The following is a 212,141-nucleotide window of genomic DNA, read 5'->3' as shown; positions in this document are numbered from 1 at the left end:
TTCCTTCCTCCGAGCCTGGCCCCGGCTAGGAGCGGACACGCACGAGGCTCTCCACATCCCAAGTGTTGGCCTCCGCAAGGCCTGGGCGGGCAGGAAGAGGGACGGGGGACAGGGAAGGGAGCTGAGTACATTTTGGAACAAGATTTAGTCTTTCAACAAACACTGTTATTTCCTTTGTCCCAGGGACTGAGGATTCAGGGGGGGAGAAATCCCAACCTGGGCCCTTCCTCCGAGATTCCTGACCAAAGGGCACGCACGGGGCACGGCGGTGCCAGGCCTTGAACTCCAGGCGGGGAGAGCGGCACAGACACGCCCGGAGCCACACAGGCCTGGTGTGCGTCCTCGCCCACTGCTGACCAGCTGGGGAGGCGCTTTGGTCATTTAACTCGCCCGAGCCTCGGTTTTCTCATCTGTGAAGTGGGGACGAGGAGGGCGTTCACCTCATAACGTTGCTGTAAAGATGAAACAAGAAGCCTGGCCAGCTGAAACTGGATTGGCTCAGTGGACAGAGCGTCGGCCTGCGGACTGAGAGGTCCCGGGTTCGATTCTTGGTGGCGGGCACATCCTCGGTAGGGGTTGTGCAGGAGGGAGCTGGTCAATGTTTCTCTCTCACGGATGTTTCTAGCTCTCTATCTTTTTCCCTTCCTCTCTATAAAAAAATCAACAAAATATACTTTTTTTTTTTTTTTAAAGAAGCCTGGCCAAGGGGATGTGTTCAATGATTTATTAGTTATCGTTATGATTCTGTTTATTGGAGAGAGCTCTGAAGGATGGGTAGGACCTGCAGATGGGGGAGACTGGCCCCGTCCAGGGATGGCCGGGAACTGTGGGTGGGGTTGGCATTCCCAGGAGGGATACACTGGTCACCTCTGTGGTGAGCAGCAGGCGCCTGATGGGGTGGCCGTCCTCCTACGCCAACAGGAAACTGCCAGGCCCTCGTGGAGCCCACCTCTCCGCCCAGGCCCCCGGCCTGACCTTGGCCAGAGTGGCCTGAGGTCAGCCAGGACAGCACAGGAGCCGAGGGGACCAGCGGAGGGCCGGCCGCTCTGTGCTCTCACACCCCTAGTCCCTGTCTGGTGGGGTGGGGTTAGGGTTGAGTCAGGCTGAGATAACCAGGCCCTTCTGCATTCCTGCGGCAGGGACTGTTGGGCTGGGACCCGTTCCCTTCTCCTTTCCTCCAGCCCTTCCCTGCCCTCTGCCCCAGCCGCTGCAGGATTCCCAGGGTCCCCTGTGCCCTCTGCTGGGTCCCTCTCTCTGTCACTGCTCTGCCCCCTGCTGTCTGTGGCAGCCCTCCCCTGCCTAGCACATGGTCTGCACCCACCTAGGTTACCAGAAAAGCTTCAATTTCAGATAAACAATTCCCCCCCAAAAATTATGGTTTTATTGATTTTAGAGAGAGGGAGGGAGAGGGAGAGGAAGAGGGAAGCATTGATGTGAGAAACATCGATTGCTGGCCTCCCGGACCCACCCCGATGGGGAATCTAACCTTGACCTTTCGGTGCACAGGATGACCCTCAACCAACTGACCCACAGGGGCTGGGGCTAAACAGCACATTTTTTCTTAGTGTAAGTACTAGTATATCCCCAAATTGCATGGCGCATATTTACACCAAAACATTACTTGTTTATCTGAGGTTGAAATTTCACTGGGTGACCTGCACGTGTATTTGCTGGGATCGGTGACCCTGCCCCTGTCCCACCTGCCACAGGGAAGCAGATGAGCGGGGCGGAGGAATGCGGGGCCAGGCCTGCACCACTTCCTCCTCCTGGCCATCTCCCTCTCCCGCCAGCCGACCACACCTTCCAGGAACTGATAGCAGACTGGGCACTGGGTTTTCCCCTTCTGTAATGGGCGATTCCAGTGTGTGTGTGTGTGTGGCGGGCCGCCGGGCACACCTCAGAGCAGGTGTTGGAGTCGGCCCTCCCTTTGCTTATAGATTTCTACCATTTCCCAACATCTTGGGAGAGGCCGTTGCCAAGGAGATCTTATTCTTGCTCCCTGGGTCTCTGCCTGCCAATTTTGTTTTTAGTTTTTCTAGATTTTTCTTTATTGAGGGGTATTACATATGTGTCCTTATCCCCCATTTCTCCCCCACACACACTCATGCTCTCACCTCCCTGGTTCTGCCTGCCTCCCAGGACCACTGTCCCTCAGCCCAGCTCCCCCCATCATCCCAGCCCAGACTTGCAGGAAGTGCCCCCTCTTCTGGGGACCCTGCTGCTGCCCCATCCCCCCCTCCTCCTCCCCCCCCCCCCCCCCCCCGCCCCGGAGTGAGGAGGCTCACAAGCCCAGGAAAGACTGGCGAGGTGCAGGGGCCCTCGGGGTGGAGTCCTGTCCACCGGCCTGGAGTGGGGGCGGAGCAGGATCCAGACACCACTGGGCCACTGCGTGCTGTCCGAGCCAGATCCCTCCTCCGTGTCCTCTCACCTGGCGTCCAGCTACCCTTGCTCGTCATGATTTACAGACCGACTCTCAGGCCGGGCCTTCCTGTGAGGTGCTGTCACTCCGGACCTCATTTAATTTGACAGCAGCCTGGAGAGCAGCCTCTTCTGACAGCAGGGGTTTCCTGCAGGGTTTTCCTGGTGGACACTGCGGGGCAGAGCTCAGAGCCCCCTCTAAGAAAGGCTTGTCCTGTTCTGGCCAGTGTGGCTCAGCGGTGGAGCGTCGACCCACGAACCAAGAGGTCACTGGTCTGATTCCAGGCCAGGGCACACGCCTGCGTTACAGGCTCGATTCCCCGTAGGGGGCGTACAGGAAGCAGCCGATCACTGTGATCAGCGTTCCTATCTCTATCCCTCTCCCTTCTTCTCTCTAAAAATCAATGAAAACATAGAAAAAGCAAAGAAAGGCTTGTCCTGGCGTCAGAGCGTGGACGCCTTCAGCTGTCGGCCTCTCCGGGGAGGGTTAGCCTCTTCACTCAAGGTCACACTCCTTTCTGCGGAGGCCCAGCCACGACTGACCCACCGGGACTCCAAAGGCCGTTCCAGCTCCTGAGCTCTCTGGAGGGCCAGTGGAGGTTAGCCCTGGACCCAGCAAGCACATAGTAGGTCCTCAATCAGTACCGGGCTGGAAGAACCGAAACAGGCATTGTGGGTCCTGACTCTCCACACATAACAGGACCTTAAGAGCAGCTGATCTTTACTCAGGGGAAACTATTTGACATGCTTCCTCTCTCAATCCTTAGGAGGCGGGCGTCTCTGTTTTCTCCACAGTCAATGAGGAAAAGGAATCAGGGGGACCAAGGCCAGCAGGTAGTAGTAGGATTTGGACTCAGTTTGACACTCAAGCCCACCCTCTGATCATCAGCATCCTCTGCCATTTTCCGGAAGGAAACGGAGGCTTAGAAAGATAAAGGCATTCTCCTTGCCAGCCAGGGAGTGGCCCACCGGCCCCGCAGGGCAGTCCTCGCTGCTCCTCCTGGTCTGAGTGCTGTAGGGGGTCCTCATCACAGGGAGCTCCGCTGCAGGAGTCACCGAGCCACCCACAGGCCGTGGGGTCATGCGCTGTTCCCTAGTCCTGTCCTCACCCGCCTTGAGGCTCTTCTCACGAGGTCTACACCAAGCTCTAATCAGGGGTCTTCAAACTACGGCCCGCGGGCCACATGCGGCCCGCAGAGGAGTCTGATCCTGCCCGCCAGGTTTTTTGGGCAGTGAGCGCAGCCGAGGTGTTACAGTAGGAATTAGTAGTTCATATAGTCTGGCCCTCCAGCTCTCTGAGGGACCGTGATCTGGCCCCCACTTTATTTTTTTTTTATTTTTTATTTTATTTTTTTAATATTTTATTGATTTTTCATAGAGAGGAAGAGAGAGGGATAGAGTTAGAAACATCGATGAGAGAGAATCATCGACCAGCTGCCTCCTGCACACTCCCCACTGGGGATGTGCCCGCAACCAAGGTACATGCCCTTGACCGGAATCGAACCCGGGACCTTTCAGTCCGCAGGTCGACGCTCTATCCACTGAGCCAAACCGGTGCCGGCTGGCCCCCACTTTAAAAAGTTTGAGGACCCCTGCTTGGTTCAGTTGATAGAGCGTTGGCCCTTGGACTAAAGGGTCCCGGGTTCGATTCCACAGGCTCAATCCTGCGGGCTCAGTCCTACTGGGAGTCATTTAGGAGGCAACTGATGGATGTGGCTCACATCAATGTGTCTCTCTGTCCCCCTCCCTCCCACTCTCTCTTTAAAAAAAAAAAATCAATACCAAGCCCAGTTTAAAATTAATTCCTTTGTGAAGCCTTCCCCGTCTCTGCTCCCCGCCAAGGCCCCTGAGGTTCACATCAGAGCATGGCAGTGCCAGGCCAGGACTGGCTGCACAGAGGGGAGGCGGCAGCACATGTCTGCAAGATGAATGAATAAAAGGAAAAATGATAGCAAAGCACGGAATTAGCGGGCACCGTGCCAGGGCTGGAACTAAATATTTACTTTGTCCATTGGGCAATCCTGATGGACAAGCCTGGTTTTCCGAGTTCTATTTACGCCGACTTTCCTTCAGTCACCGACACAATCAACCTGGTTTTGTTAGTTTGAACAGCTGTTTCCACATGTGGGCCCGGGTGTGCAAGGTGCTTGATCCCCGGCTTCCGCTGTTCCCCAGCATCCTGGGGGCTGGTGACGACCTCCATGAGGTTATAGGTCAAACTGGGGTCTCGCTCTAGTGTGAGCTGTGGGTTCACGTCCAGCCCGGGGTTGAGCCATAGCAGGAGCCCCGGGAGCATGTAGGACAGACTTGCCTGGGTCTCCCACGGAGGAGCCTCCTGGAAGACACCGGTCTTCAGGGAAAGGGGTCCGGGTGACACGCTGGGTCCAAAGGAAGCTTCAGAGTCCGAGGGAAGAGGGACTTGGAGGTCAGTGTGGCATCTATCAGTCAGCATCGGGGTCCCAGTGGGCTCAGAGGGAGAAGGAAGTGGCATATGACGATGGAAAGAGCAATTTCACCAAAACACTCTTTGGGGACACTCCACTAGTGGGGTATGAGGGCCAGTGAGCAGTTCCGACCCTGGAGCCAGGCTGTGAGGGGATGCCTGGGGCAGTGGTGATGTTGCATGGGGGGAGGGGTACCCGGAAAATTGGGTGGTCTCACCCAGCAGACACCAGCTGGAAGCGGAAAGGACTCACTTAAAACACATTTGAGGTACTCTCCGGAGGTGCCATCATTGTAGAGGAAGAGGGAGACTTCTCGGGGGTAAGAGTAAGATCCAATGCCCTGGCCGGTGTGGCTCGGTGGGTTGGAGTGATATCCCGTGCCCTGAAGGGTCACCGGTTTGATCCCCAGTCAACGCCCATATTCAGGTTGCAGGTTTGACCCCCTCCCTGGTCAGGGTGCATATAGGAGGCGACCAATCAATGTGTTGTTGTGTGTTGTTGTTTTTTTTTTTTACTCTCTCTCAAATCAATAAAAAAATTTTTGAAAATATATTTTAAATTCTCATCTCTCCTTTTAAAAAAAGAAGATTTTTACAGAGAGGGAGGGAGAGGGAGAGAAACCTCGATCAGCTGCCTCCTGCACACCCCCTACTGGAGATGAGCCCACAACCAAGGTACATGCCCTTGACCGGAATCGAACCTGGGACCTCTCAGTCCGCAGGCCGACGCTCAATCCACTGACCCAAACCGGTCAGGGCAATAAAAACATTTTTTTAAAAACGATCCAGTGGAACCTGCGTCATCACAATGAGTGACCTTTCCCTGAGCCCGAGGCCGAGCAGCACAGCTGGCAGGAAGCTGCTCCGTGGGGCCGTGTGGAACTTGGTGACAATTCACGCTCAGGGCCTGGGGTGAGGCCGGCCTGTGCTCTGAGATGAGGGGAGGGCTTCCTCGACGAACTGTCGGTGCGAACAGGATGACAGATGGAGCGTCCCACCCGTCCTCGCCAGGTGCGGTGGCAGGTTGCCACCCCAGAAGTGTACGTATTACCTGGGCACCGGAGCAGGCCCTGATTTCAGCACTTCTTTTCAGACCAGTTAGGGAGTTTAGATTTTCCTCCATATTTATGGTTATCTCCCCAGAATCCAAATTAGGTATGCTTTCTCTCTCTCTCTCTCTCTCTCTCTCTCCCCACTCCATTTCTCTTTTCCTCTCTCTCTCTTTTTCATACATATATCAGTTTTGGGTTGAGACCGTGCATTTCCACTATCATCAAAAAGGAGAGATGAGCACAGCTGGCATGGCTCAGTGGTTGAGCATGGACCCAAGAACCAGGAGGTCACAGTCTGACTCCCTGTCAGGGCACATGCGGGTTGCATGCAGGGGGCAGCCAACCAATGATACTCTCTCATCATGAATGTTTCTATCTCTCTCTCCCTCTCTGAAAGCTATATATATATATATATATATATATATATATATATATATATATATATATATATATAAAATTTATTTTTTAAAGGAGAGATGAGGAAACCAAAGTTGGGCTCCTAGAGGTTGGGGAAGACAAGGGCTGCCCCTTGGGCCTCAGCACAGCCAGGAACGAATGGAAGGCTGTGAGGAGTCTGCCTGCTGCGTGAGGGGCCTGTCGCGATGGCCGGATGGACATGTGGTATTTGGTTTAGAGCCCGGGCTTATGGGCGAAAACACCTGGCTATAAACAGTCAGACTCAATTGTTATCCCCCCCTTCCCAGGAAAGGCCAGGAAGGAAAAGGCCTCGGCTTAGGCATTGTCCTCCGCGGGTTGAACAACGCAGGTAGCCCAGGCTGGCAGGGGGCCAGGGGGGAGCAAGGGAACCTCAGGGCTGCGGTGACTGGTGGCGGCCTTCCCAAGAACAGCTCATTAAATCCTTGTCTTTTCCGTCCTGCCTCTGAAACTACCACATCCCTGCTAAAGCCCAATAAGATTACTAAAAAAAACTGAAAGAGAAAGAAAAGGTACTATGAGACACATCAAAGTCCAGTTTGGAGCTGGAGGCCTTGACCTGACCAGCCCTCTCGCGTCCTCCCTGGGCCCACCTCCCCTCTTACACTCCTTTCCCACCTCGGTCCAGCTCCTATGGTCCCGGGGCCACCAGAGCGAAGAGAACAAACCTAGGATGCCCCTCTCCCTGGAGTCACTGCTTGGCGATTCCCAAGTTTTTCATCTTCCAGGGACACCCACTTCCTCTCCTCAGCAACAATACTTTGCATTTGCGTAAGTGTTATCAGTTGTAAAAGGGATTCAGCAGTTGTAAAAGGGATTCAGCAGTTGTAAAAGGGATTCAGCGTTATCAGTTGTAAAGGGTTTCACGTTCACTTCCTTATGCAGTGCATATAACACTATAAGGGAGTCAGGGTCATCAGGGCTCTCTTCAAAAACAGGTCTCTGAGGCTCACAGCGACAGGCCGACTTGACAGGAGTTGCTAAGTTGTGGATTCAGGGGAAAGTGGGGTGGGTGGTCTAGAAGCAGCCAGATTAACCTCGGTTTGAATCCAACTTGTATCCGGTCTGAAACTTTGGGCAAGAGACTTAATCTTACTGAATCTGTGTCCTCATCCATAAAGAGATGATAATGCACTCTCAATAGAGCTGAGGTGAGCAGTACACAATCAATGAAACATGCATAGCAAGACCCGGCCAGCGTGGCTCAGCGGTTGAGCATCAACCTGTGAACCAGGAGGTCATGGTTGGATTCCCAGTCAGGGCACATGCCTGGGTTGAGGGCTCGATCCCCAGTGAGGGGTGTGCAGGAGACAGCCAATCAATGATTCTCTCTCATCATTGATGTTTCTCTCTCTTTTTAAAAATTTATTATTTATATTTATTTTTCAAAAGGACAAGGACAGGGGGGGTTACATGGGCCACCCCAGCAGGGTTACCCACAGCCCCCCTCCCCGGTGCCCTGGCTGGGACAATCATTTGCAGTTCCCATCGGCCCACTGAGGGGATCTCCCGTGGGGCCTGATGCTGGGAGCGGACCTCTGGCACCTCCCCTCTCGCCCGCCACTTCCCCTAATCCCACTCCCTAGAGCGCTCTGCTGGTCTCGGTCTCTAGTGGGCGCTCATCTGCCAGGTGGCTCTGACCACCCACCCAGGGCCAGGGAGTGCCCAGCCCCATGAGCCTCCAGGCAGGAGCCCTGAGCCGATCAGTCCCATTCCCACCCACCCACCAGCCTTGTCCCGAGGGAAAGGAAGAGCAGAGCAGAGGGTCCCGCTGGGCATGTCAGGCTACACACCATTCTCAGTGCCCACTGCTCTGAGCGCTGAGCGTAGAAAGAGCCCTTTCCTCTGCGCCCTGGCCTCACAGGCGCAGCACGACAGCCGCGTCTGTGGTGCTGGCAGGTCCAGCACCCGCAGGGCAGTGATGTTTCTCTTTTACCCTCTCTGAAATTAATAAAAATATATATTTTAAAAAATGCATAGCATTGGTCTGGCAAATAGAAGTCCATCCAGTGTCCAAGTGCCTTCTCCAACTTTTCTTTCATTTCCAAGCACAGAACTAACCTTTATTTCACATAGCAGGTACTGTGGGTGAAAAGGGGGTGCTGTGATAGATCTGACTGAACGTAACCTCACAGGGTGGTTATTCATAAATTCCTAACTGGGCTGGTCATGGTGAAGAGTCACACCCCAGGCTTAAAACTTGTTTAGTGAAAGGTTTATCTTTGCCTGCAGCAAGCACTGTCCATTGTTGTTGTGTGTTTTTTGGTGCATCTAGGTAACACACTTAAAAAGTGTTTTTATTGATTTTAGAGAGAAGAGAGAAACATCAATATGAGAAATACTGGTCAGTTGCCTTCCGTACACACACTGACCAGGGGTCAAAACCACAACCTGGGTATGTGCCCTCCTGCCTGGGAAATCATACTGGCAACGTTTCAGTGCATGGGACAATGCTCAACTGAGCCACATGGCCAGGGGTAGGTAGCACACTTTTGAAATAGTTCTTTCTCAGACTTTCGGAAGTGTAACCACACTCAAGAGAGCACATAATCCTTATCCTGTAATCCAGTGATCTTTTCAACTGGTGTGTCGCAAAGAATTTTTAAAACATGCAACACCTGCTGAAACCGGTTTGGCTCAGTGGATAGAGCGTCAGTCTGTGGACTGAAGGGTCCCGGGTTCGATTCCGGTCAAGGGCATGTACCTTGGTTGCAGGCATATCCCCGGTAGGGGGTGTGCAGAAGGCAGCTGGTTGATGTTTCTCTCTCATCAACATTTCTAGCTCTCTATCCCTCTTCCTTCCTCTTTGTGGAAAATCAATAAAATATATTTAAAAAATAAAAGTAAAACATGCAACACCTGATGATTTAGTCAGGGGCACTGACCTCATTTCCCTTCGATTATCAAATAAAAAAAAATGACAACAGCCAACACAATAGCCGACTGGTGTGAATGAATAAAAATTATACCTATTTTGCCCTAGCCAGTTTGGCTCAGTGGACAGAATATCAGCCTGTGGACTGAAGGGTCCCAGGTTCGATTCCAGTCAAGGGCACATGCCCAGGTTGTGGGCTTGATACCCAGTGGGGGGCATGCAGGAGGCAGCTGATTAATGATTCTCACTCATCATTGATGTTTCTCTCTCTCTCCCCTTTCTTCTCTGAAATCAATAAAAACTTTTAAAAATGAAATCTATTTTTTTGGTCAGATAGCAAAAAACCCCCAAACAAGCCAAAAAACACATTTTTTGACATGCCACAGAATTTTAGTAACCAGTTTATGTGTGCCATGAGATGAAAGAGGTTGAAAGTTGCTGCTGTGATCCAATCCCCACGTAGCTTTCTCCCCCTTTCATGTAATCTTCCTTCCACCACCTCCTTCACTCCAGATGCATAAATGAAATTGCAATCTGTCATTGCCTGAAGTGTTTTTCTCAGTCTGCTGAGATCTTCCAGGCACATCCTCTGTTTGGTTCAAATAAGCTCATGAAAGTTTTTACAGGTTTGAACACTTCTTACAGGGGACAGTGCTCAACCAGCTGTTTGACGTTGGAGTGATAAACTCCCTTATCCATTTCCCTCACCTCCCGAAGTAGGAGGATGTTTAGTCCGGCTCCAAGGCCCAGGGAGTGGCAGTGGTAACTTTCTCCAGCTGGCACAATGGAAGGCCAGGGCGCTGGGCTGGCTCCCTGCAGAGGCCCAGGTATGAGGGAGGGAGGGAGGGAGGCTGACTGACCTTCAGCATAGTTGGCTGGCTTTCCCTCCCCACCTAGATGCACCGAGAGCAGCACAATGGGTTCAGAAAGGTTGCCTCTGCTATCACGGTGACCGAATGCAATTGCTGCTGTTGCTGGAACAACTGTCTGAGAGCTCGTTGGCACAGGAGCAGCACTGCATGACCAACTTTCTGAATGCTTAGAAGTCTAAGGGACGGTAGTGGCCATTTGACCCAGAGGCCTCCCAGGTTGGTCAAGCAGCACCCCACCCCCAACTCTTACTTCAAGGAGCAACTCCAACCTCGTCTGCTTTAGGAATGGTTCTTCAGATAAAACGGACATGGAAGAAAGGATCCAGTCCCAATACTGTTTCAAAATAAAAGCTGACCTAATGCAACCCCTTCATTATTCACAGAGGGATCTCAGGTGCACAGGAGACAACTGGCCTGCTCAAGGTCCTACAATTCTCAAGGCGTAGACCCAGCACGACAGACTCTATGTTTCTAGTCCACTGACTGCCCCGAAATTGGGGCTACAGCAGCCTCTGGCAACCATGGGCATCTCCTGATCCTTTCTGGGAGACCCCTGCTCATCCCCAGCTTGGAAGTCCCTTTCTCCCCACCGGATCCATAATCCCAGCGAGTCCCAGCGAGCACTACGACTTAGCTGTGAAGAGGCACTCTCCCTCCCCCCACGCCTTCCCCGTGGCTCCCAAGCCCACTCTCCCTTCTGGGCCTCCTCTCCTCTCTTCTCCAGGCCACTTCACCAGGCGCCTCTCTCCGGCATGCTTTCTCCCTTCCCAAGGCCCTTCTAGTTTTCCCCCCACCTCTGGCCTGATTCCTTTTTCCTTTTCCCTCCACTTACTTGATCACCTTGGAGCACTTTAAGCCTGGTATCCATCTGTGTTCCTCTGGGGTTCGTGGTAAGGCCCAGAGTTCATGTCCAACCAAGAGAAATTTCACCAAAAGAGGATTGTGTATATGAAAAAGAGAAAGTTAAATTACAGCAAACAAAAACTTATTTATAATAAAATGGTCTTAGGTAGGTTAGGGTGTACTTCAGTAAGCCATATGAGAATGTTTCACGACCACATCAAAGCACTTGGGTATGTGAAGCACTTATAACTGGTCTGACCTTCAAGAGCCTTCGCCACCAGGTTTCTGCCCGCTTGCTGTCTTCTACTGTGCTCCTCCAAGCTGTACCTCAACGCAGCTCCAACAGGCCTCCACAGCCTCTGCAAGGTGTGACCTCTGCCTTCTTGTCTAGAGCCCAAGCATGTCGAACCTTGTAGCCACATACCTCGCTTAAATCTATGAGTCTAGACTGCTAGATGGTTCTGCTTGCGTCTGACAAAATCCTGACCTCACTGCATGGTGTCGCTCACTTCCCTCCCCGTTTGGTTGTCCCTTAAGTATTGTATCAACAGCCGACTGTCTAAGGTCCTCAGTCAGCACTTCATCAGAGACCATTATATCTAGGGAGTTTGCTTAACTACTGTTAACCCTTCCTTACATATATGCATATGCTTCTCATCTTTCCCTAATTACACTGGAAGTAGTGATTCATTTTCTGGGGCAGTGGTTTCTATAAATGCAAACTGGCTACCAAAGATCTCCCCTGAGGAACTCATTAAAATGCATATTCTTGGAAAGATGAGCTCATAAGTCTGGGTGAGGACAGGCACAGGTATAATGTAACGATGGGTGGGACCCTGGAACCAGCACATTTAACAAGCACAGTTTATGATACAGATGAATTGCCAGGTTGGAAACTGCTGCTCCCAGAGAATCTAGCACAAAGCTCTATACCTATAATGTGCTCACACGGTAGCGGAAGGCTTCGGGGCTGATAATGAACTTTATTTTTACTGTATTGTTTTATTAAACCTGTGCTGTTTCCCTAAGTGAGGTGTCAGGCTCTGTGGCTATTCACAGATATTACCTTTTCCTTATAACCTTTAGGAACAAAGTGGTATTCTCATTGGCACGAGAAGTCTGAGTCTAAGGAACTTGTTTTAGGTTACAGCAGAGCTAGAATCCGACTTCTACTTACCAGATGGCATAAACTGGTGGCTTATAATATCTGGTTTGCAGGTAAGTTTTATTTGGACAGTACAATGTTTAACCTTAAAAAAAAAACCAATTGCCATCATTTCTAAATTGGATATTTTGTATTAATAGCTGGATTTCTGGCCTTTCTTAAGGGGAGAGAGAAAAAAATTGGTAACACTGGGATCCACATTCCTATGGCAACAATTAAGTGGAGCCTTTAGATGGAGGTGGGCCAGAACTCACCAGAGTCCCTCTAGCCCCATCCTCATCCACGGTTGGGCCTGCTTCTCTTACTCTGTCCCAGCCTGGTCCCTACAGGCCTGAGATTGAGGCTCTTTCTTGTTTACTCTCCTGCTTCTCATTGTTCAAGAAGTTTGGTAAACCTACAGACAGCCCTTCTACTTGCTCTGTCTTATATGGGTCTCTGTTCACAGAGGCGTGTGCATTTTTTACTGTAATTTCAATACTAAGGAACCTGCTGGCACATCATTAAGGAAAACTGGGATCTTTGGTCCCTTAAACTACACATTCTGCCTCTGGCCTAGTAAAATTCTAAATTTCATCTTTAAAACAATTGGGGAAAATATGGCAATTAATCTACTTACTCCAATTCAATGGGGTCTGCTATTAAGGAATCCATAGTGAGCAATGCCACCAAGGGGTGGGGATCCCATGAGGAAGTGCCACCCTCAGCCAGGAAGGCTGGGAGATGGAAGCTCCCTCTCACGTTACAAGGCCATTCAGAAACAAGAAATAAATGCTTACCCACCTCTACAAGCTGGTCCTTTTCAAGGCTGCATTTAAAAAGCCAGGGACACAGATGACACTTAGAAGTTGTGCTTTCTGATGACCTTTTTGGATTCCTTTTCTATTTGTTTCTTTCTTTAAACAAGCTACCATTACTGCTGATTCAACATGTTTCATTCTATAAATTTTTAATGTGTATTCCCATTTTTGGAGAATGTGAGCAGTTATGAAATTCTTTTAGCATCAGTATAGTAAGCTGCAAAAAAAAAAATCTCTGCAAAACAGAATTAATCTCACGAGGCTAGGACTTCACGTTCATTGACAATTTACCAAGAAACTGTGCCAGGCATTTATATACTTCATTTACTTAATATAAGCCTGAGAGGTAGGCAATCTAATTTTAAAGGTAAACAAACAAGGGGTGAGGCTGAAGGACACACAGCTCCAAATCTTCCACCCTTCTCAATGCTGCCAAATGCCTCTTTGGAGACCTTCCAGAGACAACCAGGGACATTCCTGGTTTCTCAGCAATACCCGGAAATCCAGATCATTTTAAGGCATTATACAAATGAGAGGTCTTACTCTTCTTTACCTTCTCTCCCAACCTGCAGGAAGCTAGTGGAAGACCTCCTCCATCAATTTTCAGTTCACCACCTGTTGTCCATCCTTCTCCCCAACACCCTTCCATATCTTAAAAATAATTTCATAACAGGGATGTGAGCCAAATTTAAATCAGTGTAGATACCTTGCTCTACCTGCAACAGTTTCCATTTTTTCAGAGATGGAGTATCTACTCTCTAAGCCAGGCAAGTATTATTCAAGTAGGGGAGTTAAAACAGGGTCAAAGAGAGAAAAGCTGAAGAATTGGACTTTTTTGGTGTTTACTTGTATAGAGGAAAAATAGCACATAGATGCAGCCACAGTATTTAATTTGTTTGGATAATAGTTACAGATAAACAGATACACTCCATATACAATTACCAATACTTTTTTATACAGTTCATATTTCAGTACATCAACACTATTTTATTTACACTCTATGTACATTAACATATTTCTAAAGTCAGTGCATTGTCAACAAGTTTTATACAGTAATTTACAAGATGAATGTAGTTAATAGTTCATTTAATAAAGTTTCCACTAGTCATGAATTAAAAAAATTAATTACAACCAATATAACAAACATAGATCAAACAACATTAGTAGATTGTGCTACCTGTTTAAATAAAGTATCTGTAAGGAAATTATTTAAAATCTTCCATTTTTTTCATGGGACTTGTCCAGGTAGGAATGGACAGATTTTATATACTGAAAATCATGAAACTATAAAGTATGCATTTTGTCTGACTTCATCTCATTATTCCATTTAGGCCACTCACTTGCAATTATAGTCTTCTGAATAGGGTTTCAACTTAGGAAGGCATTTAAGACAACCTTTCCAACTGCTCTGAGAATAACTGGATAATAAATAGCCTCAGATATCAGAACACAAATGCTGAATTACTTTGGTACCTACTATCTATGAGGAAGAAAAGGAAATGGAACCTGACAATTAATGAGAACCAACTTCCAGGGTCCAGATGAATACAAAAAGACTGAAAAAAAAAAAAGTGAAATATTTACTTTGAATATATATTTTATAACAACACATGAAAAAAGATGCTGCCTGAAATAAATAACATTTACATTTTTGTTCCAGTCTTGAATTATCAGAGAAAAAATAAAGTGAGCAAAGAAACAAAACTTTTGATGACTGCTACTGGGAAATTTAAAAAAAAAAGAAAAAAAAAAAAAGAAAGACAAACACCCAAAACAAAAAAACTGGACATGCAAACAAAATAGAAATTTACTTTTAAAACCACCAATTTCATTAAAAATCAATGTTTGGGATGTATTTTGTTTTTAAACTGAATATGATGGGGGGGAAATACCCCATTCAAGTTAATATATAGCCCTTATAGCCATCAAATATAAACAAGTCTTGAAAAGTTCATTTGTATGTACTCTCTCCTTTTTTAAAGTGCAAAACAAAGAAACAAAGAAAAATAATCACTAATTGTGAAATACCATGTAGCTTTGATGCCATTTTCTTCTCAGAAGCTTTTTGTGCAACACGTGCAAGTGAAGATGGTGCAAACGTTGGCAACTGCCCCACCACACTCAGCAGCAGGGGTGGAACACATTTTCGAGGACACGTAAAGTATCCTCCAAAGTAAGATGCCTCTAACTGAGAGGGCCATTTCGGCGGGATTCCCAGGATGCTTTTTTTTTTTCTTCATAGAGTCTTCCAACCAAGGCCCTGGGTAGAAGGCACACAGCCCTTAAGAGATTCTTCGACTGAGCACACAATTGTGAATAACTCAAACTTGTGACTCCAGTTATATGGCTCTGCCACCATGACTGGTTGTGTTTCAAACACAAACACAACAAAAATAAAAAGAAAAGACATAAAAAAGACTGGGAAAATGCTTTAAAAAGTAAGTGAAAAAACCTGTGTCCATCCCGTAAGAATCCTTTGCACACCTTCATGATCTTGCTTTCTCCATCTTGTTAATATAATGGAATAAAACTTCAGGAAAAAGGAGGTAGCATATCATGTCGTCCCAAGACAACACTATAATTTTTTGTTTTACTTTGACTCCAAGGAAATTCTTAGTATTTTGTTATAATTATTGGTAAACTCTATACTCACTACCTATTTGTTCACATCTGGACAAGCACAATTTAGTTCTTATTTGGTCCCAGGTGGCTGGTGCCAAACCCTTTTGTTTACAGGCTAATGGTGGACTCTGCCTGAAAGTTCTCTACCAGAGAACTTTGTGAGATACTTCCAAACAAAACTATCACTACTGTTATGCTAACTGCTATTTTAATTAGGATTGTTATTTTGTGCTTCAGGGTCACAGGATAAAAATAACTACTTTAGTTAGCTTGCCTTTCAGGGACACTTTTGCCAAATGTTAGCTACGAGGAGTCATCTCCCTTACCACCAGACTGTCTAGCAGCCAGAGTGGTAGCTTACTGTAAAACACAGTACTTTTTGTAATCAGACTCAAAGTCTTCGTCCATGCTGCTTGTGTCTGCCATCTTTTTGCCATCAATCTTTGGCAGAAATTGTGCATAGTCTATCCCCTGCTGCTCATAGAAAAGAATGTAGGCAGAGTCGGTGTCAATTTCATCCGGGTGAAGTTCCTAAAGGGATAAGAAAAGTCTTTAATAATAAAAAAGTCACTACTCTGCTGGCTCTTAATTCTTGCCAGGAAAGAGAAGACCAAGCCTCTTCAATTACTAAACATGTTTGCTTCCAATTGGCTTAACATTTTGGCTATCTCATACCTGTCCCCAAAATAAGCTCCATTATTTTCAGTGTTTGTTTTAGATAAAATATTCTGACTACAGACATGTTAAAAAGAATAGCCAAAAACCTCCCCATCAAATTCTGATAAAAAAACAAGAGCTTTTAATCATTAACTAATACTTTCCCCTCCTTATTACTTGTGTTTTTTTAAAAAATGTGTTTTTATTGATCTTTAGAGAGAGGAAGGGAGAGGAATAGAGAAATAGAAACATCGATTGGCTGCCTCCTGTACGCCCCCTACTGGGTATTGAGCCCACAAAGGGGCATATGCCCTGACTGGGAATCAAACTGTGACCTCCTGGTTGACGCTCAGCTACTGGGTCATAGCGGCTGGGCAACTACTCATGTTTTCATTCTCTTCTCTGCATATCACTTTTGTTCCTTTAACACTAAAGGCATCTAGCCTTGGCCTTTATCAGTAGTTAGAGTGTCAGCCTACACACTGAAGGGTCACAGACCGGTCAAGGACAGGTACCTGAGTTGCAGGTTCGAACCCACAGCCCTGGTTGGGGTATGTGTGGGAGGCAATCAATCCACATGTCTCTCTCACTTCTTTCTTTCTCTCTTCACCCTATCCCTGAACTCTCTCTCCTTCCCTTTACTCTCTCTAAAAAAAATATCAATGGGGCCGAAACCGGTTTGACTCAGCGGTAGAGCGTCGGTCTGCGGACTGAAAGGTCCCGGGTTCGATTCCGGTTAAGGGCATGTACGTTGGCTGTGGGCACATCCCTGGGTAGGGGATGTGCAGGAGGTGGCTGGTCAATGTTTCTCTCTCATCGATGTTTCTGGCTCTCTATCTCCCTCCCTTCCTCTCTGTAAAAAAATCAATAAAATATATTTTAAAAAAAATCAATGGGAAAAACATCCTCAGATAAGGATTAACAAACAAACAAACAAAAAACAAAACAAAAAATACTAAAGGCATCTATATACTGTTTCTAACAGAAATATCTATTCCATTTAGGAGAAAGTCCATTATTTAAACAAATATCCCTCAGAATTGCTGACATTTTTGCTTTCCTTTATTCAAAGATTGGGAATATCTACCTTACAGCTGCTGTCATTGTAACAGTACCACTTGCTGTTTGGGTTTTTGGCATAAGTGACGTAATGGCCCCCGCCCAGAATTCCTGAATGGCACTGGAAGAGAAGAAAGTGGAGGTATGTTAGTAGTTAACAGAACTGTTCAGGGAACACTACTAAGATCCGATTAGGAAAACACTAATCACTTAGGTCCGTGGTCAGCAAACTGCGGCTCGTGAGCCACATGCAGCTCTTTGGCCTCTTGAGTGTGGCTCTTCCACAAAAAACACGGCCTGGGCAAGTCTATTTTGAAGAAGTGGAGTTAGAAGAAGTTTAAGTTTAAAAAATTTGGCTCTCAAAAGAAATTTCCATCATTACTATTGATATTTGGTTCTGTTGACTAATGAGTCTGCCAACCATTGACTTAGGTGACCAAGAAGGAAAGTTTTGGAATCATCTAACCTTTCTCCAAAATTTCAAAATTCAAAAGTCCCAAATCTAAATATTTTGTAGTTGCAATTATTCTTTAGAAAGCAAAAATTTCTTGGGAGCACACAATTGTGAATAACTCAAACCTGTGACTCCAGTTATAATAATTACATGACTATACCCATATTACTCTATGAGCATCTTGGATTTTATCTGGAAGGCCAAAATACCTATTGCTAACTTTTTCTATCACCAACCTCAATGTTTAGGAAATAAGCAAGCATTGAAAAAAAATGAATGAATGATGAATGAACAAATCACTGAAAAATGCAGATCATTCTGAAAACCATACAATATACCACTTACCGAAATTGCATATAGGTTATAAATAGGATTAACACGAATATCTTCTCTTTGGTCATCAGTGCTGTCTTCTTCACTGTGGTTTTCAAGCTGACCATTGCTGTAGCCATTGCCACAGATATTGCCATATGCCTCATGTTCATAAAGAAATCCATTGGCCAAAGCTACTTCGTGGTCCTGAGGGGTAACCAGCTCAGGCTGGCTGCCCCCCAGCATGTGCCCTTGGCTCAAGGCATCAGCCAGCTCAGAAACAGTCCCATTCTCTTTGCTGGCATCCAAGTTCTCCTTACTACTCGTCAGTTTATTTTTGCTGCCAAGCTGGGGTAGCCGAAGCCTGCCTTTGCTCCTCCCTAAAGTCCGTGGGCTACTGTTAGGGCTGCTGTTTTTGCTGGATGGACAGCTGGCTCCACCTTTTCTTGATGAAGAAGGTGAACCTGTCAAAGGGAAAAGGGAAGATTCATAAAACTCAAATGCCACAAATTAAGCTAGCCACCAAATGGTAACTTTGAAGCCACCTTCACAAGTGTACACATAAAAGTAGACTGGGAGTCCTCACTGGCTACTTTTTAGTTCCTATTATGTAGCCAATAAGGAACTAAAAATATCAAGCCCTGAAAATGCAGCAATGTCCTGAAAATGTAAATTACCATGTAGGAACTTAGAAAATAGTAAAAAGGTGATTTAGGTCAGATTCAGTTTAAAACAATATTATTAGACTAAGGCCTCAAGGAGTTTTACAAATGTATTTTCTTCTCTGTCTTGTATGTAAAATTAGATTAAAAATACAATCACTAATTATTTAACACTTAGTATTACTAAGCATAGTATTGGAAACTCTCTATTATCTTTACCTCTCACAACAAACCTGTAAGATAGTAGGTCTTAAACATTTTTGGTCACAGCCCCACCCACTTCCTTATATACCCTTAAAAGTTGTTGATGGCTGAAAACGGTTTGGCTCAATGGATAGAGCATTGGCCTGCGGACTGAAGAGTTCCAGGTTCGATTTTGGTCAAGGGCATGTACCTTGGTTGTGGGCACAGCCCCAGTAGGGGCTGTGTAGGAGGCAGCTGATCAATGTTTCTCTCTCATCAATGTTTCTAACTCTCTATCTCTCTCCCTTCCTCTTTGTAAAAAAATCAGTAAAATATACTTTAAAAAAAAGTTGTTGATGACCTCTAGAACTTTTGTTTTATGGGTTGTACCTATCAATATTTACCATAGTAGGAATTAAAATGGAAGGATCTAAAATAAATATACAAGCATATACTTCACCAATATTATCACAACATGCTGGCTCTGACTTCACTGTACACTTGTGAGAGAATGGCAGCGAGAAGGTATATAATGTCTTACTATTTTTATGAAAATAGTTCTGATCCTCCAGGCCCTCAGGGACACTATATGGGTTCCTGGACCACACTTTGAGAACCTCTGCTGTAAGGGAACAATAATGATAACTACCATTCGTGCTTTACTCCTGTTATGAAACTCTCACACTCTGTGAACTTAGTATTATCTCAATTTCCTACATAAAAAAATAGATGCAGGGAGGCTGTATCTCTTGCTAAAAGTCACATAGTTCAAATCTAGATAGGTCTGATTCTAGATAAGTTTGTTCCATCTCATTAAGCTGTTGCTCTGGAGTGGAAGGGAGAGGAAAACATGCCATCTACAGGGGTCCCGGGAGAGCTCCCCTCAGGGTAGTATCTGGGCTTCAGGAGGTCCCGAGGCTTCTTCACCTTTAGGGCTACCGCTGATGTTTGCGCTGAGCGAGGATGGGCTCTTGCTCAGGAGCACATCCTCTTCCCCAGCGGAGTTCTGGGCATCCATTTTCTTCACCTCTCCTGCCGGAACCCTGGTCTCACAGAAGTTATCCCCCTGGGGTGTGACTGGTTTCCGCTGGCAGAGAGCCGGGTCTCTTGGTACCAAAAAAGCACTAGGGTCAAAACTTTCACGAGGAAATTTAACAATTTTCTGTGACTTTATCCATCGGCCATTTACAAATTGAAATCGTTTAAGATGAATAATCTGGAGAAGAAAAGGCAGAAAACACTAGGATTAGAGGGTTCCAAAGATACAAAACAGATCTTGAACATGTGAATCTTCAAGAATATATAACATACCATTTTTTTGGGGGGAAAAACAGATTTAATTATGTAACACAGTTATCAGTAGGGCCACTGCCCTTTAGCTATATGGTTACCATGGTAATCTCCCTAATTTCATATACTCTGTATATCCGAAACTCTCTTTTCCAATTTCTTCAACATCCTTGGAGCCTATATTTGCATGTATCCCTCTGCTTTCTAGTTTGTGATCCACACTGATCTCTACATCTCTCTAATATCATAGAAGAAAAATGGAGTTTTTAAATTAGATGAGATTCACCCAATCTCCGACTGCACATTTCTCCTTTCCTACCATATCCTTTGATGACTACCAGGAAATTCTAAAGAGCATAAGAATCTCCCTACTTTTCTGGCTTGTCTTCTTTTCAAGAGCAATGAATTCCTCCAGATTCATACAGTGTTTAAGTTCTGTAATACAGGCACAGATATTTGGTGGCTACCTCTACACTAGATGCTTAACAATTTACTGTTAATATAAAGATAATCCCTTCTTATCCACACTGGTGTGTGGATATCATAGAAACCCAACAAGCTCTCAACAAAACATTTTTTCATCATTGTTTTTTATTTATTTACTTTTAGTCCTCACCTGAGGATATGTTTTTATTGATTTTTAGAGAGACAGAAAGGGGGAGCGGTAGGGGGAGGAAAGGAAGAAGGAAGAAAGGGGAGAAAGAGAGGGGGGAGAAAGAGGGAGAGGGAGGAGAGTGAGAGGGAGAGGGAGAGGCAGAGGGAGAGGGAGAAATTGATTGGTTGCTTTCCGAATGTACCCTGACTGGTAATTGAACGCAAAACCTTATGTTGTATGGGATAACACTTAACCAACTTGGCCACCCAACCGGGGCCCTCATTATTATTTTTTAAAATATATTTTAAATTTATTTCAGAGAGGGAGGGAGGGGGAGTGAGAGAGAGAGAGAGAGAGAGAAACATCAATGATGAGAATCATCAATCGGCTTCCTCCTGCATGCCCCACATTGGGGATTGAGTCCGCAACCCATGTATACTAGTATGTCCCGACTGGGAATTGAACCATGACCTCCTGGTTCACAGGTTGATGCTCAACCACTGAGCCATGCTGGTTGGACTCATTATTTTTTAAAGACCTCAAAAAACAGTTCTTATAAATAAATGCCTTTACTCCAATCTAATACATGTCCAAGATAAGTTTTATGTGATGGTTATAAGAATATATATAATTGTCAAAACTCATCAAACTAGGTATTTTAAATCTATGCATTTAATTCTGTGTTAATTATAACTCAAGTAAAAAAAAACAAAAAAAAAAAACAAAAAAAACAAAAAAAAACAACAAAAAAACAAAACACTATCCCCTTCCTACCTGCATGTCCCTAAGCCTGCTCTGGCCTTCTTTCCTTCCCTCAGTTCTTTTCCCTATAGCTAGCTAGGCAAAATTATTAATTACTTGTACATTCTTCCCCAGTTGTTCTAGATTAATATAAACTTAATCTACACTCACAGTTTTACAGAGTAGTAGGAAGAAAACATGAATAAAAAAATTCATATAAGATCTGGTTAAAATACACCACTGCCGTACAGTTACACTTATGATATCTCCACTCTTAAGGAAAAGGCTTTCTTAAATGATTTAAAAAAATTGTCACTTCAAACTCATCTGAAAAACAACAGGAGAGTTTCCTAATCCATGAAGGGAGAAGTCAGAAGTAAATAAAATTCAAAAGAATACAAAAGCCCCATTGCACATGTGTGCTGTGGCCATGAGACCCAGCTGTTCTTCTACAATCCACTAACGATGAGCCTAAAGCTCTCTTTCTCCCTAGAGTCAGAAGTGCTTTCACTTCCTTTTACAGTTCAAATTCACCGGGTTGTACCACTGTTGACCCTTCTTACACATTGTGTGGAATGGCAGTTACTGGTTTACATGACTTTTCTCCCCTTTTTAGTAGTCTGCTCTTTAGGAACAAGAACTAGCAAATACCTGTAGAACAATTAATTTCTGTGTGCAACACAAAAATTTTGCAGAGCAAAAGTGTCTTAAGCATTGCTGAGGGGAGGGTTTTATTCTCAAAAATAACAAAAACTATTTGTTCACGACTTCTTTCCTTTTTGCCAGACTCTTGCTCTCTCTGAGGTAGGACTGTAACGTACCAGGACTGGGGGAAGCCTCCAGAGATCCAGCTTCTTGGTTGCTAAGCAGTGGGTCTTACACTTGGAGCAGTAGTACATCTCATTTTCCCCCAGCTCCTCCTCACTGGTGAAAGCACGGAGACAGTTGTCCAGATTGATGGGCTCAGCTTGTGCTCGCCGACTCTGTTCTACACTCTCATGCTCATCAGCAACCTGTAAGTGGACGAAATAGGAAGAATAGGGGGAGAAGGTGAGTGGGGAAGGGAGCAAGTTTAAAATGGTCACCTGGCTAGGCATAATCCTCTAGGTCAGTGGTCAGCAAACTCATTAGTCAACAGGGTGGCAAACCTTGGTTCTCCAGCCGCATGTGGCTCGCAAGCCACAGTTTGCCGACCACTGCTCTAGGTGATTGACCCTCATTTTATTCTACATGAAGAAAAAGATGGTCAGCAGGGCAGTGCAGTTGGAGGGACCAGGACTGCAAGGGAGGGCAGTTGGGGGGGGACCAGGCCTGCAAGGGAGGGCAGTTAGGGGTGATCAGGACTACAGGGGAAGGCAGTTAAGGGCAATCAGGCTGGCAGTGGAGTGGTTAGGGGGTGATCAGGCTGTCAGGCAGAAGTGGTCAGGGGCAATCAGGAAGGCAGCCAGGTGAGCCATTCGGAATCAGCAGTCCTGGATTGTGAAAGGGATGTCCGACTGTCCAAGCAGGGGAGTTTCAGACATCCCTTGAGGGGTCCCAGATTGGAGAGGGTACAGGCTGGGCAGAGGGACACACACCCAATGCATGAATTTTGTGCATCGGGCCTCTAGTAATTAATAAACAGGCAGTGAGATACTTACTGATTGGTATGTCATGCCCAGAGAATATAACTTCTTAATTACACCTAGAATCTTGTTACAAGATTTACTTATTGTATTTTTTAACTTTAAAGGCCAGTGTGGCTCAGTTGGTTGGAGCATCATTCCATACACCAAAAGGTGGTGGGCTTAATTCCCACTCAGGGCACATAACCAGCTTGTGGCTTTGATCCCCAGTTGTGGTGCATTCAGGAGGCAATCAATTGATGTGTCGTGTCCCCCCCCCCTCCCCCGCCTCTCTCTCTCCTGTCCACAATCTAAACCAATAAAGAATTTTTTTTTTGTCTTTTAATAAAGCCCAATACAATTATCTCTAGAAGTGGGAAAACGGAAACATCCATGTAATCCAAGACAATATATTAAGTGCCATAGAGAATGCCAATGAATGTTTTTCTGGCTGTACTTAAATTGCATATAACAGAAATGGCATAATATAGTTAAACCGGGACAAATTTTAAATATAAAAACAATCATCTTGCCATGGCACTGGGTACTCACCCTTTCCTGTGATGTTTGATAGCGGAGGTGAAGGGCTGTGGGGTCCCAATCTACAGCAATACAGGCATTTCCAATGAAAGCTTTGTCTTCCCCACAATCTATTTTACAGCCTCTGCAAAATCTAAAGGCAGAAAAAAGATATACTGAGGAAGGAATAATTATGAAGGAATAATTTTTTTTTAATCAGAAATATTTTTCCTTTCTACAGTTCTTGGGTTTACAGTTTGTCCTGGGCTTCTTACTTCAGACTAATACATGCATGAATATCCTAGCTAATAAAGAGGGAATATGCTAATTGACCATCACGTCCTCAAAGATGGCAGTGCCTAGAGCCACAAGATGGCGCTTGTCTCTAGAATCCCCCAGTCTCCTCAGCCTCCCAGCTGCCCAGGGCTGGCCTGAGGCACGGGCAAGCCTCAGATGTCGGCTGCCCAGCCACCCAGGGCCACCTAAGGCTCAGGTAACCAGGGCTGGCTGAGGATTGCGCTGCTGGCAGTGGCAGCAGCAGAGGTGTGATAGGGGTGTCACCTCCCACCCCTGAGGGCTCCCAGACTGAGAGGGGGGCTGAGGGACCCCCTTCCAGTGCATGAATTTTCATGCACCAGGCCTCTAGTATGTTAATAATTATTAGTATTTCAGGGAATCATGCTTATTACTTTTTAAGTCTTTGGCTTTTCAAAGTACTTGATAACCATTTATTAATTCATATAACTATATGAACTTTGTAGCAAAGAAGTACTATGGGAATTGGATATTTGAGATAATGTTGGTCATAAACTATGAATTTGATGAGATGAGAGAGTTCAAAATACCAGATGTCACAAGAGTATAACGTATACAGACTTCACAAGGAAGAGATGATGAACAATTCCCAAGTTTGTTTCAACTTTTCAGTCTAAAACTGAGAAATCTTATTAAAAAGTTATAATATCTGGAGCTACTAAACTTTTTCTTTTGCAGAAGATTACTTTACCTATACCATGGGCACCAAGCACAGGAGTTCCCATCTTTTTGCACAACTCGTAGAGTGAATGGATATTGATAGCCCATACTGTCATCACTGAAACAGAACATACACCAAAGATTGTAAGAAACATTTCTGATTTGAGCAATCAACTCTTTTTCATCTTCCCATGAAATAATCCTCGGAAGGGGCATCCGTTGTCGTAGCATGCTCACATTTACAGCTCCATGCTGCTTATCCTAACCCATTAGCTGGGCCCTGTACCACCCCCACACAGGGCTCCCAAGCTGTATCCCTGCTTTCAGAATTATAGACATACTAGACTGTCAGAGTCTCTGAGAGAGTCCATGTGGGAGGATAAGCTAATCAAACACCAATTATCCGTCAGCCCTAATCCTATCAGAAGACTTAATTCAGAGTAGGCTAAAATAATTAGATCTTTCCATGGCAAGAACATTGACACATCACAGAAGGCTGAAAGATCATGTTTTTTGTTTGTTGTTTTTAGAAAAAGTGAAAGGGAGAGTGGAGGGGAGGGAGAGAGAAAAAACCATGTGAGAAAGACACATTGATTGGTTGCCTCCCACATTTGCCCTGCCCAGAGCCAGGGATCAAACCGCAACCCAAGTAAGTGTCCTTGACCAGAAATCAAGCACTCCACCTTTCAACCAGAGGACCAATGCTCTAACCATTGAGCAAATTGGTCAGGGCTCATAATGGTTTTTAGAGACATTGACTATATATTTAGAAGTTTTCTTTAATCAGAACCCCTGATCTGGCACATGCTAGGTAACTCTTTTCCTTTGTCTTAACTACTTAAAGCTATAAACTATAAAACATTAATTTTAGAGTAACATCTTTTAACTATAAGATAGCCTTCTGAGGTCTCAACTTAAAAAAAAAAAAAGTATGTATTGCTAAGAAGCAATGCAAAGAATATACTTTATGGCTCAGTTGGCAACTGGTAGTGGCTACTGATGGTAATGAAGCCATGATAAGGACGCACTAACTGTAACCTTGTCTTATCTAATCATCAAACGACCCCAAACCATAACAAAGTACCTGCTAGCTAATAGAACTTCTTTTACTTTCTTTACTCAGTTCACAAAGAGGCAAAACTCTCATTTGCACAATTATAGCAAGAAAATGATCTACAATTCAACTGAGATATAAATAAGGGACTACAATTCCAATGATTGTTAGAAGAAATACATTTAGTAATCCAATAGAATAGTGGTAGGAGGAATGGAAAGAAAACAGAAGGTGTTTATTCTTTATTCTTATGAAATATAATAATTTATTATGAAATTATTCCATATTAAAATGACATCGTAGGGAAACAATCCAACTGTTACGGCATGAGACTTTTTCAGAATTCACGTATAGATATATATATATTTTTTGAATTATAATTTTATTTATTTATTTATTTATTTATTATTATTTTTTTTTTGCCCCCCTCCCTCCTTCCCGTACATACCCTCCCTCCCCAGAGTTCCATGTCCATTGGTTGAACCTATATGGATGTACACAAGTTCTTCGGTTGATCTACTATCTCCCCCAGATCTTCCTCCCCTCCCCTCTGTAATTCGACAGTCTGCCTGTTGTTTTACTGTCTCTATATCTGTCTCTTGGTTCATCAATTTATAATGTTCTTTATCATCCACAAATGAGTGAGGTCATGTGGTGTTTCTCTTTCATTGATTGGCTTATTTCACTCAGCATGATGTTCACGTATAGATATGTACACTATTGCTCCCACTATGAATTTCAGAGGGTTGAGATGATACAAATTCCCTGGTGAATTCATACTTCAATTTTGCAGTAAAAGTCATAAATATTACCTGAAGCATTTAAAGCAGCAGGAGGGATTAGTGAATAAAAGGATTATTAGACACTAGAATGTCTAGGTGAAGAAAGGAATCTGTATAGACTCTCCTACTCACAAGATCAAACCAAATGGATGAATTATATGCCCCCTGAATAGTTCTTCAAAGAGTATTTAAACCTACATAAAATGGGTCCTATAAGTCACACAGAATTCATATACATTCTCCTGGAGTTTGGAAACCACAGGTCTAAGCTGATCCCCTGAACTCACCAATCCTGAGCATGGTTACTAGCTTCCTGAGGTGGGAGTGGGCTGGCTAATCGAGATACTTGAATCCAAACTGAATCATATAGGTCTTTCTTCCGGGTATGCACAGTGCATGGAACAATCAGTGGCATTCCAAAGAGGCTGGGGCGATTCTTCTGAGATGACAGGAAATATAATTCTGTCCTCATCTATAAGCATAAACAAGAGAAGAGAGAACTGAGAAGAGAGGCCTCTCATTCCTCCCTTTTGTTCTTCTACAACTACCAATAACATGCATCACTATCAATTTCAAATTAGTCACTACTACTCTTTATTAACATGAAAAAAAAACTTACAGTGGAATCACTGGAAGGTGGAGGTGCTACCAATTTCAGTGTGGCTATCTATCAAACTTGGATTTTCAGCATTTAATATTTTCAAACTAGTTTTCTCTGATAAACATTTCATATACACACACTGAATCATATGTAAAAACTAGTAATTGTTTTGTAGCTCAAGGCTTTTAAGCAATTAAAACCCTTTCTCTAGAAAGTATGGCACTAAACCAATACTCCCTCAAAATACAATTTTCAGAAAATAAGCTGCTGACAACTGGAGACCTTTAGAGACTTATGAAATCAGTCATTTAATTTTGTAACTATTTATCCACTTTCCTAAAAGCAGCTGAATGGCTATGGTATTTTTTAATTTTTAAAATATGTGACAAATTAAAAGTAAGGTAAAATTTAAAAATACTTGCTTTGAGTATGTTAAGTTGAAATTCTTTAATAAAGATACTGCACAGAATTAGCTTGAAAATGGTTGCTTAATAAAACAAAAACTTAGTATAATAGATTGTTGGGAGTTCAGGATTATTCAAAAAAGCTCCTAAGCACTGAGACATTTAATACTTTTGGTTAGCCTTTATGTAGTAGTTAGAGAAGCCAAGTCAATAATTTATAAACTTACTAAGGGTTAGCTAGTTTCCAATTGAAAATATTTTTATTTCTGATTCTCAAGCATTTTATTTTACAATTATTCAATTAAGCTTAGCTAAATACATGATTTTAAGGCCCTATTTCATGTGTTGGTATTATTATTATTGTTACTAGAGGCCCAGTGCAGGAAATTCGTGAAAGGGGAGGTGGGGATGGAGAATGTTCCTCAGCCTGGCCTGCACCCTCTCCAATCTGAAACCCTTTGGGGTTCAGAGTTCTTAATATAATCTCATAATACTTAGTTAAAAAAAAAAAAAAAAAAAAAAAAAAGCCCTAGCCAGTTGGCTCAGTGGATAGAGCATCAGCCTGTGGACTAAAAGATTCCAGGTTCAATTCTGGTTAAGGGCACATGCCTGGGTTGAGGGCTAGGTCTCTGGTAGGGGACATGCAGGAGGCAGCCGATCAATCACTCTCATCACTGATGTTTCTATCTCTCCCCCTCCTTCTCTCTTCCTCTCTAAAAGTAATAAAAAAAATATATTAAAAAAGAAAAAGATGTGGGGAAATGCATGAATCACCCAATTATTTTAGCTAATGGGACCTGTAGAAACTTTTCAAATCACAAATGTATCCTGTAATTCTGTAGGCTATTCACTCATACAATTCTGTCTAAAATATGGTCCATAGAACTATGTATCATCTACATAGTCAGAAACTCACTTTAGTCAAGAATTACTAATTCAAAGAATTAGCAAAAATCAAACATCTATGTGACCACGAGTCAGGTCAACAAATAGAATATAACCAACACTCCAAAAGCCGCCCTCTTGCTTCCTTTCCATCACAAATTCTTCCTTCCTTCTAAAGGAAGTTGGAAGGGGTAAGAAAGAATTATCCCCTAAAGCCTTTGAAGGGAGCACAGCCCTGTCGAGACCTTGATGATGGACTCTGGCTTCCAGAACTGTGAAAGAATAAATTTGTTGTTTTAAGCCACCAAGTTTGTGGTAATTTGTCACAGCAGTCCTAGGAAACAACTTAGCTTGCCCAAGAACATTTTTGGTGCCCTTCCACCCCTGAGCAAACAAATAAACAGAACTTTCTCCAAAGACATCCATACTTATGTGGTAGAGAAGATGTACTTACCTACATGAACTTACCTATAAGAGGCACACACTTTTAAAAGAAAATAGTATGTACTACTACTATTCTGTTGCCGCTTAAAAATGAATGAGAAATGGCATTTCATACACAGGCTATGATCCCTTACAATAGCATACATAACACATTGAAAGTGTACAAAAAGAAAATTTTGCAAAAATAGAAAAATGGATGTCTCACAAATGACACTGGCAAGACCAGCAGTCACTTGCCTAACATCAAACTAACCATTTTTCGGTGGACTGCAATGATGTAACCTGTAAAGGGATTGTCAGGAAAAGATGGCATATGACCATTCACCATTCCATTTGTTAAGATCTTCTCAGTTCCACATGGCACAATAGTGTTTGGCATTCCATTGGGGATGAATATTGGTCGGGGCAGGTCCCCATTGGTGGTTAAGGTTAACATTCCATTTGTGGATGGGGAAGAGGAGATATCTACAAATTCAAAGATAAATACAGCACCATAAACTTATGGTACTTCCTATTTTCTCTCTCTCAAATATTGTGAGGATCGAAACTACTGATAGTAGTCTCTTTTAACCAAGGACAAGAAGAAATTATAGTTCACATAACAATTCTAGATTGATCAGAAGATTTTAATTTCCGATTTTACTTCTATAACTCACTCTTAAGACTAAATGGCAAAGAAAGATTAACTTTTGGGAAGTGTAAGTCGAATTTTTGCAGAAATCTTTAGTAGCACCATGTTGTGGCACCCAAACAGTTCTACCACTTGTTTTCTTTTTCCTCTCCTCTAAAAATTAATTTCTCCTTTCCTCTAAAAATGTTCTGTCAAGTGTGACAGTCTCTAGCCAGAAACTAGAATCTTTTCCTTTTAATTACTTTATTTTTTTAAATTTATTTTTTAGAGCAATTTTAGATTCACAGCAAAATAAAGAAGGTGCAGAAATCTCCTACATATCCCTTGCCCCTACACAAGCATAGTTCCCCCCCAACAACTCTTCTTCCAGAGTGGTACATCTGTTATAAAAGATATTGCTTTTTAAATTAAAATGAAGTACATTTCCTCAGTCCCATAAGTCACATTTCAAGGGCTCAACAGTCCATGTGACTAATGTATACTGCATTGAATTGTCAAGATTACAGAAAATTTCCATCACTGCAGAGAGTTCTATTGGCCAGTGAAGATCTCAATTAAAAAGCATTATTAGCCAAAACTGGTTTGGCTCAGTGGTAGAGCGTCGGTCTGCGGACTAAAGGGTCCAAGGTTCGGATTCCGGTCAAGGGCATGTACATTGGTTGCGGGCACATCCCCGGTAGGGTGTGTGCAAGAGGAAGCTGGTCGATGTTTCTCTCTCATCAACGTTTCTATCTCTCTATCTCTTTCCCTTCCTCTCTGTAAAAAATCAATAAAATATGTTAAATAAAAAAAGCATTATTAAATCATTTACCAATCAGTCTTATCTATTTAGTGCCAATCAGAGAAGTACTTCATAATTGCGAAATGGACCTAATTATCAACAGTATAAAAAAGAATAAACTGTATCAATGGCCAAAAGATTCATTAGATGACCATATTAAATCACATGCAAATATTTGATAAGCAAACTCCTTTTTAGTCATATTGATTATCATGTTTTCTGATAGTATACTCTTCTCACACCAGCTATTGCCATGTTAGTATTAGGTAAAAGAGCAAAAAGAGATCTAAATTCCAGTGGTAAATTAACTCATAACTAATCTACTTAACTTAGTTACTTAGGTTCTCTGAATTCTAGGTTCCTCATCTAAAAATGAAGAATTTGAGCCAAATCACCACAAAAGTTTCCTTCAGCCTCCAATATTCCTTTGCTCTAGTATCCTCAGCCCAAACAAATATAAGAAGGATGATAACCCTTAGCCCAGAATTTAAAGCTGAAATCAGGGAAAGCAGCTCTAGTTCTATCATACCTGTCAGTATTGGACTAGAAGCTGAAACTGGAGATCCAGGGATGGGAATTTCAAATGCACACAGAGATCCACTCACTGAGAGTCGTACTTTTTGGTTGTCCTGAGGGAAATTCTATAGAAAAAGAGACAAGGTGAGAGATGTTTCAGATAAGATGGAAAATGAATTCTGTGATATATTTGAAGCGAATGTCTTAAATGTTTTTATCACTAAATAAACAAGATGAATGAACAATATTTCTCAAATCACTAAAAGATGAAAGCTTGATAAGTTAACTGCACTGACAAAACCATTATCTATCCCTTTCCACATAAAGGAAATATGTTGTGTATAACTGGTTTTTAAGTTTTGTCCTTCAATTCAGGCATCTAAACCCAAGACTCTCAGAGAGATCTCACTTTTGCATTACATATGAACAAAATGTCAAGAAGGTGGGGGAACTTGTTCAGAAACCCCAAAGATAAATATAAATAATACCAATGGTACGAGCTCAATTTAGGATTGGCAATATATTTATTAAATTGCTTGTTTCTCCAGCTGGAATTCAGGAGGAAGTGATTTGTGTCCATTTATTTTTACTCTTTAAAGTCTTAGTGTGTTGAAGGCCAACTATACATATCCCATATAATAAAAGCATAATATGCTAAGAGTCTAGTTGACTGGTTGGCCATTCAACTAATCAAATCATAATATGCTAATGATATACTAAGGCTGCTCAACTGCTTGCTATAACATGCATTCACCACCACAGGATAGACACTCTGACTGGTAGGTTAACTTGCTGCTGAGGTCTGGCTGAGGGAGATGGACCGGACACACCCTGGAGCCCTCCCACCCTCCCTCCCCAGCTGGCCAACTTTCTGCATCGCTCCCAGTCTCTCCCCAGTCTGATGGTGCACAGGTGGGGTCTCTTGGCCTGGTGTGAGCCCTCTTGCAATCTGTGACCCCTTGGGGAATGTCAGAGAGCTGGTTTCAGCCTGATCCTCCAAGCCAGGCTGAGGGACCCCACTGGCGAACAAATTCATGCACTGGGCCTCTAGTTCATAAATAAATACTAAAAACACATATTCATAAATACATAAAATACTTTAACCTAGAATAATTCTGATGACAATGGTAATACAGAAGAGCTGTCAAGCACAGCAGCAGCAGTCACTGGAGGACATCTACTGTAGTAACACAGCTAGGTCACTCTATGTAGGCAGTCTTGGTTTACATAATTCCCTTCTTTTAAAAATACCAACATGGCCCTAACTGGTTTGGCTCAGTGGATAGAGCATCGGCCTGAGGACTAAAGGGTCCCAGGTTTGATTCCAGTCAAGGGAATGTACCTTGGTTGCAGGCACATACCCAGTAGGGAGTGTACAGGAAGCAGCTGATCAATGTTGCTCTCTCATCGATGTTTCTAACTCTCTATCTATCTTCCTTCCTCACTGTAAAAAATCAATAAACTATATATATTTAAAAATATCACCATGATGATTTTTTTTTTTTTTTTTTTTTTTTTTTTGGCGGTACGAGAGGCCTGGGCCTTTATTGGTCACAACGGGGAGTGGAAGAGGAGGGGACAGGACGGCTCCGGATCCCGTGGCGGCTTCCGACCCCGCAACCGGCCCCGGAAAAAAAATATCACCATGATTATTAATCCTTTATTCTGGCAGATAATTCTTTTAAATTTCTGGGATGGAAAAAAAAATTTTTTTCTGGGGGGGAGATTTTTATGTTTATTTAAGCCAAACTAACAAAATATGTTGGGGAGCAAGATCTCAAATGTTCTAGAGAATGGTATGGAAGACTTGACAATTTTTTTTGTTCAGTTGTTGCATTTTAATATCTTGCTCAGTCACTTAACATCATAATTAATGGAGAAAACTGTTTTTTGAAGGACAGAATCAAGGGTTTCCTACAAAGAATAGGAAATATTACCTTTATGTTGGAACCATGTACTTCTGCAAGAAGGATTTGTTCCGATTTAAGTCCACAGAGATCACTCAGCTGTTTTTTTAAACCTGTGTACTTTTCATCCATATTCAGTCTTAGTCCATAACGTACAGGGGTAGTACCATCCAACTTAATAACTAGTAATGAGAAAAGATCTATTATCAATAAAATGTGTGTGTGTGTCTATGACTTGAAAATGAAAACATTTCAATATAGAATTTTTATTTTATATGCAAACACTACAATAGATGATACGTAGGGATTATATTAAAATCGTTTTATTTTTTAAAATGCTCATCTGATATGGAAAAGTGAGTGGCTTTGCAAGACTTTAAAGAGAGTTTCTGGCATATCTAAAACTAACAGAGGAGTCAACAGGTACAAAAATGGACCCATGTTCCAAGTCTTACAAACCTTAAGTCATGTCTGAAATTAGATTGCTATATTATAACAGGCTATCATTTTTATGAGAATGCATTATAAACAAATTACCATACTTACAAATTCAGGCTGCTTGAATAAGGTAAAAGACAATGGAGTTAAATATTTTTTCAGAACTTTATAACCTACCTGTTATTTCTAAGTGCATATAACTGTCCATTGGTAGCGGCAAAGACAAAAAATTGAATGGGTCAAATCGGACACTTATATGACCACATGTCTTGCATTTGACTTGGGACCTTAACTGCCCATGAAACAAATCTACAACAATTGATCTATTCCTTCTCAGATGGTTTTCCCAGGCCTATCAAGAAAAAAGATTAGAGAAATTTTTTTTTTGAAAATTCAGAAGAATAGTATTTCTACACAAATTCAAAGAAACTAGTTAAATGAGATTTAAATGTTAAGAATATAATCCTTCACAGTCATTAAAAATATAAAAACCTTCTGCCTACAAACATAATTCAGATAGAAAATTAAAAAATGTGATTCTCTCTGTTAAACCTATAAAATATTAAATTCAGATGGAAAATCCTATTATTTTCTTTGTTCTTATCATGGTAATGATGATGATTATTAGAGTTCTTTGTCCATTAAAAAGGAAATAAAATGTGCCTATTGGTCACTGTACACATTACTTTAGCAATTATGGAGATTCTTAAAGTTACTGAATAAACATCCTCTCCCAAAAGTGTATAATGTAAAAAGGCAACATTTTTCTATTTTCATTTAAGGCTGCTTTGTTTTGGCATTACTGCACAAAAACAAAGAAGAGAAATAAAAATTCCTTTACTTTCCTTTTACTGATCACAGAATTTAAGTTGTACAACATACATTTGTGGCCAGAACATTTAACCTATTGCTTACATTAGAAACTCAAAACTGACAAACCTCTGCAGCCACTTCCCAGTCTGGCCGGCCATTGCTGTCCTTCAGTTCTACATATGGTTTCTCATGGACTCGGTTGAGATCTTCATGAAGACCATCCAAGAGAAAAGCCAGAAGTTCTTGGGAGTCTTGTTGCTGGAACCCATTAAACCTGGGAGCATATTTTGCTATGGTCCACTATAAGAAAGAGTTGGAAGTATACAAATTATTTGCTACCCCATAATATTTGGAATGAACATGCCTCATAATTCAACCAGAGGCATTATAAGAAGGTAAATATAGTATGGTATTTAGTCTGTCTCTATTTCAGCAAATATATTTTGGATAATCATGAAAGCTTTCTAATCTTAATCTCAAATGACCAAAAGAAAAAAAAAATGTATTTTGGCCAACACTATATCCCAATTCAGCATCATAAAAGCAAACAGTTCTTTAGATACTCAGATGTTATTTAAAACAGGTAAGGCAAAAATATTAAAATAGCATTCGTTCACATTAAAAGTTCCTATTATAATGTTTTCTTTTACAGTTAATTTTTCTGGTTTTGTTGCATCTTAACTGTTATTATTAGAGGCAGAACAGACTCACGTTTAACTGTGAGAACTTACAAACTAATTTGCTACCTTGGGCAAGATATTTAGCTGCTCTGAGCCTTAATTTCTTAGCCATAAAATGGGGACAATAATATTGCTATTGTATTATAGGGCCATATAGAAAATTAGCCGAGACCAGTTTGGCTCAATGGATAGAGCGTCAGCTTGGGGACTGAAGGGACCGGGTTCGATTCCGGTCAAGGGCATGTACCTTGGTTGCGGGCATATCCCCAGTAGGGGGTGTGCAAGAGGCAGCTGATCAATGACTCTCTCTCATATCAATTTCTAGCTTTCTATCTCTCTCCCTTCCTCTCTGTACAAAATCAATAAAATATATTTTAAAAAAAAGAAAGAAAATTAAATGAGTTACTATACATAAAATAATGAGAACAGTGCCTGTAAGTGGTAGTCAAATTTTTAGCTATTATATTATTAATTTTTAACCTAAAAACATTTTGCCTTGTTTTAAAATAGAGGTAAAAACAATCCTAGCCTTTGCTGGTTTGGCTCAATGAATAGAGCATTGGCCTGTGAACTGAAAGATTCCAGTCAAGGGCACATGCCCAGGGTTGTGGGCTCGATCCCCAGTGGGGGACTTGCAGGAAGCAGCTGATCCATGATTCTCTCTCATCATGGATGTTTCCATCTCTTTCTCCCTCTCTAAAATCAATAAAAAAATATATTTAAAAAAACCCCACCACAATCCTAACTTTACTAAAAGTTACTAAAAGCGACATTAATATAAAAATCTACCCATTAATATTCTTTCTTTCTGCTACTTTAAAAAATTCTACAGCTAGAACTTATTATCACAATAATATTAAAGATGTATTGAGTATCATTAATTAGACTTGGGTCTATTTTACAGTTAGAATATTTCTAATAGTGATAAATTAACAAAGAAAGGTTTACTATGTGTGTATATATATTTGACGAATTGGTAAAAGAAACAACATATCAAATTTAGATTGTGCCTTTGATCTCTCCCTACCTACTCACTACATCTATAGTTGTATTTTATTTTTTTCTAAAGCTGTATTTTGCATATATTTAAACAAGTAAAAGTATATGACATTCAGTATATACCATGTGAAGCATCCAAAAACATGAATTACACTAAACAAAAAAAGCTAAACATACAAAATATATAAAGAAAAATAATTACATAAACAATTATTTAGGAGTTAAAAATATGTATATTATTTTAACTGCTTACCCGAAGCTTTAATGGGGCGACATTCTTCTGAGTTCCACTCCAAAGTTCCTGTACTAAATCCCCATAGCATTTAGCCATATGCCCCTTCATACCAATGGGATTTGTCCTAGAAGTTTTGAAAGGAAAATTTGTTGCCAAAGATTCTAATCAATAACAATCATATGGGAATAAAAATACCTAGTTATCTGTTTTTTCACATCAAAACATCTTTTTAAAATAAGAGACTTATCTCCTGGCCCTTAATTAATACTAAATAGAGAAAATAAGGTAAGACTTTTCTTTACCATGATAAAGAAAGAGGAAATTCAAGTGATACTGAGTTCATATCATAGTTGTAAACAGTTAAAAGGCCAATAACTCAAGAAAGATTACCTGTTCAGTTCATAAAGATGTCTCCCTGAGATAAAATACTGCGTCAGTGGCTGTGTGTTACTAACACACTGGATGCTTGAATTCATGAAGCATGTGTTTCCTAGGTTACTCAGACCTGTGGCTCCCTTTTCTGTGGGAACTGGAGGAACAAACAATATGAGAACTGAAGTCCAACTGTAGTAAAATGTCATAGACCAAACAGTAACTTATATTCAATACAAATTTTTGTAACTTTTTAAATCAGCTAAATGAAGCTAACATTTCTCTATTTAGTCTTGCAATGCTGAAGTAGAGGAGTGTCACTAGCAATCCTGATAATCCAATGCTCATTTGTAATCTAGAAGCAGCAGTGATTCTCCATAATTGTTATTGGTGTTTTTTCTTTTAAATTCAACCAATTCTCTCCTAGTATTCTCTCTCTCTCTCTTTTTTATATTTAATTTATCCTTTTGTTAAAAGTATTACAGATGGCCCCTCCCCACTTCTTTGGCCTTCTCCACCCCCTAGTATTATATCTTTAAAATATATATAAATTAGCCCAGCCCAGTGATTGAGCATCAACTTATGAACCAGGAGGTCCTGGGTTGTGGACTTGATCCCCGTGAGGGGCGTGCAAGAGATAGCCAATTGATGATTCTCTCTCACCACTGATGTTTCTATCTCTATCTCTCTCTCCCTCTCCCTTCCTCTCTGAAATCAATAAAAATATTTACATATATATGTAAACACACACACACACACACACACACACACACACACATTAGATCTTTCTTAGGTTATCTGTGAAAATGAACTGTGGACCTATGAGGGCTGTATCCTTTGCTTTGCATTTTTTTATTGAAGTGTTTTGCTCCCCCCACTTAGGTCATAAAAAGGCTTATTGGTTGAGTTGCTACAAATCCTACCATTACTGGCCAAACAGTGCATGTCTTGAATTGAAAAAAAATTTTGGATTGGAAAAATACTGTTATTAAAAATACTGGCCCTTAAGACAACCTTAATAAGATGGAAAGGCAGAAGGAAAAGTTAGAGAGTTCCATAAAAGGTGGAAAATTTTAAAAGTCTATCTATCTATCTATCTATCTATCTATCTACCTACCTACCTACCTATCAAAGCCTAAGTGACCAAATGATTGAACCACTGGTCGCTATGAGGCGCACTGACCACCAGGGGACAGATGCTCAATGCACAGGATTGGGCTCCCTCCTGTCTGGATTGTGCCAGCAGGGATCTGGCTCCCTACTGTCTGGATCGGGCCTGAGGGGATCAGGCTGAAACCCTCTATCTGATCCCACTATCACTATCCTCTGAGGAGTCCCGGATTGTGAGAGTACAGGCCAGGCCAGATTCGTGCACGGGGCCTAGTTTAAATATAAGGAAACTTATTCATCTTAGAGTAGTTTCAAAAATTATATCTTTGCAAGTGGTAGTAATACATTTACATTTTTCTCCCTGCCTTATCCCTCCAGAATTTGGAAACTCTTAGTGACCACTTGCACCATGATTAAGAAGGCCCTCGCCTTCTTTACCAGGTTCATCCTGACTGTGACTTTCCCTACATCATTCCCACACAATATCGATGACCTAGACATTAATATGGACCAAGACTCAACCATTGATGTGTATTTGGATAGCACCTTGGATTTTAATTTCTTTACTGATATGAAATACCAACTTTAAAAAAACAAAACAAAACAAACAAACAAACAAACAAAAAAAAAATATATATATATATATATATATATATATTGATTTCACAGAGGAAGGAAGAGGGAGAGAAATATCAATGATGAGAGAGAATCATTGATTGGCTGCCTCCTGTAGCATGTGCCCTTGACCAGAATCAAACCTGGAACCCTTCAGTCCTCAGGTTGATGCTCTATCCATTGAGCCAAACCAAAGAGGGCACAACACCAGCTTTTAAAAGAAGTCACTGAGGCCATGGCAAGTGTCACTGGTGATTATTCAGAAGAGCCCATGACTGGAACACCAGATGAGTTCAGCTCCTCCATGGAAAGGAATGAGTTCATCTCAGTGCTTGTTTTAAAGGAAACAAATGTTCTGCTAGCAGTGTCCACCACTATGCTACTTACTACTTTCAAAACTAGTGAAGCATAGTATATATTTCTCAGCGTAAGAGAAAAAGCAAGGCATTGATCCTAGGCTGAGTGGAGAAAAGTTGACATAATTTGGGGGAGGGACATATACTATTTAGAATGAGCTCAATAAATGTTCATTTATATTGAAAAATATACAGATATAAATTACAATATATAATTGGAAGGTTAGAAAGAAATTTGGTATATTGGGAAAAAGAAAAATAAGAACTAGAAAGTCAAAAATTGTTAACACTTCAATCGTTGAGAGAGGGGGTAAAATCTATTTGATAAGATACTCTATTTGAAAATAATATACTGGAGACTTACCCTTGTGTCTGTCTATTTTACTACTGTTTGCTATAAAGGACATTTCCTCAGGCCAACTCATATCTTTGTTTCGAACTAGAAAGACAGATAGAAATGTGTTAATTTCTTATCCATTGAAATCACACCTCAACTACTTCTATTTAAAAAAATGTTATTTTTAAATCAAAAACTATAAAAAAAGTTATTTTTAGTATTTGATTCTGAAACCATTCTGATTCTTTATATGGGGAACTTTACAGTCAGTTGGTTAGAATTAATTAGTAAGCTATTCCCTCAATTACCTACCTGAAGTAAAATTATACTCAACCATTTAGAGAAGTATTTAAAGCTCTTAAAATTAATACATTAGAACTATTACAGTTCTTTCTTAAATAGTGACAACTATGAGAATGGCTTATTCATTTTAATACAAATGATGTGTTAGTTTTCAATGATGTGTATAAATCTATGTATGAATATACAAGGAAGCTCTGTTGGTAAGAGACCAGTGTTGATAACTAATGAAAGTCTATGCCACTAACTATGCAAGAAAATTAGTCTCCTTATTTACCCTCAAAGAAGCATGTTGAAAATTTAAGATACTTTGTAAACTTATAACTAAATACCCATTTCCACCTTTTGCCAGACAATTAATGTAGGCATATTTTTCTTTTAAAGTAATCTAAATAGTATGTAGGATTATATAAGGGTTGAATGGGTATTCTTTACTATAAAGCAGGTCACCAACCTTTCAGACCTCATGGACCATCAGTGGTCCGCGGATCACCAGTTGGTGAACGCTGCTATAAAGAATATAATGATCAAACAGAAAGAATTAAAAAAAAAAAAAAAAAAAAAAGAATGACCAAATAAAAGTTAGAAAAATTATAAAATGGTTTATTAGTGAGTAACTAAATCTTTAAATTTTCCCCCTAAAAAAATCTAATACATGGATATAATGCTTCCTTCTTGTACCTTCAATTACCAGGTGCTGTTCATCTTGAATTTTCAAATATTCTAATCTATGATCTTCATCATCCAGAAGAGTAAGGTAATTCTGTGTATGGAACAGAAAATGTTTCTGTTAATTTAAAAAACTTATAACAAATGCTATATAATAAAAGGCTAATAAGCAAATCAATCAGCTGCTATAATGCACACTGACCACCAGGGGGCAGATGCTCACCACAGGAGCTGCTCCTGGTGGTCAGTGTGCTCAGCCAGAAGCCAGGCTCATGCTCCCACCTCTGTGACAGTGCTAACAAATATCTACATGTATGCATACAGTCAGACATCTCTAGAGGGTGAAGGCTGGGCTGAGGGATCCATTTTTATTATGGAAATAAAAATGAATAACAATTAAAAATGCTCAATAAATGTTCAGTTTGGCTCAGAGGATAGATGGTCGGCCTGTAGACTAAAAGGTCCCGGGTTTTCAATTCTGGTCAAGGGCATGTACCTTGTTTGTGGGCACATCCCCAGTGGGGGGTGTGGAGGAGGCAGCTGATCGATGTTTCTCTCTCATTGATGTTTCTAACTATCCCTCTCTGTAAAAAATCAATATATTTAAAAAAAATAAAAATAAATAAAAATGCCCTTGTAGTCACATAACTTACATGACAGATATTAGGCATTCTATAGTTGTTCAGAAATGCTTATAATATAGCTGGTATAATGAGGGAAAACCAATGTATACTTCATAAAATGTACTTTTTATCTTTAGAACATGATTATATAGAATTTTGGGGGGACCAGAAGACTCATCACAGAACAAACCTAGTGTGAAATTCAGTAAACGTGCCTGTAACAAAGATGGAAATTGATCACTTATTGGGAACTAAAAATGTAAAACCAAATGTCATATAGGAGAATTATACATTTTTGTTTATGCTTACCCTGTCCAAAATGTTTGCACAATTAATTCATTTAATTCTTACAACTTCCCTAAGGGGATACTATTATTTCCCCCATTTACTCATGAGAAAACAGAGATAGATTTAAGTGACTTTCCCTTGGTTATATAAACTACCAAGTTATATAACAAGCTTAATCCCTGGCAGTTTGGCTCTTAAACTATTATACTACACTGCCTCTCAATGGTGACCAAAGTAGGATGTAAAAAAGAAGAAACTATGGAATAGAGAATTGGTTAAAACTACTTGTAATTCAATTTCATATAATAATCTGAAAACACAATGCATATTAAGCAATTAACAGCACTGCCTCTGAGAATGAAAGAGAGGGACCAGAGAATGATAAGGAAGAATATTAGCTATATTATTTTGTATTGTTTGCATTTTTTGAACATGAAAATGTTACTTCAAAACAAATAAAAAATAAACTTATAATTTGGAGAAAATAAACTCTATGTAGTTGAAAAAATATATATTTTCTGTTATTTTATAACAATAATCCTTATAAGATGGTACTGTCCATGATAATCAAGTGGTATGGATTTCAGGTAACAAATATCTACATGTAAGCTTATAGTAATTTAAAAGATGAAGTTTTCGCCCTAGCCGGTTTGCTTAGTAGTCAGCAAACTCGTTAGTCAACAGAGCCAAATATCAATAGTACAAAGATTGAAATTTCTTTTGAGAGCCAAATTTTTTAAATTTAAACTTCTAACGCCACTTCAAAATAGACTCGCCCAGGCAGTGGTATTTTGTGGAAGAGCCACATTCTGCCTACCACGGGCCTAAGTGAATAGAACATCAGCCTGTGGACTGAAGAGTCCAGGTTTGATTCTGGTCAAGGGCATGTGCCCAGGTTACAGGCTTAATCACCAGTAGGGGGCATGAGAGGTCAATGATTCTCTCTCATCATTGATGATTCTCTCTCTCCCTCTTCCTTCTTCTCTAAAATCAATAAAAATATATTTAAAAAATAAAAATATAAAATAAAAGATGAAGTTTTCACTGAGATCCTTGGAATAGTTTTCAGCATAATTACTCTAGACAAGATCCTATGCTCACGAAATATGGATTTAACACCTGATGGCTGCATGGAGATGCCTTCCTGGCTCTGAGCGCCTCTTACCTCACTGTTGTAGAGCCACAAGCGCATGTCTTCCTCTTTGATGCGCAGCCTCTGAGACAGATACTCATGAATTTCCTTGATGGTCTGCATTCTACTAAAACAGCCTGTATAGGCTAAGACCCGCTTTAATGGTGCATTTGGAGAAGGAACGTTTCCTATAGTCATAGTAATCACAATAAGGAAAAGATAGATGTTAAAAAGTAAAAAAAATAAAAGCACCCCTTTAGCAATGGAGACCACAGTATTTTAGAAAATAATGATGAAAAATGAGAATTAGAGGTTAATAATTTTATAAATTGAGAAGCTTTAAGATGAAGACAGGAGACCCAAGTATCTTAGAGTCCAAAGCCTTAACTTTGAAAGAAGACAACAAAAATCACAAAGACCCAAATAATTGGCAGTTCTCAGATCCCAGAAGAGTGGCAAATATAAACAAACAATAGTCCCTCAGCTGGGTCACACTCAATAGTAAAAGAAAAATTCAGCATACAAGTGGAGAAGGTAAATTGGGACTGGATTTGAATTTCACAGATACATAATTGGCTTCACGTGATTCACTTTCTTCAAACATACTCTTTGAATTATTAACTCCATCACTCTCTGTCATTAAGTGCCCCAAATACCTGGCACACTGGTACAATTACATGATTTTACTTGAAATTCTAAGTAGGCATAGATTCTATGTGACCAAATGCAGCTTCAAGAAGCTTCCTAGGACCAAAAAAAATGCCCTATTAAAAGGTCTAAGGGGGTAAAAATCATATGATCTGCCTGCCAAATAAGATGGCAGTAGACATGACCTTGAATTTCTGAAAGACATGGAAACAGAAAGAGAGGCGTTAAGGGGGAAGAGTGAGGAGTGAAGGAAGAATATGTCAAAGTCTTACCATATACTTCAAAGAAGGGAGATAAATGATAAGAAATTATTGGTTAAACTATTTAGACAAAAACTGAGACAAAACTAGCTTAAAATGGTCATCTCTTATCTATGGGAGGTTATACAATAGTTTATTGAGAAACCCAAAACTAAAATAAACTTAACATATGGATATAACCTATCTAGGATACAATTATACATTCCAAGTAGTTTTCTACACATTCAATGGTGACTTAGTTTTATTCTTATTAAATGCACTTTGAGTCTTCACCTACTAAGTAAAGCAGAAAAGTGTATAGGCATCATCTGCATTTTATAGAGCTCCAAAAAGAATCCACTCACCTAAAACAGGCTGAAAAAATCATCTAAGAAACAACGACTTCTGTAGCATTGTCTGTCAAAAAGGCTATGTTTAAGTCATTATAACTGTGGCAAGCTTTGTTTACTTGTCACTACTAAAGGAATAAAAGAGCCTAGTAAACAGCTATAATAAACAGAGTAATGAGAAACCAGAACAAAACCCAACCATGATCAATTTTAAACCCATAGCAAAGCTAATCTTTTACTATAAGCAAGCAAAGGACAATCACTAAAAGAAAACAAAAGAGCAAATTTCTCTAATTATACATCAGAGGATTAGTTATAAGATTACAGCAAGAAAGCATATTTTTCATAAACATCAAAATGATTATTGATTGATTTCACAACTAATTAGTAAGGAATAAAATTTCAAATTAAGAACGAATTTGGAGCATAATAACTACCTAGTTCTAGGATTTAGAAGAATTTGCAAATGTAGTGTCCAAGTCAATTTCTATTGTCCTAAGCAATATAAGAAATTTATTTGATTTCTAGACAGTTCTTATAGCATAGCTCATTAAGTAGGCAGCCACTTATACAAAATGTTGTGCTTTTGAATAGCATCAACAAATCTAGTGGAATTTACAGAGCAGCAAAAATCTAGGATCAGCACAAGAGTTGCAAAGAATATTTACTAAAGCCCAATAACACATTTTGTCTCATGTTATCTTTTAAGGAGAACTGAAAAAGGTTATGTGCTATGGATGCCATGAAAGCAAGGCAAATACTTTTATTCATAGAAAATTAAATCAAGAAAGTTTCCTAGAGATTCTATTTCACTGTTCCTTGATTTTGATGTTTTCCCCAAAGACAAAGTTTGATTAGGCAGAGGCCACTGCTATGCTATATTTCTTACCAAAAAAATATGTGTAAGGCAGGTCAAATATTTGAATATAACCTTTAAGGAGGGCATTAAATTAATCCTACTTGATTTCAAAGGAGAGATGGTACATTAGGGTTGGTTTGAGTTCATAGGTAGTTCTTACATACTAAGTTATGCTAATTTTAATAACATTGTGGAATTGTTAACACAAAGTCTAAGACTCTACGTTAACACAAAGTTTAGACGAATTCATTATTTCTGCTGAAGAACAATTTTGAATATTTGCAAAGCAAAAACATAGAGCGAGTCCTGCCTATCAATAAAACTTAACTTTGCCTGTCCAGTGTGGTCCAGTGGTTGAGCATTGACGCATGAACCAGGAGGTCACGGTTTGATTCCAGGTTAGGGCACATGCCTGGGCTGTGGGCTTATTCCCCAGCAGGGGACATACAGGAGGCAAATGATCAATGATCTTGATGTTTCTATCCCTCTCTCCCTCTTCTTTCCTCTCTCTGAAATCAATAAATCATATTTTAAAGAAATAAAATAAAAATAAAATAACTTTATAGAGAAATCAAAGGGGAGCTATTTACATATAACACATTAAAATTGGAACTTGTTTGTCATTTTGATAGGCTTCATTTGTTTTCAAAAATATATCCTTTGCTATCTGTGCCTCATACGATACAGGTTCCTAAGACTGAGCATGAAAAATGTATCATGTTTTAGATAGTGTAAAAAAAACAAACAAAAAACCCCCACAAAAACTAACCCAAGATACACCAGAAATATTAAAAACAAACATGATACTGCCAAAGAAACCACTTCTAAAAATTTGAGTGGAGTTGAAAAGAGAAGTCATTGACCGGTTGACTCTAAATTAGGTCAAACAAGTAATTTATAATGGCTTGTTCTCAAAGAAGGTATGTAAAATATACTTCTATTTATTATGGTTGTATATTTTACAAACCAGGAGAGGAAACGAGCCTTCCCAGTTTTGCTGCTAAGATTTTCCCCTCTAACCCATCTAGTCTTGCGCATGACCATAGATCTAAGCCTCACAAAGGATTTACTGGTACAGTGGCACCAGACTTTGAGCAACTTGGTTTTATTTTTTTTTTAAAGAAAATGCATGATATTCTTGCTGCATTCTTAAGTTACCTCTTGGTAAATGCTGAGGAAACATTCTCAGGCTCATCATACCCATATTCACCCAGATGTTAGACTGCTGTGTTCGAGTGGCAGGCTGCTGTCTCAGGAATAGAAGATATCGAGGAAATAATTCCAGCTCTGGGATTTCTGTCTTGCTGTTCTTGATCACCTGTTGTTTTAAAATATATAAAGTGATTACTGTAAAAGAAGAAACAAAACGTGCAATTTTTTTAACTTCTGAGATTTAGTTTTGTTTTGTTTTTTTTTTTTTATAAATATATATTTTATTGATTTTTTACAGAGAGGAAGAGAGTTAGAAACATTGATGTGAGAGAATCATCGACCAGCTGCCTCTTGCACACCCCTCTTGGGGATGTGCCCGCAACTAAGGTACATGCCCTTGACCATAATCGAACCTGGGACCTTTCAGTCTGCAGGCCGACACTCTATCCACTAAGCCAAACCAGTTTCGGCTGATATTTAGTTTTAAAATCTAAAATCTTCAATAGGTTTGCTATTTATTTTTCAGTTAGATTACAGAAATTCATAGAATTAAATTACATGGATTTAAAAACACCCAAGTTTCTGCTCCAAAATCTATCTTCTAATATTAGAATTCCTATGGGTATTTCCCCCTTTCATTTAAAGTCAGTAATATCAAAATTAAATGATTTAAATATTGTTCGGCTGGTGTCACTTATTGGCTGAGCATTGACCTATCAACCAAGTCGAAGTTCGGTAGCAAACTCAATCCTTAGAGTAGGATTGAGGCAGTTGAGCACTCATTTCTTTCATCATTGATGTTTCTATCTCTCCTTCTCCCTTCCTCTCTGAAATCAATAAAAATATATGTATTTTTTAAAACTTAAATATTATCTACAATTTACTGTCCTCACATCATAACTCTTTTCACTTTTACATAGCTTATATATATAAATTAGGACTGTAATCTTAGTCCTAATTTATATATATAAGCTATATAAGGTCTTTTAAAGGGCAAATTCTTAGGACTGAGATTACAGGTCAAAAAGTATGGAAGTATCCATGCCATTGATTATATAGGTCATATTGCCACTCAAAATGTAGTAATTTACAATATTCCAAGAAACGTATGAATGTACTACTCCCATAATATCTTATTATCAACATCATTTAAAAATACCCTATTGGTTGAATACATATAAAGAGTACTATACATTTACTTAAAATTTTCCTGTATTAGTAGTAAGGATAAAAAAGGTTTATATAACTATTTGCTATCTATGTTCTGTGTAACTGGAAGTGATTACATATCTTATCTATGCAAAACCTTTCTGATATAAGAATGTAAGGAGTCCTGCTGAGGGTAGCGAGTAAAGGTAATGAGTCTTGCTATTTACTTGTATAAGCACAACAAATGATGCTGGATAGTTAAATCACTAAAATTTGGTATTCTCAGAGTCCTTTAATTACTTCAGAGGATTTTACTTATGCTCTAAATCAGCAGTTGCCAACTGGTGGTCCACAGAACACTGGCGGTCTGTGAGGTCTAAAAGGTTGGTGACCGTTGGTTTAAGGAAACCTTTGGAGCAGTGGTGGCCAATTAGTGGTCTGCAGACCACTGGTGGTTCTTGAGGTCTGAAAGGTTGGCAACTGCTGCTCTAAATGACTCATCATAGTAATGGCAACAATCAGAATTCATTTACTAGCTTTGAATCCCTATTATCCTTCAAAAAGACTAACCACAAAAATCCATCAACAGCTAGAAAATAAACCTGATCCGTCACTGAGTGCTTTTGTAGCTAATGGGAAAAGCAGTTTCAGAAGTAAATTATGCTCCGCTTCCCCTACTAAACTTATTAGCATTGGCTCTCAGACTTCTGCTTCAGTCTATGTCATACATTATCCTAATGTCTGCATTTATGTGGATGACTTACTTAATAGCCTAGCTAATTATGTCCTGACTTTATTTAGTCCAGTGATTATTCCCTCCACTCCTAAAAGCCACCCACTTCCATAGGCACATCATTGTATAGTTAATACAGCATTCAATAAATGTATGAAAAAATAAATGAATGAATGAATGAATGAGAAACCCAAAAGTTGTTCAACTGATTTTAACAGGTATTGAGTACTTTACTACCATAAGTAAAAACTAAATTGTGGATAGTGAGGTTTATAAAAGTGAAAGAAGACCCCATCTATGATTGCTCCTTATACAGGCACTATTGGCTATACTTACAGGTCTAGGAAGAGCCAGGTTTGCTCCATACCAATGATAAAGTGCTTTCCATACAGGTTCTGGGACCATTTCATAATCTCTTCCATGGATCAGCTGCGGGGTTCGTTTTAATCGACCACCTTCCAGTGTTAATGATGTAGCCTAAGAAGAAGAAATTGTAAATGTTGATTTTTTTTTTTTTTTTTTTACTATATATATATAATTGATTTTTCACAGAGAGGAAGAGAGAGGGATAGAGAGTTAGAAACATCGATGAGAGAGAATCATTGATCAGCTGCCTCTTGCACACCCCCTACTGGGGATGTGCCGAATAGGACCCGGGACCTTTCAGTCCTAGGCCGACACTCTATCCACTGAGCCAAACCGGTTTCAGCTAAATGTTGATTTTTAATATTACAGTCTCTTGAGTTTTAACAAAATTTAGGCACAGAAGAATAATAAATACACATGTCACTACTCAGTTTCATGTTCTAAATAAGACTTTTATTTTTAACCTTCAAAACAAACTAAGAAAGGGAACTCAAAAAGCAAATCACTTGAAAAAAATCATCAGAGCATTAGGAAATAATAAGACTTGTTTTCACAGATTTCTCTCAGACAATATAAAATATTAAATCGGGGGAAAATTCCATAGACACGTGAAACTACATTTTATAGTAACTGCTCTAAGTAAGAACGACAATATTTCCAAGGATCACTACACTGCCTTTGTGCAAATACTAAATCATAAAATATTCTCATGAAAATATACTATGCAAAAAGATTTTCATCCATAACAAGTTCATTAAATGAGCACTAAGGAGGGTTAAGCCCGACTGACCAGCATGGCTCAGTGGAACATCGACCTATGAAACAGGAGATCACAGCTGGATTCCCAGGTTGCAGGCTCAATCCTTATCGGGGGAAGTGTTTTGTTATGTGCTAGAACCTCTAGAATAAAATGTATAAGCAAGCTGAAAGAGAATGATTTTAAGTAGATGCCAAATTACTTACCTTTACTGGTTCTTGAGTTACTAATGGCTGGTTATCAATAGCCCCTGGTTTCTGAGGATTGAAATGCAACAAAATATTCCCATTGGATCCTAGGAAACACTGGTTGTTACTGTCCAAAATGTTATGTTGTCGAGCAAAGCACATATCTGCTCCTGGTGTAGCTGAATACAAAAAGCCTGTAAAGGAAATAGAGAATGGAATCTCTTTATGTTTAGTTATTACACATAAATAGGCTTGACGATATGAATTCAATGTCCATGTTTTAGGTTAATGCTTTTATTCTCTTGGCATGTCAGTACATTCCCATATCAGTAGAGATAAATGTGCTGAAACTAGGAAATACGGATAGATGTATTTCTTTCTGGACAATATCTAACATAATACTAGGTGAAATAAAAACTTTAAAAATTGTTACCACATGAACATTTGGGCAGCCTCCTAGAATATATGATAATTTCAAGAATTGTATGTCCTCTAATAGGAAAGGAAGAAGTATAGCAAAGTAACTGGGCTTTCCCACAGTCTCCCATAATTCTTCTCTTCTACCTAGAAACACATCCCAAATGTTTTTGAAAGATGATAGTAATAAGTCTAAACCAGGCCTAGTCAGTTTGGCTCAGTGGAGAGAATGTTGGCTTGAGCACTGAAGGGTCATAGGTTTGATTCAGTCAAAGTCACATACCTTAGTTGCAGGTTCAATCCCAGAGCCCCCATCAAAATGTGTTCAGGAAGCAACTAGTCAATGTTTCTCTCTCCCTGTGTCTCTCCCCCTTGCTTCCACTCTCTCTAAAAATCAACAGAAAAATATCCTCGGATGAGGATTAAAAAAAAAAAAAAAAAAAAAAAAAAAAGACGTCTAAACCAAAGGGAAGGAGCTAAAATAACAATTTCAACAGAAGAATGCTGGGGGTAAGAAACTATCCCCTAATAAATCTATTTCAAAGGAAGGCATTAACATTACAATAGAAATATACACACAAAATGATTAATGACAACTTAGAGTTGTGAACTTCAATGATATTTTAAGAAATTTCAACTCTTAACTACATATTAATCTGAGGTAAACAGTCTAGCCATTAGTCACTTTAAACCTTCTAAGTGTGGCACTGCTTAACTTCAGCATCTATCAAAAGGAGAGTTAAACCCAATAGATCAGCGTGACTCAGTGGTTGAGCAATGACCTATGAAACAGGAGGCCACAGTTGAATTCCCAGTCAGGGCACATGCCCAGGTTGCAGACTTGATCCCCACTGTGGGGAGTGCATGAGGCAGCCAATCAATGATTCTCTCTCATCATTGATGTTTCTCTCTCTCTTTCTATCTCCCTTCCTCTCAGAAATCAATAAAAATATATATTTTTTCTTTTTAATAAGAACATATATATATTTAAAAGGTTTAAGAAATAATTTGGTATGAAAACCAATCAGAGAGAGCTAGAACTGCTAAGTGATCTTTGTAATGTCAGATGGGGAAAGAGAAGCAGTAAATTCTAGTTTCCTTGAGAAAATGCTAGCTCTGTCCAATTTGGCTACTCCCTTCATGGAAAAAGGAAAAAAAATATCTCAAAGATGAAATAACAACAGAATAAGACTGAAAATCCTCCTTTTATGTCAGCAGAATAATAGGGATCAACTCAATTCAGTTGAGCCATAAAAACACCAAAGCATCTTCCTTCATCATCTCCAATTTAGAGTAGAACCACTGAGTTTTAGGTATCAAGGGCCGAAGGAATTATGGAAAGCATTATGAATTCTCAACATTTAAAATAATCCTTCAAGTTCTAGCCTAACATGTCTGTAGAATTTGATATGAAAATGTATTTAATCCAGTAAAAGTATGCTTATAGTTACAGAATCCTAAAGAAAGAAATTTAGATTTTTGTTTACCAAATTTAAACTTATTGACAAAATAATTTAGTAGCAATATGTAATCATTAAAAATGATTAATCAGTAAAAATATTTTCAAGAATCTGATAAATAACCATTTCATTCAAAACTTATTTCTGTGAATGGAAGCCTGATGCCCAATATTCTACTAAGCATTCTCTGACAAAGTATACTCTTTTAAGAACTGACCCTGACTAAACCCTATGGGAAACAAGTCAGACTTACCACTGCCAGCAGTTTCTGATGCTTCAGATGCAGTTGAAATATTGTCTGAAAATTTCTCTTCTGTGGTATTCATATAACTGAGGCTGCCTCCTCCAATTCTATCTTCACTCTGCTCTATAGAATGTGCAGCTGTTCCAAACGAGTATTTTCCTCCATTCAGAACAGATGATGGCTCAATCACAACAGGGCTAGCATCCTAAAAATCATGAAGCCAGACATTAGGAAGTAATTTTTTTAAAAAAATATGTATTCATCTATTTTAGAGGGAGAGAAAGGGAGAAAGAGAAACATCGATGTGAAAGGGAAACATCAATCAGCTGCCTCCTGCATGCCCCAACTGGGTAGCAAGCCTGCAACCTGGCCATGTGCCCTGCCCAGGAATCAAACTGGCACCTTTGGGTGCATGAGACATGCAACCAAGTCACACTAGCCAGAGCATACCATATGTTTTTTAACAAGGCACAGTGAATGATGCTTTCTGTAGACTTGGAGAATAGTGCTTTTCTTCACTGGTTTTCCAATGTACCAAACTATAGTGGTCTGCTTCTCAGTCTCTGGCTTTTTTTTTTTCTTTCTTTTTCTATTCTAAGAATCTACTGCTCTCAGTATCTGGCACTGCCTAAAACTGACACCATTACCCACCATTTTATTCTTTCCCCTTCTCTGCCCTATTATTCTTATCATTGCTTCCATTCTTCTTGGCTTCCAGTGCAATTGTCAACATTTTCAGATAATTAATGTTATCACCACTTTCCTTCTATATGTTGAACAGCCAATAATGGTCATATATTGTAGTTATTGGCTACTTAACTATGTTATTTCCAGTTGCTCTAGGAAGTTCTCCCCACCCCCCCAAACATCAAAGGATCTTTTTGTTTTTACTTACTTATTGGTCTGTAACTATCAGAAATAGTTGTATGAATGGTTTATGATAGATCAAACTTCAAGATAAACTTTCTTCTCTGTCAGTGTTGATGCTACTTCTTTATATGCTTTACACATGTACAGGGTAGGACAAAGTAGGTCTATAGTGTGAGTACACAAAGCACAGTTTATTATTTATTAATTACTGTATTATTTTCCACATGAACTGTAAACCTACTTTTGCCCCACTCTGTATACTACAAGTATGATTTTTTTTTAAGTTAATCCTCATTGAGGATTTTTTTTGAGAAAGTGGAGGGAGGGAGGGAAGGAGGAAAGGAAAGAAGGAGGGAGAGAGGGAGGGAGAGAGAGAGAGAGAGAGAGAGAGAGAGAGAGAGAGAGAGAGAGAGAGATCAAGATCAGCTGCCTTTCACACTGCCCCAACAGGGATCAAACCTACAACCTACGTATGTGCCTTGACCAGGAACATACATGGAACTATGTCCCAACCAACTAAGCCAGAGCTATACTTCTGTTTTATAAGAGATGTGCTGCTAAGAGCAAGACCTTTATCATATTCCTACAAGAGCAAAAAGTAATACCTAAAGCATAAAGCTAGGTTCTTCTTTGAGTCTGTAGCCAGTAAGACATTAATAACCATTTATTCTAAGGTCAAAGTATGAACATAAAGACAAAAATAATTTCAAAATAGATTGAGACATGTTACTCAATATTCTCATTTTCTATCTACAATCACTATCCTTATCTATCTATAAGATCTTTGAAGTCATATGCCTACTTTCACTCCTTCAGTGATACTTAAAGTCTATCTTTTCCAATTAAGATATTTTATGTGTGAAAAACTACTAACCTCTGCAAAAGGAAAAAAGAACCAGGTGGAATAAAGAAAATAATGTAAACAATCTACCAGTATTTTCTGATAAACAATGACAGAAAAGAACATATACAAAAAATATGAATAAAATTATTAACTTTTTGCTTAGTAATCATTTGGCAACTGACAATGAGTCAACAAAACATATAAAATGACTCTCCAAAATGGGGAATTTGCTTACTAGAATTACTGTTTTCAGTTTTTTATTTTGAAAAAAATCCCTTGTATGTTTTAAATAAGAGTAGAATATTCACTAATACTTTTTTCTTTAACTCTTTATTTGGAACAATGTCAGGTGGTTACCTCTAGTCTCAGCCTCAGGTTCCTCACAGGTAAGATAGATACAATACCACCTTCCTCACAGATATTGTGAGGACTAAATAAGATATGTAAGATGTATATACATGCACCTGCATGCCCAATATTACCTTCCTCATAGAGTTGTTGCAGGGAGCTAATCTATAAGCACAGAGCATGGTACATAGCAAGTATTTTATAGGAAATAATTTCTATACCCTTCAAATCTTTAAGTTGAGCATTTTATTATTAGCCAGTAGTCATCCAAAGTCTGTAGAATAAAAAGTCCTATGAAAAAAGGTAGATAAACAGAATCTTACTCACATATTTGACATAGTCCTTCCACTGCTGCCACCACTGCATGGAGATGATATACCAATTGTGTCCTGGTTGCAGACCATACCTGCTCTCCCGTTCTAACCATCCTCTGTACATACAAAAGAAACTTCGTACATCAAATGGGATGTGAAACAGATGACCACACACCCACAAATTATCATTAGCAATTTTTACAAAGGAAAAACATGAAACAAATAGATATACTTGGGAAATTGCTATAATTTCTATTAGTGAAATTCTGATAAGCCAACTTCAGGGAGTCAGTACCACTATCAAGCATCACTCATACTGACGATGTTTTTATTTTTAAATTTTTTATTTTTATTGATTTCAGAGAGGAAGGGAGAGGGAAAGAGAGATAGAAACATCAATGATGAGAGAGGATCATTGATCGGCTGCCTCATTCATGCCTCCTACTGCAGATCGAGCCTGTAACCCAGGAATGTACGTGTCCACCGAATCGAACCTGGGACCCTTCAGTCCGCAAGCCAACACTCTATACATTGAGCCAAACAGGCTAGGGCCTGATGATATTTTAAAAACAGCTTTATTGAGGAATATTTTACATATAAAAAAATTTACCTGAATTAAGTTCACAACTCAACTATTTTGATAAATTTGCAGACAAGTGCAACCATCACCACAGTCAAATTTTAGAATATTTCAATTACCCCAAAAAGATATTTTGTGCCTATTTTAATCAATTATTGTTACCACCTTTAGATCCCGAAAACCACTAGTCTTTTTGCTATCTCTTATAAACCTCCCTTGTGTGAACATTTTATATAAATGGAATTACATAACACAAGGTCTTTTACATCTGGCCACTTTTAGCATAAATGTTATTGAGGTGCATCTGTATTATATCAGGTATCCTTAGTTTGTGCTTTTTTATTACTGAATAGTATTCTAAAAGTACATATATACCACATTTTGTTTCACCATCTAACATCTAATCATTTGAAACTGGTGAAATGTTTTTGCAAAGTACCATCAGACATTCCCATTAGCAATGTATGAGGGTTCTATTCTAGTTTCTCTAGATTCTCACCAACGTGTCTGCCTTTCCTATCATAAATGTTCTAGTGGATGTGAAATGGTGTACTAAATGTTACTGAATTGTATGCTTTAAAATGGCTCATTTTATGTTATGTCAATTTCTCCACAGCATTTTCATACATCCCAACGAAGCAGTTATACATTAAGAAGCTTTCCCCTATTATTCTCTTCCCCCATCCCTTGCCAATCATCCGTTTTCTGTACCTATGCATTTACATATTCTAGATATTTAATACAAATGGAATCATACATTATGTGACCTACTGTGAACAGCTTCTTTCATTTGTGAAGTCCATTCATGTTGTACCATGTATCACTACATCTTTTTGTTTTATGCTGAATAATATTCCATGGTCTATATAAACCACATTTAATTTATCCATTCATCCATTGATAGCTATTTTAGCTGTTTCCACCTTTTTAGCTATTCTGATAGTGCTGTTATGAGCATCTAAATACATCCTGTTTTCAAATGTTTTAAATATATACTTAAAATTGGAATTGCTGGGTTATGTGGTAATATCATGTTGAAGAATGACCAACTTGTTTTCCACAACAGCTACATCATATTACATTTCCACCAGCAATGTATGAGGGTTCCAATTTCTGCACATCCTCATAAAATCTTTTTTTCCTTTTTAAAAAAATATGTTTTTATTGATTTCAGAGAGATGAAAGGAGATAGAAACATCTATGATGAGAACAATTAATTGGTCATCTCCTGCTCCCCAACCCTCTATTGGGGATGAAGCTCACAATCTAGGCATAAGCCCTGACTGGGAATCGAACTCTGATCTCCTGGTCAATGCTCAACCACTGAGCAACACAGGCCAGGTGGCACTGCCTGTTTAAATTTTGACTATGTAATCCTGTTCCCAAGTATTCCAAACAACTCTACTTCAGTAAACTCTTTTATCAAGTACTCCAAAGCAAAACAACAACAAAACTACTGAAAAATTTGTGTACGCACTGCTTTTAAGAAAAAATGTGGGTTACAAGCTATATGTTGAATTTATTCTAAAAGCAAAGTTTAGTTGAAATCCAGTCCTGTTTCTGAAACTTTCTGGAATGTATATAAATGTAAACCATATACATTAACATTATAAATGGTAACCCTAAAGCAGGGGTGGAGAATGTCTGGCCTGGGGCCATAAAAGGCCAGAGAAATCATTTCTTCTGGTCCTGGCAAGGCATCAGGGGTGTGTTAATTAAATGACCAAATACAGCAGATTAATATTTAAGATGATAATTTTATATAGCCCAAGAATCCTATATAATAAAAGCCTTATATGCAAATTGACCAAACAGCAGAAAGACTGGTGGAATGGGCCAGAAGCTCCATGCATGAACTCCCCCAGCCCACAGACCCCAGGCAAGCCAAGGCAAGTGTCAGCAGGGGCCCCCTGATTGCCCCGCCGGTCACCCCACAGATCGACCCTGATCGCTGGCCAGGCTTAGGAACCCTACCTATACACGAATTTCATGCACTGGGCCTCTATTGATGTTATAAATTTCCAAAGGCCCTTGGCAGAAAAAAGATTCCCCACCCCTGCTCTAAAGTAATGAAAAATATTTAGGGTATTAAAAATTGAGTATTAAATTATAAATATAAAAAATTTTATATTTATAAAAATGTGCAAGTGTAAATTCTTACACTTGCACATTTTTATAAATATAAAAATGTGCAAGTGTAAGAATTCAGGTATTTTACCTCAAGTAATTTTGCCTAAGTAAATCCTTAACCAAAAATGAACATACTTTATTACTATATTTTCCCATATACATACATTAAAGAAATAATTAACATTATTTCTTTAATGTATGTATGTATTTCTATAATGTATGTAATTAGTTAATCATTTAAATTATAAGAAGCTTTTATTAATATATAAAAGTATAATTTATATGATATACACTGAAAATGGAAGCAGATAAAGCAATATTTCAGAATATTCTCATTTTTTGTAAAAAAATTTATAAACATATGTGGTTATTTGGATATAAAAAGTGTTAACATGCAAACATCAACAAAAAGGAAAGGAAACCTATTGAATGGAAAGAAATATTCTGAACTACATAACTGATAAAGGGCTAATATTCAAAATATACAAGGAACTCATGTAATTCAATAGCAAAACAAACAAAAAAACAACACAAATTTTAAAAAAATGGGCAAAGAATATTTTTACAAAATAGATATACAAATAGTGAACAGGAATATACAAAGGTGCTCAACATCACTAATCATCAGGGAAATACAAATCCAAATTACAATATCACCTCACATCTGTTAGGCTAACTACTACCAAAAAGACAAGGTATAACAAATTCTGGTTAGGATGTATAGAAAAAGAAATCCTATACACTGCTGATGGGAATGAAAACTGGGATAATCACTATGAAAAACATTATTGAGGTTTCTCAAGAAATTAAAAATAGAACTATCATATGATCCAGCAGTCTTACTTCTGCATATATATCCAAAAAACCCCAAAATCATTATCTTGAAATAGTAGCCCACAACTACCCTCCCCTGCCACCCATCTTGTGGCAGCCATCTTTGACCACATGGGGGCATCATTTTGTGAAAGGACGTGAGGGTCAATTTGCATATTACCTCTTTATTATATAGGACTAGAGGCCCAGTGCACGAAATTCGTGCATGGTGAGGGGTTGTCCCTCAGCCCAGCCTGCACCCTCTCCATTCTGGGACCCCTCGAGGGCAGTCGGACATCCCTCTCCAGGACTGCTGGCTCCCAACTGCTCACCTGCCTGCCTTCCTGATTGCCCAAAACCACTTTTGCCTGCCAGCCTGATCACCCCCTAACCCAGGGGTCTTCAAACTACGGCCCGCGGGCCACATGCGGCCCGCAGAGGAGTCTGATCTGGCCCGCCAGGTTTTTTGGGCAGTGAGCGCAGCCGAGGTGTTACAGTAGGAATTAGTAGTTCATATAGTCCGGCCCTCCAGCTCTCTGAGGGACCATGATCTGGCCCCCACTTTAAAAAGTTTGAGGACCCCTGCCCTAACCATTCTGCTGCCAGCCTGATTGATGCCTAACCGCTCCCCTGCCAGTCTGTTTGCCCCCAACTTCTCTCCTCTGCCGGCCTGGTCATCCCTAACTGCCCTCCCCTGCAGGGTTGATCACCTCCAACTGCCCTCCCTGTTGGCCTGGTCCCCCTCAACTGCCCTCCCTTACAGGCTTGGTCCCTCCCAACAGCCCTCCCCTGCTGGCCCTCTTGTGTTGCCATCTTGTGTCCACAAAGGGGCAGGATCTTTGACCACTTGGGGGCAGCCATATTGTGTGTTGGAGTGATGGTCAATCTGCATATTACTCTTTTATTAGATAGGATAACCAAGGTATGGAAACAACCTAAGTGTCCAACAACAAAGTAATGGATAAATAAAACCTTCCTTCTTCCCTCCCTCCTTCCTTCATTCCCTCCTTCCTTGTCTCCCCCACCCCCACTCTCTCATATAGGAATATTATTCAGCCTTAAACAAGAAGGAAATCCTGTCATTTACAAGAACATGGATGAAGCTGGAAGGTGTTAGTTAAGTGAAATAAGCTAGACAGAAAAGGATAAATATTGAACAGTATTATCCTATGTGTGGAATCTTTAAAAAAAAAAAAAAGTCAAATTAGAAACAGAGTAGAGAAATGGTTGCTGGGTCTGGGGAAGTAGAAAGAGGTTGCTAAGAGGTTGCTAAAAGGGTACAAACTTTCATTATAAGATGAATAAGGTCTATGGATCAAAAGTATAACACAGTGACTATAGTAGATAACACCTGAATAACTGAAATTTGCTAAGAGAGTATAACTTAAATGCCCCCCCCCCAAAAAAAAGGGTAAAGATGGTAATGAAAGTGTTAATTAACTCAATGGGGAGAATCCTTTTATAAGGTGTGCATTTATGAAATCATCACATTGTACATTTTGAATATCTTATAATTTTAGTTGTTAATTAAACCTCACTAAATAAAAATGCCAACAGCAATTATCTAAATACAGAGATGATAGGCATTTTTGCTTCTTTTTGTTTAGGTCTATTTTGTAATCTTTTTACAATAAATGTGAACTATTTTGTAGTAAGAAAAAATTGCTACTTGTTATATATTTTTAAAAATATTTTTAACCCTAGCCAGTTTGGCTTAGTGGATAGAGCATCAGCCTGTGCACTGAAGGGTCCCAGGTTTGACTCTGGCCAAGGGCACAAGCCTGGGCGGCAGGCTTGATCCCCAGTAGGGGGCGTGTAGGAGGCAGCCAATCAATGATTCTCTCTCATCATTAATGTTTCTACCTCTCTTTCCTTCTCCTTTCCGCTTTGAAATCAATTTAAAAAACAACATTTCTTTATTGAGTTCAGAAAGGAAGAAAGAGGGAGAGAGAGATAGAAACATCAACGATGAAAGAGAATTATTGATTGGCTGCCTCCTGCACACCCCGCACTAAGGAACCAGCCTACAACCAGGAATTGAACTATGACCTCCTGATTTATAGGTTGATACTCAACTACTGAGCCATGCTGGCCAGGCACTACCTGTTGTTATCTTATAAAATGTCTTATTTCAAAAAATTAAACTTAGAACTAGTGCAATTTTAATGTGAAACAGAATTTGATTTCAAATTAATCCAATACCTTGGTTAGAAAATTACTTAAAAATATCCCGATACATAATTGTTTTGGAGAAACAGGATGTTTCTATAATTATTACATTAAAGTGGGACATAATATTACTTAGTAATAATATATTTCAGGTGTTAGCAATTTCAACTATATAATGAAAAATACATAGACTGAAACTATAAATTTACCTTATAATTTGTCCTTCCTCTTCTGGAGTAGCTGGTCTTAATCCCAGAACTATGTGACATACCTAAAGGAAAAGTGGTAAATTAAACTTCATTGACTGGTGTTAATGACTAGATTGTATTTTTCACAGTCTCTGCAGAGCTTTCAATTAATGAACTATTAATGAGTCACTTGAGCAAATTTGAACTTTAAATTTCAGCTAATCGTTTTTTTTAAATTGATTTTTAGAGAAAAGAAGGGAAATGGAAAGAGAGAAACATCAATATGAGAGTGAAACACTGATTGGCTGCCTCCTACTCAACCCCATATAGGAGATCAAGCCCACAACCCAAGCATTTGCCCTGAGACCGGGAATTGAAATGGCAACCTTTCTGTGCACGCAATGATGCCTAACCAACTAAGCAACACTGGCCAGGGAACCATAAAGTATATAAATTAGGGCAAGAGAGCTACTTTAGGAAAATAGTTAAAATCTAGCAAGTTCTATGACTTTTTACTCCTGGTTGCTTTTCTTCTCTCTTTGTCCCTCAATCTTTCTTGGACTTTATAAAGAATAAAAATATAAATAAATAAAATTAAGAGATGAAACTAAAATAATTTTCTAACTAAAGAGACTGTATACTTTGAAAAAATTATAGTTGCCTACGAATGACCCATCTCTGTTCACACTATCTCACTTGTTTGGAAGGGCCTTTAATAAAGATTAACAGTGAAGAAAAAGCAAATTATGATAGCTTTTATGGTTCTCTGTAAGTCTACATGCTTCTCTCTCATGAGTTATAAGATAAATAAACAATATCACCTATATTCTGCTTTCCTATCTCCCACCATCATGATTTTGAGAAGGTTCAACAGGCACTTATGTTCTATCTTACCATATTTCAGGCATGGATAGGATAATGTAGTTCTATTTAATTAGTATCATATGTGGTTTTGCAGTCCAGTTGCATTAACTACTAAATAATGGAAAATATATAGAATTACTGCTACTACTAACCTCTGAACCTGTCATTTACATTAAACGTACCTGGAAAAGGAGATTCAAAAATTCATTGGCAAGTACATTTTTCACACTCCAGATCTGATAGTCCTCTAGAGTAAGATGGCCCATCTGAAAGAGAAACAATATTAAAAAGATCTCATGCTAAGAATGTCATTTTTATAGCAATTGAATAAAATCTGGTTTATTAAACTTATATTGGTCATTTATCTGAAAACAAATCAATAATTTAAAGTAGATTCTAGCCTGACCCTGTGGCTCAATGGCTGAGCATTGACCCATGAACCAGAAGGTTATGGATCAATTCCCAGTCAGGGCACATGCCTGGCTTGCAGGTTTGATCCCCCATAGGGGACATGTAGGAGGCAGCTAATCAATGATTCTCTCTCATCATTGATGTTTCTATGACTCTTTCCTTCCTCCTTCCTCTATCTGAGCTAAATTTAAAAAAATATTTAAAATAAAGTATATTCTATGTGTTCATATGACAAGTAGTCCAGCTAGCTAGAATAAGTTTAAAAGTAACAAGAATCAGTTGAAACAGTCAATGGTAATGAGGACACATCAACAATTTTGTTTCAACAAAGATCTAGAAAATAATAGAATCTTCTGTTTCAAGGGTTACCTATGGAAAACTACAAAAAGCTCTGGTAGGGAAAATTGAGTAATTTTTTTATTTTTTATGCAAAACCTAAGATTCCACTGTAGCACAGAGACCAATATATTAACAGGTCATGAAAAAGTGGTGTAGGACATGCAGGATGTGATGTATAAACTGGAGGATTGGGTAATTTCCTTTATAAAACGACAGTACATTGTGGCTAAGGAACACACTTAAATTAATACTATGAAACTGAACTGAAATGTGGCACAAAAATAACAATTTCAAGGCATGCCTTCAAGCATCTCCCTTAGGACTTGCAATCTCTAGGCTTCAATGTGGGGAGGATTACAATTCTTGGGAAGAATAAAAAGTTCACACTTTTGAAATTTCAGAGAATTTTAAGGTCAAAACATAGTGGTTTCATTTCTCTTCGCCTTCAAAGAGAAATCTAATGCTTTATTCAAATCCACATTAAGCTACTAGTTCAAATCCCAACCCAACCTTGTAAACTCCAGCATTGATGTTCTTCATTGACTAAAACTGACTGGGTCAATTAAATCCTTATCAAAAAGTCTGAGTATAGCCGAAACCGGTTTGGCTCAGTGGTAGAGCGTCGGTCTGCGGACTGAAAGGTCTCAGGTTGATTCCGGTCAAGGGCATGTACATTGGTTGCGGGCACATCCCCAGTAGGGGTGTGCAAGAGGCAGCTGGTCGATGTTTCTTTCTCATGGACGTTTCTAGCTCTCTATCTCTCTCTTCCTTCCTCTCAGTAAAAAAATCAATAAGAAATATATTAAAAAAAAAAAAAAAAAAGCCTGAGTATAAATAGCCCAGTCCTTTCATTCTAACAACATTCTAAGACCTTCTTAGAAACATCTAGCTTTATTATCAGACTTCTTAAAGATTTAATATCTACTTTACATTTCTCCAAAATGCAGTTTAACATTACATTTTTATAAGTTGGGTAAAGCAACATTTTTGTATTGCCAAAGAGCACTAAAAATTACATATACCACCAAAACCGGTTTGGCTCAGTGGATAGAGCGTCGGCCTGCGGACTGAGAGGTCCCAGGTTCAATTCTGGTCAGGGGCATGTACATTGGTTGCAGGCACATCCCCAGTAGGGGGTGTGCAAGTGGCAGCTGGTTGATGTTTCTCTCTCATCGATGTTTCTAGCTCTCTATCCCTCTCCCTTCCTCTGTGTAAAAAATCAATAAAAAATATATTAAAAAATTATTTAAAAAAATTACATATACCATGTGGAAGACGACATATACTTTTTTTTGTCTGGCAAAAATATAACCAATGGGGGGGGGGGGAGGTAAAGGCAGGGGGTGGGAAACGGGCAGAAGGGAGCTATGGGGGGGAAAGGAAGAAATAATGGTAATAATCTGAGCAATAAAGATTTATTAAATTAAAAAAATAAATAAAATGCTAACCATTTCATTATCATGGTTACATGGAGTTGAAACAGCTAAATTATCTTTTTAATGTTCATAGTATAGCCAGAAGTAGCAAATCCATCTTATATAAAAGTAGACAGCAATGAGCACCAGTTAATAAGACTGATTATTCCTTCTGGAATTGTGATTGAAGAAAGAAAAAACACTGATGTTACTTTTTTAAAATAAGTTTCTATAACAATCTGCTACTTGTTACGTCAGTGTTTGAGTGGAAAGGCTTAAATTAACTCAAATATGCCTCACAATATGTTGCTTAATTTCAATTTCACAGGGACACACACACACACACATCACAACAAATCAAAATATAGGAGTAAACCTATTATAACTGTTAGTAATAAATATCAAGTTAAAAAATTAAAGGATTTATTCTTTATAAAGTACATGTTTATTCTAGGTAGTAATCAAGAACTTGAGAGGGCCTTACCAGTGCTATTTAAAAAAAATTAAAAAAACTCTTTTAGGAATACATGAACCAACCATATTAATATTTAAAAATCATTATTCTGAGGAGTAACCAAGATGGTGGCATAGGGTAGACACCTAAATGCAGCCTACCACAACAATTTTGAATTTAGAAATGGAAAACAGGAAAAACAGCCCCCTGAAATGCTGGACGGCTGGCTGAGAAGAGGCTCTACCATCTGGGAAGGAGAGAGAAGGCATGCTGAACCTCAGGAACTGTAAAGGTGTGGTGAACTGTGCGCGAGAAAAGGCGGCCACCCAACTTTGCTGCTGGCTTGCTTGCTGAGCTCAGAGAGGGCGGGCCAGTTTCACTACTGACTTACTCCTTGAGCGTGGAGAGGGCAGACAGCTAATGCACGGCTAGCTCTCTTGTTCTGGAGAAAAACAGAACCACCCTATTGCTCTGATAGATGGCCCCAGACAGGGAGAGGCCAGACTATCAGGCAATGGGCAGAGATCTCTTGGAGGTGTGTGAAGCCAGCGGCCCCATTACTACTTGACTCAGAAACCAGACCCTCGTAGGGAGGGGCTGAATAAAGCTTGTCTGCACGACCCTGAGACTCCGCCCCATCCAAGCAGAGCACAGAAGCCCTTCCAGTGGTTAGCTTTCTCGTTCGCCGCGAATAGGACTCTCCGAGGGAGGGACAGACAGGAATCTAAAGCTTGTCTGTGCCTAAACCAAAGACGTGCGCCCGCCTACAACCAATCTTGTGGGATTCACCAAAGCTTGACTGTGCCACCCCGAGACTCCGCCCCATCCAAGCAGAATACAGAAACCCTCCTAGCTGAGACACTTCTGATCCTCATAGCCAATTGGCTTGGAGATCAATGCTTCCCAGTGATACCAACAACAAGCAAGGCTTAACAACAAGACTGCACACACAGCCCACAGAGGGCTATACCAAGACTGTCCACCTCAGGTAACTGAGAGGCTGACCCACTGAACCATATGGGACACCTTAGCACACAAAGCCACCCTACTAACTCAGGGAAGCTGTGAAAATGCCAAGACAAGGAAACAGATCACAAACAAAAGAAATGGAGGAAAAGAAGCAACTGGATATAGAGTTCAAAACCACGCTAATAAGGTTTTTCAAGAATTTCCTAGAAAAGGCAGATAAAATAAACAAGACCTATGAGGATATGATAAGGGATCAACAAGAAATAAAGAATACATTGCCTGAAATAAAAAATATTATACAGAGTCCTAAAAACAGAATGGAAGATCGCAAGAATCAAGCCAAAGATATGGAACACAAAGAGCCAGAAGACACTCCTCCACAGAAGCAAGAAGACAAGAGAATCCAGAAAGTTGAAGATAATGTAAGAAACCTCTGGGACAATTTCAAACGAACCAACATCAGAATTATGGGGGTCCCAGAAGAAGAGAGAGAGCAAGATACTGAAAACATATTGAAAGAAATAGTGACAGAAAACTTCCCCCACCTGGGGAAAGAAATAGACTTACAAGTCCAGGAAGTGCACAGAACTCCAAACAAAAGGAACCCAAAGACGACCACACCAAGACACATCATAATTAAAATGCCAAGAGCAAAAGACAAAGAGAGAATATTAAAAGCAGCAAGAGCAAAGCAGGTAGTTACCAATAAAGGAGCACCCATACGATTGTCAGCTGATTTCTCAACAGAAACCATGCAGGCCAGACGAGAATGGCAAGAAATATTCAAGGTGATGAATAGCAAGAACCTACAGCCAAAAATACTCTACCCAGCAAAGCTATCACTCAGAATTGAAGGCCAGATAAAGAGCTTCACAAATAAAAAAAAAAAAGCTAAAGGAGTTCATCACCACCAAACCAGAATTATATGAATTGCTGAAAGGGGTTCTTTAGGAAGAGGAAGAAGATATAGATAAAAATTATGATCAACAAATATGTAACTATCAACAAGTGAAACTAAAAGCCAAGGGAATTAAAAAACCTGATGAACAATATTAACTGGTGAATATAATAGAATCAGAGGTATGGAAGGGGAGTGAACTGAGGATTCTTGGGGAAAAGGGGAGAGAGGGATGCGGGAAGAGCCCGAACAAAAACTGTACACCTATGAATGAGGACAATTGGGGGTGGGGAAAGGGCAGAGGGTGGGGTGAGAACCTGGTGGAGGGGAGCAATGGAGGGGGAAGAAATGAGGAACCTTTGTAATAATATGAACAATAAAGATTGATTAAAAAAAAAAAAATCTTATCTAGCCGAAACCGGTTTGGCTCAGTGGGTAGAGCATCAGCCCCCACTGAGCCAAACCGGTTCAGCGGGCTCAATCCCCAGTAGGGGGCGTGTGGGAGGCAGCCGATCAATGATTCTCTCATCACTGATGTTTCTTATCTCCCTTCCTCTCTGAAATCAATAAAAATATATTTGAAAAATAAAAAATAAATAAAAAAGATTTTTTTTTAAAAATGTATACACACACTGGGAATAATTATAAAGTCAATGTTAAAATAAAAATTTTTTTTAAATCATTATTCTAATGCCTATCATAATTTGTTAGTTTTGCCCCTGTTTCTGACTTCATATAAATGGGATTATACAGGATATTCTTTTTGTGGGGCTTCTTTTGCTCAATATAAGGTTAGCCTTACCATAATTCATTAAAATGAAAGAAATAAAAATTATGAACTTTTTTTTTTTTTTTTACAGAGAGGAAGGGAGAGAGCTGGAGAGCTAGAAATGTCGATGAGAGAGAAACATCTACCTGGGATGTGCCTGCAACCAATGTACATGCCCTTGACCAGAATCGAACCTGGGATCTTTCAGTCCGCAGACTGATGCTCTACCACTGAGCCAAACCGGTTTCGGCAAAAATTATGAACTATTTTGACAAGTGCTGGTCTACTTAATTTTTATAAAATGCTTAAGTAATAAATGTTTTTATGCATAAAATACATGGAATGGACAGTCAACCTGGAGTTACAGTTTCCACAGATCCAAATAAGCAGTTGGTAGGGATGATACAGAATAGATTAAAATATTATATGCTATATATCCCTATTTTTGGTATATGATATTTTTAGAAAAAAGTAAGTTAGTCCTGGCTAAACTCACCTTTGTGGTGTCATGTGCACTCAATATGCCTTCTACAATATCAGATAGATCCATATGTAATTCCTTTAAAAAAAGATATTCAAAGGAGTAATTAGAAAACAGTTGATACCATTTTTATTATCCAGTGGCCAAAATCTACACTAATAAAGAGAAAGATGCAAATTCACTGTACCTTTATGATGATCACCAGCCAATCAGGATTATGCAAATTAACCCAACAAAGATGGTGGGTTAATTTACATATGCAGGCGCCCCGTGGCCAGGGGTGGTGCAGAACACTTGCGTCATTGTCATGGTGACGGCGCAGGCATTCCACACCGCCCAGCAGCTCTGGGCCTCTGGGCAGCATGGGAAGTTAGAAAAGTGGCTCTGGGCCAGAGCAAAGGCAGAAAGGTGGCTCCAGGCCAGAGGGAAAACAGTGCCAGCTGCCATGGGAAGGAAGGCCCATTCTTGCAGGAATCTTCGTGCATCAGGCCGCTAGTATACTATATTTTGACTATTTTTTATTATCATAAATAGAATTTTACATTTGCTCTAAAAAATTATTATAATTATCATGTAGTTTCATTCTTACTTCATACAGTTTATTAAATTTTCTAAGACAAATTCTGTACCCAATTTTTCATGTTCAGCAATGAATATTTTGAGTAGCATAACTCAGCAACCAACAGTAATAATAAATCCTTTTCATTCTCTGACTTTTAAAAAAATTCTCCACTCCATTTTCTGGAAGTTACATACAATAAGATGTTTAAAATCAGAACTTACTGGGATATCATCAGTGCGGTTGTCCTTCCAGACCTCTAAAAGTGCAACCACCATGTCTCGCAGTTCAACCCTTGAGAGAACTCCATCACGGTCAACATCAAACACCTTGAAGCAAACTAAAAAAAAAGAAACTCTTATGAAGGGTAATTAGTTTATGTTTACAAGTAAAATACATTTCACTAGAAGGTGCCCTAGTAAAATTACAGAGTTTCTCAAGCAAGTATATTCTGGATTAAGTTCTCATCTGGAGCAGACATAGAAATATGTAATTGAAGTCCCCTGAACATGTAGGATTAACTGCACACTTCATTAATCTGTCTCTCTCAAATTTGAAAACAAAAAAGGGGGCCAATAAATATTACCATACCTCACAGGTTTTAAGGAGATAATTTAAGCCCTTAATTTCTTATATTTAAAACTGATCACTGGCCGAAACCAGTTTGGCTCATTGGTAGAGCGTCAGCCTGCGGACTGAAGGGTTCCAGGTTCCATTCAGGTCAAGGGCATATACCTTGGTTGTGGGCACATCCCCAGTGGGAGGTGTGCAGAAGGCAGCTGATCAATGTTTCTCTCTCATTGATATTTCTGGCTTTCTAGCCCTCTCCCTTCCTCTGTAAAAAATCAATAAAATGTATTAAAACAAAAACAAAAACAAAAAACAAAAGCTGATCACTGAAGAGTTGATTCTGCTAATGATGAAAATATTCAATCTATATTAAGAATCATTGGCAACAAGCTGGTATTAAGACAGTTTACTTCCATTTTGCCTATCCAATAAAACTAATACACACTTAAGGTTTTGTCAAAGAACAATTTCAACTTTTTAAAAAAATATTTTTTTTTTGCCTAGAGAGCTAGAAACATTGATGAGAGAGAAACATCGATCAGCTGCCTCCTGCAAACTTCCCACTGGGGATGTGCCCACAACCAAGGTACATGCCCTTGATCGGAATCAAACCTGGGACCTTTCAGTCCGCAGACCGACGCTCTATCTACTGAGCCAAACCAGTTAGGGCCAATTTCAACTCTTCAATTAAGTTTATATATGTACTAGAGGTCCGATGCACGAAAATTCATGCAAGAGGGCTTTCCTTCCCCTGGCTGCCAGCACTGGCTTCCTTCCAGCACCTAGGACCCAGATTTCCCTCCTCCGGCCACCAGCAGACACCTTGGACTCGGGCTGGCTTCCCTCTGGCCCTGGCTTCATTAGGAAGGATATCCGGAATACATCCAGTCTAATTAGCATATTACCCTTTTATTATAATAGATAAGGATTAGAAATATAAGCAATTTGCTAATTAACTCCAAATTAATCACAATTTTGTTAACTTTCATTGGTCCATTAGCAAAGAACTTTAAAAGTTTTTTTAAAATATATTTTTATTGATTTCAGAGAGGAAATGAGAGGGAGAGATAGAAACATCAATGATGAGAATCATTGATCGGCTGCCTCCTGAATGCCTCCTACTGGGGATTGAGCCCACAACTCAGGCATGTACCCTGGACCAGAAATGAACTCCGGACCCTTCTGTCCACAGGCCAACACTCTATCCACTGAGCCAAACCAGCTAGGATTTAAAAAAGTTTCTAAGTTCATACATAATTAAGATCAAGTGAGAAACAAAAAATTTACCCTCACTTTTTAACATTAGCACTTTATTTTTTTGTTAACCTTCACCTGAGGATATTTTTCCACCGATTTTTAGAGAGTGGAAGGGATGGGAAGAGACAGAGAGAGAGAAACATCAATGTGAAAGAGACACATTGGTTGGTTGCCTGCTGCACGCTGCTCAATCAGGGCTGGGGAATAGAGCCTGAAACCAAGGTACATACCCTTGACTGCATTCAAACCCATGACCCGTTAGTCCACAGGCAGATGCTCTACCAACTGAGCAAAATTGATCAGGGCAGTAGTTGGCAAACCACAGCTCTTGAGCCACATGCAGCACTTTGGCCCCTTGAGTGTGGCTCTTCCACAAAATACCGCGGCCTGGGTGAGTCTATTTTGAAGAAGTGGCGTTAGAAGTAGTTTAAGTTTAAAAAATTTGGCTCTCTCCCCATCGGGGATGTGCCCGCAACCAAGGTGCATGTCCTTGACCAGGATGAAATCTGTCGGTCCACAGGCTGACGCTCTATCCACTGAGCCAAACCGGTTAGGGCAAGAAATGTATTTTAAATAATAAAATGAATACAAAAAAAAAAAAAAAAAAAATTTGGCTCTCAAAAGAAATTTCAACCATTGTACTGTTGATATTTGGCTCTGTTGACTAATGAGTTTGCCGATCACTGAACTAGGGCAATATTAGCACTTTAATGGGAACAAATAATTATATATAATAAAGAGCTAATATGCTAATTAGACTGAACAACCTGACGATCTTCCAGACAACCTTCCGGACAAAGCTGGGGCTGTGAGGGGCTGCAAGGGCAAGCCGAAGCAGCCAGGGCTCTGAGGGCCAAGCCCCTTGCACAAATTTCATACATGGGGCCTCTAGTCTGTATACTTGCAGATCAAACTATTGGTATATCAGCATGAAAAAAAAACAAAACCCAAAACAGAAACCTAAGTTTTTAAGATTAAGTAATAATCTATTTCATACACCCCCAAAATTATTATGCTGTTTAAGTGCATTATAAATATTATTGAAGGTCAAAATAGTCAAACAGCACACTTAAAACAGACAACATTTATAAGCTGTATTTTAGAAAGACACAGAGATAATAACCTTAGTAAATATATCAGTATTAGGTACCAATTAAATATAAATTGCAGCATTTTGTGAAATATGGTTAAGATTTAATAATGTAATATGCTTATAAATTATACTGTAACATTTTAGCTAGATTTAAATGACCAATTTAGTATTTAATAAAACTGTGTTTTGATCATAAATTTCACTTTGCTATTAAAATATTTATACAAGTCAAAGAAAATGAGTTGTACTTCCAATTATGCAAGGCACTGAATTCTCTATATAGGCTACCAGAAAATATTTCCTAGGGGGGGAAAAAAAGAAAATATTTTTTAAACATTTAACGTTTTCAAATATATTATGGCTGAAATAGTTTCTTTATCATGAACTGTAAATCATCAGGAAAATCAACCCCATCTATATATATAAAATGCTAAGTCACCATCTGACCATCTGGCAGGTACCTATGACACGCACTGACCACCAAGGGGCAGACGCTCAACACAGGAGCTGCCGAGTTGCAGTGACTTGGCAGCAGCGGTTCTCGGGTGACACACCCCGGAACTAGAGAGGGAGCCCAATTCCTCATGGGGCTGCGCGTTTCCATGATTCCACCTTTCCACCTTCCACTGTGGGTTATGTTGTTCCTGGGGCATTATAGGCCCTCAATCTGGTTTATTGCAAATTTGCATTTGCGTTCCGCACCCTATACAACAGCAACTTTGCAGAGTGCCCTCTTGCACTATGGGACCCCTCGGGGGATGTCAGAGAGTCAGTTTCAACCCGATCCCCACAGGCCAGGCCTAGAGACCCCAACTGACAGAGGGATCCCACTCACTCCACAGATGCCCATGGTGCCACCCAGTCCTGCCCCATCAGTCACCACCTGGGATTGCCTGCATTAGTCCCTGCACCAGAGCCAGTGCTGCAAGCTGGAAGATCCCAACATGAGTTTTCTTCCTTTTCCCCTTCCTCTCCCTCTGCCCGCCCCCCCCCCCCCCCCCCCCCGCTCCCCTTTCACTACTCTGCAGACACCCTTTGAGCCATGGTGCTGCCCCAGGAATTCTAATTAATTTCCTTTTAATGTGCCCAAATCCCTACAGCAGGGCCACTAGTTATTAATAACAAAGATATCAAACTACTCCACAATGCAAAAGAATAGATCATTAAATCCTTAGAATGACTTAAATAAAATCTCAACATGAGATTCCTATATGCTAATTTGGTAAAGTGGTGAAAATTCAAGCCTTAATCCACAGTTGATTTTACATGGATGAATACTAATTTTTTTACTATATACTTGCAAATTTTGTGACAATGTTTAACTTACATTTTTGTCTTTCAGCCAGGGGTCCCCTGCAACAGGCTGACAACCCACAGGATATCTCCTTAAAATCTATGTGATTGTCACGATTTTCATCAAAAGCATTAAACAAACCTGTAAAATAGGAAAAGACACCATAAATCACAGTGAACAAACTTCAATCTGGTTTATTGCAAACTTGCATTTGCGTTCCACACCCTATACAACAGCAACTTTGCAGAGTGCCCTCTTGCACTTTTTTATAACACTAGAGGCCCTGTGCATGAAATTTGTGCACAGGGGTGTGTGTCCCTCAGCGCAGTCTGCACCCTCACCAATCTGGGAACCCTCAAGGGCAGTCAGACATCCCTTTCACAATTTAGGACTGCTGGCTCCCAACTGCTTGCCTGTCTGCCTTCCTGATTGCCCCTAACCGCTTCTGCCTGCCAGCCTGCTCACCCCCTAACCACACCCCTGCTAGCCTAATTCATGCCTAATTGCCCTCCCCTGCAGTCTTGGATCCCCCCAACTGCTCTCCCCTGCAGACCTGGTCCGTCCCCACCCCAACTGCTCTCCCCTGTAGGCCTGGTTCCCCCCCAACTGCGCCCTTCTCTGCGGGCCCAGTTGCCCCCAACTGCCCTTCTTTCCAGGCCTGGTCCCTCCCAACTGCCCTCCCCTGCTTGCCTGATCGCACACAACTGCTCATCCTTGCAGGCCTCGTCCCTCCCAACTGCCCTCCTCTGCTGGCCACCTTGTGGCGATCATCTTTGACCACATGGGGGCAGTAATCTTGTGTGGAGTGATGCTCAATTTGCATATTATTTTTATAAGATAGGATAGAGGCCTGGTGCACAAGTGGGGGCCAGCTGGTTTGCCCTAAAGGGTGTCCCAGAGCAAGGTGGGGGTTCCCTTGGGGCATGGAGCAGTCTTGGCGAGGGGCCTGGCTTGGCGGGAGGCAGGGCCACCTCCTCACGCAAGGGCCTCCAGTATGCACATAAATTATTTGGTTAAACTCTTCCTGCCCTCTGAGATTCTTCAGTTTGTTCCATGTTTCTATGCCTCTGGTTCTATTTTACTCATCAGTTTATCTTGTTCATTTATTTTTATTTTTAACATGCTGTTTTTAATAAGCTGTTATAAAGCTCTTCCATGACATGAAGAAAAATAACACATTATATTAAGAGAAAGAATATAGTGCAGTCTTGTTTGTACTATGTAATCTTTTATGAGTACTTAAATTTCAGAAAAAAAGGGGATTTATAATTCAATCCTGTGGTTTTTAAATATTTTATAAAAGATAAAAATAAAATTATTTTGATTTAAAATGAAATGACTTAGCCTAACCAGCTTGGCTCAGTGGATAGAGAGTTGGCCTGTGGACTGAAAGGTCCCAGATTCAATTCTGGTCAAGGACATGTACCTTGGTTATGGGCACATCCCCAGTGCAGGAGGCAGCTGATCGATGTTTCCCTCTCATCGATATTTCTAACTATCCCTCTCCCTTCCTCTCTGTAAGAAAATCAATAGAATATATTGTTTTAAAATATAAAATGATTTATCAAATTTTCCAACTTAAAAAGGTAAAAACAGAATTACTGAGAGTTAGCCAAGATGGCTGCTCGGGTAGGCAACTAGCCGCAGCCGCACACAACAATTTTAATAAAATACAACTAAAATATAAAATGGACATTACCCAGAACTACAGGAAAGTCGACTGACTGGAAATCCTACAACAAGAAGCAAGGAGAAAACCAGAAGGAAGCACGGAGGAGCTGTAAAAGCCCAAGGTACGGAGACACGCGGCGCGCGCGGAGAGGACAGAGCCGGAGAGGAGGGAGGCCGAGTGCCTGGCGGGCGTTCCCTAGCGGGAAGGAGAGAAAACTCCGACTGTGCTGGGCCTCTGACTGCTCTGAACCCCAGTTCTGGGCCAGACCCCGGGGGCTCAGGCTCAGCCATAGGGAGCTGGGCTGTAAGTCGGAACCCCGGGGTAGCGGAGAAAGGAGGTCCCGGAGGCGCGCACACTGCCCCCAGAGAAGGGACGGTCGGCTGTGCCGCGGGATTGCCCTGACGGGAAGGAGACTGGGGCTCCAGACTGCTGTGAACGCCACCTCCAACTCCACTTCCAACTGAACTGAACCCCAATACCGGGCTCATTGGGGGAGAGCATAGACTGTTTGGCAGCAGGCGAAAATCGAGGGCACCTTTCTCTCAGAGGCGCCGGCAGCGAGCACTGAAGGACCCGCATAGGGCGGGGCTGACGGAAGCCAAAGCTGCAGGCTCCACCCTGAAACCCCGTCCCATCTGTAACTGCGAAATGCGACAACAAAATAGATCACAAACGAAAGCAATGGAGGACAAAAAGCGTCTGGATATAGAGTTCAAATCTACGCTTATAAGGTTTTTCAAGAATTTCCTAGAAAAGATGGATAAGGCCTATGAGGATATGAAAAGAGATCAACTAGAATTAATAAGGAGTCAACAAGAAATGATAAGGGATCAACAAGAAATAAAGAATACATTGTCTGAAATAAAAAATATTCTACAGAGTCCTAAAAACAGAAGGGAAGATCGCAAGAATCAAGTCAAAGATTTGGAACATAAAGAGCCAGAAGACACCCCTCCACAGAAGCTAGAAGGCAAGAGAATCCAGAAAATTGAAGATAATGTAAGAAACCTCTGGGACAACTTCAAGCGAACCAACATCAGAATTATGGGGGTTCCAGAAGATGAGAGAGGGCAAGATATCGAAAACATACTGAAAGAAATAGTGTCAGAAAACTTCCCCCACCTGGTGAAAGAATTTGACTTACAAGTCCAGGAAGCGCACAGAACTCCAAACATAAGGAATCCAAAGAGGACCACACCGAGACACATCATTATTAAAATTCCAAGAGCAAAAGATAAAGAGAGAATATTAAAAGAAGCAAGAGCAAAGAAGGTAGTAACTTATAAAGGAGCACCTATACGATTGTCAGCTGACTTCTCAACAGAAACCATGCAGGCCAGAAGGGAATGGCAAGAAATATTCAAGGTGATGAATAGCAAGAACCTACAGCCAAAAATAAGCTACCCAGCAAAGCTATCACTCAGAATCGAAGGCCAGATAAAGAGCTTCACTAATAAAAAAAAGCTAAAGGAGTTCATCACCACCAAACCAGAATTATATGAATTGCTGAAGGGGGTTCTTTCAGAAGAGAAAGTAAACAAAGATAAAAATTATGAACAACAAATACGTAATTATCAACAAGTGAATCTAAAAACCAAGGAAATTAAAAAAATCTGATGAACAATATTAACTGTTGAATATAATAGAATCAGAGGTATGGAAGGGGAGTGAACTGACGATTCTTGGGGAAAAGGGGAGAGGGGGGCGTGGGAAGAGACTGAACATAAACTGTGCACCTATGGATGAGGACAATGGGGAGAGGGGAAAGGGCAGAGGGTGGGGTGGGAACCTGGTGGAGGAGAGCAATGGTGGTGGTGGGGGGGAGGAACATTTGTAATAATATGAAAAATAAAAACTTATTAAAAAAAAAAAAAAAAAAAAAAAAAAAAGGTAAAAACAGTTGTACTCTTGAACTGGGTGAAAGCCCAGGACCTTATCAGTTTTGGCTCTCCTAACAAGTACTTCTGAAGTACCCTAGAAATCTGAAGAATACAGATTCTATATCCAAGAATTAATTCCATACCCTCAGTTTAAAGAGTAGAAAACTAAACAAAACTCAGAAGGGGGTTCCCGAAAGTAAGAAGTTTAAAAAGGTCAGAAGAAGCAGAACCCAAATATTCAAGATTCCAAATATGATTTTGTGTGATATCACCTACAATTACTCTTTGTATCCCTAATGTTTTTAAAAAGTCATAGCATGCCTGGCTGGTGTGGTTCAGTTGTTGAGTATCGACCCATGCACTAAGAGGTTGCCAATTTTATTCCTGGTCAGATTATGGGTTCAATCCCTTGGGGGGGGGGGGGGGGGCCATGCAAGAGGCAGCCAATCGATATATGTTTCTCTCTCCTTCTCCCTTCCAATAAAAACATATATTTTTAGAAAGTCATAGCAATGGAAAGTTTAGAGCCGTCCAGTAGTTTCTTAATTTTAAAAAATATATATTTTATTGATTTTTTACAGAGAGGAAGAGAGAGGGATAGAGTTAGAAACATTGATGAGAGAGAAACATCGATCAGCTGCCTCTTGCACAAACCTACTGGGGATGTGCCCGCAACCAAGGTACATGCCCTTGACCGGAATTGAATCTGGTACCCCTCAGTCCACAGGCTGATGCTGTATTGGCTGTTTCTTAATTTCTTTTGGTAATTGGGGTGGGGGAGGATATAGCAATGGAAACTGCTTATGTAAAGGGGAAAATAGAGGCACTCGAATAAAGGAAGAAGTGGTGCTAATAAAAAACCTTGGTCCTGGTTGGTGTGATTCAGTAGTTACAGAATCAGCTCTGCCACTGAAGGATCATGGGGTCGATTCAGATCAAGGGCACATACCTGGGTTCGCTCCCAGGCCCCATTTGAAGCATCTGCAGGACGCAACCAGTTGATGTATCTCTCTTGCATCTATGTTTTTATCTCTCTCTCCTCGCCTTCCCTCCCTCCTTTTCATTCTCTGAAAAGCAATGAAAAAAGTATCCTCATCTGAGGATTAACAAAAACATACAAACAAAACAAAGCAAAAACCTGGAGCTCTGCCCATTCAGTGGCCGTCACCCTAATCCCTGGTACCAGCTACTAAGGTACCTCATTGCAGTACAGCTTCATAGCCACTGACTGGTCAAACTTATTTATGAAGATATTCAGGTGAAGAAAGCCAATTTATGCAAGGTCACATAGGTAGAACAGGATGCTCAAAACTACAATCTTAATTCCCATTTTAGTTTTTTTCTACTAAACTCTGCTATTTGCAAGAAACTTTTAGAGTTATCTCCTTTTAGAGTTCAGATGTAGTGGTTAATAATGAGAAGGGCTCAAATCTGTTTACCAAAAAACATTTGTAGAAAAGAAAATGATTCCTACCTTCACTTAGAGATGGACGAATAGGTGGTGAAACCAACGGGCCAAATGTCTCTAAATCAAATCGTCCGGTCCGAGACTGCGCCTTCAGCGACCAATAACGTTTCTCCAGATCAATGATGTCTGATTCCTCCACTAGAAGTCATAGCAAACAAGATTATAAAACCTCTCAGCCTTCTCTTCTGGGCAGTTTATCTTAATAATATAACTTTCAAGGATATATTTTAATTTCCCAATTTAATTGCTAAAAAAAAAATCTATCTAAAACAAAATTCTGAAACACAAATACATTATATCTAAAATAGCATAAAAAGTAAATTCAAATAAACATAAAACAGGTTTTAAAATAAAAAATTACTTTTGCAATTGCCCATTTAGTAGATTGATTAAATCCCATATATAGAATAACTGAAACTTTTCTTTTTGGGTTCCCATACCTTTTTTATCTGTACTTATTTTTTATCAGTTTCAATCTCTACCTGGGGTTCAAATCTCTATCCACATACATATTCTCTCTACTATAAACATTCTAAGAGCAGAATCCATGTTTGATTCATCCTGTCAATTTGGTTACTATTTACAAAGTCAATATTTATTAAATGAAAAATATTAAGTAAATGAAAAAGAGTACAATAAAAGATATTATAAGTAAACTCAATAATGATAGCAGAGTTAGAGGATTTATGATGTGACAAGTTATAGGAGCATCATGAAAACATGAACATTTTTATTTCCTCACTCATCAGAAGGTATGCTTTTTTAAAACTATAGATTTTTTAAAAAATCTAACCATGGTTATAGTTTATAATTCAAGGTACTAAAGTATTTCTGATTAATTGATGTTTACATAATATACTAAATTAGAACACAGAAAAATCACACCAATTGCACCCCAATTTTTTACCTTAATCTCCTTAAAAAACACAATTTCTTTACTGAAGTAGAAATGTTGGAAGACAAGTAAAACATACTTAGAGGGGAAAATGATCAGATTGGTCCCGGTTACTATTAAAACCATGCTTTAGAGCTCCCTTTTAGACTCACATTAACTATTCATTTTGGGTTACAGACTGCAGTTCATTAATTTAATATCTGCCTAAAACAAACTATGGTAAATGATATGTACTATATTATTATTACTCAAACACTTTGAATAAATTGACAGCTGAACACTTCTGAGAAGAGGGAAGGCAGCTAACCTTATTTTCACTTAAAGAGGTAATAATTGCAGTAGTTGCTCTATTTGCAATTCATAAAACTACACCTAAAACATCTATTCTAATAAAAGCAGAGGTGGTCCTTGTGCTCTTGCGTGTAGGCCTCATGCTGCCACAATATGGCCGGCAGTGAAGTGCAGTTATGGGCAATCGGTCCAGCATGGGAGGGCAGTTGGGGGCAAGAAGGCCTGCAGGGAAGGGAAGTTGGGGGGGGTACCAGGCCTGCAGGGGAGAGCAGTTAGGTGCTACCAGGCTGGCAGGGGAGGGCAGTTGGGGGCGATTAGGCTAGCAGGGGAGCAGTTAGGCATCAATCAGGCCAGCAGAGGAGCAGTTAGAGGGTGATCAGGCTGGCAGGCAGAAGAGGTTAGGGGCAATCAGGCAGGCGAGTGGCTAGGAGCCTGAAGTCCCAGATTGTGAGAGGGATGTCTGACTGCTGATTTAGGCCCGATCCCACAGGGATTCCACAGGGATTGGGCCTAAACTAGTAGTCAGACACCCCCTAAAGGGTCCTAGATTGAAGAGGGTGCAGGCTGGGCTGAGGGACACAGCCCCATGCATAAATTTCGTGCACTGGGCCTCTAGTATATATAAACTATATAGGAATCAATTTATTACCCATCTATAGGTATATTTTCTGGTTCACAACCGTAGCATATAATATTCCTAACATTCTAAACAGTTCTTGGCCTGTACACTGGGCCATCCTACTCAAGTCCCACCTTGTCAGAGGCTCCAGCTGCAGAAAAAAACTCTTTTTTAATGTCAGAATTTTATTCTATTTTTTAAAAAGCCAGGCAAAATGTCCAAGTGTTTTCAAACAGTCACACAGATACTCAACATTTTTGAGGAAATAACCTTCTCAAAATCAATGACTTTCTAAGAGGTACTTAAAATGGCTGTAAGCCTTACATAATTTACAACAAAATAAGAGGATAAACAAGGAGGGACATGCAGATGTTCTAGTGGCTTATGGTCTAAGAATCACTAAAGTACTTTCTTCATATTCAAAGTTTTTAACACTACAAACTAAAATGTGACAAGGGAATATAATAATATACATATTTTTAGTTGAAATAATAAATGCTAAAATAGAGACAATGTAAATTTGAATTAGATATGAAAAAGAAAAATCAAAATTAGTTATATGGTCCTAAAATTAGCCCAAAATACTATATTAATTACCTAAGAATCCAGTTTCTATTACTACAAGGAATCACTGAGGTAGCAGGCTTATTGACTCTTATGATACATTTTACGAAAACTTCAAAAACTCTTTCTTAGTATATAGCTAAATTCTATGAAAAAATATCATAAACATTAAGGAAAATTAACTCTCAGTTATTAAAATATAGTTCTAAAAAATCATAGTTATTCTATTATTTATTTCACTGTAGGTAAAGGACAATCATTCAATGATCTTGCCTGGATCAAATGAAATTAATTATTGAAGAGAAATAAAAAATAATCATTTGTGCCAGGACTGATTTGGCTCAGTGGATAGAGCGTTGGCCTGTGGACTGAAAGGTCCCGGGTTCGATTCCGGTCAAGGGCATGTACCTTGGTTGCAGGCATATCCCCAGTAGGGGGTGTGCAAGAGGCAGCTGGTCGATGTTTCTATCTCATCTATCCCTCTCTATCCCTCTCAATTCCTCTCTGTGAAAAATCAATAAAATATATATTTAAAAAAAAAAAATCATTTGTGAGTATCCCAAGGGAAAAAGAAACTGGAAAAATGAATCTGCAAGATTCTCTGCAATCTGAAGACAATGGCTCAACAACCACCACAACTGCCACATAACCAAATCTTTTTATCTGCAATTACAAGCTATTCATAAAAGATTAAAGAATAAAATGACTGTATGTCAATCAACTGTCTTTAGGTCCTAAAACAGTAATAAGCATGCACTTTGGGATTTAAACATCCCAATTTTGACAACTATTGGTCATTTGGTCTTCAGAAAATTTAACTTCTCATAGTCTTGGTTGCCTCATTTTCAGAATGGAGAAGAAATGAAAGATGAAATGAGATAATGTACACAGAGTATAGTGCCTCCTCTAGAAAGTACCCAATCTGCATGTGATAAATTGGAACCTTCCACAGAGCAAAGTATGGGGGGGGGGGGGTAAAAAGGGAGAAAAAGTACAGGAACTATAATAAAAAATCATTTAATATTCTGCAAATATGTAATAAGAGCATATTATTATGTGCCTGACAAAAACTATAGATATGATTGCGAACGAAACAACTATGTTTAGATTCTAATAAAAATAAAAATAGGTCATTTTAATCTAATGTGGAAAGTACAATGAGGGAAGAGACACAGGGTTTTCAGGGAGCACATGAGCAACTAGACCCTGGAGGTCTTGCAGAGGCAAAAAAGTATTTACAAAAAGTCTGTAGACAAGACATGTAATAAATAATAGGACAGAAAAACAAACAAAACTGTGTGTTCTCTTATAATTCAAACACAAGAATAACTTATACAAGGACCTATACCATGGACCCAACATAAAAGACAAAAAACAAAAAAGAACTTTACTTTTCAGGGAGTGACAAAAAAAGATGACAGGCATTTCAACCTAGAACTAGACAGAATATAGGCATTTCAAAGGTTAGCATCTAAAGGATGAGCCTTCAAACTCAAGAAGAGAGCTGCCACTTTGTATTTGGCTAGGACTATGCATGTTCAATAATAGGGGATGGAAACACTGGTCTAAGTATGTAAAATGAATTACATTTTGAATTTATAGTCTGTGTCTACAAACTCCAACAATATGCGGAGCTAAATAACTGCCAAAACATATAGGGAAAGGGTATGCCAAGAAAAAGCCAAATACTAGGGTTTGGACTATTCTCTCATATATGAAAAAAAGAAAATGAATTAACACCTGTTCCAACCTATTTCAAACATTTCGTTATATTGAACACATTTATGCCTATCTGTATGTTCTCTGATCCTGAACATCATCATCAAGATGTTCGGCATTGCCTGGCAGGTGTGGCTTAATGGTAGAGCATTGACCTATGAAACAGAAGGTCACAGTTTGATACCTCGTCAGGGCATATGGCAGGGTTACAAGCTTGATCCCCAGTAATGGGTGGGCAGGAGGCAGCCAATCAATGATTCTCTCTAATCTTTAATATTTCTCTCTCTCTCCCTCTACCTTCCGCTCTGAAATCAATAAAAAAAAAATTTTTTTTAAATAAGTTCAGCACTATTGCAAACATTGTCTATGTCTCTCTCCACTATAAATGGCTTTAAAAATTGACTTGTCATTAAAAACAGTCTATACTTGACCAAAAAAATTTATTAGAAAAGTAATCATAGGTATTTAAATAGCAAATTATGATAGACAAATATAACCATCTTGATAAACATTTGGTAAAGATCTATTCAAGCATAAAAACTTGAACTTTGGGCAAAAATTCTAATTCAATTTCTTAAATTTAAATAAAAGGTAAGATTACAGCCGAGACCGGTTTGGCTCAATGGATAGAGCGTCGGCTTGGGGACTGAAGGGTCCCAGGTTCAATTCCGGTCAAGGGCATGTACCTTGGTTGCGGGCATATCCCCAGTGGGGGGTGTGCAAGAGGCAGCTGATCGATGAGTCTCTCTCATCGATGTTTCTAGCTCTCTAGCTCTCTCCCTTCTTCTCTGTACAAAATCAATAAAAATATATTTTAAAAAATTTTTTTAAAAAAAGGTAAGATTACAATAGTTTGAAACTTGCAGTTCTGAAAATGTACTTGCCATGACAAAATCTAAAATCTTGTGTAAGTCAAATCAGTTAATTATTCTAACTCTATATTGAATATAAATAGCTCCTCAATTTCATTTGTGATTTACAAAAGAGAATAAAATTTGATGAAACATGGCAGTATGTTCAATTTACTGTGATTTCAAATTTCACTTTATAATTATATGTGCAAAATAATTAAAGGCACCTGCATTCTAACAAACATTACTTACAAGTGAAATATTGTAATCCATTTATATTTCCTGGATAACTTGGCTCATTATACAAATTTAAATAGTCACTGATGCAGTAAAATAAATATTTTCTGTCTACTTATAAATTAGTTAATAACAGTCTCTATTTTTATCACAGGTTTCCACTTTCCTGACACATTATTTGAAAAGTATAAAGTAGCAAATATGCTTTGAGTCGAAGAGCCTACAAAGATGCCAGTAGTGAACTGCTTAGACAAAAACTGAGAGTTTATAAGTGATAAATTAGTCATCAGAATGTAAACCTGCCCATGTCAGAATTTCTATAAGATGTTTAGCAATAATTCTGATTTTGTGATAATGTTCTCATAGAAAGGCACACTAAGAAAGTAGCCATTTGCTGAAGCCAGTAGCAAATTGAGTTTCTGCTGAACTAGTTTATTCTATTTCATTTTTATAAATTATAAAAGAAAACAAACTAGCAAGAAAAACTTTCCACAGATGTAGAATTCATTTTTGCACTGGTCTACAGCCTTTTGTTAGAAATTGTCTGCTCCCAAAACAATTAGTCTCTAGAAACAGTGGGTGAAACTCACTGACATTCACAAGCCAAATATGTTTTCAATAATCCAAGAGGACACATATTCATTGTAAAGCACTTATTCTATACTAGAGGCTCAGTGCACGAAATTCGTGCACAGAGGTGTGTGTGTCCCTCAGCTCAGCCTGCACCCTCTCCAATCTGGGACCCCTCAAGGAATGTCTGACTGCTGGATGTCCCACCAGGATCGGGCCTAACTGCTTCTATTATACCTGCCAGCCTGATCACATATAGGCTGGCTGGAGTGGTTAGGGGTGATCAGGCTGGCAGGTAAAAGCAGTTAGGGGCAATCAGGAAGGCAGGCAGGCGAGGAGTTAGAAGCCAGCAGTCCTGGATTGTGAGAAGGATGTCCGACTAACTGTTTAGGTCCAATCCTGGTGGGACATCCAGCAGTCAAGCATTTCATTTTATTACACTCTAAAAGAAAAAACTGACAATATGAATTTCTTCTTTATAGGCAATTGCATTAAAAAGTGATCAGAAAACAATAAAATGTCATTACTTACAATGTGTGACTCCAGCCAGAGTTTGGTAAAAAGTGGGAGTATCACTATCATCAGTGAGGGTCACATATACACCTCCAGACAGTAGCCAACGAGAGAAAGTAAAAGCATCTTTGTTTACAAGAAGCCAATTTCTAAACTTTTCATAGTTTACCTTTTCACCCTATGATTAGGAAAGAAAAAACATAGTTTAGTCAAAATTTAAAGTATCTTACTTGGAACATGCACAACTTGAAATCTGCAATTAGTTGACATTAATCTACAAAGGAAGAATTATCTAAATAAATTATTTTGTAATCTTGGAAATCAAGGTGTTTTCAAAAACAATTGTACTTCAGAACTTCCATTTACTCGAAATCTATATGCAAATTGCAACTTATTTCATCAATTCATTAAAGCAGTGCATTACTACTAATAAGTCATATTTTATTTGCTAAGGTATATCCTAAAATCAGTAAACTGCATTTCTTTTAATATTTAATAAACCCAATTTTTACTTAATTTACCCCTCTTCTTTAGCACCTCGATCTAAAGTAGCATATTTTAATTAAACACATATGAAATTTAAGTGCTCTTTTAAGTTTTGTTGGCAAATTAAAAACAACTTTCCCAGAGTCCTCAACCAGAAGGCATCAATGAAAACATGTATTCACAAGTCAATTAGAATATAAAAAAGAAACAAGTAGATTTCTATTTCTTTGCTTTCTTTCCTTGCTAAGACTTCTTTGCCTTGTTAAATCTCTGGAAAAAAATAGTTTGCAGGCTGGGAAAAAACATCACATAGCTATGCAAATCAATCTCTATGGAAGACAAGACTTAGGTTGAGAGAGGACCAGATGTTGCTATGAGAAAAAGGGAGACTCAACTCACTCAGGGAAATATAATCAGGAATGAAACACAGGAAATATTAAGGGATACAAATAACTTATAACCTAAAAGAACTATGATGGAGCCATAGCCAGTTTGGCTCAGTGGATAGGGCCGTGGCCCAAAAACTGAAGGATCTTGGGTTTGATTATGGACAAGGGCATATACCTCGGTTGCCTGGCCCTGGTTGGGATGGGTGCAGGCGACAACCAATAGTTGTGTCTCTCTCACATAGATGTTTTTCTATCTCTCCCCCTCCCTTCTGCTCTCTCAAAAAAAATCAATGGGAAAATATCCTCAAGTTAGGATTAACAAAAAAATTAAATAAGTAAAAACCAAACAAATAAAAAATATGAATTTTTACTTTAAAATATATATACAGTAAGAAAAAAACAATACAACTCCTATGTAGACTTCCTTTATAACATTATTTATCAAGGCTAATAAAGCCAAGACAGAAAAAGCAGAGACCCATTCCATGATTCCATGTCTCTGAAATCTAGGTGTTAGGTCTGTATTTTTTAGCTATAGTACTTTTTACAGTTTGGGGGTTGTTTTTAGGAGTGCAAAAACACACAAAACATTTTGGAAGATTTAAAAATAAGACTATTCTAAGAAAACTGATACCAAAACATGGTAATTTGAAAAGCTAGGGTCTTGGATACAATCATCAGATACATTATTCAGAAATTACAACAGGTAAATACATCAAATAGCTGAATCAGATAAAATTAGCCCATTTATAATGTTGAGTTTTTATCACCCTAAGTATCTAATGATTTATATAGCCTTACATATGAATGTTTCAATACCTTGACCTTTCATTTCTTTGATCTTCCCTCTTCCAAAGCGCTTGTCCTTCATAAAACACTATCTCAGATATTTCCTACCAGTCTTTTAATTTTCTGAAAATAACCATTGCTCTTCCCAAAAATGCAATTTTAAGCTTCTCCCTATCACAATTTCCTCTTATAAGCACATGCCTTCTAGTAACCCAACTCCAGTGATTCCGCCCCCCCCCCCCCCCTCCACAGGACCTACAACAATGAGCTATCCTTCAAATCTAATGATCAGTTCTCAGTGATCAGAGGTCAACTCATCTGACCTTTCAGTTTATTTGACCTAGTTGAACACTCCTTCCTCTTAAAACATTTTTATCACTTGGCTTCCAAGATATTATTCACTCTTGGGTCTCCTCACAGGCTCCTGTGTTGAATTCCTCTTCATCTTGCCAATTTCTAAACATTGGAATATAGGATTCAGTCTTCCGATTTGTTTTCTATCTATAAGCCAATAAATCCTTTTCCTTGGACTCCAACCTATTATGTCAAAAGGAAAGCTGACAACTCCACTTGAATGTCTAATATGATTCTCAAATTTAATTATGCCCCAAACCTCCCTCTCTAGTAGTCTTAGCCATCTCAGTTAATGACAATTAATTTACTAAATTAGGCATACACCTTAGTCATTCTCTTCTCTTTCTGTCACAGCCCATAATCAATTAAAAAAGATCTTGTCAACTCCGCCTTCAAAATAAATATAGAATCTAAATCTAAAAACTTATCACCTCACTGCCACATATGATCTAAATGACCATTACCTCTTACTTGGGTCATTCAGATACCTCAATTGGACTCTGTCCAGCCTACCCTAAACATAAAAGCTAAAATGATCATATTTAAAAAAATAAAAACATGCCAAAACCAGTTTGGCTCAGTGAATAGAGTGTCAGCCTGTGGACTGAAAGGTCCCAGGTTCGATTCCGGTCAAGGGCATGTACCTTGGTTGCAAGCATATCTCCAGAAGGAGGTGTGCAGGAGGCAGCTGATCGATGTACCTCTCTCATCGATGTTTCTAACTATCTCTCTCCCTTCCTCTCTGTAAAAAATCAATAAAATATATTAAAACACACACACACACACACACACACACACACACACACACACCTCATGTAATCATCTGCTCAAAATTCTCTATGGTTTCCATCTCACTAAGGGTGAAGTAAAAAAACTCACACTGTCCTACAGGGTCACATATAGTACCCCTAACTCCATTCCACCCCTCCTCCAACCTCTGTAAATTCATTTCCTACAAGATAGCCTGCTCACTACATTCCAGCTAAATTGGCCTCTTTGTAGCTCCTTATTCATGTCAAGCACACTCCGAATTCAGGGCCTTAGCTATATTCTCTTAGTGGAAAGTGCTTCCCCCCTCCCCCCCCCCCCCCCCCCCCCCCCGCCGCACACACACACAATATCTGGTTTTATCTCTCACTTCCTTTAAATTTTTTGTTCAAATGTCACTTTATCTAGCAAGTCTTTCCTACTATTCATACAAAATACTGATATTCAGCTACCTCCTCCCTATCACCACCTCTCTCCCTAATTCTTTTTTTCCTTACCGGAGAATATTTTTCCATTGATTTTTTTTTTTTTTTTTTTTTTTTTGAAAGAGAGGAAGAGAGGAGGAAGAAAGGGGAAAGGAGAAAGAGGAAAGCAAGAAGAGAAAAAGGGAGGGAGGAAAAGGCATAAAGAAGGGGAGGAGGAGACACAGAGAGAAGCATCTACGTTGGAGAGACATTCATTGGCTGCCAGAGATAGAACCTGCAGCTGAAATAATCTGCCCTTGCCCTTGACCTGAAATCAAATACCTTGACTCTTTGGTCTGAGGGCTGATGCTCTAACCATCAAGCTAAACTGGCCAGGACTATTTTATATTTTCCTATAGTACTAATTATCATCTAATATATATACACACTTGCTTTTGTGCTTAAATTTGAGAGAACTAGGTGATAACCACACTTAATTCCCATATATAAAATGGGAACGTCTTTGTAAACCTTATTAAAATAAAAAATATACACATTTTTCTCCCAAATGAGCACAGTATTAATACAATTGACATCTCTGAAAAAAGAAATCCAACTAATCAAGCCTGAAGATTAGATTGCATTTTTTTTTTCTGACCAGCAAATGTTTGTTATTGGGGGGGAGGACACATAGCTAGCCAGTTTGTCTTGAAATATTAAAAGACTATCACAGCAACTTCCAGTCAATATGTCAGAACCAAAAATGCAAGAGGCTAATCCTTTGCACCAAATATTATACATAGAAATACTGAGTAAAATGTTACACCATAACCACTAACAAAAACTGCACAGCCAGGGAGCGGCCAGGCCTGGAGCAGCCGGGTCTGGTGCGGCCAGGCCAGGAGCAGTGGCTGCCAGGCTGGGAGCAGCCAGGCCCAGAGCAGCGGCTGACAGGCTGGGAGCGGCCAGGCCCGGAGCGGCCGGGACCGGAGCAACCGGGCCTAGAGCAGCCGGGTCGGGTGCGGCCAGGCCTGTAGCAGCAACAGCCAAGTCCAGAGCAACTAGGTCGGGAGCGGCAGTGACCAGACCCGGAGCAGCTGGTTGTGGAATGAACCAGAGCAACAGAGGCCAGGCCCGGAGCAGCCAGGCCCGAAACAGCTCGCTCCTCGCCTGTACCTGCCCACGGCTGCCTCTCAGACATGGCTGGAATCTTTTGCGGGAACTTGAGGGTCTGCTGAATCAAGTGATGAAGGCTTAGATCTGGATGTGTTGAGTTAGTATAGCGCTGGGGTGTTGATCTGTGAGTGCCTTGGGTGGGGCCTGGATGAGGCTGGTTGACCTATTTGAAAATGTCTTTTGTGTGAAGTGTATCATTGGGCATGTGGAGGTATTATTGATATGAGAAAATACTAAGTAACAGATTTACTATCTGAAAAGGGATTTACTATCGGGGAAAGGGAGGGAGGAAGAGACTGAACATAAACTGTGCACCTATGAATGAGGACAATGGGGGATGGGGAGGAGGCAGAGGGTGGGGTGGGAACCTGGTGGAGGGGGGAAGAAATGAGGAACCTTTGTAATAATATGAACAATAAAGATTGATTTAAAAAATAAATAAATAAATAAAAATAAAAACTGCACAGCCAAGCTCAAAAGCAAGAAAGGGAAATCTCCAAGTGCTATCAACAAAGAGGAAGCTCAAAGCCAGAGTGGTGAAAAGCTTAAGAGAGAGAGGCCAAAGAGATATCAGAAGTGTGTATGTGTGTGTGTGTGTGTGTGTATGTGTGTGTGTGTGTATGTGTATATGTATATGTATATGTATATGTATATGTATATGTATATGTATATGTATATCTGCCTGCAGTATTGACAATCAATGTCTATATAGTTAGGAAGGTGACTAAACTGCATAAAAACTGCCTGAATAAAACCAAGAGCAGTGAAGGACTGTCATCTCTGTGAAATGAAAGTAAGTCAAAGAGCCAATCATAAGAAATCATACAGCAGTGAGTGCTATAGGAAAGATTCAGAAACTTGTAAAAGGGTGTGTATTTTTTTACTCCACCATCTCTAGGAACTTTTCCCATATTAGTAGACCCCTTAAAAAAAGGTAATATTCTCTGAAAGATACACATTTTGTAATGTTTAGTTTTATCTATACAAGGAAAATAGAAAAATTATGAAAAGAGAAAAAAAATGACAAATTTTGCAAACCCAACTATTGCACAATGCAAATCAAATAAGTAATAACATAAATAGTAAATAGGCCCTGATTGGTCATAACAATACAGAATGGATCGAGGCAAATGAATGATATACCTATATGTCCATGATGAAAAGCAATGGCACTATAATGTGAGCAAGCTCAGGTTCCTGCAGGATCACAGTGCAAGAATGTGTGTGTTGGTGTGAGAATATGGGAGTGTATTTCATTATACCATAGTATAGACAGCTGCCTTTACAGTAAAACTAGGTTTCAGATTCACATATGTAGCAGAAATAAGTACCATGGATCTTTAAGCACAAAACATAGTTGAAACATCAACTGTTAAATTAAAAGAATGTTAAGAATATGCTGCACATAAATATTTATTCATCATAGCTAAACTCATTATACAACAATTAATAATCATAGTCAATAGGTAGGGATAAAATGTAAAACTTTAAATATACCTCTGAGAAACATTTCCTAAGTGTATCTGGGACTTTACCATCCACACCATGGAGCATTCTTTCCATTTCTTCCCGTGTAACATAGCTTCCAGATTCACTTGCAAAAAGACTAAAGATGTCTAAGAGAAAGGAAAAATAAATTAATCTTATCACAGATCAAATATACCCTGGTGGAAGTAGGGAGGAAAGAGAAAGATAACAATTACTTAGTGATTATTAGTGCCAAGTACTTTATGAACACATAAATTTATTTATTCATCAAAACAACCCAGCAATTCAAATTAAAACAGAAATGTGAGCCCTAACCAGTCCGGCTCAGTGGATAGAGCATCAGTCATGGTATAATTCCGGTCAAGGGCATGGACCTCCATTGCAGGCTGCACCCCCAGCTCTGGTCAGGGAACTTATGGGAGTAACCCATCGATGTGTTTCTCTCACATCAATGTTTCTCTGTCTCTGTATCTCTCCCCTCCCATTAGCAGTCTCTAATAATCAATGGGAAAATATTTTCAGGTGAGGATTAATAAAAAACAAAACAAAACAAAAAAACCCAACTACCCAGCAATGTGATATACTTTTAAACATACCAAATTTGCAAAAATGTTTAGGTGTGAAAATAAAGAGTTAGCAATAATGTGGGAAAAACTGAAGCTCTTATACACTGTTAATGAGAGTATAAATTACTGCAACCACTGATGCTATAAACATTTGTGTACTTTTTTTTAATGAATATAGTTGCCCCTTGAACCACAGTTTTATTTTATTTTATTTTATTTTTAAAAATATACTTTATTGATTTTTTTTACCAAGAGGAAGAGAGAGGGATAGAAAGCCAGACACATCAATGAGAGAGAAAATCTAGATTTTGAGAACACTGGCCAGGGCTATGTTTCTTAATTTTAGCCATTCTAGTGGGTGTGACTTGTTGTATCATTGTAATTTTGATTACATTTCCCTAAATACTAATTATGTTGAGCCTTTTTCATTTTTTAAAAATATATTTTTATCCATTTCAGAAAGGAAGGGAGAGAGAGAGATAGAAACATCAATGATGAGAATCACTGATCAGCTGCCTCCTGCGTGCCCTGCACTGGGGATGGAGCCCACAGCCAGGGCATGTGCCATGACTGGGAATGGAACCGTGACCTCCTGGTTCATAGGTCGATGCTCAACCACTGACCCATGCTGGCCGGGCTGCTAAGCATTTTTTCAAGTGGTTCTTGGACACTTGTTATCTTCTTCAGAGAAATATCAATTTAAATCCTTTGTTTATCATCAGAAATTTGAGGTAAGGCCCTAACTGGCTAGCTCACTTGGCTACAATGTAAGCCTGATATGCCAAGTTTGTAGGTTTGCTCCCCAGTCAGGGCACATACAAGAAACAACCAGTGAATACATAAGTGAAACAACAAAGCAATTTCTATCTCTCTCAAATCAATTTTTAAAAATGAGCTAAAATAATTCTGTGCCCATCTATATTATCATTTTGAGATAATAAAAGTACTTACATTTTGCTTTCTCTTCATCTTTGCCTCTTGTAAGAAGAACAAGTCCAACTATTAAATTATTGAAGTGTAGTCCCTTTGATGTTCCACCAAAAGAACAGTAAATCACCTAGGAGAAAATGATAAAGCCAATCTTAAGATGTTGAGGAATCTGAGGCTGGTAACACCTTAAACAAATATTGTCTCCATCTCCAAACAAGGCCCTGGTAAACTTTAGTGAAATGATAAGTTTCTCCCCCTTCTTCTTTAGCACCTTGTTATTGCACTGAGCCAAGAATATACTATATCTAATCTCAAATACATATACCATTGGCTCATACCCTAAGTATTTATTCTGTTTCTTTGCAGTCCTTAGAAAAGTCCAGAAAGATAAGGTCTTTCAACAGCCCCAATAATGTGATAAGGATTCTGAGGGATTACAGAACTTCCTTAAACTTCTATAAAATGTATACACATCATTTTGATTTGAAAGACTGACGTTCTCTAACTGTGTAACTACGAAGAAACTTCATTTCTTTAACATCCATATTTCAATCACAAAGTTAAATGTTTTATACAAACAAAGCTGGGTTGGAGAACCACCCAGCTTTAGCTTTTCCAGATATTCAGCATGCAAAGGCTGGCTTGTAGCACTGGAGAACCTTGACCGAATCTTCTTTGTTGAATCCACCTTACTGCCTCCCAGTGATAACCTAATCTTCCCAATCCTCAGAATTTTAGTGTGTATATTCTGTGCTTTCAATCTTGGTTCGGTTAGAAATGCCACTACCCTTTTTTTTTTTTGAGCCTAACTACCCCTGACTCTTTCCTCTTCATATATCTCTGAGACTGCCACACCACCTATCTCTATCTAGGGTTCCATATCCCCAGCCAGCCACAATACTATGGCCAAGGTACAGACTGTTACTTACAAATACTAGTAGCACCTCGTCCTAAGCATTTTAAGTCATTGACTAGAGTTATGATATAGAAGGCACATGTATTAATTTTGTAAATAATAAAGTTGGAGGGATGGCTAATAAAATAGGTAATAATATAGAATCAAACTCATCTCAGGATGGACACTTGGCTAAAGGTAAAAAGATGAAATGTAATGTATTTAGAGTTTCTTAAAAATTTAGTTTATATATAGTAAATATAGAACAGAATTGGGCTTGGAAATTTTAGGCAACAAAGCTATAATCTTTTTGCATAAGTTAATAGAATTTCATGCTGCATGGTAATGACTCAAGAATAAAGTATTCTCCTACTGTTCACTAATCTAATTCAATCTAGAGAACAGCATGGTATTAACCAGTATGCATATTACGGACGGTAACTATGGTTAGGAAGCAGCAGGAGGAAAGAACTTATTTAAATGCCTACGAGGGAAGGTTCCAGTTTCCCAATTCAAATAGCTGAATTCCATCTATGGGAGGTAGCAGATTTCCAATGGGGATTCCAGTAGAGACAACAAAAATTTGGGATCATGATACTGTGCCAAAATCCTTTGTGGCTTCTAGTTCCACCCCCATTTTGAAAGCCAGAAAATGAGGATTAATAAAAATAGTGTGGTGAGATTTACATGACATACATGGTGTGGTGAGATTTACATGACATAAATTACATAAAATGTTTATCATAGCTCCAAATACCTGGCAAATTAACTCCATAAATGTTAGTTATTATCATCATCAGTCGGAAGCAACATAGAACAGTAGCTAGTATGGATTTGGATACATGGACTTGCTCATTAGCTTTAATACTTGAATAAGTAACCTAACTTCCTTAAGCCTCAGTATCTTTTCCTCAATGATAAAATGATAGTAACATCAGTACTTACAGATGACAAATGTCATATAACTTAAGTTGTCAGATAAAAATTTGTGAACTCATTAGGAAAATAAATTTACCTAAGTGTTCTAAGTTAACTTCCCAGTTAACAGATAAACTAGCTACATGTGGTTGTTCAAAGTACTAAATTATATACTTGGCAAAGCAGCTAATAAAGTAACTAGCATATAATATTAATAAACAATAATCAAAGTCTATCACAGTGACATAGTATCGCTAAGGGAAAGGTTTGGTTTCAAATAACCGAATTGCACCTCTTGAAACATCTGCAAACTATGTTATTATACACTAGTGGCCTGGTGCATAGATTCATGCACATTGAAAGGAAATTAATTAGAAGAAATATTTTAATATTTCTCTATAATAGAAGTGTCAACCAAATTCACAATCAACAATGACAGATCCGAAATACATGCGTGCGATTGGTGCCAGTGAGAGCTTTATATGTATCATGCATGCACGAGTCAATGTTTATTTTTAAATTGCCAGTGCATGTCATATGTACCGGCTGGCCAGCCAGTTGGATGGTCAGAGGATTGGTCACTTAGCCTTTTATATATAGAGATAACTATGTTATTGCCAGTTTGGGGTTCAGCTGAAATTATTGAGAGGAGGATAAAAATAACAACCTTGACCATTATAGCCTGATGCTCTCAAATGACCTAATGAGGAACAGACTAATGATAATTAAACAGTTCAGGCAGTATCTCTTTGGAATTCAAGAATAATAAATAAATATTCTATTATCTTTCAAATAAATAGGCTCATGTGGTCTTAATGTGGTTCCTAAAGATTAAAAAAATAATCCTGACCTAGCCAGTATGGCTCGGTAGATACAGTGTCGGCCTGAGGACTGAAGGGTCCCAGGTTCGATTCTGGTCAAAGGCAATGTCTGGGTTGCAGGCTCGATCCCCATTGGGGGGGGAGGGGGTGGCATGCAGGAGGCAGCCAATCAATGATTCTCTCTCATCAGTGATGCTTCTATCTATCTCTCCCTCTTTCTTCCTCTGAAATCAATAAAAATATATTTTGCCGAAACTGGTTTGGCTCATTGGATAGAGCATCGGCCTGTGGACTGAAAGGTCCCAGGTTCGATTTCAGTCAGGGGCATGTACCTTGGTTGTGGACACATCCCCAGTGAGGGGTGTGCAGGAGGCAGCTGATCGATGTTTCTCTCTCATTGATGTTTCTAACTTCTATCCCTCTCTCTTCCTCTCTGTAAAAAATCAACTATATATATATATATATATATATATATATATATATATATATATTATTTTATTTTTTTTTAAATAATACTGATCTTAATGGGGGAGGAGGGAGAGGCAATGTAAATCAGTAACAGGGATATATTTCAGTTCAAAAAACTTTTTTTTTTTTTTAAATATATTTTATTGATATTTTACAGAGAGGAGGAGAGAGGGAATAGAGCGTTAGAAACATCGATGAGAATCATCGATTAGCTGCCTCTTGCACACCCCCTACCGGGGATGTGCCTGCAACCAAGGTGCATGCCCTTGACCGGAATCGAACCCGGGACCTTTCAGTCCGCAGGCCAAAGCTCTATCCACTGAGCCAAACCGGTCTCAGCCAAAAAACTTTTGATATATAGCTTTCAAAATATCAGTTCAATAAAGCTACTGATCCTTTTTCAGGATTAGTCTGGACAAACAAAAGGATCCTCACCGAAACTGATTTGGCTCAGTGGATAGAGCGTTGGCCTGAGGACTGAAAGGTCCCAGGTTCGATTCAGGTCAAGGGTATGTACCTTGGTTTCGGGCATATCCCCAGTAGGGGGTCTGCAAGAGGCAGCTGATGGATGTTTCTAACTCTATCCCTCTCTCTTCTTCTCTGTAAAAACTCAATAAAATATATATTTTTTAAAAAAAGGGGGGATCCTCAAACACACCTGGATGAGGGAATCTAATGCTCAGGAACAAAAGGGTAACATAAGAAGTATCCCAAACCAAACCAAATCAGAACCAGAAATCAAAGATAATGCTAGAAGAACACTGATGAGTGAACAACAGCAAATCATAATGCACATAAGTTCCACACTGTGATTTCTATCAACAGAAGACCTATAACACCAGAAAACTCCAGAAGTTATCCAACTATCACGCTTGGGCAACTTTACCAACTGTTGGTTTCTTGACTGTAGTGGTGGCTTCACAAACCCACACAGTTATAGAATTATACAGAATTTCATACACATACTAGGTAAAGCAGAATAAGATCAGTAAATAGTATCAGGGTCAATATCCTGGTTTTGGTTTTATGCATTTGCAAAATGTTAACTTCAGGGGAAATGGGCAAAGTATAAAAAGAATCTCTCTATATTCTTTCTTAATAACTGCATCTGAATCTGTATCTCTTTTGTTGTTGTTGTTGTTAATCCTCAAAAGAGTTTATTTTTCTATTGATTTTTTAAAAGAGAGTGGAAGAGAAGGGGAGAGACAGAGAGAGAAACATCAATGTGAGAGACACATCAATTGCCACCCCCACGCACTCAAATCAGGGCCAGGGATCACGCCTGCAACCAAGGTACAGGTCCTTGACTGTAAGCCAATCAGGGATCCTTCAGTCCTCAGGCTGATGTTCTATCCACTGAGCAAAACAGTTGGGCTAAATCTGTAGCTTGATAAAAATTTCAATTAAAAATATTTAGAGCCGAAACCGGTTTGGCTCAGTGGATAGAGCGTCAGCCTGGGGACTGAAGGGTCCCAGGTTCGATTCCAGTCAAGGGCATGTACTTTGGTTGCGGGCACATCCCCAATAGGGGATGTGCAAGAGGCAGCTGATCAATGTTTCTCTCTCATCAGTGTTTCTAACTCCCTCTCTTCCTTCATCTCTGTCTAAAATCAAAAAAATATATTAAAAAAAAATTTAGAAAGAAAGAATCTTCATAGTATTGGAATAAATGTATTACAGAAAAAATTTTTAGGAAAAAATTTTTACATTAAGTGTATTCTAAATAATACTTTCTCCCTAATAATAGCTTTAATAGCTAGTTTTTCTCCTAAAGGCACAATAACCAAGGAAAAAAGTTCTACAAAAATCCACAATTAGAACTTGAACTTATCCGATAACAAGAAATATCACTTTTCCAATTAAAAAAAGAAACTATTCATAAAGCCAAATAACAAAAATTATATCTCACATCCTATCTAATAGAGGGAATATGCTAATTGACCACCACTCCATCACAAAGATGGCTGCACTCACAGCTGAGGCCAAGTTCCTTTAAGGAGCTTTAATGGGCAATCAGCAGGGACCTGAGGCTACACCCTCCTCCACCCCTGTGGGGCTTGACAGGGGACCTCAGGTCATGCCTCCTGCCTTGGCACCAGGCTAGGGGATCTCAGGCTGTGTCCCCCACATGGTGGGGCTTGACGGGGGATCCCAAGGAACATCCCCACCCCATCTGGGGACCTCAGGCCACACACCCCATCCTAGCGCCAGGCCAGGGGACCTGAGTCTACACCCCCTGCCCAGCGGGGCTTGACAAAGGCGGGACTGGCTGGGTCTGGATCTAGCCCAATGGGGGTGGGAGGCGCAGGTCTGGGTCTCACATGATTTTGAGGCAGATGTGTGTGGGTGGGGACTTGACTCCGGTCCCCCTTTTAATGTGCACGGGCCACTAGTAATAAATATTGTGCATCTATGTGCAAGGAATCAAATGGGGGTAAGGATAACACAGTGAAGAAGAGAAGTAAACAATGAATTAGTATTTCTTGACACCAACATTGTGTAAAACTTTAATCAAAAATAGATGTATACATTTTCCCTTACATGTGTTTAATTACATCTTCCTCATCTCATTAATAAGCATTTTGGTTTTAAAACTTATTTTCTTAGGTTTTCAGATGGAGGAAAATTTGATATAGTGGTATATCATTCCTATTTCTTAAATGTAAAAGTTGTAGTAAGCAAGCATTTCTGAGAACTTCCATGACAGTCAAAAATTGTCTCACCTAGGCAAGCTACAGTAAAATACCATTATTAGTTTGACCTTATCTTTCAAACTAAGAGCCCAGCATGCTCTAAGCAAGCTCTTCCTAAATTCATGCCAGTTGGTGCCTTTATCTACAGCCACTGGTAGCTTATATTGACCTAAACACTATACTACTCAACTATTAAGTAAATACTATATAACTCTATAAGAAATGGGAAAATCAAAACCTAACTCAACTATTTATTATCAGTGTGTAACAAATATTGTGTCAACAGCTGAATTTTATTTTATTAAATCACAAGGTCAACTAGAATACTCATCGTAAAACAAAAGAGGTTATAAATATCTTCAATATCATCACTAGAACAATATCATCCACAAAGTCAGTGGCTAGTAAAGTTCAGAAATACAAAAGAAGCAGAATTGCACCTCTGCAGTATTTCCATTTAGCCTCTAAGAACATAGTCATATTGACATCCAAAACTTAACTACTCAGTAAGAAAAATAAAGGGGAATTTTAAGTTTGTTAAGACCAAGAGGCCCTTCAAAAACTCAGGCTGGTGGTAACTATCTCAAAGAAATACCTAGAACACAGAGATTACCTCAGCAACTTTTGGAGGCACTCCATCACCAAGCACTTCCTTGATAAAGCAGTGTTGGCCCATGTAATATGAGAGTCCACAGGTCCTCTTGAAGGCATCCTTCAGTCGCTTCAGCTCTACATCTGTAACTGCAATTCAGAAATAGAAGATGGATAAGAAACCAGAAAAGAAATCTCTCAAAAAATCCTTTTTTTTTTTTTTTTTTTTTTTTGCTGAAACCGGTTTGACTCAGTGGATTGAGCGTTGGCCTGCGGACTAAAAAAGGTCCCAGATTCGATCAAGTGCATATGACTTGGTTGTGGGCACGTCCCCAGTGGGGGGTGTGAAGGAAGCAGCTGATCGATGTTTCTCTCATTGATGTTTCAGCTTTCTATCCCTCTCTCTTCCTCTCTGTAAAAACTCAATAAAAAAAAATATTTTTTTAATCTTTTTTTTTAAGTCCTGTTCCTAATAAAATTTGGTAACCATTACTTCTCTCTCCAGATAAGCCAAACAAACCCAAGTGTAGATCAACGTAGACATAATTCTAATATTTACAAATCTAATCTAGAAAATAAATATGGAAATTCTTGACCCACTATCTTCAAACAACAGATTATATATACAAATTTCAAGCAGGGGCAAGGAAGAGGCAACAAGTATTTCAAATTAGCAGGTAAATTAAATGGTATTAGGTTCTGGCATTAATATGTTTTCAGCAGTAATGTATTCTTTCCTTTGAGATATAAATTATATTGTTTGTAGTCCTTAAGCATGCACCTAAGTGGAGGATAATCCTAAATTTAGATTAAATTTTTTTTTTTAAATATATTTTATTGATTTTTTTACAGAGAGGAAGGGAGAGAGATAGAGAGCCAGAAACGTCAATGAGAGAGAAACATCGACCAGCTGCCTCCTGCACACCCCCCACCGGGGATGTGCCCGCAACCAATGTACATGCCCCTGACCGGAATCGAACCTGGGACCTTTCATTCCGCAGACCGACGCTCTACCACTGAGCCAAACCGGCTTCGGCTAGATTAAATTTTTGTCATCATTTACAGATAATGTAATCTATTAATAGATGATTCTAACAACCTAAATACTTTAGATATTCACTATTAAAAAATGATTACTGAGCTATTATTTCCTTTTAGGCATTGATGACTTTTTTCATTGAATAGAACAATCAACCTCTGTCTACAAAGACAGAAAAATAAACACTCTTTAATGCTATGCAGTCAGTACAATGATCACAAAGGAGACACAGAAATGATATTTTTAGTCCATGCTAGAAGAAAAGAAAGACTTCTGGCCAGAAAAGATGATTAGATAAAATGTTAAAGACTAATCCAAGCAAAAGGGACAAGGTCATACCAAGCAGAGATAGCAGTTTGTTTCTACACATATAGAACTTAGAGACTTGTATAGTACTATAACAAAAGAAATAAGGCAGGGAATAGTAAATAATAAGTATAGAGAGGCATTCATTGACCAAGTAATAGAGAATTCTGTTCTGTCATGACAGTAAGGGATACAGTCAAATATAATTCATATAGAAACTCCAGGCAAAAGGAAAACAGGACATAATAAAATTCAGATAGTTCACTCTACCAGTAATGGAAAGAACTGAAAATACATGGCAGTAAAAAAGTAGACTGCTACTTCAAGAAGAAAAGGAGGCCGAAGCCGGTTTGGCTCAGTGGATGGGCCGTTGGCCTGTGGACTGAGGGGTCCCGGGTTCGATTCCGGTCAAGGGCAGGTACATTGGGTTGGTTGCAGGCACATCCCCAAGTGGGGGGCGTGCAGAAGGCGGCTGATCGATGTTTCTGAGTATCTCTCTCCCTTCCTCTGTAAAAATGTCAATTGATATTTTGTGTGGCAGCCCAAGCTAAAACCAAGTTTTGTATTGAGAAATGGCTGCTGCTATAACCAATACCTAAAAATGTGGATGTGGTTTAGAACTGTGTAATGGGTATAGATTGAAGGAGTTTTGAGGTGCATGCCAGAAAAGACTTATATTGCTGTAAAGAGCCCCTTGGTAGAAATATGGACATCAAAGGCCATTCTGAGGAGTTCTCAGACAGAAATGAGAAATATGGTACTGAAAACTGGAGATCTTTGTTAAAAAGTGGCCAAGTGGGCTGAACCTTTGTGTGATGAAATTGAATATTTAAGGATATTTCTAAGCAAAGTGTCAAAGAATTGTTTTCTCCTTACTGACAGGAAAGAGACACAGAACTTGAAGATTTGGAAAATGCTCAGCCTATTTATACTACAAAAAGACAAAGTTTATTCTGAAGAGAACACTAAAGGTGTGGCGGAAAAACTATTTGATAAGGAGATCAGAATGGATGTGAGCCATCAATTTAATCAATCACCTCACAGAAGCCAGGAATAAAGATTGTATTATACCAGCAGAAACACTTCCAGCTGTTACTACAAGAAACAGGAAAAAAAAAGGGGGGGTGGTGGCTGTCAAGACTTCTGGAATTCTACAGATGGGACCTAGTTACCTAGCACAAACAAGAGATATCCTTCAAGAAAAGGGAAGCTTGACTGCAAAGCTGATTCAGAGATGGCAGGGCTGCCACTCCTATCACAGGCCCAGAAGGCAGGACTGGTTTCAAAAGGTGGGGTCTCCTTGGTTTGAGGATGGAGAACCAAAATGCCACCACCTCGTGCCTTAAGAGCAAGGTGATGGCCCAGTGCCTGGGGGCATAACTGCCCCACAGAGCCATGGGAGTACACTGCCTCCCCAGTGGGCCTGGGGGCAGTGCATTGAACCAAAGAGGGTTATTTTTGAGACATCTAATGGAATTTGATATGTTAAGTTCTGATTTGGGGGCTGTTGGGATAGAATGTATTTCTGATGCATTGTGGATATTCATTTTGGAGGGCCAGGGTTAAAATGTTACAGATTGAACGTACACATCTCTCAAAATTCATATGTTGACACCCTAACCCCCAGCGAGACTGTACTTAGAGTCGGGCAGTAGTTATGGTTAAATGAGGTCATAAGGGTGAAGTCATGATTGGATAAGATTATAAGAAACACTAGAGCTTAAAAGCTTACTCTCTTGCTCTGCCTTTAGGCACGCAGGTACAGACAAAAAGGGGCCACATACTAAACCTGAAAAGCTCACAGGAGGCCTGTGAGACAGTCTTACAAATGCAGAATCCTAAAATAACCATAAAGGATGGTCTGAAATAAAAATGTGGGTTTTTTGTTTTTGTTTTTTAACTAAAAGCAGTTTATGAGGGGTAGTCATGTCCTAGGCCAGTGTCTTCCCTGACAAGGGCCAATCTTTATCTTAACTGAGCCTGTTTATTATTGTCTTTTTATATCCATAACATATAATGGAACCTTGGTTCTCCAACGTAATACATTCCGGAAAGGCTGTTGGAGAAGTGATTTGTTTGAAAACTGAATCATTCCTCCCTTCCCGCCCCCATTAGAAATCATGTAAATTGAATTAATCTGTTCCAGACACCCCCCCCAATGATTTCTTATATACATGTTTAATGTACCGTTTAATCTAGAAACAAACACTTCTTTTTTTAAAATTTATCAAACCACTCCCTACTAACCTTAAATGATTTTTTCATATTATGAAATGCTACCACACGGGCTAACTGCTATCACTGCTGCTTTATGCTTGTCCAATCAACAGCAGTTTTTCTACCTATTCAATTGCCTATGATGTCTTGTGAGCACTCTTAGCAACATTAGCACTCTGAATGGCCTCTTTATGTTTTAAAATTGTGCTAATTGTCGCCAACAAACACATTCTCTCCTTTGTTTTTTGTCAGGTTTTGGTTAACAACGGAAACATTTTCTCTGAGAACTACTTGGTCCAGAACTGAATTGTTCGAGAAGGGAGAGTTGGAAGTTGGACTGCATGTAACATCAGGATAACTTCCTTGTTTCTAGACCCCCTCAGAGACAACCAATGCACAGGGTGGGGGGAGGGGGGGGGAGAGACACGACGACGACCATAAATCCTCATTGTTATTGTTACCATGTTAATTGTTAATTGTTGACTGTTAACTATCCTGAACTCACTTTACTTTTTATCCAATGCCAGAGATCCCCCCTTTACTTTCTCTCACCTCCCTAAACTATCACCAATGGATTTCATATTACACACATCTTCTCTTTGATCCTAATGTATAAAACAAGATGCAAAACTGCCATTCTCTGAGGCATTATTTCAATCCATTGAGATTCTGCTTCCTGGCATTGGTTGACAGTTTGGCAAAAAATAAACTCACAAAAATTCTTCACAGGTTTGAATGTTCCTTAGTTAACACAAAGGAAAAGGCACTTGAAGGCACAGAGAAAAGGTAGCCATCTGCAAGCCAGGAAGAGAACTATAATTAAATCCTGCCAGAACCTTGATGAACTTTGCAGCTCCTAGAACTGTGAAAAAATCCATCTGTTTTTTAAGCCACCCAATTTTTGGTATTTTGTTTAGTATCCTAAGCAAACTAATACAATTTCTATAGTACAGACAATAAACAGGCAACCCCTCCTTTACAATAGATAAGGAAGCTTATTTAAATTGCTTTTGCAGGCGAAACCGGTTCGGCTCAGTGGTAGAGCATCAGTCTGTGGACTGAAAGGTCCCGGGTTCGATTCCGATCAAGGGCATGTACATTGGTTGCGGACACATCCCCGGTGGGGGATGTGCAAAAGGCAGCTGGTTGATGTTTCTCTCTCATCGACGTTTCTAGCTCTCTATCTCTCTCCCTTCCTCTCTGTAAAAAAATCAATAAAAAGTATACTTTTAAAAAAAAATTGCTTTTGCAGGATCCTACGTAGAGATTAGAGCTCACGGTCCTTGCAAGGAAAATAAAAGTATCTTTGGGAAATACATTCCAAAAACCATGGATAATACGGAACTCACATATACTTTTTTCCCTTACACACATGATAAAACTCAAATTATACATTTGGCACAGTGAGTTAACAATAATAAAAATACAACAATTATTAAAATATATTGTAATAAAAGCTATATGAATGGATCCCCCCCCAAAAAAAAAATATTTTATTGTGACTTGCACATACGACACGGATAATCTGGACAAAAGTAAACCTTTTTATAGCCCTGGGACATGACTATCTACCATCATTTGCCCAGCTAGGAATTTATGATCAGATCACCCTGTAAGGTTACTTTCAGTCAGAATGATTGCAAAGCCCCCTTTTCATCCACTCTCTCATAGAGCTATGGCAGTATCATACATTCAGATTTTGCTGAAAGATAGTTGCTGTTTAAACAGTTTGGTTCCAAAGGCATGAATGAAAATTTAACATTTGAATCAGATGAAAACCACTGAGGTAAACACTGGAAAACATGCTTTTCACTGCCAATGTAGAGCAAGAATTTCCAAACACAGAAGAAAAGCACCAAATGTAGCGAAGACATCACAAACAGTATTAATTTATAAATGTGCTTGGTGCAGCTGATCTAAAGTGAACTTACCTACCAAAATTCTCTGGCAGGCCATCTATAGCAAAAGCTACCTACCGCAAAGCCGCTTCGGGTAGATAATAAAGGACTTCCCAGATGGAACATCTCAAACAAGAGACAGCCTACAGACACCGTTTTTTTTTTTGGTTTTTTTTTGCCATTAACGACTTGGATGAGAACACTACCCCACTAGAGTTTCAGAATGTATATATCTAGTGCTAACAGGTGTAGTAAGAGTTTTTTCTCTAAGAAGGTATGAAGCAAAGTGGAAGGGTTAAACTCTCACACATACTTGTAATCTTTCAAGTGGCACAAAATTGGAAATTTTGAAATTGGCTTAATATCTGTTCTATAAACTAGAATCTCTTATTTTCCTTTAAAGCATATATTAGAAAGACAGCCAATTAGAAGATGGAAAAAAGACTTAAGTGAGGATTTCATAAGAGAGAAAACATTAGAAAGTGTGTTCAATTTCACTAGTAATCAAGGAAATGCAAGTTAAAACCAATATCATAACTATTAAAGTGCTTAAAATTAAAAAGGCTTCGAACACCAAATGTTGACAAGGATATAGAGAAACTGAAACTCTGATTCATTGCAAGAGGAAATGTAAATTGGTAAATCTGCTGTGGGAAAGGTTTAGCAGTTTTTTTGTTTGTTTTTTTTAAATATATTTTATTGATTTTTTTATAGAGAGGAAAGGAGAGGGACAGTTAGAAACATCGATCAGCTGCCTCCTGCACACTCCCTACTGGGTATGTGCCCGTAACCAAGGTACATGCCCTTGTCTGAAATCGAGCCTAGGACCCTTGAGTCCACAGGCCGAAGCTCTATCCACTGAGCCAAACCAGTTAAGGTGATTTAGCAGTTTCTTATTAAGTTAAACAAGTACATATTCTATAACCTAGCAATTTTCTTTTTTTTTCTTTTAAATATATTTTATTGATTTTTTTTTAAAGAGAGGAAGAGAGAGGGATAGAGAGCCAGAAACATCGATGAGAAAGAAACATCTACCAGCTGCCTCCTGCACACCCCCCTCCTGGGGATGTGCCCGCAACCAAGGTACATGCCCTTGACCGGAATCGAACCTGGAAACTTTCAGTCCGCAAGCCGACGCTCTATCCACTGAGCCAAACCGGTTTCGGCGTAATTTCACTCAAAGTATTTATCTAAGAAAAGTAAAAAGATATAATCCCGCCTGGCCAATGTGGTTTAGTGGTTAATGTCAACCTATGAACCAGGAGATCATGGTTCGATTCCTGGTCAGGGCACATGCCAGAATTTAGGGCTCAATCCCTAGTGTGGGATGTGCAGGAGGCAGCCAATCAATGATTCTCTCTCATCATTGATGCTTCTATCTCCCTTTCCCTTCCTTTCTGAAATCAATAAAAATATATTTAAATATAATATATATATATATAAAATGATCCCAAAACCAAGACGTTTTCAAAATGTTCACAGTAACCTCATCCATATATATAAAACCCTAATATTCAAATAGACCATGGCAGAACAATAGAACAACCAGTCGCTATGATGTGCGCTGACTACCAGGGGGCACGCACACGGAACATGGTGGGCACTGGCAGCAGAGCACAGAACATGGTGGGCGTCAGCAGCAGTGGGAAGGTGGAGCTGGTGAGCAGGGATGCCAGACCAAGGTGGGGTGCCAGTTGCTGTAATCAGGGGCTGTAATCCGGAGCGAGCCTCTGGTGGTTACTGAAAATTCTTTGCTCCCATGGGCTGTGGTCCCACCCAGCACTTGCACCTACTGCCAGCACTGGCCCCACTTGCACCTGCTGCTGGCACCAGACCCGCCGCTCAGTGTGAGCACCGGGCCAATCGCTTGGTGTCATCAGCAGGTGCAAGCAGCAACTGCTGGCCCCAAATTCCCCTCAGGGCTTCTCCACCTCCCCCTGCATCTGAAGGGCAATAGGAGCAGCAACCACCACTTGCACCTGCTAATGGCGCCGGCCCCCATCACTCTGTGCCATCAGCAGGTGCTCGCAGGGCCAGTCCCATCAGCGCATTGGAGCAGCGGCAGCAGCAGCAGGGCTGCTAGCAGACAGAGACTAGAGGCCACGGTGGGAGAGGCCAGACAGGGGTGTAATCCATAGTTCCTTTCAAGGTGTACAAATTCGTGCACTGGGCCCCTAACTGATAATAACCAAAAACTGGAAATGACCCAAATGTCCATGCACAAGTGAATAAAAAGACTAAGATACATTAATATTATGAAAAATTATTCACCAATAAAGAGGAAAAAGGTACTGATACATATAACAACATGGATGAAACTTGAATACTATACTGAGCAAAAAAAGGCTGATTTAAAAGAGTAGATTCTACTACATGAAAACTAATAAACCTATGCCAGATATATAGGAACAGTCCAAGTACAAATATCTGACTTTCTGACAACTCAACAGCTCCTTACAAATAGACAAAAATTCCCTAGAGATACCCTTATCCCTCTAAGTGTATCATAGTAGTTGATAAACACTCTAAAGCTGCATCTGAAAAGGACAGACTGGCCTAGCAGAGATGGGTGTTCCATATCTATTAACATTAACATTTACATACATCTTTAAATAACTTTTTCAATTTTATTGTCATATAGTAGTCCCAGTTTTGTTCCTACTACTTTTTTTTATTGCAAATGTACAGTATTTCAGCTAAAAGGTTGAGTTAAATTTCTGTAAGCCAGATCCCTAAGAATCTAATAATCATTTATAACATTGTTTCTATAGAGAAATAAATGGATAGAGTACTTTAAACTAGGCTTATTCTAAGGTTTAAAAAAACATGTTCCAATGGCTCATTTAATCCAATGTGTTTCTCTAACCTTATTAAATCACTCAATAACACAAATCTAACCTTTGATAGTGAACAAATCTACCAAAATGACATTTTCACAAATCCCTTTAAGCATTCACAATGTTTTGTTCTGGCTCTAAACTAAAACATAGAAATATTGCTTTTGAAGGTAATGTTAAAAATAAGCATTCCTCCAAAGTTTCTAAAATATCTATGAGGAAAAAAAGGTTAAAATATAAACAGAACATAAAAGTAGAAGTAATACAGAAGACTTCCCATGACATAAACAAAGAAAGATCTACAAATATGATACAGATAGGAAAATTGCAAAAAACAGACTAATGATGATTACATTATAGTTGGCATGAGTAGATTGCAAAGTTAAGTACTAAATACATTAATAGACGAGATCACTCTGGACAAAATCTGGATATCTATAGAGGGTACTATAAAAAAGACAATTTGACTACTTGAAATATATAAAGATGTATAGGCAACAATCAGAAAAAGTTATAGGACAGAACCTCACAACTTAGAAACAGTACTAGACCTAGTAATCTCTTCTACTATGTCCATCCAAAGTTGTTCTTGGCTTTACCACAACACACATGGTTAGTGCAGGCTGAGGATAGATTGTGACTCCCTATCTTCACTTCACAGACTGCGAGTGTCTGTAATCAAAATGGACCTCCCTAACTTTGCAGAGCATCAGGTTGGACCATCTGCCACTACTTCTGTTCCTCAGCATCCCTGAGCTTTGCTGCACTGCATAAAAATTAAAATAGTCTAAGGGAAAATTCTGCTTCTTCCTTTCTATTAGTTTATTTTTTAATAAAAAGCATAAAATGTGAAGAAAAAAATAATATGAATAAAATCTGTGTGCTAGACAACAAAGCTATTTTGTTAATGAATAAACCATTAACAAACAACTTATAAACTTAGAACACAAATGGAGAAAATGGAAGTTGTACAAGTTTTCTTCTACTAAGAATAACGGCTCATTCTGAAACATGCCAACTATAGTTAACAAATTCAAATAACTTCTAGAAAGCATGTGTCCCTGAAAACTGCCCATAAGAAAAGAACATCAATCAAGCCGAAACAGGTTTGGCTCAGTGGACAGAGCTTCGGCCTGTGGACTCAAGGGTCCTAGGCTCGATTTCAGACAAGAGCATGTACCTTGGTTGCTGGCACATCCCCAGTGGGGGGTGTGCAGGAGGCAGCTGATCGATGATTCTCTCTCATCGATGTTTCTAACTCTCTATCCCTCTCTCTTCCTCTCTGTAAAAAAAATCAATTTTTTTTTTTTTTAAAGAAAAGAACATCAATCAAAAAAGACTCCCCTTAGTTTATGGCCAATCTGTTGTATACTTAAATACCACAGAAGAGTCTTAAAAATGTCATGAAAAGAATGCCTTTAAGTATTTATTAGCTTTTTAAAAAATTCTCCATAACAAAATGACTAGTCAACATATATTAACAAGTTTTCTAAGTTCACCCTTTTCAGCAAACACACAAATTAGTCATTCTCTTGGTTCATAAACTTCTGAGCTATCAGCAACATGCCACTCATCAGTTCAACAACATTAAATTATATGCTTCCAAGTACTCTCTTGGGGGTGAGGGGGATCAAAGACATCTAGTAGCCTAAATCCCTTCCCAAATCTAACCAAAATATAATGACAGGTTATCATCACTGCCTTTAACCTTAAACAAAAATAAGATTAAATGTTGTAGCTCAGTGTTTCCCAACCTTCTCTCATGATGAGAATCACCTGGTGGAGTTGTTAAAACACAGATTCCTGAATCCCAACTAAGAAGTGCTAAACTAGAATTTTTGGGAACATATAGGTAAAATTGTATACTTAACTAGTGCTCTAAGACAGATTTTATATACAGAGCACTAAGTTAGGTATGCAATTTTACCTATATGTTCTCAAAAATTCTAGTTTAGCACTTCTTAGTTGGGATTCAGGAATCTGTGTTTTAACAACTCCACCAGGTGATTCTCATCATGAGAGAAGGTTGGGAAACACTGTTAGCTAACCTAGCATTTTACTTTATTTTTTATTTTTAATATATTTTGTATTGATTTTTTTTCAGAGAGGAAGAGAGAGGGATAGAGAGTTAGAAACATCAAAGAGATGTGCCCACAACCAAGGTACATGCCCTTGACCAGAATCGAACCCGGGACCCGTAAGTCCACAGGCTGATGCTCTATCCACTGAGCCAAACCAGTTTCGGCAGCATTTTACTGTTTAAAAAGCAATTTCACAGATACTATCTCACTAGATTCTTAAAATAATCTTATGAAATAAAAATAACATACATTTCAGTATTTTTTCTTCCCTGTTTGGAAGAGGAAGGAGAGAGGAAAAGACAGACAGGAGAGGGAAAGGATTGAGGGAGATGGAGAGAGAGGAAGGTTGGGAAGCCAGTGTGGGGAGGCTTGGCGAAAACTGCCTCATCCACAAGTACTTCAAGGTTCCCTAAAGAAACAAGTGAGGTTCTCTTTCGTCACCATTGCCCAAAACCTGCTATGCCAATCACGAGTATTTTAGGTATTGTTTTTTATAGCTCTCTGATCTCAAATTTTCTAATACCAATGATATATATTCTTCTCATACTAAACTCTCGATCACAACTTTCAGACAGGTACCTAACTGTAAAACCATTGGCATAAATGGCAATAGTTTACCCACAAGCATAAGGGCGAAAGTCATTACTGTTTAACTAAACATTCAGATAAACGTACAGCAGCATTACCAGCATATGGCTTGAAGAAAAAAGTTATTTCAACAAGATAATTTTGTTTAAATTTTTTTTTAAAGTGTATTATTTTCCAGTTTACCTTATCAATCAAGCTCTAATTCAATTAATCTACTTTCCTTATGAATTTGTCTTTAAAAATGACTGCATTTTAAGCTGAATTTAACTTCCAAGACAATTAATCTGTAACTAAAGAATTACTTTCCTGTAATCATTCACTCGATATTTCCCTAAGGAATTCTTGTCCTAGTTATACACAAAAATTTTATTACTTTTTCATTATTCTACACTGACTTCATGGTAATGGTTCCAAAGTCATTAGGAAACAAAGTAATTACTAAAAGGATTCATTCAGAGAAGGTATTTTTACAAATATAATTTTATATGTCATTTTATTAAAATACAAAAAAAAAAAATACCACAGAATATATGCAAAAAACTAGAACAAAACTATCAAAAAGAGTTTGGCCTTGAATCCAAACTTATACAAAAGATAGGCTTCAAAATGACATGAAAAATTAACTTATGTGTTTAATAGTAATGGTACTAGTACTCTGACATTTCAAACTGAAATGAATATTTCCTCCACAAACTCACTCAAGAAACACACTGCTATTATTATAGTGTATAAAAAAATCTCAAGCCACTTTTTTGCTTAGTGGTTGAGCATTGACCCAGGAACCAGGTCACAGTTTGATTCCCAGTCCATGGCACTCACCTGTTTGCAGGTTCCAACCCCACCGGGTGGAGGCATAAGTGGGAGACAACCAATCAATGTATCTCTCTCACATCAATGTTCTCCTTCCAATCTTCCACTATCTCTAAAAATTAATGGGGAAAAAATATCCTTGGGTGAGGATTAACAAACAAAAAACAAAAAACTGTTAAAACCACGAATTGAATTTGGCCATCAAAAAAGTACATAAAATAAGTCTAAGAGTGCCCTGACTAGTTTGGCTCAGCCCTTGGACCTAAAGGTCATGGGTCAATTCCCGATCAAGGGCTCAGTCAAGGGCACGTACTTGAGTTGCAGGTGCAAGAGGCAACTAGTGTCTCTTTCACATTAATGTTTTTTTCCTCTCTCTTTTTCTCTCCCCCCCTTCTCCCTCTCTTCCACTCTCTCTAAAGACCAATGTAAAAAAAAAAAATGAGTAAGTTCATTTTCCTTATTGTACATAATAAACACTTCATCGCTGTCAGCAATTTTTGATAATCATACATGGTTTTATAAACCTCAAGATGGCAACATTCTAAAGTTTTATCATATGAAAGCAAAAGTGTACAAACACTTCCTAACAACCAAAGCAGAACAAAATAATTTAAAATAAGGAAGTCTTGATTTCATATAGTACAAATGCAAGTTTTTCTGAGAAATACACAAGTTTCTGATGTAAGACTACATGGGAAAATAATTAAACAGAATGTATGAGGCAAAATACAAGTTATTACACATATTAAATTTTTTAAATATTTTTTTTAAAAATGTGAATATAAATGATTCCCTGGCTATTAGATAGCTGCTTTAAAAATAAAACACACACATACACAAATGAAAAAACAAACTAACAAAAATCTTACAATTTAGATAATAACTTTACCACACTCTAAAATAAATCTCAGGTGAATAACAAAAAGTTAAATACTAAAAATACGTCATCATAAATTAAAACCGATGTATTTTTTTAAAATATATTTTATTTATTTTTTACAGAGAGGAAGAGAGAGGGATAGAGAGTTAGAAACATCGATGAGAGTCATTGATCAGCTGCCTCTTGCATACCCGTTACTGGGGATGTGCCTGCAACCAAGGTACATGCCCTTGACCGGAATCGAACCTGGGTCCTTTCAGTGCACAGACCGACGCTCTATCCACTGAGCCAAACCGGTTTCGGCAAAACCGATGTATTTTTAAGACATGTTAAGCCCTAGCCGGTTTGGTGCAGTGGATAGAGCAGACTTGCAGACTGAAGGGACCTAGGTTCAATTCCAGTCAAGGGTACAAACCCAAGTTGCGGACTCAACCCCTAGTAGGGGGTGTGGAGGAGGCAGCCAATCTATGATTCTCTCTCATCATTGATGTTTCTATCTCTCTTTCCCTCTCCCTTCCTCTCTGAAATCAATAAAAATATATTTTTAAAAAAGACATGTTAATAGTAAAAATGAACTTCAGAAGTGATACAAAACACACAACAGGTGACAGATTTAACTATATACAAATTTTATGCCTTTGCATATTAAAAACGATTGCATGAAATAGAAATAAAATGGTAAGCCAATTGGAGAAAATATTTGTAGCAAATCTGTCAAATGGTTAATATTCAAGGCATGTATTGTAAGGAGTTCTACAAATTGATTTTTTTTTAAAGGAACAATTTTAATGGGCCCTCGCTGGTTTGGCTCAGTGGACAGAGTGTGGGCCTGCAGACTGAAGGGTCCTGGGTTCGAATCCAGTTGGAGGCACATGCCTAAGTTGCAGACTAGATCCCTAGTGGGGGACACACAGAAGGCAGCCGATCAGTGATTCTCTCTCATCACTGATATTTCTCTCTCCCTCTAACTTCCTCTCTGAAATGAATAAAAATTTATTTTAGCCATAACAGGATTGGCTCAGTGGATAGAGCATCGGCCTGCGGACTGAAGGGTCCCAGGCTCGATTCCAGTCAAGGGCATGTACCTTGGTTGTGGACACATCCCCAATAGGGAGTGTGCAGGAGGCAGCTGATCGATGTTTCTCTCTCATTGATGTTTCTAACTCTCTATCCCTCTCCCTCTCTGCAAAAAAATCAATAAAATATATCTTTAAAAATATATATGTAAAATATGCCGGGACCGGTTTGGCTCAATGGATAAAGCGTCAGCTTGGGGACTGAAGGGTCCCGGGTTCGATTCCGGTCAAGGGCATGTACCTTGGTTGCAGACATATCCCCAGTAGGGGGTGTGCAAGAGGCAGCTGATCGATGACTCTCTCTCATCGATGTTTCTAACTCTGTATCCCTCTTCCTTCCTCTCTGTACAAAATCAATAAAATATATTTAAAAAAAAAAAAAAAATATATATATATATATATATATATATATATGTAAAATATATATTTTTAAAAAAGAAAAAAGAAAAAATTTTAAGAACTAATATTATTTAAGAACAAAACTCCAAAAGATAAATAATGAAGAAATATAACTACCAAAAATGGAGGGAAATATTCTACCTTAAAAACTAATTCAAAAGCCAAAACCCCCAGAGAATCCAAGATGGCTGCTCGGGTAGGCAACTAGCCGCAGCCGCACACAACAATTTTAATAAAATACAACTAAAATATAAAATGGACATTACCCAGAACTACAGGAAAGTCGACTGACTGGAAATCCTACAACAAGAAGCAAGGAGAAAACCAGAAGGAAGCACGGAGGAGCTGTAAAAGCCCAAGGTACGGAGACACGCGGCGCGCGAGAAGAGGACGGAGCCGGAGAGGAGGGAGGCCGAGTGCCTGGCGGGCGTTCCCTAGCGGAAAGGAGATAAAACTCCGACTGTGCTGGGCCCCTGACTGCTCTGAACCCCCGTTCTGGGCCAGACCCCGGGGACTCAGGCTCAGCCATAGGGAGCTGGGCTGTAAGTCGGAACCCCGGGGTAGCGGAGAAAGGAGGTCCCGGAGGCGCGCACACTGCCCCCAGAGAAGGGACGGTCGGCTGTGCCGCGGGATTGCCCTGACGGGAAGGAGACTGGGGCTCCAGACTGCTGTGAACGCCACCTCCAACTCCACTTCCAACTGAACTGAACCCCAATACCGGGCTCATTGGGGGAGAGCATAGACTGTTTGGCAGCAGGCGAAAATCGAGGGCACCTTTCTCTCAGAGGCGCCGGCAGCGAGCACTGAAGGACCCGCATAGGGCGGGGCTGACGGAAGCCAAAGCTGCAGGCTCCACCCTGAAACCCCGTCCCATCTGTAACTGCGAAATGCGACAACAAAATAGATCACAAACGAAAGCAATGGAGGACAAAAAGCGTCTGGATATAGAGTTCAAATCTACGCTTATAAGGTTTTTCAAGAATTTCCTAGAAAAGATGGATAAGGCCTATGAGGATATGAAAAGAGACCATCAAGAAATGATAAGGGAACAACAAGAAATAAAGAATACATTGTCTGAAATAAAAAATATTCTACAGAGTCCTAAAAACAGAAGGGAAGATCGCAAGAATCAAGTCAAAGATTTGGAACATAAAGAGCCAGAAGACACTCCTCCACAGAAGCTAGAAGGCAAGAGAATCCAGAAAATTGAAGATAATGTAAGAAACCTCTGGGACAACTTCAAGCGAACCAACATCAGAATTATGGGGGTTCCAGAAGATGAGAGAGAGCAAGATATCGAAAACATACTGAAAGAAATAGTGACAGAAAACTTCCCCCACCTGGTGAAAGAATTTGACTTACAAGTCCAGGAAGTGCACAGAACTCCAAACAAAAGGAATCCAAAGAGGACCACACCGAGACACATCATTATTAAAATTCCAAGAGCAAAAGATAAAGAGAGAATATTAAAAGAAGCAAGAGCAAAGAAGGTAGTAACTTATAAAGGAGCACCTATACGATTGTCAGCTGACTTCTCAACAGAAACCATGCAGGCCAGAAGGGAATGGCAAGAAATATACAAGGTGATGAATAGCAAGAACCTACAGCCAAAAATAAGCTACCCAGCAAAGCTATCACTCAGAATCGAAGGCCAGATAAAGAGCTTCACTAATAAAAAAAAGCTAAAGGAGTTCATCACCACCAAACCAGAATTATATGAATTGCTGAAGGGGGTTCTTTCAGAAAAGAAAGTAAACAAAGATAAAAATTATGAACAACAAATACGTAATTATCAACAAGTGAATCTAAAAACCAAGGAAATTAAAAAAATCTGATGAACAATATTAACTGTTGAATATAATAGAATCAGAGGTATGGAAGGGGAGTGAACTGACGATTCTTGGGGAAAAGGGGAGAGGGGGGCGTGGAAAGAGACTGAACATAAACTGTGCACCTATGGATGAGGACAATGGGGGTTGGGGAAAGGGCAGAGGGTGGGGTGGGAAGGGGGCGGAAAAGGAACACTTGTAATAATATGAACAATAAAAATTTATTTAAAAAAAAAAAAAAAAAAAAAAAAATTCCAAGAGCAAAAGATAAAGAGAGAATATTAAAAGAAGCAAGAGCAAAGAAGGTAGTAACTTATAAAGGAGCACCTATACGATTGTCAGCTGACTTCTCAACAGAAACCATGCAGGCCAGAAGGGAATGGCAAGAAATATACAAGGTGATGAATAGCAAGAACCTACAGCCAAAAATAAGCTACCCAGCAAAGCTATCACTCAGAATCGAAGGCCAGATAAAGAGCTTCACTAATAAAAAAAAGCTAAAGGAGTTCATCACCACCAAACCAGAATTATATGAATTGCTGAAGGGGGTTCTTTCAGAAAAGAAAGTAAACAAAGATAAAAATTATGAACAACAAATACGTAATTATCAACAAGTGAATCTAAAAACCAAGGAAATTAAAAAAATCTGATGAACAATATTAACTGTTGAATATAATAGAATCAGAGGTATGGAAGGGGAGTGAACTGACGATTCTTGGGGAAAAGGGGAGAGGGGGGCGTGGGAAGAGACTGAACATAAACTGTGCACCTATGGATGAGGACAATGGGGAGAGGGGAAAGGGCAGAGGGTGGGGTGGGAACCTGGTGGAGGAGAGCAATGGTGGGGGGGGGGGGGAAGGAACATTTGTAATAATATGAAAAATAAAAACTTATTTAAAAAAAATAAATAAATAAAATAAAAAAAAAAAAAATAAAATAAAAATAAAATAAAAATAAAATAAAAAGCCAAAACCGGTTTGGCTCAGTAGTAGAGCGTCGGTCTGTGGATTGAAAGGTCCCAGGTTCGATTCCGGTCAAGGGCATGTACCTTGGTTGCAGGCACATCCCCGGTAGGGGGTGTGCAAGAGGCAGCTGGTCGATGTTTCTCTCTCATCGACGTTTCTAGCTCTCTATCTCTCTCTCTTCCTCTCTGTAAAAAAATCAATAAAATATATTAAAAATAAAAAAATAATAAAATAAAATAAAATAGCAAGCTTTTAAAAAAAACGATTCAAAAAATACAAACTAAAAGAAGCTACCATTTTAGACTATTTAATTAACAAAGAATTATTTTGTACATTTTAATACCAATTTTTAATAAATGTTTAATAAAATCAACATTTATATATTACTTTCAGAAAATTATGAGTCAAATGGACCTAGAAGGTATTATGATCAGTTGAAAGCAGTCAGTCAGAGAAAAACAAATAACACGATTTCACTTATATGTGGACTGTAAAGCAACGGTTGCCAACCTTTCAGACCTCACAGGCCACCAGTGGTCCGCTGGTTGGCGACCACTTCTCCAAAGGTTTCCTTTAACCAGTAGTGCCAACCTTTCGGACCTCATGGACCACCAGAGGTCCACGGACCACCAGTTGGCGAACGTACTCTAAAGAACAAATAAATGAACAAAATTGAAACAGACTCACAGATACAGAGAACAGACTGATGGTTGCCAGAGGGAAGGAAGATTGGGGGACTAAGTGAAAAAGGTGAAAGGATTAAGAAGTACAAATTGGTAGTTACAAAATAGTCATGGGGATGTAAAGTATAGCTCAGGAAATATAGTCAGTAATACGTATTGCAATAACTATGTATGGTGCCAGGTGGATACTAAAAATATCAGGGGGACCATTTTATAAAGTATATCATTGTCTAACCACTATGCTGTACACCTGAAACCAACCCTGTATAATAAAAACCTAATATTCAAATTGTCCCCTTGACCGGGAGTTCGACCAGGGGACAGGGCTGGCGGACCTGAGGGCCACTCTCACCCCCTCCCCGCCCAGCCCGGCCCCACCCTGGCCAGGGGTGGCAGCAGACAACTGGGGAAAGGGAGGCCCAAGCCGGCAGCCACTAGGGACCCTACCCATGAATCCTGTGCACTAGGTCTCTAGTAGAAAATAATATTGAATGTAAATTGTCTTAAGGGACATACAAATGGCCAACAATCCACAAGATACACCAAGAAACTACTTCCCACCAATCTGAATGTCTAAAATTAAAATTAAAAAAAAAACAATACCAAGCATTGGTGAGGAGGTAAAGCAGCAGAAACTGATAGAAATGAAAGTTATATAACCTTACCCAACTTTGGAAAACTATTTGGTGGTTTCTAATAAAGTTAAACATATACCTACCCTATGACCAAACCATTGCACTATACTCCTAGGAATATAAGCTATATGAAACAATATCTCCAGAAAGACTTGTAGAAACTCAAATGTCCAAAAGAAGAATAGATAAATAATTGTGTTATAGTCATAAAGTAGAATTCTACTCAGCAACATCATGGATGAATATCACATCATATTGAACCAAAAAAGCCAGCCACAAAAGGAAACATACTTCATGAGTCCATTTATAATAAGTGTTAGAACAAACAAAACAAATAATATTTAATGGTAACAGAAATCAGGTCAAATGCCTCTGGTGGGTGGAGATGATTATCTGGAAAGAGGAATGAAGGCTCCTTCCAGGGTGATAGAAATATTCTGTATCTTGCCGGGACCGGTTTGGCTCAGTGGATAGTGTCGGCCTGCGGACTGAAAGGTCCCGGGTTCGATTCCGGTCAAGGGCATGTACTTGGTTGCGGGCACATCCCCGGTGGGGGGTGTGCAAGAGGTGGCTGGTCAATGTTTCTCTCTCATCAACGTTTCTAACTCTCCGTCCCTCTCAATTCCTCTCTGTGTAAAATCAATAAAATATATTAAAAAAAAAAAAAAGAAAGAAATATTCTGTATCTTGAACTGAATGATAAGTGTAAAGCATTTGTCAAAAGTCACTAAACTAATACTTAAGATCTATAGCTTCAAATGTTATGTACCTAGACACAGGTATGTATTTTTTCTCTCATTGAGGTATACCCTTAAGATTTGTGTATTTTAGCTGAAACCGGTTTGGCTCAGTGGTAGAGCATCGGTCTGTGGACTGAAAGGTCCCAAGTTCGATTCCGGTCAAGGGCATGTACATTGGTTGTGGGCACATCCCCGGTGGGGGGGGGGCAGGAGGCAGCTGGTCGATGTTTCTCTCTCATCGACGTTTCTAGCTCTCTATCTCTCTCCCTTCCTCTCTGTAAAAAATCAATAAAATATTTTTTAAAAAAAAATAAAAATAAATAAAAATAAAAGAGAGTAAACAATCCAGTTTGAAGCCGGTCCAAAGGCTACATGAAAATATTAGAAGAAACTAACATCTGAGCATATTGAGAGACTTGGGCAAGTTATAGCATAACAATGAGTCAGTGCTAAATACTTAAAATACTCAAAAAACACAAATAATTCCATAATTATTAGCTCTAAGTTAAACAAAAATTGTGCAGAAAATAACTATAGCTTACTACATAACTTCAGTTATGAATCACATGTACCCGGTGATAAGGTAAACACTGAATGCTTACTTAAGCATAATTAGCATATAACCACAACTATGGTGGTAAAATGAAGTAATAGGGCAAGGGGAAAGGGAAGTGGCTAAAGGGGAAGGATGGAGAAAAAGGCTAAAATCTCATGCTCAGAAGTGAGATGTCAACAGATATGCCTAAAACTGAAAAAGCTATACAAGTACCAAAATCAACAAAAATAATATAAAGTGGTTTCTTTTTGGGAAATATAAAATGCCAAGGAAGATTAGAAAACTGCTTCTGATCTACCTGTAGTGTTTTTACTTGCTAGCATAAGGAAATACATAAACATCTCTTATTCCAGGTATAGAATTCAGGATAATAAAATAAACAGCTTAGCTTATCTCAGGCAGAATCCTCAAAATGACAAAAATACATAAGATGAGAACCAAGATGGCGGCGGCATAGGTAAGCAACTAATCTGCCGCCTCGCACAATTTCTTTTTTTTTTTTTTTTAATATATTTTATTGATTTTTTACAGAGAGGAAAGGAGAGGGATAGAGAGCTAGAAACATCCATGAGAGAGAAACATCGACCAGCTGCCAATGTACATGCCCTTGACCGGAATCGAACCTGGGATCTTTCAGTCCGCAGACCGATGCTCTATCCACTGAGCCATATAGGTTTCGGCTCGAACAACAATTTCAAACTACAACTAAAAGACAAAACGTCTATCACCCAAAACCACGGGAAAGCTGGCTGAAAGAGAAAGGAGCACAAGCGCTGAAAAGCTAAAAAGCCTAGGCACGGAGGCACGCGAATCGGGCTGGTGGCGGGCGACTGGGCGCATGGTTTTTTTTCAACCAGAAGGGAAACAAGCTCCCGATCACTTTGAAATCCAGTTTCTGGAGTCATGCTGGGGACTCAGACACCTACGGGGAGAAACTGGTCTGTCGATCATCGGGTCCGAAAGTGAGGGTGACTTTTTTGCAGAGGTGCGTGCACCAATAATTGTTTACTGCATTGGAGTGCGGGGACTTGGAAACGCTGAAAGGCAGAGAGAGCTGACGGCAGCCATGGCATTTTGCCATGCCCCAGCCTAGTGATGTCCTGAGACCCCACCCTGCCCTGAGGCCTCACCCCACACATTCTACAAACCTGCCCAGGCTCCACACAGCTGCTTTTGCATAAGCAGCGAAAATGCAGAGAAAAGGAAGGAGATCTCAAACAAAAGAGATGGAGGAGAACAAAAGACTGGATATAGAGTTCAAAACCACAGTTATAAGGTTTTTCAAGAATTTCCTAGAAAAGGCCAATAAATGTAATGAGACCCTCCAGGATATGAAAAAGAAATTAAATCAACTAGAAATTAAACATACACTGACTGAAATAAAAAATATTATACAGAGACCCAACAGTAGACTAGAGGAACGCAAGAATCAAGTCAAAGTTTTGGAAAACAAAGAGGCAAAGGACACTCTTCCAGAGAAACAAGAAGAGAAGAGAATCCAGAAAGTTGAAGATAGTGTAAGGAGCCTCTGGGACAACAACTTCAAGTGTACCAACATCAGAATTATGGGGGTGCTAGAAGAAAAGAGAGTGCAAGACACTGAAAACCTATTTGAAGAAATAATGACCGAAAACTTCCCCCGCCTGGTGAAAGAAATAGACTTACAAGTACAGGAAGCGCACATAACCCCAACAAAAGGAACCCAAAGAGGACCAAACCAAGACACATCATAATTAAAATGCCAAGAGCAAAAGACAAAGAAAGAATCTTGAAAGCAGCAAGAGAAAAACAGTTACCTACAAAGGAGCACCCATACGATTATCAGCTGATTTCTCAACAGAAACTATGAAGGCCAGACGGGAGTGGCAAGAAATATTCAAAGTGATAAATAGCAAGACCTACAACCAAGATTACTCTACCCAGTGAAGTTATTCACAATTGAAGGGCAGATAAAAAGCTTCACAGATCAGAAAAAGCTAAAGAAGTACATCACCGCCAAACCAGTACTGTATGAAATGCTAAAAGATGTTCTTTAAAAAGAGGAAAAAGAACAAAAAAGTAAAGATAAAAATTATGAACAAAAATTATGAACAAAAAACTATCAACAAGAGAATCTAAAAGTCAAGTGAATTAAAAATCTGATGAATAGAATAAACTGGTGAATATAATAGAATCAGGGGCATAGAATGGGAGGGGATTGATAATTCTCAGGGAGAAAGAGGTGTCTGTGTGGGGGGTATGGGAAGAGACTGGACAAAAATCATATACCTATGGATGAGGAGAGCGGGAGGGAAGGGGGGGAGAGGGGTTAAGGGCAAAAGGTGGAGTGGGGACCAGGTGGAAGGGAGCTATAGGGAGAGGGGGAGAAGGAGAAACAATTGTAATAATTTGAACAATAAAGATTTATTATTTAAAAAAATAAAATAAAAAATAAATAAATACATAAAATGAGCAAAAGCCTTTTAAATTCCAGTGCAACCTGCAATTGTCTCTCTTCTGATAAAATTATTCTAACATACATGGAATTGCCATGCAGTGTAGTTCTCTTAGACCTATAATTGTAATCTTGAGTCATAAACTCGCAAATTGGAAGTTTGATATGTGAGCTGCATATTATTTAAACATTGAGAAGACATGGAAATTAAAAGGAGTATCTTAAAACTAAGATATAACTATTGATTTTTTAAAAGCAACACATCACAATCATAAAAAGACAGTAATGACTACAACCATCTGGTTCTCTTGATCATCAAGCATATGCTGAATACCTATCTATGCTTTAAACAGTACAAAGTGGTTTTGAAATAAGCAATTTTTTCATGTTCCTTAACAATCAGCTGCAAAGAGGTAGTCTCAAGTTAGCATATCTGACAAAGAATAACTTCTGATCTATAAAACTCCACACATTGAAAAGTTTTACTTATGAATGCTTACATAAACTAAAACTAAACCAAATTTATTTATTTATTTATTTATTTATTTATTTATTTTAATACATTTTATTGATTTTGTACAGAGAGGAAGGGAGAGAGATAGAGAGCTAGAAACATCGATGAGAGAGAGTCATCGATCAGCTGCCTCTTGCACACCCCCTACTGGGGATATGCCCGCAACCAAGGTACATGCCCTTGACCGGAATTGAACCCGGGACCCTTCAGTCCCCAAGCCGACACTCTATCCATTGAGCCAAACCGGTTTCGGCTAAAACTAAACCAAATTTATTAATGGAACAACTCTTACAAACCTATCACACCTTCCCTCCACACCTGCTAACTGATTCCAAAACCAACTTTAAAGCAGAGCCCATCACATAATGACATGCTTAATACAATTAACAATTGTTTTAAAGTAAAAAATGCATTTAAACAGATACAAAAATATGGCATGCATACATGAGCACACACACATATCCTAAACCAAGTTTCCTCTAAAAGTTCAATCTAGTTTTTAGAAAAGATTGCTTCGATATGCAATTCACTCATTCAACAAATATATATTGGATAGCTAATATATGGCAAGTACTGTGCTAGGGATATAGCTCATGTCCCTATCCATATGGAGTTTTATAGTTTAGTGGTACAAAATCATGAAAACTGCAATGTCTTCCTCCTACCCCAGTCTCTTAACTGATCACTGCAATGAACCTGCCCTGAGGCTTAAATTAAGACTCACATGACCAGCGATCAAGTATGCAGATTAAAAAGTAACTGGTAAAAACAGAGAGCCTCTTGGAAACAAGAGTAGACAGAGGAATAGAGATGTAAGAATTTTGTTGTTATTGTTATAGCTGCTAATCCTCACCTGAGGATATTTTTTCCATTGATTTTTAGAGAAAGTGGGAGGGGGAAGAAAGGAAGAGAGGGAGGGAGGGAGGGAGGGAGGGAGGGAGGGAGGGAGAGAGAGAGAGAGAGAGAGAGAGAGACAGACAGACAGACAGACAGACATTGATGTAAAGGAGACTGATTGCCTCCCGAACGCTCCACAACCACGATCAAAACTACAACCTAGGTACTGATCAGGAATCAAACCAGAGACTCTTCAAGGCTTGGGTCAATGCTCTAACCACTGAAAAACACTGGCCAGGGCTAAATCCTCACCTTTTATAAAAAGCCAATAAATACTCCTTAAATGGGAAGAAAAGTAGTATATTATTTTCGATAAATGTAAAGATCAAATTAATAAATTTTAAATTTAAAGTGCTAAAAGTATTGGTCAATTAGTAGAGGAAAATTGGTGAAGGAGAGAGGATAACAATAGTACTATTATTTTCATAACAAGTCCCATTTAACCATTTGATTATAAATTATATATCACTGTAATAAAAATTACAACTAAAAGACTGAGAAGAGAGGGTAAAGCATTAGCCATGGAGTATAAAAAAAATAGATTCTTAGATTAAAAAAAAAAAAGATATTTTACAAATTTAGTTTAAAATCACCTATGTTATTTAGAACCAATGAGACAGTGCTCTGAATGTGTGAATTTTATTCTTAGCTTCCAAATGGATACATTGGATACATGAAATGCATACATTGCTTATTATACTTAATCCATGTCGAAAGTCCATTTTTCCAAAGTAATTCTGCATACTTTAAACATATGTTTCCAACTCTAACCTCACATATGGCAGTAGGATGAAACTTGTCATCATGGATGAAAAGTACATGAAGATGCTATATAAAATTAAATCTATGCACAAGATTATTAAATATTACATATTATCAAAAGGCATTCTCAAGTGTTCATAAGCACAATACTTACTGTCATACTAGTCTCTCATGATTACTCAGGAATTTTATTATCGGGTATCAACTTTAAATTGAACTAAACAAACAAAATTGCATATTTCAGGCTCTTACACTTTTAACTATTACCTATTCAAAAACTTTAAAAGAGCTGAAACCGGTTTGGCTCAGTGGATGGAGCGTCGGTCTGCAGAGTGTGGGGTCCCGGGTTCGATTCTGGTCAAGGGCATGTACCTTGGTTGCGGGTACATCCCCGGTGAGGGGTATGCAGAAGGCAGCTGGTCAATGTTTCTCTCTCATCGATGTTTCTATCTCTTTATCCCTCTTCCTTCCTCTCTGTAAAATATCAATAAAATACATATTTAAAAAGAAAAACTTTGAAAATTTTGAGATGGATACATTGTTTATTATACTTAATCCATGTCGAAAGTCCATTTTTACCTCCAACCTTACAAACATGAATATTCTCCAAATGTTCTCTACATCATTTATACATTCACCCAGCCACCCAGTATTTACTGAGCACTCTAAATACATCAGGCTCAGCACTTATCCTGGCAATGGGGATTCAGCATCATGCCTGACAACAAACATCATAATTACATATTATGAGAAAGGCTATAAAAAAAAACTATACAGAATAGTGCAATAGTGACAGAAGACATCATATAGGATGATAAAAGAAGGCCTCTCTGAGGCCATCAGCGCTGGGACTTCAGGTATAAAGAATGAGCCAGACATGTGAATATTTGTACATAGCACCTCCTTGCTTGGGGGGAAAAAGGGCTAGAAAAAATATGACACGATCTGATTTGGAATTTAAGGTTGCACTGGCTACTGTGTGAAAATAGGAAATCACTGCTTGGTATCTTAGCAGGAGATGATGGCAGCTGGGACTATAGTAGCAGCAGCAAAGATGAGTAGAAGTTAACAGTTTGAAATGGATACCAAACAGGACTGGGTGACACATTCAAAGTGGAGATAAAAGGATAGGTCAGCTGATAAAAGAAAAGTGAGGCTGTCTCTATATTTTTGGCTTTAGCAACTGAAACAGTGGTGCCATTTACTATCATGGGACAGAGCAGGGGAGACCCACCTTGATAAAAGGGTCCTTTCAGACTGGAATCTCTATAGACTCTCTCACATTATTAGGAAAAGGAAAGAAACTATAGCAAACCTTACAAGGGGTAAATAAGATGCTGGGACACTCTAACTTCTTTATAGAAATGAAAGAGAAGCTGGAAAACCCTCTCCTGTAAAAACCTCACTTTAACATAGTTATGCTTTTTAAAATATATATTTTTATTGATTTCAGAAAGAGACAGAAACGTAAATGATGAGAATCATTAATCAGCTGCCTCCTGCATGCCCCCAACTGGGGATTGAGCTCACAACCCAGGCATGTTCCCTGATGGGGGAATTAAACCAGTGACCTCTTGGTTCATAGGTCAATGCTCAATCACTCAGCTATGCTGGCTGGGCATGCTTTTTTTAAGTTTCTATTTCTTGATTTTTTAGAGAGAGGAAAAGAGAAACAGCGATTTGTTAGTCCACTTATTTATGCATTCATTGATTGATTCTTGTGTGTGCCCTGAAGGAGGATCGAATCCACAAACTTGGTGCATGGGTACAATGCTCTAACATATACCCTTTACCTCCCTACACACAATATGCCACAATTGCCTAATCCTCACAGCTTCCAACTACATGGTAACATTCAGTCTAGTCCAGTGGTCGGTACACTCATTCGTCAACAGAGCGGCAAACCACGGCTCTCAAGCCGCATGTGGCTCACGAATCATGGTTTGCCAACCACTGCTCTAACCAACTGAGCTAGCTACCCAGCCAGGGTTTCTTTTGCTTTGAAGCAGTCTACTACCAAGTACTCCAAGAACCATATTACAGAAACCATATTTCATAACATCAATTTTTCTGAACCTTGTTAAAAAGGTAGTTATAAACTTGGGGAGTTCCCTAAAAGGAGAGCTTTATATTAATTAATAATAAATCCCTAATAAAGAAGGATGTAAAGGGAAGGCCTTCATCTTTTGATAGATCTTCTAATAGATGTCTCTGACTATAACAGTAAATAACAAAAAGCTAGTCTTATCAGCTTTTTATGTCAGTAATTAACTATCAACCTCTGACCTCCAAGAGTATCGGGTCTAGTAATAATTAATGTCGTTTTTAAACATTCGTTTAAAATCTTGCTTGGCGTTGACTTGTATTGACATAACCTTCAAACACGTGGTATCTACAGAACGTGTGAAGTGCAATTAACAAGTTTTGCTTGAAAAAGTTTGTGTTTGGTTTGGTTTTTGTTGCAAAACTAGGGCTAAGAAGATGGCGGATGAAGAGCATATTCGGCACTGCATGCTTTACGAGTTCCAATTAGGAAGAAAAGCAAGTGAGGCTGCAAAAAACATCTGTAGTGCTCTTGGTCAAGATGCAGTTAGCGCCAGAAAATGCCAGCGTTGGTTTGAGAAATTTCGCGAGGGAAATTTTTCGTTAGATGACAAGAGTGGTCGAGGCCGTGTGTCCAATTTTGATCAAGAAGCTCTTCAAGCTCTTTTGGTGCAAAATCCTCAAATTACCCAACAAGAGCTTGCGACAACTTTAAATTGTTCACAAAAAACAATTTCCAATCAATTGCGTGCACTTGGCAAAGTCCAAAAGTTTGGAAAATGGGTTCCTCATGAGTTGACCGACAACAACCGTAATCAAAGAGTCACAATTTGCAGTTCGCTCCTCTCTCGTCAAAACTGTTTGCCGTTTTTAGAGCAAATTGTTATCGGAGATGAAGAATGGGTGCTGTATGTTAATTTGAAAAGGCGGCCTCAATGGTTGGACAAAAATGAGGCTCCGCAGCCCACGCCAAAACCTGACTTGCATGCGAAAAAAGTGATGTTGTGTGTTTGGTGGAATTTTAAAGGAATTCTTCATTATGAACTTTTACCATCTAACCAAACCATTACAAGTGCAGTGTATAGTGCCCAATTGGAAAGGTTAGCCCAAGCTTTAAGAGAAAAAGAACCCGCGCTGATTAATCAGAAGGGCGTAATTCTTCACCACGATAACGCACGACCGCATACTGCAAGAATCACTGCTGAAAAACTGCGCCAGTTGGAATGGGAAGTTCTCCCTCAACCTGCATAATCTCCTGATATTGCCCCTTCCGATTACCATTTGTTTCGTTCTTTGCAAAACTTTCTTCTTGGAAAAAAATTTAATAATGAAGAATGCCTCAAAAATACATTGACTGAATTTTTTGCATCAAAATCACAAGAATTTTACAACAGAGGGATGAAAATGCTTCCTGAGCGTTGGGCACAAGTAGTAGAAAACAACGGCAACTATATTGTTGATTAAATTTTGTTGTATTGTTTAAATAAATTCGATTTAAAAAAGTATTAGAAAACGACATTAATTATTACTAGACCTAATATTTTATTATTAGATAAAGAACTTACTGATATGCAAAATGAGGCAGATAGTCTCAATTTAAACACAAATACCATGAAGCCTGAAAGGCAAAAGCAAAAACATTAACAGGCCCTGAAGAGAGAAGCCATTCTTCCAGGATACAGTCTGAAAGCACCGTCAGTTCCATCTTAGTCTTCTCAGTACTACTATCTAATCACCAACTCTTTATCTTCTATACAGTAGGTCCTCAGGTTACCACGGAGATCCATTCCTATGGCGCAAGATAATCTGATTTTCGCTGTAAGTCTGAACCCACCTACATAAGCACCTCGTCACTCACATGGAGCACATACACAGCAGTAATGAAGTGAAACAGTAAAAAAATGTTAAAAGAAGGATAACAATTTCTGACCTTTACTTGTGGCAAATAAATAATAAAAAACAAAAAGCACATATGTACATACATCGAAATAACGTAACTTTTTTTTTTTTATAAAGGGGAGATAGCGACGTAACCACGAAACGACATTATGTCTAGTTCAACATAACCCAAGGACTGCCTGTACAGTATATATAAAAGCCAGGGACTGAATGGTGGACCGATCAGTCGCTATGACACACTAACCACCAGGGGGCAGATGCTCAGTGCAGGAGCTGCCCCCTGGTGGTCAGTGCGCTCCCACAGTGGGAACAGCCACTCAGAAGGTGGGTGCACAGCCACTTGGCTAACTGGGATGAGTGGCACTCCCACAAAGGGCTGATCCCCACAGGCCATGCCCACCAGTGCACAAATCCATGCACAGGGCCCCTAGTGCATAAATAAAAACCTGCCACCCCTGCAGCTGTTGAACTTTAAAGTTTCTAATCTAAACTCTCAGCATTAATCTCTAGTGCTCCAAAACCAGATTTTCTATAGTCACAGCAAATTTTTCCTGTGACCTATCATATAATCAAGTGCCAAAAAACTTCCCTTTCTCCTGAGAAAACTCTTAGCTACTGGTTGGTCACCACATCCCAACTCTTTCTGTATGGTAATTCTAAATGCTCTGTGAAGTCTTACTAACCAAGCACAAGGACAAACAAGAAACAAGAAAAACACAAAATAAAAGCTGTCCAATTTAGTAAACCAGAGGCCATTCTTCATCAAAGTGACAACACCTTATTCTGCTCACCCCCCTACATTCATGGTTCATTTATCACCGACACTCGTTTTGTAGTATCAAACTGGAGAACCACACCTTTGTAACTATTTAAACCTTTGTAACTATTTATGAAGAACAACACCTTTGTAACTATTTAAACTTCTGTAAACTATTATGAAGAATAACACCTTTGTAACTATTTAAGTGACTACATATAAGCAGACTAATTCAAAACTGACCTATTTCTCTCCTTTATATATAACAATAGCTGGGTAGGTATACTTGCAAATGCTTAATCAAAACTTAAAATTCCATAACACATGGACACAAATAATAGTGTGGTGAAGGCCTGGGAGGGGAGGATACAGGGTGGTGAGGCCAATGGAGAAAAAACAAACAAAGGGGACATCTGTAATACTTCCAACAATAAAGATAGAGTTTAAAAAGCCCACTTACAATTCCATACTAATGCTAGAAAGTTCACTGGTAAATTTAATAAATTCAGATGAAGGCAAATAAGTGCTTAATAAGAAAGAATAGAACACCCAGAAGGGACCAACTGTGAATTCAACTTTCATTCATACAATGATGTATTACGCTAAACCAGCTAACATCACATCATAAATGTATAATACTAGTGAAATTTTAATATTAATACTATGAAATTTGGGGAATAAAATATTGGTTGGGGAGTCAATGTTTTAGACTATATTAGGGTTGATGGATAAGCAAATGAAAAGTAGCATAATCTTCAACTATTAAATGCTTAATTATTCCACTAGCAAACACAACCTTTAAGTCACTAAGAAAGTAGATTATTTAACACAGTTATTGAGCACATACACTGTTAGGACACTTCCAGGCCACCAAATACACCCACACACACTTGGCATTCCACTATCATTTTCTTCCACTTTACCATCGCACTTAATATACTAAATGTTAATCATTTATAAATTATATATACATATATTCTAATATTTTTAATATTATGTAATTACCAAACACATACAAAATGGAAATTTAAATAGAAGTTCTAAAATTTGGTTCCCACCTCTTCCCATGGATCGTCTTGCATACACTTTAAGGTGTGTGTGTATATATATATATATATATATATATATATATATATATATCAGTGAAAGAGGGTCTTGGTAATCTTTGTTCCTTCAGTGCCTAAGTCATAGGCAGGGCTCAGTAAAAATTTGAAGAATTAATAAGCAAAGGTACACTCAAAAACATAATTTTTTGACATGTTATATAGTTCATTCACCCAGCTACTTAATCCAGTCAAAGTGCCAAATTCTACTTAATGAAATGGGATAGAATACATTTTATTCACTGTATTTTATTTCCACAATTTAAAAACTAAAAATAATTTTAATTCAGCAAATCTTGGGGGGAAAATAAACCCTTATAATTCTGTTTCCAGAATGATGAAAAAAGAGAGGAATGGGAAAAAGAATTAGAGAAGATTTTAAAGTTTCTTGGAGTTCTGAAATGCTCTGAAACTGTAATTTATCTTTCAACTTTTTTCATACTATATTCCAAGCATTTCAAATATTTAGGAATACACAAACCACACACTTACATGCAAACTTAAAAGTGAAAAAATAAAGAACATAGCTGCTAAAATTCTCAGGACCCACTAACTGCAATATACTTTACAAAATACATGCGATCTAAAACAAGTCAAGTCTTCAAGGGAAGGCTTGTGTTTTATCCAAGATATTCAAGAAAAACAGATACAAGTCAAAAATAAAAGCCACCACTAATACATCTCCCTTTAAAAAAAAAGTTAAGGTATACTTTCAGGAACTATTAGTATTTATATAACTGACATACAGTCTAGCCAAATTAGTAGACAAAACCAATCTTCCTAAATTCAAGAGCTTCTGAAATGTAAACAAATAAGAAGTCACTAGACTGCCCTTTCACTCTGGTCCAACAAGTGTTATCTTCCATTAGCATAACACTCCATTTCCAGGGCCCCTTTCTCCAAGATAAACTGCCTCCAAGTCCAGTTTGCATGAGGCAAAATATACTTAACTCTTATTTTAATACTACCTAATTACAGTTAGCATTATTTTAGTGCTCAATAATTTTAAGTAAAGCCAAGGGGATAGGTATTTCAGTAATTTATCAAGCTTGCTTTTTACTTATACAATGATTCATTTAACACGTTGTGTTTGTTCAATCCACCTTTCTCATCTCCCTCCAGTCATCTTACACAATATAAATAAGCAGGTGAGATAATGGATGGAGGTTTTATTACCAATTTAGATTACTCAAGTACCCCCAAAAGTTCTCAAACATTTATAGCTCTATCAAAAGCTTTATAAATTCTTTTATAACCTTACTAAAAAAAATCTATATTAAAGTCTGACATTAACTAGAGTAAACTATCATGTTCAAAAGAATTACCTACTTAAAAAATAGCTCTTGCCGAGACTGGTTTGGCTCAATGGATAGAGCGTCGGCTTGGGGACTGAAGGGTCCCGGGTTCGATTCCGGTCAAGGGCATGTACCTTGGTTGCGGGCATATCCCCGGTGGGGGATGTGCAGGAGGCAGCTGGTCGATGATAACTCTCTCTCTCATCGATGTTTCTAGCTCTCTATCTCTCTCCCTTCCTCTCTGTACAAAATCAATAAAATATATATATTTTTTAAAATAGCTCTTATTTACATTTAGAAATGTTACTTTATCAACTTGCTTCTTTTGCTTTAATTTTCGCCTACAGCAAAACTGATCAAATATAAATCTATTCAAATAGTTATATAAGATTTGAACAAGTATTTTACTACTTCTTCAAATATATGTTTTAAAATTCAACAGGGCCGAAACCGGTTTGGCTCAGTGGTAGAATGTCGGTCTGCGGACTGAGGGGTCCCGGGTTCGATTCTGGTCAGGGGCATGTATCTTGGTTGCGGGCACATCCCCAGTGGGGGGTGTGCAGGGGGCGGCTGATCGACGTTTCTCTCTCATCAACATTTCTGGCTATCTCTCTCCCTTCCTCTCTGTAAAAAATCAATAAAATATTAAAAAATAATAATAATAAAATAAAATTCAACAGGTATACACTTCATAACAAATCTAACAAAGACCTTCAGTCAAATCAGTTTAAAATGCACCAACTATTAATTTAGTTTATATACAAAGGTACAACCTTAGTTTGATATGAGATTAATCGGGCTAGAGATGGACAAAAGTTTAATTTTAGAATTCCTAAATGCCAACTACATCACCTTCCAACTTAAGAAACTAAACACTTCTGAACCCTGAACCTGTAAATCAGTTTGACTGATGTCCTCTTTCACGCCATCTAAGCCATTGCCTAATTGAGGCCAGACCTGTCAGGCTCAACAGCATCCCGGAAATGACTAGCCTACTAGAGCTGGAACCACATCAAGAATTTGGAATATTTCTCATATTGAGGCGAGGAAAAAAAGTTCAAGCGAGATTGTCCATGCAACAATCATTATACTGTTCTGCAGGAAAAGACATAAAAAGCATAGTTTCTGTAATTCTGGTCAGTCCACAATACCTCTAACCTGTAATTGTTTCCAGGTGATGATCCACTGAACTTACCCCTTGTCTTCCTACACATTATTAACAAGAGTTCACTACTAAATTCTCGTCTTGAATGCCTTTAAATCAAATTTCTCTTAGGTATTAAAAAAAATAATAAAACTGTCACCTGGGGCATGGCTTGGTTATTTGAGTTGGAAACCAGTTAAAAATAATGTTTTAGCATCTAACCTGCTTAATGTTTGTCACCTCTTACCAAGAAAATCCATTAAGTGTCACAAATAAATAGAAGCAAGCGCGCGCGCGCGCGCACACACACACACACACACACACACACACACTCAAACCCGTCACGAAAAAAATCGAGTCACCTTCCAGCCATAAACTGAGCCATAGACACTTCCAGTTAGCGTGCGCCTTAGCCATGACCATGGCCGGACCGCGGCATCGGAGTGAGTGGTAGGGGGTTGGGGCTGCTAACAACACCCTGTGTGTGCATCCTCAGGGCCAGGAATCAGCAGGCCGGAGCTGGCAGCGAGGCCGGTCTCTACAGGGAGCTACAACACAACATCAGAACGCTGGGCTTCCGAATGCCATTTTATGGGGAGAGAGGGGGCGAGCACGGCGGATCAAGTGCATTAAGAGGCTCTGGCCAACATCGGAGGAGATGATATGAAACCCAAGACTTAGGTCTTGTGGCTACACCAGCTGTCCAGGCTCATCTCACCTCCAACACACACACACACACACACACACACACACAACTTAATTTCAGGTCGTTCTCAGCAAAGTCAGCGGCTCAAAGGGTGTGGATGGTGACAGCCCCCAAGAGACCGGCCGGCCAGGGCCCTCCGAAAAGGCGGAGAGAATCCACCAATGGAGGAAGGGGCTTCTTCCCGGCCAAGAGGGAAGAGGGCTCTAGGCAGCCGCCTCCTCTCCTCCCTGCCAGGCAAGGCTGTTTGTTAGGTACGAGGTGAGGGTGTTGTTGGACATTTTTATGAAGGAGGGATGTGAGAAAATGGCAGGAAGGGGACGAGGGGGGTTGAAAGGACTGGTGCCACCCAAGAAAAGGGGGGAGTGGAGGACTTCCCTGGACCCCTCCAGGGTAACAACCACACCACAGAGACCAGGGGCTCTACTCCCCTGCAAGCGCCAGACACCTCTCCCTCCGGGGAAGCTTCGCCCCCTTCCCTACAGACAGCCCCAATCCCCCGACACCGCTCCCACCGCGACCCTCCTCCCCCGTAACGTTCCCCGCCGCGGGCCTCCTCGCCCTCCCGCCGCGGGCGACCCACACCCTCAGCCTCCCCTCCCGGCGCGGCCACCCACCCTCGGGGCAGCCCGTCGCCGGCCTTCGCTTCCCGGCAGCTCGCCCAGACCCCTCCCCCCTCACCTCTCCTCAGCGCCTCCTCGTAGCTGAGGAATCCGATCCGTGACTCCTTGGCGCCCATGCTCCCTTCATCCCCTCGGCCGGGGGTCGGAGCCTGGTCTCGCCCCCACCCCCCGACTCCCGCCTTCTCCTCGGCGTCCCGGGGTGACGGTGTCGGCGTCCCCCGGACCCCCTCCTCTCCCCTGACACTAACAAGTGCGGCTTCTACCCCGGCAGCTCCTCCCGGCCGCCGCCGCCGCCGCCACCGCCTCCATGCCGGATCACGTGACCCGCTCCCACCCCGCCCCTTCCCCTCCCTCCTACTCCGCCCTTCTCTCCTCCTCCCCTCCCTTCCCTTCCCTCCTCACGCCCACTTCCCTCCCCGCCAGCCCCCTCCCGCCGGCCCCGCCAAGGCCGGGGTTAGTTCCGGGTAATGGCCGCCAAGGACCGCACACAACTCCTCCCCGCCCCACGCTAACCGCTCGCAGGGGCGTGGGGGCGGGGCCGAGCCTCGCGCGTCACGCGTCATTCCCACCTCCCGGCCAATCGGAAGGCGGGAGGCGGGACCTCCGCGGGCTCGGGGGTGGTGACTTCCGGGGCGCTCGGCGGCCGTCCCTCCCGCCCGCACGTCCCGGCGCGCTGGCCAGGCGGGGCCTGGGCGGGGGGCGGTTGGCCTGGCCTGGCCCCGCACCCATGTTGGGGAAGACGTGGAATCTTTTGGAAACCGGGGTCCGCGGGGGGCGATTCCTGAGAGGAAGGCGCGAGCTCTAGGCGAGGAGCTCCTCCCGTCAGAACAGTCTTGACTGCAAGGGAGTTGTGAAAGCGAGGAGACACACACTTCCTGTGGCGAAAGAAGCCCTGCGCCCCGCGGGGACAGCCCTGAGGAAAGTGGACCTTGTGACCGAGTTTACCGGACCTTCCTTTTCCGCGTCTCCCCAGCCGCACCTCCGGGCCGGCCGGCGCCCCCGCCCCCTGAGCCCGCCCGCTGACGGCTCCGCTTGCTTCTCTCCCAGGGTTGCTCTCCACCAGACATGAGGCTTACCACACATAATAGAGTTCCTGGTTTAAAAGTATTTATTTTTTTAAAAAAATATTTATTTTTTACAGACAGGAAGGAAGAGAGATAGTTACAAATATCAATGAGAGAGAAACATCGATCAACTGCCTCCTGCACACCTCCCACTGGGGATGTGCCCGCAACCAAGGTACATGCCCTTGACCGGAATCGAACCTGGGACCTTTCAGGCTGATGCTCTATCCACTGAGCCAAACCGGCCAGGGCTAAAATATAAAGGGTGGGGCAGAGTAGGTTTGCAGTTGTATTGGAAACAGAGTTTATTCTTATATTATTTTCTATACAAGTCGTTATAAACCTACTTTTGTCCCACCTGTACCTAACCATTACTATTTTTACCATTTTTAAATACCTCATGAGTGGACTCATAGTGTATGTCTACTTTTGTGGCTATAGTCTACTTCTTCCGTGGATAGCTTATTTCACTTTAAAATAATGTCCTAGGGAAAAATAAATAAATAAATAAAATAATGTCCTCGAGGTTCCTCCATGTTTGTACGATATGTCAGAATTTCCCAGATTTGCCATATGATCCAGAAATTACACTTAATTATATACCCAAAAGAATTGAAAGCAGGGAGACATATTTATACACCCATGTTCGTAGGCCAAAAGTTAGAAGAAGCAACCCAAGTGTCCACAGACAGAAATAAAATGTGGCCTATGCATGCAATGGGATACCATTCCGTCCCAGGCTTTTGAATTCTTAATTCAGTTTGTCTGTCTTCATTCTGAAAGTCACAATATAAGCTTCTGGATAAGGAAATAACTTTGAAAAATAACTATTTGGATTAGATTAGACTCAAGGTGGCAGCTAGGTCATTTGAAGCCAGCAAAACGTTTTTCGTTCCTAAAGCCAACGGGTTATACTATGACCTGGTAGAGAAAGAAGGTAAAACTCTGTTTCTCTACCTACCTTTCCTGGTAGACCAGACCAGCAGGGTTAGTCACAGGCTGCCCTTTCCAGTTCACTGTGAGGCAGTTCATTTTCAGGCCTCGGGTTCATTTCATTAGTAAAAGGCCATGAATAAGGGGGTTGGGAATGTACTTCAAAGCCTTTCATTTCCAGGTCATTCGTTTGGTGTAGACAGAAGTCTCCAGACAAAACAACTCAATCATCTTCAGCCTGCGGTTAGATTATAGTAATTAATGGGCAGTGGCCCTGGCTGGTTCGGCTCAGTGGATAGTGTCAGCCTGTGGGACTGAAAGGTCCCGGGTTTGCTTCCAGTCAGGGCACATGCCTAGGTTGCGGGCTCAATCCCCAGGAGGGGGCATGCAGGAGGCAGCTGATCAATGATTCTCATCATTGGTGTTTGTATCTCTCTTCCTTCCCTCTGAAATCAATTTTAAAATGTTTTTAAAAATTAATGGGAAGTGGGAGAAAAGACCCTGGAGAGTTCCAGTGCCACATCCCCAGGCATACTGACTGTCCTAAAATAATCAGGATCTAAAGGTGGCCTTGCTGCCGGGACCGGTTTGGCTCAATGGATAAGAGTGTCGGCTTGGGGACTGAAGGGTCCTGGGTTCGATTCCGGTCAAGGGCATGTACCTTGGTTGTGGGCATATCCCCAGTAGGGGGTGTGCAAGAGGCAGCTGATCGTTGACTCTCTCTCATCGATGTTTCTAACTCTCTATCTCTCTCCCTTCCTCTCTGTATAAAAATCAATAAAAATATATTTAAAAAAAATAAAGGTGGCCTTGCTGTACAAAGGACTGCTCTTCCCACTTGATTTACAGAGGAATTGGAAGCAAGTTGTTTTATCTCTTTGTGGTTCTTGCCCCACATGTAGTTCTTGCCCCACATGAAAACTAGAGTTGAAGTTAACCTATCTCATGAAATAGTAAATGATTACAAAATACTCAGGAGAGAAGAGATGAGAAATTTTATAGTGAGAATTCAAAGCAGTATTAACCCACAGAAACGTAAAAATTTTCCTCCTTGGTTTCAGGCTTGGTTTCCCCTAGAACCATAAACTGTTTCACCCCATCACACAGTTTACCATGGATTAAACACTTTTCAAAATTGTGGGGTGAGATAGAAAACTATTTCTCCTTTGCCTGAGTTAAAGTAAGCCTATTACTGAAGGCAGTGAAGCAGATAGTTATATCTGATGGAAACTTTAAATGGTAAGCTGGGATTAAAATCTGTCTTGGTTTATATTATACAGTATCAGGCAAGTCAAATGTTAAACATCCCTCTGTAACTTAAAATTGAAACAGTACTTAAATTTGATGATGTAGAAAATCTTTAATTTGTCGTGCTGAAAGGACTTCTAGTAATCCTTTAGTTTGTTTGGTTTTATTATATTTCACTTAACCCACTTAAAAGTTGGCCAGCCACCTGAATTTAAGCATTAGGTTGTACTTGCAGAATCATTGCTTTAACTATAATTACATGCCTGTGAAAAGAGTTGCCTGTACAAAGATTTAAAGCATGAGAGATTGGTATGTGATTTCTACTTCCAGTTGGGCAATTTGAATGACAGTTCCTCACTTTGTACTCCAAGAGAAATGGCAAAGGAATAAGACAGAGTTCTTTTACTACTTGTCAAAAAAGCTTAGACCATAGACAAAGAGTTCAATACACCAAAAAAGGGGTGGAACATCACCTAATTTATGTAAAACTTTTTAATATATATATTTTTATGGATTTCAGAGAGGAAGGGAGAAGGGGAGAGAGAAACATCAATGATGAGAGAAAATCATTGATCGGATGCCTCCTAGCCACCCTGTATTGGGGATTAAGCCTGCAACCTGCAATGTGGGCATGTGCCCTGACTGGGAATCAAACTGGGACCTCCCACAAAGTGAGGCCAACGGTGTATGAAGTGTGAGTACATGGTAAGAGAATTTATTTCCCAGCATTACGAACTTGTTACCTTATAGAGACAAATATGAAATATGATCACTTATATTTTTATTTACTCTAGAGCACTTAAGCTATTTTTAATGAAAATAATAGTTATTTTAAACATTTTCCATCAGTACAAAAAATATATAAAATAAAAGATGATGCTTTCTGCTTTACCTACTCTCATCCCCTAGAGATATATATCCTTTCAGTTTTCTGTGACTACACTCAACATATTTTCCATGCATATAAAATGTGCATCTATATTTCCTTTCTTTCTACACACATTTTTATAGTGTACTTACTGAAATGCAGTTTCTTTTTCCATTCAGTATATCTCAGATTGCATTTTATGTCTACATATAGATCTACCTTATTCTTTTTAACTGATACATAGTATGCCAATTTTTTGTATTTAATGTATCATGATGAACATTAGATTGTTTCAAGTGTTTTAATATTATAATGTTGCAATAAACATGCTAATACACATATCCTTTTTTACACATGTAAGTGTATCTGTAGATGGAATTTCCAGAAATAAATTGCAGAGTATGTATCTTTTAAGTTTTATTAGATATTGTCAATTTGCCAGCCTAAAAAGTTGGATCAATTTACATTGTAATAAAAGGCCAGTTTCCCTTCACCCTTGCTAACAATATCAATTTAAGCTGATTTTTGTCATTACCCTTTACATATTACAAATCCTACCAATGAAGAATTGAATCCCTAATTTTATAGACATAAAATTCATTTTAAACCTGGACAAAATATTTGAAAAAAATTATTAAAAAATGACAAAATATTTGAAAAAATTACTAAAAATTACTAAAATTTTCTAATCTGCAATTAAAGATGTTTCTCTTATTTATCACTTTTAAAAAATATATTATTTTATTTATTTCAGAGAGAAAGGGAGGAGAGAGATAGAAATGTTGGTTGTCTCCTGCACGTCCCCCACTGGGGATCGAGCCCACAACCCAAGCACCTGCCTTTGACCAGAATTGAACCTGGGACCCCCCCAATCCTCAGGCTGACACTCCATCCACCGAGCCAAACCAGCCAGGGCTTGTTTATCACTCTTGAAAATATGCCTAAAATTGGCAAAATTCTGACAGGGCCCATCTCCTAAAAGCTTCCAACTTACTAGATAGATACCTAAGTTAAAACTAATGATTGGAAAGAAGTAAAACATTCAGAGTAAGAGCCTGTAACTTACACCTGTCTTAGAAGTTCTCTTTTTCCTCTTCCACAATCCAAGCTTGGCAAACAAAATTTATACTACCCACTGAATCTCTGAGTAAATATTTTCTCTTTATAATATTCCTCTCCCATCCCAACTGCAATGAAGTTGTATTTCTGTCGCTTTCAAAATAATAGTTTACAAAAGTTAGGGAATAGATCTTATAGGCTGTATGGCTTCTTTTTCTTGTTAGCAGCTTTTTTTTTCTTTTTTTTTTTTTTTTAGGCTACCTCTTATTTTATTTGGAATGTTGCTAGATTCTTTACAAAACACTACCCTTAATCTTTTTTTTTAAAATATATTTTATTGATTTTGTACAGAGAGGAAGGGAGAGAGATAGTTAGAAACATCGATGAGAGAGAGTCATCGATCAGCTGCCTCTTGCACACCCCCTACTGGGGATATGCCCGAAACCAAGGTACATGCCCTTGACCGGAATTGAACCTGGGACCCTTCAGTCCCCAAGCCAATGCTCTATCCATTGAGCCAAACCGGTCTCGGCAATCTTTTTTTTTTTTTTTTTAATTTGTTAGCAGCTTCTTTTTAGTCTTCCTTTAATCTTCTTATTCCTTCTAATGTGGCAATTGTATTGTATTCTTAGACCAATTTTTTCTAGAAAAAATAGAAACTGCTGAAACCGGTTTGGCTCAGTGGATGGAGCATCGATCTGCGGACTGAAAGGTCCCAGGTTCGATTCCGGTCAAGGGCATGTACGTTGGTTGCGAGCACATCCCCAGTGGGGGGTGCGCAGGAGGCTGCTGATCGATGACTCTCTCTCATTTACGACGTTTTTGACTCTCTATCTCTCTTCCTTCCTCTCTGTAAAATATCAATAAAATATATTTAAATAAAAAAAAAAGATGTTTCATCTTCAAAAGTCATAGTAATTAAAAAAAAGAAAAGAAAAGAAAAGAAAAGAAAAAATAGAAACTACAAGTTTGAGAATAAGTACATTATTGAATTCTAACCCGAAAGTAAAGTAATATAAAAGCCAGCTCTGCACAGAGAGGCTATGGCTTACTTGTTTTTAGGTTCTAAATAGCTTTATCATCTGAAGTTCACCTATCATTCTAATATGCTTTCTTAGACAGTTGAGAAATGCTAACTTTAGCTGTATATCTTTGACTTTGGTTTTTTTCAATCTAGTAGATAAGAGATTCATACTCAATCAGGCTTTTTCCAGTTCTTAAATTCTAGTATTAGCTCTTAAATTGTACATTCTCTTGCCAGCTCAAATCTATTTGTGTGTTTAGTTCACTCTGAGTTTGTCTATTAATACAATTTTCTATTCTGTTTCCCACCTTTTACTGAACTACCAGTCTGCTGTTTGAATAATTGTTCTCCCTTTCTTAACTGTGGACTTCCTTTTTTTCCTTCTTCTTCTTCTTTTTTTTAAAATATATTTTATTGACTTTTTACAGAGAGGAAGAGAGAGGGATATAGAGTTAGAAATATTGACGAGAGAATCATCGATCAGCTGCCTCCTGCACACCCCCTACTGGGGATGTGCTCGCAACCAAGGTACAATACATGCCCTTGACCGGAATCGAACCCGGGACCTTTCAGTCCCCAGGCCGACGCTCTATCCACTGAGCCAAACCGGTTTCGGCTGTGGACTTCCTTTTGATCAATAAGTATTACTTTAATGGGGAAGGATATGTATGTGTGGGGACAAGAGTTATACAGGAAATCTCTGTACCTTCTGCTCAGTTTTGCTATGAACCTAAAATTTCTCTAAAAAATAAAGTTTGATCATCCAAAAATCCTGATACAGAGATGTGTCTGCCTACATATAAGTATTTAATGGTGATATAATTAAAAATGATCAGGGTATATAGTGGGAATGAAGATGGGGTAAGGGGAAAAGATCAACCAAAGGACTGGTATGCATGCATATAAGCCTAATCAATGGACACAGACAACAGGGGGTGGGGGCATGAGTGGGAGGTGGAGGGGGGCAATAAGGACACATAAGTAATACCTTAATCAATAAAGAAAAAAACATTATTTAAAAAATCATTAGTCCTAGAAAGGAGGTAAGAGGTGAAGCTAGAATGTGATTGTGATTTTAGGTTTAGGTAAAACTTTATTCTTGGTGGTGCTGATCCAATACATCTTTTGAAATCCCAATATTTTCTTTCAAAGAGATTTGAAAGCTATAAAATAGCATTTGGCAGTTATGTCAATTACTGATCCTCTGCGGGTGGGGGTGGGGTGAAAGCAAATCTGGGTTTCTTTGAAAGAGGAAGGAAATTCATTAAAAAAAAAAAAAAAAAAAAAAAAAAGGAAGTTGAGAAATCCCTATGACCATTTAAAATCTTCTCACGGCCCCAGCATTTGGTATAAATGCAGCAAATAGTTCACTTTAACATTTGTTAAGCATTATCTAGATGTAAGGGACTGTACTAGGGAATACAACAGTGAGATATTTTTTTTTTTTAAGTCCCTGAAAACTACCAAAATAAATATAGCATGTCATGGGAACATGGGTAGCGAGAGATATTAGGCCAAACTGAAGGAGTCAGGAAAGGAGGGAAGCGTTGGAGGATGGGAACTTTGAAAGATGAGTAAGAAATCAGCCATTCATTCACTCCTTCAACAAATTCAATGTGCCTGCTATCTATCCCAGGCACTGAAGATACAGAATTGAACAAAGGAATATTCCTGTTCTTATGAAATTTACATTTTAGTGGGAAAAGAAAGAGTAAACTAAATAAAATAGTGGTAAGTCAGTAACAACTTCTAATGATAAAAGGAGACAGGAAGTGCTGAGATGAAGGTTGCAATTTAAAATATGATGATCAACCCAGCCAGTGTTGCTCAGTGGTTGATCATCTACCTTTGAACCAGGAGATCAAAGTTTAATTCCTGGTCAGAGCACATGACCAGTTTCGATTCCAAGTTGTGGGCTCAATCCCCTGTAAGGGGCATACAAGAGGCAGCTGATCAATGATACTCATCATTGATGTTTCTCTCTCTCCCTCTCCCTTCCCTTCTAAAATCAATAAAAAAAATGTTTAAAATAATATGATTAGAAATCAGCAAAAAGGTGATATTTAAGACAAAATCTGAAGATGATAGAGCAAACCTTGTGGCTACCCAAGGGAAACTTACCCTAGGCACTGAAGCAACAAGGTCAAGTCCCTTGTGTACAAGGTCTTTCCAATAAACTCTATCTACTTGATCTTGTACTGAGTTCAATGCTCATTTCTGTGACATGGAGACTCAAGAACCTGGCAGTCAAGGTCCAGTAACAGTGTGACTGCAACAATGAAGGAAGTGGATAGAGGCAAATGGTATGCTGTTAGAGGTAGGTTTTGTGGGTTTTTATTCATTTATTTTAGCCATCTGGTGTAAATGAATCAAAATTATACCTTTTATTTTTGTCAGATTGGCACACAGACACACATACACACATACATACATACATATCAGTGTGCCACAGAATTTTAATAATTAGTTTACATGTGCCATGAGATGAAAAAGGTTGAAAATCACTGTCCTAGAGCATCATCCACTCCCAAAGTGATTGGGGCTTCCAGCGTGAAAAGTTCAGAGATCAGGAACTATCAAGAAGACTGAGAAGGTAAAGCCAGTAAGTAAGGCAGGAAAGCAAAGAAGGGGAGAGGGCATTCCAAGAAAAAAAGTGAATAAAGGCACAGGGATATAAAGTGAAACTCAAGAGAGAAGAAGTAAAAATAAAAATAAAAAAAGAGACAAGAAGCTTTGCCTCATCAGAAATGCCTTTTGAACCAACAAAATAAAGCTAGCTACTAAAACAACTGGAAAATAAAATAAAAATCCATTAATTAACAAGATAATGGTTCTCATTTTCTCATTTTTAACAGTTGATAAAAATTAAAAAACATTTGACAAAGGCTTTCAGGTAGATTTTAAGAACTTAGCAGGTTTTACCAGATTTTTATTTTGCTGTGATCTCTGAGCTATCAGTGAGCAATACTTGACAGAAGGTTCTGAGGACAGTGTGTACCCTTAAAATTTGATCTAAAGGAATAAATTAGGCCAAAGTAAGATGATTAATGATTGAAAGCAGATCTCTCCCTATGCATGAAATGAAGCCTGAATGTCACACAGAAGAGATTTTGAAGACCCATACTTTTGTGTAAATTAGTAATAATGACATCCAAAATATTTCATGCAACAATCTAAGGGACTAGCCAATAGATAGAAAGGTTGTTACCAGAAAATCCATAAGGAAAGAGTTTAAATTCTCCCAACTCAGACAAATTCTTAATCTGTAGCTTAGACTATGTACTAGACTCATAAGCAACCTTTACAAAAAAAAAAAAAAAAAAAAAAAAAAAAAAAAAAAAAGGAGGGAGTGCTAAATTAACCCAAATCTTTTATCTTCTGCAGCTATGGAACAAAAACAAAGGTGAACAGAGTTAAATTTTAATGAACAGTTCACTGAGTACATCCAATCTTGCCTTCCACAAACACTAATATATGGGTTTTCTCCATCCTCAACATTCCATCTCTCGTTGGTCTGAAACTGTATTATTCTCGTGAAGTGCTACAACAGGGATTAGAATTACATTCTAGAACATGTATTTTTGTTTACACAAGTCAGTGTACCTGTGCTATTATATGTGATTCTGGTTATTATTACTGCACGAGAAATGACCCCAATAAACTAGTAGGGTAAAGCAATTATAACATGTATTTTGCACATGTATCTGCCATTGGGGCAAAGTCCAGTGAGGGTAACTAACCTCTATTCCAGTTTATTGTGAGCTGCAACAGCTCAAAAGCTAGGAATCCTCTCAGGCTTGCTCTCTCAAGTCTGGCAATTGATGCTGGTGGTTCGCTGAGACCTCAGCTGGAACAACTGCACATGTAATGCACTTCCTTTTTCCTCACAATGTGTCGCCAGGTTTCAAAGGTGAGGAGAGAGAGAAAGAGCTAGAGCTGGAGCTACACTGAGTGGCCAGATTATCATGATCTCTGAACGCTTAATAATCTGGCCACTCAGTGTGTGTGTGTGTGTGTGTGTGTGTGTGTGTGTGTGTGGTGTGTGTGTGTGTGTGTGTGTGTGGTGTGTGTTTGTGTGTGTGTGTGTGTGTGTGTGTGTGTGTATGGCTTGGTGCATTAATTCGTGCATAGATGAGGTCCGACCAGCCTGGCCTGGGGGAGGGGACATGGGCGGTTGGCCAGCCTGCCCGGCTGGTTGAACTTCTGGTGGAGGGGACAATTTGCATATTAGCCTTTTATTATATAGGATATACACTGAGTGGCCAGATTATTATGTGTTCAGAGATCATAATAATCTGGCCACTCAGTGTAGAGGTAGAGAGTTCAGCCAAGATGTATCGCTTTTTATGACCCAGCCTTAGATGTAACACAATGTCAGTTCTGGTGCACCCTAGTCATTGAAGCAGTCACAAAGTTCTTCCCAGGTACCAGGGGAGGGGAAATGATCTCTAGAAATATTGTTGTGTAGCAGTCTGCCCTCTGAGATATTGCAGGCTCCGTTCCAGATCACCACAGTAAAATGAGGACCACAATAAAGCAAGCTGTAATCTTTTTTTTAAAATATATTTTATTGATTTTTTTTTACAGAGAGGAAGGGAGAGAAATAGAGAGGCTAGAAACGTCGATGACAGAGAAACATCGACCAGCTGCCTCTTGCTCACCCCCTACTGGGGATGTGCCCGCAACCAACGTACATGCCCTTGACTGGAATCGAACCCGGGACCTTTCAGTCCGCAGACCGACGCTCTACCACTGAGCCAAACCGGCTTCGGCACAAGCTGTAATCTTTTTGCTAGTAGAGGACTTTGTATTCAATTGTAAAAAATGCAATATCTGTGAAGCTCAATAAAACAAAACAATAAAATGAGGTATGCTTGTACATTCACCCCTTTTTCCAAAATCCCCGTTATGACATCAGGTTCAAACTTTGAATCTAGGATCTCATCATCTATTATAGATCAGGTCTAGGTGTGACTGGGGTTTCTTGGATGTGTTTTCTTCAATACAGTCTCTCTTGAGCACCTGTTCTTAATAAATACACATTGGAGTTATTTCGGAGCAAGTGACCTAGATGTATAAAACTTACTTTTAAATGGTTCAAGAAAAGCCCTAGCCAGTTTGGCTCAGTGGACAGAGCATTGGCCCACAGACTGAAGGGTCTCAGGTTTGATTCTGGTCAAGGGCATGTACTTCGGTTGTAGGCTCCATCCCTGGCCCAGGAGGCAACCAGTGATGTTTCTCTCTGTGTGTCTCTCCTCTTCCCTTCTACTCTCTCTAAAAATCAATGGGAAAACATCCTTGGGTAAGATTAATAACAAATAAATAAATGGTTCAGGAGAAAACAAAGTATTTTTCCATATACACACTCTTCTGGAAACTCTTTGCCCCCTTCTTGAGCTTGAGCAGGACTCTGTGATTACTTCAATGAACAGAATGTAGCAGAAATGGCACTGTTATATCTGAGGCCAGGGAGGGAGGGGGGAGAGAGAGAGAGAGAGAGAGAGAGAGAGAGAGAGAGAGAGAGAGAGCAGAGAATGCAAATAATAAAGCAAATTGAGCAAAACGTTAACAATAGGTGAATCTGAGTGAAGTGTCTGCAAATATTCTTTGTACTCTTCTTATTTTTGAGACTTTTTGTAAGCTTGAAATTATTTCCAAATAAAAAGTTTTTTAAAATGTGCTGCATACAGAAGAAGTCCTGAGCATCATTAGTATTTTGATATTTCAATTCCAGGGGCAAGTCCCAACTTGGCCTTTCTCTTAACTTTTGGTGGTTAATGCAAACCCTTTAGTTCTTCTTTGCCCGGATGTCTACAAGAACACACCATCACCTCCCACACTTCAGCCCACACTTCTCACATCCCATCTCCCTAAAGAGCACGTTGGGAAAGTTCCCTCTTTGAGAGGGGAGGTTTGGCCGTGCTGAGCCTGAGCTTTTCGCTGGTCTTATATTACTTCCCATACATACTAGAGGCATCTGTAAGTGTGGCTTGGCTTGTAGAGAAATTGTAGGAAAAGGATGCACACCTGCCTCCTCCTAACAAAAGAGACTGGCATTAGCTCCCTTGAAGCACCATCATTGTGCTTCCAGAACACAAACTCTAAAAATAGTGCTGCCAACAAACAACCTTCTCATGTTTCCAGTTTGAAAAGGACACTCACATAGAAGACAGGTCCTTTTAGCCACAGTGTCACAGTCCCCAAACAAAGAATAATCACCAGAAAAGTCCCAGTTTAGGAACGGTTAGTACCTCTAAAAGGTGCATGCTAGCCATTTAATAAATTTATTCTTGGCCATTATGTAAACAGTTTTACTCATTCAAAGCTGATTATCCTGAAACCCTTGTCACCTAAAAAGTAAGTCTTAGCCATACCAAAGATATATAAAGTTCATTTATGAGTTAGTTAATCAAGGAAAATCCTCTTTAATAATTTAATAATTGCTAACACTTATTGAGCTCTTATTTGTGTCAGACACTGGTTTAAGACCTTTTACGATATTATTAAGTTATTTAATCTTTACAACAGCCCTCTGTTAATAATAGCTCCATTTTACAGATGAAGAAAATTGAGGTCCAACAAATTTAATTAATTTGCCCAAAGTCATATAACTATAATTAGTTACTAATGGACCAGGATTTGAACCCAGCCAATCTAGATACAAAATCTTTTCATAACCTATACTAACACTATGGATTAGAAAATAAAGTATGAGCCGAAGCCGATTTGGCTCAGTGGTAGAGCGTCGGTCTGCGGACTGAAAGGTCCCGGGTTCGATTCCGGTCAAGGTCATGTACATTGGTTGCGGGCACATCCCCGTTGGGGGGTGTGCAAAAGGCAGCTGGTCGATGTTTCTCTCTCATTGACGTTTCTAGCTCTCTATCTCTCTCCCTTCCTCTCTGTAAAAAATCAATAAAATATATTTAAAAAAAAAGAAAAAGAAAATAAAGTATGAACTGAAGTTTGTTGTTACTTTGTGAGTTATTTTTTCTTTGTGAGAACATTGGTGAGCTTTGCCCACCCACACATATGGCAAACATTCATTTCTTTGATAAATTAGCCTTGTTTCTCAAGATGAGTGTGATTAGACAACTTCTTTGCCATTAGACTTTCCGACCAAGGAATTAGTAAATTCTTAGTATAGAACAAATCAGTCTGGCCATTCTTTTGGATCTTAGAAAAACACACACAATTATGTTCACTCAGCAATTCACTTATTCAATAACCATTTGTCAAATAATTGTTTTGTGTAAGAAATTGGAGTGTAAGATGTCACCTGGACAGCCTTGTGAGCTGCCCACAAAAGCTTCCAAGGTCGACACTAATCTTAATGCAGTCACCTCAGTAGAGGAACTTTTAAGTTTCCAAGCTCCATTTCTCAAATCAGTTATTTCAAACACGGGCTTATGCTAATCAAGTGACCATGAAATGGAGGAACTTTGTTTCTGACCATTATGGAGTAAAAGGCACCGGATTTACCCTCCTGCCATAAACAACTAGGAACCTAGACAAAACATACAGAGCCACTGTTTTTCAGACATTGGCAACAGGCAGTGCAGAACTGATATCACGGAGAGAAGAAAAACAAACAAGGTGAGTTCTACACTGGCCCTGGCTTTCCGCCTAGAGGCACATTCTGCATCATAAATTCAGAACACGGGAGAACACAGCAATCTCACTGAGCTAATGAGACAGAGATTGGAGTTCATGCACTCTGAGGCAGCTGGAAGTTGCTACACAGCCTAGCCAAGTGAAGTAAGTATATAAAAAGAAGCTCCGAAAATCTGCATAGAATAGTATTTTAATATCTAGGAGTATTTTAATAGTATTTTTTAAAATTAATTTTAAATATTTAATGAAGTAGTGTTTTTAAGTATGGGTATCACATTTATTTACCCTTTCCTATTGATGACAGGGTTAGAATTCTGAACACAGTGTTTCAAGAACTATCACGTAGAGATAAAGAGAACCATTACAATAGTCAATGTAAGGAGATGGAGGAGAGCAACAAAAGAGGGAAAACAAGCAATCTCTACCAGAAGATTCAAGGGGGGAAAAAGGGATATTTAGACCTAAACAAAGAATGCCAAATGATCGACAAGGTAGCACATTATCTGATCTGGAGAAAATAAAGGGAAGGTGGAAACAGTACACCAAAAATTTACACAGAAAAGACAAAAGGATGGCAGATATCTTTGAAGAAGATTCCTCTGAGGAAGGACCCGCAATTCTAGAAAGCTAAGTGAAAACTGCCTTACAAGTATTGGGAAGAAATAAATTACCAGGAGTAGATGTGATAGCACTAGAATTATTTCAAGCCACAGAGACTGAATCTGACAAAATCCTAACAAGAATACATCAACAAATATGGAAAACAAAACAATGGCCTACAGACTAGCTTTGTTCAATATACAATCCAATCTTCCAGAAAGGAGACGCCAAGGAGTGGAGCAACTATTTGCTCTAATTTCCATGCAAGTGAAGTGGTGCTCAAGGTGATGCAACAAAAGCTTCTCCCTCGTATGGAGCAAGAAATGCCGGAAGTTCAAGTTGGATTCAGAAAAGAGGCCCTTGAGATCAAATTGCAAACACGCTCAGCGCAGGAAGTCTGAGATAGACAAATATCATATGACTGCACTGATACGTGGAATCTAAAGAACAAAAATAAACAAGTGAACAGAATTGAAACAGACTCACAGACACACAGAGCGGACTGGTGCGTGCTAGAGGGTAGGGGTTGGTGGAACTGGGTGTAAAGGGCAAAGGGATTAAGAAGTACAAATTGGTAGTTACAGAACCGTCACAGGGCTGTAAAGTACACAGCATAGAAAATGTAGTCAATAGCTCTAACCAGTTTGGCTCAGTGGATAGAGTGTCCACCTGCAGACTGAAGGGTCCCAGGTTCGATTTTGGTCAAGGGCATGTACCTTGGTTGCAGGCACATCCCCAGTGGGGAGTGTGCAAGAGGCAGCTGAATTGATGTTTCTCTCTCATCGATGTTTCTAACTCTCTATCTCTCTCCTTTCCTCTCTGTAAAAAATCAATAAAATATATTTTTTAAAAGAAAAGAAAATATTGTCAATAATATTGTAGTAACTATGTCTAGCGCCAGGTGGGTACTGGAAATATTGGGGGAAACACTTTGTAAGGTATATGATTGTCTAATTACTATGTTGTACACCTGAAATCAATACAAAATAATATTGAAAGTAAACTGTAATTGAAAAATAAAAATGTAAAAAATTTGCAAACATTGGTTGGATACCAGAATGCTCCAAAGAATTGCAGAATAAGTTTAGTCTATGTTTTATTAACTACAGTAAAGCTTTTGTGTGGATCATGATAAGCTATAGGTTGCTCTGAAAGAAATGGGCGTGCCTCAGCACTGGATTGTCCTGATGTGTCACCTGCACTATGAACAGGAAGCCACTGTTAAGACAGAACATGGAACCAAAACCGGTTTGGCTCAGTGATAGAACGTTGGCCTGTGGACTGAAAGGTCCCAGGTTCGATTCTGGTCAAGGGCATGTACCTTGGTTGCAGGCACATCCCCAGTAGGGGGTGTGCAAGAGGCAGCTGATAGATGATTCTCTCTCATCGATGTTTCCAACTCTCTATCCCTCTCTCTTCCTCTCTGTAAAAAAAAAAAAAAAAAAAAAAAAAAAAAAAATCAATAAGACAGAACATGGAAAGACAGAATGGTTTCCTATAGAAAAAGGTGTCAGGCAGGTGCATTTTATCTCCCTATTTAATCTGTAAAGAATATAAATGAAAAAACTGGGTTACATTCAAAGAAGGAATACAAATTGTTGCAAGAAATATCAATGACTTGAGATATGCAAATGACACAATCTTACTGCCAGAAAGTAGCCATCGTTTGATATTACTCTGATGAAAATGATAGAAGAAAGTGCCAAACCAGGACTGCATTTGAACATCAACAAGATAAAAGTCATGACTACAGAAGAAATACACAACTTCAGCAAAGACAAAGGAAACCGTTGGAATTGTTAAAGATTTTGTTTACCTTGGTTCAGTCATTCATTCAAATGGAGACTGCAGCCAAGAAATCGAGAGAAGGCTAAGATTCGGAAGGGTAGCAACGGAAGAATTAGGAAAGATCACCAAGAGCAAAGATATGTCCCTGAAGACCAAGGTTAAGATCGTCCACACATTGTATTCCCAGTTACTCTGTATGGATGTGAAAGTTGGACAGTGAAGATAGGAAAGAAAGGATTCGTTTGAAATATGGCTCTGAGGAAGAGCTCTACAGATACCATGGACAGCCCGAAAGGTGAATAAGCGGATCCTAGAGCAAATCCAGCCTGAAACATGGCTGGAGGCAAAAACGACAGAACTGAAGCTGTCCTACTTTGGGCACCTCATGAGGCCGCAGGGCTCTCTGGAAGAGACAGCAAAGCTGGGAAAACAGAAGGGGGAGGAAAAGAGGAGGACCATTGTGAGCTGGATTGACCCGTCAAAGGCACCATAGGCAGGAACTGATTGGGGCTTTTGAGGACAGAACGCTGGGAACACCACTGTCATCCACAGGGTCGCCAGGAGCCAGACCCTACTCAATGGCATGCAACACACACATGGATGGCACTTCAGTGGTTTCCAAATTGTTACCATTGTAACAGCCCTCCTACGTCTCTTCTCCTTGGGACTGATTTGTGGAAATGGACCAAAGGGAAGGCACATTTAACATTTTGCATCGCTGCATAAATTGTTGGCTAATTATCACTTCCAATGCAGTGCACAGGGGAGCCCCCTTTCCCTCACCCTTGTCCATATAATGATCCTTCTTAAGAGCTGCAAAATAATTCAGAATTCATGCTCAGAGAACAGACCTTCCAGTTTGGAGGCAAAAGCCACCTGGTCCTGTAGGTCAAGAGCCACCAAGACCCTCTCATGTGTGGGTACCCGGCCAGAAGGAGAAGGGAAGGCTTGGGAGAGCCCTGACTTCTGCTCCAGTGGCCGGTGGCGATCCCACTCGGTGCCCACGAACTTAGGGGAGAAAAGGGGCCACACTGGGCGGGGAGAATGGGAGCGTAGACCCAGTGGACACGATGGCAGGGGCCAGGAGACGAAGATGCGGGTTCAGGTGCGGGTCCAGATGCGGGTCCAGCGAGAAAACGAAGGCTGCAACGGTCTCAGTAACCCGCCGAGTGCCCTGATGGAGGACGCGCGGGGGCGCCGTTGCATCGTCCTCGAGGGAGGCCCCGCGGACCTGCGGACCAGGCGGCCACGGAAACGCTCACCCCGACCCGAGCGCGAGGGCGGCGAGGGCGGCGAGGGCGGCGGTGGGGAGACGGAGCGGCGGAGCCAGGGGGACAGCGCCGCGCCACCTAGTGGCTGCGGACGTAAGGCAAGTCACGTCTGGGCCCCTCTTCTGTGAAGGGGCTCCCTCCGGGCACCTCCTCCCAGGGAGGGCTGCTGGGAAGCGTAATGGAGATGGTGTATGGTGGCTAGCCCTTTTGTACACACCCCCAAAAACACCACCACGACCCCCGCCAACACCCAACGCTTATTCACCCCCCGGAGGCTCCCCCGTAGAAGAGAAGCTCTAGCTCCATAGAGAGCTACTGTATTCCATTCCCACGGGGCACCTTCTAGTCCTGTGTTCCGAACCCGGAAAGGAATGTTACAAACCCTGGTCCTCACTCTCAGGGAGCCCACGGGGTGCCTGAGGGGGGCATGAATGGGGCACAGGCAGGAAAATGACTTCGACATCAGCAGCATCCGGCCGTCTCTTAGGAAAAGGGGTGCCGGCCTCCCCCGTCCAGCCTGCGCGCACTCAGCAGCTCGCTCTCGCTTCCCTCGTCCAGTTCCCTGTTGGAGGAGAAGGCTGGGGGCCACCCCAGGAATGTGGGGTGGGCGGGGGAAGGGCACTGGGCTCTGTGTTGGCAGTTGCCATGGTTTTGCCCGGGGTTCTGGAGTCAGCCCGCCCACCCCCTGAGACACTGAGGTCACAGGAGCAGGAGTAGGTCAGAGCTTGGGGGGCCCCCCCCGGGAGGAGTGCCACTCCGGAGCCCACTGCAGATGGAGTCCTCAGATGGGCAAGGGGATGAGGAGGACAAACCTCAAGAGAAGGTGCGGTGGGGCTGGGGATGGGAGGATGGGAGGGAGGAAAGGAGGAAAGGAGGGCCCTGGAGGGGCTGCTTTTGGAAAACAGGCTACGCAATTCAAGAGGAGAAGAGGGAAAACTGGTGAGGTACGTGAATTAGCAAGAAACCAAAAGAACAAGAGAAGGTTAATTCGATCAAATGGTTTATCAAAGACATATACTACTGGCAAGGTGATGGAAAGATTCCTGATAAGGTGGTTGTTGGTTATGAAGACACAAGGGATCTTGTGGTGTGTGTGTGTGTGTGTGTGTGTGTGTGTGTGTGGTTGTGTGGGGTATATGTTTATAACGTTGGTCAGCCAGAGTCCCCTGTCTCAGGGGCCTGGAGGAACCCTGGTCCTGAACCTTCTCCATCTACTAACCTCCATCCCCTGACCTCTCCCTTCAGAATGGTCTGGGCCTGAGTCTTCCTTGTTCTCCTGAACACAGGCAGGAATTAATGCTCGCTTTTCTGAGAGGCTTTTATAAGGTCAGGAGCAAATTCCACCATGCCAACCTAATTCTGTGCTCTGCCTTCAAGTCACTTTATCTTCATTAATTAGATTTTTTTTTTTTTTTTTGCGCCCCACTTTTGCTGTCAGAAAATTCCTTCTCACATTCACCATCATCACTCATTTTTTCTGAGTGCCCATTAGCATGGCATAATTTTAAGAGTTAGGGACAGAAAGAGGTGGGCCTGAGACAGGTATTCAACAAATGTTCACTGAAGGAATGAGTGCACGAATCCCTGCTCATTCCTCCAAGGAGTGACTAACTCCCTGGTGCCTCAGTGCTCTTATCTGCAACCAGGGAGGGATGACGAGATCTGCGCTCACAGAACTTGGGAGCGAATGAGTTAATGTTTACCTAGAGCTTTGAAAAGTTAGCTACTGTACTATGCTATAATTATTATTTTAAAAAATGAGTTGGGCCGAAACCGGTTTAGCTCAGCAGTAGAGCATCGGTCTGCGAACTGAAAGGTCCCAGGTTCGATTCCAGTCAAGGACATGTACCTTGGTTAAGGGCACATCCCCGGTAGGGGGTGTGCAAGAGGCAGCTGGTCGATGTTTCTCTCTCATCGATGTTTCTAGCTCTCTATCTCTCTCCCTTCCTCTCTGTAAGAAAATCAATAAAATATATTTTTTTAAAAATGAGTTGGGCATTCTAGGTTTTCTTTTCTTTAAAATTTTATTTTAGGTTAACTCTTATTTTTTTATTCACTTTTATTTATTCATTTAAAAATATTTTTTATTGATTTCAGAGGGGAAAAGAGAGGGAGAGAGAGATAGAAACATCAATGATGAGAGAGAATCATTGATCGGCTGCTTCTTGCACTTGCCACCCCCTAACGGGGACCAACCCTGTAACCTGGTCACGTGCCCTGGATAGGAATCATCCCCGGGACTCTTCAGTTCATTGGCCAACACTCTATCCACTGAGCCAAATCTGCCAGGGCTCTTTTTCTTTTAAGTATATTTTTATTGATTTCAGAGAGGAAGAGAAAGAGAGAGAGAGGAACATCAAAAATGGGAGAGAATTATTGATTGTCTGTCTCCCACACACCCCACACTGGGGATCAAGCCCACAACTGCACATGTGCCCTGACCAGGAATTGAACCGTGACCTCCTGGTTCATAGGTTGATGCTCAACCATTGAGCCACACCGGCTGGGCCATTCTAGGTTTTCTAAGCAGGGGTTCTCAGAGATGAGTGTCTTTGCCCAGGATTCACTTGTCTCAGGGCTAGGTCAAGGAAAAAGTCGTAGGGGAAATGGAGAAAGGCTCTGGCCAGCATTTGATTCAGTGATTGTCCAGCACTGCCCCTCAGGAGCAAAAGCCCCCAGCTGACCGCTGCCCCCTGTTTCCCCCCCAGGTGATGGATGTGCCCTGCTCGGAGAAGAGCTCCAGCACCATGCCCGCTGGAGACTCGCTTGTGTGCCATGCCAAGGGCCTGGACCAGTGTACCTTCAGAATTGTGAGTAGGGGCCGTCCCCGGACCCTGCTCCCTGCTCCCTGCACATCAGGAAACCTGGGCCAGAAACTGGCAGGCCTCAGACCCATAGCTCATTGCCTTATTTGTCACACTCTTGGGAAAGAAGTAGGTAGGACATTGACTGGAGCCTCCTCGCTTAACATTGTAAAGCCTTCCTGGGCCCTGAGGGCTGCAGCTGGACCAGCCTGCTGGTTGCTCGGGGTGGCCCGTCTGCCTCTTCTTTTCTCATATGGCCCCTCACCTCCCTCGTTGCCTCCTCAGTGTAAAGAATGTCTAAGGCCATTAAAGAAGTGCCTGCGAAAGTTGTACCTGCCCCAGGACCTTCCCCAGAAGAAGAAGCTAAAGTACATGAAGCAGAGCCTGGTGGTCCTGGGCGACCACATCAACACCTTCCTGAAGCACTACTGCCGCGCCTGGGAGATGAAGCACTGGAAGAAGTAGGCAGCCTCCTGGCCCCTCCCCGACACCCACTCCTGGGTCTCCCCATCTAGACTCCAAGCCACACCTCAGTCAAGAGCCCCCAGTCCCTTCTCTTTTTTTTTTTTTAATATATTTTATTGATTTTATACAGAGAGGAAGGGAGAGAGACAGAGAGTCAGAAACATGGATGAGAGAGTCATCGATCAGCTGCCTCTTGCACACCCCCTACCGGGGATATGCCCGCAACCAAGGTACATGCCCTTGACCGGAATCGAGCCCGGGACCTTTCAGTCCCCAAGCCGACGCTCTATCCATTGAGCCAAACCGGTCCCGGCCAGTCCCTCCTCTTGATGTGAGAGCGTCAGGATCCCGGAGTGAGCATGGGGACGATGGGGTGGACAGAACAGGGTTCTCTAGTCACTCAGAGCGGCATTGATTCACCACCGCTGGACACACAGAGGACAAAAAACCCTCCTGAGCCTGAGGACAGTGACCTCTGATGGAACAGGTTCTGTGTGGTGTGGGTGCTCATCACCAGCGCGGGCATCCAAGATCTGAAAAACCTTCATATTCCCTCAGCCAAAAACCGAGAAGACAGCCCATGGCCCATTTCCCCAGGGTAGGACCTGAGCGGACAGGGGCTGTGCTCCGCCTCCCTCAGCCTCAGGTTTCTCCCTGTAGGATGCTCTGGAGATTCGTCTCCCTCTTCTCGGAGCTGGAGGCAAAGCAGCTTCTCAGGCTCTACAAGTACACCAAGAACAACCAGAACACCAAGTTCCTGGTGAGAGGCTCGGGAGGCTCCTCCTGGGCGGGCTGGGTGGTGTGCGCGTAGGGTTCAAAGAGCAGAGTTCAAACCGCTGGCACAGGGGGAAGCCCTGCTCTAACCAACCATGCCCGACTCTCCACCCAGCCCCGCCCCGCCCCGCCCCTCCCCACCGCATACTCTAGCTGTGCAGCTTTAACCAAACCTCTTCCTCTGAACACCACTGGGTGGATCGGTCCAGTGATTCCTCCTCTGAACACCAGGAGCTGCCATTTCAGCGATTCCCGGGTTTCACCAACCAGGAAAATTCCAAAAGATATTTTTCAGGCTCTCAATTTTAATTTTGCAAAGGACTTTAAAAATATATATATATATATATATTTTATTGATTTTTTTTACAGAGAGGAAGGGAGAGAGATAGAGAGCTAGAAACATCGATGAGAGAGAAACATGGATCAGCTGCCTCCTGCACACCCACCTGCTGGGGATGTGCCCACAACCAAAGTACATGCCCTTGACCAGAATCAAACCTGGGACCCTTCAGTCTGCAGGCTGACGCTCTATCCACTGAGCCAAACCAGCTAGGGCTGCAACGAACTTAAAAAAAAAAAAAACTGCTTCACCACAAACACATAAAACCCTGTAACTCAACAAAAAGAAATGGAGGACCTACCTCAAAGCAGAGAACCACCCAGGAACAGACCGTCCGCAGCCTGGCCCCCATGTCTCCATGAACCTCTCTCTGCCGCATCCGTGAGTCTCCATCCTTCTGGCGAGGCAGAGGTTTGGTGCAGCCAGACCGCAGCCGTTTAACCCCACCAGGGCGCGGCCGGCACTGTGGAACTCGGGCCCCTCACTTCTCCACACTCTTCTGAACGCTCTGTCCCCGTTGCAGGCAGCCTTCAGCCCTCTGGACGCTCCGGAGAGCTGCTTGCTGGCTGACCAGGAGGACAACCTGCCCAAGCTCTGCAGCGCCTGGGGGCTGCACGGCAACATCAGCGGCATGAAGGAGAGGCTGTCCAAGATGCAGGCCCCCAGCGGCGAGGCCTCCCTGATGGCAGAGCCACACGCCGGGGCCCACGGGAGGAGAGGTGATGCCCGCTAGACGTGTGGAGAGTGCCTGGAGGAGGGCCCTCGCCACTTCCCTCCTTCCCATTGCCTCTCAAACCTGCATTTCTTCTTCTGTCCACGTTCCTTCCCCTCCTCCCCTTTGTTTTCTCTCTGTTTCCTCCCCCTCCTGGCAGGTGTGCTCACTATAGAAAGTAGGAGATGCACGGAGAAGAGGGAAAATCACTAGCACCCAGAGGCCATGACTGTTGTTGTTTTGGTGTGTCTCCCTCAGGGTTCTGTGTGATTTCCCCCTCTCGTGACACATACAGTTTTATTTTTTTTAATTTTTTATTTTTTTAAAAATATATTTTATTGATTTTTCACAGAGAGGAAGGGAGAGGGATAGAGAGCTAGAAATATCGATGAGAGAGAAACATCGACCAGCTGCCTCCTGCACACTCCCCACCGGGGATGTGTCCGCAACCAAGGTACATGCCCTTGACCGGAATCGAACCCAGGACCCTTCAGTCCACAGACTGACGCTCTATCCACTGAGCCAAACCGGTTTCGGCGACACATACAGTTTTAAATCCTGCGTTTTTCAGTTAACTTTTAGGTGAAGGCACTTTCCCATCTGACCAGGAGCAGAGCAGAGGTTGTTTCTAGTGGCCATGAGGGGGGACTCCCAGGAAGTGTACTTGCAGCAGGACACCCGTCGTAGGTATTGGGTGGGGTATGGGCTCAGGGAGGGCGCTCATCCCCAGAAGGGCAGCGAATGGCCTTCCCAGCAGCTCTGGCCTCGGCCCTGACCGCACTGCCTGACTCTGAGGAGAGACTCCTCAATGGGAAGAACCCCAGGCCTGGTGGGGACCTAGGAAGACCTCTTCTGTGCAGTGAGGTGCAAAGCAGTGTTGGAGCCACCCGCTCCTCACTCTTCTGGAACTGGCTCCTGGGGCCAGGGAACTGTTCTTATGTAGCTCCTGGGGGAGAAAGTGGAGGCAAATAGGGTTCCCTAAGACCTCAGAGCATGGTCCTAAGTTGGACCCAGGTGTTTCCTCTGAAGGCCGGCTAGCTGGGGCTAGTGCAGATCAGCAACCATGGACCGAGTGGGAGAGCAGGTCAGGTGCAGTGGGCACGGGTTAGGCAGCTACCGAGACCCAGAATCCTGCCTGGGGTCTGGGTGGGCCCCTAGCCCCAGTGCCTAGTTAAAATTGGGGAAGTGAAACCTATAATGGAATGAAGATCAGTCGGTCATGAAGGTGATCTAGGCCAAGGAATCCATGAATCAGAGGAAATTATGTATCTCATACTTTCACTTAGGCCTTACAGCATCCTGAGGATATTATTATCCTTCTCTTACCAAGGATCAATCTGAGTCCTTCAGGCAAAGGTAGAACAGGCTGTCTGAGGAGGTAAATTTGGGACAGGCTCTAAAGAAAGGGATAAGGAGAGGAAGTGAGGAAGAGAGGAGAGGAAGGGGGGCAAAGGTGTGTGCAGAGGTGAGGGGCAATGGGCAGACAGTCTGGGATTAGCAGAGCAGGATGGAGATGAGCAAGATATGGGTAACAGGGGAAGCCCTTGTATGGTAGGTTAAGAAGTTTGGCTTTCAGGCCTGGAGCAGCCGGGTCTAGTGCGGCCAGGCCAAAAGCAGCAGTTGCCAGGCTGGGAGCGGCCAGGCCCGGAGCAGCCGGGTCTGGTGTGGCCAGGCCCGGAGCAGCGGCTGCCAGGCTGGGAGCGGCCAGGCCCAGAGCAGCAGCTGCCAGGCTGGGAGCGGCCAGGTCCGGAGCAGCGGCTGCCAGGCTGGGAGCGGCCAGGACCGGAGCAGAGGCTGCCAGGCTGGGAGCGGCCAGGCTGGGAGTGGCTGGGCCCGGAGCAGCCGGGCCCAGAGCAGCCGGGTCGGGTGCGGCCAGGCCCAAAGCAGCAGCAGCCAGGTCCAGAGCAACTAGGTCGGGAGCAGCGGTGACCAGACCCGGAGCAGCTGGTTTTGGAATGAACCAGAGCAACAGAGGCCAGACCCGGAGCAGCCAGGCCCGGAACAGCTCGCTCCTCGCCTGCCCCTGCCCCACGGCTGCCTCTCAGACATGGCTGGAAACTTTTGTGGGAACTTGAGGGTCTGCTGAACCAAGTGATGAAGGCTTAGATCTGGATGTGTTGAGTTAGTATAGGGCTGGGGTGTTGATCTGTGAGTGCCTTGGGTGGGGCCTGGATGAGGCTGGTTGACCTATTTGGAAATGTCTTTTGTGTGAAATGTATCATTGGGCATGTGGTGGTATTATTGATATGAGAAAATGCTAAGTAACTGATTTACTATCTGAAAAGGGATTTACTATCGGGGAAAGGGAGGGAGGAAGAGACTGAACATAAACTGCACCTATGGATGAGGACAATGGGGGATGGGGAGGGGGCGGAGGGTGGGGTGGGAACCTGGTGGAGGGGGGAAGAAATGAGGAACCTTTGTAACAATATGAACAATAAAGATTGATTTAAAAAAGAAAAAAGAAAAAAAAGCAAGAAGTTTGGCTTTCATGCAATTCTTAGAATAATGTTTTATTGCTACAAACATAAGCATATCATAGAAAGTTATGTAATACAGCCGAAACCAGTTTGGCTCAGTGGTAGAGCGTCGGTCTGAGGACTGAAAGGTCCCGGGTTCGATTCCGGTCAAGGGCATGTACATTGGTTGCGGGCACATCCCCGGTGGGGGGTGTGCAAGAGGCGGCTGGTCGATGTTTCTCTCTCATTGACGTTTCTGGCTCTCTATCTCTCTCCCTTCCTCTCTGTAAAAAAATAAATAAATAAAATAAAATTAAAAAAATTTTTTTAAAATAAATAAAAGTTAGATAATACAGATAAGCAAAAATAAGAAAATATAAACAGCACATTGTCATCACCACAGCTAGCACCTTCCAAATGGTTTTTATGTATATAAAACATCCATTTTAACCAAAATGAGATCACTATGTACATACGTGTGTTTTTTGAGGGGGGGGGGGTTCTTTTTAAAATTTTTCTTTGAGAGAGAAACATCAATTTGTTGTTCCACTTATGCATTAATTGGTGGATTTTTATTTTTTATTGATCTCAGAGAGGAAGTGAGAGATAGAAACATCAGTGATGAGAGAAAATCACTGATTGGCTGCCTCTTGCATGCCCCCCACTGGGGATCAAGCCTGCACCCCGGGCATGTGACAGGGAATCAAACCGTGACCTCCTGTTTCATAGGTCCACGCTCAACCACCCAGCCACGCCATCCAGGCCATTGGTTGATTCTTGCATGTGGCCTGACTGAGGCCCCAAACCTTGGGGTATTGGGACAACACTCTAACCACCTGACTTCCTGGCCAAGACTACAATGTATATACCTTGGATTTGAACGTGTGTTCTTCAGTTGTCAACCTTCCATGTCAATATTTTCGTTTCATCCATTTGTTGGCTTAAATACTCCATATTTAAAATTTCCCAAGTCTTTTGCACTGGCTTCCCAAACTTCATGCATCCCTCCTGGCTGTGTGTCTTAAGTCTCTTTTACCCTACCAGACCTCTTTCTTACTCCCTGACCTGTTGGAAGAGCTCAGGCTATTATTCATCAAAATGTTCCACTTTTTCTTGTTTCTTTCTTTTGGCATCTTTCAAGCTTGCTCTTCTATCTATAAACAGGACTTTGGATCAAAAGTCTGGATGAGTTCATGTTTTTTTTTAAAAAAAAAAAATGGAGGAAGCTAGGAGACATTAGAGATAAGGTTATGTGCTTCCTGTATGTGTTACATAAGAAAACACATACTATACTATCTGATGGACACCCCCCCCCCCCCCGCCCCATGATGGCCTGGATGTTATCCGTGCAATTAAAGGTAACGTGCATGGTGTTTCTGTGGCACCATGTTTATGTCAGTTCTTACTTAAAACAATGGCAATGGTGTTTGCAAACAGTCCAGCACTAAAGCACTGGGAACTGGAGCATGAAACTGGAGCATGGAGAAAGGAGTGGGGAGGAATCAGTCTGTAGCCAGATGTCAAGAAATATGGGTCTTGCCCTGGTGAAGGTGACTCAGCTGATGAAGCATGGCCCCATGCACTGATAGGCTGCTGGTTCGATTCCTGGTCAGGGCACATGCCTGGGTTTTGGGCTCGATCCCCAGCGGAGAGGCGTGCAGGAGGCAGCTGATTTTTGGTTCTCTCTCACGAGGCAGTGGGCAGGCCATTTCCTTACTCTGTGGCTAGGGGAGAATCCCGCGTCTGTAAACTACTCCACAGATTTCCGTGAGAGAGAAAAAGGACATAGGTTGGAAGTAAGATTTTGTTTTCCTTTCTTTAGATCTCTACCACTGCTCCCCAAATGTTACAGACTGAAGTTCTTGTATGTGTGATGTCATCAGAGCTGTGTCTGACCTTCCCTTTTTCAGGTTCTTTAAGGAAACTTCATCAAACACCAAAACTCAAGAGAAAGAGGATTAAGGAAGCCCCAGGAACCCCAGAGACCGACCCATAAGAAGACCTGGCTGGGGCAGAGGGACAGCTCGCCCAGGGTCCCAGAGCACGTTTGTCCTCATACCTCTGCACCTGGGGAGATGGGGACCCCGAGGGGTAAGAATAAACTTTTCTTTATCAAAAGGACGCTTGCGTCTGAATTGTGCATAAACGTGATGGGAACTAAGCATCCTTAATACAGGTCTAGCCGAAACCGGTTTGGCTCAGTGGTAGAGCGTCGGTCTGCGGACTGAAAGGTCCCGGGTTCGATTCTGGTCAGGGGCATGCACATTGGTTGCCGGCACATCCCAGCTGGTCGATGTTTCTCTCTCATAGACGTTTCTAGCTCTCTGTCTCTCTCCCTTCCCCTCTGTAAAAATCAATAAAATATATTTTAAAAAATACAGGTCTATTTTACTTAGCTAATAAGCACCATTCATTATTTATTTATTTATTTAAAAACATTTGCCAGCCACCTTTTGAGTGGCAGGTATCCCACACATACAACGGATAATAAGAAGAGGTCACTTATGTCAAGGACCATCACAGTCTAGTGGGGAGACACGTGGGAATAGACATTACATAGACACGTGGGGTGAATACAGGGGCCTGGGGAAGGCCTCAGGAGTAACAGAGAAGCTGATATGCACTTGCCAGATGCGAGTCTGGGGAGAGGAGTGGGCCTGGGGTCAGAGAGTGAGAAGTCCTGCAGCCTGCCGGAATTGCCTGGATTTAACCACGTGGGGAAGTTTGGGGGGTCGGGGAGGGCCGTGGTAAGGGGGATGTCAAGCAGCCGAATTGGGCTGCTGTGACCTGGGGATTGGGTAGATGCTCTGGAGATAGTGAGCAAAACGCATGGACGTGAGAGAGGGCAGAGGCAGACCAAAGAAGAAACAACAATGGGCTTTGCCAGGAGGGTGATTCAAACCTGTGGTCAAAAATCGGCAGCCTGTGTGCTGCACTCAGGCCACTGATGTGCTTCTTGTATTTGCCACTTACGGTGTCTGCTGTCTACTTGTCTATAAAACTTTTTAAAAAGGATTACTTACCAATCTGAACTCAGTACATTTCCCATGAAAAACAACAGACTTCTGGCTTTTAACAACTGGCCACACTTGAACTTGCCGTGGGTGATCCCTGACACTGAGATAGGGGCGAAGCAGGCTGGAGGTGTGTGTCCCCGATAACTGGGGTCTCCTATTTTCTCTGCTCAGAGAGATTTCCCTTAGGAAGTCCCAGGAAGGCATCCCCTGGGTGAGGCAGTACTGCCACCTAGAGGAATTATGGGTCTCTACTTACTCTCTCAACCAGGAGGGGTGTGCAGAGAGATGGAGACTAGGAGGAAGTGGGGGAGCTGTCCGCTTTGGGGACAATCAGGAAGCCTGAAGGCAAAAATGGGAACAGGCGAGGCAAGGCTTTGACACCCTTAATCTTAAATTCCGGGGGATCTCAGAATTCCAAAGGGAAGATCACTGCACATTGCTCAGCTCAAAATCCTCCAACAGCACAGGATACTTACTAGTAGCACACTTACTTGTATGATGCTAGAATGGTAGATACATGCTACTGTACATTTGTCCAAACACACACAATGTGCAAACAAGAGTGAACCCTAACGTAAACTATGGACACTGAGTGATTGTGATGGGTCAGTGTGGGCTCATCAAGTGGAACACATGCACCACTCTGGTGGGGAAGGCTGTGTGTGTGCGGGGATGGCAGTGTACAGGAAATTTCTGTACTTTCTACGCAGTTTTGCTGTGAACCTAAATAAAGTATTGCTCTTTACCTCGTGCAGATTAAAAGCCAAAGTGTGTGCTATAAGGCCATTTACAGACTATTCCTACTATTCGTCCTGTTACTCCTCTGCCCTCATCCTTGCATTCTCATACTTGTCAAGCACGCTCCTGCCTCAGGGCCTTGTCACTGGTTGTTTCCCCTGCCTGGAATGTCCTTTCTCAAGATAACCACTTGCTAACTAACTCCTTATTGCTCTCAAATCTTTGTTCAGTGCAGCCTACCGTCCTTCTGTTTTAAATTCCAACATGCCCCCCCCCCCCCACACACACTCTCTCTTTCTCAATATCCGTTTTTGTTTTTCTAAAGTACTTATACCCCTCAGATATTAGATAATTTAGTTTATTATTTATTTGCTTATTTTAATATATTTTATTTATTTCAGAGGGAAAGGAGAGGGCAAGAGATACAGAAACATCAATGATGAGAATCATTGATTGGCTGCCTCCTGCACGCCCCCTACTGGGGATCGAGTCGGCAACCTTGGCATGTGCCCTTGACCGGAATCGAACCTGGGACCCTTCAGTCCACTGAGGCAAACTGGCTAGGACTGATTTTATTTCTTGTTTATTGATGGTCTTCTCCCACTAAAATATAAGTTTCAGAGGGCAGAGCTTTTTGTATGTTTTATTTCATTGCTATATCCCAAGCAATTACGATAGTACCCAGCATGTACTAAGTACTTAAACATTTGTAGAATGAATGAATGAAAAAATGAATAAATGAGTGAATGGACAAACCCAAATAGAACATTTAATCCAACCAACTCCTGGTTCAGATGGGGAAAAAGAAGCCCAAGAAAAAAGGTGACTTCTCCGAAGTTGTATAGGATGTCAACACCAGAAGTGGCGCTAGAACTCGGAGCTGAGGACCCTCACATCAGCACACTTCCCATACACTAATGACACAAATATGTGGCCAAAGCATTTTCCACAAAAGATAAGCAACCCACAAAGCTCAATCTATTGCTTCTCCTGGTATCGTTTGTTCTTTCATTTTGCAAAACTGAAACTCTTTATCCATTAAGCAACCACTCCCTCCTCCCCTCTCCTGGCTCTGACAACCACCGTTCTACTTTGTTTTAGGAGTTTGACTACCTTAGATACCTCACATAGTGGAATCACACAGTATTTACTCTTCTTCCCCGTCCCTTTGTGACTGGTGTGTTTCACTTAACAGAATGCCATCAAGGTTCATCCGTGTTGTAGAACGTGTCAGGTTCCCTTTCTTTTAAGGCTGTTTCACTCTAGCCGAAACCGGTTTGGCTCAGTGGATAGAGCATTGGTCTGTGTACTGAAAGGTCCCAGGTTCGATCCCAGTCAAGGGCATGTACAGTGGTTGCAGGCACACCCCTGGTAGGGTGTGTGCAGGAGGCAGCTGGTCGATGTTTCTCTCACATTGACGTTTCTAGCTCTCTATCCCTCTCCCTTTCTGTGGAAAATCAATAACAAAAAAAAGTTTCACTCTATGTAGTATATACCACATTTAAAAACATTCATTTATCTGTTGATGGACACTTGGGTTGCTTCCATATTTTGGCTATTGTGAATACAATGAATATGGGTGTATGTGTATCTGTTTGAATCGCTTTTAATTCTTTTAAATATATTACCTAGATGAAAAATTGCTGGGTCACATGGTAATTCTACTTTTAATTTTTTGAGGAACCACCCATTTCCCAAAGCAGATGCATCATTTTATATTCCCACCCATCATGCACTGTAATAGCCATCCTATTGAGTAATTTACCTTTTTTTTCAAATATATATATTTCTTTATTGATTTCAGAGAGGGAGGAAACATTAATGATGAGAATCATTGATCAGCTGCCTCTTGCACACCCCCTACTAGGGATCGAGCCCGCAATCCAGGCATGTGCCCTTGGCCGGAATCGAACCTGGGACCTTCAGTCCATAGGCTGATGCTCTATCCACTGAGCCAAGCTGGCCAGGGCTGCCTTGAATTTTTAAACTGTAGAAATGTGCATAAAATAAGTGGATATAATTTGCTAACACTTAAGAATAGGATCTGTTGCCGAAACTGATGTGGCTCAGCTGATAAGAACGTCGGTCTGCGGACTGAAGGGTCCCGGGTTCAATTCCAGTCAAGGGCATGTACATTGGTTGCGGGCACATCCCTGGTGGGGGGTGTGCAGGAGGCAGCTGGTCGATGTTTCTCTCTCATCGATGTTTCTAGCTCTCTCTCTCCCTTCCTCTCTGTAAAAAATCAATAAAATATATTAAAAAAACAAAAAACAAGGTGAACTTCCTACTGCCAGGGTTAAAAAAAAAAAAAAAAAGAATAGGATTTGTTACAGCGTAAACTCTATGTTAAGTAAATGCACAAATTGCCAAAGTTTATAAGCTGGAAACAGTCTTAATTCTGTAAGTTCTATGATTAGATGGTAATGGCTTTAACAAAGCTTTAAGTAAAATACTACATAAGTACCAAGAAGAAGAAACTTAAGCCTAAGGGAAGCCTCTCTTGTCATTGAGCTGCACAGGTAAGACTTTACATAGGTATTTTCATGGGCACCATTTCCAAATACTATTACCTGTGCCTCCTCTGCCATACATCTTTCTTTTCTTGAACAAGAGCACTTACGTTCTGGTTCCAACCGTTTCTCTCGCACTGTTCTCTAATGAAAACAGTCTGCAATGTTTAAATCCCAAGTCCTAATCAAAAGTGTTCAGACTAAATTGGAAACACACTATGAATGCAGGAACACTATATTTATTAGGTCAATAATTCATTTTTAGCAATACAAGTACAGAATATATCACAATGCTGGTTACAAACATACTTAGTATGGTTTAATGGTTACAAATAATGGTGGGTACTACAAGTTTGTGATAAGAATGATATGAAAGGTCATTATGACACAATGAAGAATTGTCAAAAAAAATCTATCAATGACCTTAGATATTTCTATAGAAATTATTGTGGCACTATTAGTGGGGATTCTCATGTAAAGAATTGTTAGTGATTTGCTTTTAATCATTTCATTAAGAGCTTTTTATTTTTAATGCGTTAAACTAAAATCCCCTGTTGCTTAATAAAATATAAAAATAGTACTGACCTGGTAATATTTAATAAAATGTAGCATTCATTCACATCATAAAAGTAGAACTAAACTGAAAAGTTTTAGTTACCATGGCAACATATCTTCCCATAAAAGGAATATACAGAAATGAGTCATGTTACACAAATGGTACCTGCAACAGTTATTTAGTGATCCAACATTTAACTTGTGCACCACAAACCAAGTTTTCTAGATATCTATATATAGCATATATTTTTAATCTTAAATTTTACTTTTGAAAAAATGTACACTTCAACAAACTCACTAAGGCCACTCATGCTATCGATACCTAGGATTGCAATTAAAGAAGGGTATTATTTAATCCTAAAATACACTCCTTCAGATCACCAACAAGGTACAACCAGTTTTCTGCCTAAAACATTCCTGAGATTTGTGGACAATACAACTCTATTAGTGTTCAAGCTGGAGATTAATCCAAATGTAAGATTTTTAAAAAAGAATTTTCTAGCAAGATCTGAGATTCTCCAAAGCCAAGAGATGAAATATACGTTAATTTTAAAGCAAAATGAAACTCTTAAAAAATTTGCACTAATTATAAATAAGTGTTTTTTCAGTAGTAACTTTGCTATTCTGAAAAAAGGAAAAACAAACAAAACACAACAAGCAGTTTGGAAGCATCAAGGCTACATATTCTGGGGAAAGAATAAATACCAACTTACAGTTAACTATACCTGCTACTTAGCAAACAATTCTTTCAGAAGTATGGCCAAATGCTTCAATGATGTTTTAGGCATGTTTACTGTTGAGTATTTGCATTAGAAGGAGCAGCCAAGTGGCAAGTTATTATTTATAAGGTTGCAGTCTCTGTACTCAATCTTCACCATATTATGAACTCTTCCCCAAACATCCTAGAAGCAAAGGTCTTTGTCAATTTTTTTTTATTTTCAAAAATGAAAAGCACGTTGGGATTACTATGAAGCAACAGCGAGTTCATTCTTAAGCAGAGACAGAGCTTTGATATGGTAATAAGGTCCTAAGGCTTTGAGCAAAGTCAGCTTTGGGGACCCATAAGAATAATGGTCTAAAAAACCCATTCGGCTCCATTACACTGGATGCAGAAGTGACTGACCACCTGTGTGGCACTGAGTGTTACGGAGCTCCCTGATGCACCCAACTTGAGTAGCACCAAACTTTAGGAAAAAGACTGGATAAGAGAAATGAAAGTCAGAGAGGATGAGACCAAAGGGCCCCCCCCCCCCCTTTTTTTACATTACTTTGAACTTCCAGAAAAATCTTTTAAATTGATCTAGGCTTCCTTACACACAATCCTACCATATAAGAAAACTTTGTGAGAGCTATTGGTTATTGTGAGATAATTTTTTTCTTCCTTGGAGATTTTTTTTTTTTTTTAAATTCTAGAAATTGTGGTGACATTTGCCTCTCTAACTTATTCTAAACATTCCACACTATAAATTATTAGGGTATTATTCTTCATTAGAACCATAAATAGCATATTAAGTTACATCACTAACAGAAGATGATAATCTTTTTTCTCAATCTAGAGTATTTGCATTATATCAAAGTGCTTGGATTGAGAGAAAACTACATTAAAGTAGTGATAATAAGGGAAAACTGCCAATGATTTTTATTTTTTAGATAAAACTGGCTGCCACTTAACATTATCATGCTGCGATCCTAGGCTCCTAGTATTATGTTGCTTTATCACAGAATATGAGCTAAATTAAGCTCAAACTGAATGAGGCCTTAAGTCATTTGCTTGATTTTATCCGAGGAAATGTTATATGTGCACAAAAACCCAAAAATATAGATTAAAAAAAAACTTCATATGGAAACATAACTTTCAAAATATTTATTGAAAAACAATTTACCATGACATTCCTATACCACAAACATACCACAGGACTCTAAATAACCAACAAAAGTATACGAAGCCTATCCTGAAAATATCTTTGGAGGTATTAAATATATAGGCCCATGAGGATAGAGCTGAGTAAACTTAAAAATGTTAGTCCTTGGTCACACAGACTATTTGGTAATTAATAAAGAGGTGCCGCTTGGCATTAGATTGCAATTAACTGGGAGGGGGAGGTGCATGTGTGCCAATGTACTTTTTTAGAAATTAGAAAGAAAACAATTGAATACACAGGTTTTAAAATCATGTAGATATAATCTTAGGATCTGGGTTTGTGTAATCTCATTAGGTACCTCCCCCAATCAATCCCCTCCCAGGGACTTAAAAATACTGGCTCATAACTAACAAGACTGCAAGTAACAGTTTTAAACAAGGTTATATTCGGGAAGTTCAAAAAGGTGTTTAAAATTTATCTGAAATCTCCAATTAATTTTTCTGTATTGAATGTGATGGACAGTTTAGATATGCCCCACCTCCCACCCCAACATGCATGTGAAAAGAAAACTGAAGTTCAACACACATCCACTCACCCATAGACTACTCCAGGCAGTCAGCCAGGGTTAACATCTCTAACAGCCAAGACACGGACCCCTGAAAATAGGGGGGAACCCTGATTCTTAACTATAGAGGCACCAAATAGGCCACTATAATAAGAACTGAGGTAACAGCAAAGACCATTTTGTTGCTTGGATTGCTACATGTCAACTTCTCAAATTTGAATATTACCTCAACATTAAACCACCTGACTTATAAAAAAAAAAAAAATCAAAACCCAATAAACAGAAAAAACAAAACAAAACAAAAGTTAGTGAGATAAACATATTAGGGAATTTTTCCATTTGACTCTTGAATTCAAATAAAATGACCCAGGTGTACTAATATGACCTAGTTGTACCATCTTAAACATAAAAATGAAAGATTTCTAAGACTTGTTTATTTGGGGCATTCATTTTTCTATTAATACCTATAAACCATATAGTAACCTAAAATTCTCATCCGGACAAGAGAAATTTCATGACTCTTAGCCAGTATACTTGTTAACCGCATTGATTATTAGGGTAACATTTAAAATGAGGGTGATGGATGCAGCAGGTATTATGGACTTTCTATGGCATTGCCATCTGTGTACCTTGACTAAAGCTATGCCACTTAAATTGCCAAGTTTGGTGTCTATTACATGAATATAATTTTTGCATTATCACTTTTCATTATACATCTAAGTGAAATCATTCTACCGATAAAGGTAAATGCAGGGGCTAAAATAATCTAAAGCCTCTGGTCCAAACAACCCTTTAACACTTCCTACATTAGGCTGGTCCTTTTTAGATCCTCCTGGTCCTGTTAGCAAATGTTATAAGAGCATCTTGCATTGTTGTACCAAAAGAAAAGAAAGACCAAGAGCTAAAACTGCTGGCCTATCAGCTTTTCTATTACTAACAGATCAACACTGGTCCAGTCCAGACGAATCTGACAGCCCTTCCCTTGTAACAGAGCTCTGGAGGGGCTGTATCCACTTCTCTGGGTCAGGAAGCCAAACCCAAGTCAGGATGTCCCTCTTCTACTAGTACTTCTGTTAATTTTCTATACTGCATATAAAGATTTTCCCCATGAAATTTCTTTACAGTACAGTATTGATACCTCCATAAGGAAGAATTATATGTTAAAAAGTTGTTAAAATCATCCTTACATAATAAGAATGCAACTCTTAAACTCTTAAATAGTTTTATTAGGGGTTCTTTTTTTCTTTCAGGCTTTCTGCAAAATTATTTAAAAAGAAAAAAAAAATTCCTGTTGTTTGTTCTACTAAGTTGAAAATATGGGCCAGACTACTTATACATGCGGTACATGCGGAATATAACTGAATATATGCTTATACCTACGGACACTCTGTAAGATAGGGATCACCCAAATAGGGTCAATGGACTGGACCAGTGTTTCAATGCAAATTCCAGCCCCAAAAAACAACATGGTTTTGATTTCACAGTATGAATTCCCTGGAATCTGGGAAAAGGTATGTTAGTTAACTGAGGTCATGCCTCAGCAGCTCGGTCCCTCAGCATGCTGAGAAATCAGAAAGGACTGCACCACTTCTTCAGTGGACTGGGGGCTGGTATTGACGTCTTCAAGAGCATCGGTCACTGAATACTGTCGATCTCGCAACCGGTTCCAGTTAGACAGAATATTGTGATATTCAAACACTTTCTCGTAATTTCCGATGGAGTTGTAAAGTTTAATGAGACCTCGGTAATCATATTCTAGTCCACTATAGCCTTCACCAAAAAGTTTCTTCCCTGAAAATAATAAACAATAACACACAGAAAAGAAAAAGAAAGTTCATTTAAGGAAATAACAAACAAGTTTCTATACAACAACACGAGTTCAGTTCTTTAATTAGAGTGGCTTGGTTTTTATTCCCTTGAAAGGAATAAATTCACTTCTTGCAGCAGTGCTTACCAACCCAGTCCTATCCAAAACTAACTCTAAGGCTTTCAAAATTTTTTCTGCTTAAAGCAGTTGGTTTCACCAGCATAAAATTACATAGTTTGAAAGACTAGTAAAGAATAATAGCAGCACCTTCAACGATAGAAAAATACATATGCACAAGGCTAATCACTGTAGCACGCTTTATGATCGGAAAATACTAGGAACAAATGAGAATAACCATAGTATATCCATTCAATGTTATATTATGCATCTGTACACAAAGGAGGAAGCTCTTAGCTAGTTCTCTATGAACTGAAATGGAGCAACTTATAGGGGATATTGTTAAGTTTAAAATGAAAAGCAAAGTACAAAAGTACTTAATAGTATGCTATCTTTGGGTAAGAAAGGGAAAACAAAATATTTATGTATCTGAACATTTGTGCATAAAGATATATAGAAAGGGTAAATGAGAAAATAATGAAATTGGCTACTCATAACAAGTGGGTGAGAAGTGGGTAGAGAAATTTAGGGGGATATCACACACCTGTAAACATATCTTTCTCTAAATACTTCCAACTTTTAGAACATTAATATTTCACATACTCAAAAAAAAAAAGTAACCAAGTAAATAAAGATGGGGGAAATGTTATACAAACAAAAACAATGAACCTAATTATGTTTAAAATGAATAACTTACTCTGACTAGCTGGGGTGTAGAAGAATAATAACCCAAGTAAATTTTGAAATATTCTGAGTATGCTAAAGAAAAATAAAACTAAAAAGTTATTGAATTCTAATTAGTAGGTTTGTTTTTCACATTAAAGATTAACAATTCTAAAACTACTTTCTGTGTATTTTAGGGCTGAGCAAGTAAAATTATAGATAATGGGGAATCCACACATATAAGATACATGGTTTGACAAAGGTAGCACTGCAGAGGAGAGAGGACAATCTTTTGAAAAAAGTGGTCCATTGGAGTGCTGTCCAGTGCACCAAAAAGGTTGTGGGTTTGATACCCCCCTAACCTAGGCTATGGTTTTGATCACGGTCAGGGTGTGTACTAAAGGCAACTGACATTTCTCTCTCACATCAATGTCTGTCTCTCTCTCCCTTCCTCTCTAAAAAAAAGTCCTTAGTAGAGGATTAAAAAAAGAAAAAGGTTCTGGGGCAACTGGGCAACTGTATATCCACACTAGGGAGGAGAGGGGGGAAAGGGGAAAGGAAAAATTTAAGCCTTACCTGACACAATAAAAACAATCAATTTCAGGACTATAGATCTAAATGTGAAAGGTAAAATAAAGTTTCCAGAAGATAATCTTTTAAATGAATATCTTCATGACTTTGGGATAGGAAATATTTCTTAAACAGAATACAAAAGATGCTAATCATAAAAGAAAAAAATATATATTTGATTACATTAAAATCTAAAACTTCTGCCGAAACCGGTTTGGCTCACTGGATAGAGCGTTGGCCTGTGGACTGAAAGGTCCAGGGTTCGATTCCGGTCAAGAGCATGTATTTGGTTGCAGGCACATCCCCAATATGGGGTGTGCAGGAGGCAGCTGATTGATGTTTCTCTCTTATCAATGTTTCTAACTCTCTATTCCTCTCTCTTCCTCTCTGTAAAAAATCAACAAAATATATATTAAAAAAAAAAACAAGCAGTAGAGTGATCTGTAACACATATAACCAACAAAAGACTTGTTAAATCCATATTACATAAAAAAAACTTCTATAAACCAGCCGAGACGGGTTTGGCTCAATGGATAGAGCGTCGGCTTGGGGACTGAAGGGACCCGGGTTCGATTCCGGTCAAGGGCATGTACCTTGGTTGCGGGCATATCCCCAGTGAGGGGTGTGCAAGAGGCAGCTGATCGATGACTCTCTCTCATCGATGTTTCTAACTCTCTATCTCTCTCCCTTCCTCTCTGTACAAAATCAATAAAATATATTAAAACAAACAAACAAACAAAACTTCTATAAACCAGTAAGAAAATGACAGAGAAGTCAATATAAAAATGGAGAAGTTGCCCTAGCCCAGTGGTCGGCAAACTCATTAGTCAACAGGGCCAAATATCAACAGTACAACGATTGAAATTTCTTTCGAGAATCAAATTTTTAAAACTTAAACATCTTCTAATGCCACTTCTTCAAAATAGACTTGCCCAGGCCGTGTATTTTGTGGAAAGCCACACTACTAAAGGGGCCAAAGAGTCCATGTGGCTTGCGAGCTGCAGTTTGCTGACCACGGCCCTAGCCAGTTTGGCTCAGTGGATAGAGCATCGGCCTGCAGACTGAAGGGTCCCAAGTTCGATTCCAGTCAAGGACACGTGCCAGGGTTGCGGGTTCGATCCCCAGTAGGGGCGTGCAGGAGGCAGCCAATCAATGATTCTCTCTCATCATTAATGTTTCTATATCTCTCTCCATCTCCCTTCCTCTCTGAAATCAATTTTTAAAAAATATATATTTTATTGATATTTTACAGAGAAGAAGAGAGAGACAGAGAGTTAGAAACATCGATGAGAGAGAAACATCAATCAGCTGCCTCCCACACATTTCCCACTGGGGATGTGCCCGCAACCAATGTACATGCCATTGACCAGAATTGAACCTGGGACCCTTCAGTCTGCAGACCGATGCTCTATCCACTGAGCCAAACCGGTTTCAGCAATAAAATATTAAAAAAAAAAAAAAGAAAAAAAAAAGGAGTTCTAATAGGCACATTAAATGATGATCACAGTATCTAATTTTCTGATATATAAGCCTGAACTGGAAACAATCCAAATGTTCTGAAAATACATTAACCATAGATTGAATAAACAAATGATATACTTATCCAATAATATATTATTATAGCACTGGAAATTAACAGACAATAGTGATATGGAACAACACAGATGATTTTCATTATTCATGTTCACCAAAAGAAGCCAGAGATATAAAAATATACATGATTCCATTAATACCAAGTTAAAAAAACAGGTGAACCTGATCTATAATTAAATCAGAGAATGGAGGGAGTAATAATTACACAAATACTTTAATTTTTAAAATAACTATTTTTGCCTATACTTAATGTTGTGTCATACTTCATTCTGGTTTCAACATCAATAAATCACGTTTAGTAAAATGTTCCAGGTAATTTTGGGGAAATTTCTAGAAAAACAGGGTAGCGCTAAACTGATTTAAATCTTGGTAACAACACTTCCCTTATAATATATAAGATATGTTGATCTCTAAATCAACTGATCTAGAAAATATAAAATAACATACCAATTGCTATAGATCGCAAATAAAGTTTCTCAGCATTTTCATACTGATTCATGTCATAATTATATAAAGAAGCCAGATGTCCCACTGAAAGGGCAACTTCATAATCTTCTTGACCAAGAAGTTGCTCTTTAATCTGAATTGCTTTGATATGCATTTCTTCAGCTTCCTGGAAAAAAAAAAATAAGCCATACAAACCATTAATTGTGCTTTGCCTTTTGTCAACAATTCTTACCCAATAAACAAGATTCTTCTATGCTCAAGAGATTTTATGAATGTCATAAGGTAATCAGGTCAGAGAATATACTGTTATTCCAAAAGTTAACTGTGAGAAGCATTAACAATTTGGGGAAGCTATGTATACAACCTAATGATAGTAATAACCTAACCGATATATAAATCTAGTTCTATGCCAAAATAACAAGAGAAAACTCGTCCTGGTAAGAAAATGTTAGAAGAAAGTATCATTAAAACATTATATAAATGAAAATTATTTCTTTCAGTTAATACACTCTAAAATTTAACTGAACCTTGTGAAGCTTGAAATTCCATATGAGAGCATGTTGATTTATACAGAAGTATATTTTATTTTTTGGAGTTATAATTTTTATTCTGACAAATTAAACTCAGATTAACTGAGGAATAAGTAGATTTTCAGGTAAAAAATAAATATCTTAGGCAGGTGCTCCCATCCTTTCCTCATTGTGACCCTAAAATGGACATTAAGAATTTATAACCCAGCCCTAACCGGTTTGGCTCAATGGATAAAGTGTCGGCCTTCGGACTGAAAAGTCACAGGTTCCATTCCGGTCAAGGGTATGTATCTTGGTTGCGGGCACATCCCCAGTAGGGAGAGTGCAGGAGGCAGCTGATCGATGTTTCTCTCTCATTGATGTTTCTTAACTCTCTATCCCTCTCCCTTCCTCTCTGTAAAAAAAAAAAAAAAAAAAAAAATCAATAAAAAAATCAATAAAATATTAAAAATAAAATTATAACCCAAAATTCTAAGAGAAATTCAGTAAATTTTATCACTATGATTAATATAATAATACTGATAATATCTGACATTTCTTGCATATCCTCTGTGCTAGGCATTCTGCCACTGCTGTACTCAACCTACCTAAAAACTATGTTTTAAGTCTAACATGCATATTAGCCTTTAGGGTTTGATATATTTCTTATTTTTTCAAGATCTGGATTTTTGAAACTTTATATTTTAACGATGTTGCTTTATACTACATATTTCTCAAAATTTTTCCAGTTTTTTTTTCTTTCATTTTTATTGTTGAAAGTATTACATATATCCTCTTCCCCCCCATATATTTTCCCAAATTTTTAATGAAATAAGGTATGGGTAAAATAAATGAATACTTTATTATTTAAGATTATGCTTTATTACTTTAGATTATTTAGAGAAAGAAAAATATAGTAAAACACATTTCTACCTTAAATTTTCTCATTGACTGATAAAGTCTTCCAAGGTTTCCATAGTGTTTTGCAGTCTGGACATTGAATTCCCCAAAAGCTTTTTTAGCCAGTTGGAGTGAAGATAGGTGCAAATCATGAGCTTCTTGAAGCAGCCTCTGTTCAGTTTCTTTATTATGACAGTCAATTGCAATCTCCTCTAAAATAAGTGCTGAATAAGAAAGCAATGAAATTAGTGTACTTTCAAACCACCTACCAGAGCTAATCTGAGCATATAATTTAAAATTAAATGCATATACACATGGATATGGTTTAAAACTGATAAAGTATTCCACCTCACTGGGGGAGGGGAAAACACAAAATTTTTTTTTTTTGAGGGGGTGTCATTCAAATTTAAGAAAAACATTGGTATTTCAAATTATTTGCAGAATTAATTATTGTACTAGACTGTTATACATTGCCAGTATGAATTTGTTTTTTAAAGGAAAAGGCAAACATTTTAAAGTTATGAAACTGTGTCGAGGAGAACCTAAGCATAGTTGAAAATTTTGAAACTACACTATTATAAAATATAACCTTTAATCAAATACAACAGAAGAACTGATTTCCTTCTACTCGACCAACCAAATCAGGTATGAAGATACTTCACTTTCAAAGTCACATTCAAGGTTTCAAATTTCACTTAAAGCCTCAAAAAGAGTCTTTTACCAGGTAATTTTATTTCTAGGAAAACTGGCCATGTACACAAAAGTAAAAAAGATTTCGTTCACTGCAGCATTTTTAAAATCAAAGGATTAAAAACAATATAAAGGTCCAAAAACAGAGGTGAGGTTAAAAATATCAGAAAAAAGGACATATAGCTACTTGTACTAACAAGGAAAAATGTTCATAATAAGTGTAAAAAAGATTGTAAAAATAAGAAAAAATGTTTTCATTTACTATATTGAGTGCAAAAAAGTCTTAAAATATTTCACCAAAATGTTGCTTCTGGATTGATAAAGCTTCAGGTGACTTTATTTTTTCTCTTTTCTATCTTTTAATTTAAAAATATATATTTTTTACTGATTTTTTACAGAGAGGAAGGGAGAGGGATAGAGAGTTAGAAACATCGATGAGAGAGAAACATAAATCAGCTGCCTCCTGCACACCCCCCATTGGGGATGTGCCCGCAACAAAGGTACATGCCCTTGACCGGAATTGAACCTGGGACCCTTCAGTCCGCAGGCTGATGCTCTATCCACTGAACCAAACGAGTTAGAGCTATTTTTTTTTTTTTAATATATTTTATTGATTTTTCAGAGAGGAAGGGAGAGAGCGAGCTAGAAACGTCGATGAGAGAGAAATATCGACCAGCTGACTCTTGCACACCCCCTACTGGGGATGTGCCTGCAACCCAGGTACATGCCCTTGACCGGAATCGAACCTGGGACCTTTCAGCCCGCAGACCAACGCTCTACCACTGAGCCAGACCGGTTTCGGCTAGAGCTATCTTTTAATTTTTGACATTGATCATACTATTACTTGTGTAACTTTTAAAATGCAAACTGGTGCCCAGCCAATATAGCACAGGGGGAGCATCCACCCATGAACCAGGAGGTCTCAGTTTGATTCCCAGTCAGGGTACATGCCCGGGTTTCAGGCTTGTAGGAGGTGTGCACAAGGCAGCAGACTGATGATTCTCTGTCATCATTGATGTTTCTCTCTCTCTCTCTCTCTCTCTCTCTCGCCCTTCATCTCTAAAATCAATAAAAACATCTTTAGCCTGGCTGTGGTTGCTCAGTGTCGACCTATGAACAAGGAGGTTGCGTTTCAATTCCCTGTCAGGGCACATGCCTAGGTTGTGAACTCGATCTCCAGTGGAGGGCGTGCAGAAGGCAGCCAATCAATGATTCTTTTTAATCATTGATGGTTCTCTCTTCCCCTCTCCCTTCCTCTCTGAAATTAAATAAATAAATAAATATAAATATATAAATAAAATGTTTAAAAAATAAAATAAATACAAACTAAGAGGGGGGAAAAAACCCCGTTTCAGAATTAAGGTAAAATTTGCATGAAGTTAGCACAAGGGTGACCTAATTAAGTTGGCAAAATAAATACCTTAAATCAGGGGTCCTCAAACTTTTTAAAGTGGGGGCCAGATCACGGTCCCTCAGAGAGCTGGAGGGCCGGACTATATGAACTACTAATTCCTACTGTAACACCTCGGCTGCGCTCACTGCCCAAAAAACCTGGCGGGCCGGATCAGACTCCTTTGCGGGCCGCATGTGGCCCGCGGGCCGTAGTTTGAAGACCCCTGCCTTAAATGCTTGGTAGTGATTATAGGAAAAGTTAAAATAAAAAAATAATGTGGTATTTATTAATAGTCTTGAAACAGCCCTTGCCAGTATGGCTCAGCAGATAGGGCGTCAGCCTGCAGTCTGAAGGGTCCCAGGTTCAATTCTGGTCAAGGGCATGTACATTGGTTGCAGGCACATCCCCCAGTGGGGGTGTGCAGGAGGCAGCTGATCAATGTTTCTCTCTCATCAATGTTTCTAACTCTCCCTCCCTCTTGGTAAAAAAATCAATAAAAAATATGTTTTTTAAAAAGTCTTGAAACAGAGAGATGCAAATCAAAACAACAATGCGGTACCATCTCACATCTGTCAGAATGGCCAACATCAACAAATGACAAGTGTTGGCGAGGTTGCGGAGAAAAAGGAACCTCGTGCACTGTTGGTGGGAATGCAGACTGGTGCAACCACTGTGGAGAACAGTGTGGAGTTTCCTCAAAAAACTGAAAATGGAACTGCCATTTGACCCAGTAATCCCATTCCTAGGAATATATCCCAAGAAACTAGAAACACCAATCAGAAAGGATATATGCACACCTACGTTCATAGCAGCACAATCTACAATAGCCAGAATTTGGAAACAGCCTAGGTGCCCGTCAGCAGATGATTGGATAAAAAAACTGTGGTACATCTACACAATGGAATACTATGCTGCCATAAAAAAGAAGGAATTCTCATCATTTGCAGCAACCTGGATGGAACTGGAGAACATCTTGCTGAGTGAAATAAACCAATCAATGAAAGAGAAACACCACATGACCTCACTCATTTATGGAAAATAAAGAACATTATAAACTGATGAACCAAAAGATAGATACAGAGACAGTAAAGCGACAAGCAGACTGTCAAATTACAGCAGGTAGGGTAGGGAGATCTGGGGGAGATAATAGATCGACCGAAGGACTTGTATACATGCATATAAGTATAACCAATGGACACAAAACTCTGGGGAGGGAGTGTATGTATGGGAGGGGGGGGGGGCAATGTTAAAATATGTACACAGGTAATAATTTAATAAAAAAAAAAAAAAAAAGAGCCAGGACCGGTTTGGCTCAGTGGATAGAGCGTCAGCCTGCGGACTGAAAGGTCCCGGGTTCGATTCCGGGCAAGGACATGTACCGTGGTTGCGGGCACATCTCCAGTGGGGGGTGTGCAAGAGGCAACTGATTGATAACTCTCTCTCATCGATGTTTCTAACTCTCTATCCCTCTCTCTTTCTCTCTGTAAAAAATCAATAAAATATATTTTTTTTAAAAAGAAAAAAAAAAGAAAAAAAAAATCTTGAAACATTAAGGATAATGTGATATGCAGCGGAAGAATCTTGCACTATAAAACTGAAGGCATGTGAAAAACCCATCTTCAGTTTGCTATCCATGTTCCTGTGCAATAATCCTTCATGTTATATACATAAATGAATGCATGTAAATGAAGGAAGGAAGGGATGGGGCTAGACATTCTAGCTTATTAACAATACTATATGAGAGAAGCGAACAACCTTTCATTACGAACCAGTGGCAATTATTTATTTGTTGTTTTTAATCCTCACCTGGGGATATTTTTCCATTGATTTTTTTTTTTTTTTTTTTTTTTAAAGAGTGGAAGAGAAAGGGAGAGACAGAAAGAAATGTCGATGTGAGAGAAACACATGGATTAGTTGCTTCCTGCACCTGTCCCAACCAGGGCCCAGGCCAGGGAGGAGCCTGTAACTAAACTGAGGTATGTAATCTTGACTGGAATCGAATCCTGAAACCTTCTGTCCACAGGCTGACACTCTATCCACTGAGCTAAACCAGATAGGGCTGGAAATTACTTTGAATCAATGGATCTGCTATCCTAGTATATAGATAGAGTCTAATCCTAAGCACTACCCCTAAAGAAATCAACAAATAACCTTATTTTATACCATATATCATCAATTAAAAAATATGAGAGACTAGACATCAATTACAATTGGTAGCTAAAGAAATCTAATACAGACAGACAGATAGATAGTGAAGACTAAATTATGAAGGGTACCTTTCACCCTCTTTGAAGAAGCCAAAAGAAGATGATCTTCAGGTAGGATGTGGGTAATGATACCAATAGCTCTTTCTGCGTGAAATCTGCAATACAGATAGATATATTCTGGCATTTCTTCCCCACCCCGCTTCCCTCTCAGGCCTTCTTCCCTCCCTCCCTCTCTTCAACACCAAGTCATCAAATTAAACCTTCAGTGCCCACCATTTAGAAATAAATAAGCAATACAGATAGATAAGTATATTCTGGTATTTCCTTTAGTTACAAGTGATTTAAGCATTCTTGAAAAACACAATTTATAAAATAATACTGAGAATTTCTAACATATATAGTATAAAACAAAAAAAAATTATTATTTTTTTTTTTGTTTAAATTTCCATCTGCTTGTGAACTGAACTTTTAACATCCAATGGATTCCCATCTCCCTCAGAATAAACTATAAAGTTGTTATTACAACCTACAAGGCTCAAAACAATCTTTTACTGGGCTAACCTCATCTCCCACCATTTTTAAAAACAACACTTCCAGTCACAAGGTTTTCTGAATATGCAAATCATGCTCTTATATAGGACTCTGAAATACTCTTCCCTTGAATATCTACATGGCTCACTCCTCACTGAAAAGCCTTTCTAGCCTATACAGAAGTCCCTAAATAATCTACAACCACTCTCTAAACTCCTAGTTTACTTTATTCTTCACAACACGCATCCTCACCTGATATGTTTGTTTATGGCCTATCTCACCAAGCAGAAGGTAAGCTATTTGTCTATCTTATCTGTCAGTTCCTTAAAAAATCTCTAAGCTTTCTATCTCCATCTTCCAAGTAATCATTATTTTATTACATTAAATACCTTCTAATTCACTGTCTATTTAATTGTGTCTAATATGCTAGCTAACTTATCTACTGAGTTTTAATGTCAATTACCACTTTCTAAATCTAGCTATGTTTTTTTTATAACAGCTCTTATATTAAGATGTAATTCATACCACATAATTCACCTAAAGTGTACAACTCAATAGTTTTTAGTATGTTGACAGAGTTGTGTACCCATCACCACAATCAATTTCAGAATATTTTCATCACCCCCAAAAGAAACTCCTTGCCATTAGCAGTAACCCTACATTTCCCTTCAACCTCTTAGCCCTATACAACTAACCACCTTTACTTTCTGTCTCTATGGATTTGCCTATTCTGGATATTTCATATAAACATAATCATACAAATGTTGTTCTTTGTGACTGGCTTCTTTCACTTAGTACATGTTTTTCAAGGTTCATCCATTCTGTAGCATGTATCAGATGTTTTGTTTTTAAATATGCCCTTTTTCTCTTTTGTTTCCCCTCCAAAATATTACTGATTCCTTCTTTAATATCGGGGTCAGAATTATTTTCTGTAAAGGGTCAGATAGTAAAGATTTTAGGTTGTGTGGGCCACACATGCTGTCCCAACTACTCAACTCTGCTGCTGTAATGTGAAAGCAGTCAGACAATACATCAGAGAAGGAAAAATGCTATGTTCAAATAAAAATTTATTATGCCTGCATGCCATAATTTGCCAACCCATTTATATCTTTAATTATTTAAGAATACTTACTTTATATAATATCAACCAAAAAGTTCTGTTAAGCAACATTCTTAGGGTCCTAATCCTGTTCATTATGTCTACTGACTCTCATTCGTAAGGAAATGTTGCCCTACTTATTTTTAATTTTTTAGAATGGTGAGTTCATCTTAGGTTGAGCTGAGTCTACGGGAAACCTATATTGTTTGGTTTGAGGGTTATTTCCAAGAGTTTTACATTTTCTCTTGAAAAGCATCCCAAGAGAACTAGTCTCAATGCTTTTCAATGTTTTTCTCAATCTGAGGGTTCCTCTAGGCATGATTCCCAAACACAAGAGAGCTCCATGTCTGTAGTTATAAATATCCATATGAGGAATTTCTGACAAGTTTCCCTGTCATCTCTCTTGCCAGTGGCCAAATTATTTTTTCCAGTCTACCCTTCCCTGAGAGTAGCTTTGATCCTGGCTTCAAGTGAAGACTTCAGTCCTAACTCACAGCTTACTGTAGGCTAAATGCTTTGTCTCTTAAACCCAGGACTGCTGTTCAACCAAAATTTCAGAAACTTGTAAGCTTTCCCACTTCTCCAGGGCAGTTATACCATAGTTTGGATTTTAGTTGATTAAATAATCGTGCATTATAGGCCCATGGAAGCTTCCTTCTTCTCTTGCAAAATGTTATGCATTTTAAAAAATAATTGTTTTATTCAGTATTTCGGTGTGTTCTGGACGAGAAGTTTTTAGGTTAAGTCTGCCATTTAGACAGAGGCTACTACTATATTACTCACAAGAAAAATTATTGGAGAAAATATTCAAAAGATATCTATACTAATAAAAGGTTAATATGCTAATTAGACCATCCAGACATCCTTTCTGACAAAGCCAGGCCCGGGCAAAGCTGCCCACCCATGGTCCCCTAAAGCTGCGGCCAGCCTGGGCAAAGCCAGCTCCAGTCCAGGGTGCCTGCAGCCAGCCAGAGGGAGGAAAGCCAGGGTCCCAGGTGCCTGCAGCCAGCTGGAGGGGGAAGTCCTGGGTCCCAAGTGTGGGGCTGAGGCAGAGGCCGTTAGGGGCGATCAGGCCAGCAGGGGAGCAGTTAGGGACGATCAGGCCAGCAGGGGAGCAGTTAGGGACGATCAGGCTTGCAGGCAGGCAGGCAGGCAGGCAAGCAGTTAGGAGCCAGTGGTCCCAGATTGTGAGAAGCATGTCCAACTGCCAGCTTAAGCCGGCAGTGGGACATCCCCCATGAGGTCCAGGATTGGAGAGGGTGCAGGCCAGACTGAGGGACCTCCCTGCCCCTGCATGAATTTCATGCACTGGGCCTCTAGTATTCTATAAGAAGATATACAAGTCTCTATATTAAACCACATAAACTCTAAATGAATGGCTTATAAATTGGTATGATTTTAAAATGTCAAGATATTTTAGGCATTATATTAGAGCTCCCGGAAGACAAATTTAATGCATAAAGTACAATAAATACTACTGTACTAGGACTAACAAAACAATAGCAAGAATATATAATCCCTCATGAAAAGGAACATAAAACTTACAGTGCATTGTCAAATTTCCCAGAGCTATATTGGTGAACATAAGAAGAATAAGCCAAGTCTTCATGAGCTGTTGCTACATGGATATTTTTGCCACCAAACACTGACTGCCGAATGTCAAGGGCTGCCTAAAAAGTCATAAAAATAATTGATAAAAAATGTAAATCCTTAGAAACCACTACTCAGTTAAATTAAGCATCCTAGTAATTTAAATATATATCCTATATACTTATCCCACCAGTTTTTAAGTAAAGTCCTACTGCACTTAAATCACAAGAGAACATAAAAGTTACCTACAAGGCTTTATTTTCTGAAGATTGAGTCGTACTCAAAGGCGATGGCTTAAATATAAAAACCATTCATATATCTTGAGAATCATATCAGTGTTTTTTTTCTATGTTTTTTCAGATGTGAACTATAAAATCAAGGATACCTTGTCCAGAACCATGGCAAAAACATAATTTACCTGAGAAAGATTCAGATAAGGCTGAAAATAGCTTTGTCTCTATTGACCCTCCTTGCTATTATAAAGGCAGCTATGACTTGCCTAAATCAACAAGGACAAGCCATCACCTGGGCAAATGAAATGGAAGAGTGCTCTTTAATATGAGCCCACAATCCACAACTCTTTTCCTGGATGATTCTCTTTAATTCTTAAAACATTAACTTGTAAGCTTTCTAGTTATTAGTCATCATATATGAGGAGGAGCTTAGAAAGTTATTTTCCGAGAGTAGTTTATACACTGAAAACAATTAGAGGTCAGCAAATCAATTTAGGTTGAAAGAAAAAAAGTGTAACTATTAACATACCTGATAAATTGCAACAGACTGACAGATATTATCTACATTGAGTAAGTAGAAACCATAATCTAGCAGCGTGTCAGAATATTTTGGGTGTTTGGATCCAAAATGATCCCTAAAAAAAGATACAAAACTATTAAGGAATCTATTAGAGACAGATAGTTTGAAGTGGTATTTTTAACAACAATCACCTACCGTGCCAAATATACTGCATGTTTAATTAACTGTTCTGCCTTCTTAAATTCACGTTTTACAACACAAGCCTAAAGATAAAGTAAAAATTTATTAAATAACTCAGTGTGTTAAAATGAGTATACTTTATATATTAAACTATAATGATCAAAAAGCGCCTTAAAACAAAAGAAGCGTTCTATTTGTAATTATTTTACTTCCAACTTGAAAATTATATTATAAACAGATCTAAATATATCCTGGGAAGTTATAGAGATTAAATTTTTAAAAATATATTTTATTGATTTTTTACAGAGAGGAAGAGAGAGGGATAGAGAGTTAGAAACAACGATGAGAGAGAAACATCCATCAGCTGTCTCCCGTACACCCCCTACTGGAGATGTCCCCGCAACCAAGGTACATGCCCTTGACCGGAATGGAACCTGTGACTTTTCTGTCCGCAGGCCAACGCTCTATCCACTGGCCAAACCGGTTTTGGCTAGAGATTAGAATTTTGATAGCCATGCCCAATACAAACCTGCTCACAAAGTTGGTATACTCTCATCCTTCCTTATTATTAAAATAAAATGGGGGGGGGGGGGGTAGGGCTCACCATGTTATTTTCTAGGGCACTTATTTATATTCCAGTTCTAGACTAGCTTTACAACAACTATCATTTTCATCTGACAAGTCTTATATGCACAGAATTTTTAGTTTTCCTTTTACTTCTTAAAGTATTTTGATTCATGAGGATAGTCAGTAGTTTTAAAACTCTAATATCATTTGTATACATAAATATAAATCTTGAACATATATTTAATTGTCTTTATATTAAATATATGCCCTGCCTGGGTAGTTCAGTTGGTTACAGCTTTGTCCCAAATGCCAAGGTTGAGGGTTTAATCCCCATTCAGGATCAAACCAATGAATGCATAAGTAACTGAAACAATGAATACATAAGTAACTGAAACAAATCAAAATCCTTCTCTCTCTAAAAATCAATAAAAATATTCATATACATTTCACAGAAATTATACTCTTCTAAATCTATAATTTTAGAATCTGTTTTCTAATTGACAGTAAAACCAACCAAAATGTAATATTCAAAACTGAAAAACTTATGAGTATAGATAGAGCATATTTAAAATGTACATCAAAAAATAAAAATAAAATAAAATGAACATCAATGCTGCCTCAGTGCACCAAAGCAACAATTTTTGTTGTTGTTGTTGTTAATTCATATGTTTTATTAACCCATATACAAGTACTTGTCTTCTGGTTTGTTGAAGCAACAGACCAAACAACATTGGCCACAACAATGTCTGTTAAAGTGGCTGGCCATAAAAACTCCAGCACCACATTCATGTAAAGTGCACTCCCAATGAAGGCAACTGATTTTGCCATTCGCAGTCACTTTGTAGTATTTCAGGACAGCCAGCTTAATCTTTCTCTTATAGTTATTCTTCTTGGGAATGGTGTTAAGATTTCTTCCTTTTCTTAGCACCACAACCAAGACTCAACACAAGATGAGGAGTGGTCTGGGGGGGTGGGGGTTGGGGGAATTGGAATGGGAGGTTGAAGACAAATATGTGATACCTTAATCAATAAAGAGATTAATAAAAAATAAATAAAATTTTAAAAAAGATGAGTGGTGGTCTTTTTTTGAATGTTGTCATTAGACAAAGTACAACCATCTTCCAGTTGCTTGCCAGCAAAGATCAGCCTTCGCTGATCAGTAAGAATTCCTCACCCTGGAACTTGGCCTTTACATTTTCTATTGTATCCGAGGGTTCAACCTCGAGAGTGAGATGGTCTTCCCTGTAAGGGTTTTCATGAAAATCTGCATCTTGGCAGGAATTCCATCACAGATGGTGAATGAGCAAGAAAGAGTGAAGTGTAGGACCACAGGGTTTCCCAGTCCAAAGCAGCAATTTTAGATATTACTAACTGGCCTCAAAAAGTTAATGCATTTATTTACAGAAAAAGAAACTAAAGGAAAAAATCATATATTTATTGCCTATCAAGTCAATTATAGAACGCTGACATACTATGAGAGTACAGTACTATGACCAAAAGATTTAATACCTCTAGGAGAAAGGTAACCAAAGCCTATATAGCCATGGCATAAGTTCAGGTTGCTGTAAAGGTTAAAACACACACACACACACACACACACACACACACACACACACACCCACCAAAACAAAAACACAAATTCAAGCATAATAGCATCAAAATACTATTTTGATCTGTACTTCAGAGAACTGATTATAAAAATAAGTTTTTTCACGTTTTCTGGGAAATCAGCTTTCTAAAACTGAGAATGTAAATTTAGAAAATAGATTTTGTTAGTCCACAGAGTATGCAACACCTAATTTGTTAAATAAGTGAGTTAAGACAAATTTAAAGTTTGCTAAATCCTATAATTAATTTAACATTACACTCACTCACCTTAGAAGCTTGTCTTAAAACATCCACTACAACTTTGACTGGTAAGCCTGCTGTGATTTCTTTCATTGCCTCAATGCACCATTTGTATGCCTAAAGAAAAAAAAAATTAAAAAAAATATATATATATTTTTTCTTTCTGCAAATTTTCAAGAACTTGAACACATAAAATATTTACACTTAAATTTTTTTCTAAGGCTAAATTCTTTGGATATGTAACACATATTGAAGAAATCAGAGCCATGTTCTCTTCTCTTTGCACATACTGTTCCCTCTGCCTTAGAATACATTCCTCTTTCCTCTTAACCCATCTAACTCATCTTTCAAGTTTCAGTCCTAGACTAGGTTTCCTATACTTTCCTTCTCCTATTGTAATGCTTACTATTTAATTTTTTTCATGTTTTATTTTGTTGTATGTATTGGGATAACATTGGTTAATAAAATTATATATACACATCTGTATATTGTATTGTTTGTTCACTACCCCAAGCCCAGTCTTCCATCACCATTTATCCCCCTCTATACCCTTCCCTACCTCCTCCAGCCACCTTTTCCTCTGGTACAATCACCGTGCTATTGTCTGTGTCAATGAGCAGGTACTATTTTATATCTTTCTTGCTTGTTTAGGTGACTGCTTCCTTTCTGCCAGCTATTGTTCCAAACACACATTTAACTGACACAACAGCCCTATAAAATATGTAACATTTCTATGGAAAACTGAGGGGCAGAGAAGTTAACTGCCAGGCAGTGTGCTAGTATCTAGGTATCTAGTGAGGCACAAAACATAAAATGATACTCCTCTCCTAGTACTTAGTGGAAGAAAGGGGGGGGGGGGGGAGAGAGAGGAGAGAAAGGCAAAATAAACTATTTTGGACAATAAGAACAACTTCAATAAAAAGAGCCTGGCTGGTGTGGCTCACTGGTTGAGCACCGACCTATGAACCAGCAGGTCACAGTAAGATTCCTAGTCAGGGAACATGCCCGGGTTGCGAGTCCAATCTCCAGTAGGAGGCAGCTAATTGATGATTCTTTCACATCACTGATGTTTCTATTTCTCTCCCTCTCCCTTCCTATTTCGGAAATCATTAAAGACAGACAGACAAACAAACAAATACTAGTAAATAAATGAAAAATAAAAAACATTCACTGCCCCTCACTGGGGAAGGATATAGTTCCCTTTCACATTAAAGATGAGCATGGTCATGTTATTTCTTTTGGCTAATTAAAATATGAATATAAGTGAAATGTGCCATTTTTGGAAGAAAGTTCTAAGAGTCAGTATTATTTCCTCATTGTGTTTTCTGCCTCTGTTACAGGCTGGTTCTGGAGAGAAGCAGCTCTAATCTTCTAGATAGAAACTGCTTCATTACAGGGAATTTTGAGCAAATGCAGAGAGTGTCAAGCGGAGCCACAGAGATCCCCAAGACAGGCTGTATCATGAGCGTAAAATAAACTTGCATTGTTCCAATCTATGGTTATTTTAGGGCTGATATTATCTCAGTAGAGACTAGCTTACTGTTACTTATATCAGGCTATGGTGAAAATTCGTATCTGCAGAATTAGTAACTATATCCTCAAGATTGTGTATTTTTCTATAATTATTACTGACAATTGAAAATAAACTATCAAAATTATCCAAGTAACATATATAAACATTCCTCATGAAACTGCTGAGAGCTGCAAACACCATGAATAAGGCACAGCATTAACTCCCAACTAAAATACAGAAGAAAAAAATTACTGTCAATTAAATGGTAAATGCCTAATAAAACGGAAAATGGTAAATAAAAGGTACTTTGTTACACTGGCTCTATTAAAATGGCCCTGGGGCTGAATAAGGGAGTAAAGAACGGCAAGATTTGAATCACTCTATGTAACAGAAAAAACAGTGTAGTTCTAGAGGGCAGTATGACAAATAAGAACAAAAATATGATAAAAGAGGCACCAGAGATGACTGAGTTCCTATGTAAAGATAGAAAAAATGGTGGGGCACCTGAATAGCTTTTAAAATAGGCACTTCTAATACTTAAACTGTTATTGTTTACCCCTCTCTCATTTCCAGTAAGTTAGGCTACTCACACAAGGGCCTTCCTTCTGTGAATGGTGTGGTTTTAGGTGTATGAAAATCTTGGAAAGGGTCCAAATTCTATAACTGAATGGATAAACTATGGAACAAACATTGCACACAAGGGGCAGCAAAATAATCCATCAACAAAACAAATTCAGCAGATAGAGAAGCTCAGCATTAAAAATAATCAGAAGAGCATACATAAACCACCTGAGAAATTACACACATGTTGATAAGAATTTTAGATTTTTATAAATGGGTTCAGTGTCTTCTTATAGAAATACTCGAGGTCCAATGCGCTCCCACTGTGGGAGCACACTGACCACTGGGGGGTAGCTCCTGAGTTGAGCGTCTGCCCCCTGGTGGCGAATGTGCATCATAGTGTCCGGTCGTTCTGCCATTTGGTCATTTTGCATATTTGCCTTTTATTATATAGAATTACAAGTAAGAAAAGCATTGAAATTGCTTAATACCACTTTATAGTTATTCTAGAATTTTCTAGTTTTACCTAATTGTAATTTTCTTTTCAATATGGAATAAATATTTATATTAATGGGGCAAAAATCAAGATAGGAATAATTTTAAAATATAAAAGTTAAATGACAGCATGAAATTATTATGATATTCTTCCATAAATAAAGTAACCAAGTTAATAAACAGATCACTTCTCAACTATGTATTCATTACCCCTAAAGCCTTAATTTAATACTAGTATGAAGCCAGGAATGAAGCTATCTTTCTCATAAGGCAGGGGAAGAAGCAAAAACAATGCAATAAAGTATAAATAAAATCTAGTTTCTCACTGAAATGAATGCCTTCCAATTATTAGAGTTCACCCAGAATTACACATTCATTAAAAAGCATTTACCAAAGTTCTATTTAGCAGAGCATGCCCATCAAAATAACTTAGGTGAAATACATTTGATCTAAATAAAAACAAAAACAAAACAGGCCCTAAATCACATGCTCATATTGAAAAGCCATCTCACAGAATTTTTGACTGGCTTTAAATATTCCATTACAAATGTGTACTGCTTTAAGTAAATCTAACATGTGAAAATGAGATCTATTAAGACAAAAATACAAGAGTATATGATTTATCCTCTGTTTTAGAAATATATACCGGTCACAATGAAATACTCACCTCATCATAGTGACTTTTTGCAAACAGAAGTGCACACAGTTCTCCATAGAGTGCAGCTTTGTTTGCTTGCTGGCCATGTTTTGAAAGTTTATCCATGTATGTCTGAGCTAACTTAAATGTTTCTTCACCCAAGTGATATTTACAGTTTCCATTTCGCACATGAAGCAACCTGCAAAGCACAAAAACAAGCCTCTATTTTGTATATTTCAAGCATGGAAATATAACCTTTACAGATCACCATGTTGCACCCAAATGAGTTAAAGTAACCAGATACAAGAAATGAGGTGGCATTAGAAAACAGCTGTCTGGTCCAAACTGGGATCTACTAATGAACATGAAGTATATGCTCTTCTCAGAAAGCTACCCAGGATTAATCTTGTCCAACTTTGATTCCTTATATTCTCTAAATATTTTGTATGCTTTGTGCACTCAGCATGTAGTAACCTTAAACTCTACATCTAACCTTAAACTCCGTGTTCCAAATCTAAAAGTAATGCAGTCTCATTATAAAAAATTTGGAAGACAACAAAGAAAATAAAATCAACGTGAAATACTAATACCTATCATTACCTTCCATTCTGTTTTTCTAGAATAAAATTGTGCAACACTTGATCAGTTACCACTCATTTTATGTTGCTTTATAAATGTTCATTTTTGCTCATCTTTCCGGTAATGTAAGTTCATTAAAAATAGTGGTATTGTTAGATGTTTCCTTTATAACTTTTATCCTCTACAGTGGAAAAGTACAAAGTTATTTACACAAAGAAACTGTAAAACTATGCTCACTACCTGATATTATGCACGAATAGTGAAATGTTTTAGGGCAGACTGAGCTGTAGAGAGCAACAGCCGACATGCAAAACAGTATTAGTGTGAGGACTGGACATATATTTATGTCTTTATTACAATGCTGGCTAGAGCATTATGTCCATGTATCTATCATGCCCATACAATTTTCTGAAAATTGTCAGCCTTGGGAAGAAATAAAGGAATAAAAATCACTACAAACAAAAACAAACAAACCAAGTATAGAGTGGTAAGGAAGCTTTCTTCAGGAGTATAAAAATATATACCTTCTTAAAATTTATTTTTCCTATCTCCACCAAAAATATTAACAATCAATGATGAGAAACAGTCTAAAATCTTCTAATCATTAATCCTTTGTATTGTCAGGGAAAAAATGAGTAACTTCTAATGAACCAAAACTATTCAATAAAGTAGAAAATACTACATAAAGACAGTGTATCCTCCTAACACTCACAATACGGTTAATTTGCTTTTAGAAAAGACTAAAACATTCAAGCAAAATAATATACTGAGACTAATAAAAAATTCTGAAGGAATATCTTTCATTCATAATATCAAATTCCAACTGAAAGTGCAAGTAAATTTAATAATTTAAAGCAAATTTAATAACTTATCAGGCTACTGCTGAATAATGTATTATTGGATTTATATTTTTTAAGCAGAAGCATAAAAACAAAATAAATATGTTTTGGTGTACAGACATTTCACGCAAAAGTAAGTGTACTCATATAGAAAAGGAAGACAATATCACTTTTACTGTCAAATTGCTGATCTAATGACCAGTTTGCAATGACCTGTCATAATGGCAATCATACACAGAAAAAAAAATCTGAAATCTAGTAAAAGATTATAGGAAAAAAACAACAACAAAATAAACCTCACAAAACAGTAATTTAAATGATAAAGTTTTGATGGTCTCACAGGCAAGTACTGATTGAGCATCTACAATATAACATGCCAGTCATTTTATTCTAGAGGCAAACGACGTATTGGTAAACGAGAGAAAGAATCCGTGATCATAAGAAACTTCATTCTAAAAGGAAGACATGTTAGTATAGACCACATGTGTCAAACACAAGGCCCGCGGGCCAAATCCAGCCCGCCAGGCCTTGCAATGTGGCCCGCACCGCGCTGTCATCACTGCACTCCGCTGTCAGTTTATGACATTGTCAGTTTATGACTGTTCAGTAAACCATTCGGCCTGCAATTTAGGCTGGATTTTAGATTTTGGCCCCTTCTCTGATTGAGTTCGACACCCCTAGTATAGACCAACAAACACACCAATAAATAAGACTTTCCTTTAAAGATAAATGCTATGAAGATGATAAAAATAGGGAAATATGATTAAGACCTTCCAAAAAGGAAGTGCTTGGAGTAGACAGGGAAAAATTGTCTTGAGGAAGTTAATAGATGAGTTATACCTAAATGATAAAGAGACAATTATGTGAAGATCTGGGGGAAAATATATTCCAAACAGAAAAACAAATCCGAAGGCTCCAAGAAGAGGAAAAAATTCTGGCGTAAGACCAAAAAAAAGGCCAATGTGCCTGGAATTTTATGAATAGAAGATTATGTGGAGAGAGATGAGAAAGTAAATCTAATTGCAATAGTGAGTGAGATTATTTCATTTATGCTCTAAAACAATGCTCTTTAACAAAATTTCCTGCTCTACTCAATTTGATAGCCACTAGCCACAGTGGTTTCTGAGTATCTGAAATGTCCCTAGTGTGACTGAGCGGCATTTTTCATTTTAATTAAATTTAAATAGTCACTATGGTTAATGGCTACCATATTGGACAGTGCAACTCTGCCCGATATGGTAGCCATTACAAAAGACATTACAACGATTCAGAAAACAAACCCTTGAAATAAAAAGAACTTGTACTGAAAATATGTATTTCACAGTATTCAAATGGTTGAATAAGGTTAAACCCAGTCATAAGTTAATTTATAGAATAAAAAGAATAGTGTTACCTCTCATTGCTACAATACCAAGAATTGCATTTTCAACTTTCACAGTAGGCATTTCCCCCAAGAATAAGGTTCTAGAAATTATTTGATAAATGGCACATGATGGGGATAGAAAATGAAAGATTTCATGCCAGAAAAGCACACCTTGGTAATTTCTCCAATCCCTGATGGTTGTCTATTGAAACAAAAGGGGCAGAAACTCTTCCGTGTTTCCATCTGGGATTACATTAAGTAGGATGCAAAGGCCCAGGAACTTTTGAACCAACTGAGGATCTAATTTTGCCTCAGCACTCAGCCTAATGAAAAGACAAGTTAGGTTCTAAAGGTCTTCAAATGTGGCTCTTACTATGTAAGAACAGTATTTTCTTCTTTTTTTTTTAAATTGATTTTACTTTTTAAAGCAGTTTCAGGTTCACAGTAAAAACTGAGCAGAAGCTAGAGACATTCAAGTGTCTCTAGATATTCAAATTCAATAAAAATAGAACACTATATATTTATTAAATTGAACAGACTTTAGGTAATTTAGGAAGTCAAATTTTTATGATTTTTTAAAACTTTACTTTTATTTCCCTTTAGTTTTGTTACAAAATTCTTTTGAAGAAAAGTCAAATAGGGGAACAGGAGAAAAACCTATATAAAAAGAGCTAAAACTGCCGGGACCGGTTTGGCTCAATGGATAGAGCGTCGGCTTGGGGACTGAAGGGTCCCGGGTTCGATTCCGGTCAAGGGCATGTACCTTGGTTGCGGGCATATCCCCAGTAGGGGGTGTGCAAGAGGCAGCTGATCGATGACTCTCTCTCATCGATGTTTCTAACTCTCTATCTCTCTCCCTTCCTCTCTGTATAAAATCAATAAAAATAAAAAAAAATAAAAAAAAAAGAGCTAAAACTAAATGTTATATGTGCAGAAAAGATAAGGACAATAAAAAGCAGAATTACTTCTATATTTGCTTGCTTTTCCTTTAAGTACATCTGTTTAAACAATATATTTTTAAAGAAAACTGTTATGTATAAGTAAAATACTAATCTTGTCATGGATGATTCTAGAAGTGTAAACAGAGTAGGGCTTAAACAAAAATAATAAATAAAGTGTATTTCTTTTCCTAGCATCCAATGCCTAGCATAGTGCCTGGTATATACTAGGCACTCAAAAAATATTTGTTAAATGAATGAACAGACAAGTTCTCTAACAAAGCAAAAATATATACAGACAGTCTGGTTCATAATATTTAAATCTAAGCTAAAATAACTAAAGCAAGTTAACTATATTTTGGGATGAGAGACAGGCGACCAGACCAGTGAAACTCTGACATATAAACACGTCAGAGGTTAAGTCAAATAGTGATGTATGCTTAGAATCTGAGTTAAAACCATAAAAGCTATAAAGTACCGATAGAGCAGGTAATTGTAGGATCTATTCCAACTTACCTCACACAACATTCTACTGCACGAAACCAATGAAGCATCTCATCATGTAGAGTACATAATTGAAGGCAGGACAGAAAAACTTTCTCAGCATCACTGTACCAGCCTGCATCAGAAAGAAAGCCACCTGAAAGACAAGGAAAACCATTAACTTTTAGATAGTTTAATAAATCACTTGATGCCAACTGGTTTGGCTAAGTCAGTGGTCAGCAAACTGTGGCTCTTTGGCCTCTTGAGTGTGGCTCTTCCACAAAATACAAGTGGGCGCACACGTACAGTTCGTGGCCCATGCGCAGAAGTCAGTTTAGGGCTCTCAAAAGAAATTTCAATCGTTGTACTGTTGATATTTAGCTTTGATGACTAATGTGTTTGCTGACCACTGGGCTAAGTGGATAGAGCATCAGCCTGAAAACTGAAGGGTCCCAAGTTTAATTTCAGTGAAGGGCATATGTCCACGTTGCAGGCTCCATTCCTAGTAGGGGGTGTGCAAGAGCATGATTCTCTCTCACCACTGATGTTTCTATCTCTCTCCCCCTTCCTCTCTGAAATCAATAAAAATATTTTTTAAAAATAGTGTCACTGAAACCCATTTGGCTCAGTGGATAGAGCGTCGGCCTGCGGACCGAAAGGTCCCAGGTTCGATTCCAGTCAAGGGCATGTACCTTGCTTGCAGGTACATCCCCAATAGGGGGTGTGCAAGAGGCAACTGATGGATATTTCTCTCTCATCGATGTTTATAATTCTCTATCACTCTCTGTAAAAAATCAATAAAATATATTTTTTAAAAACTGTCAATAGTCTTAACAATGTCAAAGTGTCTGAGTTAAAAAAATAATATATTTTACTCATATCCATGTTTGATGTTTAATTAGAGCTACATGTGATCAAACAAATATTTTAATTGTAGAGAAGTATGCTTAAGAACACTTTACGGCCCTCACCAAGTGACTGAATAATATGGTTATTATATTGTACATATTCACACTCAGCAGCCTCTACTCACCATCCTCATAGATGTGTAGTGCTGGTTACTAATTATTGTCTCTTAGTTTCAAATAAACCTTTTTAGACTCTGTTTTATGACGCTGGGAACTAGGGTTGCCAGCTGAATCTCTGCAGTCTCTGTCAAAAGGAACTAGAGTGGTAGAGGACGGACAAGAGACATTCCTTCCTGTTTGCTTCCAGTTTCTGTCAACAAAGCCCCTGGTAGTGGCAATTCATTCCAATAAGCCAGTTCCAGTCGCAGTTTCCCAATACTTACAGAATTAGATTCACACTCAGGTCAGAGACACCAGAACCAGCCAGTCAGGTCTGCTCCTAGTGGTCTAAGTTCCAGACCCATAAGCTCCACTTCTCAGTGTTCTGAGGCGCCTATAGCCTAGCAGTATCCCAGCTATTAAGGCACCTCATCAACCTTCTAAATTTTAGTAATTCCAACCCCAGCTCTTGGTTCCCTAAGCCCTAGGTGTGGTAGTTGTTTCTATTTTTAAATATATATTTTTATTGATTTCATAGAGGGAAAGAGAGATAGAAACATCAATGATGAGAGAGACAATCATTGATTGGCAGCCTCCTGCACACCTGCACGTCCCCTATTGGGGATCGAGCCCAAAACATGGGCACATGCCCTGGCTGGGAATAGAACCAGCAACATCCTCATGCATAGGTGGATGCTCAACCACTGAGTAACACAGGCTGTGCTCTGGCATGAAGTATTTTTCATTGTTTTGGTAGTTTTAACATTAAGACTGATCATATGGCCACACAGGCCGGGCACATATTACTGAGTTTTCTAGGACTTGGCTCTTCTCCCAAGATAATTCTTCAACCTGGCTCATTTCAATAGCCATATTGTTAAAAATGTTTGTGGAGATAATAGAGGACCTTAATGAATATTAGCCTGCCTGCTTTTCACATTCCTTGACATAAATTTTTCCCACAGATTCTTACATGACCATCTAAGATTAAAGAAATGTCAACCTTGCCGAAACCGGTTTGGCTCAGTGGTAGAGCGTTGGTCTGCGGACTGAAAGGTCCCGGGTTCGATTCCGGTCAAGGGCATGTACCTTGGTTGCGGGCACATCCCCGGTAGGGGGTGTGCAAGAGGCAACTGGTTGATGTTTCTCTCTCATCGACGTTTCTAGCTCTCTCTCTCTCTCCCTTCCTCTCTGTAAAAAAATCAATAAAAAAAAAAAAAAAGAAAGAAAGAAAATAAAAAAAAGAAAAAAAAAAAAAAGAAATGTCAACCTTAACATCAAGATCACAAATACTCTATTGTTAGAGATATTCTTTGGTCATAATTCTTTGTTGCAATTTAAATTCCACAGGACTATGGAAGGATAAATGCTGAGGGTTCTTCACAGAAAAGAATGTCTTGAAGTTCCTCCAGTAAACTATCTATGATCACTACACAGAACTATTCTAAGACTGAAGAAAATGACCAAAAAAACTTGCTGGCAAAGAAAGTGTATGTGCACCATGTGCGCGCGCGTGCGTGTGTGTGTGTGTGGGAGGGAAGGACATGCACATATTAATGTGAGAAGTTAAAAATGAAAGGTAGGCCGAAACCGGTTTGGCTCAATGGATAGAGTGTTGGCCTGTGGACTGAAAGGTCCCAGGTTCAATTCTGGTCAGGGGCATGTACCTTGGTTGCAGGCACATCCCCAGTAGGGGGTGTGCAAGAGGCAGCTGATTGATGATTCTCTCTCATCGATGTTTCTAACTCTCTATCCCTCTACCTTCCTCTCAATAAAATATATATTTTTTAAAAATCAAGGGTAGTCTGTGGTGATGGAACAGCCCAGGCTCCTTATGATAGTTATATAAATCTGTACATGGAATCAACTGCACAGAAACACACACACACACACACACACACACACTCATGTATGTAATAGAAAAATTGGTGAAAATTAAGGTCTATAGATAACAATATTAAACTAGTGTCAACTTTCTGGTTTTGATATTATCTGTAGAACTACAATCATTTAAAAATATTAAAAATTTTTTTAAAGAAAGTGAAAAAGTTAGCAATAACTTTAATAATTGCCTGATGGTGAAGGCCTAGAATGAAGGTGGAAGGGTTGATGGGGGGTGAAAGGGGGACATCTGCAATATTTTCAACAATAAATATACATTAAAATTTATTTTGCTTGAAACACTTATCCAAGTAGATTTCCTAACATCATGTTATACAAACATTAAACAGTATTTTTTATATATAAGATGTCGCTCAAAAAACATAACAGCTAACAACTCAATTTTGAAAATGAAATGTATTTTAATAAGCATTGCCTTTAATTATTCTAAGTGTGTGTATACATTATTTGGGACACCCTATATATAGCATACAAGACCTTAAAATCCTATTTATGTTGTCAGTAGTCTCATAACACTCCCACGAAGGTATTTAGAATTACTCTCATTTTAGAGATGGAAAAGCTGAGGTCCCAAAAGAATTCAGTCCCATGACTCTGCATATAGTAAGCTGGTGAAAGAGGCTGGTGGCAGCATGACACGGTAGAAAGATATGTGCCTGGAAATCATTTAGACACAGGATTCTAAACTAAGTTCTACCACTAGCTATGTGACTTGAGCAAGTTACATTTTTTTAGTCCATTTCCACATTTGTAAAATGCTATTAATACCAATACTGGAATGTCATGAGGATTTAGAAAGATAGCACTTAAATGCCTAGTATAGTGCTAGGCGCAGTTAATGTTCAATAAAACACATAGTTTTTCTGATGTTTTTCTCACAACCTCCTTATGTAGACTTTGGGACTACCCAGGGAGAATTCTTTATTGTTAGCAGGTTTAATTATGAGTCATGTCACAGAACAAAACACTCCTCTATTTTACCATTACTTACCTAAAACAAAGCCCACTTGAATGGCTTTTTCCTTTACTGCAGCATCTGATTCTGCTATATAAGAGCACCTTCTGCTAAATGAGTAGGCTAAGACTGAAGCAACTTTCACACCATGATCCATCAAAGCCTGGAAACAATGATGAAGCAAATGTCTGAAAGAGAAGGAAAAGATAATTTTATAAAGGTAATGTGTTTTGTTTTTTCAGAAGAGTGCTAGCTTGCTTTGTAAAAATAATAGTATATGTAATTATTTTCCAAGATGAAAAAAAAAGCTTTTGCCTTACGAATTATGAAGCCATAATTCACAATTTTGCCTAGTATCTTTACTCAGTGTTCACTCAGTGATCATGTATGGGTAGATTTATGGCAACAAAGAATAAAACTAACTTTTAACTTCAGTTTTAAAAACCAAATTGGCTCATAATATAATAATAATCCAATTTACAAAATGAGCAATAGAAAAAATGAAATACTGCCTTCACATCAACATGATCTTAAGAACATCATACTAAGCAAAATAAGTCAGACAGAAAATGTCAAGAATCATATGATTTTACTCATATGTGGAATATAAAACTGAATGCAACAAACGAAAAAGAAAAACAAAACTCACAGACAACAGTATGGTGGTTACTAGAGAAAAGGATGGGGAATAGCAAAGCATAAAGGGAAGGTTAAATATATGGTGATGAAAGATTTGACTCTGGTTGTGAACATAAAATGTAATATACAGAAGATATATCACAAAATTGTATATTTGAAAACTATATAATTTTATTAATCAATGCCACTCCAATAAATTTACTTAAAAAAAAAAAGAGCAATGGATTTCAACAGTTCCAAAATATTCCAATATATTCCAAAATATACAAATGGCCAATAAACACAAGATGTTCAACATCATTAGTCATTAGGGAAAAGCAAATCAAAATTATAATGATATACCACCTAATATCTGCTAGAATGGCTATAATTTTGTTTAAAAAGTAATGCCAAGCCCTGGCTGGTTCAGCTCAGTGGATAGAGCGTTGGCCTGCAGATTGAAGTCATGGGTTCAATTCCAGTTAAGGGCACATGCCCATGTTGTGGGCTCAACCCCCAGGGGGCTTAAAGAAGGCAGCTGATCAATGACTCTCTCTCATCATTAATGTGTCTCTATCTCCCTTTTTCTCTGAAATCAATAAAAATCCTATATACCTGGAACTGGTTTGGCTCAGTGGATCGAACGTCGGCCTGTAGACTGAAAGGTCCCGGGTTCGATTCCGGTCAAGGGCATGTACCTTGGTTGCAGGCACATCCCCAGTAGGGGGTGTGCAGGAGGCAGCTGATCGATGATTCTCTCTCATCGATGTTTCTAACTCTCTGTAAAAAAAAAATCAATAAAATATATATATTTAAAAATCCTATATAATAAGAGAGGAATATACTAATTATCCATTACATCGTAATGTCAGGACCAATCTTCAAATGGTGGAGAGCTACAGGAGGGCGAGGCAGCGAGCTATGAGCTGCGGAGAGCTACCAGCGGTGGTGGGTGGGTGGCCAGCTGAGGCAAGCGGCAGTGAGTTATAAAAAAAAGGAATGCCGCCGGGACTGGTTTGGCTCCGTGGATGAAGTATCAGCCTGCGGACTCAAGGGTCCCGGTTTGATTCTGGTCAAGGGTATGTACCTTGGTTGTGGGCACATTCCCAGGAGGGAGTGTGCAGGAGGCAAGTGATTGATGTTTTTCTTTCATCGATGTTTCTAACTCTCTATCCCTCTCTCTTCCTCTCTGTAAAAAAAAAATCAATAAAATGTATTTTAAAAAAAAGCAATGCCAAGAGAAAAAAAAAGTGCCTTAGCTGGTTTGGCTCAGTGGATAGAGAGTCAGCCTGTGGACTAAAAGGTCCAAGATTTGATTCCAGTCAAGGGCACATGCCTGGGTTGCAGGCTCGGCCCAACATGCAGGAGGCAGCCAATCAAAGGTTCCCTCTCATCACTGATGTTTCAATCTCTCTCTTCCTCTATGAAATAAAAATATTTTTTAAAAAAGTAATGGCAAGAATACGGAAAAATTAAAACCCTCATACATAGGTGGTAGAAATGAAAAATGATACAGCTCTTGTGGAAAACAGTTTACAGGTTATGCAAAATGTTAAACATAGGGCTGTCATATGTATATAACTAGTTATATACAAGAGAATTAAAAACATATGTCAACACCAAATCTTGTCCAGGAACATTCAATTCATAGCAGCATTACTCATAATTGCCCAAAGGGGGAAACAACTGAAATGTTCAACAGATGATTAGATAAACAAATCCATACATCCATACAATGGAAATTTATTCAACTATAAAGTAGAAAAAAATACCAATATAAGTAACAACAGGAATGAACCTTGAAAACATTTCAGGAAGTAAAAAAAGCCAGTCACAAAAGACTATATATTATATGAAATGTGTACAATAGGTAAATTCAGATACAGAAAGTAGATAATAACAACAGGCCCAGCCTGGGCCCCTTTGCAGTCCAGGAGCTCTCCTGCCACCACCACTGTGTTCACCAGCTTCTGGCTGAGCTTCTGACCACCAGGGGGCAGCTCCTGCATTGAGTGTCTGCCCCCTGGTGGTCAGTGCACATCAAAGTGCCGGGTTGTTCCACCATTTGGTTGATTTGCATATTAGCCTTTTATTACAAAGGATTGTATTATTTTCCATACAATCTTACCCTATCCTGTATATTAAATACTTAATAAGGGATTTGGACTTGGTGAATGATGGAAGAGAAATATTACACTATATCTTTACAATGGCCATGTTTAAAATTGCCTATCAAAATTAAAATCCCAGAAAGCTCAACTTTAGAGAATGATTTTTTAAAAATATATTTTTATTGATTTCAGAGAAGAAGTGAGAGGGAGATAGAAACATCAATAATGAGAGATGATCATTTATTGCTGCCTCCTGCATGCTCCCCACTGGGTATTGAGCCCACAACTGGAGCATGTGCCCTGACTGACAATCGAACTGTGACCTCCTGGTTCATAAGTATCATGATGCTTAATCAATGAACCACACCAGCCCAGCTACAACTACTGAGTAGCTCCGTTGGTTAGTGTCTTCCTGCTATGTCAAAGTTGCAGGTTCAATTCTCAGGAATCAATCATAAATAAGTGGAACAACAAACTGATGTTTCTCTCTCTCAAAATAAATAAATAAAAATTATTTAAGCCGAAACTAGTTTGGCTCAGTGGATAGAGCGTTGGCCTGTGGACCGAAAGGTCCCAGGTTCAATTCCGGTCAAGGGTATGTACATTGGTTGCGGCCACATCCCCGGTGGGGGGTGTGCAGGAGGCGGCTGGTCGATGTATTTCTCTCATCGATGTTTCTAGCTATCTCTCTCCCTTCCTCTCTGTGAAAAATCAATAAAATATATTTAATAAATAAATAAATAAAATAAAAATTATTTAAAAGTTTTTCTATTGCCTTCTTTTACCAAAATGTAGTTCTCATCTATAATTATATTTTAAAATGTTTTTATTGAGAAAGAGAGAGAGAAACATCAATAGAGAGCAACATTAATCGGCTGCCTCCTGCATGCCCCTACTGAGGATCGAGCCTGCAACCTGGGCATGTGTCATGACCGGGAATTGAATTGGCAATCTCTTGGTGCATGATATGATGCTTAACCAACTGAACCACAACTACCAGGGTAATGTATTATTTTTTTATAGAATAATTTTAATTAATCAACTAACTAAGAAGTTTATCTACATAGTTAATTCACTTGCCATATTTTATTTTATTTTAAATATATTTTGTTGATTTTTCACAGAGAGGAAGGAAGAGGGATAGAAAGTTAGAAACCTCGATGAGAGAAACACAGATCAGCTGCCTCCTGCACACCCCCCACTTGGGATGTGCCCACAACCAAGGTACATGCCCTTGACGGGAATCGAATCTGGGACCTTTCAGTCCGCAGGCCGACTATCTACTGAGCCAAACCGGTTTCGGCATACATGCCATATTTTAAAGTTATCCTTAAAAAGTGAAATCATATGAATTATATACTTAGTCTATCATCCCTCTCTAAAGTAAAAAAATCCATAAGTAAGCCCAAGCCACTGTGGCTCAGTAATACAGCATGGGTCAAGCTTTGAAGGGTCTAATGTTCAATTCTTGGTCAATGGCAGATACCTGGGTTGCAGATTCATTCCCCAATGGGGGTGAATGCGGGAAGTAACCAATCAATGTTATTTCTCTCACATTGATGTTTCTCTCTTTCTCTCTCTCTCTCACACTTTCTTCCTCTCCCTCCTTCCTTCCCTTCCACTCTCTATAAAAATCAATGGGAAAAATATCCTTAGTGAGGATTAACAAAGCAAACAAACAAAATCCATGAGGAAGAGATGTCACAGATCTTCTTCACTGCTGAAACCCCAGCATCTAGAATAGTACATGACATATGCTGGGCATTAAACAAGGATTTGCTTGAAACAACTTAACAACTTCATATTAGAGATTAGCAGTATTTTATAAAACTATATTCTTATTTTCCTAGACATGTGGATTAGGGCCGTGGTTGGCAAACTGCGGCTCTTTGGCACCTTGAGTGTGGCTCTTCCACAAAATACCATAGCCTGGGTGAGCTTATAAGTTTAAAAAATTTGGCTCTCAAAAGAAATATTACTCGTTGTACTGTTGATATTTGGCTCTGTTGACTAATGAGTTTGCTGATCACCGGGTTAGGGGGAAAATAAAGAAAGCATTTAAAAAAAATTTAGGGAAGAACACAAAAGAGAACAGTATAATCAAAAGCCATGTCACCTACACCTACCTATACATGGCTTCTACTACATGTGAATAGCCACAATGGGGAAAAAGAATTTGGTCTCCCTTTCTTGAAAGCAATGATAGTATTAATGGCTTCAAAACAAAGTGACTGGCTAAAACCGGTTTGGCTCAGTGGATAAAGCATCGGTCTGGGGGTTGACGGGTCCCGGGTTCAATTCAGGTCAAGGGCATGTACATTGATTGCGGGCGCATCCCCAGTGGGGGGTGTGCAGGAGGCGGCTGGTCAATGTTTCTCTATCTTTGACATTTCTAGCTCTTTATCCTTCTCCCTTCCTCTCTGTGGGAAATCAATAAAATATATATATTTTTAAAAACAATAAAAAACAATGTGACTGTACTTAATGCCACTGAATTGCATACTTAAAAAGTTACTATAATAAAATTAAGCTTATGTACAGTTTACCACAATATTAAAAAAAATTTACCTTTTATCCAGAGCTCTCAATACTTTCGCAAAAACTTCCAATTCACAAAATTCACTACCCAGTTGACATAAGCGTCCCTGTTGGTAAAGCTGAAATAAGAAAACAAAAAGAGGTAATTAAAATTTTTAAATTTAATTTCTACTTTAAATATACTTATGAATTTAATTCTATGACCTTAATATTTGATTAATTTATTTTATACTACTCAAAGTTGGTATGATTACATAGTAATATCAGGAAAAATGTTTGTGTTAATAGAAATGTAACACTAAATCAACAAATTTATACAATTCATATAAAAGCATTTTAATAATTGTATCTGATAGTTAGAAATTAGTTATATGTATATGATCTATGTAGACTCTAAAGAACAAAATACATAAATGAACAAAAAAGAAACAGACACACTGATGCAGAGAACTTATTGGTTACAGAGGGGGAAAAGGTTGAAGGACTGGGTGAGAAAAGTGAAAGGACTAATAAGTACAAATTGGTAGTTGCAAAATAGTTATTGGGATGTAAAGTATAGCATAGGAAACATAGTCAATTATATATATATATACATATATATATGTGTGTGTGTGTGTGTGTGTGTGTGTGTATGGCTAATATGCTAAGGGCCCGACAGTTTGACCAGTTGCTATGATGTGCACTGACCACCAGGGGGCAGACTCTCTGATAGGTTAGCTTGCTGATGGAGTCTGGCTGATCAGGACTGTGTGAGATGGGCCGGACATACACTGAAGCCCTCCCATGGTCCCTCTCTGGCTCACGTGCACAGTGGGGTCCCTCAGTGAGCCAGTTTTGGCTGATCCCCACAGGCCAGGCAGAGGGACCCACTAGTGCTTGAATCCAGACCAGGCCTCTAGTATTGTAATAATTATGTATGGTGCCAGGTGGGTACATGAATTATTAGAGATCACTTTGTAAAATATGATTATCTAACCACTACACTGTACACCTGAAACTAATATAATACTCAATGTCAACTGTACTTGAAAAATAAATATAAAAATTAATATTTGTAAAAATAGTATGAGGTACATGATTAAGTAATACAAAGTATTATACAGTTATATATTTATTAAATAAATATTAAAACGTCTTATAGAAAACTGAAGGCAATTATTGCAAGGGCAATGCAGGACAGCCCCAAGCCCAGAGAAATAAAGATGGGGATAAAAACCTTTCCAAACCAATTCAAAGTTATCATAGGCGAAAAGTGAACAGCTGCCGAAACCGGTTTGGCTCAGTGGATAGAGCATTGGTCTGCAGACTGAAAGGTCCCAGGTTCAATTCCGGTCAAGGGCATGTACCTTGATTGCGGGTACTTACCCAGTAGGGGATACGCAAGAGGCAGCTGATCGATGATTCTCTCTCATCGATGTTTCTAACTCTCTATCCCTCTCTCTTCCTCTGTAAAAAAATCAATAAAATATATTTTTTTAAAAAGAAAAAAAGAAAAGTGAACAGCTTAATCTTAACATCTAATTAGCATATAAATAATTTAGAATAATTCCTCAAAAAGTTTTAGAAAACTTTAGAAAAAGATATAAAAGAAATTGAGCCCAGTCCTAGCCACTTCGGATCAGTAGATAAGAGTATAGGCCCAGGTTCAATTCTGGTCAAGGGCACATGCCTGGGTTACGAGCTCGATCCCCAGTGGAGAGTGTGTACCTAAGTGGCAGCCGATTAATGATTCTCTCTTATCGTTGATGTTTCAATCTCTCTCTTCCTCTCTGAAATCAATAAAAACCATATATTTTTTAAAAAGATTGAGCTATGTATGACTCTTCCATAGGGTCAGTCCTGGGAAATAAGCCAAAGGTTTAAGTGGACATGTTCATTTCATTAAAAAGCACAAGAAACAGACAGTTAACTTACTAAAGTAAATTTAAATAGGTTGTCCATTAGACCCACCATCCATTAAATAAGAGTTTTCCCCCCACTTTCAATTGTAATGTGAATGAATTTATGTCCAATACCCAGATTCTTTAACTCTATTGCTCACTTGATGGGTTCATGGCTTAATTTTCAAGATAGCATTATTGTGTTAATTGTGGAACATGCTACCATGATATAAATGGAAGGTTAAAACAAAAATCTAGTTAGATGTAAAATCTAACCAATAATGATAACCAGCCATATGCAACTCGTAAGTAATATGTAAATCTGAATAAATTTCTCAGCTTTTTTTAAAGCTTCACTATCAATATGTGGTGAAAATTAGAAGTATATCCATGAGACAATAGAGAGGGTAGTATAGTTATAAGAAACACATTCTAGTCTAAATAATCAACTTTAAAATATTTGTTTCCTCTGATTGCAGATTACATACATTTTTAGAAAAATTAGAAAATCTAGAAAAATTTGCCAAAACTGGTTTGTTTCAGTGGATAGAGCGTCGGCCTGCTGACTGAAAGGTCCCAGGTTTGATTCCGGTCAAGGGCATGTACCTTGGTTGTGGGCACATCCCCAGTAGGGGGTGTGCAAGAGGCAGCTGATCTATGTTTCTCTCTCATCGATGTTTCTAACTCTCTATCCCTCTCCCTTCCTCTCTGTAAAAATCAAAAGTACCAATCTATTTTTTTTCCTCCTAGGTTTTGAATTCATACTTAGAAAAGCCTTTCCCATGACAAGATGGCATTCTAGTGTTGGCAAGACAAGTAATAGAGGACTTCATCTTTTATAACATTATTTATTTTTATGTTTGACATTTTAAAATTTTATAAATTACCTTAAAAATAATTTATTTGAAGAAATTTCAATCCTTTCCCACTACAAGATACTGACTCAATAATTTATCCTGATTCCTTTGTGATTTCATTTGCCATATTTAAATTTTTAACCACTGGGATTTCATTTTGGTATACAGTGTGAAGTAGAGGTCTAACTTCCCCAAATACTCTGTTGCCCAAGGTATTTTTGTATGTTTCCCTCACTTATTTGTAATACAGCACTGTCTCATAACTTGATCACATACTAAATTCTTAAATATGCTTTGGTTTCTACCTTGACTGTCTACTTTGTTCTTTTTTAAAAAAGTAAATTTTTGTTGATTTCAGAGAGAGGAAAGGAGGAAAGAAACAGTAAAGAGATAATCATCAACCGCCCCCTCTCCCCCACCATGCAATCCCCCTACCGGGACTGAGCCCATAACCCAGAAATGTGCTTGAAGGGGAATCAAACCATGACCTCTGGGTTCACAGGTCCATGCCAACCACTGAGCAACATGGGCCAGGCTAAATCTTCCCAGCAAGATCTCTAATGCTCCTGTCTACTATGTTCTACAAATCAATTTCTCTCTCCGTTTTTGAGATACTGCTACACTGTTTAAAAATATATAGCTTTCTAATATAATTGTCTTATAATGCATGTCTTTGCTAAGTATTGTGCATCTTCAAAATTTCCTTGACTCGTTAATTCTCATGTAATTCCTCCAGATGAAGTTTATATTTAATCAGTTTTCTATATCCAATAAAATCCTGAGTCTGATTCAAATTGTGATAAATTCATACCTTAAACTGAGAGGAGTTGACATATTATAACCTTTCCATCAAAATATATGGTGTGGCTCAGTGGTTGAGCATCAACCAGTGAACCAGGAGGTCACAGTTCAATTCCTGGCCAGATAACATGCCCAGGCAGTGAGTTCTATTCCCAATAGGAGGCAGGTAGGAGACAGCGAACAATGATTCTCTCTCATCATTGATGTTTCTCTCTCTCTCTCCCTCTCCCTGCTGCTCTGAAATCAGTAAAAATATATTTCAAAAAATTTTTTTTAGCCCTAACCGATTTGGCTCAGTGGATAGAGGGTTGGCCTGAGGATTCAAGGATCCCAGGATCGATTCTAGTCAAGGACATGTACGGTACCTTAGTTGTGGGCACATACCCAGTAGGGAATGTGCAGGAAGTAGTTAATCAATGTCTCTGTCTCTCTCTCTCTCTCTCTCTTTTTTTTTAATTGATTTTTTACAGAGAGGAAGGGAGAGGGATAGAGAGCTAGAAATATTGATGAGAGAGAAACATCGACCAACTGCCTTCTGCACACACCCGTGGATGTGCCCACAACCAATGTACATGCCCCTTAACCGGAATCGAACCTGGGACCGTTCAGTCCACAGACCGATGCTCTATCCACTGAGCCAAACTGGTTTCAGCTAATCGATGTTTCTCATAGATATTTCTAACTCTCTATCTCTCTCCCTTCCTCTCTGTAAAAAATCAATAAAATATATTTAAACATATATTTAATATATATTTTTAAAAAATACATGATATGGCTGGCTATTTATGTTCTTTTGTGTCCCTCCCTTATAAAGTTTTCATTTTCAACTTATCTTAAAAGCTCTTTATATGAGATTAACTCTTTTTGGGGGGGATGTTAATTTTTAATTTCTTTATTACGGTATCACATAATTGTCCTCATCCCCCATCCCCATCCCAAACCCCTCCCCACGTTTGCCCCCACCCCTTGTGGTCCATGACCACTGGTTAGGCTTATATGCATGCCCACAAGTCCTTTGGTTGATCTCTCGCCTTTGCCCCCCAAGATTAACTCTTTAGCTGTCAAATATGTTGCAAGAATTCTTTTCAATTTGTTACCAGCCAATTTTAGGATTATCAAAATATTAGTTGAGACTATCTAGCTATACAACAGAAATATACCCAGAAAGAGATAATACTAAATCAGACATGAATTCGTATGGTTTTCAGCATGACTTAAAATAATTTTAAAAAACCATTAAATTTAAGACTGAAAATAATAAAAAAGAACAAATTATAATAGTAAAACACTTCACCCAACTAAAACTTAACTATGGCAAATATTGTAATTGGAACAGGACACAAAATATACCATTCAGCGATTAAAGTGAAAAGGAAATATTCTTTAAAGAACCCAGCCCTTCAATATATTTGCTTTTACTTGATATAGTTTCACAATTCCTTCTATTCATCTCATCCACTTTCTATATCTAAATGGTTTAGCATCTTTGAATAAAAACCATTTTTTTTAGGTTCAAATACATTACTTGGTAGGGTATTACTTTTTATTGACCCATCTTAACCACCTGTCAATTTTTAAAAAAATATTTTAGTGACCTTCCTTCCCATATACCTCATCAGCCATTCCAACTTTAGTTTAGCTTTCTTACATAAAAATCAGCACTTGCCCTTATTTTTAGATGATCATACCTTCTTATTCATGATAACCATTCTTTACAAATTTACCTATGTTGATACTTCCTGTCCTGAACTCTTCCCATCTGATCTTAAAAGAAAAGTGGTCTTTCCCCAACTCCAATTTATAACTGATACCTTAATTTATGCAACGTGAAGGGGCAAGAATCAGAAATTAATGTTCTTGCTCATGGACTCTGCTCCACAATTTATTTCTTGCCTTACTGATACATTTATTTAACTTCTTACTCTGTTTTGGTTTCCGCCAGTCAGCCAATACAGACATCTAATGTCTTCCATTTAAAAAAAAAAAAAAAAAGTCCCTTCACATTTTACTCTTTGTACATATCAACACCTGTCTCCCTGCCCATTTTAGGAGCAGTCAGCATGCCTACTTTTTCACCTCCCATTCATTCCACAATCCCACCTCCTAAAACTTTATGTGAAACTGGACCAAAACAATCAAGGATGGAGGCCTTAGCCAATTTGGTTCAGTGCATAGAGCGTCCAAAGGGTCCCAGGTCCAATTCCAATCAAGGGCATATACCTGGGTTGTAGACGCCTCCCCGGCCCAGGCCCTGTCAGGGTTCATGCAGGAGGCAACCAATGATGTGTTTCTCTCACATCGATATTTCTCTATCTTTCCCTGTCTCTTCCACTCTCTCTCTAAAAAAATCAATGGAATATATCCTTAGGTGAGGGATAGAGAGAGAGAGAGAGAGAAATATGGAAGTTTTGGTTCCACAAATACTATAATTTTGTCTATGACTATGCCTATTGATGGAAGTTGGGACTACTGGAGGGATCTAATGACTTTCTTCTTGGCTCTAAATGGAAGAAAATGCAACTACTATAAACAGTAAGACACATTTTTCACAAATTGGGCATGAGATGAGTATCTTATATGTATTAAAATGCTTAGACTCATATTTATGTATTGATAAACTGTTTAAAATAAAAATTCTTTGTTATACTTCCATTACATTAAAGACTGAAGTCCAGAAATTGACTTTCACTCTAGCTATTTTTATAAAAGCTAATAAAAATTAGTTCTATAATATCTTTTATAAAAACAATCTACCTCAAGATGCAAACTCTTTCCAAGTAAGAAAGCAAGGTCTTGAAGGAGCAAAATGCTAGGTATGAGACCTTGACTAAACTACTTAACTTTCTCACCTCACACAGGGTTATACCCTACTTAGTTTATGAGGATTAAACAAGGTAACATGTAAAAACACAGTTCCAGGTACATGTTAAATACCTTCCCTCACCTTAGCACAGTGCCATACTCCCAAAAGACATAACTATTCAGGGTAAAAGTGTCCTGGAAAGAAGCACTATTTTTAAAATATATATATTTTTTATTTCAGAGAGAAAAAGAGACGGAGAGAGAGAAACATCAAGGATGAGAGAGAATCACTGATCCCCTCCCTGTCTCCCGCACACCCCACACTGGGGACTGTGCCTGCAACCTGCGTATATGCCCTTGACTGGAATGGAACCAGGAACCCTTCAGTTTGCAGGCTGATGCTCTTATCCACTAAGCCAAACTGGCTAGAGCAAGAAGCGCTATTAAAACTTTGTGGACTATGCAAAACAAAAAATGCGGCAAATGCACCATCTATTCATACTCACTAATAATAATCTTCAAATGAAAAACTTCAATTAGAAGCAAGGTACTAGAAGATATCCAAGTATTTTGAGGGCATTCAATTACTAAATGTACTTTGATAAATTTTCCAATGATTTTTCTCTAAAAGTGTAAAAGATTGCATATGATTGAATAAAATGAACAAAGTTAGTACACACAGGGGATCAATGATTCTCTATCATCCTTCATGTTTCTCTCCCAGGTGAGAAAGACAACTCTTAACTCATCCTTCCCTGGGAGTTATGAAGCTTAAATACACACTACTCCCTTAGATATACACAATAGTCAATATATCAAAGGGATTTGGAATAATACTATAAATGAGCAAAATGCATCTTCTCCAAATATTTAGGGGGGAAAACATTTGAACTTTTAGAACTGGTGGAAAGCAGTTGGCTTTAGTAGAATGCAGCAAGCTGGCTGCTTTCTGAAAAATTATTTTTTTTTTTGGGGGGGGGGAAGCAGGCAAACTTCCCAAAAAAAACAACTGCTATGAAACACCAAGCATATTCAAGAATATACACATCTGTTAAATATCAGTTTACACTGTCCCAGCCAACTTACAAAGCAAGGGGAAATATTTAAGGTCTAAGAAATAAATCATACTCTACTTTAGGTCAAATTTTGTATGGGTGACTACTGGAAGAATAGGAGTTTTCCACGCCAATTCAAGGCAAGGACCGAATAATAAATCCACTGTTCACATTCAAATGTGGGGAGGAGAGGAAAAGGGAGGCTCCGAGTCCATAAAGTTCTCCTCCCTCTAAAAACACTGCAAAAACTGTCCACGTCTACAGACTCTTACCCTTGAAACTCCTTGGAGAGCGACTTGGAGACTTTTTGTTGCGATTTTTTTGAGGGGGAGCCATTTAGGAATGCTGCAAGATTGCAACTTCCAAATACATGAACATTATCTAAATTCTAAAGCGTTTTGTTTTAGGAAAGATCCCTCGCCCCCTTTTCCTTTCAAATGGTTTATCAACACTCCCAATTACTAAAATCCCCAACTTAACTCCAAGAATAAACGAAAACCAAAGCTTAAAAAAAAAAAAAATAGGCGAGTAAGGCACACACGACTGTTTCCAATAATTCCTCAATTCCCTCTCAATTAGGATGAGAAAATACTAAATATTTTAGTATTTAGAAACCAAGGAACACGAAGCAAAAAATAATAATAATAATAATAATAATACTTGGGAAGGAGGGAGAGAGGGGAAAGTGGGAAAGGGGCCGAGGAGGAGGGGGAATGTGTAGGGAAGGAGGGTAGTAGTGTGTGTGTGTGTGTGTGTGTCGGGGAGCACAGCTGATGCTGACAATTGGGAGGAGAGTGCAGAAAATATCCCGAAGACACAAGCTGGAAGGGAAGGAAGGAGAGGGCCGCAGTAGAGGAAGTCCAGGCGAAGGCCTACCCAGGGGGGCGCCGTAGAGGAGGGAACACCAGGCCGGGGACTCCTTTGGGAGAGATACCGATCAAGGCCCCAAAGCTTGAAAGGCAGAGACTATGGAGATAGGGTGTTTCTATCCTGGCAACCCCGGGCCCGCACCAGACGTCTCGGGAGGCCATCCTGCTCCGAGGGGTGCGGGGTGACCGCGGGGCTCGCAGACGTGGAAGGGGGTGCGGCCCCGCGGGCTGCGGCAGGGGAGCGGGGAGCAGGCCCGCGGGCCGTACCTTGTAGTAAACATCGAACTGGATGTTCTCGGGCAAGGAGCGGATGTCCCGGCGGGAGCGGATGTAGTTGTCCACGACGGCGGAGATGGCGGTGTTGTAAAGAGTCTCTGGGATCCACTCTAGCTCCACGGCCGCCATCTTCCTTCCCTCCTCCTCCGCCGCCACCGCCTCCTCCTCCTCCTCCCAAAGGCCCCCGCCTCCCTCCGTAGCGAACCCCGCGGCGGCCCCGGACGATTCCGAGGGGCGGCGGCAGCCACGCGGGCCCCCGGCAGAAGGGCACGGCCGCCTGGCTCCGCTGGGGGCGAGCTGGGGGGCGGCGGCGGCAGGCGGCGGGCCCGGGGCAGCGCGGGGCAGGGACCTGGGGACGACGACCGGCCCAGGCCTCACATTCCGGGTTTGAGAGAAACCCGGGTTCCGTCCCAGCGCGGATCCCTGCAGGGGCGGGGCTGCGTGCGCGCCGTCATGACGTCAGCGCGCCGGCGCGCCGGAGGGAAGGAATGCGGCAGGCGGAGGACTTGGGAAGAGCAGAGCCCGGGGCCTTGGCGCGGAGGATGTCCCCTCCCAGGGCCGCAGTCGGGTGGGCGCCGTGCCCTTTTTGCTCTGAGACGAGTTATTCCAGCTTTTTTTTTTTTTTTTTTACCCACACGTTCCTAGTCAGGCGGACGCCTCAGTCTCCCTTCAGCATAACCCGCCTTAGGCCATGAGCCTTTCGTGATAACCTCAGGTTGAAGTTTGGATCCTCATCTCACAAAAATGCACACTATGAGCACGTTGGAAAAGTATGCATTCAGAGAATTCACATGACTCTGGAAACCTTTCCTTAGACTCTGGGCCCTAAGCCAAGGTAAGAACCTTTGGTCCAGGAACGAGGAGACAGGATGGAAGGGAGGTTTGAATTTCATTGTGGAACCATTCGCATTGTTTGAAAAATCCCCCCCCCCCCCCCCCCGTTTTAAAATATATTTTTGGTTGATAGCATTACAGATAGCTCCCATTTCTTCCATCTTTCCCCCCCCCCCCCCCTTCTCTCAACCGCTTCCCACCTTCACCCCCCAGGTCTTCACTACCCTACGGCCCATATCCATGGCCATGGACTATGCATATAAGTGTTGTGGCCGGCAAGACCCGGTCAAGGCAGGACTCCAGATGGCCAGCAAGGCCCTATGGAGGCAGGACTCCAGGCCAGGGAAGGAACGAGCAACCAGACACACAACAAAGAATGTAGCATAACTTTTAGTCGTAACATAGTTATGTTGCAATGCTCAACCCCCAGGCAGGCACGTCCTGTTACCAGTAGCCGCAAGGCAGGACAAACAGACCAAACCAGGTCAAACAGAGACTGCTTAAGCTGAAAATAAACCCCCACCACAGATGTTGTATAAACTTTAAATGTTACTGTACTAGTGGAATTTTTCTATAACTTATAACTGACCTTTCTTTGTTAAAACTTTAGCCAATCATAACCTGCCAGGCATCCCTAAGACGGGGATAAAAGCAGCATGCTTAGAGTGGGTCGGGGCTCTCGTTGCTCGCTGCTGTGTCAGTTGAGACGGGAGCCCGGACTCGAGTTCGTAATAAAGGCCTCCTAAATTCCAATTTGGCTGACTGGTGGTCGTCATTCGTGGGTCGCCCATAACAATAAGTATTTGAGTTCTTTGGTTTATCTCTTGTCCCACCAACCCCACATCGAGGTATATCCGTCTGTTCCATGCCTCCCTGCTTCGTGACTTTTTAAAAAAACCATATTTCTTTTTCCAAACAAATTTTAACGACAACAAAAGAACTTGCTTTAGAAGATTTGGGTAGGAAGGTTAGCCTGATTATGGAATTAAATAATAGTGCCATGGCCAACTAGCTCAGTTTGTTAGAGTATCCTCCCCATAGGCCAAGGTTGTGGATTCCATCCCCATCAGGGCACTTACAGGAATCAACCAATCAACTCATAAATAAGTGGAACAATAAATCTATGTCTTTCTCTCCCTCCCTCTCCTTCCCTTCTCTCTCTCTCTCTCTCAAATCAATCTTAAAAAATACAAAAGCCCAGTTACATCTTCATTTCAGATAAAAAATATAGGTATGTTACATGTGGAATTTTATCCACCCATTCTGAATCACTATAGGCTTGAACCCTCAAGAACTGGTTGAACAGAGAAACCAGTAGAAACTAGGCCATTTTTATTGTGGACCACCTTCAAATGAGGAAGAAATGTTCTTCCTTGTACCCTAGGGAATTAATGAATCACAGCAGAGCTTGAATATGAACTCAATAATTATGTAAATACTGGCTTTCATATTTTGGATGATAGTATAGCATCTGAGTTTTTAGTGGTCAGAGTCAGATCATAAAGAGGCTTAAATGTAATGCTAATAGCCTTGGACTTTATCTTGGAGATGATAGGGAATCCTTATAGGATTGTAAGAGAAGTAGAAGGGTCAGAGTCTATCGGAAGAAAAACAGCAGTTGTCCATTACCTGCAGAGCCAGAAGGAGGTCTAGAATTTTGCATTGCCAGCTGCAGAAGGCTATAGGGAAGAGGCCTGCTAAACTGCCATGGCCGCCTATACATTTTGGCAGACAGAGGTCCTTTGTATCAGAAAGTTATCCTTATAGTCCACCAGATCCCCTTTAAGCCTTGACTACTGGTAGCCTCAAATTTAGCAGGAGGCCTTGCACCATAAGAGCTATATAAGGCATGAACTGGGACCAGAAAGAATTCTGAGAATCCTAAGAGGTGATACACATTGCGACCATTTTTAAATTGCATTTTCTCCCATCGTCAAGGTGTACCTCCCTCTCAAATCTTTTTGGATTGTGTCTGCTTCAACAAATAGAGTATAGGAGATGTGATGCTAGGTCAGAAAAGGACCTGTAGAGTCCACGTGTTCTCTGGAATACTCACTCTTGGATTCCTGAGCCACCATATAAAAATTACCCTGAGACCATCATGCTCTCAGAAAGCCCAAGCCACATGAAGAGAATATACATAAGCACTCCGGTCAACAGTCCCAGCTCAGGTACCAGTTATTTCAGTGAAGAGACCTCCAATGACTTCAACTCCAAGATGTTGGCAGATGAGGGCCCAAGTGTATCATGGCGCTGAGACAAGCATCCATGCTCTGCTCTGTCTGAATTTCTGACCCCCAGGACCATAATAAAATGGTAGTTCATTTATTAAGGTTAGGGTGGTTTGTTATGCCATAATAGATCACCAGATTCCAATCCCCTAAAGTTTGCAGGAACCCATCATTTTAGAATCCATTTTGAACCTATTTCCTCCTTGAGCTATATAATACTAAGTATATGAATCTGTTCATGAAAATTATACAATTTGTAACCTGTAGTGGACAATTTCCTTAACTTTCTGCTACACTGTTTTATAAAAGTGAACTGCCTAAACATAGAATATCAAAATGGAGACAATGATTTTTTGCCCTAAATGTGAAGAGTCTTTTTCTGATCCCTCCAAGTAAAAATCCACGTATTCAACACCCAACCACAGACCAACCATCAATCACATGGTCCTCATAACGAGTCCTTAAAGCATGCCTGTCCCACCACATACCTTAGAGGCAAAATGATTGTTCTGTAACTTTAAGCCACTAAAGAACAGAGCAGGGCTTTGCCAACAAGTTCTTGTCACTTGGGGAAACAATGCAGACAGAAAATCTGCCCCAATTCTCATCTCTTATGCCAATACCGGTATTTGCAGAAAACTTAAAAAGTTTCCTGGATATGTTCATAGTTACTGTCCATCTTGTCTTGGCCTCTTTAAACCCACCCTGTTTGCTGTAGTGGCATTCTGTCTCCAAATTTAATCCAGACTGCTATCTACCTACTGGTATGCTCCCCCTCTTTTTGATCTCTACTGTTTTCATTAATATACATAACACCCCCATGAGGCCTGAAGAAGCAATGATTAATATACCCTTTCATTTGCCAGTCTTTGTGCAAATGCCAACTTAATTTGTAGATGTTTCTTCACAAGTTCAAATGGACATGAATAAGGATGTCTATCTTACCACATATACATCTTGTTTATGTGTTTAGATACTAGTTTTAAAATATGAATAGTAACCCTTCCCCCGATCGAGGCAGCAGATAGAATAGCTCTCCATTTGTTTTACGTTGGAGAATACAGAAGAAGGAAACAAGGAGCCTTTTCTTTGCTTTTGCTTTTCAGAAGTCTAGGCCCTGAAGAGAAACAGAAAGAACACTCATGCAAAGACAATACAGTAGATTTGATAAATAGAGCTTCCCCATCCCTTACACCAGCCAGTGGCCCTGGAAAGGAGGAAGAAGGAGGAAAGCACAAAGTAGAAAGTATAGGAATGTGATTATAGAGAAAGTATCTTACACCCTGCTCCTCAATACCACTATCCCTCACCCCCGAGCCTCTGCATGGGTCCTAGAGTAAGAATGAAAAAAAAAAAAAAAAAAAAAGATTTGGGGGCATCTGGGTGCAGAGGGTTTACTTTCATAAGTAGAGCCCAGAAAGGCAGTAAGAATGAACAGTGGGAACAGCTGCCTGATAGGCCCAGGCAGATGGGTCTTCGATAACATCACAGGCCCCCCAGCATGATATGGGGATAATAGAGTGACTGTCTTTAATTACCTGGGGGCAATCAGCATCTATGGAGGTCTTTGAGTTGCTCAGAACAACAGGATCATTTCTGTGTGCCTAAGAGCCTTAGTCAACATCCCAGAGATGGCTACTGACAGCCTGTCACAGGGGCTGACAGTTCCAATGTATCAGAGAGTACCTTTAAGGACGGAGACAAAAATCTGTCTCTCAAGAACATCTTGAGATTCAAAAGGAGAAAAGCACAGCAATGATGGGCATGGACCAATTTTGGTCTGTGGACATGACTCAAGATTCAAATTCCAGGAATAGAGAGTCTGATTGGTGAGGTTGGACCAGGGAGGACAAGGCAATATAATTGACTATTCAGCAAGATTACATACAATAGGAAAGGGGTTGTTCCCTAAGAGGGGGAAAAAAAATCAAGTGGTGTTACCAAAAGATGAGGTCAGGCAAGCAAAAACTACAAATGTCTCCCAAAACTGAAGTCACCAAGTGTATTTACTGGATCAAAGACACAATACTTTAAAAAAAATCAACTTTACTAAGTCATAACTTATACACAATAAAAGTGATACCTGTTAAGTATACAGGTTGATAACTTTTGACAAATATACACATTTATATAATTTACCATCCCAATCAAGGTATACATTACCATTTCCCCAGAAGTTTCATGGTGTCCCTTTGTAGTCAATCTCCACAGCTGCCCCATCTCAGGCAACTGATGTAATTTCTAGTATTATTACTATTTTCTGTTTTAGTATTTTCTATAAATGGAATAATCTAATATTTTTAATATTTCATTTTATTTTTTACTAGTTTCTTAGTTATTATTTTTTCAGTGTTTTCTCTAAGGCTAATAATATCAATTCTTAACTTATCAAAGTCTATTTGGAGTCAATACTGTATCTCTTCCCACTTCTCACTTTCTATTTAATCCTTATCCTTACTTATCTGACACTTCCTGCTTCACAATGAAATAACTTTCTAGCAAATACAAATTTACAAATAAATTTCAGAGAGGAAGGGAGAGGGAGAGAGTTCAGAACACTGGTTATAAAGATGCTCAAGGAACTTACTGAGAATTCAACAAAGAGCTAATAAGCATCAAAAGACATAAAAACCATAAAAAAAGAACCCAGTCAGAAATGAAGACTACAGCCAAAACTGGTTTGGCTCAGTGGATAGAGCGTCGGCCTGCAGACTGAAAGGTCCCAGGTTTGATTCCCATCAAGGGCATGTACCTTGGTTGCGGGCATATCCCCCGTGGGGGGTATGCAAGAGGCAGCTGATCGATGATTCTCTCTCATTGATGCTTCTAACTCTCTATCCCTCTCTCTTCCCCTCTGTGAAAAATCAATAATAAAATATATATATATATATATATATATATATATATATATATATATATATATATTTTTTTTTTTTTTTTTTTTAAAGAATACCGACCCTTTATCAAGTGATGCAAAATATTTTTCTGATTTGTCCTTTGGAATTCGTATTTATGGTGATTTTTAGCCTTATGAGTAAGTAGCTTAAATTTTTATGTGTTCGGCTCATGTTTTTAATGTTTTAATGTATCTCATCAGACTTGCAGTCCTGTAGGAAAATTTTTCAGAATTTCTTCTGTGCTGATTATTTTGTATCATTTTTTTCCGGGAACACAGTGTACCCTTTGGGTGTTCCAGGGGAGGAGATGAAGGTAATGTCAGACTAGTCCTGCCCACACATCCCGGGCCAGGCTCCCAGACACTGGCCTAAAGCAACTAAGACAAGTAGTCTAGCTCCTCAAGGTCTCTATGAATGCCTCTTTCATACTGGGTCAAAGCAGAGCATTCACATTTTATCCAACAGCCACATTATATACTACATGAGATGGGTCAAAGCAGAACATTCACGTTTTATCCATCAGCCACATTATATACCACATGAGAACTCACACCTTATTTCCTGGTCAATTAAATTTTCAAATCTCGTTTATTCGATGACACCACCCAAATAATACTATGTCAGCTATTTTTAAAAAATCGTAACATTTAAAATTTAACAGAATGGTCCCTTTCCCTTATATTTTGAAAGAAATCGATATTTCCAAATTAGATCTCCCCCTTCTTACTCCCAAAGAATTAAAATCTCCAAATTTCCCTTTTCTCAATTCTTACTGAGGGCTCTAGCTAGAGAGGACTCATTCAAATGCCAGCTTATTGTCAGGGTTCTTTCTTTGACAATTGCAGCTCTATTCATCTTCCACTAGGCCCACTGTGGTTTTTCCAACTCCTCCCACAATATTCCAA

The 212,141-nt window shown here is 39.7% G+C and overlaps 3 protein-coding genes and 1 long non-coding RNA gene across 6 annotated transcripts; 1 reads left to right on the top strand and 3 right to left on the bottom strand.

The window, feature by feature from the left end:
* Nucleotides 1-13,773: 13,773 nt before the first annotated feature.
* Nucleotides 13,774-128,795, bottom strand: USP32 (ubiquitin specific peptidase 32). 2 transcript variants are annotated; one of them, XM_084864178.1, is made up of 34 exons: nt 128,523-128,795; nt 94,774-94,901; nt 88,387-88,492; nt 86,879-86,997; nt 81,034-81,193; nt 74,763-74,894; nt 69,770-69,877; nt 65,747-65,862; nt 64,979-65,041; nt 59,410-59,493; nt 58,385-58,446; nt 52,497-52,599; nt 50,117-50,312; nt 48,005-48,180; nt 47,012-47,152; nt 44,800-44,959; nt 41,579-41,733; nt 39,515-39,596; nt 38,561-38,635; nt 36,134-36,272; nt 35,762-35,867; nt 33,956-34,129; nt 33,194-33,368; nt 32,609-32,760; nt 30,685-30,796; nt 28,997-29,208; nt 26,697-26,881; nt 24,605-24,691; nt 23,632-23,752; nt 22,297-22,488; nt 19,777-20,065; nt 18,038-18,468; nt 17,267-17,359; nt 13,774-16,053 (listed from the first exon to the last, which is right to left on the bottom strand). In XM_084864178.1, exons 1-34 carry the CDS (start codon nt 128,578-128,580, stop codon nt 15,880-15,882), a joined length of 4,866 nt encoding a protein of 1,621 aa, XP_084720304.1. In that variant the 5' UTR covers nt 128,581-128,795; the 3' UTR covers nt 13,774-15,879. The 2 variants fall into 2 exon arrangements, with proteins under 2 accessions (XP_084720304.1, XP_084720305.1); XM_084864179.1 differs by having other exon boundaries at nt 44,842-44,959.
* LOC311611749 lies at nt 82,927-85,053 on the bottom strand. The gene is made up of 2 exons (XR_014793146.1): nt 84,142-85,053; nt 82,927-84,108 (listed from the first exon to the last, which is right to left on the bottom strand). It is a non-coding gene; the product is annotated as an uncharacterized lncRNA (long non-coding RNA).
* Nucleotides 128,796-145,752: 16,957 nt separating the features above from the next.
* On the top strand, nt 145,753-155,854 carry CHCT1 (CHD1 helical C-terminal domain containing 1; the record flags this gene model as incomplete). Its single annotated transcript, XM_084862342.1, has 6 exons — nt 145,753-146,028; nt 148,639-148,740; nt 149,020-149,195; nt 149,860-149,959; nt 150,837-151,032; nt 155,395-155,854. 6 exons carry the CDS (start codon nt 145,753-145,755, stop codon nt 155,478-155,480), a joined length of 936 nt encoding a protein of 311 aa, XP_084718468.1. The 3' UTR covers nt 155,481-155,854.
* Nucleotides 155,855-159,972: 4,118 nt separating this feature from the next.
* APPBP2 (amyloid beta precursor protein binding protein 2) lies at nt 159,973-205,732 on the bottom strand. 2 transcript variants are annotated; one of them, XM_084861722.1, is made up of 14 exons: nt 205,266-205,732; nt 196,765-196,853; nt 192,701-192,865; nt 191,504-191,655; nt 187,637-187,760; nt 183,432-183,600; nt 180,223-180,312; nt 177,796-177,863; nt 177,610-177,715; nt 176,803-176,927; nt 173,697-173,782; nt 169,371-169,561; nt 167,929-168,094; nt 159,973-164,522 (listed from the first exon to the last, which is right to left on the bottom strand). In XM_084861722.1, the coding sequence occupies exons 1-14, from the start codon at nt 205,401-205,403 to the stop codon at nt 164,269-164,271; spliced, it is 1,923 nt and encodes a 640-aa protein (XP_084717848.1). In that variant the 5' UTR covers nt 205,404-205,732; the 3' UTR covers nt 159,973-164,268. The 2 variants fall into 2 exon arrangements, with proteins under 2 accessions (XP_084717848.1, XP_084717849.1); XM_084861723.1 differs by lacking the exon at nt 192,701-192,865 and having other exon boundaries at nt 205,266-205,731.
* Nucleotides 205,733-212,141: the final 6,409 nt, after the last annotated feature.

This window comes from Pipistrellus hanaki (assembly GCF_964339955.1).
Source record: "Pipistrellus hanaki genome assembly, chromosome: 16".
Taxonomy (NCBI): Eukaryota; Metazoa; Chordata; class Mammalia; order Chiroptera; family Vespertilionidae; genus Pipistrellus; species Pipistrellus hanaki.
The sequence above is the reverse complement of the archived record's forward strand: the minus strand, read 5'-3'. Positions and strand labels throughout refer to the sequence as shown.

Coding starts and splice junctions, on each gene's coding strand:
- APPBP2 (XM_084861722.1), bottom strand. CDS start 205,403: ATGGCGGCCGTGGAGCTAGAGTGGATCCCAGAGACTCTTTACAACACC. Junction 180,313..183,431: donor CAAAAAGTCACTATGATGAG/GTGAGTATTTCA, acceptor TTTTTTCTTTAG/GCATACAAATGGTGCATTGA. Junction 177,864..180,222: donor TTTTAAGACAAGCTTCTAAG/GTGAGTGAGTGT, acceptor CTTTATCTTTAG/GCTTGTGTTGTAAAACGTGA.
- USP32 (XM_084864178.1), bottom strand. CDS start 128,580: ATGGGCGCCAAGGAGTCACGGATCGGATTCCTCAGCTACGAGGAGGCG. Junction 32,761..33,193: donor TATGCACTTAGAAATAACAG/GTAGGTTATAAA, acceptor TCTCATTACTAG/TTATTAAGTTGGATGGTACT. Junction 17,360..18,037: donor ATAACCTATATGCAATTTCG/GTAAGTGGTATA, acceptor CTTCTCTTCCAG/TGCCATTCAGGAATTCTGGG.